Consider the following 245,672-nt stretch of genomic DNA (forward strand, 5'->3'; position numbering starts at 1 on the left):
GGTCTTGAGAGTGATCCTGCTGGTTTTATCTGGCCTCCTACATTGGTCAGGGTAAGCCTAGTTAGTCTTATTAATTTCGATGAATAGATGGTGCAACTGTTATCCATATTCCAACAGTTTTCCCATCGCTTGCCGCAGAGAGAAAATCTGATCTGTTGCTGATTTGCCTGGAGTCAAGCCTCTTTAGTATGGGCCAATGATGTTCTGGGCGTATGAGGCTATCCGGCCTAGCAAGATAGTGGAGAATATCTTATAGATAGGTACTCAGCAACGTGATACCTCTATAGTTGCTGCACTGTGTGATATCTCTCTTTTTATGTATGAGACAGATAATGCCTCGTTGCCAATCGTCAGGCATTGATTCGCTGTCCCATACCTTGAGCACAAGTTGATGAACCGCTTGGGGTAACTGGTCACCTCCATATTTAACCAATTCGGCTGTAATTCCATCGACTCTTGGCGACTAACGATCTTTTAGCCGATGAATTGCACGGATTGTTTCTCCAAAACTTGGTGGTGGCAGTATTTGTCCGTCGTCTTCAGTTGGCGGACCTCCAACTCGCCGATGTTCTGGTTGTTCAGTAGCTCATCAAAGTACTCAACCTATCGCTCCAATATCGGAAATCAGATCTTCCTCTTTGTCTCGGCAGGATGAGCATCGAGGTGTATAAGGCTTCATCTTGCTGACTTGTGTGGTAAAACTTCCGCGCCTCGTGCGGTTGCTCCCTGTACGTTTCTAGTTCACAGACTTGTTGGTTCTCACAGGCTTCCTTTTTCCGTCTGTGAAGTCGCTTCTCCGCTCGACGGAGTTGGTGATAAGTCTCTGCGCGTGCCCGCGTTCTTTGAGAATACAACATTACTCGGTATGCGGCATTCTTCCGTTCCGTTACTAGCTTACATTCATCGTCAAACCAGCCGTTCCGACTCCTTTTGCGGCTGGGGCCAAGTATGTTTGTGGCCGTATCCATGATAACGTTCTTTAGGTGATTGTGAAGATCATTTGAGAGTGATCCGAGTCTGTATTAGCCACCCTATATGTTCTGAAATTCATCAAGGCTGAAAGGTGGCGGCGTTCGATCAACACGTGGTCAATTTGGTTGAAAGTGGTCCCGTCTGGAGAGGCCCAAGTATGCTTGTGGACCGTTTTCCGCGCAAACCAGGTACTTCCAACAACCATTTCGTGTGACCCTGCTAATTGAATTATCCGCAGTCCGTTATAATTTGATTTTTCGTGTAAACTATGGGAGCCAACGTATCGCCTGAATACGGGCTCCTTCCCTACTTGGCTGTTAAAATCCCCAAGTATGATTTTAATATCATACCTGGGACAGGCTTCGAGGATTCGTTCTACTACCCCGTAGAAGGTATCCTTATCCGACTCTGCAGTCTCCTCTGTAGGGGCGTGAACGTTAATGAGGCTTATATTTCATTTTCATTTTTTGGCTGACTGAGAAACCTACTCCGAGCACATGGTTTACTGGATGACCACTATAATATATGGTGTAGCGGTAGTTCTCCAGGAAACCGGTCCCTGTCCATCGCGTCTCTTGTAACGCTGTTAGATCAGCCCTATATTGGGACTGGGTATCGGCTAACTGCTCATCAGCTTTATCTCTGTACAGGGAGCGCACGTTCCATGAGAAAATGCGCAAATCGTTAATCCGTTGTCGTTGCCGGGTTCGTCGTTGTAAGATCCATCCTGTCCGAGGCTCCTTTCGTGGCTCCGTAACATCGGTTTTTCGTGTAGGATTGTCAGCCCTATCCAACCCCCAACCTGGAGGACCAGTTGGTACAATTTGTCCCGTTTTTTGGGCGCGGGAGACTCACCTTCATCCTTCTCCGTCTGCAGCTTTTCGTTACGAAAGAGCTCGCAGCGGTCATCACGTGGATGTGGAGATAGGGTTTGGTAGTAGAGCTGTTGGCGTTGGTTCAGCAGGTATTTCCCAGGTTTTATGCTCCATCGTGGGTACCAATCCACGTTTCGCCCTGAGACCTATACTACCCTTTGACAGCCATTTGTCATTTTGATAATTATTATTACGACATCGATTGTGATATCCGCGCAAATTATTGTAATTATGATTTTTATACGGATTTTCACGATTATGTGCATGTTGCTCATTGCTGTTATCTAGATTCTGCTCCATTTCACGTAGTAAATTGTATGTTTGACTCAGCGTCTCACAATTCCTCATTTCAAAAGGTATGCCTTATATTCGGGCGAACGAGATTTTAATTTATTCAAGACTAAGTTCTGGTTTCTAATGGAATTGAACTATAAATGTAATTCACTTTGAGGATCTTTCACAAATTTTGTACCGAGTTTATTAAGTAATTTATTTAAATTATGATATTTTCTTATATTTCTAGGACTGCTGCAGAACTAACTATAATAGTCCTGATGCTTCCTCTAACCAGGTTGTTAGAGCATATTTTGTATTGTCTCCATTCTATATTGGTGGTTTCCTTACTTCTTTACGGATTTCCGCAAAATTGAGTGGTATTTGTTGTTCTGCCATTATGTTATTATTTTATTTTATTTTGTTGTATTATGTTTAAGATCACTTGGCGGTCTCACCAAGCAGTTTTAAGAGTGATTTAGGACCTCGATTTCTCACTCCCTTAAACGGTTGATTATTAAATTTTATTATTACAATGTTTTTCACTTTGTATTATGTGTAGTTTGTTACCGCTATGCTCCCTTCGTCTGAATTTTTCTTCAGGCTACTTATGGAGTTATTGGGAGTTAACAAAACTATACTTTTTATTATCCAGTCGAATTGATCTTGGAGTGGTTTTATTATTTATTGTAAGTTCTATTTTCTTGAACTTCTCAAATTTGTTATTAGTATTCGAATTCTTCTTCGAATATATAATTTAAGGTTCACTATTTTCGAAAAAAGAGGTTTCCTCCCACCTTTTGACGAACGACTGCCCCAGTTATATTACTTGGGTGTAATATATCGGAAAAAAAATTTGTTTAAAGTCTCTTCTTCCTTCGTGAGACTGGTCTTTTAAACACTTCACATCTCTCTGTAACACTTTATTTATTATTATAGTTACACTTGTATAACTCACTTAATTATTAATAACTTTAATAACTTGATTAATAGAATCACTTTGATTGATAGCATGGCTTTGATTGTTTCGTAGAAAGACGCGATAAGGAGACTCGGTAAAAAAGAAAGATTAGGTAGAAAAGACTACCGTATTAAAAGACTGCTTGGTAAAAAAGACAAGCTCTTGAACTATCACTCTATATTTATATATTCTAAGACAAAGGATACAATATGCTGATAATGTATTTTGCATATTCAGTAATTTGATATCTATGTTCAATTCTGGTTAGTATGCTGTATTGTATGCTCTAATATCGTTAATGGGTTTGAAATGTTCAAGGTCAGTATTGATATTGGGTGTAATTCGCACGTTCCATGAGAAAATGCGCAATTCGTTATTCCCTTGTCGTTGCCTGGTTCGTCGTCGTGCTGTTAATCCAGTCCGAGGTCCTTTTGTGGCTTGGTAACGGTTTGTTTTCCATATAGGTTTGTCAGCCCTACCCAACCCCCAATCTAGAGGACCTGTTGGTACAATTTGTCCCGTTTCCAGGCGCGGGGGACTCGTCTTCATCCTTCTTCGTCTATAGTTTTGCATTAAGAAAGAACTACCAGCGATCACCAAGTGCAGATGGAGATAGGATTTGGTAGTGGTGTTGGTTCAGCAGGCCTTTCCCAGGTTTTATGTTCCATCCTGGGTACCAATCCACGTTTCGCCCTTGGACCTATACTACCATTTGACCGCCGTTCGATTTTCCGCTGTAGGTTTTGTTGCTGCTGCGCCAAGCTCTGTTGTTGCTGTAGTAAATGACGCTGATTGGCTTGCTGTTGTGATGTCAGAGGATGCTCTGTCGTCTGCTCGGAATTCAGTAAGGTTGTCGTTATTGGGAGTTGCTTTGTGTTTGCAAAACTCTTGGTTCGTTGCGGACGTTTGGGCGGTCCCAGTGCACTTCCAGGATGATGCGAAATCAAAGACCCGTTGCGAGACCTGCTCTCTGCACTGCACTCGTTCCGTGCTCTCTGGCTGCCCATATACTGTGGTTATTTTGGGAACGGCGGCGGTTCTGATCTCAGTTGCGGTGCGTATAAAAGTTAGTGTAGCCGCAAGCATACCCAGCATGTTGGTATATAAGAGTCTGAAAAGCGAACTGGATATCTCTAGTTTGATGGATCAACTGATAAATTCACTAAAAATGTGGAGAACTCGAGGTCGCCGAGAATCAACAACACATTCCCCACTTGGGGGCAAACTTGCAATTTCGACGGCACTTTGCTTTTTGATTCAACATTCAAATTCCAAACACGGAACCAACTGCCGTGCGACTGCCGTCAGATTTTCTTCGCTGCCATTTGGTTGCGTTGTTTTCATAGGGGCCACCAATGTGGATATCTCTCCACCGATAATTACTAAAATTTATATTACGGTGGCATGTTCGCCATTTCAAGCCGTATAACAGGTGAGCACTGTTAAGTCCAAAACTGATCACAGCACGAGGTGCGACACACAAGATGGTAAGAGGTATTGTGTTCTGTGTAAAAAACTTTTCGAATTCATAGAGCTCAAACTTTTGGATTCATCCTAATTATTTATCCTAACTTCAAACGTAGGTTTTTCTACTCATAAAACATTGTAAGCCGTAGAATATACCAACCCCAGTACATCTAATAAGTATTATCCACACTCAACGGACTGGACTTGCGAATGTTTTAGGGAAGCTTATCCGTACACATCATAGGCACTAAACCACATGAAGATACTGCCAGATGTTGAGGGCCTATGACGTGTATGCGGTTTGGCAGTTTGGCGGTTTGGGAAACACGAAGACGTCAAGCAAAAATGAAATTGCTCGAGCATTATACATATTTTATTTGACATTACGGGCGTAAACTTTAGAAAAGTGCGTATGAGTTTTAATAGTTTTCACCTATGCGTCATTATTGAAAATTTGAAAAGTAAACCATGCGGAAATGATTTCATTTTCTTTCAATACAGTTTTAGAATAGGATAGATCTAAATATCAAAATATTTTCTTTCTGTTTTTAGTAGCGGCTTATTAGAACCTTATTTGTATTTCTCATTTGAATATTGAATAAAACTCTTCGTTTTGCGAATTTTAGTTGCAAATATGTAAGGAATTCTAACATTTTATTAGTTTGAATTTAAACCAACTACATTAACTTTTAAATTAAATAATAATCAGAAATATTTAAAGGCGATGAAATATTCCATTAAACCCAATTAACGAACTATCGTAATCCAGGGTAGTATCGATGTTCTTTATATTTTGATCAATATATCATTGTATAAATTGCTGAGAAAGAGTAAGCGTATTGCACAATCTGAAAGATCAAATCAGAATTATTTCTTATCAATCAAAGCAGTTACTTTCGATCAATTACACTGAGAAAAGTCGGATAAGTTGATCGGCACTATGCCACCAGCTAGAATCAATCTACAGTTTTGTGACCTATGTATGATGAAAAGTATCGCGAATCGAAATGACTGATCAGGCCAATTAGTTGCATAGGCTGCATCTGCAAGCTTTTCACTCAAAGTTTGGAACTGATCAGCAAGGACGCAAATTGGTAAAATTTCAAATATCGCTGCGAATGCGAAGCCAACAGTGAACATTAACTCCGGGAGTTCCATACTCCTAGAGATTATAGATGTCATTGAAACGCAGAGTTCAAGACTAGCAACCGAAAGTTGCACAAAGTACATTTTCGAAAGTGTTTCATCTAAAATTTTATAAATCCTGAAATGTAAAGATAAAAGAATAGATTGTTGTATTTCCGTTTTGGATCTGTTTTCATTTGCATCAAACTACATTCACCTCAAAATGACAATGTGGCGTTCAACAATGGTGGCGATATTTGATTGTGTATGGCATTCTCGGCCACCAACTCCTAACCGCAACATTTGCTGAGATAAAATTTTTAAATGTGCGTTCAACAATAGAAAACATATTGGCGGGTACATATCGCTGGCAATTGCTTGAAGTGCTAGTAAATGTATTACAACAAAATCATACAGGAATTTCATGATAATATGTTGGTCAAACGGAGACCATAATGGCAATATGAATATTTCGCCTGAAGTGAAAAGAAAACCTAATATTTTGCTATATACAGCAAATACGACCACAATCAGGAAATATTTGAACATTTCTTGCCCCTTTTCAATCGCTTTTCTTGCCAGTGGTTGGTCTTCTGGTCAAGTTACACTTTCATCTAAGATGTGAAATAACTTCTCCAGTTGAAGTAGCTTCTTGCAAACAAACACCATTATCACACATTGCCCGACTTTGCACAAACTAGCAAGATAAATCGTCATATTATTTAGAACACACTTAGAATCTTTGCAGAATACAAAATCGAAGAATATCATGGATATGAAGAATATATTTATTCCGAAAAAGAAACTCATCCAAGCATAATAATATCTATTATACTTGGTCCAAGGAGCTACACACAATATTTTCCAAACTAGATGAATTTGCTTCAAACCGACGTAAGTATTTAGACTGTCCATTCTGTAAGTATTGCAAACAAGTGGATACTGAAAAGCGGGAATAAAACTTATCAGCCACGAAGGAGCTGCTTCCTTTTGTTCTTCAACCCTTGGTCGCATTCGGTATCAAGTCAGCTCATATGTAGGGGAAATCAATGCCAATAAAGTAAATTAATAAGTTGCAATAGAAAATTATAGATTAAGCCATTTGGCGCTTTTGTGAATTTTCGATGCCTAACTTCTAAGGAAAACTTTGTCTCAATGTTCGTTTGAATGCAACTCTAACATTTTACATGCTGTATGCGAGTATAATTGGATACCTTCAACCAAATTGAAAGTTAAGTTTTGAGGCAAAAATTGTTTTTGTAAAAGTTCTAGATTCAACTTGCGTCATAGAGTATAGTCGATCACAATTAATAATAGGTTAACAGCGACCAGGATTTGTAGAAAGTCATACACTCTTGCCCCAGGTTACAATGTTCAGAATTTTCTAAGTTAAGGACATACTCCATACATCGTTGTTTCACATAAAACTTCACTATCTATCTAACCATCTATATGCCAGTCTAACCAATGCATTTTGCTCAAAAACGGTTACTCCAATCAAGACGAAATTTGGAGGAAATTGTGGAACTGTGAATCATTCTACTTTAAAGTTGAAGAGGAATGTTCCACTATACTCCAACATGTTTGTACAAAAGGAGGAGTGTAATTTTCTTTACCGAAAGTAGCCACGTGGGGCTTCACATACAAGGTCTCGATTAGTAAGTTTCTAAAGAGCCTTTAATTTCGATATTAATTGTCAAGAGAAATGCACATTTAAATGAAGAATTATATAGTAGATTCGAACAGCTGCCCGGCCAGTCCGCCTAGGATGAATTTATGGAGGGCCTTATAACTGGAAAGCAGGGGCGTGGCATTGGTTGAGAATGAGGGGAAGAAAAACTATAAAATACTAGATTGTTCAATAAGTTTTGTGGTTCGATAAGAAAGGGAGTTGCCACTAACCTAATTTTTTTTTTGTTATGTTGGTACACTCTTTATATGAACGCATGTAAAGTTTCGTTTCAATCTGTCAATTCATTCTTTGTTTACAAACCATTTAGTATCGACGTGTCACAATATTTTTTTTACAATGGAATAAATAAAGTAGCATGCAGTGATTGAATTTTTAATTCTGAAAGGCTTAAAAGCAAAGGAAATTTATGAACGAATGTTGAAAGTGTATAAGGACTCTTCGCATTCAATTCGTAGAGTATTAAGTTGGGTTGCTGAATTTAAACGTCGTCGTACAAACCTTGAAGACGATCCTCGTCAAGGATGTCCAAAAACAGCAACAATAACACAAATCGTGGAAAAAATACAGGATATCATATTGGAAAATCGTCTAGTGACTGGAAGAAATTACTATAATAGAAGCCCTAGGCATCTCATTGGGCAGTGGTAGCGATATTTCGACTGACGTATATGGTTTCAGAAAGCTATGTGCACAATGGGTGCCGCACTCGCTACAATAGAGCAAAAACACATTCGAATGTGATTTCCTCAGCAACATTTAGAGCGTTTTTAAAAGGATGAAGTGGATTTTGTGGGTCCATTCTTGACTGTGGATGTGACTTAGGTCTATCCTGAATCAAAACAAGAGGCAAAGAGTAGAGTGAACCTGGTTCGTGTCCAGAAATCGGCTAAGAAGGTGTTAGTATCAGTTTTTTGCGATGCCAACGGAATTAGGTTTCTGAACTACTTGCTGCTAAGTTGCTAAGTTGGTAAAAGCTGAAGGAAAAAAATCATGCAAAAAGGCTAGGTTTGCAGAAGCAAAAAAAATATTTTTCATCAGAACAATGCACCATGTCACAAGAGCATTTTGACAATGGCTAAGATCCATGAATTCAAGTTCGAATTATTGGAGATTTGGCCCTTAGCGACTTCGATCTATTTCCAGGCCTAAAAAACATGCGTGGAAAGCGTTTTTCATCAAATGATGAGGTCTGAACAGCTGTGGAAGCGTATTTTTCAGCCCTTCCAGGTTCTAGCCTATACTGAATAATAAAGTGTATTTCAAACCATAAAATTTTGTTTTCCTTATCGAACCACAAAACTTATTGAACAACCTGGTATGTGTATAAACAACTATTTACATATATATTTACTTGTAAAAAATAAACAAATTCGTCAATAAATAAATAAAAAATGAAAAAATAAACGATGAATGGAAGTCGAAGGCAATGCGCGGTAAACACGTGAATTGTCTTTGGCAGCCATTTGTTGATTTGCAGTTGTCGAACAGATGGCTGTGTGCTGGGGAGCTCTTTGCTGAGACAGAGAGGTTCATGTGTGCCATTCAGGGCAGCGTGGTCGCCACCCGAGCTTATAAAAAGCTCATCATGAAAGAACGGGTGGAGAACGGCCAGTGCAGAATGTGTGGTTCGGCGTTATAGCGTCCACACACGGTAAACCAAGTTGGTGACCAAGTTTGCGGGTCGTTTGCCACAGACGCAGCAACCGACCGGCAACTTCATTTCGTTGCGAGATCTCGACGAGTGCACATCGTCGCGCCGTAATGGTCATTACGATGCGAAATATCGAACAGTGCACGTCGTTGCGTCGTGAGCTTCGCTATGTTGCGCGCTCTCTTTTAGTGTGGCGAGATATATGTTTTCTTGAAAGTGAAAACGCACGATTTATTTATTAAGATGATTTTATTTCCAATCGTCAAACCCAACTCTAACAACTCAACTGCTCGTTACATGTCTTTTTCGTGTCGCTCTCTGGATTTTTACCAACATTTGATCCAGCGGGGCTCCAATTGATGTTGCTTCTCTGGCTAATTTTAAATGGGTGCTATATGCCTTTAAGTTTTGATTTGCTTATTGCGCGTAGAGACCCGAGATTGTAATATTCAGGGCCTGTAATTCCATGCGTTTCTTGACCTCCCCGGTTATACTACAATTAGATTTAATATGGATTTGATGGGATTTTGGTATTATATTATTATAAAATCGAATCGTAGTATAACCTGGATACATACCCCCTAAACAAGGATGGATTCAATAAAGAAAGAATGTTCATTCTTGATACAGCCATCAAGAATGGTTACACGGTCGAAATAATCAAAAAACTGATTAAGAGAAAGCAAGACCAGATATGGAAGAACCAACATTCAACATTCTTCGAGCAAGAAACCACTCTAGCTGATACAAAATGGGTGAGCATACCATTATCCAAAGACTTTTATAGAATAAAATCCTTCCTAGGAAAATACAATATAAAAGTGGTCGGATCAAGCAAAGACGCAACCCTCAAAAGACAATTAGGGAGCGAAAAGGACCAATTAACGGAAGAGGAAAAAAGTGGGATTTACAAGATCAGCTGCAATGATTGCGATATGGTCTACATTGGCCAAACAAAACGCCTCATCACGACTAGGTTCCAAGAACACCTAAAGGAAGTAGAGAAGGGAGAAAGACAAGGAGCCAACACGGTGTGTTCTTCGGTTGCGGTGCACGTCATCGAGGAGGGTCATTCTGTGACGAGGCAAAATTTGGAGCTGGTACGACAAGGGAATAAGCCACACACCTTGGACGCATGGGAGAGCTTGGAAATATTGCGGAAGGATGCGGCCAAATTGATGAACACCGATGCAGGGAATTGTGCATCGAGGCTAATTAAAAAACTCGCTGACAAACATAGGGACCGCACCACCCACATAATTGATGGCCATCAACCCAAAAGTTATAAGATTATCCCTACCTGCATGTGGACCTTTTTACGTTTTTCTCTTTACCTTTTAGAATGTGTACCCACATACGGATCTTTAACTTTTAAACAACTTTTTATCATCTGTCCCTACAGACCTTTAATTTCTTTTATTTAAAAATCAGGGAAAACTTCCTAATGATTTAGTAGCTTAAGTACTGAGGAAGAGAGTAAGTAGCTCTCGAAATACGTATTTACTAACTATTAAAATATATTGTAGTAGGAGAAAGATACCTAGTTTTATTTTTATTTAGAAGAACTACAAGCATCGGAAGGATAACTATTGGTAACGAGGTTTCGGTTTGTTCGCCACACAGGTGCTGCAACTTCATTTCCTTGCGATATCTCGAGGAGTGTACATTCGCGCATCGTGAAAGTAATTTTGGTTACATTATCGTGAACTGGAAGTGGGTGGTAGAATTGGATTGCGTGGGAAAAGTGTATATATAGAGATTTAAGAGTGAATTGAACGTATTTGCAGTGGATTTTATAAATTGTGCAGTTAATAAAATAAACATGAGTGTGAATTTGAAAAGGGCCTTGTTATGTGTCATAATAGACGAACTATGTAATGATGATATACAAGAACCAACCCAAATAAAGAGGAGAAAGGTTTGATCTAAAAGTTGGTATTTAAATAGGCCTGAATTATCACATTCGAACTTGTTGAAAGAGTTGGAAATTAGTGCACCCAGTGACTTCAAGAACTTTTTAAGAATGGACAGTGAAACGTATAATGAATTATTGCGAAAAGTAAGCCCATTCATTAAGAAACAGGACACAATAATGCGTGATGCGATATCTCCTAACGAACGTCTGTCCGCAACTCTTCGGTTTTTAGCTAGTGGACAGACTTTTGAAGATTTGAAATTCCTTACTGCAATTTCACCACAATCTTTAGGAGTGTTGATAATGGAGACGTGTTCGGCAATAATTAAAGTATTAAAGCCATATATTAAGGTAAGTCCTCTTCTAATTTACAAAATTGAACACCTTCATTGGCTGTGCTAAGTTGCAAAAGTAAATACACCATTTATTTATTTACAGCTGCCGGCAACCGAAGACGAATGGAAAGCCGTTGCCACCGAATTTGGGGATAGGTGGAACTTCCCAAATTGCATTGGCGCTTTGGACGGGAAACATGTGCAAATAAAAAAACCTAATTGCTCATGGTCGTATTATTTCAATTATAAAAAAACTTTTAGCATTGTATTACTAGCGTTAGTTAGCGCGAACTATGAGTTTTTAATGGTTGAAGCCGGCGCAAATGGGCGTGTTTCTGATGCTGGTGTGTTTCAGAATAGCAAATTTTTTGAGAAATTGAATGATGGATTACTTAACATTCCACACTCACAAGCTATACCTGCATTTTCTGAAGTAGATATGCCCTTTGTTTTTGTGGGGGATGACGCCTTTCCATTATTGAGGAATTTGATGAAACCGTACAGCCGCAATAATCTATCAATAGAAGAAAGGGTATACAATTACAGGGTGTCAAGGGCTAGAAGGATTGTGGAAAATGCTTTTGGAATTGTGGCAACGCGATTCCGCATACTTATAAACCGCATGAATTTGAACCCTAAAAAAGCTAGCATAATAGTTCTAGCATGTTGTTATCTCCACAATTTTTTAAGGACAACCAACCCCTCGGTCTACTTAAGAGGAAGTGTTGATATTGAACATATAAATAATGGTGATATTCAATTGGGTGCTTGGAGACAAGACAGCCAGCAGCTTTCTGAACTTCAACCAACTGCATCGAGAAATGCAGCTTCAATAGCAAAAGAAACAAGAATGAAATACACAAGGTAACTATATGATTAAATAATAACAGGAAGAAAGGAAGGAAGAAATTTGAAATAATAAAACTTGTTGTTTCTTTTTCGTGGGTGTGGATATTTATTCTTGCAAATACCGATATTTCGGGAATCACTTGTTCCCTTCATCAGTGTACAATTTCACTCAGAAGAACGGAAGGTTATTCACCGCTATGCTCACTTGAAGTTGCTAAGGCTTCAGTAATATTGACTGTAGTCAAACGTAGGGCTCCCAATTGCCCCAGCGTGAAAACATCTTCTATCGTATTCGGTATGGCGAAGTCACCATCTATTAAAGGGCCATTTTTTAATCATTACCGAGCGCGAAGTATATATTAAAAATATGTTCCACCTTTGAACATGTATTAAGAATTTTCCTTTCATTTTTAAACTAGACTTACTTTTTATTGCCTATCATAATCCTCATATTTGGGATTAGCCAGCTCACCCCGCCGGAAAATACTTACGCCATAAATATTCTATAATATAATAATATAATATACTGATCCTGCAGAAGGCAAATGCTTGCAAAACAATAAAAACAATGGAAACTTCGTACAGCTACCTATTCCTCAATTGAAGCTGTCCTTCCTGAAATGCAAGCCATAATTCTCAAAGGCGCCGTGCATATTTAAAAAAGGTTCCCAACAAAATATATGCGTCCCATCCCAACATTTATTAGACTTCAATTTTTATTGGCCATCATTATTTCCATTGTCGGCATTTTCCACCTCACTCAACCAACAATCTTTTATAAAACATGATAAAGAGGTAAACCTGACAATGGATATATGGTACTTGTGAACATTCACTAATTGCGTTCCTCTCCTTTTTTACACATATTTGAAATTTTGTCTCCAACCTAATTACCATGATTGCCATTGTCGGTCTTACTTTCCATTTTGCAGGCAAACTAATTAAGTTAGCCGACGATCCGTTGCAAGGGAAATGATTGCTAAACAGCAAAACTGGGAAAACTATGGTAAATAATGTGCTTATTTACAAAAGCAAAATGAGGAAATGTATGTGCCACCTTTGAACATTGCATTTAATGCTTTGTTTTTCTTGTGATATACATTTATATTTATTCTGAAAAATTAATAAATGCTTCCAAACAATTAAATTATATGTATAGAAGTAGCTATTCCGCTTATAGAAGGTCATTTTACCTATAGATTAAGTACAAATATAAACATACGAAAATGTATATCTGCGTCATCTTTCACCAATTAATTAGAATTTGATGGATCAACTTTTTATTTTTCAGTGCCCATAATTTAATTTAATTTCATGTTTATAAATGAAAAGCAATTAACGGTATATTAAGCGAATTGCTGATTATTGTATTTTAAATGATTTTCCTGTGATTGCCTGTTGCATCTTAATTAACGAGTTAATTTCAAGATAAAGCAAAGGACAAGCGTCACTATAATTTCTCGTTTTCAGAAAATGGTAAGCAAAGTTACAGAATACAGGTACATCGCAAACCCATTTTTTTTTACGAACGAAATTCCTATTTGAACAATACCCAAACGCGGTATTTAGCTTTCGTTAATACAGAACATGTGCCTCACGGGAATTCAACCTACACAGCCATTCGTCGCCTACTTGCAATTAAACAGCCTAATAAAAGGATTAAGGTAGACCAGAGGGATCATTCCTTCGTAATTTCTTTCTTTAAGAGTTGATGTAAACATATACAAATAATTAACGGTGAGAATCAGCCGTACGAAACAACAACTCCGTCTTTTTTATAAGAAAGTACATCCAGTATAAATCGGCTTCTGTTCCTCAACTCATAGAATCTAATTCACTACCCTAAACACCTGTTCAAACGAGAATTATGAACCATTCAATTGAACGATAAGGAATAAGTGCATCCGAAGCGTCATAAACCAATAATGAAATGTATGAAGTATCAAATGTTCATCTGTTTGAATATTCAAGGATAAGGAACATCATAAGATACCACAGAACATGTCTTTACATTCCAAATAAGCTAAATGCATTTTACGAAAAGCATATGAGCGAACAAAAAAGAAGAAAACTAAGACATTATCGTAATTAACTTATAGCGACCGGGTAATTAAAAGTCTTGCACTTTAATTTTACATAGTGGCAATCTAATCTCCATTTCCCATCCTATCCAGAAAACACGTCTCAAGCGTTCGCATCACATTAAAATCGCTCGAAAGCTTTTCAAATGATCAAGCACACACCGAACCGATTCTTAACCGATTCACATTTAGAAGCCACGCCCACAAAATATCAAAGCATTTTGATGTTCGCGCAACCGTTGCTGGAACCGTTGCTCCAACCTGAGTTTGTATGGAGAATTTCTCCACAGACGTCCAACCGCACTGCAACCGCCAACTTGGTCACCAACTTGGTTTGTCGTCTGTGGCCGCTATTAGAGACGTTGGACCATCTCATTTTTGGCTGTACTTTTATGACACCGGTGCAATACAGTACCAGGCGTAATGCTGTATGCGGAAATACGTGGAAAAAAAGGTGAACTAAGAGCCATTGGCTCGGGAAATCAAAGAAATTTGGCGTCTCGAGCGGGTGGAAGCAGTTCCCATAATATTGTCAGCTACAGGTATTGTACCTAAATCCATCACGGTTTCCCTTGATGTCCTGGGACTTTCGAACAGTCTGGTTCAAACCATGCAGAAGTACACCATTCTGCATACGTGCTCGATGTTGCGGGGAGTACCCGACGGATTCTCGCATTGACCTACCACCGGCCACTACCACCAGCGCACATAAGGACAAACGACCATATTACGACGACAAAATCGATTTTAAATATTTTTCCCAAATTTAAAAAAAATGCGCCAGAAATTTACACTATAAGTGTATATTGTGAACTAGAAAAAATTTCCTTTTTTCTGCGACACAGCGCTCATCCCATGCGCGCAAAGTTGAGTAATTGTTTCTATTCGTTGATACTGGTGAGTTACAACAAATTGTTGACAGTTACTATACGGTCGTTACACTTTTGTTAGTAAGAAAAATTAAAGTTTTGTATCATGAATTTAGAATCGTCAGGTAGGTACTTTAATTTGCAGTTATTAATATCATTACTGTGTACGCAGTAATTACTTAGTATGCGTATCACAAAATACTACTACTTGATGTTTAAAAGAAATTGAAATTTTGACTTTTGCTTGTGTTACAAAAAAAGTTCCAAAAAGTTCCATGACTTTTTTTTACTTGTTTTGTAGCACAACGTATAGCTGATAAAGGCATGTAATACTCATGTCCCCCCGTTTCCCCTTTTTCTTAAAATCGCTAAATTTCTTTCAGGTAGTCGACTTGACCCTGTTCCTAATGAAATTCGAATTAAGAAAGGGGAACTTTTTACAGTGCTAAGAAACAGCCAATTCAACAAAATTTCATCAGCCAAATGTAATCAACAATTGATTGGCTACATAACGGAAAAATTTGCCATAAACGAACTTTCAGAAAATTGCTCAAAGCAACTGAAAAATATAGTAAAAACGTTTGTTGCAAAATTATTTATAAAATGGCGCAATTCTCATTACACGTATGAGCGGTTTCGGAACAACAACATGAAATGGCTTCATGAAGATTTAAAACTTCCAGAGATATTTGAATTAGAGCCGCTTCGGCTATCCGGAAGGCCAAAAAAGGACTTTGAAGAAAGTTCTCTACGTACTAAGCAAAGGCAGATCAGTGAATTAACATCAAGCATAAGCACAGACAAATTGTACATGGCCACAGAATCAAGCTTAGTCAAATCTGGAAAGAGAAGTGTAGCTAAGGTTGTAAAATTAGCCATCCAATCTTCACCCAACAGAATAAAAAAAATGACGACTGCTCACGATACACAATCCTCTGGTTCTATAAGAGCATACAGCCCTGAAGAGGCTTTAGGTCTTGTAGTTGATCTTGGCCTAACCAAGGAGGATTATATAACCATGCGAGTTGGAGCGAAGGAAAGAGGGGCTGACATTTACCCTTCGTATCATTTAATAGTAGAGGCAAAAAAGATGTGTTATCCTCCAAACATTACCGTTTCTGAAAAAGAAGCTTTTGTGCCCTTGCAAGATCTTCTTACACATACAGCAGAACGTTTGACACAAGTACAGGCTGAAGTAATTCTTCAGAATATTTCGGAGAACTCTAATATCATCGAAATTTATTACAAATGGGGTTTAGATGGAAGTGGTGGGCATAGCATATACAAACAGAATTTTGCAGATAATTCATTATATGCCGATTCTAACATTATTTTGTGTACAATAGTGCCATTGCAAATGTGTCAATCTAATAATAATAAAAAACAAATATTTTGGAATAATTTAACCCCATCATCGACGAGATATTGTCGTCCAATTGCATTGAAAATAAAAAAAGAAAATATTCAAAATGTGAAAGACGAATATAAAGAGGTGGAAAAGCAAATTTTGCAATTGGAGCCTACTATTATTCGTATGGATGCTAAGGAAATAAAAATTAAACATGTACTCATATGTACCATGTTAGATGGAAAAACGATTAATATTTTAACTGAAAATACAAACTCGCAGGCGTGCAATATTTGTAAAGCTTCTGCAAAAGATTTAAATGATTTAGGAAAATTGCAAAATAGGGACTGTGATGAAAGCGCGTTTAAATTTGGTATCTCTGTACTACATGCTCATATTAGGCGCTATGAATATTTGTTGCACATAGCTTATAAATTGGAAATCAAGCAGTGGCAAGCAAGAGGTGAAAATGCAAAAGCAAATGTAAAGGAAAGAAAAACTAAAATAGCTACTGAGTTCTATAGTAAATTGGGCCTCGTTGTCGATCAGCCGAAGCAAGGTGGAGGCAATAGCAATGATGGAAACACGGCAAGGAAATTTTTCGAGAACCCTTCACTGTCATCTGAAATAACCGGAGTTGATAAGGAGTTAATAATACGATTTTCAAATATACTTTCTGTTATTTCATGCGGGCATTACATCAAGGAAGATATTTTTAAAATATATTGCGTTGAAACGGCACATCTGGCTATATCTCTTTACGGCTGGTATAAAATGAGTTCACAAACTCTTGTTACATGGTGCTGATATTATAAAATCTTTACCTTTGCCAATAGGCCAGTTATCTGAAGATGTCATTGAAGCAGGCCATAAGGAATACAAAATTTTAAGGCAATGCCATTCCAGGAAAACATCAAGAATAAATACAAATGTTGATATATTTAATTGGATGCTTGTATCTTCGGACCCCATTGTAACAAGTAAACGAAAAAATCCCAAAAAGAATAAAACCAAATTTAACCAGGTGGTAATAAGTATGCTAAGAACTCCTATTTGCTGTGCGAATGAAGACGAAGAAGCAGAACTCTAATTTTAAAAAAATGTACTTATATTTCTACTATACATAATATATTAATAGATAAGAATAAGTCCTTTTGAAATACAAATTTTTATTTAATTTTTTGTTTTATTAATATTTCCGCTGTCTGTTAATTCCCGTGTACATTTTTTAATAAATCTAACGTCAAATTGGGTATATTGAATCGTTAAAACCACTAATGTGAATGAAATCTCGTATCTTCAAATGGCATATTGGATCCGCCATTTTGAAATTTTACTCGAATTTGTAACTAGCAAACTCTGTTACCCTTGAATTCTATGTTTTACCAAAATCGCTCTCATAAACAATGAGCAAATAATTTTGTTATGCTAAAATAACGATTCGTCCCAGTGTGCAGCGCCCCTTTAGTTTTTAAGTATTTAGGATCGTACGAGCCTAAATGCTTGACACTTAGTGCTAGTGCATCTACGTCGCTCGCTATGTATATGTGTATTTAGCATGTCAAACTACTCGCTTTAATGTAATATTAATATTAGGTTGGAGAAAAAGAAATGTCGTATTTGTGGTCGAAATTTGACGCTTTATTTAACATACTTTTTAATTATCCGATTTAAGTCAAATATTCGTCGTTTTGTTCGCAAGCTTGTTGCCATTTAGAAGGCAACTTAATTATACCCCCCTCCTTATTTGCAAAAAAACTCACCCAATTTTCGCAAGCCTCTTTTCAGGCCAAGTTAGTAGCATCAAGAACGTTTTGCATGGACCGGAAGAGATGGTAATCACTTGGTGCCAGGGCGGGACTATACGGTGGGTGCGATAGGACATCCCATCTGAGCTCCCGTAGCTTCTGGCGCTGTCCTGGTGGAACACAACACCATTCCTATTGACCAATTCTGGCCGCTTCTGGTCAAACGTCTGCTTCAAGCGGTCGAGTTGCTCACAGTAGAAGACCGAATTGAGGATCTGGCCATAGTTGAGCAGCTCATAGTGAATGATTCCCTTCCAATCCCACCAAACATACAGCAAAACCTTCCTGGCCGTCAATCCGGGCTTGGCGATGGTTTGGGCCGGCTCGCCGCGCTTCGACCACGATCTTTTTCGCTTGAGGTTGTCGTACGTGATCCACTTTTCACCACCAGTCACCATCCGCTTCAGAAATGAGTCGAATTTGTTCCGTTTCAGCAGTGCATCGCAGGCGTTGATTCGGTCCAAGAGATTTTTTTGCATCAACCCGTGTGGCACCCAAACATCCAGCTTTTTTTGGAATCTAATCTTCTGCAACTGGTTCCAAACGGTTTTATGGTCTATACCCAGTTCCTGATCAATCAATACTTACATGCCGGTCTACTTGGATGATTTCGATGATTTAATGGATTTCTACGACGATTGGCCTACCAGTACGGGGTGTATCTTCGACATCTACTACACCAGAGCAAAATCAATCGAACCAACGCTGTGCTGTGCGAATCGTTACAGTATCGTTCCCATATACTTCACAATTTTTTTCGGCCGCCTTCGTTGAATTTTTTCCTCTCAGGTAGTAAAAACGTAGAATGCGACGAATTTCTTGCTTGTTGGACTCCATCTTTGACGCGCTATAACTTGAGACTGAAACGTACGATCACAACACTTGTAGAACAGATTGTCTTCTTCAAATCGCTGTATAGTATGACCTGATGCGATAAGTACAACACAAGATGTGTTTAAGTGTGGTCATCTATTAAAAAAATACCACATTTCTTTTTCCCCAACCCAATATTTGGTATTTTGGATTGCAGCAAATTTATGTGGAAAAAACTATTTTGAATTAGTGTAACTTTATTAGTAATAGTACGATTTTGGTGAAACTTTGGAACATCATTCCTTATACTATAATCTATATTACTTCTATGCGGGTGAGCTGTTTAGAGTTTATGTCCGAGTGAGAAAGTTTGGTTGATATGATTAGATGTTCGTTGTCGTTCAATCAAAACCCAACTGACCTCGTGGTCTTGTGGCACACCCTGTGCTTGATGGATCGAAATCCTTGAGATGTAGCCGATGCAGTACTAAGAGGTTTCATTTGCGGATAATTCTCACCCTATTTAAGGACTAAATTTTTGTTTGAGATTGTGGGAATTCTGGATCCGCCATGCATTTGATGCCAAACAATTGGTGATTTTGATTGATGCGCAATTTTATAAGGGAGCAAATACTAACTTGTAGCCACTTCGATTAGGCTGCTCAGATGGCAGAGGTGAGGCAGCGTCTCATGGGTTACTTTTGCACTGGACGAAACAGCATGCCATGTGTGTATGGTGGGGGAGAAGCTACAGCTTCTGAGCACTCAGGCTGTGGCCCATTGTACTCGCCAGCATGCCATACTATTTAAGGACATTTTGTATCATACAAAATTATAAGGATGCGCAAATCATAGACCTTCAAATAATTCGCCATAATGAAGTCCAGATAAAGGAAAGGTATGTATTTGAAATAATGTGCAAGTGTTTCTCTCAGTAAAATTGAAAGAAAGCAAGATTAAGGAAAGAGAGAGAAACCAATTATAGTTGCAGGTACCCCACTTACTAAACCTGATATCACCTATATCACAACAGAACGACCAAGAAAACGCATCATGTTTACTAACAAGCTTCGCAAAAATACTAGGGCGTTGTTGTGTTAGGGTCGCCCGGCGAGAAATGAGCAAGGTTACTTGATAAAAACACTTTGTCAGAACGTAAGCAAAACTTGTCCAAACCACACAAATCCGTGGTTGAACACTAAACGTTCGTATGGGAAGATTGATTGATGATCTGTGTTCTGCAAGAAGCTCGTTACCGGGGTGCAAAAAACTGTGATATAGAACCCATTCCAGAGGTTTCCATGATGCTATAATATAATTCGAACGATTTGATGACACTATTATTATCTCAGCTCAACGCTCTCTGGAAACGATTCGACACGAAGATCAGTAACGCGCCTGTTGACGACTAAACCTTCGTTGCGAATGATCTTTACGCCCCTCGATTGAGGATGTCAAGCGTATTGTCGATTTTAGGGACGCTCACGACCTCATACTTGTCAATATATAGTTTATCTAACGGTTGTCTCATCTTCTCATATTTTATAGTTGAAATAGTAAGAGGCAACTATATTCGCCTTCCGCGAATCAAACAACATTAAGGCAAGAAGAGGAGTACACTGACGAGAGAGCGGAAGAGAATGAAACTTAATTTACTTCACTGCTGATCATTATGAAAGGAGAAGAAACGTGGGATCAAAGTTAAAATTCGATCCATAAAGCGCCCTATACCATGCCCATTCAGCGGTTGACTAGTCAAGATACTTGGCATTGGAATGATAAAGTTTTAAGTGAAAAGAAAGAGACGGTAATAATCACTGAGGAAGGCAAAAAATAATTCTCGGAATACCGTATTTATTTGAATCATGATCAAAAACGGCATGATGTGATTGGCGGTGGTTAAAAGGCCTTTCTGAGTGGGCCGGAGACGACCAGGAGGAGAGAGCTATCCCAAAAAAATTAAAAAGATTGCGAAGTTGACAAGCTCCATCGAAGTACTCCGTCGGAACATGCTTGCGCGCCTGTATACTAACCGGGCACGAGAATGTGGAGGCCTTCGGACATTTCGATCCCTCACGTGTCATTTAACAAAAATGTATGTGTCCTTTTTGACACGTGGGTCCGCACCGGATCCTGAAAAATAAACAAACAGGAGGATTTGTGCAATCCTACCGAAATATCAGGCGAGATAAACTGGCAATTCAAAAATAAAAAAAAATAACGACTCGACCGCCCATGTGGAGGTGTAAATTTCAAGATCCGAGTGCCGTGATCGAAAGAGAGGATCTCGGTCAATCTTCCTCCTACCTCAGATATATGATGAAATGCAGCCTTAGAGATTCCCTTGCCTTGGCATCTAGTGGAGGATGTCCATTTTCTAGACAGTTTTGTGGAGCTAGAGAGAGCTAAAATGCATGTTAAGTAAATTTCAAACAAAGAAAAAGGAACAAAAAAAAATAATAAAGGAAAAATGAAAATTATATGAAATAAAATAACACACAACAAGCCTGTTGTGCTGTTAGTTGACAAGACGGGTCGCTCCGCGTATATTATTGATGTTCCTATTACCCATAATAGCAACATTGACCGGAAATACGTGGAGAGGATGGTGAACTACGAGTCACTGGCTCGGGAAATCAAAGAAATTTGGGGACTCGAGCGTGTGGTTGAAGTTCCCATAATATTGTCAGCTACAGGTATTGTATCTAAATACATCACAGCTTCCTTTGATGTCCTAGGACTCTCACACAGTCTAGTTCAAACCATGCAGAAATATACCATTTTGCATACATATTCGATGTTGTGAGGAGTTCTCGACGGATTCTCCCACTAACTTACCAACAGCGCCCCTTTATCTTTTAAGTATCTTTTAAGAACTCCCCATCTTTCCAACAAATGTTGCAACTAAGACCGGTATTGGTAACTGCTTTCATTTGAGATGACTTTATTCGGGGGAAAAAATGTACACCCCCGTTTGCATGTATGAGGACCCCAGCTGTCAGCTTGACAGAATTCCCATCGATCCCAGATTGTTCAGCTGATGAGATCGACCTACGAGCATTTTTCTTCTGATAATTTATTAGCAAGATGCTTGGGTGCACACACTACAAACAGCAACGAATTCCTCAAAAGCTGTATTTGGATTTCAGTTCCAAACCATATGCGCTTGGGTAAACGGGTGGTTGAAATTGCCACCCATTTGACAGTAATGAATGATATTCAACGAAGGATTTTTGCCCACTTTGCAAGTCATGGGGATTACTTTGGAGGACGAGAAACGCAGCGACTGTTCCGAGCGTAGAGTCAGTGACGCTGCAAAAACAGTCCGGATTCAACAGAGAGAAAAAAATGCGACCAACCGAGAACAGTTTTTTAGTCAGGAAGAATGACTTTATGGCCCTGGAGCGCAGATTGAATCCTAAGTTTCTGCAATCATGTTCTATAATATACTTTACCTTTAAGCGCTTTCTCCCGAAAGTCGACTTTTTTTAAACATTGTGGCATCACTTCTACCAGAAACATTTATCAAATTCAATCAATTTTTTTCCGGCACTCACTTGCACCCGAAATAATTTTTCTAGTCGATAGCTAGGCCAAAGTTAGTGCACAGCCAGCGCAAAGCCAACCCAAAGCTGCCAAGAGAATAAGCAACCATAATAAAAACAGATTCACAGGCGATGCTCGGCGTTGACATAAACTCGTCACTCGATAACTTCCGCTGCTACTTTTGTTACGAAGAGCGGTGATGCTATGCAATTTGACATTACATTGCTAAACATCACTTTCAGAGAAGTAATATCATCATCATTTTTGTAATGCGATGATGTTAGGTGATGCGATAATACAAAGTATTGTGCTGATGTTAGATAATGCGGTAATGCAAGGCAATGCCCTAATGCTAGATCATGCGGTAATGCAAGGTGCCTCACCCAATTTCTTTGCCTACTCTTTTGACGGATATTCTTCATCAAATTAGATCTGAATGAGTTGCACATAGAGTGACATTTTGTGACGTTTAGCGCTAAATCACCAGCAGAACACCAGTGAAAGCTTTTGCAAAGTTAGTGTAGATAGTATGCCGTGAATTTAAACATTTGGCCGCGAAGTTGCTGATATATCAAGAAAGGATGTACTCCGCTGTAGTTATTTCATACGTCCGAATACTTCAGGTTGGAAAGATGGTCAGGTCCAGAAGCGATTTACAATCCCAATCCTGGGATTATTAAAACTAGATACATTCTTAGATTACTGTATTACCGTATGTGCCAGATGCAAGTTGCATGTTAATTATCCATTGCAATATTTAGTTTATATGAAAAATGACCCCCAGGTAGCAGAATTAAATAAGTTGGTCGATGACCCGAGATATAACTCATGTAGTCAAGATGGTTCCGTGTTAAGGTTTTGTGTTAAAGAAATCCTTATTAAAATCGATCCAATGTCTGTGTCTGTGTCTGTGTCTGTCTCATGCTCGATTTACTCCGAAAGAGCTGAAACGATTGTCACGAAATTTAGTGAGAATATGTGGAATATGTTTCCCTCTACATGCGTTATTTTGTGTTGAGTTTGAAAGGGGAGTGTAATTTTCTTAAATTAATATAATGCAATCAGGTGGGGTATCAAATGAAAGGGCTCGATTAGTACTCTCCGAAACTGATCTTATTTCTGATATTGGGTGTAACATAGGTGAGAATGGAAAATGTGGGCCCCAAAAAAAGGGAAACTTTGTGTCGTTCTCAGAACGTATCCAACCGAAAAGTCTGGAAAAAATCCCTACGCCAAACTGAACTGTTTTCGAAATACTCGAGTTTTAATTTTTTTTATAAAAATGGCCGATTTTTCGGCTATTGAATTAGATATTTTGAAATATTTGACTCTTATTACTATTATTTAATTTCTACATGTAGAATAAAATGCTTTATGACCTCAATAATCATAATTGTACGTAAGCTAACTAATTGCTTTGCGGATGTACCTAAAAATATCTACCTTTTATCAGCTATCCAACGATCAATCAAAACGTGTCACGCAACTAGTCCCACGCAACATCTTCGTCTCCATCACCGCAAGGCGCCGTTCATTGTCTTTTATAGTTGGGCAACACTCAGAACCATAAAGGGCGACAGGACGGACGACATTGCGGTAAATTTTAGATTTAAGACGTTCGATGATACGTCGATCACAAAGAACACCAGTTGTGGAACGCCACTTCATCCAGGGTGCGTTAATGCGTGAAGCAATTTCATAACACAGTTCTCCATTGGCTGATAGCGTTGATCCGGGGTATTTAAATCGCTCAGTTCTGGGCAGATCACTGCCACTTACAGTGATTGTGAAACAGATTTCATGGGGATCGGTCGTCAAAAATTCAGTTTTGTTTAGATTCATCATTCCATTTTTGGACAAGTTGCTCGAAATCATTTTTACTATTAGATACTAGGAAAACATCATCTGCATAAAGCAGTGTGTGGGGTGCTGGACGTTGGATGTTCCGTGTGACGATGTCCAAAACAAGAACGAAGAGGAGTGGTGAGAGAAGAGATTTTGATACACCCGCCATACTTCGAACTTTACTTTTCGGATCGTGGTATAACAATTGAACAAGGCGCACAAGTTCTTCTGGCACTAAGTGTTGTCGTAAAGCATACCAGATGAGTTCGTGCGGCACACGGTAAAACGCTTTCTCTAAATCCAGAAATGCAATGTAAAGAGGCCGATGCTTCTCACGATGTTACTCCATGAGTAACCGCGTAGCGTGTATTGCGTCAGTAGTTCCGCAGTTCTTGACAAATCCTGCATGATTCAGGATTATTTCAACGATTTTGCCAATACGATTGTGAAGAATGCGTTCAAAAATCTTCATGGTATGGGAAAGTAATCGGATCGGACGGTAAATTGAACATTCTGCTGGACTACCTTTCTTTTTCCATATTGGAACAGTGGTACTTTCTTGCCAGTCAGATGGAGTTCTTCCTTCGTGAATAACCCGATTAAAGAATTCACTGAGCCACAGTGTGCGGTCCCAGCTCTTCACTTTCCAGAGCTCAGATGCGATGTCGTCAGGTCCTGTGGCTTTCCCCAATTTCATTCGTTTTATTGCCTTCGCGACTTCAGTTGCGCTGACAGGTGGAACTGCTCCAAATGTCGGCAATGATTGTGGAAGTGAAGGATGAGCAAATTCTTCAGTTGAAATCTGCTCGAAGTATTTTCGCTATCTATCCGTTGCGGCTCGACGGTTGGTAAGCAAAGTACCGTTCTTGACATTAACGCAACAGAAGTGTTCGATATCCTGTGTACGTTCGTTACGGCTTTTAGCAAGTCGAAACAGATATCTCTCGCCATCCCGAGTTTGCAGTTTATCGTAAAGAATTTTGTAATGATCCGCTCGGATGAAAGCGGCTGCTTTCTTTGCTTCCAGGTTGGTATTCTGATAAATTTGCTAATTGGCCAACGTTTTATCGTCGAGAATTTTGTGGTAGAGGAGTTTCTTTTCACGGACCTTCATTTCAACATCGTTATTCCAAAGCCAAGTATATCGGTTGGTGTACCGCTTACCCGGCTCGGTGAGCCCGAGGGTTGCAGAGGCCAATTTGTGGATCGTGTTTTTGATTTGGTTCCATGATCCGTAATGGTCGGTATTCGTGTGAGTGAGATAATTTCTACTCAAGAAATCGCCACCATTTAAAGCGTGGCGGGCCAGTGCCTTCCTCACGGTGTTTTATCGGTGACTTCGTTCCCAGGACGGCAATCAACGGCCGATGTTGAGGTGCTATCGTATCATAGGGAACGGCTTTGCAATCAGTGACAGTGGGGAAATGTTGGCGTCTTATGAGAATATAGTCGATTTGCGCTATGCTATAAAATACAGGAAGATGAGACAATCGTTTCATGGACCATGTATTCATAAGTCCAAGGTCATAGGTTTCCGCAAAATCGATTATGCTGTCGCTACCCTCATTGCGCGCTCCGAACCCTTTTCCTCTTTGGCACCTGTTACCATCTGCCATTTTACTACATCGAATATAAAAATATTTGCGCTCATTTAAATCTAATTTCTTCTTTGAACTTAGATAACTAAATAAAGTAATAGATGAGTTCAAAACAACATTTATGTTCCAATAAAATACCTCTAAATTTCATGTTCACCTCTGTTTTGCACACATTTTCGCATTCTTTTGCGAAGTCTACTTTTTACTACACGAGCTGTCAAAGTTCTTATTTCATTCACCTCATTAATTATTCTTTCTTTCAGAACTTCAACTGATGAAATTGGGTTGGGCTCACTGTACTCTTCCTGTGCCCCCCCCCCCCCACATAGGGGTTAAGTCTGGACTTCTGGCTGGCCAGGGTAAAGACCTACCTCGTCCAATCCATTTGTTGGGATAATTTATGTCCAGTCATTCTCTAACACTTGCCCCACATGTCTTGAATTAGATTGAGTGGGAGATCCTCTAGTAAGTCGCCTAGGTCACCTATCAGAAAATTTTCGTAGTCTTCGCCATTTAAATTACCAGGGAGAAAGTAAGGTCCAATCAAATGATTAGAAATGAAATGATACATGATCATGATCACATAAGCAGACTAACAAGCAACTAGCAAACAACCAAACACAAAACAGTGACGTGTTGTATTCCCAAACCCGTTTCTGCCCATTATTTTTCTCACTCACATCTGCATACATAGTACAAATTAGATTAAATAAGCGCCATTATTTTTAAATCCCATGCAGCATAAGAAGCTAAGTTTTTTCTATGAGTTCAAATAAAACCCTAGATTTTTATAGCTTGTTAAATAGTTGATAAAGCGTAGATATTTTCAGGCATATCTGCAAAACAGTTCCCATATTTTTTTTTGAGATATCCTGTAAAGAAAATTAAACTTTTTAAATTTGTACTAACTTCTTTAATTTTCAATCGTCTACAACGACCTATTTAGTTAACTTACGTACAATCACGGTTATTGAGGTCATAAAGCGTCTCATCCTACTTGTAAAAATTAAATTATAATAAAAGAGTCAAATATTTCAAAATATCTAATTCAATAGCCGAAAAATCGTTCATTTTTTTTTTAAATTAAATATTAAAATTTGGGTATCTCGAAAACGGTTCAATTTGAGGTAGAGTGTTTCATAGTGAAATCAGTCAAGATGGTTACTACACGCTTTTATCCGATGTAGGTCGATTTATCCTGTAGCCCTGTATATGTATGCATCGTTATGCGGTAATAGGCTGTTTTTAAGGTTTTGTGTAAATACAATCTATTATAGATTGCCCGCTCTAGCATTTTCCCCACCGTGTCCAGAAGACATATGGGTCGGTATGGAGGTTTACCTGGCTTAGCCAGGAGTACCAACTTCTGCCGCTTCCATGCCGCTGGAAATATCCCCTCGGACATGCATGCTTCGAACATGTCCGGTCTGGATTTCACTGCAAGCTTAAGGGCCTTATTCGGTACTCCGTCCAGGCCCGGCGCTTTATTGTCTCCTATTCTACCGCAGATATGCTACATCTCGTCTCTAGTGACTAGCGGAATTGCCGTCACATTCAGAGGTGGTTGGAATGTGTAGGTGCTCTCCTCTTGCTGGGGGAATAACCCCTGGATGATTTTTAGCAAGAGGGTGGGACACGTGATCTGCGGAGATGAACTGCCCCTGAATCGTCCCATCACGATTCTGTAGGCAACCCCCCCCCCCCCACGGGTTTATGTCCGCTTCTGAGCAGAGCTCCTTAAACTACTCCCTCTTGCTTCGCTGGATGGCGAGCTTGAGGTTTTTGCGGGCTGCCTTATAGGCGCGCTCTTTTTCCCCCTGATCGACTCTACCTACCGCCCTCTGAGCCGCTCTTCTGGCTCGGTGGCTGGCTGATCGAAGGCCGGTCAGTTCATCATTCCACCAGTAGTTTGGTCTTCTACTGGGGAATGAACACCTTCTAGACATGGACGCGTCACATGCTTTGGCGATGCATTGAACCAGATGGACGGCTCTTTCCGTAGAGGCGCCTGCTTTATCAGGTTGATCTAACCACACCACATGTCTCAAAGAAGATTGCCTGATGATCGCTGTGGGTGTAGCGTTCTGTCTGTTCTGTTCTGTCGTATAAGATGAATACAAAATCTTTATACCAGAAGCGCCGCTTCCGGTATCCCGACTTTTTTCAGAGGTTTCAGCAAATTCCGGTCTCTAGGCCCGTATTGCGCGTTTCAAAGAAAACAAGATTAACACACATATGAGAAACGGAAGTGACGAAGGGCACCGCTTACATTTCTAAACAAGCCAAATTCCACACGCGAGGTATACATGCATTGCTCTGCCCTCGAGGTTGATAAAAGTCAACTCTGAATGATCGTTTGGCCACCTCCAAGCACTCAGGTTTATTAGACTGTACATATAATAAGAAACCAGTGAATATGTTGCCTTTTCCGAATTTCCTTTTGTATCACAACTTGATCGTCCGGATCATGACATATGCATGCAGGATATGTAATATTTTCAGACGGGAAAACATGCTCACATATTGAATCCTTTGGAAAACAAAATCTAAGAATACTATTGATATGGAGAGTACATATGCGAAATACAAATATGCTAGCGAAATAACACTTCTTAAACTTGACCTATGAAAGTGCGCATTATACGTGTGTTTTCCAACTTAGATCGATCTATTCAAACTAAGCTACATAATTATCACGACTTTCTATCATGTAGTGGAATTTAGTAAATAATAGTTTGCAAATACAAACTAGAATATAGTTGATCAAAGTCATGAAGGACAAATCAGTGTCAACATGACAAATAAATAATTGACACTAGAAATATCTTTGTGAATTTTTGATGCTTTATATCTAAGGAAAGTTACTGAAGAAACTTTCTTGCAAGTTCCGTTTGAATACAATTCTAACTAACGATTTACATGCTGCGTCTGTTCACTTAATTCCAGCCAAATATATGTACAACTTTATTGAAATGATATGCTGAGACGGAAACTGTTGTCGCGAAAGTTACGGATAAAATTTGCGGAATAGGAAAGTATAACAGACAACAAATGAACGGTTAAAAATATTAATTAATAGCTCGGGAGCAGTTGTTTGAAGTTACTTTGTGCGAAAAGCTTCAGGTCTGCCTTTTGCGACGAGCAGTTAAGACGTGAATTCTGTGCAAAGTAAGCCTACATCGCAAGCAAAACGCCAACCAAGTGCGTTTTATTGTTTTCTGCAATTGCGTGTGGATGCATTTCACTTGGGTGTTTCCACACTTGTAAATATTGAAGGTTTCCATTCATTAAGTCTCTGAGATTTAGAACTTGCTTCGTTTGACAATATCCAAGTGGGGTAATGGTTAGCGCTCTAACTTTTAATACTAAGATCGTGGTTCGAATTTCATTGGTTGCAAAAGGATTTCTAACATAGGTCAAATGTCGGGCATCAATCGGTTTAGTTGTGAATGAGTGCCTGCGCCAAATTGAAGAACGCATGGTGACATGGGCCACATTGTCGACGAATGCGGCAGGACCTAAAATTAACATTGTGGGAAGGAATGGAGGGTTTACATAATATTCATATTGCTCACAGTACAGTATGCCTGGAATTGAGATACCAGATATTAACTGGAACAAAAAAATAAAGTTAATAACGTTAACGCCGTCATCGGGTCGTCCAGGATTTGCATTCCCGGACCGCTTCCGAAGTCAATTTTATAGAAGCCTTCTTAATAATACATGAATCACAGATTTGATTAAGATGCACATTCCCCCTGATCAGAAATAATAGGTGTTTGGGAGGTTTCTTGAGGGGTGTGGTAGGCCTACTCAAAAGCCATATGCTCCCGCGGATCACGTGAACTAATATTCTGCTGAAAATCATTCTAGGATTTTTCCTTCAGCAAAAAGGAAATCGTATTGGGAGATGGGTACTACCCACAGGAATCAGAGAAAAGCTACTGAAAATTTGTAGTACGAAACGCAGAACCGAAACTTTGGGTCTGGTAGGCAATCATAACAATATCTTCCAGCTTGTGGTAAAAGCAAGGCCGGATACGTTTGCTGAGTTGTTCGAAGCAGGCATTACAGAAAACATCTTCGTTGTAGTATGGAAGCTGCAATAATTTCTTTTGGTACACAAACTTCATAGACCTCTAGGCGACCATTGTCTTTTTGACTCGTATACACATAATGACAGTACTGAGTTGTTGATGGCCTAGAATCAGAATTGGGCAAAATCATAATCTTGATGTGGCGCGGCAGGATTCGCGGCATTCGAAAAAATCGCCGCAGGAGTGGAGAGCAGAGTGCCATGAAGGGACGGCAGAATGTCATTTAAAAAAATAATTGCTGGACTTCGACTGACAACGACGGAGAGAAAAAAAAAGGAATCGACATCTGCACTCCGCTTACATTTCGAGATATAAAAAGTTTTTATGCATTGTGTTAGTTTATGAAATTAATTTTGTTTTTTAAATAAAATTACTAAATTGATTATCATTACGATTATGATTGCCATTTTGCCATTTTGTATTGAGTGTTGTTTCACTGCTGATCTTATTTCTAATATTGGGTGAAGCATATGATAGTGGACGATCTATACACTGCACTGCTAATTGCTATTGATAGTAAAAATTTGTTTTACCCGACCTTACTCCCTAAGACACAAAATTAGATAACATCTTTAGATCAAGCAACATGTGTAGATACGTATGAAGAAAAGTCGGAACGACTGGTTTGACGACGAATGTAAGCTAACAATGGAACGGAAAAATACTGCAACACACCGAGTAATGTTGCATTCTCAAAGAACGCGGGCATGCCCAGAAACCTACCAAGAACTCCGTCGAGTGTAGAAGCGACTTCACAGACGGGAAAGAGGGAGGCAAAGAGGGAAATCTGATTTCCGACAAAATGAGCATATTGGAGCAATGGGTTGAGTATTTTGATGAATTGCTCAACAATCAAAATATCGGCGAGTTGGAGATCCCGCCAAGTGAAGATGACGGACAAATGCTGTCATCACTAAACATGGAAGAAATACTCCATGCAATCCACCGGCTTAAAAACCATAAATTTCCAGGAGCCGATGGAGTTACAGTCGAATTAGTTAATAATATACATATATATATATATATAATATACGCCCATAATATCATTGGCCCATTCTGAAGAGACTTCAGTCCAGGTAAATCAGCAACAGATCAGATTTTTCTGTGTGGGAAGCTATTAAAAAACTGTTGGAAAACGGACATCAGTTGCACCATCTCTTCATCGACTTTAAAGCCGTCTATTACAACATAGCAAGGTAAAGCCATAAAATAATTCGGTATTCCGACGAAATTAATAAAACTTACTAGACTGACCCTGACTAATGTTTGAGGCCAGATAAAAGCCGCAGGATCACTCTCGAGGTCATTCAACATCAACAATGGTCTAAGACAAGGGGATACCCTATCATGCGTCCTCTTCAACCTAGCCCTGGAGAAAGTGATCGCGATGCAGGCGTAAATATGAGAGGCACTATCCTCTTCAAGTCCACCCAACTATTCGCCTATGCTGACTATCTTCACATTATGGGAAGAATAACTCGAGATGTACAGTCTACCTTCATCCAGATCGAACAGGCGGCGCAAGATCCTGGGCTGCACATTAATGAAGGCAAGGTAAAGTACAAAATGGCAACATCAGAGCCAACCAAAGAACGAACAACATCGAATCGCATTGGTCAAACGAAAACAATAAAGATTGGAGACTACAGATTTGAGACCGTTGAAAATTTTTCCTATCTAGGGTCGAAAATCACAACCGATAACAGCTATGACGATCAAATCCGCGCAGGGTTGCTGGCTGCCAACAGAGCCTACTTCGGCTTACAAAAACTTTTCCTCTTGAAACATCTCATCATAGGGCCAAAGCTCAAGACTGTGTTCTTGCCAGTCCTTATGTATTCCTCGGAAACTTGGGTTCTTAGCCAGAAAATTGCGAACTCTTGGCCGCGTTCAAGAGAAGAAGGGAATGTTTGGCCCCCTATATGAGGATGAACGATTCCGTAACCTACATAACGACAAAATTTGTGTGCGATACCACGACCGTCAGGTTGTGGATAAAATCCGGCTCAATAGGTTGCGATGGGCAATCCGTATGGATGAGGATAATCCAGCCCGGGAAGTCTATAAGGGCAATATCTATAATAGAAAAAGAAGACGAGGCAAACCCTGTATGAGATGCAATGGTTATTGCACCGTTGATGATGATATAAATATATACTTATGTTCGCTTGGAGTAAATGATATTGATATATAAATGATTAAAAACTAAAAGGAAATGTTCCCCTGTAACCTCCGATTAATATAAGCTCACTTTGCTGTAGTATTGACGAATTGATATGTAACGATGTCCACATATACGTTTTAGAATGCTCGAAATCAAGATAAAATGTAAAAGTTTCACCTTCTGTAGCTTTGTCAATAATTGTTGCATTTCTTTCAAGCTTCCCAAAGTTATGCCTTATGTAATCTCTTATGTAGTTCTAGCATGAAATTAAAGGGCGTTTCCTGTTAAATTTCTAAAATATACTAATATACTACTATTAACTTTATTTGTGCAGATATCGGAACGAGATGTATTTTGAGGCCTAGATTTCGTTTAGATACACCATTAGGTTTTGAGAACGAGACCTGTTACGGTTGCTGGGGGTCATATTTTTAGCACTCATTCACCTAAGTATCAACTGTGATCAAATATTGGACCAGTTTTAAAAAGTACTAATTGGGCCATTTCACATGACCACATTCTGTGAAAAAATAATTTGCACCCTCCTTTCACATGTAGGCATGTAAACTTAACATAAAGTGGCGCCACTCTCAGCAAGTTTCGTTATAATCGGTCTAACTCTTTCCGAATAAATCGGGTCTGGCAGACAGACAGACATGATATTGATGATTAATTGCATGATTTGCAAAATGCATAAGACCATTGCGATCATGAAGGCACATACGTTGTTTGTTAACAAAAAAAAATTCACACTTCCTTAAAGAATAACTATAAATAGTGCGGGAGATCCACATAATTTCTTAAAATATAAAGTGGTTACGAATATCATTAGAGGTGAGACCGAGAAACTTTTCTAACAAATAATTCAGACATTTGTCTACTTTTATTTCAGATTGACGTAATTTCATTGTTCTTTATCATCATATCATATGATCATATTTAAATTACTAAAAATTTTCTTTTGGCTTCTGTGTTAAGGTGATATTATTGATAATGAAGTTTTTAGTTATTTCATTTAAAAAAATCCATAATAATAATGCATATTTCATTGTCTAAATCAAAGAAACACCTCAAATGTTTTCAAATTTACCATTTGCTTTTGAGTGAAGGTATTATTGTTGATAACGAGCTTTTTACCTCTTTCAAGTTAGGTCTACAAAACCACTAGGAAATCAAACAGCTAGCCCGAGACCAATTATTATAGAAGAATATAAATAAACTTCGAAATCAACCACCTAATCATCTAATAGTAGAGAAGGAGAAGAGTCCTCCTAAGGTAATTAAAAATAGAATTAGACAAAAGATGTAAAAAAGCACTTATTATATTCGATGAAAAAAATTTTTACATCCCCCTTTGCATGTATGGGGAGCACCCCTTTAAACTGCACGCAAATTTATGTCACTCACTGTGTGCGTGGGGTTTGATAGTTCCACCAAATTTCGTTCGGATCAGTTTAGCCGTTTTGGAGAAAAGTGCGTGTGACAGAGATAGTGTAATACGCTATGGAATCTAACAAAAAGTCGGTTGTTGTTAATGCCCAGTTTATAGGTGGTAACAATGAGCAAATTTTCGTAAAAGGGCTAGTTACATTGAACACCGACTCCATCAACCCAGTTTTGTATCATTTCAAACCTCCGTTCCCGAAGGAAGAACTTAACGCAATAGTGCATGGATTAACGTGGTCGGATGGCGTCATTGATTATAATCATTTACCAGAAATTTTATCAACCCTAGAAGGTTCAGTAATATATGTAAAAGGAGAAGAGAAAGCAAAGCTTTTGAAAAAATGCCTTAAAGACGTTGAAATTATATTATAGGAAGACGTCCCCAGACTTGGTCTTTTAAAAAAGTATAAAAAAAAATGTATAATGGGGAATCTCCAAATGTTAGATATGCTTTAGAAAATACTGTGAATATGTATTTCTATCTACTGAAAAATAAAATCTTTGAATAAAACAGAAAATATTGCCTTTTATTTAATTTGCTCTTTTATTTCTTTATAAACACAAAATATAAAACAGTACATTAGCGCTAAAAAATATTGGAAGTCTGGGATATTTAACATGAACGTAAGATGCTCTCGATGGTACAAAGAAGTCTTCGTCTGACAGTTTGATGGTGATTTTGTCTTAGCACTTTGTGACGTATCCATTATAGTATTCTTTCATGCTCTTTGATGCGCCGTTTTTGTGGGACATAACAATATTAAAGAACCGCATTATCTCATATAACTTCAAAAGTTCAAGTGTCTGCAACTGGATAGTGCCCTGATTCATAGGAATTTAATATTTTTTGAAAACCCCGACTGATTTTCCGGTAAAAAATCTCCAGTTTCCTCCTCTGGGCAGCCTGGTTTGATTATGCTTCAGGTCGAAGTTGCATAATTCGGCAATTTCTCATACGGCCTTCTCGCGGTGGCCGCTAGAAACCATCTTCGGACGGGCAAAGAGTGTGTAGGGCTGGGCTGGGAGTATGCTCATCCAACTGACAAGGATCTGCCTGTCTGCTGCTCATGTTGTAGGATCAAATGGATCTGGCGGGGGGATGAGCCAAAGCAACAGCTCGGGAATCGTCCTCCCTGCACTAGAGAAGATGCTAATAGGACCTCAAGCCAAGGTGGAATAGCACACGCCGAGGGCTGCGTGGCCAATGGGAAGCTTGGTCTTTAGTATGGAAACTCTGAACACCTGGGGCACTTTCAGTTTCAAATAAGACCCTTACCCTGGTGGCCAGGCTTCTTCCTGGACTACTCGTGGGATAAAGGAATGGACCCAATTTTTAAAAAGATAAATAAACCGACGATCGAAGAAGAGATGGTGATGCCAGGCACATCATCGCAAAACGAGCCGCTGGTATCCAGCCAGGAAACAATAGCCATCCAGAGCAAAGCATCCGGTGACAGCCGTAGCACCGCTGTGCTGAAACCAAACGCAGGGCAGACAGACTAGTAGTTTCCAGCCTGAGTGAGCAAGAGAAAAGTACGCAATAACAGTCAGTCGACAAGCGAAACTGCGAAACTTTTCGCCGACGTGGCCAGGAGCCATTTACGGGTAGCGCTGGCGGATGGTAGGTCATTAGACCGGTTGCCAAAAATCCGCATGGCTAAGACAAGCTCATCCAATCCCTGCGCCTTCAAAACCCCAGAATTCCCATGGATGGTTGGGTTGTTATCAAGAAGGAAGAACCCCACACATACAGCCAACCTATTCTATTCCGTATAAACGAAGAGTGCCGGGAGGCAGTGGAAAAGGACGACTATAGAGTGCAGTTCGCAGTCAGGAACGCAAAGGTGAAGGTGTTCCCCTTTGCAAAACCGGACGACGACCTGGACCTGCATCCAATCGACACCGCCAACGAGCTGTTGGAGGAGATGAGGATCGACGATCCGACGGGGATTGACGAACCCTCCCACGCAAGCAGATCATGCTGACAGTAATGCAAATAAATCTGCAGCACTCGAAATGCGCCTCGGTTAATCTGCTTTTCTTCCTCCTAGAGAACAACAAAGAAGGCCAACCTGTTGATAGGCTGCGACGCCAATGCAAGGCATTCGCATGGGGCCGCTTGAAAATCAAGGAAAGAGGCGAGTCATTCTTTCATTTTATTATTACTTCAAACCTATCTGTGTGTAACAGGGGCAGTACACCAACCTTCCAGTTTCTCAACTCGGAGAACTTTGACGGTTGGGAGCAGGTCCTTGATAACCGACAATGGGATTCTTAGGGTGGATATACAGGGTGCGGCAGCATAACTTCCTTTTTTCAAAACTCAATGAAAACTATTGTATGCATCGGAAAATATTTATTTATTTTTTATAATGTAGGTACATGTCTAAAGTTTTTATTTACATTGTTTTGAAGATCAAATCTGTTAGGTGTAGTCCCCCATTCTCCATACATTGCACAAACCGATTTCTGGCGTTTGTCATGACTCTTGTTAGCATTAGGGATTTCAAAAAACCCCATAGAAAAAAATCACAAGGCGACAGATCGGGAGAGCGTGCCGGCCATTCCAAATCGCCTCTAATTGAGATAAGGCGCTCTGGAAAGTGATCCCTCAAAACAGCCATCGATGCTCTTGAAGTGTTTGCTGTTGCACCGTCTTGTTGTAACCAAGTGTCCCCCAAATCCAAATTTTCTAGCCGTGGGAAAAAAAATTCTGTAGCATGTTTACATACCGGTCCGAATTCACTGTCACTGTAACCTCATTTTCCTCAAAAAAGAGACCAATAATTCCAGCTGAGGAAATTGCACACCACACTGTGACTTTGGGTGAATGCAAAGGCTTTTTATGCAATTCTCGAGGGTTGATGTCAGCCCAGTAGAGCATGTTGTGTTTGTTAACCGACCCACACAAATGAAAATGGGCTTCATCGCTAAAAAAAACAATAGCACCCTCGGGAACGACATCAAGAAGAAGCTCACACGCGTTCATCCGAGAATTGAAGTCACGTTCTGAAAGTTCCTGCACTATCGCCATCTAATAGGGATGAAAATGAAGATCATCACGAAGAATTCTTCTCACAGAACGATCGGATAGTCCAAGAACAGATGCGTGTTTGCGCGCAGAACGCCGTGGCGATCGCAACATTGACGCTCTCCCTGCTTCAATGTTCTCAGGTGATCTAACGGGCCGAGGGACTCCAGTTCTTCCTTTTGTCGCACTTGCAGTTTGTCTGAATGTAGTGACCCATGTAACAATTGATTTGCGGTCTGGGACGGGAGCCAACGGGGCTAAAAAAAAGTAAACCTCAACCGCAAAGGCACGCTCCTCACTATTCCAACGCATGATGGCGACTGAACCGTATCGGGACAAAACTTTACAGTATCCCTTCTTGAACGAGATCACTAGCGCTCCGCTATGACATCAACCAACTGAGTGGCGCGCATTTTAAAAAAGGAAGTTATGCTGCCGCACCATGTACTTTTCAGTCTAGATCTTGCCGCAGAGGTCTCCAATGCAATCCCCAGGGGAATCGACTGGAGAAAGTTTGGTCAAGTAATTAAGAGCAAACGCAAATTGGCGAGATTGGCACACCTGACTGGAGTCAAAGGTCGGGGATCTGGAAAAGGTATTCGATACCGCCTTTAAAGATTCCTGCCCTACTAATTACAGCAAGACGACACTGCCACCGTCCTGGAATGAAAACCTCTGCAGCCTCATGAAGCTGACCAGGAAAATCTTCAACATCTGCTACAGGTATAAATATTGACAGCCATACAAGGACTGCCTGAACAAGTACAAGTCGGTCTTGGTTGAACTATTGTCAGAACATCGAAAACACCAGCGAATCCGCGATGCTCAGTAAGATTCTGTCCTTGACCATTGGAGGGGTATCTTACGCATTGAATTATATAATTGCTAAGTTCCACGATAATAAAGTCGCATCTGGGAGGCAACCACTTGACGAGAGCTGTGCCCAGATGTACGCCCCAGCGTGGCGTCATCTCTACGTTGCTCTTATTAATAGTGATGGACGAAATTTTGCGAATATTGACCAGCAGCGGGGTGATGGTAGTTTCGTATGCCGACGACTTGGTGATATTCGTGTCAGGAATGTTTCCGTCCATTATGAACGACATCATAGAAAAAGCATTGCGGCATAAATGCAACCAAAACGGAACTGATGCTATTCACCATCAAGACAAGGGTACCTGAATTCCACTTACCACGACTAAATGAACAAAGATTGGTTCTTTCCTCCAATGTAAAGTATTTGGGTGTGATCTTAGATCCAAAACTAAATTGGAGATTAAACAAAGAAGTGAAGGTTAAGAAGCCCTGTATAGCCTTCTCAGGCTGAGGATGGTTCTTTGGATGTTTACCGCTGTTGTGCGTCCAATCCTAACCTACGGCTTTATTGTATGGTGGCAGGGTTTGAGCAACAAATACAATAGAACGAAGCTCATTGCGATTCAAAAAGCCGCATGTGCAGGTGCTACTGGGACTCTGCAGTTCTGCCTGGTAGATTCTCTGCATCTCCTCCCCCTAGACCTCCACCTTAAATACTTTGTAGCGTGCAGACCCGTCAAACTACGTGAGCCTGGATGCTGGAAAGCGAAGCCCTACGGCTACAGTAACATCCTAGATGAAATACCTCGGGAAATCTGCACATTCTCCACGGACTATGCCACACACAAGATGAATTTTACGAGAAACTTTACTGTGGACTTTCCAAACTGAGTAAAATGGAAGACCGGCGGGGTTTTGCAAGGTTATAATAAAGCATTCTTCACCAATGGATCAAAGATGGTCTGTGGAGTCGGTGTGGGGGTTTTCTCGAATACACATTGTATCCGAGCGGCCATTAACGCCTTGTACTCAGCGACGACACTCGTTAGGCGGGTGCGGCAGTGCAGAAACGTGCTGAACAGTCTCAAGGTCACCCTCCTCTGGGTTCCTGGGCATACGAACATAGAGAGGAATGAACGAGCTGACAGTTTGGCCAGACGAGGCTCTGCTCTTGGTTGCACTTTGGCGGATACAATCGGTGTTTCACTAGCGGCTGTCAAGGACGGAATCTACCAGCACTACTTAGCAGCCACGGGCCTTAGATGGCGAAGGCTTATCAGTTGTGCCAAGTCAAGAGGGATTTGTCCCGTTTATATTATAGACCGATCACGAGAGCCCCTGTGCCAGACGCGTGCAAATGCATTCAAGATTACGGCGGCCTGCACGGGGTACTAGCCTATAGGGGATCATACCGCCAGGCTCGGCATACCTTCTGATTCGCATTGCCGAAGCTTCGGAGAAGGGGGTCCCTCTGTGATTGCCGAGTTCTAGCTAGAGTCAGGACACGGACACTTGGTAAACCACTTCTACTGATACCTACCTCTTCCTCCTTACGCTTGTTTATATGGTTGAAAACTGCACAACATCTTGAATAAGTTGTCGACACTTCAAACCGCCCATGAAGATGAAAATAATTTTGGCTTCAAAGTTTGAAGGATCAAAACGGAGCACAACTTTTCTGCATCCGTCCAAGTAATAGATGTAATTTAACGGCACTTGCAGTCCTGGCACTGCAGATTTGATTGCTTCCGCCGTTTTGGTCATTGTTTTCTTCTCACTTTTTAAATTCTGGCTGTCAGGCTTCATTATGAACAAATGTTGTTGTAAAATTGGATGTAAAACATTTCGTTTCAGGTTTTTATATTCAGTTTTTATTTGGACGAATACATAGATTACCTCCTGCTATGTACGTGGTTCTTTAAATACACTTTTCTGTATAAAGTAACAATCCTAGTGTCATTTCAAGTGAAATCATATGATGCCAATTGGTTTAGAAAATGTCTTAAACTTCATCCCTTATAACACCAGTAAAGATACATACAACAATAATAGCATCAGGTAGATGAAAACGCACTCTGTAATTGTTTCTTATTATTCATAAATACGGACAAACATAGAAATTTTTCAAAAAATTTCTTGCAGGGTATCCTCCAAATGAATCAAAATACTCCACAGCTCCTTTTTTTCGGAAAAAAGAAAGCCACCCAATCAGTTCCACTTTTGTAAGAAAGATTTGTACACACATGGCGGTCTTTTAATTCGTTTCGGTAAATAATTGCATGGGAAAACGCCTTTGAAGAATCTTGACAATATATTGTTCGTTCTGAGTGTTCTGTCGAGTTCGATCGTGTTCATTCCTGTTCAGGAAAGTTGCAAACTTCAATATTAATAATTTTCGAGTGCGATGTTACACAGAGTTTTATAAATTCCTTTACAACGTCATCTTGAACAAATTCCGTAGTGAATTTCGCCAATGTTTTTATAACGTCTTCATCCAATCCTCTCAGCTCCAAGTTGGCGCATTTTCCCAATTGCTCCACACCTGCTAGATTGCTTGTTATAGTAGGATATCCAAAGGTGATCTCTCTGGTGAACAACTTATTATCCGCTGTAATACCAGCGAACGATACCTTTTTAAAGAAAGAAAGCAGAAAACAGTTCATTTTGACTTCTGATTAAATGTGGAAGAATGTCGGAGAGTGGGCACTATATATAGATTTTAATAGCTCGCGAAAACATTCCGAGCCTTGTATATCTCGATACTGCTATCATACTCTGCGTAAACAACGTATGTGACGCTTTTCTTTAGAGCGTCTTTGAATTGCCTCTCGATCCTAATCGTACCTTGGTCCAATGACTTCCCCATGTTGAATTGTAGGAATTGTTCGGAGTGAAATCAAACGCCAACAAGAACGCTCCATTATCGAAGATTTTATTTGATATTTGATGACCCTTGTCGGAATAATGTATTCCAGTTCCCTTGAATAAGCTTAGATATCTTCGTGTACTAATGGGAGTTTCTTTTGAAAAGTCAAATTCTAGAGGTTGGTTTGGTACTTGTACTCCATTAACTGATAATTGAAACTTGTGTTGTGTTTAAAGTTGTGTGAATTTTTCGACCGTTTTCCTGTACATGCCTCATTGTCTACCATACCAAACACCAGCAAGTTAGGTTATTGTCCAATGACCATATTATCGAGTGAAAGTGAAAATGTGTTTGCGGGTGGAGTATATGTCTTCACTTGTACACGTTTATATGGATATGTTGCGTTAGATCTTTGGAGAACACTTTCATGCGCAAGTAAGATATTCGGATTGACAGTTACATCGTTCTATTATACATTGTCGCCCCTATAATTTTGATTAGCGATGGCTGAAGGTCGTCTTTACAATACAAGTAAAATTCGGGTTTTTCTAGCGAAAAAATGACACGCAAATCTACCCCGTTGATTAGCAACTTACCTTGATTTAAGATATCTCCATGAGCTTTTCCCATAAACCCCACCACATTTCTGTGTGCGAGCAATTTGGATCTTTTACTATACTTAGTTCGAATCAGATGGTTTTCTCTTTAGATTATATCCATCTCGAGATACCATCCGGCAGACTCAAAATGGGTTTCGGCGGTATCCTTGCGATAATTTAGCAAATTTTCAACATACGCTCTGTATTGGTAATTATGGTCAGTGTGCGCTATTGCCTTGCCATTAAACTTTATTGTACATTGTCTGAACAGCGAATGCAGAAATTATTGACAAAACCAATCGTTGGAGCAATTTTATCGTACAATTCCTCTTCCATCTTTTGCTCTAATAAGTTGTACTTTTAGGTTTATGCTAGACAGATCGCGGTATGTATCCCCATGACCTAAAAATTCTAAAACGGCAGAGTTATCTAGTGAGGCTTTGGGCTTGTATGCTACTTCCTCTGTTTTTAAAATATTACTTTGAATTGGCGAACTGGACAAAAAAAGATCTAGTTCAGAATTCATGCACTCTTTGTAAATTTCTGCTTATCGAAAATGTCTACCACACGTTTACGTATTTGTTTTTTGCATTGTTTCCCTTGCTTTGAAGGCGGAGATTTTTTAGCAACTTTTTCTCCTTTAGAATACCTCCTACGTTTAAATTTTGGAATTGATCTTGACTTTTTCGCTTCAAAGGGATTGGGTCTTTTTCGAGATTAAGGATTATTGATAACAACATTGTGTAAACCTCTGAAGAGTTTATTTATACTTTTCTGGGTTAGCTCCCGGGCAGCAGTTTTGACCTGCCTCTTTAGAATCGTCTTAATCGGCTTACTTCCAACTTCTGAAACTGCTTTACCAATTTTTACTGCTTGTTATTTTAAGATTGTAACTCCTGCCGTGATCAGGAGGCTTACGTGTGGCACTAAACCTCTAAAGAAACTCCCAACACTCCCACCGTGCTGACTAATATCTGGCGGTCGATATAAATTCTGAATTGATGAATTCCCGCCGCTCTGGATTAGGTAATAACGTGTGAAATAGGAATCCATGTCAGTGACAATTCAAACTCCCTAAGTCTTCCAATCAGAATATAGCTGGTTGACACACAGGCAGTATATTTATACTTTATCGGTATTTGAAATGAAATTTCTTCTCTGATAAGTATCGATTCACATGAAATACTCGTTTTTTAGTGCGAGTATGACGTTGAACGTTAAAGCGATCTCCCTTCGTACGATCCATTTAAAAAAATCACTGAACACACAAACAGCACAATACTTACACCAAAATATAACTGAGTATAGCTTGAAATCCTTTCAGTGTTTACTCTAGACTGGATTATCCTTTTTATTCCAAACAGCTAATAGTTTAGGCAATTGATTGGTTTTTCATCTTTTTATATTTACACCTGTGTTCGAATTTATAAGGCTCAGGTAAAAAACTAACAGGTAAAAAAAGATTCGATGCTCTTTCTCATTGAGCACTCTAGCCGCAGCTGCAAGCCTTACCTGTTTAACACTGTAATTTCTGAACGACTCGGAATATCGGAAAATCTCTTTGCCCGCATATTCTCCACTATATATAGATACAATTCATGCAAAAAAATTCGATTTCTCCAACCCGACACACGGGATGACCCCCTTAAGCAACCATATGTACCGTTGCGAAAAAAAGCAGTGTAAGCTTGACGTTAATTTTAATTGTAATATCTTCATTACTAAGTATTTACTTTTGTTTCCAACTGTACGGGATGTATATTGAGTGCCTACTTTGTACACAACTGAAAAGTGTAAGCAATGAATCAAACGATTTATAGAAAATGGTCTGGGTTACGTTTGATTTTCCGAGCGAAAAAAATTAAAAGGTGCTAAGGGTTTCCTGCGGTTTAAATTTATATTTCGTCCACAAAATACATCTTTAATGAGAACGTAAGAATGTTTTGCTGTCCCCTTTGGTAGTGAGGAAGTTAGTCCGTTGCAGCAAGAGGAACCCTTTCATGATGGCAATCCAGCTAAAAGACGAACCTGATGCGGCAGCTATGGTTCAAATTGTTCGCCGGAGATTAAGAGAGAATAATTTGAAAGCTCGAAGGACGAGAAAAGTTCCTCCGCTCAGTAAAAGGCATTTAACGGCACGTTTACAGTTCACCAAAACCCACTTAAGTTGGGAGACCGAGAAATGGAGAAACATTTGATCGTCTGATGAGTTCAAGATTGTTTTGTATGATGAGAAAGGGCCCAGTAAGCTTGCTTTTCATTCTATGTTGTATGTCCAATATATTGGTTAAAATCAACGATGGACCAAAATATTTATTTTTACATACTGGAAAACATCATGCTGCCTTACGTCACTGACGAAATGCTGATAAAATAGGTCTTTGAGGAAGACAACGACCCAAAACACATGACCAGAAAAGCAAAGAAGTAGTTCTAGGACAATAGGGTGGAGGTGGTGAAGTGACCAACGCAATTGCCAGACATCAAACCTATTGGGAATTTATGTGCTGATGTCAAGAAGGCCGTTAGTGTTGCAAAAGCCTACAACAACAACGGGCTTTGGTGCGCGGTACAAGAATCGTAGTGTGCTATCCCTGTGGACCGTCGTCAACGACTTGTTGACTCAATGGCCGATCGGTGTTTTACTTAGATGTATTAATGTTTAAGTTTTTTTTTTTTTTTAAAAAATGTCGATTTCCATTTTTCTGAGCTGACGCTTTGTTCGAATTTGTTTAAACAAAAAAAGAAATTGTGTTTATTTTTCTTTGGAATACCATTACGGTATAGTTTACTCTTATTTGAAAATAAAAAAGTAATAAAAGTCAAATTCTAAGTCAGACTCACAATCATTTGAATTGTCGTCTAACACTGACTGCTATTACTTTTTTCGCAGTTGTATATTTCGTGGAAAAGATCTTAAAAAGGAGAGGGATCGAGTTCTTGTCAACTGGCTTGATTTTACATCCGGCCACTACTCCTGGATTAATATAAAAGACGTCATTTAAAGCGGAAACTCGCAGTCAAAATGTTAAACTTAAAACGTGCATACGATTGTCTGAAAACTTTCAGCAATTTGACGATAGAAAGGCGCAAAAATTTGCAAAAAGCGGATTTTTTTTCCACAAATTTAAAAGATTATGTTAAGGGGGTCATCCTGTGTGGAGGCTGTTTTCTTCACTTTTTTGGAAATTTTTTATGAAGAGCTGGATAAAAGTACAAATACGAATTTTTCACCGTATATTTACTAATATCTTGAACATGCATAGTTACTTTTCCAGCACGATAGCATGGTCCATTATTGAAATAAAGAGCAATTTATAAACCCATATCCAAAAAGAAGGCGCTTTTCTGCTGCCACGCTAGAAGGCGCTGCGATCATCTTAAAGCATTTTAACTACAGTCCGAAAACCAGGATCTTTAAAAAATTTTAAAAGCTAAATTTTTTGATTGCTTGTTAAACTTTTTTTTTTGTAAATTTTGGTGTTTGTTCAAGGCTTCTTTAATGAATGAAAAAACTATCCAACGAATATGTTCTGAATAAGTGGAGAAAGTTTCAACGAATTTCGTTGGATAGATTTTGGGCTAGGGTGGCAGCAGATTTTCAACATGCAGATTCGAGAAAGACGCATTGAAAAAGTATTCTACTTTTTTGACCATAAAATATTAACTGACCATTAATCTGCTATACCTAGTCCATAAATCTTGGGTTTCTTGAAGAAACACAAGTAAAATCTTGACTTCAATTCTTATAATTTTACCATTCGAATGTCATTTGGATGAATAAATACGCGCTTTATTGCGGCGGTCGACATAAACCTGGCATTTGAGATTTTACCTGTTTAACACTGTAATTTCCGAACGAATTTCATAAAATCACTGTGTATGTAAGTGTATAAATATTGTTAATTCTAAAGAATATTGAATGACGTATGTGTAAATAAGTATAATAAAATAAATATTTGAACTTTGGCAACGAACTTTTTCATTAAACCTAAGTCAGTAATGATAATGGCAAAATATTCCTTGGCAAACCCAACCGCCTCAAGCCCGCAGCGAAGCCTACCACCTAAAGCCTGCACCATAGCCTCTCGCCGTAATGCCTACAAACCACACTTCAACCAAGGCACTCACACCAAAGACCAATACCCAGAAAAATACATCAAAGCAGCTTAATAAACCCCAAAAAGCACACCAAAAACATCGATACCTCCTATAAAACCACCAAATAAAACCTGACACTCCCCAAAAACATTTTAAAAGGAGCGCTATCTCAAAACAAGTCGGGAAGCCGGAAGCTTGACGCTTCAGGTATAAAAGGTTTTGTGTTTCCCTATGTGAGGCGCATAACATAGTTCTCCATTGGCTTATAGCATTGACCCGAGGTATTGAAATCGTTCAGTTTTGGGCAGGTTACTGCCATTGCCAGAACTGAGCGATTTAAGTATCTCGAAGGGCAGGTTACTGCCAGAACTCAGCGATTTAAATATCTCGAGTCAACGCTATCAGCCAATGGAGAACTGCGTAATAAAATTGTTTCACGCATTAATGCAACCTGGATGAAGTGGCATTCCCCAACTGGTGTTTTTTGTGATCGACGTATCAGCGCACGTCCCAAATCTAAAATTTACTGCAATGTCGTCCGTCTGCCACTCTCTATAGTTCTGAGTGTTGGCCGACTATAAAGGACAATGAACGGCGTCTTGCGGTAATGGGGACGAAGATTTTGCATTGCACTGGTGGCGTGACACGTTTTGATTACGTCTGAAATGAGAATATCCGCGATCGATATGGGTTTGCATCGATCGTGGGAAAACTGCAAGAGAGGCGTTTTCGATGGTTTGGTCACGTAATTCACGCTAACGAGAATTCAACAACCAGTATTGATCAGAACATCGAAAGCAATGGTAAGCAACCAAAAAGCCGGCCAAAACAATGGTGGCTTGATACGCTGGATGGGGATTTAAAGGTCTCGCAATTACATCCTGATCAGGCATTTGATAATGAAGCGAATGAAAATAATTTAACCAACATCAAATATGAAAAAGGACTAGGGAGAATTAGATTCTTCTTGAATGGAATTTTAATATTTCACTGGAATTTCAATTATTCTCGTTAATTACGACGTCAGCATCTTATTTGTATGGCTTAGAATGATGTTAATTAGCACGAAATTGATAAGTTTGAACTGCTATAACTTTCCCACTAATAGTTGGATTTTCATGAAACCTGGCGTGTGTATGTACGAGGCTGTCCTCTATGTCGGTGCAAAATTTAGTACACTTAGGATGAACTTAAGGGGAGTTTTTTAGTCTATTTCTAAAAGTTGATAATATATTATTAGTAAATTTTTTGAGCAGATACCGGAATGGGACATCTCTCGAAGATTAGATTTCACATAAGTGTTTTACACAAAACCTTAAAAAGGGCTGCAGATAAATAGATTCTTCATAAATGCGACTTTAATATTTCACGCGAATGTCAATTATTCCGGGTAATTATGACGTCAGCATCTGATTTGCATGGCTTTGGAAGCAGTAAATTCGCGCGAAATTGCTAAGTTTGAACTGCTATAACTTTGGCGTTAATTGCCAGATTTCCACGAAATTTAGCACATATATAGAAAATATTATCGGAAGTCCTAGAATGAATTTAAGGGGGGTTTTACAGTAAATTTCTAAAAGTTAGTAATATATTATTAGTTAGTTTATTTGAGCAGATATCGGAATGGGACATGTTTTGAGGCCTAGATTTCATCTAGACCCACCACCCTGATTTTTCTCGGATTTTTAGGTTGGGTAGTTTCCGAAAATGAGTCCTGTCTCACTTCAAGTGCGTACATTTTGAATTCTTACTCGCGCACTTTGCAATTGATGCCAAAACGAATGTCAGTTTCGGAAAGTGCAAATCGAGACTTTTCATTTGATAGCCTACACAACTATATCCGGTGAAAAAAATTTTTGAATCCCCCCTTTGCATGTATGGGGAGCCCCCCTTTAAACTCCACCTAAATTTATGCCACTCGCTGTATGCGTGAGATCTCATAGCTCCCATCTGTCCACCAAATTTCGTTCGGATGGGTTTAGCCGTTTTGGAGAAAAGTGCGTGTGACAGACAGACAGACAGATAGACAGACAGACAGAGATTGAATCGATTTTAATAAGGTTTTGTTTTACACAAAACCTTAAAAACAGCAAACAGGTTGATATCTCCCAAGACGCACAATAAAGCTCCATATCCCAGAAACGCATCAAAACATAACTTGGTAATATCTAAGACACATGCAAAAGTCCTTATCCCAGAAAAGCACCAAAAGAACTTAATATTTCCAAGACACAAATCATCCACCCCAAGATACAACCCCGGCAAAAGCACATACCCCACACAACCGCCTCCCGTGCCCAAGTCGCAAACCCCGTCCAAAAGCGCCATCCAAAGGCACACACCCCTCACCAAAGGCACACATTCGAAAGCTCGCAGTGCGAAAGAGACAGAGCGAGTGAGGTAACATGAAAGCTTAAAAGCTTTATCGTGCGATCTCACTCCAACACACAGAACCTATTGGTATCGCACTTACTACTGTTCAACCATGCAGCTATGGCAAACAAATCGGGAAACCGGAAGCTGGACGCTTCAGTTACGAAAGGTTTTGTGTATTGCTTAGTACGTAGCACGTAACTTATCCATATATTATGTGAGAGTATCCACTTTAGGGTGATATTGACATTCATAGTCTTCAATTTTCAAAGAAGCAGCAACTTTGACGTATTATAACCACCAAACTTGGTATCCTATCCTGTTCTACATTATAGCCTACATCACTACATCGTGGTGCTAGGGTAAACTTAAGGGGGTTTCCAGCCAATTACAAAAAATTATAGTAACATACTATTATTAACAGATATCGGTATAGAAGGTATTTCGGAGCCCAGGCACCATATAGTGGCAGCCTCCGATTTTTCGGTTGGGTAGTTTTTGAGAATGACCCCCTTAAAGAAATGATCATTTTCAACCCCCCACACTCCCCACCTTCCAAACAAATATCAAAACTAATATCGGCTTCGAAAAGTACTAACCGAGACCTTTAATTTGATACCCCACGTGACTATATTTGTTGAGAAAAGTGTTACACCCCCCCTTGGCATGTATGGAGCTCCCCCTTAAATTCTATGTAAAAAGATGTAACTCACTGTATGCGTGAGCGGTCACAGTTCCGACCTTTGTACCAAATTTGGTGTTAATCGCTATAACCGTCTCTGAGAAAAATGCGTGTGACGGACGGACAGACAGACAGACAGTAAACCGGTTTGTGTAAACACAATAGCTCTGGTAAAATTCACTTCTCGATTACGGTAGTGTAGTGAGTTGAACCATTCATTCAAACGCGGAAAGGAGGCATACGGGCAGCAAAATGAAAAAGTAATGTCGTATTTATGATCGAATTTTAACGCTTTATTTAGCATACTTAGCATTATCCGATTTAAGTCAAATATGCGCCGTTTTGTTCGCAAACTTGTTGTCATCTTCAAATGGCCGTATAGTATGACCCGATGCGATAAGTACAACGCAAGATATGTTTAAGTGTCGCCATCTATTGACAAAATACGGGATTTTTCCCCAACCTAATATATATATATTGACACGCATTATATCATAATTCTCGCATGGGCGAACTTTTTAATTATCACATTACATGAAAATCGAATCCAGTCTACAGCACTATTTTTTTGCTATCATAGTAGCATATATTATTTGTTAATGAAGTGTTTTCTGCTTAATATCGTTCACATAATTTTCATATTTCACATTGTAACTTTGCTGATTTTTTCCTTGAATTTAAATCGCATCTTGTATCATGAATTGTTGATAACAGTTTTTAGATTTTGTATATAAGAAAGGTTATAAAATAAACTTGGACAGTTCCGTAGAAGCAATTACTTGAGTTCATTAAAGTTGGCAAGTTTGTATAACACCAAATGGCAATTCAACAGGCAACAAGAACAATTCAGAACAAAGAAACTGTCAACAGTTGATCTGCTGCAATAAGTACTCTAGTTATTGAAAACAAAAGAGTTTTTAATAACAGCTACGACGCGCACGGATATTGGCAGCGTTCAGAGCTTATTTCAGTTCACAAAAACTGAAACGCCTCATCATATCGCCAGTTTCCTTTATCTTGCCAGTTCTCATGTATTTTTGGGAAATTTTGGTTCTTAGCAAGAATAATTCTTAACCACATTCGAGACAAGAATCCTCTGAAGAATTTTAATCTCCTATAGGACAGTGGACGATTCTATAGCTTACACACCTATAATGACGAAATTTATGAGCAATTGTAATGATAAAATGCGGTAGACGAGTCACTTAATCTGTATTGATGAGGATGGTCCACGGAAAGTCTATAAGGGCAACATTTACGGTAGAAAAAGAAGACATGGCAGACCATGTCTGAAATGTAATGATAGCATAATCTGCAAATAATGGTGAAGTTCAGCGCAAAACTGGGATGTCTGGAGTCCCTTACTTACGAAGGGTGATATGGAATATTAAGAGGATCGCCTGAAATAATTTTTGAAGATTTTATTTGCAAATATATAAGCAACTCGAATAATTTACGAATGTTAATGCGGAATAATTCAACAATTTTTATAAGTGTTAATTACAGCAAATATCTATAAACTTTAAATTCAAGTGATGTGCAATCGTATACCAGGGTAATATCAATGATGTCTTCTTCAAATTTTAACTAATTCATCATACTATAAATTGCCGAGAAAGAGTAGGCGCACCGTACAATCTGAAATATCAAATAAGAATTATTCCTAATCAATAATTATGTCTTTCACATTCATTTACACTGAGAAAAGTCGGCAAATTTATCGGCACTATTCCGCACACTACAATCGGTTTGCAGTTTTGTGCCCTCTGTATAATTAAAAGTATTGCACGTCTGAAGGCACGATCCTGGTCAGGCCAATTACTGGCGTATGCCGCATCTGCAACTTCCTCACTCAACGATTGAAATTGATGAGCCAGAACGCAAATTGGTAATATTTGAAACATGAGTATGGAAGTTAATCCCACAGTAAATATTATGTCCGAGGGTTCCAGACTGTTTGTAATTATAGATGTAATTGAAATGCAGAGTAGAATACTAGCAATCAGAAGTACCACAAAGAACATTTTCGGGATAGTTTCATCTAAAATTTTATAAATCCTAGAAGCATAGAAGGATAAATAAGTGTCCTTCCTAGTTGGTTCCATGGGAACTTGATTTCATTTTATACTAAACCAAGAATACTCACTTCAAAATGGTGACGTGGCATTTAACAAGGGTGGATATATTTGATTGAGTAGGATATTCCTGTTCTCCACAACCTGCACGCAATAATTGCTGAGATAGAATTTTCAAATGTGCGTTCAACAATAGAAAACAAATTGGTGCGTACATGTCGTTGGCAATAGTTTGAAGTATTATCAAGTGTCCAATGGTAGAATCATACAGCAATTTTATAACGAAGTAGTCTTCAAATGGAGACCATAACGGTAATATAGGTACCTGGCCTGAAGTGAAAAGCAATCCCACTATTTTGCAATATACGGAAAGTAGGCAAGCACTCAAGAAATACTTGAGTATTCGCTGGCCTTTTTCAATTGCTTTATTTGCCACTACTTGATCTTCCGGTAAAACCACATGTTCATCTAGGATATGAAATAGTCTGTCCACTTGAAAGAGCTTCTTTTGAACCAAAAGCATCACCAAATATTGAATGACTTTGCATACGAGAGCGAGGTAATATGTCACATTGTTAAAAGCACACCTAAAGTTTCCACAGAATACAACATCCAGGATTATCGTTGACATTAAGAACATATTGAAGCCCAAAATTATACTCATACAAATATAATAACACTTATGGAATTTGGTCCAGGGAGCTAGACACAAAATTCTCCAAACCAAGTGAATTTGCTTCAAACCGCGATAAGTACCAAGATTTCCCATTCTGTAAGTACTGAAGTCAGGAAGATACTAAAAAGCGAAAATGAAATTTATGAGTCCTGAAGGTGAAATCAATGACAATGAGGTAAATAAATAATTGGCACGGAAAATTATAGATCTAACCATTTAAGGAAAATATACCAAAGGAACTTTCTTCCAACTTTCTTTGAATACAACTCTAACATTCGCCATCCTTGAAATCACATGTGAAAACGGATTGAAATTGAACATAAATGCGTAGGCAAAGTCGTTTTTGTGAAGGTTCGTGGTCAATTTGCGGGAAAGAAGAGTGGGGCATATAATAAGTGGACGTATCAGATTCGCTTCTGTAATTTACATAGTCATACGAAGTTCTGGGAAATTGCAAATTTTTCCGAGATGCAGCTGTGGCCGGTTTCGAAGTTAACAGCAGGCCCAGTGCACCCTCTCTTAATTCATTACGCCAGATCCTTGAAAGTAATAATAAATATCATGTCCGTGAACAGAATCGCCAGGCACAATTGAAGAGAATAAAGACAGTCGAATTTATATCAATTCTTTGTCAATTGCGGGAATCGCTCTGGTTGTCATAATATGTCTAATTAAAATATGATATAATAATTTATTTTACATTCTAAGTAGCTTGCATTACAACATGTTGGTTAAGCGGAAAAAAGAAACAAGTCGGGAAACCGGAAGCTGGAAGCTTTAGGACTGAGAGGTTTTGTGTATTTCTTATATAAAGACATTTGAGTGTGCATTCGCCCTATTAATACGTAGCACGTAATATATGTGCATATATATTTCGGATGATATTGACATTCATAGTCTTGAATTTACAAAGAAGCGACAACTTTGACATATTATCATTTTGTTAGTAATAGTGCGATTTCCACCAAACTTGGTAGGAGGATCATGTTCTATGTTATAGCTTACATTACTGCAATTTCGTGGTTTAAGGATGAACTTCAGGGGCCAATTATTACACATTTTAGTAATATACTATTGTCTACTTTATTTAAAAGGATATCGATATGAAGAGTATTTCTAGTCACTGAATATATGAAGCAGCCATATCCCAAATTATAGGTCCCCATGCACAGAACAAGATTTTACATGGCTGGCAGGCGAAATCCACCCGCAATCCCCCACCGAAATATCTTTTCACTATATATGCCCTTAGATATTGACGACCCGGTTGCTGGTTTGATTCAGTTGATGCTATTTACATTTTCAACTTCTATGTTTCATTTCAATTTCAAAACATGTTTAGATATTCATTTGATGATGTGATGCTGGGGTGGCATGTGCTTCCCTCATGTCTCCACTGATTTTTTGAACGAACAGCAACGAACATCAGGGGGCATGCCCTCATTAAGGAAAAATTATCTTGATATACGAAGTGTAGTTCCATACACTTGCTCCACAGATCTTGCTCTTCCCTCTACACCACAATAACCGGGTACCCATAGTATAATAGTTCCATTGTCTTGAATCTAGGAACAGAGTTCAAACGGTTTCTACATTCCTGAAAGATTTCATAAGCGATAAAAAGACTGCAATGCAGCTTCACTATCGCTACAAATAGCGATACGGCTGCCCGCCTGTCAATCGCCCAGGTTGCCGCCCTTGGGGGATCCGAGAATCAGAAGGCATTGCGAAAGATGGATCCAATTCTCCCCAGAACTCTTCCAATGATTTGTGTCCTCCAGGTCCATTGTTTTCCTATGGATCTAATCGAATTAGTCTGTGAGCCTTTCTCATTGTAGTGCTTTTCATATATCCAACGACTGCAAATTGAATAATGCATTTAGAGCTAAGCCGGATGTCGCGCTTATGACACCGATAATACCCAACTACACGGTTTTTTGCAGTATGGCTAGTGTACAGCGAAAACTCTTTTGTTTCACCTTAACCCACCAGACTATGGATGCACAGAGGAACATCGGTCTAATGATAGCAACATGTATCCACCTTACTACCTGAGGCCTAGGTCCCCATTTCATTTCATTTCATTTTTTCTTCTACATGTTTGTTCCAAAGAATCTTCTTACCTAGAATAACTCCGAGATATTTCACATTTCACAGTCAATTCAGTTTCTTCTTTGCAAATAATGCCATTGTGATTTTATTTGGAATTACTAAGTCCATGCCCGATGTACCAATTGTCAATCACATCGTTCCGAGATATCGAGCAACAGCTAGCAAAATTACGTCATCCGCTTAAGCTTAAGCGTGTAAAGTTTGCAGTAGGCATAGTAGTGAGTTCAATACCTTGCTCCAGAGAGCAGCGATAGCACATCGTTGTTAGGTAAGGATCTACCCTCACTTCAGCACACAACAATATATGCGTTATTATTGCATTGATTGAAGTAATAAAGTGTCATCAATACCAAACCCTCTGACGGCATCACACAGCTTTTGAAAGGGCGCACAGTTAAACATCAACATCGAACCCTCTGGTGGCATCACATAGCTTTTGGAAGGGCGCACAATTAAACGCCCCTTCAATGCCCACGAACACACTCATCGCGTACTCGCTTTTGTTGGTTTTCATTTAGTTGGTGCGACTTTAGCGCCTTCTTGAGGAAGACATCTTCGAAAAATGTTTCTGAAAAGCTGCTCGAAGTGTTCAATGCCCTCCTTGCCAGGTGGTTTGAAGTGTTCAAAGGATAGTATAGCAACTCTCACCTTTTTATTGATAACAACCGTTCTCGCAGTATTCCCATTCCCCTTGCAACCCTCTGGTGTTGGAGGGTTTGCAGAAATCATCAATTCTCTCCTTCCCGCTTCTGTCACCTATTCTCCCGGATTGTGGACTTCAAGGAGAGTCTTCGTAGATTCAGTTCTACAGTTCGTGAATCCAACTTAGCCGACTCATACTTTTAAGGACTCTGCACAGCCTCCCTTTCTCCATCTAGTTGCTCACAGAATGCTCTAACGTTTTACGAGCCTTTTATATTCACCAGTCTTCATTCTTATTACTTTCAGAAGTCGCTTGGTTGAACTTCTGAGTCTTTACATTTCGACCATGGAGCCGTTTTACCGCTTCGCCCTCCAGAAATGGGACAAGTATCTTCAAGGTTCTCTGAAAGTGTGCGATTCAGAGTTTCCAATTGATCTTCTATCGCCAAAGGAGTTTTTGGTAGCTTAGGGTGTTTCAGTTAGTTGCTAAGAAGTTCATTGAATTTTGTTTAACCCGTTTCCCTAGGATTTCGTCTTAGTATTGAAGACTGTTCGTCTGTAATAGTCAGACTAAATTCTAAGTAACCGTGATCAGAGAGTGAGGTTTCATCTAGCACTCGGCAGCCTCTAATCAACTCTAATGATTTTGTGGCGCAGATTTTTAGCTCAATTATTTATTCAATGAACGAGGCGAGGATCGAAAAACATCCTAGCCCCTCTACTAATCCCATACCAAACATTTTGTAAAAAAAACCCATGGCTCTTGTACAAGAAATATATAAGGATAGTCCAACAACTTTGCGCGCCTTGCTGCCAGTAGATAGGAAGAGGCTTTGGCATTCTCTAAATTAATTTGTCTAACCTTTATATTTGTAGACATAAGTGTAGTCTAATATAAAAACCGCTGCTTACTGAAGAGTTCGCTCCATCCAGTGTGGATTTAACCGGAATGACCTGCTTGTTCTTACTTTCCGCCGAAATTTACGCATTCTTGCATCCGATTTCTCTGGATATCGCTGCACTTGGTGGTGTAATAATGCCCAGCTCATCATTCCCCAGATACTTCGCCGTCTTTTACAGTGCTGTCCGCTGTCGTCGGGTGGAAGCCTTCGCAGGTTCACGGTGTCCGGGCATGAATCTGGTAAGGTCTCAAAATCGGAAACTGGGTCCCGATCTGATTTCTCATAGTTGCGGGTGGATTCGAAGTCTGTCACTCTTTACTACTTAGACAGTTACAATCCATTGATACAACAAGGCTGTGTCCGGGGGTGAGTAACATCATTATTAGGCCCAGATTATAGTCTCTTAGAAAAATGATCAATAAATTTTTCAACACACTGTAAAAGTGAATGAGGTCTCAAAATATAACCCCCCACAAAGTGCAACAGGTCTCGTTCTCAGAACTTATCCAACCGAAAAATCTAAAAAAAATCACAGTGATGTATCTAAATGAATCATACATACATACATCCCGTTCCGATATCTGCACAAATAAAGTTAATGATAGTATATTAGCATATTTTAGAAATTTACCCAGAAACTTCAGGCCAGAACTACAAACAGCGACAATGGTGTAAGGGATAACATAAGGCAAACTATAAGGTTGAAGGAAATCCAACTATTATTAATAATAATAATAATCGTTGGCGCAACAATCCAATTGGATCAGGCCCTTGAAGTGTGTTAGAGCACTTCATTCAAGACCGTAACGGTACACTACAGTACACTGTAGGAGGCAATGTGGTCAGCATTGCACTCAAGGTGCAACTTTACATTTTATGTGAATTTCGTGCATTCTAAACCGTGTATGTATGTCAATACTATAACAAAGCGGACTCGCTTGAATAGGAGGTCGGACGGAAACATTTCGTTTTAGTTTTTTAATCATTTATATATTAGTATCAATTACTCAAGACAAACCTATGTATGTATTTATACGTATATGTAAATGAAGCTTTTGGGTAGTGCCTAATTCATATGGATATATTTGTATATTGAACAAGCGATATTTAATATATGCACTTTATATGTACCTATGTATACTTTTATGCACGAAGTAAATCGAAAATTGGCGTACGATCAATTTATATACATGCATATAGAATATAGTATTCTGTAGTACACAAAGTGTGTTTATTTAACGTTTAATTAGGTTTAATTACAACATAAAATAAAAGTAATTAACCACCAACTTTTTTATGACCTCTGTAGAAATCTATCATCTAAATAATTTATTCTGTATTCAAATTCCTCAAATCTGTCAATAAGATAAGGTCAAGATTGCATAAAGTTTATTTACGTTTATCAAAATAATGTAACAGCAATGTACTGAGATACGGATGTAAAGCATCATTTTACCGTTTATGTTATTGCATTTATTCACAATTCATCCATTTGCAATGTATTCATTGCATTTCACATATTTGGATCGCAAAAAAGCGCAACGTTGTTAGTTTTTTATTCAAGTTGCTATATTCTATTTTTTATATTAAAAATGCTTACTTTGTATTATATTTTGTACAATTTTTTGTATATAAATAAGTAATTCGAAAATATAATTACGTTAGTTCAGTCACTACCGTCGTGTTTAATTACCCATTTCTAGCGTTTTTGAAGTTATTAATACTTGTTTTCGCGCGAGACGACTTGGGATATCACGTGACAGACTCTTTTCATCCATAAGTTGCTCATTCAGAGAAAGTCCATCGCTTAGATGAGATTCGCAATGTTCTCCTTTAACGATGTAAGTATCCTTTGTTGCTCTATGTATTGTTCATCCATTTATACATAAACACGATATTCGTTATATATATTATGTATTAAGAAATGTTTTCTTGTAACAAACGATGTTCACTTTTACATTCCCTTTTTTTATAATTAAAAATTATCTAATCCAATTAAAATTTAAATTGAAAAACGATAAAAGAGAAAACAAGAGACAAGCTTAAAACTTCAATTATTTTTTCTTTTATTCCATCGCCTACTAATGGCACTCTTCCACTGCCTGCTCTCTACTCCTGTGGCGAGCTCTAAACTGAGTGAAGAGCGCCGGTGACGTCATCTGTCCGCTGGTATTCGCAACATTCGAAACCCCGACGTGATTAAAAACTTTAAAGTTTTTAAATCACAATGGCAACTTGCCTAACTAGGGCCGACAATTTACAAGAAGTAATCGAAATACAAATACAATTGAAAGAAATTCTGCATCCAGCAGGATTCAAGCTACAAAATGGACCGCTGATCATCTCTCAATGCTACAAGGAATCACTTAAGAAGATAGAGAGGTTGACCTTGATTTCAGTGATGAAACCAGTAAGTCAATTAAGGCCTTAGGACTCATTTGGCAACTAAAAAACGATCAGTTCTATGAAAAGACTCACACAATTCTCAATGAAAGTGTGGCAAAACGTATTTGTGCAAGAACTGTGGCATCTGAATTTATCTTGGCATGAAGTCCAGCGGAGCTACATACGAGATGAACAACGTTTCGCAACGAATTCACAAAACTACATGACTTGCAGTTTCCACGATACATGTTTAGTCAGGAAATCCCGTTTCAAATTCATGCGTCCTCAGACGCTTCTGAAAAAGCAGCAATATATATTTCAGCAACATCGAAGGATGGAAGGCCAATAGTGCGATTATTTTGCGGTAAATCGCGAGTTGTGCCAATTAAAAAACAAACCTTACCACGTTTGGAGCTATGTGCTGCTATTTGAAGTGCACAGCTAAAAGCTAGAATAAAAGATCTGTCGTTTCCAGACAAATCAACGTACTCGCTTAGATCAACTCATCTTCGTCATCATTCCAAACAAGTGTAGCTAATAGAGTGGCTGCAATTCCAAAACAATGGTGACATGCAAGCACCAAAATGAATCCCACTGATTTCAAATCAAAACGTCGCTCAAATTTACCACTCTGCACCTGATCCTTATTTTTTACATGGGAAGCATCAAGTGTCCGGATGGCTCAAGTGGTTAGAGCGCTGGGCTGTCGTAGCGGAAGGTCGCGGTTCAAATCTCGCTGGGGGCAGAGGAATTTGTTATCGTGATTGGATGTCGGACACCAGTCGACTCAGCTGTGAATGAGTACCTGAGTCAAATCAGGGTAATAATCTCGGGCGAGCGCAATGCTGACCACATTGCCTCCCACAGTGTACTGTGGTGTACCGTTACGGTCTTGAATGAAGTGCTCTAACACACTTCAAGGCCCTGATCCAATATGGATTGTTGCGCCAACGATTATTATTATTAAGCATCAATGGCCTGAACAAATTGTCTCCAAACCAAACGAACTGGAAAGGAAACGAAAAGCAGTAGTAGCTGCAGTAACACAAAAAATACAGTAGCCAACAGTATCGTTTACAAAATCAATCACTCAGAAACTTGCAACGAATAATGGGGTAAGTTTTATGTTTCAACAACGCGTGAACAACTAAACGATTAAGACAACAAGAAAAAAATCTATCACCGAAGGAGTTAGACAATGTCACTACAGCAATTACACGAGAAATATCAAAAGCAGATTTCAAAGACCTTCCTCCTAAGTCCTGGATGAGAAAGGTATACTTCGAGTGGGCAGTCGTTTAGAGTCATCAACAGTTTCATACGATGCGAAACTTCAGATGCTTCTGCCTTATAACGGGCCATTGACGAGGTTGATGATGGAAACACTACATAGGCAAAATAAGCATTGTGCAGCACAAACACTGCTTGCAATTATCAGACAACGCTTTTGACCCATTAAGGGAAAAACTATGGCGGAAGCAATAGTTCACCACTGTATATGTTGCAATAAGGCTAAACCTCATATCACTAGTCAGATAACGGGAAATTTACCGTCACGTGTTGAAACCATTTACTGATTCAGAAGTAGACTACTCCGGATCTTTCTGGGTTGACTACAAGGCCCGTGGCAAGAAGCCGCATAAAGTTAACATTGTCGCGTTCTGTTGTTTTGTCATTAAAGCAATGCACAGATAGCTACAGATTTTGCCGCTGACGCCTTCTCAGGGGTCCTAAAATGCTTCATCATTCACTGTCAAAACTTATTTTTTCATAAGGAACCAATAGTGGGGAACTGGGAACTGGGAACGCCCATACATACAGTGAGTGACATTTTCTACGCTGACTATAAATACATGCAAAATGGGGTGTGACATTTTTTTTTCACCAAACATAACCATGTGGGGTATCAAATGAAAGATCTCGATTAGTACTTTTCAATGCTGGCCTTAGTTCAATGCAATACGGGGAAGATCGGGGGCTGGAAATTGGATATTTCTTTCATGGACTTATTCTCAGAACATCAGAGCCATCCCGCTGTACCGTGTTTTGGCTCCGAAATACCCTCCATATAGATTTTTGCTCGAAAGAATTTATTAATAATATATAACTATAGTGCAGAGGTTATAATATAAAGCATGATAATACCAAGTTTGTCGCAAATCGTACTATTGCTATGATAACAAGATTATAGTAGGTCAAAGTTGTCATTTCAGTGTAGATTCTAAGACGTTGAATGCCATCATCACCTTGAGGTGAATATTCTGCCATAATATTGTATATGCATATACATAACATGTTAGGATCAAATGGAGCAAACATCCACTCAAACATTTTTATATAAGAAATACCCAAAATCTCTCCTGCACTTGAAGTGTCCAGCTTTCCAGGTTTCCAGACTTGTTTAAAACATCTTTGTAGTCCACATGGCAGAAATCATACAAATGAACGTGATTACGAAGAAGTTGAATTTGTTTTTCGGTATTTATTTTTCCCGTCCGTCGCACATAAGGACAAACGACCATATTACGACGACAAAATCGATTTTAAATATTTTTCCCAAATTTAAAAAAAATGCGCCAGAAATTTACACTATAAGTCCCTTTATTGTGAACTAGAAAAAATTTCCTTTTTTCTGCGACACAGCGCTCATCCCATGCGCGCAAAGTTGAGTAATTGTTTCTATTCGTTGATACTGGTGAGTTACAACAAATTGTTGACAGTTACTATACGGTCGTTACACTTTTGTTAGTAAGAAAAATTAAAGTTTTGTATCATGAATTTAGAATCGTCAGGTAGGTACTTTAATTTGCAGTTATTAATATCATTACTGTGTACGAAGTAATTACTTAGTATGCGTATCACAAAATACTACTACTTGATGTTTAAAAGAAATTGAAATTTTGACTTTTGCTTGAGTTACAAAAAAAGTTCCAAAAAGTTCCATGACTTTTTTTTACTTGTTTTGTAGCACAACGTATAGCTGATAAAGGCATGTAATACTCATGTCCCCCCGTTTCCCCCTTTTCTTAAAATCGCTAAATTTCATTCAGGTAGTCGACTTGACCCTGTTCCTAATGAAATTCGAATTAAGAAAGGGGAACTTTTTACAGTGCTAAGAAGCAGCCAATTCAACAAAAGGTCATCAGCCAAATGTAATCAACAATTGATTGGCTACATAACGGAAAAATTTGCCATAAACGAACTTTCAGAAAATTGCTCAAAGCAACTGAAAAATATAGTAAAAACGTTTGTTGCAAAATTATTTATAAAATGGCGCAATTCTCATTACACGTATTAGCGGTTTCGGAACAACAACATGAAATGGCTTTGTTCAAGCGATTTCACCGGATTTTCTCCAGCAGCCGCATCTTTGGAGCTAGCCCAATGAAACCCAGTCTGCCTGCGCATTTAACCTCTTCCGTCGTTTCATCACATGCTATGCAAATGGCCTGTTTGGACATCACGAGATTCTTTTCCGCCTTTGCATCAGCATGTTACAGGCCAAATGGTATATTTGGCCTCGACATGACTTTCTTCCGTGTCAGCAGTTCGCAGCGCAACAGCAGGTGTCGATTTGTCGCCGACAACCAAATTTACAATAATAAACAAGTGTTCTTGTGTTGTGTACAAGAACACTTTCAAAGCAATGTGTAAACACGGAAGGGTCAAACATAGGTGATTTTAAGAATAACGTTACTTTTAATTTTGAGTTGTGAACAAGCCTCTGAACAGAGCTAAAGGGTTCTATCCGAGAACACTTTACGCGCGGGAATTACTTTAAAATCGCTTTTAATTAATTAAGTAAAAATTATTAATAAGAGTGAAATAGAATATTGTGATTAGAAAATAAAGGTATGTTGAAGTGGAGTCGCGAGTGTTCTCATTTACTTAAGCCATACAAATCAAGTAAGTATTCTTTCTAACCCCTTTAGTGTTTTCTTGTTTCAGTGGTGTTTGATAACCCCATCGTTCCGAAGTTAGGTTTCGGCAACCCGGAACGAGAGCAACCACGGTCCTCTAGTAAAACATCCAGGAGCTAGTGCGCGAGCTTGGCAAACGCCAAGCAGGGTAGTTCACTGGAAGAGGCCGTTTAGGAGAATGCTGAAACAGCTGGTCCGTCGAGCCGGATGACGATCCAAAGTAAGTTTTTAAATAAAATTACTATTATAAAAATAATTTCTCTTGTGAAAAAATATATATAAAGTGCGGGAAATTATAGTGATTGTGTTTCGTTTACACAACATAAAACACTACTTGAACGTCAACGTTGCTGTGCATTGTTTCTTGTGTTGTTGATCCGTGGGCGCGTTCAGACCCAAGGCAAAGTCCTTTTAGTGTTGCGCCTCCCACGTTTCTCTAACGACACTCTGTCAACGTTGGTGTGCATTGTTTCTTGTGTTGTTTATTCGTGGGCGCGTTCAAACCCAAGGCAAAGTCCTTTTAGTGTTGCGCCTCCCACGTTTCTCTAACGACACTCTAACAACGTTGGTGTGATTTTTGTAGTGTTGTTGATCCGTGGGCGCGTTCAAACCCAAGGCAAAGTTCCTTATAGCGTTGCGCCTCCCACGTTTCTCTAACGAAACTCTATCATCGTTGGTGTGAATTTTTGTGGTGTTGTTGATCCGTGGGCGCGTTCAAACCCAAGGCAAAGTCCTTATAGTGTTGCGCCTCCCACGTTTCTCTAACGACACTCTAACAACGTTGGTGTGATTTTTGTAGTGTTGTTGATTCGTGGGCGCGTTCAACCCAAGGCAAAGTCCTTATAGTGTTGCGCCTCCCACGTTTCTCGAACGACATTCTATCATCGTTGGTGTGAATTTTTGTGGTGTTGTTGATCCGTGGGCGCGTTCAAACCCAAGGCAAAGTTCCTTATAGCGTTGCGCCTCCCACGTTTCTCTAACGACACTCTATCATCGTTAGTGTGAACTTTTGTGGTGTTGTTGATCCGTGGGCGCGTTCAAACCCAAGGCAAAGTCCTTATAGTGTTGCGCCTCCCACGTTTCTCTAACGACACTCTAACAACGTTGGTGTGATTTTTGTAGTGTTGTTGATTCGTGGGCGCGTTCAACCCAAGGCAAAGTCCTTATAGTGTTGCGCCTCCCACGTTTCTCGAACGACATTCTATCATCGTTGGTGTGAATTTTTGTGGTGTTGTTGATCCGTGGGCGCGTTCAAACCCAAGGCAAAGTTCCTTATAGCGTTGCGCCTCCCACGTTTCTCTAACGACACTCTATCATCGTTGGTGTGAATTTTTGTGGTGTTGTTGATCCGTGGGCGCGTTCAGACCTAAGGCAAAGTCCTTATCGTGTTGCGCCTCCCACGTTTCTCAAACGACACTCTAACATCGTTGGTGTGTATTTTTATTATTGTTGTTATTACGTGGGCGCGTTCAGACCAAAGGAAAGATCCTTATAGTGTTGCGCCTCTCACGTATTTTGTGTGTCGTTCTTATACACTGTCCGTACCAAACGGAAATATTTAATTCAATTAAGTGACAACCAGTTGAAATAGAACCAAAAATGGAGATCCAGGAGATCATTGAAGCTCAGCAAAAGCGGGTTTTGAAAGTTGAAGAGGTTCGCGAGACGCTATGCAAACTGCGGCAGGAAAAGCGAACTAAGGAACGCTTTGAAACCGCGTGGAGTGAGGTCCGGCAGATCTATTTCGAGTTCATTGCAGAACATAAACGGCTTCTATTATTGAATCCCTCGGCAGATTTAATATATTTTCGAGAGAATAAGCTGGGACTCATGCAATCAGTTTATTTGAAAACAAAGGAGTTCGTTGAGAGAGTTCATCCCTCTCTTATCCCTGAGGAGAGACAAACAGAGGTCGACCCGTTATCTTTGGGGTCAGTTAGGGAACAAGTCCCTAAGCTCCCGCCAGTGACTCAATATTATGTAGATCCCGGTGAAGGAAGTTCGAGTAGGGGGGCCGTCCCAAGACAAGTTGAAACAGGGTTATTAGAACGAGACTTGGGCATAGACGTCAACGACAGACTCCAAGGTGAAGCGACAGCTAGGGATCTGCCCAGGAGTTCAAGCAGATGTGAAGTTGCATTTGGAGGGGCATGGGGGGCCTGTGATAAGGATAAACAAAATTATCCAACGTGGAGAGACGAACCGCGTACATCTAATCTTGGGCCCTTCCCCACCCATCTACGACCGGACTATTTATTAGATCCTAGTCAGCCCCGCCCAGAATATTTGCGGACTCCTGGACCAAACCGCTCAGAATTCTTCTTGGATCCCAGCCAGACCCGGCCAAACCATTTTGGTCCTTCGAGCCATTTTTCCCCTTGGAACTCAGGATATCGTTTTAGACCCGCCCCACCCATCCCAGATATTCCAATATTCAGTGGGGACATCAGTCAATACGAACCATTCAAAAGCCTCTTTAACTCTGTATACGATGGTTCTGAAATCGGTTTTGCGGAGCGCTTAATGATGCTTCAGAGCAAGTTAAGAGGCGATGCAAAACGTGTAATCGACCATTTAGGGATATACGGAGAGAATTACCAACAAGCATGGGTTCTTCTTGACCGAAGGTACAGTAATCGTCGGGCCTTAATAGAAAAGGAAATTCAGGCGTTAGTTGACTTACCTCAGATAAACCAAAGGGAGGCTAGAACGCTGGGAAGAGCATTGGATACCATGCGTTCCGCAGTTCAGAACCTACGGAAAGCAGGTTTCAATGCAGATGAAGGTATTCCATTCATTCCGTTCGTCCTGACGAGGAAAATGGATATGACAACTCGGAGGGAGTTCGACTTAACGTTACGAGATCCAAAAATGCCCGTTACGATAAACGGCATAGACCAATTTCTAGAAAATAGATATGTGGTCATGTCCCCCAGTTGGGATGGTCTAAGTGGGATATCCAAGGCGGAGGATCTTGGGAATAAGAGAAAAACCCAGAAGGAGATAGCCTTGGTCTCCAAGTCGGATGGTGAAAAGAGAAACTGGATTAAATGCTTCTTATGTATGGGGAAGCACTTCACAGCCCAGTGTCCTCAATTCATTGAAAGTACCGACAAGGAGAAACTGCTCCGCCGTTATCATGTTTGCATTTACTGTCTCTCCCACAAATATATCAGGGGGGAAGCGTGCAATAAACGCAAGAATCTCCAATGCGAAATATGCAAAGGGCAACATCTTACTGCCATGCATCCATGCAAAGGGGATAACCCGTCTTCTGCTGTTCATCATGCCAAAAATTCGACAGCATTGTCATGGTCCGGAACCGTTCTTCCAACAGCTGTCGTTAAGCTAGAGACAAGAGAAGGACATGCCGTTCCAGTTCGGTGTTTGATCGATCAAGGTAGTCAGAGCAGCTATATAACCGAAGATCTAGTACAGAAACTTCGGTTAAAAAAGAAAAAGACCAACATCGAAATTTCAGGAGTAGGTGGTGTGTCAGCAGGGAAAGTGTCAGCGGTTGTGTGTCTCACCCTTAAATTGGACGATGGTTCCGAGGTCAGCACTAAAGCGTTAGTAGTCAGACGGGTAACTAAAGGTTCCCTTCCACAAGTACCGCCGCAAGTAAAGGCATTGTTTCAAGGGAAGAAGTTGGCGGATCCCGTAACGGAACATGCATCTCACGTTCCAGTTTTATTAGGGTCTAGTATCCTTCCACAACTTTTCGTGAATGGAGTAGAAACCGTAGATAGTTTCCTGCTCCAGAACACGAAATTGGGATGGATTGTGTCTGGTCCGGCGGAATCCTCGGTATCGAAGTTCACCTCAACACATGTCACTATCAAGGAATGGGAACAGGACTTAAGGGCTTTTTGGGATATGCCCCTAAGTAGAGATGAATCTAGTCGCATAGATGACGAAATTTGTGAGGACCTATTCGTAAAGGGTCATTACCGAGAGAACGATGGCCGATACGTGGTATCGACCCCGTGGCGACAAGATAATATTAAACTAGGAAACTCGTACCACAAGGCTGTGCAGCACTATCTCGGTCAGGAGAAAAGGTGGTTGAAAAACAAAGACCACAAGCTCAAATCGGACGAGTTTATGGAAGAATATTTTAATTTGGACCACATGGCTGAAGTTCCAAAGGATCATCAATCTGACACTAGCGGCGAAGTATATTATATCCCGTATTTAAGCGTGGTTCGCCAAGAGGCCACGTCGACGAAATTGCGGAATGTCTTCAATGCTTCCAGTCCGACATCAAATGGTGTGAGCCTTAACGAGATGATCCATCCCGGTCCAAAGTTGCAAAACCATATTTCCGACATTGTCACTAGAATACGCAGGTTTGCGTATGAATACTCTAGTGACATTACTAAGATGTATCGGCAGATACTTTTGAGACCGGAGGATCAGATCAAGCTTAGGATTCTCTGGCGGGCGAAGCCTCAAGAACCGATAAGAGAGTTTTACTTGAAAACGGTGACCTACGGGTTAGACTGTGCACCCTGGCAAGCAATTCGAACGCTTCACCAGGTGGCGGACGACAATGCTCCTGATGAGGAGGTCAACTGGATCATCAAGAACGCGTTCTATATGGATGATCTGTTGTACGGGGCGTCCAGTATAAAAGAAGCTCAAGAGGTCATCCGGAAAATCACAAAAACTCTAGGGAAAAGCAAACTTCCGCTAACGGAGTGGGCAGTCGTCAGGTATCAACAAAAACTACTCTTCGGGAGGCAAATTTTCAGAATTCAGAAGGGATTGAATATCGAGAAAAATCATTGGCTGTCCACGCTAAACCCCTTTGTCGATCAGGTATCTGGGGTTCTCCGAGTGGGAGGAAGATTAGAGCAGGCGCTCATCCCGTTTGAGCAGAAACACCCTATAATTCTCGGGAAGTGTCACCTAGCTGACCTCATAATTCAACATGTTCATAAGTTTCACCAACATTGTGGAACAGGACTCACAATGGCTATCATCCGAGAAAGATATTACATTCCAGCGCTGCAGCAGAGAGTGAAGAAGTGGATTAGGGGATGCGTTAGGTGCGTTCGAATGCGAGGAGCCACTATAATCCCGAAAATGGCAGACCTTCCTCCCGAGCGAATAAGGTCATCCGCTGTTTTTGAAAATGTGGGAACCGATCTGTGCGGACCATTTCAAATAAAAGCACAAATTTACGGACCACAAAATCTATGAAGGTCTACATAGTGGTCTTCGTATGTATGTCTACTAAAGCGATACATTTAGAGCTCTGTACGGATCTTACCACAAATGCATTTTTGGCTGCGTTTCATAGGTTCGTAAGCCGGCGAGGCCAGCCGAAAATGGTTCGCTCCGACAACGGCACAAACTTAGTAGGGGCTTCCAAAGTGCTCAGGGAAGCCTGGGGAAAGTTGACCAGTGAATGCGAGGAGAGGTTGGCTCAGCGTCAGATCGTATGGCATCATAATCCCCCAAGAGGCAGCCACTACGGAGGGCTGTTTGAGGCAGCAGTGGGGAGTCTAAAAGGCTACATAAAGCGGATGCCTTCAATTTCCAACCTGACATATGAAAACTTTCAAACTGCCGTCTGCACATGGGAAGCAATATTAAACAGCCGACCATTGTATCCGCTGGCTGATAATAGTCATGACCTGCAGGTACTAACTCCTGCACATTTCATCATTCAAAGAAGCCTATTGTCACCTCCGGCTGGGGAAGGTCTAAATGAAAGTCTCCCAGCAACCAAAAAATGGCTTCAGATCCAGGAACTGCAGAAGCATTTCTGGGTCAAATTCAAGACTGACTATTTGGGGTATCTACAGAAGCGGTATAAATGGAAGCCCCCCGGTAGGCAACTGAGGCCAGGTGAACTTGTTCTAATCAAAGAAAGTGGTCACAGACCATTAGATTGGAAGACCGGGCGAGTGTTAGAAGTTTTTCCAGATCTACAGGGCACCATCCGTCAAGTAAAATTAAAAACTGCTGGTAGGGACAATATACATCGTGCTGTGCATCAGCTCGTTCCCCTTCTTCCAGAAGAGGAAGCTGAGCCCTCTCAAGCGCAGGAAGCAGATGATAATGCGTTAGAACCGGACAAGGCTCCACCTAACATTCCCTCCCGAACGCGAAGCGGAAAAGGATGGAAGCCGTGGTCTCTAGCACAAGTGGCTACTCTGCTGTGTATATGCCTAATCCCCGCCACAGTGGTGTCCTGGGCAGTGGACCCGGTCTTGGAAACCAGAATTTTGGAATTGGGATTAGTGCAGGTAAAGGCATTTGACCTAAAATATACTATTGTAACCTCAGTAAACCTCACGCGTGATCTCGACACAATGTCGCAACAGTTGGAAAAGTTCCATAGGATATGTGAGCGGCAGATGGTGGAGGAAGTCCAAGAACATTGCAACGAGCTGAAACTTACAAGCGAACTGCAAGTCGCTGATGTTAATCGACAGTTGACCGCTTCCTATAAGGTCAACCGAGTTAGGCGGGCCTTTGGTATAGTCCCCCTAATATCAAGTAGTTTATTGAAAACAGGGGCTAAGTATATCCCAGGTCTCTTAGCGGCGGGGACAGTAGCTTACCTTAGTTACCGAGACATAGCTATTCGCGAGGAAGTGAAAGCTCTTAGACATCAACAGACAAAAATCGCAGCGTTAACGTTAAACATCACGGACCTAGAGTACCATCAGGTGGAGAACCAGATAAATCAGCTAATGGAGCAGCAGGGGAAAGAAATGTTAAGGCAGGAGCTGTCGGAGTTCTCCCTAGGAATTAAAACATTAATTAGCGAAATCGTTGCCAAACATGAGCAATTACGAAACATTCGACCTACCAAGGAACTGGCGGCTTTTATAAGCCAGGTTAATAGGGAGGTCCCTGGGGTAGTCCTGCCGAAACAAGATGAGCCAGAAAGAGTGTTCGAGGTTAATCCAGTGTCTGCATGGCTTCAGAATGATCTCGTTACGATCGAATATACAATTCCTCTTGCGTATAAAGAGGAATTTAGACAGGTAGCAGTTATCACCCCTCCAGATTCTAAAAATAACACTTGGGACTTGGGGACAACGGTACCATTCCGCATCCTATTCGTTGGGCCCAATGCGGACAAGTTTTTCTTCGAGGAAGAGTCTACAGAGATTCTCCCTCGCCTATATGAGACAAAATTGTTACGCTCTGGACCATCATGTATTAAGGAAATTATACGGGGAGGCCAACAATTAAAGGATTGGTGTTCGACCACGCGATGGAGCAATGAGACCTACATCGGTCGCATTAGCCCCCATGTTGGAGTGATATTCCAAGGGCAAGTTGATAAAATACCAATCACGTGTAATGACACTCAGTTAGAAATTCGGTTTCCTGTTTCTCTAGTAGAGCTCGACTATTGTACCATGGGCGAGGTCTCCTTCCAGATAAAAGAGATTCCACGAGCCATTACAGTAAACTGGACAAAGGTGTATGAAACAGTCACTCCTCGGTTTAATCTTCCATCAACCGAGATCAGTCACGTCCGAGACAACAAGCACCTTATAGCCACATTAAAGAGAGAACTCGATGGAGTAATTAATGACGATAATGTGTTCAAACAATACATTCCCCACGGTTGTACTTTGGCAGGGTTATTAGTAGGGGCCGTTATCGTAGGTATTTGGGTACGGTTAGCCAGAAAGAAGCGAAAGGGGGATGATGATCACCCTACCTTTATAAGCCATCTAACAACAGCGGATCGGCAGCACGGGAGATGGGGTCAAGAATCGACAAACCCTATAGGTATCATGTCACCCGCAAATTCCTCAGTCTAGAATTCCTGTGTATACATTCCCATGTAAAAAAAAAAACAAACCCGTAGTTGGATCCGAAACTGTAATATAAATAAATGAAATTAAATAATAATCACTAATCCTATGTAAAATTCTTGTGTATGAATGGATTGTAAATAAGTGACTAATACAAATTAACAACAGACCGGCGGCAAAAAAGTCACGGTCAAGAACAGTAGCATGGTGTCAAGGTATCAGATTTGTTTTGATTGTTTTTTGTTTTTTGTTATGTTGGGTGACGGTCGCTGGATATGTGTTGTTTTGGTAGCATGAGTGCAAGCAAAAATGAATGCAGACGCGTGCAAAAGTGATTCAATGTCTGGGGCAGCCGGCGCTCTGATTTCAAATGTGCAAAGTCAACGCTTGATGGATCACATTTCTTTACCGTGGTACGTCATCGTGAAACTGAGCTGATGAGGTATTCCCTAGGCATTGAATCGCTTTCGAGTAATTTTGATTACTACGCGTGTAGTTTAATTACTACCAATAGTAGCACACTTAAGTGCACAATGAAAAAAAAACGAAATATAAGTAATCTGAGAACAATTAACTGAGAGTAAAAGTATTGCAGAATTAGTAAGCAAAAAACGAAATGTGGTGATCTTGTGAAGTATGAATATTTTCTAAATCAACACTAGAATTAACTATAAACACAAAATGCATATGAACATAATGATAACTACATCATATACAAGCAAAATAGCATCCAAATAAACGATTCAAGTTTTCTAGGCGTTTATAAAAAACGACCAAGTATTTATATTTGTGTAAGTATTACATTCTTCATTTTCATCCTCTTGTAACAAAGTCCTAGGGTTAAATAGCCTTTTTTATTATAATTTTTAAAGAGCAGATTCAATTATAAAAGAATAATGAACACAATGAAGAAAATAAGAACGATACATTTAAGAACAAACAAAATTGTGGACCCTTCCGCAAAAAGAAAATTAGGCATAAGCCTTGATATGTATAATACTAACAAGACAATCGACTTCATCGGAAAAAAAAAACAACACATCAACACCCGGAAGACAATTCTGCATCAATCGGAGATCTACCAGGGGACTGGCTATTGATGGAAGGGGTTATTAAGGCGCTACGCACTACTTAGGGGTTTCCGTTTTGGGCGCCATCATTTCGATCGTTAGAGGTAGAAGGATGGCCTTACACCCTTAGAATGCAAGCTGGCAACGAGTGACACCAATACGAGAGTTTCCATATTCAGAAACTTGGGACCGTTTGCCAATAGATAACAGTCCAGGTCCAGGCAATTGGACTTTCTTTGCGCGGGAGGATGTTCAAGCGATTTCACCGGATTTTCTCCAGCAGCCGCATCTTTGGAGCTAGCCCAATGAAACCCAGTCTGCCTGCGCATTTAACCTCTTCCGTCGTTTCATCACATGCTATGCAAATGGCCTGTTTGGACATCACGAGATTCTTTTCCGCCTTTGCATCAGCATGTTACAGGCCAAATGGTATATTTGGCCTCGACATGACTTTCTTCCGTGTCAGCAGTTCGCAGCGCAACAGCAGGTGTCGATTTGTCGCCGACAACCAAATTTACAATAATAAACAAGTGTTCTTGTGTTGTGTACAAGAACACTTTCAAAGCAATGTGTAAACACGGAAGGGTCAAACATAGGTGATTTTAAGAATAACGTTACTTTTAATTTTGAGTTGTGAACAAGCCTCTGAACAGAGCTAAAGGGTTCTATCCGAGAACACTTTACGCGCGGGAATTACTTTAAAATCGCTTTTAATTAATTAAGTAAAAATTATTAATAAGAGTGAAATAGAATATTGTGATTAGAAAATAAAGGTATGTTGAAGTGGAGTCGCGAGTGTTCTCATTTACTTAAGCCATACAAATCAAGTAAGTATTCTTTCTAACCCCTTTAGTGTTTTCTGTTTCAGTGGTGTTTGATAACCCCATCGTTCCGAAGTTAGGTTTCGGCAACCCGGAACGAGAGCAACCACGGTCCTCTAGTAAAACATCCAGGAGCTAGTGCGCGAGCTTGGCAAACGCCAAGCAGGGTAGTTCACTGGAAGAGGCCGTTTAGGAGAATGCTGAAACAGGCTTGATGAAGATTTAAAACTTCCAGAGATATTTGAATTAGAGCGGCTTCGGCTATCCGGAAGGCCAAAAAAGGACTTTGAAGAAAGTTCTCTACGTACTAAGCAAAGGCAGATCAGTGAGTTAACATCAAGCATAAGCACAGACAAATTGTACATGGCCACAGAATCAAGCTTAGTCAAATCTGGAAAGAGAAGTGTAGCTAAGGTTGTAAAATTAGCCATCCAATCTTCACCCAACAGAATAAAAAAAGAGCATACAGCCCTGAAGAGGCTTTAGATCTTGTAGTTGATCTTGACCTAACCAAGGAGGATTATATAACCATGCGAGTTGGAGCGAAGGAAAGAGGGGCTGACATTTACCCTTCGTATTATTTAATAGTAGAGGCAAAAGAGATGTGTTATCCTCCAAACATTACCGTTTCTGAAAAAGAAGCTTCTGTGCCCTTGCAAGATCTTCTTACACATACAGCAGAACGTTTGACACAAGTACAGGCTGAAGTAATTCTTCAGAATATTTCGGAGAACTCTAATATCATCGAAATTTATTACAAATGGGGTTTAGATGGAAGTGGTGGGCATAGCATATACAAACAGAATTTTGCAGATAATTCATTATATGCCGATTCTAACATTATTTTGTGTACAATAGTGCCATTGCAAATGTGTCAATCTAATAATAATAAAAAACAAATATTTTGGAATAATTTAACCCCATCATCGACGAGATATTGTCGTCCAATTGCATTGAAAATAAAAAAAGAAAATATTCAAAATGTGAAAGACGAATATAAAGAGGTGGAAAAACAAATGTTGCAATTGGAGCCTACTATTATTCGTATGGATGCTATTAAACATGTACTCATATGTACCATGTTAGATGGAAAAACGATTAATATTTTAACTGAAAATACAAACTCGCAGGCGTGTAATATTTGTAAAGCTTCTGCAAAAGATTTAAATGATGGAAATGATGGAAAATTGCAAAATAGGGACTGTGATGAAAGCGCGTTTAAATTTGGTATCTCTGTACTACATGCTCATATTAGGTGCTATGAATATTTGTTGCACATAGCTTATAAATTGGAAATAAAGCAGTGGCAAGCAAGAGGTGAAAATGCAAAAGCAAATGTAAAGGAAAGAAAAACTAAAATAGCTACTGAGTTCTATAATAAATTGGGCCTCGTTGTCGATCAGCCGAAGCAAGGTGGAGGCAATAGCAATGATGGAAACACGGCAAGGAAATTTTTCGAGAACCCTTTACTGTCATCTGAAATAACCGGAGTTGATAAGGAGTTAATAATACGATTTTCAAATATACTTTCTGTTATTTCATGCGGGCATTACATCAAGGAAGATATTTTTAAAATATATTGCGTTGAAACAGCACATCTGGCTATATCTCTTTACGGCTGGTATAAAATGAGTGCCACGGTTCACAAACTCTTGTTACATGGTACTGATATTATAAAATCTTTACCTTTGCCAATAGGCCAGTTATCTGAAGATGTCATTGAAGCAGGCCATAAGGAATACAAAATTTTAAGGCAATGCCATTCCAGGAAAACATCAAGAATAAATACAAATGTTGATATATTTAATTGGATGCTTGTATCTTCGGACCCCATTGTAACAAGTAAACGAAAAAATCCCAAAAAGAATAAAACCAAATTTAACCAGGTGGTAATAAGTATGCTAAGAACTCCTATTTGCTGTGCGAATGAAGACGAAGAAGCAGAACTCTAATTTTAAAAAAATGTACTTATATTTCTACTATACATAATATATTAATAGATAAGAATAAGTCCTTTTGAAATACAAATTTTTATTTAATTTTTTGTTTTATTAATATTTCCGCTGTCTGTTCATTCCCGTGTACATTTTTTAATAGATCTAACGTCAAATTGGGTATATTGAATCGTTAAAACCACTAATGTGAATGAAATCTCGTATCTTCAAATGTCATATTGGATCCGCCATTTTGAAATTTTACTCGAATTTGTAACTAGCAAACTCTGTTACCCTTGAATTCTATGTTTTACCAAAATCGCTCTCATAAACAATGAGCAAATAATTTTGTCATGCTAAAATAACGATTCGTCCCAGTGTGCGTCGCGAACTCTGTACTTTCTCACAAAGGGTCCGCGTCCATGTTTAATTGTTGGCCGTAATTTGTTTTGTTTGCTTTCTCTATCTCTAAACATAAGATTGACTATTGGAGTGAAAGACGTTGCACTCACTTTCGTTCGTAAAAAAAAGTGTCTTCCAAAACGAAAAATCCTCATTTTTGTGGAGTTTTGCAAATTTTTACACTTTTGAACCGGCTTTCTTGTTAATAAACGCCTTTTTCGCGCAATCGTGCCATTTAAATAAATGATTTAAAATAAGTTCTTCCCATGGGACGTTGTGGGGGCCGCCCTCCCATTCTTAAGGTTTTATGTAAAACTAAACCTTATTCAAATCGATTCAGTGTCTGTCTGTCCGTCTCCATGTGGGAAACTCCAAACTCCCATTCAACTAGAAACTACTCATATATAATAATATATATATGCCATATAATAATCGTTGGCGTGATAATCCAATTGGATCTGGACCTTGAAGTGTGCAAGAGCACTTCATTGAAGACCGTAACAGTGCAGGTAGGAGAAAATGTGGTCAGCATTACACTCACCCGTGATTATTATCCTGATTTGACTCAGGTACCTAATCACAACTCAGTCGACTTTTATCCGACATCCAGTCAATATACAAACCCCTTTTGGCACTAGTAACTTGACTTCTGACTTTTCCAAACCATTTTCGTTTTCACAATTTTCCACTTCATCCCGACAGTCCAACGCTTTAATCACTGAGCCTGCCTGACAAAAACTATATATGTTGCACACCGATTTGGCATTCCAATTGCGACGTCCTTGGAAAAGTGCAAATATTGCCGCCATTTTGTTTTTGTTAAGGAACACAAAAATTAAATATTTCATTTAGACAAATCTAATTAAGCCAATATTATTTAAAATATTTAAAACATAACAGTTCCTATAAGAAAAAAATCCTGAAACTTGGCTCGGTTTTGGCACTTTACTGGTATTTCTGCCATTAAATAATACAGAGAACGGTATTGCTTCTTTCCAAATTTCAATTTGAGATCAATTTTCGTCACTTTCAAATTTTAATTTTTTGAAAACTAATTTAAATAAATTTTCCTTGCTTTTCAAGCATTTCATAATAAAATGAATCAGGCTATATCAAAATAATTTGATCTACTTCCTATATTCTTTTCTTATACCCTTAATGGACTTTCAAAGAAAAAATTCTGAGAACCGGAATTTCGCTTGGTCCATCGTTTTATTTAAGTACCCACATTTTGTGGCATAATAGAAGCCTATATATGTGGACCTTGCCACATGGATTAGTGGAAACACTTCAGATATAAATATCTCTTTTGACAATTTCTTATGTGAATTTAAGCGCTGGTCCCGCGGATTAACTTTGTTCCAACATAGATACGACTTTTAAAAAGTCTCTCTTGGGTATGTAGAAAAGACTGGAACATTATTCAAGGACATTAATACACATTTCACATGCTACGTGTAATTACAAACTTGCAACCAAACAATGGATTACTTTAAAATTGATTATTGAATCTAAAGTTGGTCGTATTCAGTTTCTAGGTCAAATAGAAAAGAAGGGTAGTGATAAATAAGTGGATGTTTTACAATTTTCCAAAGTAATTTTCTTAATCATGAGAACTCATGGGAAGTATTATTTCGCAGCTGTCACAGGTCCCAGTAACTGAGCAATTGATTAACAATTCTCAGTGACCCTTCTCTTACATCTTCCGCTATCAACAAAAGTTAATATCATTACTTCGACTTCAAATCAATAGCGTACCTAATTTAGGATTTACAAAATTACATATGCAATATTACACAGTTATTTTTTTTTTCAATTTCCCAGGAACACCATTTTTTTGCTTTCGCTGATTATATGTATATTGTTATGTGGATGCCGAGTTTTCCACACTGGGGCCGCTTATCGGTCTACGTAAGACTGGACTGTACTTGGAATCTTTACGTGTATTCTAAAACTTTTGTACCAATTACATGCAATATTTCCGTGTTACTAAATTGTGGAGCATTCAAATAGATGCCCGTTCTATATTTTTTATACAACCGTTTACTCACATTTAATTACTCTTAATACATTTATTTATAGTATACTTGTATGTTTTTCTAGCCCCACCTTTCTAGAAATCACTTTTCTGCATTTTTCGAAGTTATTGACATGTGTAAGTTGTGTGTAAAAATTTCCTGAAGATATGAACTGTACTTTTACTATCAAAGTTACAAAGATGGCATAGCATTGCAAGGGTATTAGAATCCTTAATTACCTTTTTACTCAAAATCTCTTTTACTCAATTCGCTACGTATATGCATACCCAAAACAATCTAATTTACAAAATAGGACAGTAACACAACAGGAAGATCAAGTAAATGCTTCATTTATTACATAAATTAAGGGAAAAAAGTATTGGCTCTCGCCCAAACACAGAGAACAAATTGTCCTTTTCGATCTGTACTAATGTCTGATGGCCAGCAAACCAAAGATACATTTTTCGGGAAATCCAACATATCAAACTTTGAAAGATTGTGAGACCACATTTTACATCGGCTGCCGTCAATTAAAACTTTGGAGAAAAAAGGCTGCAAAGCGAAAGAAACCACTACGGAAAAGCGGCAAACAGTAATAAATATTCGTGAAAGTGGAAAACCATTCAATGAAATCCCAATAGTTAATAGAAGTAAAAGTACGTGAGAAGTGTGTATTCTAGGTTTTATGATGCCCAAAGCTTGGAAAGGGGTTCGCAGATTGGTCGTCCATACAGTTTAACTCCCCGCGAGTATGTTAAAATAGAGTCAACGCAACTTCAACAAAATTACAAGAGTGTGAAAAGTGTGTAAGCACAGTAAAGCACGGTGAGGTGGAGTCTTAATCTGGGGGTGTATGGCAACGTCTGAAGGATGAAGGCGAGTCTCACGCGAATAAAAACGGATCGAATTGTACCAACTGGTCCTCCATGTTGAGGTTGGGTAGGGTTGACAATCCTACACGGAAAAACGATGTTACAAGGTCGTAGAAGGAGTCTCGGACAGCATGGACTTTAAAACGATGAACCCAAGAACGACAACGAAATAACGATTTCCACATTTTCTCATGGAACGTCAGCTCCCTGTACAGATTGAATGATCAGCAACTAGCCGACACCCTGTCACAATATAAAGGGGATGTTACAGCTTTGCAAGAGATGCGCTGGACAGGTACCGATTTCCTGGAGAAGAGCCGATACACCATATGTTATAGCGGCCATCAAGTAAACCATGTGCTCGAAGTAGGTTTCTTAATCAGTCAAAAAAGCAGAGTCGGAGGAGATACCTTCTTCCTGGCAGTTGAGCGGCTCAGTATCAAAATCATACTTGGGGATGTCAAGTAGGGACGGAGCCCGTATTCAGGCCATACGTTCCCATACCTTACACAAGTCTACCAGTGATATCGGGCTGTTCAGTCTGCAGTATCGCACGAAATGAATTAAGACAGGACCACTTTCAACCAACTGACCTCTCAGCCTTGATGAATGCCAGAGCATATAAGGGGACTAATAAAATCTCGGATCACTACCTCGTGGGCATAGTGCTTCGGGCCCGAATTACAACACCGCATACAATCCCTTCCGACAATCAGGTTAGAGTGAATACTGAAGCCATTCACAACACAGCCCTCCGTAACACCTATAACAGGGAAATGGATGGCGGAATGATCGCAGCTAACAAATGTGCTGGAGATGAAGCATCAAAAAATGATCTTCACAACCACCTGAAGATCGTTATCATTGATACGGCCAGAAACATACTTGAAAAGTCGGAACGGCTGGTTCGAGGATGAGTGTAAGCTAGCAACGTTACGGAAAAATGCCGCATACCGAATAATGTTGCATTCTCAAGGAACGCGGGCATGTGCGGAGACTTATCACGAACTTCGTCAGGCGGAATTAACTAAAAACGATGGACAAAAACTACCACCAACAAGCATGAAAGGAACAGCCCGTGTAAACCACCCACTTAAAAAACATAAGTTGCCAGGAGCCCATGGAACTATAGCCGAATTGGTTAAATATGGAGGCGATCAATTACACCAAGCCGTTCATTAACTGATGCTCAAGGTGCGGGACAGCGGATCAATGCCTGACATTCTCTGTCCCATACATAAAAAGGCTGATATCACGCAGTGCAGCAAATGTAGAGGTATCACGTTGCTGAATACCATCTATAAGATATTCTCCGTTATTTTGCTAGGTCGGATAGCCAATTTTAGCTTACAAAAACTATTCCGCTCGAAATGTCCCACCATAGGGTCAAAGCTCTTACCGTAAAAGAGAATGATCTTGCCAGCCCTTATGTATTCCTCGGAGACTTAGGTTCTTAGCAAGAAAAATGCGAACTCTTAGCCGCGTTCGAGAGAAGAATCCTTCGAAGAATGGTTGGCCCCCTACATGAGGATGGATGATTCCGTAGCCTACGTAACGACAAAATTCATTCGGTGGGCGGCTGACCTAATCCACACGGATGAGTGTGATCCAGCCCGGAAAGTCTATAAGGGTAATATCTATGGTAGAAAGAAAAGTCGTAGCAGACCTTGCCTGATATGGAACGATGGTGTAGGTCAGGACGCCAAACGGCTTTTAGGGATATTGAATTGGTGAACCTCGGTGCAGAACCGGGATGTCTGGTTTTCCTTACTAAAGCAGGACTAGACCGGATATCGGTTGTTGCGCCGTTTTTCATGATGATGAAAATATGAACAAAACTGTTTACAGTAATATTCTCAAGGAAAATTTAAAAGTAAACTAGGTATTGAGAATGATCATTATTTCCAACATGACAACAATACGGCTTTGGACTGGGAATAAATTTCTCCTGAATATACTAGGAAAATAGTAAACTCAGTTTACTATACATATTCAAAGGTAAAGGACATACCACAAAGTATTAAATGTACTAATTAAATATATTAATTTTAATTGTATAAATATATTTACAGAGCAAATGCTTTTTTCCGTCAATTTATGCAATGAATGAAATTTTGTTTTTCTGTTGTGTTATTGTCCTATTTTGTAAATATCATTATTTTTGGCATACATGCAATTGCTTTTGAGTAAAAAGATAAATAAGAATTCTAATACCATTGCAATGCAATATCATCTTTGCAACTTTAGGACGAAAATCGAATACTTTTTTCCGGCAATCCCTGCGTATATTAGTCGAAAAACACGAAGCCGCGCTGCTCCTCTTGCCAGCTTTGTTTGTGAAAATATGTAGCTACTTTCGCTTATTAATAGAAGGCACAATGAATCACCAGTATTACGCTAGTCCATATTATTATCCTGATTTGACTCAGGTGCGCCCAACTGAGTCGGCTGATACCAGGTATCCAATCTGTGATACAAATTCCGCTACCACCAGTCAGCCTAAACTTAGTTTTGGGTTATGTCCACCGACAAATATAGGTTTTAGAACTCAAATTCAAGATTTTCCCAACTAAATCCTGAAACTACCAAACTAACTTCAGAACTTTCCAAATTAACTTGTAACTTTTCCAAACCAATTTCCAATTCAAATTTAGATATTATTTAAGATTTAATTATAAAATTGTAGACAAAGGCTTTTATCGCCAGGTGAAGACGAAGCTGGAGTGTCACAATATCGCTGTTCTGGTTTCGAATCCTAGCAGTGAATAGGGAACACTAATCAACGAGCGAAATCAAAACATCATGAAAATTTACAACATCACCTACCATCACTAAATTACCCAGCTTTACCGCATCATCTAACATCAGCGCATTATTTAACATCTGCACATTACCTTGCATTACCACATTATCTAACATCAGCTCATTACCTTGATTGCCATATCATCTAACATCAGCGCATTACCTTGCATCACCCTATCACCTAACATCATCCCATTACATAAGTGGTGATGATATTACTTCTCCGAAAAGTAATGTTTTGCAATGTAGCACAAGTGGGGGCGGCACTCGACAATGCCGAGATGATGCCGACGCCGAGCATCGCTTGAGAATCTATTTTTGTTATGGTGGCTTGGCAACTTTCGGTTGGTTTTGCGCTGGCCATGCACTGTCTTTGGGCTGGCTTTTGGTTAGAAAAATTATTTCGGGGACAGGAGAATATGTGGATGCAGATTCTTTGCTTTCAATAAAATTGATCCGTAATGCTTTTGTTGTAGTCCGAATAGCTGAGTGTTTAGAGCACAAGGCTGTCATACGGAAGGTCGCGGTTCAAATCTCGCTGGTGGCAGTGGGATTTGTATCGTGATTTGACGTCGGACACCAGTCGACTCAGCTGTGAATGAGTACCTGAGTCAAATCAGGGTAATAATCTCGGGCGAGCGCAATGCTGACCACATTGCCTCCTGCAGTCTACTATAGTGTACCGTTACGGTCTTGAATGAAGTGCTCTAACACACTTCAAGGCCCTGATCCAATATGGATTGTTGTGCCAACGATTATTATTATTATTAATGCTTTTGTTTGGTTGCTGATTGATGTGTGTTTCTTGTTGGTGCTAGACTTGATGTGGATTAAGTAAGGCAGCTGATATCAATACAGTGTTTGTCTTTAATGGTAGGTATATACTGCTCAAAAGTTATGAAGGTCTTATCTATTGCACTTTACTTTTCTTATCTAAGATGTATTCCTCGTTTATGGTGCTTATGTTTACTCTATCCGTAATTTGTATTAGTTCTTATCATGTACACTTCATAAGCCAGCGGGTATGTTGATCCAGAAGAATTCTTACTTACTTTACAATCTGCTTGACGATTATAGTGCGAGTATACTTTTACTTTTGGTTTTAGAATTTGTTCATTGGTAAAATATGAATTTCATGGGTGATTTCAACTCATATAGTGTAAATAGTCATTTGATTTTGAAATACGCCAGTCTTAACATTATGCAATTTTAAAATGTCAGATTGTGTCCTAAGCTTGGTGAAGTATGAAGGAAAATCAACTGATCAGCTTTACATAGGAAGTTAACAGTAAATTAAATTCTTACCCAAGTGGAAACTGTGTATCCCATGCAAGCATGCAGTGAGTAACATTGTTCTAGGTTGCACCCCAAAGGGGGGCTTGGGGAATTCTTTTCACCGAGTACGGTCATATGGGCTGTCAAAAGAAAAGTGTCGATTAATACTTTCTGAAATCGATATTAGCTTTAATATTGCTAATAAAAGGGAGAAGTACGGAGGTTCAAAAATATTTATTTGAAGGCCCCGTTCATAGCAGCTACCCAAGCTAAAAATTCGAAAGAAAAATCATGGTCACAACACAATTTGTCAAGCGGTCAATATACTCTCCGTTACAATATCTACTCAAATAAAGTTAATAATAGTATGTTATTATATTTCGAAAATCTACTGCGAACTTTATATTCCTAAAATTTTGCAATAAGACTGACTTTAATAGGAAGCATTACATTGATGGAAATCCTACTAGTATTAACAAAATTATTATATAATAGACAAAACTTGCTCCTTTTGCGACAAACTGCCACTCCCTAAAAAACAAAGGATTAATACCACATTGAATTGAATCTAGGGTATATTCAACGTGCATACACAACCGACTATATCTGATTTACATATATGATTTAGGTTGCGTGTTGATTTTTCGGTAGGTTTGCGCGAATTCCAATGTTGGTTGATTTCTCAGGTTCCAGTGCAGACCCTGTATCAGCTAAATGAGGCATGCGGTTTTGTATAATGACAGATGAGGCACCGAAGTGTTCAAAGGATCTCCGCCCTCCACATTTTTGAGCCTGGCTATCATAGAAGCAAGCAAGCGCGTGTCAACAGAAAACTTCAATGGAGCTTCAGTATTTGCGGCACTACAATTTTTAGGTTTTCACAATGGCTCTTTCCTCTTGATCGTCTCCGGGTACTAAGGTCGTTGACCAATCACAGTCATTACACAACTCATTCGTTGCGTCTAACAATTCCTGAAAAAACTAAGATTTGAAAATTGAATTCCAAACAAATGAATTGAAAAAGGTTTTAATCCACCGATATAATATTAGAAAGCACAGTTACATATTGCTCTTCAAAATAATACTGAATAATAGAAACTGTAGAATGTGTTATTGCATATAAGCTGGGGCAGTGACAGTAAACATGTTGACGAACCCAATCCCGCCTAGGCTATCTTGCTATTTGGATTCATTACCAGATTCATCAGTTGAAGTCAAAAGATTTGTAGCGCCACCAAACCAGGTGGTCTGCGTTGGGAAAAGCTAAAAACAGAGGTTTTTGGTTTCATTGAAAATGTGCTTGAAGAAAATTTAGGAAAGACACTGAAAAAAATTAAGGGGATCATCCCTTGTGAAGGCCGTTTTTTTTGGCTCTTTTAGAAATTTTTTGTAAAGAACTGGATAAAGATACAAACACGAATTTTTCACCATAGATTTGTTAACATCTTGAACGTGTATAGGAATTTTTTCAGCACGATCGCATAGTTCGTTATTGAAATACAAAGCAATTTCAAAGAATTTCCTTGGATAAATTTTGGGCTATGATGGCATCCGATTTTCAACATGCAGTTTCGAGAAAAACGCATTTAAAAAGTAGAATGCGATTTTGAGCCATAAAACCTTAACTGGCCATTAATCTGATATACCTAATCCATAAACGTTTCTTCAAGACACACATGTACAGCCTTGGCTTTGATTCGTCTTTTTAGCGAAGTCATTCCAACATCATCCGGACTGATAAATATGAGCTTTATTACGGCGATCGACATAAATCTGGCATGTGACTTATCACGTGTTTAACACTGTAATTTCCGAACGACTCCGAATATAAAAAAATCACTTTGCACATATATTCCATACTATATCTAGATACAATTGATGCCAAAAAAAAAAATTCGGTATTATCAATAGTGCAATTTTCACCAAACTTGATAGAACCATACTTTATATTATACTCTAAGTTGCTGCGGGTTTTGCAGTCAATTACTAAGATAGTATAGTGTCAGCTTCGGTTTCGGAATGTCAGAACTGAGACCAGTTTTAAAAAGTACTAATTGAGACCTTTGATTTGATACCCCATATGACTATATTCGGTGAAAAAAAGTACACCCCCCTTTCATATGTATGTAAAGGGATTCACAGACTAACATAATATCGTGAAAATAGGCTCAGGCGTTTCCGAATAAATCGGGTGTCACAAACAGACATGCAAACAGACAGGCAGACAGACAGATAGACATCGAATCGATTCGAATAAGGTTTTGATTTACACAAAACCTTAAAAACCGAGCTTGGACCCAAAATAGGCTATTTGTAAGTGTCCCACATTTTTTGACTTAATTTTTGAAGACATCATATAAGATAGTATTTATGAATATGGATATAAAGAGTGGTGGTTAGAATACCCCCCAATTTCCTATGTCATCCTGTGCTCTCGCCTGTGCTGTCACTTCATATTCGTCACAACACCTTTCGTTAAAAAACGTTGGAGTGGACCTATGTCCGTGTGAAAGATGACCATAATCATTTTAAAATGGTTATCCGATTTATAGCAACCTCATTTGAATTTTGTGTTGAGAATGTTGAAAGAATCGTCAACTCTTCGTCCTTGCACCTGTATTTGCAAATCTGTAAGCAATTCTAACAATTTATTTATTTATTTGTTTATTTATTTGTGCAGAATATTCCAACAATTTTTATATAAAACGATCATCACAAATATTTCTGAATTCTATTGAAATCAAATGATGTGCTGTTATATCTCAATGTTGACTTCTTCACGTTTTGGTTAATTCATCATACTATAAACTGCCGAGAAAGAGTAGGCGTATTGCACAATCTGAAAGATCAGATGAGAATTATTCCTAATCGATAACTGTCTTTCACTTTCATTTACACTGAGAAAAGTGGGCAAGTTTATCGGCACTATTCCACACACTACAATCGGGTTACAGTTTTGTGCCCTCTGCATAATTAGGAGTATCGCACGTCTGAAGGCACGATCCTGACCAGGCCAATTAGTTGCATACGCTGCATCTGTAAGCTCCTCACTAAATGATTGAAACTGATGAGCAAGAACGCAAATTGGTAAAATTTGAAACAAGAGCGAAAGGGTTAATACAACAGTAAACATAATGTCCGAGGGTTCCATACTTTCGGAGATTATAGATGTAATTGAAATGCAGAGAAGAATACTGGCAATCAAAAGTTCCACAAAGAACATTTTCGGGACAGTTTCATCTAAAATTTTATAAATCCTAAAATTGAGGATAAATTGCTTCACTTCCTAGTTTGTTCCATTTCAACAAGATTTCCTTCCATATTGAACTAAAAATACTCACTTGAGAATGGTAACGTGACATTCAACAAGGGTAGGAATATTTGAATGAATAGGATGTTCTCTGTCTTCATTACCGATACGCAATAATTGTTGAGATAGAATTTTTAAATATGCGTTCAACAATAGAAAACACGTAGGTGGGTACATGTCGTTGGCAACAGTTTGGAGAAGCATCAAATGTGGAATCATAGAATCGTATAGGAATTCCACCACAATGTATTCTTCAAATGGAGACCATACAGGCGATATCGTTACTTGACCTAATGTGAAAACGAAACCCACTATTTTGCAATATATGCAAAATATGCAAGCAATCGTGAAATATTTGCATATTCGATGGCTTGTTTCAATTGCTTTCTTGGCCACTGCTTGATCTTCCGGTAAAACCACATGTTCATCTAGGATTTGAAATAAGTTGTCCAATTGAAGCAGCTTCTTACGAGCCAAGAGCATCAACAAATATTGAACAACTTTGCTAAGGAAGGCGAGGTAATATGTCATATGTTTAAGAACACACTTAATGCCTCCACAGAATACGATATCCAATATTATCGTTAACGTTAAAAACGTGTTTATGCCCACAATGAAGCTCATCCAAGCATAGTAACACTTTTTAAACTTGGTCCAGGGAACCAAATACAAAATTTTCCAAATCAGGCGAATCTGCTTCAAACCACGATAAGTGCCACGACTTTCCATCCTGTAAGTACTGAAGTCAAGTCGATACTAAGAATTGAAAATAAAATTTAGGTAAATACAGGTAAATAATTGGCACAAGAAAATTATAGATCTAACCATGTAAGGAAAATTTACTTAAGAAACTTTCTTCCAACTTCCTTTTGGATAGAGTTCTAACATTTTGCATTCTGCCAAACACATGAAATTGAATTTTAATTAACTTTTGTTGGGATAATCGATTTAGAGAAAGTTAGGGTTGAAGTTTGGGGGGTGTGGTCTTTTTCAAATTTGCTGCTGTAATTTCCGTAGTCATACGTGGCCGCGGAAAATTGCAAATTTTACAGTAATGCTGCTGTGGTAAGTTACAGTATACTGGGTTGTGTAAGTTAACAACTCAATACACCCTCTGTTAGCCCATTAACGGGTCTGAAGTTAAATTAATAATATACGGATGTGGAAATTAACCTGAACAGGAATACCTGCTACAATTGAAAAGCACAGAGGTAAACCGGCTTTACATCAATTCTTTGTAAAGCCGTATGAAGACCATTATTTTCGCTTTTAGAAAATTTTTTGTGAAGAACTGGATAAAGATATAAACACGAATTTTTCACCATATATTTATTAATATCTTGAGCGTTCATAGTCATTTTTCTACTCCGATAACACAGTTCATTATTGAAATACAGAACAAGTTATACACCCATCTCCAAAAGCAGGTGTTTTTCTGTTTTCACGCCAGAGGGAGCTATGGTCATCTTAAGGAAAAAAAGACAACAGCATTTTAACGTGCGGACTTAACCACAGTCTGCAAACATGGATTATAAAAGAATATCGAAAGCTGAATTGTTGGCGCCTTGTTAAACTTTTTTTTTGTGAATTTTGGTGTTTTTTCAAGGCTTCTTTGATGAATAAAAGAAAACCTACCGAATGAATCGCAATTATCCTAGTTTGCGGACCGTAGAAATATGTTCTAAATAATTTCAAAGAATTCCGTTGAATAGATTTTAGGCTATGGTTGCAGTAGGTTTTCAACATGCAGTTTCGAGAAAAACGCATTTAAAACGTAGAATGCAATTTGTAGTGACCGCGGCTGCGCGACGGGAGCGGAATCTCATTCGGCTCTTTCTTAATTAATTTGCTTAAACAATGCATTTAATAGTGTGTAATTGCCTTAATGTTCGCCGCAGATTGCACATTATTGAATGCATTCGAGCGAATTGATCTTGACAAGAGGCGAATGATTTGCCGCATCCGCAGGCGAGTGCGCATGTTGCCGCAACATTGCCTAGCGAGTGAGAAAGGCTATGTAGCGGGAATAGAAGCGGTGCGGAGAAAAAGAACGGGAGAGTTGGAATTTGGGTTGAAGTGGAGGAGCTGGGCGAAACAAAGGAAAAGGAGAAGAAAGAGTTTTTGGGATTTGGGTTGGAGATTTGGCGTCGGAGTAGGTGGACAGGTGGAAGGAAGGAGGTGCTGGAGCGGAGAAGAAGGGAAGACGAAGAAGTTGGAAGGAAAATAGGGAATCGTGACATGGCTTTTGGTCAACCTTCATTAGAAGTGTATTGGAGGTGTTCCTTGAGGAATTTTCTCTCGATTTTGCTTGCGTCTGTCCAGAATTTTGCTTATGGATTTGGGTTGAAACCTGCTAAGATGAATTTGTGTGACGGGATTGAGTGTGATTTTCGGGCGTAGTGGTGAAATTCCGGAAAAATTTTGGTTAATAGAGAAAGATAAATTTTGAACAGCTAATAAACGTGCGGATTCTACCATAATATATTGATCGTTTCTGTAAGAAATAAAGCAATACGCCAGATTATAATAGTTCAATCTAATTGAAATTAATTTTTGTTTATCATCGTTTTCTTTAATCAATTTGGATTTAGAACTTTGTAAACCAGCCGCCAACCGAGCTCGGAGTGACGACCAGGGTGAGTTATTGTTTTTATTTTCTTTTTATTTTTATTTATTTTTTTTTCTTTTTGTTATTATTTTTTTTTCTTTGAATTTTACCAATTGTTTATTTTTATTTTCATTTTTATCTGTTATGATAAATGTCATGAACTTTGATAAACAGTGAAGTGTGTCCTCTAGGTCGTTATCGGCCACTAAGGATGATCGACCTGATCACCTATTTCCACTTTTATCATTACAAATTTTCAACCATAAAATCTTAACTGACCATTAATCCTTCTTGAAGAAACATATGTAAAGCGTTGGCTTTAATTCATATGATTTTAGCGAAGTCATTTGAATGTCATTCGGACCGATAGATACGCGCTTTATAACGGCGATCGACAAAACTTGACATGTGACATTTTACCTGTTTAACATTCTATGCGGGTGTGGTCCGGATAACTAAGTGTTTAGAGCAAAAGGCTGTCGTACGGAAAGTCGCGGTTCAAATTTCACCGATGGCAGTGAAGCTTGTATCGTGATTCGACGTCGGATACCAATCGACTCAGCTGTGAAGGAGTACTTGAGTCAAATCAGGGTAATAATTTCGGGCGAGTAGTCTGTAGTCTACCGTTACGGTCTAGAATGAAGTGCTCTAACACACTTCAAGACCCTGATTCAATATGGATAGTTGCCCTAACGATTATTATTATCATTATTAACACTCTAATTCCCAAACGGCACATTTTACATTTTATGTGAATTTCGTGCATTTTAAAACGTGTATGACGTCATCGTGACATATCAATTCGTCAATACTAGAACAAAGTGAGCTCAGGTGAATGTGTTAATATATTTTACTCCGGGTAGTATTATGTATGTATTTATATGTATATATAAATGAAGCTTTGGGGTAGTGCCTAATTCAGATGGATATATTTGTACATTGAACAGGCGGTATTCAATATACGCACTTTATATGGACATATGTATACTTTTATGCACGAAATAAATCGAAAATTGGTGTACGATCAATTTATATACATGCATAAAGAATATAGTATTCTGTAATAGGCAATGTTTGCTTGTTTAGGATGAGCATAATATCAACGTTTGTAATATGTACGTATATCTTGTAGTTTGAAAAAAATATGAAGGTCTCCAGCCACTCGGCGATAGTTTCACCCCGCGCCAAGTGCAGCCGACAAGCAGTTGGTCCTCCGGTGAGATGCGCACTATCATAAAGGGGTTATCCTTCTCTCGCAAAATATCAATTGGAATCATTGTTGCAAGCACACAGGTCTGGTTTGATCATGCTTCAGGTTAAAGTTGAATAATTTGGCAAGTTCTCAGACGATCTGCTCGCGGTATGGTTGGTACCAGAAGGCTGTACATATTCTTAACAAAATTGCTAAGAATAAGGTGGTCGGTACTGCCAACGAGCGGAATGAAAAGGAACTCGGTAAATACTTGGCGATTGTTCGGCAAAATAACAGCAAACGCCTGGCAGACGAGCTGAAGGCGAAGCTAACCGCTTTCAAACGCAATCGATCTCAATAAGGGGTTGAACGAAAACAAAAGCCGGAACAGGACAGGCAAAAGCTCGGACGCTAACCAACAACGGTAAGTAGCAACAGTCACCCGACGAGCCGGACTCCAAAGTTGAACACGGATTCCATCCCTTGCTTTGATTCCTCTCAGGTGGTCCGTGGGTTCCGGGTTCCGGGTTATAGCTTGCGAGGACTAAATCTCCTGAAACTTTCTCGGTCCGTGTGTCGCTTACATCAGCGACGCCTGGGAGGGTGTAAAACTCAGATTCCCAGGACACGCATCTGGTTGCCGAAGATCCGTGTGGATAAGAGCAAGCTCGTCCAATCTCTGCGCCTTCAAGACCCCAAGATTCGCTTGGACGACTGGGTAGTTATCAAGGAGGAAGAAATTCTGACAAACAGTCAACCTGTCCTGCTCCATATAAACGGCGATTGCCTGGTGGCACTGGAAAAGTTAGACTACAAGGTGCGGTTCAGAGTCATGAACCCAAAGGCGAAAGTGTTCCGCTCTCTAAAAACCGGACGAAGACCTAGATCCAATTAACACCACAACAAGCTGTTGTAGGAGATGATGATCGACGATCCGAGGGGGATTGATGAACACTCCACGCAAGCAGATCATGCTAAGGGTAACGCAGCTAAATCTGCAGCACTCGAAGTGGGCCTCGGCTAATCTGCTTGTCTTCCTTCTAAAGCAAGACATCGAGATCGCATTAATACAGAGGCCTGGGTTGGAGGCGACCGAACCATCAAAGGATTCTAAAGCAAATACCGTAGTTTATTCCACAGTACATGAGACACTAATCAGGACAGAATTAGAGCATGTATCCTCGCGAAAAAGAGCCTGCACGCTTTTCTCTGTCCGGACCTGAGTTCCAGGGACCTACTCGCGGTCAGGCTGGAGCAGGCGAGGGCAGAGAACGTGTATATCTCCTCGGCTTATATGGCTCACGATCGATCAGCTCCGCCAGGAGAACTGCAACATCCTGTTGACAATGCAAGGCAACCGCTTTGGGGCAGCTCGGATACCAGTGAAAGAAGTGAGTCATTTATTATTAATACATATGTATCGATGTGTAACAAGGGCAGTACACCAACCTTCCATTTTCCAAGCTCGGAGTACTGTAGCGGTTGGGAGGAAGTCTTTGATATTGTGCTAAAACACTAACTTTATTCTCCTTTCGGTCGGGGCTCTGAAAGAGGCATTCAATACTGCCTTCAAAATCTCGTTCTACCGTGGTGGAGTGAAAATCTGTCAATCTCAGGAGATCTTCAACATCTGCTACAGGCATAAATATTGGCAGCCATACAAGAACTGCCTGAAGAAGTATAAATCGGACCGGTCTTTTTTAGACTATTATCAGAACACGGAAAGTACCAGCACATCCGCAAGGCTCAGTAGCATTCTTTCTAAAGAACATAGGAGGCATCCTTTCTTCAAAAGTTGGAGGGCCTCTGGACGGAGTCTTCCGGCGAAACCTTGGAGCTACTGGCTCAGACGCACTTTCCCGCCAGTGAGAAGAACTGTGAGTCAGAGCCTTGTTTGGATGATTTGCAACCAACCCCGCCGTGCGAGTGAGTGGTTTTCATACCAAAAGTGTGTAGGCACGGCCATGATCCCCCGACGAACTTTCGATCAGTCAGCCTCACCTCTTTTATGTTGAAAAAACTAGAGCACGGCCTTAAGGGCGTGCTCGACTATCCAACGGCTTGACGAAATCCAAATTGTCGTTCCGATAGTCCTTCCTTATATTCAATGATAGAGAGCAGTCTGTTGTAGATGACCCTTTCGAGCATCTTTCCTGCGCTGTCGATGAGGCAAATCGGTCGGTATGATGATGGGTATCCTGGGTGCTTATTCGGCTTCGGGAGCAAAACTAGTTTTTTCCGCCGGTCGTCGGGTCTGGTCTTAATAGCGAGTTTAAGAGCTCTATTGGGAACAGCATCCAGACCGGGTGCTTTGTTATCACCAATTCTCCGGCAAATTTGCCTCCTCCTTAGTTGTGGTGTTCGCCCTCTCACCATCCTGTACGCTGTTCCCCAGGGGCGTTGGTCTGCCTCTGCGCAAAGTTACTTGAAGCATTCTCGCCTGCTGGTCCGTATAGCCTGCTTAAGCCTACCTCGAAGGTTCACATATACTTGACGGTTCTCGTCGAAGTCCGGTCTTCCTCTAGATCGTTGGCAGATCTTTCTAGCTTGAAAACATGCATCCCGTAACACCTTGATCTCTTCATGCGACCAATAGTTTGAGCGCCTTTTTTCGAGAACTCGCCGCCTCGGCATCGCAGCGTCGCATGCTCTCGTTATGCGTCCTATCAGTTGCTCTACCTTTTCTGTAGTAACACCACCGGGATTTTGGCCTCCCAACAGCATCCCTATGAATACATCCTTTTCAAACTTTTTCACGGACCAGCCCTGGTTTCCAGCTCCACAGGAACGCACATGGCCGCATGGTCCATATTCGATCTGGAGGAAAATCGCCTGGTCGCTGTGAGTATAATGCTCACTGATAAACCATGTCATTCTCCTCGCCAATATGGTACTCACATATTTCAGATCGACTATTGAGCCCGAACCTGTCCCACGAAAAGTGGAAACATTTCCCTTATTGACAAGCACCAAATCTAGTTCAATGAAAGCCTCGAGCAGAATGCGGTCCCTGAGGTTCGTAGTGCGACTGCCCCAATCCACGGCCCACACGTTGAAATCACCCGCTATGATCTTGGGGTTTCGACTTCTTGCATCCGAGATTAGCATACCTAGCATTCTTTCGAATTCTGCTATCGTCGCGCTTGGTGGAGCATAGCAACTATATATATATACCAGCTATTTTTGCCCGGACGAATCCCACTTCTGAAAACTGTATCACTTCTTGAATGGCTTGATTTTCACACACCCATATTGCCGCCTTGCCGGTTACATCTGCAATCCAGGCACCGCTCTTATTATTGCAATAAGGCTCGCTGATTATGGCAGCTTCGATTCCCTTCTCATAGATGGTCTGCGAGAGAAGGTCTTGCGCTGTCTGCAGTGGTTGAGGTTGATTTATATCAACCTCATTTCTTTAGTGCATTCAAGGCTCTCTTAAACACTGGGCATCTGCTGGTGCATGCACCGGGATGACAGTCGACGCCCTTTTTCTCCTTGCTCAGCCTTGCCCTCCTTGAACATATGACCTTCTACCCCACATTTTCTGCAACTTGGCCCGTCGCGGTCACCGGTGTATTTCACCATTATGTAGCCAAAGCATCGGAAGCAGCGCTGTCCGTCAGTCCGTCTTTTTAAGGTTTTGTGTAAACACAAAACCTTATTAAAATCGGTTTACTGTCTGTCTATCTATCTAAAACCACCTCCTTCTCATTCCACTCTCCCCACGGAACTCCTATCAAGTATTGCATCGCGGGGCTGGATCAGCTTTTAACTGCGGTTCATTATGGTTCTCTCCCTTCCTTGTTTTCGTCGTAGTTCTTCCTGCCTAAGCTGTTGGTGAATAGCTTGCAGTTCCCTTACAACCTGGTTCCAGGCATCCGTTGACTCCAGCATAAACTCCACAATGTTTTCGGGTGTTAAACGCCTGTCTGCGACCGCTTCCATTCTTGCTCGGTGCGCGGTGAACCTGGGGCAATCAAATATGACATGCTCCGCATTCTCAGCCACGTTACCACATCTTGGGCAGCATGGTGATTCGTCGTGACCAAATCGATGTAAATAGGCACGATAACCTCCATGTCCACTCAAGAATTGTGTTAACTCGTGGCTTAGCTCCCCATGGTTTCGTTCAAACCATCTCCGAATATCCGGAATGATGCGGTACGTCCAACGACCAGTTTGGGACTCGTCCCATCGCTGTTGCCACCGTTCGATAGATTCCCACCGTGCCAGCTGCCGTCGAAATGCGTCTGTCTATCTATCTGTCTGTCTGTTTGTCCGTCTGTCTGTCTGTCTGTCTGTCTGTCTGTCCGTCACACGCATTTTTTCTCAGAGACGGCTATTGCGATTGACACCAAATTTGGTAGAAAGGTGGGAACTATGAACGCTCACGCAGACAGTGAATTACATCCTTTTACGTCGAATTTAAGGGGGGTCCCCATGCATGCAAAAGAGGGGTGTAAAATTTTTTTTCCATCAAATATAGTCATGTGGGGTATCAAATTAAAGGTCTCGATTAGTACTTTTCAAAGCCGATCTTAGTTTTGACATTCGTTGGAAGAGTGGGGAGCGCGGGGGGTTGAAAGTGATCACTTCTTTAAGGGGGCTATTCTCAGAAACTGCCAAACCGAAAAATCTGAAAAAAATCAGAAGGCTGCCACTATATGATGCCTGGGCTCCGAAATACCTTCCATGCCGATATCTGTTTAAATAAAGTTAATAATAGTATATTACTACAATTTTTTGTAATTGGTTAGAAACCCCCCTTAAGTTCATCCTAGTACCATGAAATTTTGCAGTGATATAGGCTGTAATATAGAGCATGATCTTACCAAGTTTGGGGGAAATCGCACTATTACTAACAAAGTTATAATACCTCAAATTTGTTGCTTCTTTGAAAATTGAAGACTATGAATATCAATATCACCCGAAAGTGGATACTCTCACATAATATATGGATATATTACGTGCTACGTACTAAGAAATACACAAAACCTTTCGTACCTGTAGCGTCCAGCTTCCGGTTTCCCGACTTGTTTTTTTTTTCGAGGAGGTGGAAATCTTCAAAAGACACTGGGCTGGACACGCCAGCGTGTGGGATTCTTTCCCACTAAAACCACCCCGACTCCCCCCAAGCCCCGTGAAACCACTGTACGGTATTACATCACGGGGCGAAGTCAGCTCATTTTAGCTTGATCCCCTTTCGTCTCTACACGGCGTACTTAACCGTGCTTTTCTATTCTTCTCTACCTTTCGCAGTTTGCTCTGGATAGATACGACTGTGGCGCATAAGGGTTAACAACATTCGATATTTATTTCGAATGTTGTTAATGCGAGCGGATAGATGACACCGTCGGCGCTCTCCATGGTTTATTCGAGTTCGCCACCGAGAGGTTGGAGACAAAGGGACCACCACATGGAAAATCAACCGGTCTCTTCTGCTCCAACCGTCGTAGAGAACACACGTAGTTCGGTGGATACAATTTAGTAAAAATAAAGTAAAGTTTTTAAATCTTCTACTCGCAATCGTGGACTTCTTCTGTACATGTGCTAGATTGTGATTTTAGTCATAAGAATAGAAGTAATCAATATTTCTGCACATTTTCGTTATCAATTTGGTCCCATCGGCCAATGCCAATTCGACATAGAAGCAGCAGAAACTGTTACTTCAGCAAGGCTGCCGAGTATTTCATCGACGCGGGTGCCGGCGTTATTGATGAGGAATATCGAGGCAACGTAGGAGTGGTCCTGTTCAATCATTCCGATAAGTCATTCGAGGGGCAAAATGGTTAGGGGGCTTAGAATTTAATAACCGTTAATCCCACAAGCGGCAATTCGCCTCTGTGAGAGATTTGCAGCAGATCGTCAAAATTATTAGTGGAAACATAAAAGTAGTGGCATTTGAACGCGAATACTAAGATACTTCACCGGCCTATCTTATAACTGGAAGACTAGAAAGGTTGGGGAAAACGCCGAGCAAGAGTGAAACCACCTCGAGAATATTTTCTCAATTCGATGGAAAGATTTTTCGAGAAAACGGAAGACTACCCAAATCCATTAATTCAGCAACTCTACCAACAGGTTAGCACATCCCCATTGGCCATATTTCTCAGGCAGTGCCAAATTGTGAGTACCGCCACTAAATTTAATAACAAATGAGGATATGTTTAATAGACGACATTGATCGAATTTCGCTTGGTGGATTCGTCCCCACAGGAAAAAGAATTTACAGCAAAGAAAAAGTTTATCAAAAAAATTAATAATTGCTGTAAATTTCTTCGCATCTAACGGATTGAAACTGTATGCAACTATTCATATTGTCTCGTGCCCCAGAATTTAATCAACTTTTTAGTGTTTATAAGGCGACGGCCAATATTTTTTAGTTCGAGAATATTTGCTATTTTTGATTTAGAAGGGATTATCTCTTGCCTTGTAAGCCAAGTATTCTCGATTTTATCCTCGAATCTATGTTATAGTGATTTTGTGGAGGCAGGTAAGTAGTTTGTTTTAGTAGTAAATCCCCAGATGTCGCATTAGCGTTCTCTACTTAGCCTTAAAAACCTTCGGCATTAAAAAAAAAAAATTTACAGGCATTCCATAATGTGCCATCATCAATTTTTGGCATATGTTAGCCAATTTAATTACAGGAAACTTAATCGCTATCGTACACGACAATTTAGCGGCAAATTTGTTGCTTAGTTTTGCAGCACGCTCAGCTAATTATTTTGGCTGAATTTGTGAAACCCAAAAAAACAATATTCAAAATCAATTTTTTAAGTATATGAGTAAACTACGCACTTCTGAAAGTGAATGTCTTATTCATTGAATCAACGTACTGCCCTGAAGAAACTAAAGGAATCAAATCAAAATTGAAAATTACGATATAATTGACAATTGTACTGTGGAACTCATGCATAATTTATTGGAAAGTTTGGTTCCGTACGCAATTACAATTATTTCTAAGCACTTAGTCGCTACCAAAAAAAATTAAATTAGAAGATTTTAATAACCGTATTCATTCATAGAACTTCAGTTATATTTATTGAAAAAAAAATTCCAAATGCTATTAACAAAAGATTCGTTATAACACTCCGCTTCTCAATGCTGGGTGTTTATTTGTTCATCTTCCATTTATTATTGGCGACTTAGCCAATGATTCGGACATTGCAAAATTGCAAGTAATAACAACTATATTGCAAATACTAGTTATTATATTTACTAGACAAATTAAAGTTCGGGATATATCTCGTTTGAAAGATTTGATTGCTCACCATTTACGCATTATAGTTGATCAATTTGGTTCGATATTGACTAGAAAACATCATAGTTTAACCCCATTACCCCACAACAAGTTCGGCACCATTAATTCTCAGATTAATTTACTACAAATTATAAAAGTTGGAAAATCTCTGCCTACAAATATGCATTTTATATCGCAGTATTCAAAATTTATCGCAGATTATTGCCAGCTTGATGAAATAATGATCACATCGTGAATCTAAGAACTTAAGGAGGTCATCCCGTGTACCGTTTTTTGGCTTCTTTTAGAAATTTTTTGTGAAGTGCTGGATAAAGACGCAAATACGAATTTTTCACCATAGATTTACTAATATCTTGAGCGTGCATAGTATTTTTCCCAGCCAGATCGCGTAGGTCGTTATTGAAATACAGAGTAATTTATACACCCATTCTCCCTATGCTGACGATATCGACATCATGAGAAGAACCACCCGAGACGCACAAACTGCCTTCATCCAGATCGAGTAGGCGGCTTTTGGGGCGAGATCTTGGGCTGGACATCAATGAAGGCAAGACAAAATATATGGTGGCAATGTCAGCACCGAAGACGAATCAACCAACAACATCAAACCGCACTGGTCAAACAGGACGAATAAGGATAGGAGAATACAACTTTGAGACCGTTGATAATTTCTCCTATCTAGGGTCGAAAATCACAACCGATAACAGCTACGATGATGAAATCGGCGCACGGTTGTTGTCAGCCAACAGAGCCTATTTCAGCTTAAAAAGACTGTTCCGCTCAAAACGTCTCACCATAGGGTCAAAGCTCTTACTGTACAAGACTATGATCTTACCAGTCCTCATGTATTCCTCGGAAATTTGGGTTCTTAGCAAGAAGAATTGCGAACTCTTGGCCGCGTTCGAGAGAAGAATCCTCCAAAGAGTTTTTGGCCTCCTATATGAGGATGGACGATGCCGTAGCCTACATAACGACGAAATCTACGAGCGATACCATGACCGTCCGGTTGTGGATAAAATCCGACTCAATAGGTTACGGTGGGCGGATCACTTAATCCGTATGGATGAGGATGATCCCACCCGGAAAGTCTATAAGGGCAATATCTATGGTAGAAAAAGAAGACGAGGCAGACCCTGCCTAAGATGGAGCGCCAGACAGCTTTTGGAGATATGGAATTGGTGGACCTCAGCGCAAAACCGGGATGTCCGGAGTTCCTTATTAAGGCAGGCCTAGACCGGATACCGGTTGTTGCGCCGTTGATGATGATGATGATCTCCAAAAAAATGTGTTTTTCTGCAGCCACGCTAGAGGGCGCTGTGATCATCTTAACGAAAAAAGGTAAATGAAATTTTAACGTACAGATTTGACTACAGTCCGCACACTAGGATTATTAAAAAATATTAAAAGCTAAATTTTTGGTGCAATGTTAAACTTTTTTTTTGAATTTTGGTGTTTTTTACGGTTTCTTCAATGAATAAAAAAAACTACTGAATGAATCGCAATTATCCTAGGTTGCGGATGGTAGAAATATGTTCTGAATAAATCGTTAAAATTTCAAAGAATTTCGTTGGATAGATTTTGGGCTATGGTGGCAGCCGATTTTCAACATGCGGTTTCGACAAAAACGCATTTAAAAAGTAGAATGCAATTTTTAGCCATAAAACCTAAACTGACCATTAATCTGCTATACATAATCCATAAACCTTATGTACACATAGAGTACGTATATTAGATATGGCTGGTTTAATGTACAAATATATCTATCTGAATTAGTCACTACCCGCAAACTTCATTAGTACGCATATACTATATACACAGGTCTAGTTGATATTCATATACAAACGACCCCATACATAAGAACTCATTTGATACGTGAAGATGACGTCATCCAGGTTGTAGAGTGTACGAAATCCACAAAAATGGCAAAGTTTTACCCCCTATAACTTTGTTAATAATAGTTGGATTTTCTTCAAACTTGACCAATTTGTGCATTATATTCTTCATTATACATATGCCATATTTTATACTTCTGGGATGAACATAAGGGGGGTTGCCGGGTAAATTTCCAAAATGTGAAAATATACTATTATTAACTTTATTTGCGCAGATATCGGAACCGGATGTATTTTGAGGCCTAGATTTCCTAGAGATGCATATGTATGTGGAGCCCCTCTTAAACTTAACACAAAATCGCGCCACTTACTGCATGTAAAGGAAACACCAGATTACATAGTTTTTCCAATTTTCGTGACGATCAGTCCAGCCGTTTCCGAATAAATCGGCTGTGACAGACAGACAGATAGACGGACAGACAGACAGACAGACGGACAGTCATCGACTCGATTCTAATAAGGTTTTGTTTCACACAAAACCTTAAAAAGAGTAAATTTCGCAAATAAATATCTTGACCAGGATTTCAGCTTTTGAAGAAGGGTATTTTTCCAGACGAGAGAAAATTTAATGTGAAAATATCTGACAGGCGTGTGTGAATATGGCGTGAAAAGAATACAATGCTCTTCACTAGAAATTTTACATCGACTTTTAAACATGGTGGCGGTTCCGTAATGGTCTGGGGATGTTTTGCTGCTTCTGGTGTCGGAAATTTACACTTTGTCGATGGTATAATGGATGCCAAACAATACATTCAAATTTTAAAAGCTAATTTGCATGAGAATGCCCGAAATTTGAACATCCACAGAAAGTACATATTACAGTAAAACATACTGCACTTAATACGCGCCTTTGGTTGTTTTATAATTGTCGAAAACGGTTGAATGAGCCTCCATAAAGTCCCGACATTAATCCCATAGAAAATTTATGGTCTATTTTTAAGAAAAAATTAAAATATAATAACATAAGGAACACAAAAGACCTTAGAATTGCTTTGCGTACAGAATGGGAAAAAAATTCACCAAATTTGACAAAAAAAAAATAGTTTACTCTATGCCAAATAAGCTTAAGGCAATAAAAAAACAGAAAGGACACCCAATAAATTACTAAAAATAAAATTATGTTACGCTTTTTAATCTAATTAAGTGTACGAATACGGATTTTGTTTGGATCAGAATCTCAAATGTTGTTTTTTTATGTTTGTATATTACTGTTTTCGATAAACAATGTTATTCCTTGTAATACTATAATTGCTCACTTTTATTTGATTTCGTCTAGTATTTTACAGGCACTTTCCAAATTATTGCTTAAAATGATGATGTACGAATACTGATTTTGCATAGTGTATTTATTCTGCAGCCATTTCAAGAAGCAATGATTAAAAATATGTTTTCTGTAAAAGAACGCCTTAAAAATTATAATTACGTACAATTATAGTGTTTCTTTTATTTTTGTATTAAACCAATATATTCGTGATGTACTTATAATTTGTTTTAGTTACCCTCCATAAAAATCCTCGACCCTAGGTATAACTTTTGTAAGAATACCGTATAAAATATGTATGCCGGCATATACAGCTTCCTATACTTTTGTCGGGTATAAATTAATAAAATATTTTAATAATTTTGTACCATTGAAGTTTAAGCGCTTAATAAGTTCACTGTATAGTTGTAATAATAAATTCAGGTGAACACTGTTCATACTCTTGTCCGAAAATCTTTATTATCCTAGTTTACTGAAATAGTTTATACACATTTTATACAAACTTTATAAATGCCATGGGTAATACTAATCAATAAATCGGTATTGTACTGATTTAATACAGTAATTCCTAGGGATTGTACACTAAAATTTATAAAATTTAAACAATTTTTTCTAACCGTGTAGGGGTACATATAGGGTAAGCACAAGTTACCGTGATGTGCGATAGTTGTAACTATTCTAAGTTAAAATTAAGCATGTAAATATCATAGTAGTATTTTAAGTAAGTAAAATAAAAACCTTCTGGTGCTTTTAGAGCAAGGGCCATTTTTAAAATAAAGTTAATGTTTGATAATTAAGGAAACATCAAGATCTATGTATGCATTGTATATGAAATACACAGAAAAGTAAATTTACATAGAAGGTCGGGTAGGCCAAACAAATGTAATAGCCATCCATTGAAATAAAATTAGGAGCTACGTTCAAATTAAGCTAGAAATAAGTAACCAATGTTGAGATGTAAGTCACTATTTAAACTAAAAAACTAAAAAACAAACCCTCCATCGAAAAACGTAGAAGGGCAATTTAGCCGGTATGTAAAAAATGACCAAAGTATTAGGTTGTTGTACATGAAATGGCCGAATTGGTATTAAAATTTGAAACGACTGTAAGACTTACAAAAATTTATTTAATTAATCAAAATATTTTTTTTTATTTTGATGACCTCTATATTCCGCCAAAAATGATCCAAGTGCTTAAAAAAGTGGTAGTCGGTTGGCGAAAGGTCCGGTGAATATGGTGAATGAGGCGGACTCTCATACTGCAATTCGTTCAACTTTTGAACCGTTGTTCTGGATTCATGAGGTCGTGCATTGTCGTGAAGGTGTATCACATCATTTCCGTTGACTAATCTCGGCCGTTGAATATTCAACTTTTGGTACATTTGCTCGAGTTTGGCACAGTATTTCTGTGCATTTATCGTTTCTCCAGGTGCCAAGAAAGAATAGTGGATAACTCCAACTGTAGACCACGAAACAGTCACCATTACCTTCTTCGGATGGAGGCTGGGTTTCGGCATATGCTTCGGTGGCTCATCAGCATCTAGTCATTGTGCTGATCGGCGACGGTTGTCGTCTAATATCCACTTTTCATCACATATCACTATTCTGTGCAGAAATGGATCGCTTCTGTTGCGGGAGAGTAAAAAACTGTAAATTTCCATTGGAAGTGTCATTTTTTGCTCCGTAAGGGCTTGCGGAAACCATTTGTCGAGCTTTTTCACCTTTCCACGTTGTTGCAAGTACCAGGAAACTGTCGAATAGGGTACGCCCAGTTTCTCTGCAATGTCTCTCACAGACTAACGTGTTTCGGATTCAACTAGCAAAAGCAGCTCGTCGTTATCAATCGATGGTCCTGGATGTCCACGTGGCTCACTTTAAAGGTTTACGTCGCCTGACCGGAATTTTTCGAACTAGCGCAGTGTGGTTCGTTCGCTTACCGTATTACCTCCAAATACGCTGTTAATGGTCGCCTCCGCTGCTTTGTGACCGAGTTTGAACTTATACAGAAAAAGTATACATTCTTGGCTCCTTTCCATCCTTTTTTGCTTTTTATTCATTGTTATCACAACGATGGTCAAAACTGAAATGACTCCTTGATTAAATGTAGGAGTATTTATACTTCATTATCCGACACCAACAGCGCCAACTGGTGGTGGTTTGATATAGCAAAATCGCACCTAATTTCCCTTGATTGCCAAATCTGTCATTTCATATGCAACAACCTAATAATTGTAGAATACTGATCCGGTTTATGGCAACCTCATTTGCCTTTCATATTTGGAAGGTTGAATGAATAGTCTCGAACTCTTAGTTTTGGGAATTTTATTTGCAAATGTGAATGTAATTCTAACAATCTACTAATGTGAATACAGAACATAGTTAAGTAATCGTCACAAAATATCTGAAAATAACTTTCAATTCATGTGCTATCCTATCCCAAATTAATATCCATGATGGCTTCTTCACGTTTTCGTTAATTCATCATACTGTAAATTGCCGAGAAAGAGTAGGCGTATCGTACAATCTGAAATATCAAATAAGAATTATTTCTAATCAATAATTATGTCTTTCACATTCATTTACACTGAGAAAAGTCGGCAAGTTTATCGGCACTATTCCACATACTACGATCGGTTTACAGTTTTGTGCCCTCTGCATAATTTAGAGAATCGCACGTCTGAAGGCACGATCCTGATCAGGCCAATTACTGGCATATGCTGCATCTGCAAGTTCGTCACTCAACGATTGGAACTGATGAGCAAGAATGCAAATTGGTAAAATTTGAAACAGAAGTATGAAAGTTAATCCAACAGTGAAAATTAAGTCCGAGGGTTCCAGACTATTAGTGACGATAGATGTAATTGAAGTGCAGAGTAGAATACTAGCAATCAGAAGTTCCACAAAAAACATTTTCGGGATTGTTTCATCTAAAATTTTATAAATCCTAAAATGAAAGGATGAGTGCGCAAATTGGTTTCGTTCCTAGTTTTTTCCATGGGAACTAGATTTCATTTCATACTAAACCAAGAATACTCACTTTAAAATGGTGATGTGATGTTCAACAAGGGTAGGGATATTTGATTGAGTAGGATGTTCTCTTTCCTCATAACCGAAGCGCAATAATTGTTGAGACAGAATTTTTAAATGTGCGTTCAACAATAGAAAACATATGGGCGGGTACATGTCGTTGGAAACAGTTTCAAGTACTATCATATGTGCAATAATACAATCATACAGGAATTTCATAACAATGTACTGTTCAAATGGAGACCATAACGGTAATATCGGTACTCGGCCTGAAGTGAAAAGAAAACCCACTATTTTGCAATATATGGAAAATAAGCAGGCAGTGAAGAAATATTTGAATATTCGCTGGCCTTTTTCAATTGCTTGCTTTGCGACTATTTGATCTTCCGGTAAAACCACATTTTCGTCTAGAATATGAAATAAGTTGTCCACTTGAAACAACTTCTTGCGAACCAAAAGCGTCACCAAATATTGAATGACTTTGCATAAGACAGCGAGGTAATACGACATATTGTGGCGCGGCAGGATTCGCGGCATTCGAAATTTATTTCGAATGTTGCGAGTGCGAACGAATAGATGGCGCGGATCTATCCACTTTGCGGAGCATGACACGGGAGTGGAGGACCGGCGAGAAAAGTGTGCCATGAGTTAGGGGCAGAAAAGAAACAAATGAAGTGAGACATCTTTTCTGCCTCTAACGTTTGAGAAGCAACAATACAAGTCAGTTTTTCTTGTGAATATTTAAACTATACAGCCAACGGATAAAAGCGCCTTATAAATTAAGTTCAGTTTTTCTTGTGAATATTTAAACTATACAGCCAAATGAATTTATTATTGGTTAAATACTTAATTGGTGACCCCGATATTAAAAAAGTGACAAATTGTCCGCCATCGCCGCCAATGTGTGTGGTCGGATTAATGACGTAAAAATAATAAATCCGGAAAATCAGAATTGTGCAGAGTCCAGCCAGCGAGCATGTTCAGAGCAATTTGGCGCTGCAGCGTTCGGAAAGGATAAGTTGAACAACCGCCCGGTCTCCTCGCAGTCAGTGGCCGCGTCATTGCCGTCGTCATTTTGGGATATCTTCCAATAATTTCTAACCCCAGAATAAACCAACCATTTTTCCTCGGCTAAGACATCGCAAAATATCATCCCCGGAATAGCAATGACAATTTTAATGGAGAATTAAGCTGCCATAAACTCCTTGTTGAAATCCTCGCTTTATTTCACGCGAAAAGCCACAAAGTAAAATATCTTCCCATCAAAGACGAGCCAAGATTTTTTCTGCAGCAGAACAGACAACTCATACGTACAAGAATGGTGGAAAAGGGCAAAAAGACAGCGAAGAAAAATAAGAGATTCCAAGGAAGTCGACGTTGCTGAAGAATAAGAAAACTCCACAACGATCAACAACAGCAGCAAACGGACGTCCCCAGCACCGCCAACGCCGCAGCTACAGCCGACAAATTCGACCAGCGCCGCCGTCGAGGAGGACCCCAGCTCGGCTTGAAAGTTATACTTAAGTGAAATTATTGTTAGCATTAGTTGTGCGCTATTCGCACTAATTGTTCAATATATTAAAAGTTGTAATAAAAATTGAAACCGCTGCAAGAGACGGCGTGAAGGTGTTTAGCATCGCGAGTTCTCCATTTCATTGGTGGTGTTTTTGGTCTGCGCTGGAGAGCGTCCGCTTCGGTCGTCGTTTGTTCTCGTTTCGTGCGTGCATTTGTGGGTGCGGCCTGCCGTTTCAGTATAAACTCACCGCGTTTGCATTTCAATCTCGTACTTCTCGGTAAGAAAAATGTCGTTTGACAATAAAGACGCAGCAGGCCCATCGGACCCGCAAGTGACCGCCCTCGCCGTACGCGTTCCTCCGTTTTGGCGGCGGAACCCCGAGCTGTGGAAGCACAGTTCCAAATGTCCGGCATCACATCGGACGCGACCCGTTTCAACTACGCGGTGGTCGGCCTGGACGAAGAGTCCATACTTCTGGTGTCCGACGTAGTGAAGTCGACATCGTACGTGCAGCTCAAGAGCGAGTTGATCAGGCGCCTGTCGGCAAGCGAGTCGGCAAAATTAGACCACTTGCTGGCGGGTTTAACGTTGGGTGATCGAACTCCCAGCCAATTGCTTCGTGAAATGAGGCAATTGGGTGGGAGTAAGATCGGCGACGACCTGATCAAGTCGCTCTGGCTGCGTCGGCTCCCGGAGGGCACCCAGGCGATCCTCGCTTGCGTCTCCGGTTCCTTGGAGGAACTGGCAGCGACGGCCGACCAGGTGCAGAAGGTGTACGTACGCCCAACCTTGGCGGCCGTTCAACCACCGTCGGATGAGGTGGGTGACTTGAGGCGCGAGATAGCCGCTTTAACAGCCAGTGTGGCCGAGATGCGGGCGACGTTGGACGCTCAGCGTTCGGGCGCCAGATCGCGAGCACGCTCGCGGTCTGCCACCCGAAAAGGGCGATCAGGTAGCAGGTCGTCAAGACAGTCCACGGACCAAGGGATTTGCTGGTACCACCGCAGATTCGGGGATAAAGCGACAAGATGTACGCTACCTTGTAGATTCTCTCCTACCGCAAAAAACTAGGTCCGCGGGGGGTCTTGGCGGCGGCCACCCAGAACGCAGCGCCACGTCGCCTAACTATTTTCGACCCCCTCAGCGGGCGCAGCTACCTCATCGATACTGGTGCGGAGGTTTCGGTTCTTCCCGTACCTCGGCAACATCAACTTTTCCCTCAACCGCTCAAACTTGCGGCAGCAAATTCCTCCCGCATAAACACGTACGGGTATAGGCAAGTGGACGTGAGTCTTGGCTTGCGTAGGACGTTTTCGTGGCGTTTCATCCTGGCGGATGTCAGCTTCCCCATACTAGGCGCAGACTTCCTGTGTCACTATGGATTGCTGGTGGACTTGCAAAACAAGTCTCTTATAGATTCCACGACCAACCTTAATTCGTCGGGACATATGGTATCTCACCCAGGCAATAATCTTTCCGTTCTTTTAGAAGACATTACCGACTCTCGTGTTCGGGCACTTCTCCAAAAGTTCAGCCAGATTACTACCAAGTGTAGTCTCTCCAAACCAGTGAAGCACAATGTGCAGCACCACATTATCACTACTGGTTCCCCGATCTTCTCGAAGGTGCGTCCTCTACCATCTCAGAAACTGGCAATTGCACGGAAAGAGTTTGAACAACTCGTTCAACAGGGTATCTGCAGGCCCTCAAACAGCTGTTGGTCTTCCCCACTGCATATGGTCCCTAAGCCAAACGGCGAATGGCGCCCATGTGGGGATTACAGAAGGCTAAATGCACAGACTGTTCCTGACCGATATCCAATTCCACTCATCCACGACTTTGCGCATCACCTCGCGAATTGCCGCATCTTTTCGACCTTGGACTTAACCAAGGCTTATCACCAAATCCCAGTAGCTCCTGAAGACATTCCAAAGACGGCAAGATGCACACCCTTTGGACTCTTCGAGTTCACCCGGATGACTTTCGGATTGTGCAATGCGGCGCAAACCTTTCAAAGGTTCATTCACTCAGTCCTGCGAAACCTCGAGTTCTGTTTCGTATATTTGGATGATGTTTTGGTCGCTTCTTCCACTGAGTCTGAGCACTTAGCCCATCTCGAGTGCATTTTTCAACGTCTCCTTGAGGCCGGTTTAGTCCTAAACGTTGAGAAATGCAAATTCCTTCAACAACAGGTGAGATTCCTCGGCCATTTCATTTCCCCTGAAGGAATACAGCCCGACCCAGACAAGGTGCAAGCGATAACAAGCTTCCCGCGTCCAAAGACAGTGAGGGAGTTGAGGAGGTTCTTGGGCATGCTTCTACTTCTACCGTCGTTTCCTGCCCAAGGCCGCCCATCTCCAGTCCATTTTGAACGCGTACTTGTCTGGCCCCAAAACTAAGGACACACGAGAGATCGTGTGGTCTGAAGAGGCTATCTGCGCGTTTGACAAATCCCGTCAACAACTGGCTGACGCTACACTCTTGGCATTCCCTCTGCAAGATGCACCCCTAGCCGTTTTTGTTGATGCCTCTGACATCGCAGTAGGTGCTGCCCTTCACCAAAAGGTGGACCAAGTTTGGCAGCCGTTGAGCTTCTTCTCGAAGCAGTTGAATCCTGCTCAACGGAACTACAGCACCTACGATCGCGAACTGCTCGCCGCATACCTGTCCATCAAATACTTCCGTTTCTCCCTAGAAGGCAGGCCGTTCACAGTGTTTACGGACCATAAGCCTCTCACGTTCGCTTTGAAACAGAAGCCCGACAAAGCGTCCCCTCATCAGCTTCGACACCTGAGCTTCATAAGCCAGTTCACGTCAGACATCCAGCACGTGTCCGGGAAGGACAACATTGTTGCTGACGCTTTGTCTCGTGTCTCCGAAGTTAACATCTCCGCCTCACTCGATTTCTCGGCTATTGCCAAGGCGCAAGTGGATGACGCAGCACTTCAGAGCCTCAAGTCCAACCCCAAATACAAATTTCGGGAGTTGCCCATCTTCGGCTCAAACCTCTCGCTCTGCTGCGAAGACTCGGAAAAGGGACCTCGGCCATACATTCCGGCCACATTTCGCAAGGAAGTGTTCCACACAGTTCACGACTTGGCGCACCCCGGCATCAGGACAACAAACCGGTTAGTCACCGGAAAATACTTCTGGCCCTTCATGAACAAGGATATCAATTCCTGGGCCAGAGAGTGCATCGCATGCCAAAAGTGTAAGGTCTCCAGGCATGTAAGGAAAGAAGTGGGCTCATTCCCCCGCACTACCAAGCGTTTCCACACCATACACCTCGACATAATAGGGCCTTTGCGAGACTCGCACGGTTATAAGTATTGCCTCACAATCATCGACAGGTTCACGCGGTGGCCTGAGGCAATACCTCTGAAAGACATTACGGCGCAATCATGTGCTGAAGCCCTCTGTCGAGAGTGGATACCTCGCTTTGGCGTCCCTGCAGTGGTCATCACTGACCAGGGAATGCAATTTGAGTCCACCCTTTTCTCCGAGTTAGGCAAACTCCTTGGTTTTAAACGCCAGCGGACTACTGCATACCACCCGCAATCCAATGGGATGCTAGAACGTTGGCACCGGACGCTGAAAGCCGCCATTATGGCACGCGACGACCCGTCCTGGACTCAAGTCTTGCCTCTCGTCCTACTCGGCCTTCGAACAACCCGCCGAGAGGAATTTGCTGCCAGCCCCGCGGAGCTGGTTTACGGGGAGAACCCAAGACTCCCAAGCGATCCGGTCTTCGACAAGAGATCGGGTCTCACGGAGTCGGGGTTGGTGCGTCTGCTGAGGGACAATCTCCGACGCATCAAAGCGCCACCACCCTCTCGACACTCGTCCATACCTGCTTGTTCGCCCAAGGAACTGGACACATGCACGCACGTGCTGATCAGGACGGATGCCGTCCGGAAGCCGCTGCAGCCTCCATATGAGGGCCCGTACCGCGTTCTCGAGCGGGGAGAACATTTCTTCCAGCTCGAGATCGGTGGTCACAAAAAGGCGGTCTCTTTGTCCAGGCTGAAACCCGTGTGCGCCCCGAAGCAACGTCGTGTCCGCTTTGTGGATTAACGGCGAACGAAGTTCGGGGATCAGTCGCCGAAACCCCTAGGTTTCATCTGGGGGCGGAGTGATGTGGCGCGGCAGGATTCGCGGCATTCGAAATTTATTTCGAATGTTGCGAGTGCGAACGAATAGATGGCGCGGATCTATCCACTTTGCGGAGCATGACACGGGAGTGGAGGACCGGCGAGAAAAGTGTGCCATGAGTTAGGGGCAGAAAAGAAACAAATGAAGTGAGACATCTTTTCTGCCTCTAACGTTTGAGAAGCAACAATACAAGTCAGTTTTTCTTGTGAATATTTAAACTATACAGCCAAATGGATAAAAGCGCCTTATAAATGTTTATTATAATATATGTATTTATTATTGGTTAAATACTTAAATATTATTAAGAATGCACTTGACTTCTCCACAGAATACAACATCCAATGTTATCGCTAATATTAAGAATATATTCAGACCCAGGGTGAAACTCATATAAACATAATAACACTTAATGAACTTGGTCCAAGGACCTAAACACAATATTCTCCAAACCAAGTGAATTTGCTTCAAACCGCGATAAGTGCCAACATTTTCCATTCTGTAAGTACTGAAGTCAATTAGATACTAAAAAGAAAATAAAAGTTATGAGCCACGCAAGAGAAGTCAATGCCAATGAGGTAAATAAATAATTGGCACAGAAAATTATAGATCTAACCATCTAAGGAATTTACTGAAGAAACTTTCTCCTGAACATGTGTAGTTCTAGCATTTTGCATGCACATGAAAATTAAGTTCGCAGACAAAGTTGTTTTTGTGGAGGATCGAGGTCAAGTTTGCTGGAAAGAAGAGTGAGGTAGTAAACTTTTCAAATTTGCTACAGTAATGTCCATAGTCATACGAAGCCGTGGAAAATTGCAAATTTTACAACTGCAGACAGAGAAGGATAAACGTGAGTCTGCCGCGCTAAAAAACGAGACAAATTGTACCAACTGGTCCTCCAAGTTAGGAGTTGGGTAGGGCGGACAACGCTATATGGAAAACTACATGTTGCGGAGGCATGAAAGGAACTTCGGACTTGGTAGATTTTATACTGACGAACCTTGCATCGAAAGTAGACAAACGATTCAAGTTCCTATGGAACTTGGGATTCATGTACAGAATAGAAGCTGCTAAACAGCTAGTCGATATCCTATCTCAAATATATGAATTGAATAGGGACCGGTTTTCTAGAAAATAGTCACTAAACCAAGTATTATTGCAGCCAGCTAGTAAACCATGTGCTGGGAGTAGATTTCCTAGTCAGCAAAAAAAAACGCTGTTCTCAGTAATCAATTAGGGATGAAGCTCTTTTTTACGCAATACGTCGGCTCCCACAGCATTTACAAAATTATCAATAAGCACACATTGCAGATTATCCAACTAGCAAAGTCACATGAAATGCTCGATGGAAATACCTTATTTGCGCGGAAAGAGCTCCACAAATAAACGTACGCCTGGCCAACTAAATTCACTAAGTGCTAATCGAGCGACGGCATTTCCCAGCCTTGGTCAATACAGGCTGAGATGATTATCTTATTGTCATAGTGCTCCGGACTCAAATTGCAGCACCTCCTCGAATTCCCTCTAACAGTCAGGTGAGAATGATTCTGAAGTCATCCATAACATTATCCTTCGTAACATATATGTTATGAAGCTCCAGAAGTCCTGGAGATAAAGCTTAGATCTTCACAACCACCTGAGGAATCTTATCATTATTATATCAAAGAACGCGGATACGTTAATTTTGCAGTCGAATTCTGCGTTCTTTACAAAAATCATTTGAGTTTCAAATAGTGGTTTTATTTTATTCGGATTTTAACTCCGCCATGCTATTAACATAGTATGCTGGTCCCAAGCCCAGGTAAAGGAGAAGGGTTTGAGGCAACGGACTTTGTACTATCCTCAGTAAAACTAAAATAAAATGGTGAAACCAGGGAAAGAGATAAATAGAGGATAGTTGGAGTTATTCCACTATGCTAAATCCTACCTGTTCTCTATTGATGACAGGGACGGCGAGAGCCCGACCAAAAAAATTAAATGCCTACCAAAAAATGCAATATCGTTAGAAACAAGATGATCGGATTGAGCAACTAGCCTCGGAAAAATGTTACGGCGTCCACCAGTCAAAGCCCCGGCCCTGTCAAGAAATGAACAAACGCTCTTGACCCATGCACGGCGTCGGCACGTAAGCAAGTTAGTCCGAGCAAAACAAACACGTGTCTACACGCTAAATGTAGGCACCCTACCTGGAAAGACCGAGGAACTCGCAAGAGACCTTTGGAAAAGGCGCATTGATATCTGCGCTCTGCAACAAACCCGATGGTCTGCAATGATTGTGCAACTGAAGTCAAGGAAGTAATAAAACGAATGAAATCGGGGAAAGCACAGGACCTGACGACATCGCATCTGAAGGCTGGAAAGCGAAGAGCTGGGACCCAATACTCTGGCTCAGTGAACTCTTTAATCGGGTTATTCAGGAAGGTAGAACACCATCTCACTAGCAAGAAAGTACCACTGTTAGAATATGGAAAACCATACCATCAAGACTTTTGAACGCATTCTTGACAACCGTATTCGCGAAATCGTTGAAATAACCGTGAATCAAGCCGGATTTGTCAAAAATGGTGGAACTACTTACGCAATACACGCTGCGCGGTTAGTCATGGAGAAATACCGTGAAAAACATCGCTCTCTTTAAATTGCATTTCTGGATCTAGAGAAAGCGTTTGACCGTGTCCCACACGAACTCATCTGGTATGCTTTACACTTAGTACCTGCATAACTCGTGCGCTGGGTTCAATTGCTCTACCACGATCCGAAAAGCAAAGTTCGATGTATGAGGGGTGTATCAAAATCACTTCGTGTCTCTGCTGGTGTTCATCAAGCAAGCGCCCCCTCACCACTCCTCTCTGTTCTTGTTATGGACACCGTCACACGGGATATGCAACGTCCAGCGCCCTACACACTGCTTCATGCAGATGATGTTTTCTTAGCATCTGATAGCAAAATTGATCTCGAGCAACGTCTCCAAAAATTGAATGATCGCTTCATGCAACACGGTCTCAGATTGAACCTAAACAAAACTGAATTTTTGACGACCGATCCCCATGAAACAGGCACAATCACTGTCAGCGGCAGTGATCTGCCCAGAACTGAGCGATTTAAATACCTCGAGTCAACGCTGCGTTATGAAATTGCTTCACGCATTAACGCAAGCTGGATGAAGTGGCGTTCCACAACTCCCCCAGTCCTTTGTGATCTACGTATCAACGAATGTCTCAAATCTAAAATTTACCGCAGTGTTGTGCACGCTATCGCCCTTTGTGGTTCTGAGTTTTGGCCGACCATAAAAGACAATGAACGGCATCTTGTGGTAAAGGAGGCCAAAATTGTTCGTTGGTCTAGTGGCGTGACACGTTTTGACCATATCCGAAATAAGAATATCCGCGATCGATATGCATTTGCACCGATCGTGGAAAAATTGCGAGAGACGTGTGTTCGATGGTATGGTCACGTAATTTATTGAAAATGCTTGGAAATGTTTGAAAATTTGGATAATAACCAAAAAAATCTATTTATACCAAATTTACATATATAATAGTCATAATTGCATTTGTTTTTAATTATTAAGATTATTAGATATAGTAAGGGTTATGAACGACTATATTCTTTCCAAATTTAATATTTTTATAATAAAAATTTTGGGTACAAACAACAAAAATAAGTAAAGAAAAAACACGATAAAGATGTCATGCCAATTAAGAAAAGAAAGAAAGTAAGAAAGGAATATGAATATTAAGAATCATGCATTTAATCGAAATTGATTTTGGTCTGACCTCTCTAAGGTTTATTTTTTGTGATTTTTGTACCTTCCTTTATCAGGTCGTTTAACAGTTTAGTTCCTTTGGTGATGATATTTTCGGTGTTATTAATCCCCCTCGAGACTTCACAGAGCAGTTTACTCTGGGTGAACTTGGTTTTTGAATATTGGGCCTAGGCACGTGAGTAAAATCTCTTCGTCCAGATAGGGAGATCATATTTGAAAAACAAGAGCCGCGGCCATCATTTCGCCGAACTGCTAGCGTTCGGATTAGCTAATTTTTATGCATGATAATGCGCCAGCTCATATGTCGCGGACTATGAAAGACTAACTTGCCGCTAATTAAAGATCTATTCAAGATTGGTCTTCACCTTTTTCTGACGTATACCTAATAGAAAATCTATAAGACATCATGGTTCAGGACACTTACGACGATTGCCGCCATTTTAACAACAGTGAAGAGTTCAAAAGCGCAATGAAGGGAATCTTGTTTCTAGTGTGCCAACACGTAACAACTTAGTTACCAAGAGGGATAGGAAACGTATTTAATATTAAAATGAATTTTTAATGTGCTTTCTTCATTTAAAATTCAATAAATGTTAAAAAAGATAAGTGAGTTAAAAAAACGACCAATAAATGCATTTTGCAAGTGATACAATTAACAGATTTAAAAAAAAAATTATTGGTAAGCGCTTTCTATTAATTTAACTTTTGCCACTGTTCTTACAAATTCGTAATATTTACATGAAAATGTTGATGGTCTTTCTCAATCAAAGTTAACGGAAATCAATTATATGGATTATTTAAGAGTTATTATGAAGGCTTTCTACCCGTTTTATGTCTTTTCCATTTAACGTACTATAATAACAATAATCGTTGGTGCAAAAATCCATATTGGATCAGAGCCTTGAAATGTGGTAGAGTACTTCATTCAAGACTGGAACGGTACACTACAATAGACTGTAGTAGGCAATGTGATCAATATTGAGATCATTATCCTAATTTGATTCAGGTGTTCATTTACAAACATACATGGGCCTCTCTAGACGGGACCACTTTCAACCAAATTGACCACGTGTTGATCTAACGCCGCCACCTCTCAGCCTTAAAAAATGTCAGAACATATAGGGAGCCAATATAGACTCGGATCACTATCTCGTTGGCATGGTGCTCCGAGCTCGAATAACAACACCACCTAGAATCCCCTCTGACAATCAGGTGAGAGCTAACACTGAAGCCATCCACAACACAGCCCTCCGCAACACAAATAAGAGGGAAATGGATGCCACGATAACTGCAGTCAACAGAGGACCTGGAGATGAATCATCAACAAATGAACAAACGACGGCCCAATACTGCCACCAAGTTTAGGAGAAACAGTCCGTACAATTCATCGGCTAAAAAATCATAAGTCGCCAGGAGCCGATGGAATTACAGCGGAATTGGTTAAATATGGAGGCGACCAGTTACACCAAGTGGTTCATCAACTTGTGCTCAAGATATGGGATAGCGAATCAATGCCTGACGATTGGCAAAGAGGCATTATCTGTCATAAAAAGGGGGATATCACACAGTGCAGCAATTATAGAGGTATCACGTTGCTGAGTACCATCTATAAGATATTCTCCGCTATCTTGCTAGGCCGGATAGCCCCATATGCCCAGAACATCATAGGCCCATACCAAAGAGGCTTCACTCTAGGCAAATCAGCAACAGATCAGATTTTCTCTCTGCGGCAAGCGATGGAAAAACTGTTGGAATATGGACACCAATTGTACTATCTATTCATTGACTTTAAAGCAGCCTATGATAGCATAGCCAGATCGAGCAGACGGTGATTGGCGCGAGATCTTGGGCTGCATATCAATGATGATGAAATCCGCGCACGGTTGTTGTCAGCCAACAGTTTCAGTTTACAAAAACTGTTCTGTTCGAAACGTCTCACCATAGGGTCGAAGCTATTACTATACAAGACTATGATCTTGCCAGTCCTCATGTATTCCTCGGAAACTTGGGTTCTGCGCAAGAAAAATTGCGAACTCTTGGCCGAGTTCGAGAGAACAATCCTCCGAAGAATTTTTGGCCTCTACATAAGGATGAACAATTCCGTAGCCTACACAATGACGAAATCTATGAGCGATACCATGACCGGCAGGCTGTGGAGAAAATCTGGCTCAATAGGTTACGCTGGACGGGTCGCTTAATCCGTATGGATGAGGATGATCCAGCCCGGAAAGTCTATAGGGGCAATATCTATGGTAGAAAAAGAAGACAAGGCAGACCCTGCCTAAGATGGAACGATGGCTTGGGTCAGGACGCCAGACAGCTTTTAGGGATATCGAATTAGTGGACCTCGGCGCAAAACCGGGATGTCTGGAGTTCCTTATTAAAGCAGGCCTAGACCGGATACAGGTTATTGCGCCGTTGATGATGATGATGATTCATTTACAGCTGAGTCGACCGGTATCCGACATCCAGTCACGATAACGAATCTCTCTAACCTACTATAACTACCACAAATTGAGTAGCTAGAATAAAATGATGTTCACAAATTTTTATCACAGAAAAAATGAAATTGTGTTTTAATTCTGGGAAAATTGGATTAAAGAATAAAATGTCGGAGGAGAAGGTTTAGAATGTTAGAGTGGGTAATCTAAAATAGATTATTCCTGGTTGTTGAGAGCCAAGGCGGCTTTCCGATCGACAGTATGGGTTCCGTAAAGACAGATCAACCTTTGGTGTCATCAAATTGATTACTGTGGCTTGATCGAAGATGGAATTCACGGAAAGGGTAGTACCAGTAAATATGCAAATCCCTAGCGAAGGTTGATATTCCCGCCTCTCTCGATGCTATCGTCGATAGTTATTTAACTGAAAGGTAGCTCTGGTATGACACTGATGATGGACCCCAAGAGTACGTTGCTTCCGCGGGTGTCCCGCAGGGCTCCGTATTGGGCCCACTACTGTGGAACATCATGTACAACGATATGCATAATCTTCCCCTTCCGGAAGAAGCCACAGTGGTGGGTTACGCTGACGACATAGCGCTGGTTGTTGTCGCAAAGCATCTCGTAGATGCTGAGTTATACTTAAGCGAGGCAATCAGTGCTGGTAAAAGTTGGCTAGAGAGCTTTGGTCTGGCACTTGCGTAGGAAAAAACAGAAGCGGTCCTCATCATTAAATACCGGAAGGGAAATTACGCCTGTATTAGAATCGGGAATCATATCATCACTTCCAAGCCGACCATCAAATACTTGGGGGTGGTGATAGACAGGAAGCTCAGCTATAAGAAACACGTGCAGTATGTTTGCAACAAGTCATTCACTGCTAGTATGGCGATGGCAAGGATGATGCCAAACGTGGGAGAGCCACAATTATGTTCTATGCAAAAGGAGTGCCCTAAGGTATGCTCTGCCTTCAGGACTATCTCAGAAATGCAACATTCGCCATCTCTGATGAATGAAGGCGATTGACATCGTGGACTTAACCACAGTCCGCAAACTAAGATTATTAAAAAATATTGAAAAGTAAATTTTTGGCGCCTTAATAAATTTTTTTTGTGAATTTTCGTGTTTTTTCCAGGCTTCTTTTATGAATAAAAAAAAACTACCAGATGAATCGCAATTATCTTAGTTTGCGGACCGTAGAAATATGTTCTGAATAAGTCGTGAAAATTTAAAAAAATTTTGTAGGATAGATTTTAGTCTATCGTGGCAAAAAATTTTCAACATGCAGTTTCGAGAAAAACGCATTTAAAAAGTAGAATGCAATTTTCAACCATAAAATCTTAACTAAACATTAATCTGTTATACCTACTCCATAAACCTTTGGTTTCTTGAAGAAACGATAAATTTTTTACGGCGATCAACAAAAACCTGGCATGTTACATTTTACCTGTTTAACACTGTAATTTCCAAGCGACTCCGAATATCAAAAAATCACTTTGCCTATACATTCAACACTATATCTAGATACAAGTAATGCCAAAGCAAAATCGATTCCTCGGATCTGACACACGGGATGACCCTTAAGGCACTAATACTGCACCAAATTTGATGAGCCCAACGGCATTCGATCCAGAAAAGCATTAATTTATTAAAATAAGAAAGTACGTTAATATTTCACTACTTTGCACCCTCCCTAAAGAACTTTGACCTAATTTCATTTGGAATACTATTGCAATGTTTCACATGCTGCATATAATTGCAAACTTGCAACCAAATAAGAAATTACTTTGAAATTGATTATTGAATCGAAAGTTCATCGTGTGCAGGTTCTAGGTCAAATAACTAATAAGTGAATGTTTTACAATTTTCCAGTGCAATTATCTTAGTCGTGGAAATTTATGAGAAATTATAAACCGCAGCTGTCACAGGTCACAGTAATTGACAATACTGCACCCTTCCCCAAACCTTCCACCATCGGCAAGCGTTAATTTCATTGTTTTGAATCCATATCAACAAAGTCCCTAATTTACGATTACGATTGCAAATTACACAGCTTGTGCATGTCCACGTATTCCAATTAAAGGATACTGACTTAAAGTTGCCTTTTCAATTGCCAAGAAATATCATCTTCTTACGCGGATGCCGAGGTTTCCGTACTCGGCTGTTATGGTTATGCAAAAATTGCAAATGCAAATGTATTCTAACGCGCTCGTACGAATCTCAAAATATTTTCGTGGATCACAGAATTGTGGGCATTCAAACAGGAATCCGTTCTATAGTTTATCCGATATTAATTACTCTTCATGCATTTATTACAGTATATAAGTTTCTCTAGTCCAGTGAGTTACGGTTTAAGGAGTCTCACCGTCCTAACACTTTCTGATATTGGGCACTGCACTATACTCTTCAATACAAATGCATCTGCCGCCAGTCATCTTATAATATACCTAAACGTAATTTTAATAATGAATAATAACCGACAAATTTGGAAAAAAAAAACATGAATTCTGGAATTTTTGTTTGCGTAGAAATAATTTTTTATTACCTTTCTTCACTAATTATAGAAAAATATGATATCATACCAGACATTGATTCATATTCTTTGTAATTTTTTAAAGAATCATAGCTGTAAATTTCATAATGATCGCTTTATTAGTTTTTGAATTAGATTTTCTACAAATGTGAAAAAAGCCATTTAGAGAAAAATTATTTGAAAAGTTGCATTTTGGATATGAAATTGTTTCTCCTTTTGTTTACAAACATTTACATAGTGCTGCAAAATTAGGTAAGGACATACAGCGACTACTTTCTGGACGGTCGAACCTAAGCTTGTACCCGGTTCTACACTCATAAGATAGCTTAGTTAACGATATACGCAATAACAAGATTCAATTCTGAAAACCTCACATCTGGTTTCCTTCCTCAAACTCTTATTCACATCCGTCAACATAAATCACAACAAAAATCCGCTTTGAAGAGTGCATGCCCGTTATCATTTGAATCATGACACTAACACCGCATACACCCCCAACTCTTGCTTGATATACAAGATAATACACTCCACCCGATTCACTTACACCGGGCGTAAAATTTCGTTTCCCACTCCTCTCTATATGCGCAATAAACATAAACCTATCATATTCCTGCTACTTTTCCATACTCAGTTATTGGTCCAATTTGGATCACAACTGTCACTGACATTTTCATCTTCCACTAATATTGAATAATCCATTGAAATCTCCGTAAAATAGTAGGGAAGCCATAAAGGAAACCCGCACTCACTACTACTCTCCAAGCATTTCTTCCTTGCTACCTAAGTATCTGGAACCCAAACGATATAGCATCCATAAAGTACGGAAATCTAGGACAACTCAGGAAATACCCACTATTAAATTCTGTAAAGAATTACTTACTATACAAACGTTATACCAAAGGACATTTAGTCAGCAATGAGCAATTGTGTATCATTCCCATAAAACACAAGGATGCCAGTACTTTGTTTGTCGTCTTATGAATAATACTTCACCCTTCTTGAACCCCCTTTCCATTTATGAATCAATAATTTGGATTCAATACTTGCTTCTACTTCCATGATGCTTTTTAAGGTTTTGTGCGAAACACAACCTTATTAAAATCCATTCAATTTCTGTCTGTTCGTCTGTCTGCCTGTCTGCCCGTCACACCCGTTTTACTTGGAAGCGGCTGAATCTATTGTCACGAAGTTGGGGGAGAATATGTGGTCTGTGATCCCTTTACATATAACAAGTGGCGCCATTTTCTGTTAAGTTCAAGCTGGGCTCCTTTTACGTGCGAAAAGGGAGTGCCACATTTTTTTTCACTGACTGAGGCCGTGTGTGGTATCGAATGAAAGGACTCAATTAGCAGTTTTCGAAAATGATCTTATTTCTGATATTCAACGAAACTCAGGGGAGTGAGGACTCAACGTACCCCAAAAAGTGAAATAAGGCTCGTTCTTGGAACCTATGCAACCGAAAAACCATATGAAATCTAGGCCTCGAAATACATCCCATTCCGATAACTTCTCAAATGAAGTTAATATTAGCATATTACTATATTTTAGAAATTTACCCACTCTGAAAGTAGAAAATTCTGGCACTAGTATAAGTGATAAGATAGGACATCATCAACTAAAAAGTTTGAAGTAAGTTCAACTATCATTAACAAAGAAATGGATGGTTAAAGTTTGCCATTTCACGTGAATTTATTACATTCTAAGATGAATTTATTACATACGATGATGACGTCATCATCATCGTATAAAGTGAACTCATATGAGCGGCGGATTGTAAGTTTTAGTTGTTAATTTTAAACAAAATCTCTGCCTGTTCGGCCGCCTGTCTGTCTGGCACACCTATTATCTCAGTTAGGTTATTCCTATCTATACGAAATTTGGTACAAAGGTGGAACCTGTGGATCCACTTGCATGCAGTGAGTAACATAACTTCACATTGAGGTTATGGAGGGGTAACCATACAGACAAAAAAGAGGTGTAAATTTTTTTTCACCGAATACGTTCATGTGGGGTATCAAATTAAAGGCCTCGGTCGGTACTTTTCGAACCCGCTATTAGTTTTGAAGTTGGTTGGCAAATGGAGGAGTACAAAGGTTTGAAAATGTTAATTCCTTCAAGTACCCGTTCTCAAAAACTACACATTTAATACGAATAAGGCGGTATTCTTACGTCCGAAAGTGAGTGCAAATGTATTCGCATTTACGAGTATGAATCCGAATTCTATTTAATTAATATTTCCAAGTGCTAACACAATTTTTTTTATGTATTTAAATTTTAGTATTCGGCTGAATAACGAACATTAACGTCTTAATGATCTAATCATGTTGTACGTATGTATGGAGAGGTCGAACTTAACAATTAAAAGGCGTTGCAGGTGTCAACAAAAAAGTATGTATATATTATAAACTCGAAATATATTTCCAAGTCTGAAGAATTGTTTTGTGAAGAGAACGCACCTGAAAAAAAAGACATATTTTTCTTCTTCTGTCCTTGTGTCAGGTAAATGTCTGAGTCTGTCTGCGGAAATTCCTTGACAAGCATCTAGTGGTTCGAATGCCGATCGATCATATGGTTTCAGATTCGAAAAAGACATATTCTGTCGTAATCACCAAAAGAGAAGAATGTTCGATAAATGGCCGTGATTCTTTCGGAATTACATACTTAATAATCTTCACCGGCGGACGGAGGACGGATCGGGTGACCTTTCGTAAAAATTACGACTATATTCCAGACGGAGATATATACGATATCATTGGCAGAAGAAGAATGCTTGGAACAAAAATGGCGGGTCGCACCATTCGAATCTTTTCTGCCATCTTATCGGCAGCATTATCAGCACTAAACAGTAACAACATGACAATCCAGTTGATGTGGAGTTACCACGTGAAACTTGGCCCACAAAACAAAACATTTCTGAGGTGGGTGCCAGAGCACTCAAACATCGCTCGTAATGAGATAGCTGACAGATTGGCTCGCCAAGAGTCTTTTTCCATCAGATCATCCACTGTCAAGTCTACTCTAAAGGGTGAAATTTCAAAGATTTAACCGAGGGCAGAAATTTGAATTGTTACCGACAGGCGAAAACCCTTGTGAAAGAACCCGGGGCCTCTACAGCGGTATTTTTGTTGTCCCTTAAGAATTGGGACAGGAAAATCCTAGTAAAGCTTTTAACGGGACACTGCTTCTTAAATTACCATCTGCAAGAAATTATGGTGGTGGTTTCGGCTATATGCAGCCAATGTGAGCAGTAGGAAGAAATGGCCCTGCAATTCATATGCGACAACCTTGCAATTCATATGCGGCTGGCCGGCCTCATCACGTAAATGCTCGGAGCAGCTCCATTAAAGTAAACTAATTAACTAAGCAATCACTATCGTTTTGAACCATAAGTACCAACTCATTGCACATCATACAATCATACTTCCTCCTTTCAACCAAAATCTTTACACAATATGCCATCAAAATTTACATCTTTTCACTTTTTTAAACGGTCCCTCCAATTGTGCACACATGTTTCACTTCTCTATTTCCCAACAAATATCTTCACACCTTTTTCATTTCATTCATTCAGGGATAACCTCCTCTGCCGCAACTACTCTTTACCCAAAATTCCTTTCCTTCTATCATTCTGAATCGCTACTCCATCGCCTCAGTCGCACACTTAATCGCATCTTAATCACTATTAGGAGATTACACCGCAACACTTCCTGGTAAATTTAATAATCCACAAAATTATTACTTCTGATTGTGGCATGCTACCGCCCGCAATTCTTTTCCGTCTGTAAATCGACTCCCTCTCTCCAGCTTTTCGCTGGTCAAGGCCGGCTAATTTCATCATCATTGGCTCCAAACCTGAACTTTGTACTCCATGTCGAACCATAGTTCTGTAAACAAATTCATGAAAAGGAAAATTAAATTGATCAGTTTAAAAACTAATTTTTCAATATAAGTGAATTAGGGGGTGGGGGGAATTAGGAAATTGTAAGGAGTGTGTTGGATGAAATGTTGTATATTAGTAAATGCGCTCCCTGGTCGGATTGTTATTGGACAAGGCGAATGAAATTCTGCAGCTACCGCAAAGCCGCAGATGGATATGACCATGTTACATTGCAACATTTTTAACATTTACATTTAAACAAAATCTTAATAAGGTATATTGAGCATTCTATATATGAATCTACAACCTGGCATGGCAATGTCTTTATAAAGTTTGTAACTTTGCAGAAATACAGCTACGCACATAATTCTCCCCCTATCCCCGCAAACTTAATCTACATACGTATAAATTTCACAAATTTGATTTTCACTTAAAAAGTTTATTTCTATGCAAATCCATAAATGGTGGAAAGTATATAATTAAATTCAACATGTTTGCTAAGTAAGTTTCCTTAAAGCTTAAGCATTAAAAATTCAGACAATACGGTTAGCTCCGTGACTCTTTAGTGCAAATAATTTATTTATAAATCTTCGTTGGTATTGACTTCTCCTTCTTGGCTGTTGACTTGTCTTCTTGCCTTTCAGTATCTACTTGATCATAATACATGATGGAAGGTGTTGATACTTATCTCGGCTTGAAGCGAATTCATCTAATTTGGCAAATATTATGTGTAGCTCCCTGGAAAAAGTATAAAAAATGTTATTTTGTTTGGATCAGTTTTGTTTTCGGTCTAAATGTAGTGTTGATATCAACGGTAGTCCTGGATATTGTATTCTGTGAAAATCTCAAGTGTCTTCTGAATAACATCACATACTACCTTGCTGTCTTCTGCAAAGTTATGCAGTGTCTCCTGATGGTTTTGGTTCGTAAGAAGCTGCTTCAACTGGAAAATTATTTTCATATCTTAGATGGAAATGTAACTGCACCAGAGGATCAAGTTTTGGCAAAAAATGCAATAGAAAAAGGACAAAAAATATTAAAATTTTTCTTCACTATTACTTTATCTGCAGTGTATAGCAGAATATCAGGTTTTCTTTTCACTTCGGGCGAAATGTCGATATTGCCACTGTGGTCTCCGTTTGAAAAGTACATTTTTATCAAATTTCTCTATGATTGCATTGCTGGACATTTCATAGTACTCCAAACTGTTGCCAGCGACATGTATCCGCCTATATGTTTTCTGTTGTTAAATGCACATTTAAAAATTCTATCTCAACAGTTGTTGCGTATAGGTTCAGGAGAACTAGAATGCCATACTCAATCGAAGATCGCACCCTTTGTTGAATATCACGTCACCATTTTGAGGTGAGTATCGCTAGTTCAAGATAAAATCAGATTCACTTCAGATAAAATAAACTAGGAACGTTTCCTTACATTTCAGGATTTATGAAATTTTAGATGAAACCCTATCAAAAATGTTTTTTGTTGAACTTTTAATTGCTAGCATTCTTCTCTGTATTTTAACGACATCTGTCGTTTCTACTAGTATGGAACTCTCGGAATTAGTTTTCAATGTTGCGTTCGCATTCGCCCTTATGTTTCAAATTTTGCCAATTTGCGTTCTTGCTCATCAATTCCAATCGTTAAGTGAAGATCTTGCAGATGCAGCTTATAGTTCTAATTGGCCTGATCAGGATCGTGCATTTAGACGTTCGATACTTTTAATCATGCATAGATCACAAAACTGCAAATTGATTCTCGCTGGTGGTATAGTACCGATAAACCTACCGACTTTTCTCGCAGTAAGTGAATGTGAAAGGGTATAATTATTGAATAGAAATAATATCATTTAATCTTCAGATTTTACGTTGCGCTTACTCATTCTCAGCAATTTACAGCATGATGAATTAGCCAAAACGTAGCGCAGAATTGTGGCCTTAATGATTATTTACTTCATAGAAGAATTGTGGAACTATTCTGCGTACATACTAGTGTTTTCTATAATTGGAAAAAAGGCTCCAAAAACGAAAAGTTTCGGGCAATTCATTTAATATATCAGATGAGAAATATAAATATTAGACACTTACTATTATGCGTGCAACAGGTGAATGTGCTATAAACGATTCGAGCCATATATTCGTCAGCACCTTTTCCAACAAGTAGTGAAACCTTAGATCCTCAAAAACGGACAACGTCTGGCAGCACTTGCAAAAGTTCTTGGAACATCTAAGAGAAAAGCGTTGTATTAGCATTAATTAGACTTTGTATATGGCCTCATTCCTAATCACTATAGAATTATTCACGCGTTGTCATTACTATTATGTACACAATTCCTCCTCATAAGATGCATCATGTACATCTACAATAGTTATACTCGTGTCATACTTATCGGAATGTATCATTAAAGGAGTTAATTTGTGTCAACGAATTAAAGGTCTTTCTTTCTTTCTTTTTTCGATTCCCCATTCAAACAACAACGTGATTGATAAGAAAAGTGGGAAAGCGTAGGACGATATTCGATGAAGGTTTAACGTGAGCACCTCCCATGTAGGTATAATACAACAATCCTCTTCGAGCACGGATTGATTTGGAGCCCTGCCATGACTTTCATAGCGGTATAGGTCTATATTGAATGCAAGGCCAGTTGCGATTGAAAGTTTTTCTCGTGTTTGTTTAAAAAAAAAGACAGATAAATGCTTGGATATGCGACTGGTGCTCTGCTTTGCGTCCTTTTAACAAGGCAGGTGTCAAGGTACAATTATTAGTATAATAAAACTTACTTACAATTTATCCTAACATTATTGGTCTAGGAACCCGTCCGAGGCAAATGGGCTCGGACAAACAGGGCGAAGTTGCTGGATGACAACGATCCTACTTCAGGAGTAGCAATCAGGAACCGCCTCTCGCCGTTACTCACTGAAAGGTTCATGTTATCAATCGAAAAAGAAATTAAATCGAGGGGAATAATGCCTAAAGTATGGTTTAGTTATGTAGATGACGTATTTGCGATTGTTGGAAGAGACAATATAGACATGGTCATCTCCTATATAAACAAGATTCATCATAAAATCGAGTTTATGCTAGAGATAGAAAAGGATGAGGCTCTACCCTTCCTGGATCTAAATATCGTCAACTCTAGCGCAAGCCTAAGTTCGAGATATACCGTAAGCCCACAGCAACGCAGAGAACGATACCAGCAACTTCACAGCACACATTTTCCCAAAAAATGGCTGCCTATAGTTGCATGATTCACCGACTGATCACATACCCTCTTTCAGAATACGGTTTCAATAAGGAACGACGGCATATTATTGACACCGCTATTGAGAATAGGTATAATCCTCAGACTATTGAGAAATTGATTGGAAGGAAAATCAAGCAACACAATAAGCATGCCTATACAACACTATTTTCGCAGCAGAAGGAGATAACCACCAGAAGGATAAGTATCCCGTATTCCTACCTATTTAACAACATCAGGAATTGGGTAAAAAAATTCCAACTGCAAGTCGTAGGTTCGAGTCGATCGTCCACCTTGCGGAATTTACTGGGAAGCATCAAGGATCCTTTGGCAGCGGAAGAAAAAAGCGGGATCCACCGAATAACGTGCAGCGACTGTAATAAAATATACATAGGACAGACTAGACGCCTGATAACGACTAAATTTAGTGAACACATCAAGGAAGCGATAAGTCGTCCATAAGATCATCAGTTGCAGCGCACATAGTCGAGAAAGCCCATACCATTCAACGCGAAACTCTTGTGCCATACAAACCGAACGACAACCTTGGACCCTTGGAAAAGTCTAGAAATTTTGACAGAAGACGCGACGCGGTTATTAAACACGGATTCCGGTAATTGCCCCTCAAAATTGATAAGACTCGCCGCGGTAATATACAGGTAATTAGGTTAATAGTTTAAAGTTTTTTTTTAAAAAAAAAGTAATTTAGGTAATTAATGTTTAAGTATAAATAGAACCGTATAATCGCAATTGTTTTCAGTAGCTTTCTACTGATGAAGGGGGTAAGTTGCTCCCGAAATATATATACACTGTCAAATAAAAATTGTAGCTTGGAGTAAGCTACTGGTCTACCAATTTGAACGATCCTTCTTATAATATTTCCAAACCACAGACACGATGACGACCCCGTATAGCATTGATTCATGATTTCGCAAACGATTCGGAATAGGTTGCACATCAGCTGACAGCTGTGTCATTCTGTTACCTTAGTACAAAACAGTGTCATCTCCTGGAAACGGCTTTCAGGTTAATGTTACAACTGCTTCCATCCCGATAATAACCCTGGCATGGTTGCTAATACGTTTACAGTTATGCCACCACGGAACCCAACCTTAAATGGCGGCATCAACAACAAAAACAGCAATAATAAACACGAGGACCCAACCGGCAACAAGCGAAATTTTTAGAAGGAGCAACACACCATGCTCACGACTTCTGGCAGGTAAAAAGCGAAATTCCACTGCAGAGTCCTTACAAAGAGCGCGAAGTTACAACGGTCACCTATTGAAAATAAGAAGGCCTGCTGCCCCAAGCGGCGAAGGCGACCGGAACTGAAAAAGCGAGTGACACCACGGAGGCTAAGTGTCCTGGCGGCCAAAAAGGAGAGGCGTCATCGAATTGGAGTTCGGAGAAGGGGACGCGGGAAAAGAAATTCTGAGCGGCGTGAAACCTCTTTATCAAGAAGAAAGGGCGACGAACCCCCAACCAGGCGGAAATGCAAGTCATCTGATCGGAGAGGATAGACCTCATCCGAAAAACAAGGGTAGAGAAAGATAGGCTACTCAAAAAGTGCGGGTTGGTCCTCCGGAAAATGTAGCTGCGAAAGTTTTCCATGGATGCCGAAAATGGCATAATGAGAATGGAGGAACTGTTGAACCTTATTGCACACCAGCGAAACTCCTGGCAGATAGTCAAACCTACAAAGGAACTGCCTCAGACTTCAGCGGATTGCTCGGCGTGCAAGAGGCCAAGACGAGGTGACACTTAAATTCGCAGACCCGAATATACATAAGAGAGGGAAAAAGTGATTCCATAACGGAATCAACTGGCAGAAGGCGCGTTGCTAACAATGCATCATCAACGACGTTGGTAGTATAGCTAAGGGGGTTCTGGGACAATTTCCCATGTATTTTTAAAGCTCAATTCGTTTTTCATATTTTCTTATAAATTTACGACGGAGAGGGCAAGTATGGCATCTGTTTACAAATTTGAATTAATTTCATATAAATTGTACTACATACATGTACATGATTTTTACATAAATATTTGATTCCAGACAAAAAGAAATTAATATTTAACAAAAACTCACTTGTCGGATGGGAAAGTTTGATTGACAATCAGCTTCTTCGGTTCAGTCTTCTTATAAAGTTTTCTTGATGTTCATACAATAAAATTTTTCGCTATGAATTATACAACGTCAATGTTACAAAAGTCATTTCTTATCTTTCATATTCACTTCCTTTGTTTTTACACCAGCCAGCGCTAGATATAATGAGAGTTTTTTATCAATAGAAGGAGCACCGCTTTTTTTGAATGAATAAATAGGACAATTAGTAAGTACATAGTTCACTGTTTATCTTTCTGGCAACGGAACGTTGTATCAGTTTTATCAAATTTGGACTGAAAACAGAACATGCGGTAATACGGGGAGGGAAGTAAAACGTACTATATGAATTTGTGAATTTGTTTTTAAATTAATTAAGCAGAATATAGTCAAGAAATTTTTTTTTATACACATAATAAGATATATAATAACATAATAATACTTAATGTGGTACATGTTACTGTTTCCAATACTTCGTTATTAACTACCTTTTCATTTATATCTCCATAAGGCTATAATGACCCCATGAACAGTGTCCAAAGAATCTTTTATTATATATCTTTTATCATCATTAGCGCTAAGAGCAATTTTCACTTGTCTTACTGAATTCAGCTTATGTTTCTGAGATTGTTTCAGATTTTGATTTACTTTTTTTTAGGTGTCTCTTTTTAAACAGTCTACAAATTTTTGTCAGTCATTTTTTGATAAAGCTCGTAATTAAGTGTTGAGATCAGTGTAAAGTTTGAACCTCGGAGATTGATTAATACTGAGAACTCTATGAATTTTAGTAAGTTTTAAGTCATGTGTGATAGCTTGTTTCAAATTTCGGTAATGAATAACATATTTAACTTTGTCTTTCAAAGTAGTCAATAGTTTTCCTTCTTCTGATCCAGGTGGAACATCGCGTTCTGGGCAGAAACGAAGATACTTGTGTAGACTAGGGAATTCTTTTGTATATTCCAGATCAACTTTGAGGATGTAGCCAATAAGCGACTCATCAAACACATCTTCCACCTTCAAATCTGCTAGGTTCTCTAACCATTTAAAATTTTTGTGAAGAAAAAACTGACATCATAAATCTAAAAGAGTCACACAAACGAAACTTCACTAAGTATTCGCCCAAATGTTTCGTAAATGATCTGATGAGTTGCCTCTGCCCTGGATGAAACCGCAAGTCTTAAATTTTGCACCATAGATGCTTTCCCAAGGATGAGGGTTTCGTGAACCACAACCGCGGAAGCATATTGCTTTCCAACTGGTCCGATCCGCCATTAAGTGGATAGCGGACCTAGGAACCCAACCAATTCTTAAACAAAATTTCATTTTCTACAATCTTCCCCCCAAAAACCCTTGTAAAAGAAAGAATTTGAACCGTAACATACCCTACATTACAGGGGATATGTTCCTGATATTTTTTGTTATCTTTAGTTGATATTAATAGGTACTCTAAATCTGCGTGGTTTGCAAAAGGTACTTCAATCTTATTACTAAAATTTTTGATTTTAAAATCATAGAATCCTTACAAGGTAATCGAACTTTGCAATTATTAAGTTTACTATAATTCTTCAGATGCTTTTCTAAACGTTATGAGCGATAAAAATAATGAAAACACCGTGCACAAAATAAAATGTTGCTTTTATATTGAGACACTTCTGAAGACGAAAACCGCGATAAATTTTTAATCCAAACAAAGTGATACTGAAAATATTCAACTCTATTAATATCACCTTCCTTTACTTCTTCGTCATTATAGTATACATTTTATATCATTACAAGATTAACATGCTGGTTCCTTTTAGCCTTCGTTAAGTAAGTTGGTAAAACAGTGTTCCTGATGTTATCTCCAATACCTGTTTTCTGTAGAATGTAAACATTCATAGAGACGTTATTCTGCTTCTCGAATCATGTTTCTGATAGATTCAACAAAGGGGGTAATGTGGATATGATGATGATCGTCCTGGATATTTTAACTGATCTGATGGATATAAAACTGATACCATGGCCCAAGCAAAGTAAGCATTATCATTGTTTTTGATATTGATGCAAGCTTTTTTGTCATTAATTTCTGTAAGAAGATAGATATATGGTGCTGAACCTTGCATTGGTTCAAGTTGGTTTACATTGATGCTTAATTTTATTATAGTTGATAGTGATCATCTACTATCTTGACCTTCGGAATTCTTCTAATTTTCGTAAAATCTTATCTTGAATATTCCGATTAAATCAAATGTTAATATCAGTATCTTAATAGATTGGCATATTCTTGGTGTTCATACATTTAAGTTCAAACTATTCATCTTCACCTTTAACAACTTTAAATAAGTCACATAATTCTGCATTCAATTTACCGCTATTTCACTTTTAAGCATGTTAAGTATACGACGTCAAAATCAACTAGCACAAGGATGTAGAAAATCAGTTAGATGATCAATTTTATATGTAACAAGTAATGACGATCACATAAACAATAAGAACATTTCTGACAGACACAAATGAAAAAGAACTATGATATAAATATTTTGTAACTAATTAGAGTGAAGATAGAGAACGCAAGAATGACTTTATATTATAATGGTATCATTCGATGTTGATACGGTGAATTGCACACAATTGTTGCAACATGTGTACACACAATATTATAAAATAATAGAATGTAATTAATCAAAGGTAATTCCTTCCCCTACTTTAGTCACGTTTGGGATGGAATATGTAAACAGGATTTTTGAATTTGACTTTGGTTTCTTCAATTGACAATTTATGGAGTTTCAATATCGAATGTAGAAATGATTTACCTGCCCGAACTGTCTGCTCGTTGCTTTTGCTCTAACCTCCCCAGGAAAGCGTCAGTCCTCCCATTTTCTTTGGATTTCCCCCATTATATTTAAAGCGGCGCGGGATGAACAGCTAGCTTGGGGTGAGCCGCGCAGGACGACTATGTCATCTGGCACCCCATGAAGAGGAAAAGAAAACGGGAGCCACTCGTCACGTAGATGCCAGAATTGGCTCAGAGTTAATCCTTCCCCTTGATCCCGCGCGCGTTAGGTTTTTTTATAATTATATCCTCTCCCTTATCAGGCCGTTTGACAGTTTGGGATTGAAATTTTCGACGATATCAATCCGCCTCGAGACTTCATGGGTGGGTTTAGTTAATCTCCTTTTTTTGCTACGCCTTGCTTCGTGACATCTGCCGTGGGCAGACGCATTTCGTGTTTGTATCGACAGTGCGTTTTTAGTTTGAAGCTAATTTTCTTTTTGCCTATCCGCGTGGGTGTAATAAACCGTGTTTTCCTTCTGTTTTTGATAGTTTTGGCGGTGAATCGGTTCCTGCTTAAGGAAAAAGGTAAGTGCCTTAGTTTTATTTCTGCTTCTTCACGCAATCAATCTTGTAAGTAGAAATCTGCCCCTGTATCCTTTGGTGGTTTTTCCCCTGTAAACAGGCATTCTGGCATCTGTCAAGTTAGGCCATGGAGGTTAGGGAGTGTGAACCCCCGGACAAGGGGAAAATAAATTTTGACCGGTCTGTTTCCCAAATGCCAACATCTCCTCAGGCAGCTGTAGGGCCACAGTTCAAAAGCCCAACTGAAATCGGTGGCTATGTCCTAACCAGGAAAGAGCGAAGGGCTTCGAGGAGCCTGTCAAGATCCCCAATCCAGTCTCCCACAATTAAACAACAAAAGGTTTCTGGATTTCTACCAGCCACGACTAAACTCCAAGCTTTCCCTGAGGTCACCCAATCTCAGGACCAAAGCAAGACCCTTTCACCAATGGAAAAACAAAAAATAGTTCCGATGGAGCAAACGGCCCCAGTGTACAGGTACAGTGAGAACGCTCAATGCAAAACGTACACAGTATGTGTGGAGAGAAGCAACCCCATGACATACATAGATAAGGTTAACGGACAGGAAAGAATTGAGGGTTTCAAACCCCTCAATTTCCATAAACTTACGAGGCGTCTCAACCTCAAAGACCAGGTAGTTACGGTCAAGGAAGATGGGCCTACGAGGGTAAAAGTTTTTTGCAAATCAGCGTCCTGCGCGAACAATTTGGCATCCGACAATCGCTTCGTCACATTAGGGCTAAAAGCATTTATTTCCTTGAGAGATACCCATAGATTTGGGATTATTAAAGGCATCCCCACAGATTTCACAGAAGATGAAATACTTCAGGACATTAACTCCCCGATAAAAGTGGCGAAAGTTCAAAGGCTGAACTTTAGATCTAAGGAAAACAAAGATGTCTTCCTTCCATCTCGAACAGTCAAATTAACCTTCGTTGGCTCTGACATCCCCAAACATATTTCAATCGGTAGCGTGAGGGTTGAGGTTGATCATTATTTAAACAGACCGAGGCAATGTTTTGCTTGTGGCAGATTGGGCCACATTGCCACTAACTGCAAAGCGAAAGTGAGTAGATTCTTAAATTGCAGTGGTCCAAAAGATCAGTGCGATGGCAACACATGCGGGAAAAAATGTGCTTTATGTGGTAAGACTGACCATGACGCCAGAGACAGGAAGTGCACCATCTGGGTCGAACACCTGGCGATTATCAAGACGGCAGCAATAAAAAATATCTCCATGAGGGAAGCCACTAAAGAAGTGAAAAATTATTACGACTCACTGGACTGCGATGTTGACTGTGACGTTGCCTTCCCTCCGCTGGAAAAAAGAGAAAATCAGAACAACTGGACAAGGAATCCTCAAGATGAGTTCAACAGAACCATCAGAGGGAGCAAAAAATTCAGTTCTGCTGTCAAATCAAATCTACGTCAGAACACCAGAACACCCTTTCCCAAAGGTGACTATCAAGAACCACTTACGCCAAATCAAACTGTTTTCGAACACCCAACGTACACGGTTGTATCTGAGTACCAAAAAATACTAGCGCAAATCATCAAACTCATGAACAACATCTCTTCAAAGATACAAGATCCATCTTTGGCAGAAGACATGCAAAAAATAAAAAAACAGACTGATAAACTCAACATCACAAGCGACTTGACGTTCGTAGAAATTGCAAATGGTAAACATCCTACAATATAACATTCAAAGTCTAGCTAACAATAAGTCTGAAATTGAATACTTTGCTAATACTCATGGCTATGACATACTATCCCTACAAGAAATCTTCACTTTTAACTCGTCCCATCATTCTCGGTACCTAAAAGGTTTCAACCTTATGTACAAATTCAGAGAGGATGGCTATGGTGGAGTTGCCCTTGCATTTCGCAAAGGCATAAATGCCAGGCCAATAACCTATGATACCAACATGGACATCATTATTGCTAAGACCATGAACCTTACTCCAAACATCACCATTGCCTCCATATACATGCCCCCGCATACAACTACGGCCACTTTCAAAGTAGAACTGGACAAGCTACTTCAATTTCTGAGCAATACCCCAAACACCATAATAACGGGCGACCTAAATGCCAGGTCATTCATACTTGGGGACTCCATTGAGAATAGTAAAGGGAGGCATCTCTCAAACGCACTATGCAGATCTGACTTTAGACTACTCAACAACGGTTCACTAACCTTTGTGGACCAGGTAACAAACGGCAAAACAAGAGCATCTGCACCAGATGTCACCCTTACTAATTCCATTACTATATCCTGGTCCTGGAACGCGCTGGCACAACTGATCTCCAAAAGCAAGCACAAACCAATAGCCATCCACAGTAACACCATTGTAATTCAACAGAAATACAAAATAGGCCTCCTACATCTAAAAACTGCCTTGCAGTCCATCCCTCCCACGGAGAATTTGAACGGCCTGACAGCAGAAATCCAAAGCAAAATTAAAGAGTCGACATTCAAAATCCGCAAGGGCTCCTCCCATAAACCATGGTGGAACAGTGGTCTGAAGACACTATTTGTAGAGAAAAGGCAAGCTCTGAGAGCCTACCACAGGGATGCCAACCACACCAACTTCATATCTTTCTCGGTTGCAAACAAAAATTGGTTACAAGCGGTGAAAGCGGCTAAGAAAAAAACCTGGGACGAGATTTGGGAAGAACTGAGTGTCGAAAAAGACACTAAGGTATTCTGGAAAAGCATAAAAAATTTTAAAAATTTTCAAGAGGAAGAATCCAGCAACCGGATTTGGGATTCTGAAAATGACCAGAAATACCTAGACTTTCTAAGCTCAAGCTACAACAAGCCAACTCCAAATAATATTACATCCAACTTACCGCCACCATTGCTGCAATAAAATTTTACTCCTGAGGAATTCGCTCTGGTCCTCAACAAACGGAAAAAGAACTCTGCACCGGGTATTGACCAAATTACGTACACCTACATTCAGTGGCTTAGCCCTCCTGTCAAATCTGCTCTGCTTACCTCCATTAATGAAACCTGGCAAAATTTAAACCCTCCAAAGGAGTGGTCTGCTATTAAGATAGTTCCCATACCCAAAATAAATAAAGATCTGTCAGACATTAAAAATTTCAGACCCATATCTCTAATTAATGTTTTCGCCAAAATCCTCAACACACTTGTCAAAAACAGACTAAACCATTTCATTCTAGAGCACAAAATTCTCCCTCCCAACAGTCATGCCTATCAGAGCGGATTATCCACTGTGACATGTCTAAATGACATCCTTCTCGCAATCTCCATAGCCAAAGCAAACAAACTGCAGGCGGAAGCGGTAGTTCTTGATGTATCCAAAGCATATGAAAGTGTAGATCTAAAAACCCTTGAATCTAAAATGATCTTTCATAAAATACCAGCCGAAATCATTATCTGGATCTCACGGTTCCTGGCCAACAGGAATCTAATCCTAGGTGATGCGAAGGTGGGAATTTGCAATGGTATACCCCAAGGATGTGTCTTGAGCCCCACGCTATTCAATATTTACACGGCCTCACTTCATAAACCAGTCGACCCCAACATAGAAATCTATCAATATGCTGATGATTTTTTCATATTAGCCACTGGCAAAACAATTATGGAAACTGAAGTCTCCATTAAAGCCCAAACAGTAGCCCTCATTGACGAATGCAAAAGCCTAAATCTTCACATAAATCCGGACAAATCAAAATTCATTACCCTTAAAAGAAATAGTAGTACACTACACCCCTTGAATCTTGGCAATATCAGCATACAGCAATTCAAAAAGATAACCTTCCTTGGCAAGACAATTAACTCATCTTTAATATTAAAAGACCAAACAATTGACACCATCTCTAAGGCTAAAAAAGCTGCTAGAGTCATCAATTTCTCTACTGGGCATTCTTGGGGCCTTCCTCCCGAAAATAGCATCAAATTGTTCAGAGTGCTAATACGACCCATCCTAGATTACGCCGCTGCCACATCTGTATTAGCACCCAAATACCTGAATAACAAAATCACCTCAATAGCGGCCACAATCCTAAAAAGATGCCTAGGGCTTACCAAAACTGCTCCCCACCTGTCCACCTTTGCTCTGGCAAATGAACCGCCGCCCCATCTCAGAATAACAGTTTTAGCAACTAAGGAGCTAATAAGGCTCCATGCAAATCGACCTCATGTTTTTCGGAATGTCCAAGAGAGTGCAGATGCTAAAAATGGCCTCTCTGCAACTTACAAACGTTTCTCTCACCTCTTTGACCTCCTGAGAGCTGACATAAAATCAAGCCCTCCACATACCTTACAAGTGGTTATAAATCAGGCGTCAGGCAGAAACATTCCAAAAACAGCTTTAGCAAATGAGATCAACTCCTCCATATGCAACTACAAATCCAGGAATTTCGAAATATTTGCAACAGATGCCTCTGTCAGAGGAGGTGATGTAAGCATTGCAGTGGTCAATGATCATGCTGAAACGGTGGGTCAGTACAGGCTAAATCAACTCACAACATTATCAGCAGAACTCCAAGCGGTTTGGCTAGCCACTAAATACGCGTTGGATAAAGGTCATAAGAAAGTGGTCATAATTACTGACTCCCTACATGCGTGCCGGATCTTGGGCAAAGAGTCTACCACTCACTACATGGTAAACGAAATCCACAACAACATCAAATGCATGAACGGTGAAGAAGTAGTCATAATGTGGTGCCCGGCAAGGAGTGGCATCAAATTAAATGAAAGTGCACATCTGGCAGCTGCCGAAGGCCAGAACAGCGCCACGCTGATGAACTGTCACCTATCACCCATTGATTTAAACCTTCTGGTTGCCAACCAAATAGCAGAGGAGTGGGACTCAAGCTATCAAAATGACATTCGCTCCAAAGGGAAATTCTTTGCAAAAATATTCCCCCATGTACCCATAAAACCTCCGAAAGACCTTTCCAAACAAAAGGTGTCGCGGATAAAAACTGCCAACAGAATCATGTCAGGTCACTCCTATAATAAACCATGGCTCAAAAAGATGAAAATCATAAGAAATGACAGTTGCAATACATGCAATGCGCAGGAAACCTTAGACCACATCCTCTTCAAATGTACTAAGTATATCCAAATCAGAAATAATTTTAACTGGGATAGATCCATCAACTCTGTAGAGCTCCTGCTTGCAGAGGACCTAAATAAACACCTACTAGAAATTATCACCTTTCTGGAACAAGCAGAAGTAAAACTTTAGCACTTAAATAAAGCCTAGGTAAAAGCCTAAATTTTTACGGTTATAAGTTGAAAAATAAGCAAAATGAATCTTACTTCTTACTACTCAATCACGTTAACAAATTAAAAATTTACAAAGCAATATAAGGCCCAGTAGCCCATATTTTTCGTAGTCATGCTGGCAACATAGACAACAGTCTAGCCAACCGTGTCACGGAGTCATCGTAGGTGGTATCTGGTGGTATACATCGTTAGCCTGCCGGGACAACGTGGGACAAATCAAAAACACACACACACACACACAGTTTAGTTAATCTCCTTGTTTTCACAGGGAGATACTATGTAAGAACCAAGAACTCCGGGCCTCATCGCACCAACTGCGTTGCATTCATGAAAAGAAAATTTGTCATGAGCCAATTTATTGTCGAAACCACAGCTGTAGCTTTGTCCGCTGTTGGTTTGATTTAGTCAAAAGCTCTCAAAGTACTGAACTATTAGTTTTGACTGTTTAATGATCGCTTCGATTGATATAGAATGCATCGTAAGAAGTGTTCGCGAAATCTGACCCTAGAATGGATCTCTGTGCCACCTCCGACCTGGTTTTCACCCTCCCCTGTAGAATGGATTTTCTAGTGTGCAGCATATCTGCAATCTTACGGAATTAGAGAAATTTCTGACATGGAGAATTGCTGGCAATCGACATCAATGAATCTACGCCTTAGTTCGATGAATTGCATCCATAACCGTCCTGGCAACATTCAGTGAGGGACTTTCTGCTCTAAAACCGAACTAGCTTGGGGATAATTCTCCAGCAGCACATATGGCTTCGACGAGTCTATTCCTCATAAGTTTCCCGACTGCATCAAGCATACAGAATAATTGGTATTCAGGGTCCCTGTTGCCTTAACTGATCTGCGCTAGTCTTAACACTTTCCAGCGACAAAGAACTAGCTCTTCCAGATAAGCGTTGAATACGCGGACATGGAAGTCTCCTCGATGGGAAATACCAGCTTGTAAACCTTTGCTGCGATTAAGGCGGGCTCCCCATACATGTGGAAGCGAAGCGTAATTTTTTTTTCACAGAATGTAGTCACGTGAATGAAATGAAAGGGCTCGGGCTTTTTGAAACGAATAAAATTTTTGACACCACATGAAACATAGCGGAGTGAGGGCTCACAATGTGTGCCCCAAAAAGTGAAACAGATCCCATTCGCAGAATTTATCCACCCGAAAATCTGGAAAAAAAATTGCAAGACGCATCTATATGAAATCGAAACCTTAAAATACATCCCCTTCCAATATATGCACAAATAAAGTTAATAATAGTATATTATGTCCGGATAGCTGAGTGGTTAGAGCGCAAGGCTGTCGTACGGAAGGTCGCGGTTCAAATCTCACTGGTGGCAGTGGGATTTGTATCGTGATTTGACGTTGGATACCAGTCGACTCAGCTGTGAATGAGTACCTGAGTGAAATCAGGGTAATAATCTCGAGCGAGCGCAATTCTGACCACATTGCCTCCTACAGTGTACTGTAATCCTGTATTGTACTGTTCCGGTCTTGAATGATGTGCTCTAGCACAGTTCAAGGCCCTGATTCATTTGGATTGTTGTGCCAACGATTATTATTATTATTAATAGTATATTACCATATTTAGAAATTCACCCGAAAACCCCCCTTAAGTCCATTCTAGAAGTAGAAGATTTGGTATCAGTATCGGCGACAATATTGAATTTTGAATATTTTTCATTCTCAGCTATGGAGAAGTGGAAAAACCTGCGTATAGAGTAGCTCATATAAGATGAACACAAAACCTTTATACCCGACTTTATTTTTTTATAGAGAGGACTGCCTCTTCCAAGTCTTTCAAGCTGTTGTCATCACCTGAAGCAAGTCCATCATTTTGGCATTAGGTGAGCAGTGTCCGGGCAGAGCCTTAATCTTTCTGGTGATCAGTTTATAACCGAGTCTTCACGGTTCCCCATCTATCCCGTCGACTAACTCTTGCCCAGCAGCAAGTTTTGCTTTTGTTTATCACGCTGCGCAGTCTCCTTTAGCTGAACGGTACGTTATCATTGTGGTAGTTACTAGCCGCAGTACCACCCCGTAGGCAATCGTTACCATAACTGAATTTACGACAGTGTCGGCTATAACGCTACCACCTCCCGAAGTGTTCGCCAGCGCGGTTCTGCCTGTTCTGAGTGCTTCGATGAATTCTCCGATTTTCATCTTCCCACGCAGGAATAGTGCTGGGTGGTTAAGAGATAGCGTCAACCACTTCGAACCTGATGTATTGATGGTCGTTCGCCGGAATGTTTTCCAAAACTCACAAGCCATCCACTGACGACGCCACTGACTTCGACGCGAAAATGTGGAATGCTGTCTTCGCAGACTGGACGATGGAATGTTGGCCCTTAAAACTACTAGCCCCGTACTAGAACTCTGTTTATCTCTGGAGTCTGAACGAGCCATGCCTCATCTTATTCGTTATAACATAGTCGCTATAAAGCGTTATCAATAAATACCAGATCCAGACAAAGCCATTCCCTCAACCTTAGTCCCGAACCCGAAGTTGTCGGTTTGTAATAAATCAGCACCTCATGTTGCTATATCTGTCCCTACTGTACTATTCGCTGATTAGCAGTAGATCCGCCTTAGCCTCCGAAGCGAACTGAGTCAGCAGCGCTAACATTGAATAAAGTTACAATCGCTAAGCTAGTTTGTTTTTAAAGTCCCCCATTCCACTCGCAATTATAATGCTTAAACAAGAACTACTGAACTGTTCCAACTTCTGAATCGGATAGATCATGATTTTTCGAATGGCATAATACATATAAGAATTTCTGATTCTTGTAGGAAGTAACGGGAGCTCGGGTCTAAAGATAGTATGTTGACATTATTGATCGAAAGTTAAATTCATCGACTAGTCGCGATTCCGAGGACAAGAAATTGAACATTCGAGCCTCCCATGCAGAAGCAATTAATTTTGCTATTATTTGTGGCGTTCAAAAAACTCATAATCTACCTGATGAATATGTATAAGCCTTCGGATAGCAAATGAAATATTGTCTTCACGACAATGTTCTAGGCACAGTCATCTAAAAGTTTCTGTCATCTCGATTGCAGTACAGCTGCGAAACTGAATCCCAAGCCGACTTTAAAAACAATCCCAAAGTAATGCCTGACAATGGCGGCAGGAACCTCCCGGCGTTAAAGCTGCTAAAGAAGTGTTCTCGACGAGACTTTCGGTTCAGAATCGTTAATGTCGTCGGTGGCGGGTTGCGAATTCTGGAAGACTTCCCGTCGAACTTCGATCAATACACTGCGTTGGAAGTAATTGACACTATCTCGCGGCGTGCTACAGCAACACACTCCCGCTACGCCTGGAATATCGTGAAGGTGAACATCGGCAGGAACGAGTTCTTGGATTACGCTGAGCCTCGCTGAAGAACACTTCGGAGCGCGGTGGTATTGAAGCTGTCACTGTCCTAAATTCAGTTATGAATCTGGTACGAACAGCCTGCGGGGCTTCTATGTCTAGGAGGGCACATGACCCTGTCAGATCTACGGAGGCAGTATCAAAACCTCCGGCGTTTGGCTCAACGAATTGTGCGGATACTATTCCCTGCACATCCTGTTCGTGGAAGGCCCACTTTTCACTATGAAACAGCTGGAAGAGGTAGTCCTTCCTATGGAAAATAAGAAGGTATCCCGCGAAGGTATATAAACTGGTGTTTTACAATCGGCCTTATCTACTGCTCGGCGCATTCAATGTTTATCTAAAGAGAGGCATTATTACCTGTCGCTGAAAGATAGTAAAAATTGTCGAAAAACCCATTAGAAGTATACTCGCGGATCGATACGTTCTGTCGGGGAATTTGCCGAAAGAGTTCTGTTTTAGGGCAGGGAGGTCCACTGTGGTTGTTGGCGAGAAACTTCTACGTACATTTTTTATCCGTATATAGCTACAAATTCAACATAGTCCTTCATAAATAAAAATAAAACTAGGTAGCTTTCTCCTACTACAATACAATACCGTCCAACAATTGGGAAATACACTCGGACTAGGTAAGTTTTCGTAATTGATCCTTGCCACAAATAACTAAGGAGGTGTATAGTAATTTTTTTCTCACCAAATGTAGCCCACATGACTATATTTGGTGAAAAAAAAAGTATTAAATAAAAGGTCTTGATTAGTACTTTCCGAAGCGAGTCTTAATTTTGATATTTCTTGGAAAGGTGGGGAGTGAGAGGGGTTGAAAATAATAAGGACCCATTATCAGAAACTACCCAACAAAAAAATCAGAACAAAACCAAGAGGCTGTCAGGCTCCGAAATACCTTCCATACCGATATCTGTTCAAATAAAGTTTATAATAGTATTACTAATATTATATATTACTATAATCCTTTTTAGTAATTGGCTCCAAAACCCCCCTTATGTTCGTCCTAGCACCACGAAATTTTGCATTAATGTAGGCTATAATATAGAGAATGATTCTCAGTAATGGGTATAGCACTATTAATAACAAAGTTATAATAGGTCAAAGTTGTCGTTTCTTTGCAAATTCAAGACTATGAATGTCAATATCACTCGAAAGTGAACATTTTCACATAATGTATGCACATATTATGTGCTACGTACTAATGCGGCAAATGCAGACTCACATGTTTTTATTTAAGAAATACAAAAAACCTTCAGGTATGAAGCGTCCAACTTGCGGTTTCCCGACTTGTTTGTATCTGTTGTAGGCTAAGTTCTTCACATTTGCTAATAATATTAAACTACGATTGTGAAAGGTATGAGGTTGACTGTTATCAATACAGTGCTTTCCATCAAATAATTTATTTAAATCGTCTTCTAAAAAATAGAGGGCAATGGAATTTTTAACTATGTGACAAGGAATTTTCATGCACTCGTCGCTCCTCACATCTTCTTTTTCTTCAGCCTTTTTCCCGTTTACAAGCGGGGACGGCTCGTCGTGATTGGTTTCGCCATTTTATTTTATCAAATGCTTGATCTGGATGTAATCACGAGACTTTTAAATTCCCATCCAGGGTATCAAGCCATCTTTGTTCCGGTGGACCTTTTGGTCGCTTACCATCGGCTTCGATGTTCAGACAAATCTTGGCAAGTAAATTCTCGTTAGTGCCAATTACGTGACCATACCATCGAAGACCGCTCTCTCGCAGTTTTCCCACAATCGGTGCAACCCCATATTGATCGCGGATATCCTTATTTCGAATGTGATCAAAACGTGTCACGCCACTAGTCCAACGCAAAATTTTCGTCTCCATTACCGCAAGACGCCGTTCATTGTCTTTTATATTCAGCCAACACTCAGAACCATAGAGAGCGACAGGACGAACGACATTGCGGTAAATTTTAGAGACGTTCGCTGATACGTCGATCACGAAGAACACCAGTTGTGGAATGCCACTTCATCCAGGTTACGTTAATGCGTGAAGCAATTACATTACGCAGGCCTCGATTGACTGATTGCATTGACCCGAGATATTTAAATCGATCAGTTCAGAGCAGGTCACTACCGTTATCAGAACTGAGCGACTAAAACACTTTAGCACTTTAATTTGTATTAAATTTGAAATGCAACAAAGGTGAGTGCACGAGAAAATCTTCAGGCTGACTTGCTGGAATGTGTGGAGGTCAAGTGGCAATTGCCCATATGGGTAAGCATAGAGTCTAAAGGCGATAACTTGCATATAAATTGATTGTACACGTATTTTCGATTTATTTCGTCCATAAAAGTATACATATTCAACACCCTCGGGACTTCTTCGATCCGGTGCCACTCCTGGTATAAGGATGCCAATTCCGCTGATGTCCCAAGAATAATAACTCGCACGAAGAAAAAGAGAGCATCCCTTGGGCGTAAAAGAACACGCATAAGAAGTTAAGAAGTAGAACTCTCCTACAGTTAAATCAGAGGGAACTAATACCTTTTGCTTACTTATCTCATCAATTCTCGCTTTCTGATAAAGATGTGAGAATGCATTCTTTGTTCACTTTTGATACAAAAACATAACTGCATTTATGTACGGTATTTGAAGTTTGAAAATCACAATGAATTTACAATCGCCCGATACTTTATAAAAATCCGTGTTAACGTGTGACTCACTTCAAGACACACCACCAACTCCCCGATCCAGGTGTTCCGCTGTCAATCAACCAGCCAGTCCCAATCCCGCTAATTTTCGTTCCCGGTCCATGATCTTGAGCTTAGAAGTCCATGCCACTCTTGTGTTGAAGTGTGCGGCAGGTCAGTAAGAAGCCACGATCAATCGCCTGCACATGAGCAAGTTTATGAAAAAAATAGAATTTGAAATGGTTGAATTGAAATTGAACTATGAAATTTAACAGAAACAAACCAGTTGTTGGATTGTTTTTAAAAAATAAGAAAGTGTAATTAGTTGAAGTGTTGTATTTCAATGAAGGACTGGATCGGACTTGCAAAATAAAGAGGGATAATTGGGAAAACGAAAGAGATAGAAAAAATGTGAGGACAAAGAGACTGTTACACATTATTGAATATATTTGATCAAATTGGCACCGGAAAAGGCGAATGGAATACCGCTCCTATCGCTAAGCTGGTGACACTACAGAGCAGCTGGCTTTCCGAGACCCGCTCAAGGAAAGACAGCTGAAGACCAATGAGGCAATCAGTGTTAGAAATCGACTGTGTATTTGCGTCCTTCTTGAAGAAAGGTAGCCAAAGATTCAATTAATGTACTTGTCCACGTCGTCCAAATAGTATTGAACCGTTTCGATCCTACTAATGACCTTCGCTTTCAGGGTTCTGATCCAGTTGGGCATTTCACCGCTTTGCTGTATTGCTTAAATTGAAGAGCCGTTTATGTACGACATCTCTGGCCTGAAAGTTGCAACCCCTCTCCTGTGTCTCTCTTGAAGGAGGCGCCTCTGAACCTCTGCTCTCAGAATAACAAGTCTATCCTGGGAACAGGCTTCCAGATTCGCATCATGCAAGACGTTGAGTCATCGTAAAAGAGCGTAGGTACTCAAACGAGTGATCATGCCCGAAAACGACGTGACAGGTGGAGGTCCTTATCGAGACGTGTTTTACTGAAGGAAGTGCACAGTTGATGAATAACAGCTTGTTATCTCATCCCCCCCACAACTCCGAGCTTGGATAGCCTACAGGCGTGCAAGCACGTGTCGACGGAGGGCTTCGATGGAACTTCGATGTTTACGGGCGTACCTTCACGGTCAATTTCGCCATCTTTTAGTTTTTTGAGTTATCTGTCTCCTCGTGGTCGTTTCCGGCTACTAGGAATGGTCTTTTGACCATCGCAATCTCAATTTGTCATTGCACAGTGCTCCTTGCAACACTTCTTGTCTGAAACGCCATCGATGCAGATATTGTATACATACTAGAAATTAAAAAAACTCGCCCGATGGGCTACCTCTTGCAGATAGTGAGGGATTATCTGAGAGAATGCTATCTATTCTATAAAATGCTGGAGGACCAGAGGAAGATGAGGATTATGAAGTGCATCTTAATACCATAGTCTGCTAAGACTCAACGTGTCACGCCTGGTCGGCTATACAAATGATATTGAGGCCTTTGTTTCCGGGTGCATTGTTGAACAAGCCCATAACAGACTTAGCATACCTATTAATGCGTTTCATCGTTACATAGGAAAAAACCAAAGTAGTCATCTTGACTAAAAAGAAAATCCCTACCCGGCGTCCCAGGTCGATCAGCGACTTGATTATGGAGTTAAGAGTAATAATTAAGTATTTTGGATTGACGCTCGGATCGGAAATGAGCTTTTTCGAGCAAATCAAATCCCCGCTAAGTCACACAAAACCATGCAACCATCCACAAGCGCCAAGGAGGGGACGGCAATATACCCTAATTTAATGGTAAGTCTCTTGTAAAAACGAGTCAAGAAGGTGATGGACTGGACGGCTCACCGACAACTTACTTCACCCGCAATTCCAAAAGTACAGTGAGATTGTTTCCTTATTCAGCTGGTGATCGGGTATGGGGGTTTTCAGTGTTACCTGCATCAGATTGGGAAGGTTCGATACCCTGACTGTGTATTCTGCAATGAAGTGGCAAACGACGCCGATTACACTTTTCTCCGTACAATATCTTCAGCGAGATGCTGAGGGGCGCTGACAGATTGAGCCGTTTTGCGCATTACGTTCGTCTTATTATTCTGGCGAAGAAAATTCGGAGAGGAGCCGGATGGCAGGGGTTTCTTTGAACTAACAATTCTCTTCCTCCCCTCCCCTCGGTTTATGTTAGACTCTTAGTAGACTTGTGCTATCTGCTTTGCCAGAGATCACTCGACTTTGACGTTGCCCCATTCCCACGTTTCCGAGTGCCACTCAATACGTCTTGCATGGTAGAGCATATTTACTTTTTTCGCAAGAATGTCGAGAGTCGCCACCTGATTTCATCTGATATGGCTTAACCCGAATTCACCTGCTTCCGTCTCTGAGAGCTTGGAAGTAATTCTGCCCAGACAAGTGACACGTAAAGCAGGATAGTAATAATAATACTAATCGTTGACGCAACAATCCAATTGGATCAGGGCCTTGATGTGTGTTAGAGCACTTCATTCAAAACCGTAACGGTACACAAGAAATTTACAGTACTCCAGGTAATGTGGTCAGCACGACTGGTATCAAACATCCAGTCACGATAGTAAATCCGTCTGCCACCAGTAAGATTTAAACCGCGACCTTCCGCTACGACAACCCAGCGCTCTAACCGTTTCAGCCATTCGGACACCCCAGGATGGACCACTGAAACTTCGGCTAGAAGCAACCTCTAACAGTGTTTTGGTCCGCCAATATTCAACAACATTTCTGCAATTATCACCTCCATGTTTTTCATAGCCGGCTTTGACGCGACCGTATATCCACCGACTTCCGCCTTCACAGCGTTCTTTTTTCTATGGTTCGTTATTAAGACCGATTCCGTTTTCGTGTCCACCAAGCTGGGTGACGACAGCCCTGTCGGCTAAACCGAAACCAAGTGGTTGTGGAGAACCTCCTTGCGGTAGCACCGGGAGATACTGTACTCACTTTGGTTTGCTGGCCGTGATACAGTAAGCGAATGTTGCATGGCCTAATTAGGGCGATCAGACACAAGCCTGCATGGGAATTCATCTGACGCGGCTTCGATCACGAAACCTTACCAGGGGTATACTAGTACCATGGGAATTAGGATAGCAACTGAATTCTCATGTTTCAAGAAAAATCTTGGAGCATGTAAATTCATTTTAGATTTAGATAGGTCTTACATCACTAGTATGAGTAAACAGAGTCGCGCACTCAGTATAGACTGGTACCGGTGTGCTAGTCTCAGCGAGGCTCTGATTGTGGTCACAAAATCAATTCGTGTATACGTGCGGTTCGGTCCACTGGACAGGTGCTCACGTAAAACCAATACAGACGTAACTGTCCGCCAAGGTCAGCCCGGCTCTTTTTAGCCAGGACTTTCCTGTAATAATTACAGCTGGATCATCTGCAAAGCCAACACTCGTAGTCTCCTCTGGGACGGGAATGACTAGCACCCCATTATGCATGATATTTCACAACGGGGGTCCCAGTACCGGTCCCTGTGGTACCCTCGCCATGACAATGTACTCTTTGGGGCTCTCATCCATTCAGTACCAAAGAGTGTTCTCTGAAAGGTTGTTTGCCACCAGAAACTAGTGCGCCCTATGCTAGGTTCACCACCAAGCTCATTGTATCCGCCATAGAGTGGGCACGCCTGAAATCAAAGGGGCGCTCCGACAAGCCATTGCCGTCTTCAACGTTAAGTAGGAGTCGGTTGTTGATGACTCTCTGCATCATTTTCACATTGTATCCAGCCGGCAGATTGAGCGATATGATGCTGGATCCATGCACTTGCTCCAAAGATGTCGTAATCGGGATACCCGCCGGGATCCTCAGTTTTTATCCGAAACAATCAAAAATTTGGAAATTAATTAGTTTTTAGTTGAACCTATAAGATGTTTTAATAATGTACAAAAAATGTTAAGGGTTAAAAGACATGCGTCAAAATTCAAATTCTATGCCTTGAAAAAAAAAACACTTTCTCTTGATAATTTTTAGATTCAAAAATATAGCAAATATATATATTAGTATACGAAATCTGTGTGGGATATTTTAGTAAGGTAAAAAAAAGTATTTTAGAGTTATCTTGCGAGCGAACTTGAAAAACACTATTTTGAGAAAAACGTTTTTACAGTTTCAACAACGAAAAATCGGTAATTATAGGGACTTACAGCTAATAAGCGATTCCAATCCCATATTATAGTCCTTCAGCTTTCTCATAAAAGTCAGTATATACATCTGCATATACAGCAACTAATCATCCAAATCGAATCAAAGTGGAAGATATCATGAAAAGGTCGGCACTCTCTCTCCAGCAGAGGCATGGACACTAGACTAAACCACTTCGAATTTCGATTTTGAATTCTGAGGGTTTATATTTTTACAAAAATAAAGTTTGAATTTTTCGAAACGGTCGCAGGTATCTCCCCCCATAAACTTGATGAAAAATCGTGCCTCATTTCATTTCGAAATTTGGTGTGGCAGACAAATAGACAGCTGGGTGGACTTTGAATAAGATTTTACTTTACACAAACTCATAAAAATGTTCCTCGCAGGCAAATCTATTCAACAAGACTCTATTTAAAATTTCATTAAAAAATCAGTCCATTTTTCTGCAAAATCGGTTAATCACCTCCATTCCAATGTAGTAAAAACTCACATCTCGCTTTCTCAAAGCAATCTCCATAACGTTATAGAGCTTTAAAAAAACTTTGAAACTCCATGAAATTGTCTTTAAACATGCCACTAAAGTCAATATAATCCCACAGTTTCAATTTTCTCTAAAACACAGTTATGGTTATCAAATCACTATATCCCATCCTCAACATATATTCCATAGACCACTTGCAAATATATTTTGCCACGAACAGCTGATTCGCTCTCTAATCACCTAACGTTTTTCCACCTGGTGTGGCCTCCCATCTCACCAAATGAAAACACTTGCCAGACACGAATCGCAACTGCTGAGACTACGCAGAATCTGACAAATGATGTATGTAGGTACGTACACTTTCTACGCATGTCATCTATGAAGCAGCCACCACCAAGCACGTTGATGCTATCCTAACCAACCTATTCAATAAATTTCTTACTCAAAGCTCCACCCAAAACAACCCTCTCATACAAAATGGCCTCTAAATAGTGCTTACACCTACGTCATAACTGTAAGCACACACTCCCTCACCATCTAGTCTCCTTACACAATGCAAATCGTCTATTCCATGACAATACGTTATCCTTATTCAACCAGACATGTTGGTCTACGCTACTTTATGTGGCTCAATACTATCCCTCACCCAATTAAAAACGTAACTCCCCTTGTGGTTTTAATATAATTCATTCAGTGAAATCCCGAATGGATTCGATTCTAGATTTGGTGAAACACCAAGTCAAGTATCTAAGCTCAATCTCCAGCAATCTCACTGGAGAAAATAAATGCTTGAATTCTTTGAGTTGTGATGAAATACGAAAATTCTATTTTCATGGCTCGATCTTTTTAAGGTTTTGTGCAAAATTATTCCTTATTCGGGTGGATGGAGATGCGTTTACACACGAAGTGTTAGACTTCCGCACCAGTACACCGTCGGACTACCTTACCTTTTATTATTTATCACTAAAGTAATATGCACTTTCTATTGCTTTAAGCAGGAAACACAATTAAGATGCAATTTCAATATACAATCTAGATTTCAGTTCGGGAAATTTCCCTCCACGTCGCTCGGTTCTGATTACAGATTACGCCATTTGCAATTTGGCCGCACTTTCGTTTTCGGCTATAACTTTTGTATGTAATTAATTTGAATGAATTCGTTTTGAGAACTCCGGAAGGCACTATTTGCGTTGCAGGCAATAATAATAAATCGTTAGCACACCAATCCAATTGGATCGGGGACTTGGAAGTGTGTTAGAATACTTCATTCAAGACTGTAACGGTACACGGCAGGATTACAGTACCCTAATAGGAGGCAACGTGGTCAACATTGTGCTCGCCCGAGGTCATTATCCTGATTTGACTCAGGCACTCATTTGCAGTTGAGTCGACTGGTATCCGACGCCAAATCACGATACAAATTCCGCTGTCACCGCAGATTTGAACCGCGACCTTCCCTACGACAGCCTCTAACCACTCAGCCATCCGGATTCGTACGTTGCAAGTGCTAATTATTAATGTCACTTGCATTATTCCCGCCGCTTCCCTTTGCAAAAATTTAATTTAAGACGAAGGTATGTGCACTCTTCATGGCTTTTAATTGTATGCTTTTCATAACATAAAATACGCACGCAAGTTGATTGTCCACGCACAAAATCACGGTATTACACATAATCTTCAAGTTTATGCATTTGGTTTTTTCCCTGTATTTTATGTTATGAAATCCTACTGATCACAGGATGCTTACTCTTTATATGATTTTGTAAGCCCCTTATTGAGGTAGCTGAAATAGCAATTATTTGTGAACAATATGCGCAATTTGCGCGTTTGGCTTCTAGCTCAGAGAAGTAATTCCATAAATTACTGATTTTTCTTTTTGAGGACATTTTTAAATTAGCACAAAATATAGAAATATGTATATTTACTCAAAAGTTAATATCTCTATCGTATACATACGAAAACTATTGTCCCTCCAGAACTGGAAAGCTACCATATTTTGCATTTGCTATTAAGTTCTAAAAAGTACACAATTATATCGCAGCCACTGTTAACTTCTTAAGTACACGAGAAAATCACAAAAATATATAGTGACAAGAGTATTTTAAAGCACCAAAGTTAACAAAAGAATTTTTATATCCATGCGGTATGTTAAACAACCAAATATCAAAACGATTATAAATTCATAAAAGTATATTAAATCACGAAAGCATTATATATTGAACCACAAAAGCATCCGGTATGTCGAAAAATAGAATGAAACCACCCACAAAGCAACTATATTTTATTATTGAACAAATTTTGAAACCAATCGCTATAGTATAGTGAAACTAAATTAGGATGCAATAAAAACCCTGCTTCCTTCTTGTTATTGCGACCATTAAATGCCATATTACGCAAATGTCAATAGAAATGGATACAACTAATATAAATTACGGATAGAGTATAAGTTAATTAAAACAAATGATGTTTATGGAAAAAAAATAGTTTTAGGGCTGAGCCCAGATGTTTAATGTTCAATAATCGAAAAGATACTCATTTTTCTACATCTAGAATTTATCACAGTTCACTTGCATTGAAAATATGCTTAGACTAAACAATTATGCGTTTGTTTACTTGCAACCTGATCGCTTAAGAACTCTATGGGAATGGAATTGGGGCGTCAGGTGTCTTCGTGAGAATACGAATTTTTATGCAGGGTAAATCAAAAAATATTTGTTAACTTATGTGCTACGAAAAGCGGTGATGCTTTTTGATTTGACATTACATTGCAAAACATTATTTTTCAGAGAAGTAATATCTTCATAATTTTTGTAATGATATGATCATAGGTGACCGACCGACAACATCGCTCCATCTGCCTTGTCTTCTTTTTCTATCATAGATATTGCCCTTATAGGCTTTCCGGGCTGAATCATCCTCATCCATACGGACGAATAAGCTGACCCGTCCACCGCAACCTGTTGAGCCTCTCATAGATGCTCATAGATTTCGCCGTTATGTGGGCTACGGAATCCGACATCCTCATATAGGGGACCAAAAATTCTTCGGAGGATTCTTCCTTCGAACGCTACCAAGAATTCGCAATTTTTTTTGCTAAGAACGCAGGTCCCCGAGGAATGCATAAGGACTGGAAAGATCATAGTCTTGTACAGTAAGAGCTTTGACCCTATAGTGAGACGTTTCGAGCGAAACAGTTTTTGTAAGCTGAAATAAGCTCTGTTGGCAGCCAAAAAGAGTGCGCGGATTTCATCGTCATATAGCTGTTATCGGTAGTGATTTTCGACCCTAGATAAAAGAAATTTTCAACGGTCTCCTGGCTGCAGTTTCCTATTTTTATTGTTTTTGTTTGATCAGGGCGATTCTATGTTGTTGGTTTTTTAAGGTTTTGTGTGAAACAAAACCTTATTAGAATCGATTCGATGTCTGTCTGTCCGTCTGTGTGTCTGTCTGTCACACCCGATTTATTCGGAAACGGCTAGACCAATTGTCACGAAAATTAGTAAGAGTGTGTAATCTGCCGTTCCCTTTACATGCAGCAACTGGCGCCATTTTGTGTTAAGTTTAAGGGGGGGGGGCTCCTCATACAGGTGAAAGGAGGCTGCAACATTTTTTTTCACAGAATGTAGGATATCAAATGAAAGGTCTCAATTAGTACTTTTCGAAACTGGTCTAATATTTGATATAGGGTGAAACATAGGAGAGTGAGGACTCAAAATATGACCATCAAAAAGTGTAACAGATCTCGTTCTCAGAACCTATCCAACCGAAAAATCCGAAAAAAAATCACAGTAGTGCATCTCTATGAAATCTAGGCCTCAAAATATATCCGCTCCGATATCTGCAGAAATAAAGTTAATAATAGTATATTTCCACATTTTAGAAATTTACCCGGCACACCCCTTATGTTCATCGCAGAAGTACAAAATTTAGCATAGGTGTAGTGCATAATTTGGTCAAGTTTCAAGAAAATCCAACTATTATTAACAAAGTTATAGGGGGTGAAACTCTACAATTTTTTGTGAATTTCGTGCACTCTACAACCTGCATGACGTCATCATCACATATCAATTGGTCAATACCACAACGAAGTTAGTTCGTATGAATTGGGTGGAAAAGGATTATTTTGTTTTAGTTTTTTAGTCATTTGTATATGAATATCAATTATTCCAACGAGACATGTGTGTATGTAGGTATATAGTATATGCGTACTAATGGACTTTGCGGGTAGTGCCTAATTCAGATAGACGAAGTAAATCGGAAATATGGGTACGATCATTTTATATACGTGCCTACATCTGTACAGTATTCGGAAATAGGCAGTTTGTTTGTTTAGGGTGAGCGTAATATCTACGGCTGTAATATGTTCGTATGTCTCGTAGTTTGGAAAAATATGAAGGAGTATGTTGGATTTGTAGCTATATACGGATAGAAAAATGTGCGTTGAAATTTCTTAGATAAACCTTTATACCCGAAGCGCGAGCTTCCGGTATTCCGACTTGTTGTTGTGTTGCGCTGACCTTGCCACCATATAGTTCGTTTTGCCTTCATTAATATGTAGCCCGAGATCTCGCGTCGCCTGCCCGATTTGGATGAAGGTAGACTGTACATTTCGGGTTGTTCTTCCCATAATGTCAATATCATCAGCGTAGGCCAGAGGATCATCGTAATTCACTTTCTCTAGCACCAAGTTAAAGCGGACGCATGATAGGGATTCCCCTTGTCTAGACCGTTGTTAATGTGGAATGGTCCCGAGAGTGATTCTGCTCTAAAAGTCCTTCTATCGCTTGCCGCACAGAGAAAATCTGATCTGTTGTTGATTTGCCTAGAGTGAAGCCTATTTGATATAGGCCATTGATGTTCTGTGCGTATGGAGCTATCCCACCTAGCAAGCAAGCGGAGACTATCTTATCGATGGTACTCAGAAACGTGATACCTCTATAATTGATGCACTGCGTGATATCCTTCATTTTATTATGGGACAGATAATATCTCGTTGCCAGTCGTCAGTTTTTAAGCCGATGAGTTGCACGGACTGTTTCTTCTATGCTTGGTGGTGGCAGCATTTGCCCGTTGTCTTCAGTTGGCGGCATCTTCATCCCGCCGATATTCTGGTTGTTCAGCATTTCATCAAAATACTCAATCCATTGCTCCAATGTGCCCATTCTGTCGGAAATCAAATTTCCCTCTTTGTCTTGGCACGATGAGCATCGAGGCGTATAGGGCTTCATCCTGCTGACTTGTTGGTAAAACTTCCGTGCCTGGTGTGGTTGCTCTCTGTACTTTTCTAGTTCACAGACTTGTTGTTTCTCCCAAGCTTCCTTTTTCCGTCTGTGAAGTCGCTTCTCCGCTCGACTGAGTTCCTGATAAGTCTCTGCGTGTGCCGGCGTCCTTTGAGAATGCGACATTACTCGGTATGCAGCATTCTTCCGTTCCGTAGCTAGCTTACATTCATCGTCGAACCAGCCGTTCCGACTTTCCTTGCGGCTGCGGCCAAGTATATTTGTGGCAATATCAATGATAATGCTCTTCAGGTGATTGTGAAGGTAATTTGTTGATGCTTCATCTCCAGGACATCAGTTCGCTGCGCTTATTGGTTCGGCCCCTATAGGCACTACGAAGGCCTCTGTTGTGGATGGCTTCAGTATCCACTCTCATCTGATATTGAAGACGGTGTTGTAATTCGAGAACGAAGCACTATGCCAGTGATCCGCGTCTACATTGGCTATATGTTCAGCACGTCGTCAATTTGCTTGAAAATGCTCCGGTCTGGGGAAGCCCACGTATGTTTTTCTGGACCACTTTCCGCGCAAACCACGTACTTACAACAACCATTTCGTACGATACTGTTAACGGAATAATCCGTAGTCCGTTATCATTGGTATCCTTATGTAAGTTATGGGAGCCGACATATCCCCTGAATACGGACTTCGTCCCCACTTGACTGTTGAAATCCGCAAATATTATTTTGATATAATATTTGGAACAGGCTTTGGGGGTCCGCTCAACTGTCTCACAGAAGGTATCCTTCTCCGACTCTGCAGCCTCTCTCTGTGAACGTTAATTAGGCTTATATTTCTAAATTTGCCTTGCAAGCGCAGAGTGCCTCTCACTTATATTTTCAAAGCCGATAACAACAGGTTTCATTTTTTGGCTGACTAGGAAACGTACTCCGAGCACATAGTTTACTGAATTACCACTATTCTATATGGTATAGTGGCTCTTCTCCAGGGAACCGGTCCCTGCACAGCGCAACTCTTGCAACACTGTTTCTTTAGGCTTATATTATAACAGGGTGTCGACTAGCTGCTCAGCAGCAATCATTATATACAGGGAGCGCACGTGCCATGAGAAAATACACAAATTGTTGTTATGTTTTGGTTGCCGGGTTCGTCGTTGGACGGATGGATGGATTCCTGTCCGAGGCTCCTTCCCTAGCTTCGTAACTTGGGGTTATCCGTGTAGGGTTGTCAGCCCTACCCAACCCTTAAGTTGGAGGACCAATTAGTGCAATTTGTCCCGCATTTAGGCGCGAGAGATTCATCTTCATCCTTCTCCGCCTGCAGTTTTTCAGTAAGAAAGGGCCCCCAGCGATCACGATGTGCAAGTGGAGATAGGGTTTAGTAGTAGATTTGCTATTGTTGGTTCAGCAGGCTTTTCCCAGGTTTTATGTTTCATCGTGAGTATTAATCCATGTTGCACCCGGTGACCTATACTACCGTTTGACCGTCCCGTGAGAGACGTTAATGATTGGTTCCTTATCGACGATAACGAACAACTGAGCAGATAGAAGGTACACTTCACTTCAGTTTTTTACCGTATCTCATCCGACAAAGTCCTGACTCTTGCGAATAAAATGGCCAGTCGCCGCAACATGCAGATATGAACTTTTCCTCCAAGCAAAAGAGAAATCATCATATCAAGTAAAGCTGCTGGCCTCGATAGTCTTCCGCAGAGTTATTTATCTTTTCCTTTTCCCCTGCAGTTTCTGCAGATCTGCGACCTAAACTTGTTCGAACATCTTGGGAATCCCAAACGTTGCCCAGAGAGGGGAAGAAGGGGATGGCCGGTAAGATTCCAAAGAATGACAACCGTTTCTACTGTAAAGGGGGGTATTTGCATGCTCCAGCCATCGCAAAGATAATAGCAATAATAATCCTGAAACGCTCTAGATCCGCTCTAGATTGACAATAACAACAACACCCACTATTATTTCTTTTTCTTAGCGGTGACGTCCTTCATGCTGCCTTGTCCGGAGGACGTGGAGGAGTTCAATGGATTGTGACATCTCTTCCTCGAATACATCGACTACGCTGATGATATCTGTTTGCTCTCTTACCAGGTCCTAGCCTTTGGTCAAGTTTCTCTGGATTTGGAAAGGGACGCAAGTAGATTTGGATTGAAAATAGAGACCAACAAAACCATAATGCTCAGCTCACCCTTTAACTGTCTGTATTAACAGAGAGAACATCGAAGACGCTGATATTTGATATATCTAGGAAGCGTGGTTTCTGCCAACGCTGGCGCGAACTGAATGTCGTGCAACGCATTAAGAATGCGAGATCTCCTTCGTTGCCATCTCTAAAACCTAAAATGCAAGTATTCTCAACACAAAGATCAACTTGAGATTATTCTGGGCTAATATTCTTTCCGTGTTACTATATGGGCTCAAAACTTCAAGCCTTTGTGAACACTTGTCTGCGATGTATTATCGGAGCACGCTGACCTGATTCTATTTCGAAAAAACAACTTGCTCGATACACAGGTAAGTTACACGTAGGTGATGTGACCGGAAGACGGAAGCGGCAGTGGAGAGATGAGACATTAACGAGGGGCGACAATTCGGCGACAATAAACCCACTCTCCCTAGATGGCCGCTGAGTGGATGGCCCCAAAAGCACATAGCGCAGAACAGTAGAGGAAGATGGGCATCTGCGGAAGCTCTAGGAGAAGGCGAAGCGCATTTCACCGAACTGTGAACGATGGCTTGTGGGTATGGTTGACGCACTATCCATTCAATATTTCACCATACTATTGACCAAAGCTTGGCCAGAGCTGAAAATATATTTTTTTTTTTAAATTGCGGGGTCCTAACTTAATGCCGGACCGTTGATGCGGACCTAAAACCCCGCAATTCTCAAAAAAAAAAATATTTTCAGCTCTAACCAAGCTTAGGGTCAATAGTATTCGCGGATTTGCGCTCAATATAATTCGTAGTCATGTTGTGTTCTACGAATTATATAAAGGACAACATCTGCGAGCTACTTCGGTCGAACACAATGACGGAGAAGAAGAATGATACTCCGACAGTGGAGAAGAGCTCTAAATACTAACGAGCCAATGGCCAGTACTAAGATAGCCCAGGTAAATCTCCACCATTCAAGAGCAGCATCTGCAAAAGCAATCTCCAACATTGGAATAGTCCTTACTCAAAAACGCTGGACGGAAGCAGTTACGTGGTCTGCAAGAGGAAGTATGTAAATGATTTGGGAATCCGGATCCCACCGGATCTAGCCATTGGACTGGTAAAGATCTGTGAGAGGAAGGTGCTACCACTTCTCCTCGGCTGCGGTGCCAGTGCCCATCACAAACTCTGGGGAATTAGTGGCACTAATAGAAGAGGTAAGTGCCTTCTTGAATTTATTCTAAGCAACAACAACATTCGTATATATAGTGAGGACAATAATTACCTATGAGGTGGTAATCTTGGCAGAAAGGACTACACTCAACGCAACAACCAGAGAGTTACACAGTGTGAGAGTGAGTCAGTGAGACAATGTGGGCATGCCCAACGGCAACTCTGGGGTCTTTCTGGGATTAACTCTACTCCATCTTCAAATACATATGCAGGCAAAGAGGGCCGGGAGTATCAGTACCTAAATAGAAAGAAAGTTGATATCCTTTCTTGGCGGCATCCCGAATTACTGACAACGAGGTTTCTTTCCGATAAGGAGTTTGAAACACGTTGAAGTAACAGGGCAGACTGGATTGCAACATACGGCTAAAAAAGGAACTGATTGCCTAGTACACTGACGGATTCCTAGCAGCAGAGGGAGCGTGCGTCGAGGTCATTGGTCCATGGAAAACGTACTTTGAACCAATGAGTAAGGACACTAATATATTCCATGCGAAGATGTATAATACTTCCTTCAACCTCCAAAGGAATTATAGGAGACAAAACATTGCTATCCCGACCGACAGCCAGGTGTATGTTCAGTGTTGGCGGAAGTGGAAAAATTATGGTAAAAATAAATGTGGCAAAACGGTACTAAATAGTACTTTTATATGAGTGTACTTAGTGTTCAAGTATAAAATAAAAGTCCATCTATATCGTGTAATATGACTACAAACGTTGTCCACAAACTGCGAAAAATTGGTCTAGGATATTTATTTATGTATTTATTTTTTCCAGACCCCGAACTGAATACCAAAAGTCTAAGATTTTTGTAGCACGCTCTTTCATAAAGGCTGACTACTTTCCAGGTTATTTTCTGCAATGATCGGTTTTGTTCCGGCCAGGCGACTATAAAACTTTCCTACCCACAATACTCTACTCTAAAGTAAACTTGTCCCCCCGTGTATGTTGCGACATCTTTCTCCAATGTCGTAGCGGATTTTTTTGTGAATTGCATATCACGTTGCTTTGTTTTCCTGCTTCAGGGGTTCTCTCACTTGTTTTTTAAGGTTTTGTGTAAAGCAAAGGCTTATTAAGTCGGTTTACTGTTTGTCTATCTGTCCGTGTGTCTGTATGTTTGCCGTCTGTCTGACCGTCATACGCAGTTTTTCGGAGACGTTTGTAGCAATTGACACCAAATTTGGTGGAAACGTGGGAACTATGAACGCTCACACATACAGTGAGTTACATCCTTTTATGTGGAATTTATGGGGGTTTCCCCATACATGCAAGTTTGGTGGAAATCGCACTGTTACTAACAAAGTTACGATGGTTCAAAGTAGTCGCTTCTTTGCAATTCAACACTATGAATGTCAATATCATCCGAAAGTCGATGTTCTCCCATAATACATGCATATATTACGTGCTACGTACTAATGGGGCAAGTGCACACTCAAATAAGAAATATATATAAGAAATACACAAAACCTTTCATACCTGAAGCGTCCAGCTTCTGGTATCCCGACTTGCTTTTAAGCCTTTTATGACGTGGTGGACTGCACTCACCGAAACCACTGCTTTGTTTTTGTATGGAAATTTTGGCATATTTCACGAAGTGACGATAGCAAATATATCAGTTCCAATTGAACTTTTCAATCTGTTTGTCATCCACAAAATGTGATGCCACAACACAGTCAAATCAACACTACTTACAGTCTAGGCATTGAAGCTCAAAATCGGGTGTGGCTCCCCTTCTGAGTGGAACATTTTTTTTCGAAATAACCACAGAAATCGATTAAATGGTCAATTCTAAGCAAACAATTTTTAGTAAAAATTTTTCGTACAAGTAGAAAAATTTTTTGAGATAAATCACACCTTTTTCCGGAACTGCATATTCACACATATATATATATCACTGTTGACTGCCTATAGATTCTGTGCGGAGGGCAAAGTAGGTTGAGGCACCTGGGAGAAAACTTAATACCAAATGCCAAGTTGAAATACTTAGAAGTAGGGAATATATTAAAAGTCCTGTCGGTTAAAGACTTGCTGAACCTACAATAGTTAATAGGTACAGCGGATGAAATGGACTGAGGATGTAAACCTCATCATCATGAGATCATGATGAGATTGCTTCTCAACTTTGTGCTGATATGTCACTGCTGCAACTACAATCACTTGTGTTTTATGGTTCAGTTGCGGTTGTCAAGAACCTACGAGATCCACCACCACCGAATTAGTCTAGAACGCCAACGGGACTCACTAAGCCAGGACGTTGGCAATGCAGCATGAAAAATAAAGTACAGTGTGTTTACAGGAACTATGACATCCCCAGTGAGACACCCATAGCTGAAATTCCGGATACACTTAAGCAGAAACTTTCTGTCGTATGCAGACCGTTGCGACGATATGGCGAGAGTCACTCCAGATGTGTTCAGAATGCAACTCATGTGAGGAAACCGCGTTTTTTTCCATATCTTTCAACGAATCCCAACAAAGTGTCCACACAGTACAGTTTTCGGTTACGGAAGGGAAAGAATATTGGAGTGAACTTTAGCGGATCATCGCCGAAGGCACCCACCACGCCGCTATGCGAGACCGATTATTTACTTACCAACACTCTACAAATTCATAACGTCCATTATTCGAGTCGGGTCAAGGAGTTACAAAGAGCAACTCATCGTGGACTCGGGAGTTGTAGGACAGGCAACTAGAGGCCAAGAGTTCTCTTTAGTTACTATATCGATTATGCCAAGGGTTTGACAGCTAAGCTACGTCTGTATCGCATTGATCCCAAACTAATAAAATGTTTGACCACAGTCATGAAGAGTGACATACCACCTTATCAGTGCACTCGCCTAAAGGTGCCAATACCTTAGAGCCTATCCATATACGGAGAGGCACCTTCGGGGGGATTCATTGAGCGCCTTTGGTTTTGAAGGACACTGAACCCGTGGTTGACGTGACGGACCAAATCAACGCCAAGTCGTCTCGCTACGCGTCTATTTTTACAGCAAAGAACAGGCGAGTCCCTTGCATGCGGCTGTTTGTAAGGCGTGAGTTGGGTGAAGTCAGACCAGGAGCAGATTGATGAATGTAAGTCGAAGGCAATGCATGATAAACAGGTGAATTGTCTTTGGTAGCCATTCGTTGAACAGATGGTTGTGTGCTGGAGAGCTCCTTGCTAACCCGGCGGTTTATGTGTGCCATTCAGGACGGCGTGGTCGCCACCCGAACTTATAAAAATCTCATAATGAAAGAGCGGGTGGAGGGCGACCAGTGCAGAATGTGTGGTGCGCTTTAGAGAAGTTGGACTACCTCACTGGTGCAATACACGAACAGACACAATGCTGTTTATAATGTGATTCACCAAAATGTTGCATACAAGAATGGACTGACCACGGGAACATGTCCGGTTTACCGGTATGAGCTGCAGGCAGTACTTGATAGTTTTGCTTACAGCATGGTAAGTTCTAACTGATTCCCCATACACCACACAACAAGCCTGACGTATTGTTAATAGACAAGACCAGTTTCCACGCGTATATTGCTATTACCCATAATAACAGCATTAAACGGAAATACGTGGAAAATAAGGTGAACGGGAAAACAAAGTATTTTGGCGTCTCGAGCGGGTGATTGTACTTCCCAAAATATTGTCGGCTTCAGGTATTGTACCTAAATCCCTCACGGCTTCCCTCGATATCCTGAGACTCTCACACGGTCTAGTCGAAACTATGCAGAAGTACACGATTCTACATACGTATTCGAAGTTGCAGGGAGTTCTCGACGGACGCGACCACCACCCGTTTATGTTTTAAGAAGGTAGGATTATCTGAGCCTAAATGCTTTGCACTTAGTGCTAGTATTAAGTAAAATTCGGCATTTGCTGAAATTATGGCAACTTAGAAAATAATACAATACCAATATTTTGAATATGGGAACAGAATGTAGAAAATAGTATTGGAGAAGTACAGAAAGTTGAATAAAACCTTAACTCTGGGCGTCAATTGACAATGCTATCGAAGACGTCGATGTTGTCTTCAAATTATGCCCCATCAAATGCTTCAAATTGTACACTCAATACCAATAGTTTCAGGAACTTTAATTATAAATTTCGGCAGTTTCACGAATCCTTCATTATAAACAACAAAATAAAAAAAATTATTTAATACTTCCTTTTCCGAGAGCCTTCATCGTCTTTCAAAGTAATTACCAAATAGTCAAACGGTTAAATGTGGAAACATATTTCGTGGTTTGCTGCGACTTTATTTTAATTTCTCATTTAAAGTACATATTGAATAAATTGCTTAAAAGTCTTCGTTTTGCAAACTTTAATTGCAAATACGTAAGGGATTCTAACAATTGACTGGTGCAAATGTAAAGCAGCAACGCCAATTTCTTAGTGAAGTAATAATAAGAAATATCTGAAAACTTTTCAATATTCCGTTGGATCTAATTAACCCACTACTGTAGTCCAGGGTAATATCAATGTTGACTTCTTGATGTTTTGGCTAATAGACCATACTATAAATTGCTGAGAACGTATAAGCGCATCGCACAATCTGAAAGATCAAATGAGAATTATTTCCAATCTATAACTATTATATTTTCCCATTCATTTACCCCGAGGAAAGTCGGTAAGTTAATCGGCACTAAGCCACCGACGAAAATAAATCTACATTTTTGTGACCTATGTATGATGAAAAGTATTGCAAATCGAAATGACCGATCCTGATCAGGCCAATTAGTTGCATATGCTGCATCTGCAAGCTGTTCACTAAACGATTGGAATTGATCAGCAAAAAAGCAGATTGGTAAAAGTTGAAGTGTAAGTGTGCATGTGTATCCAGCAGCGAACATTAATTCCGAGAGTTCCATATCCCTAGAGATTATTGAGACCGTTAGAACACAGAGCTGGATACTAGCAACCAGAAGTTCCACAAAGAACGTTCTTGAAAGTGTTTCATCTAAAATTTTATAAATCCTGAAATGAAAGGATAAACGGACAAATTGTATTGTGTAAATTCCTGATTTCGTTGGTCGAAGCCACACCTCATTTCATATCAAACTAACAATACTCACTTCAAAATGATGTTGTGGCGTTCAACAATGGTTGCGAGATTTAATTCAGTATGGGGTTCCCGATCTCCAGCGCCTACTCGCAATAATTGTTGTGATAGAATTTTTAAATGCGCATTCAACAAAACAAAACATATTGGTGGAAACATGCCACTGGCAATCGCTTGCAGTGACAGTAAACTTAAAGCAATAAAGTGGTATGGAGCCTTTATAACAACATACTCCTCAAACGGAAACCATAAGGGTATTATCGGCACTTGGCCTAAAGTAAAAATAAAACCTACTACTCTGCTACCTGCGGTAACTGCGGTAAGAAACGAAAAAATTTTGAATATTTGTTGCCCTTTCTGGATTGCTTTCTTTGCCACAACTTGGTCTTCTGATAAAATCAAATTTTCATCTAGGACATGAAATAGGTTTTGCACTTGAAGTAGCCTCTTGTGAACGAAAACCAGTAACACATGTTGACTGACTTTGGACAAACTTGCGAGATAATTTACGATTTGATTGAAAACACAAACACTTGCAGAATCTTCACAGAATACAAAATCAAAAACGACCGTTAATACGAAGAAAATATTCAAGCCAATCATGATGCATACCCAAACATGATAATACTTGTTAAACTTGGTCCATGGAGCTAAACACAATATTTTCCAAAGTAGATGAATCTGCTTCAAGCCAAGGTAAGTATCAACCCTCTCCATCCTGTAAGTGTTGCAACTAAGTAGATACTGAGAACTCAAGACAAAATTGTCAACCACGAAGGAGCAAAAATCAATGCCAATTAGGTGAATAAATAATTGGATTGGAAAATTGCAGACTTAACCGTTTTGATGTACTTGTGAATTTCTCTAAGGAAAACTTACATAAGGGGGTTTTCCTAAGTGACGCTTTCCAGAAAGTTAGAGCACGCCTACAAAACGAAAAGTTTAAACGCGCTTTTTTCGAAACTGCTAAATTATGTTGAACCGATCGGGCAAATATACAGAATACGAATACGCTTGAATTCATGATGCCAGATTACTACAAATGAAGATGTGTTTCCCACCAGCCACCCACCTTAGGAGAGTCCACTTTGACCGCGAAAAGCAAATGCAAATAAACAAACACTCCCCTTTAAATTATTTGGATTCAACTTCTTTTTGGATGCAATTCTAACATTTCCCGTACTGCATATTTCTAATTACAAACTTGCAACCAAACTTTGCTTTGAAATTGATTATTGAATCTAAAGTTAGTCGTGTGCAGGTTCTAGGTCAATTAGAAAAGTGCATAGTAATTAATAACTGGATGGTTTACAATTTTCCAATGAAATTTTCCTATACATGAGAATTCGTGGGAAACTATAAATTGCAGCTATCAGCAGGTCACAGTAATTGAGCTATTGATTGAGAACATGAAATGATGTATAACTGAATTGGGGAGCACACATATGTTTATTCACAAATAATTACCCTTAATTCTTTAAGTTGCATTTGTTCATAGTACTTATATACAGGCTTTGACTTGTAAGGCTCCAGATATTGGATTTACAACTGTATTAAATATTAGTTCTTTACATTTTTATAAGCGTATATAAGGAATTTCAACTAGAGACACCACTTCCGTCGCTAGTGAAGTTTTTGTGATTGCATATATCATCATACTGGAAGATCCACCCTCTCAGGATTCTGGATAATACCTTTTATGGCATTTAATCGATCAGTAGGAGTTCGAGTGTTACAAGATCACCACTATCGATCAACAACGCAACCGAAAGTTCAAACAAGTCAGAATACCGGAAGCTGGGCCCTTCAAGTATAAAGGTTTTTTGATCATATTATGGGATGAACTTTCTATGCACGTTTTTCTTTTCGCAGATAGCTAAAAAAATCAAAATATTATTCATATATTCCCAAACTTTCAGACACACATATGCATGTACATTTTGAAGGCATAAATACTATGCTCATTCTACGCAAACGTTATTTGTTAACACATACTGCTGTGTAAATATATACAGACGCACATATCTATCTAAATTGATAGTATGCATCTGAATATTACCACTTCACTGCATGCACCAAAGCATACATACTGTGGCGGAAAAAATGTGCTCAAAGTTTTCAGTCCAAGAACAAATATATTTTTAATCTTCATATTATATATTTATTTATGATTTTGTAGCATATTTTATATAGAATAAGATGTGCAATTTCAATTTAAAAACAAGTCGGAATACCGGAAGCTCACGCTTCGGGTATAAAGGTTTTGTGTTCGTCTTATGTAAGAAACTTCAACGCACGTTTTTCAATCCTTATATAGCTACAAATCCAACATATTCCTTCGTCATTCATTCATTCATTCCTTCATCATATTACAGCCATAGATATTATCCTCACCCTAAACAAACAAACTGCCTATTTCCGAATACTGTACATATATATACACATATATAAATTGATCGTATCCATATTTCCGATTTACTTCGTGCACAAAAGCATACATATGTACACATATAATAATAATAAAACTCCACCGAAGCCGGTCCCAAGCCCGGTTGTGAAAGGAGGAGAGATGGATAGCTTCAGTCTGAATGGCTGTACGCCACCGCAGCGTCTCAGGGGGTAGGTGAGGAAAGTGCAGGAACTTTGCAGTCTTGCAGATTACTCACTAAGGAAGCTATCTCAACACCTGGCAGCTAGGGATAAAATGCACCACTAAAAAATGAGAAGAAAGAGAAATTTAAGGTCCGGTACGGATAACCGGCGGGAGTCGTCTGACTTGGTGACTGGGTCGGGCTCTCGTAATGGACAGCACGGCGTCGAAACCGCTAGTCGTGGGGCGGTTCGACGTCTAGGCGCCACGACGACCAGGAGCACAGCTCCGCCTGCTGCAGCTGTTTCGCCACAATCTGTGGCGACCACTTCAGCAGGTTCGCGTAGGAAGCGGATGAAATGGACTGAAGAAATGAACCTCTTCATCATCCGCTCCTACTACGAAATAACGGCGGGGGCGGGTACAACATCTTACCGCCCCTTGTTGCACCAGAGATTCGTCGAGCGTTTCCCGCAATTCGCGCACGTGACTGTGCAGCGAGTCGCAGACCAGTACCGCTTCATTACTCGCAGCGACACAATCCCGGCCACCATCAGGGAGCGTGTTCGACTTGAAGTCATCGGGGAAACTGGTGACCGAGAGTCGATGGGGGCAGAGGCGGCGGCATCAACAACACCACGCCGCACTGCAGGCAACAGGTTCAGTACTCGCCGAAGCACTCTTCTCCACCGTCCAGCTGAGGTTTCCGCTGAGGTTCGGAACGAATTCCAAAGAGCGTGTATAGAATTCTCGGATATGGATCCTTTGCATAGACCAGGTATTCCCAGGCTCTATGCATCTCCAGCAACTCCGGGAATTCTATCTCAAATCAATGATGAGATTGCATCTCGACTGTGTGCTGATATGTCGCTGCTGCAACTACAATCACTTGTGTATTGTGGTGCAGTTGCGGCTATCAGATTGCATGGTCAGAAGATTCGCTTTCGCATTATTGGTTTGAGTGACAAAAGAGATCCACCATGGAAAATTCGTCTGGAACGTCGGCGGGACTCACTAAGGCAGGACATTGCTAGACTGATTCAGATCAGCACTGGCAATGCCAGCCGACGGGTGAGAAATAAAGTGCAGAGGGTTTACCGGAACTATGCCATCCCCTGTGAGACACCCGTTGTTGAAATTCTGGACACACTAAAACAGAAACTTTCTGTCATATGCAGTCGGTTACGACAGTATGGCGAAAGTTATTCCAGACGTGTCCAGAATGCAACATACGCGAGGAACCAGCGGAGCTTTTTCAGATCTCTCAACGAATCCCAACAGAGCGCCCAGACAATACAGTTCTCGGTGACGGAAGCGAAAGAGTATTGGGGTGGACTTTGGGGGTTACCTTCCCAGCATGCTGAGCATGCTGAGTGGATCACCGCCGAAGGCACCCGCCATACCAATACACCTGGCATGAATTTCGCGGATGTTACCGAAGAGGAAGTTCGACGAGCCATAAACATCTCGAAGAACTGGAGGGGCCCAGGTCTGGATCGGGTGCAGAATTTCTGGTATAAGAAATTTACCAGCGTACACAGTCGGTTGGCACACAGTATAAATGAGGTCATGAGTCGGCCGGAGGAATTTCCACCTTTCCTCACTGCGGGGATTACCTACCTTATCCCTAAGAAGGACACGGTGCAGGACCCCGCAGACACAAGACCGATCACTTGCTTATCAACCCTCTACAAATTCATCACGTCCATTATTAGTGGAAGGATCAATGCGCACCTTGAGACCAACAACATTCTGTCCGAGGAGCAGAAGGGCTGCCGAGTTGGGTCAAGGGGTTGCAAAGAGCAACTCATTATCGACTCGATAGTTGTAGGACAAGCAACTAGAGGCCAAAGAAACCTCTTCAGTTGCTATATCGATTATGCCAAGGCTTTTGATAGCGTTCCGCACACCTGGCTAATCGACATCCTACATCTGTATCGCATTGATCCGAAACTAATAAAGTTTTTGGCGACAGTCATGGAAGGGTGGCATACCACCTTATCAGTGCGTACATCTGAGGGTGCTAATACCTCAGAGCCCATCCGTATACGGAGGGGCATCTTCCAGGGGGATTCATTGAGTCCTCTTTGGTTTTGTATGGCACTGAACCCCCTTTCATGGCTACTGAATGATGCTAGAGGGCATGGTTTTGCAATAAAATATGGCCTACGTGCTAAGTGCGAACTGACACACTTGATGTACCTAGATGACATCAAGCTGTATGCTGGTACTGACAACCATCTTAGAAGTCTGTTGCGAATAATAGACATGTTCAGCCGTGATATTCGGATGGAGTTTGGATTAGACAAATGTCGAATCCAAGCCATCCGCAAAGGTCATCACGAGCCGCATGCCGGACATAGCATTGGTGACCTCCACATCGAAGCTATGACCGAGACAGACTTCTACAAGTACCTAGGAATTCTGCAAGGAACCCATGCTCGAGTTGGTGATCTGAAGGAAGCTCTGCTGTCCGAATTCCTGCGACGTGTAAAGCTGGTGCTGAAATCGCATCTCTCGGGGAAGAATAAAATAAGCGCGTTGAATGTATTCGCTATCCCTTCACTGGCTTATGCATTCGGAATATTGCCGTGGACGAAGACCGACCTGGAAAACGTCCTGCGGCGGATACGGACAACTATGTCCAAATTCTGAATGCATCACCCAAAGTCGGCTGTGGAGCGGATGAACCTGCCTCGTGACATCGGAGGCAGCACAACATCATCGCCAAGTCGACTCGCTGCGCGCTTATTTTTACAGTAAAGAGCAGGCGAGCCCCTTGCATGCGGCTGTCTGTAAGGCAGACTGTGGACTGACTCCACTTAACTTGAAGGATCGATCTTTCCATCCTCTGAGTGGGGTGAAGTCGGACCAGGAGCGGATCGAGGAATGGAAGTCGAAGGCAATGCACGGTAAACACGTGAATTGTCTTTGGCAGTCATTTGTTGATTTGCATCTGTCGAACAGATGGCTGTGTGCTGGGGAGCTCTTTGCTGAGACGGAGGGGTTCATGTGTGCCATTCAGGATGGCGTGGTCGCCACCCGAGCTTATAAAAAGCTCATCATGAAAGAACGGGTGGAGAACGACCAGTGCAGAATGTGTGGTTCGGCGTTAGAGACGTTGGACCATCTCATTTCTGGCTATACGGTTATGGCACCGGTGCAATACATCACCAGGCATAATGCTGTATGTAAGGTTATCCATCAAAACCTTGCATATAGGCATGGGCTGATCACGGGAACATGTCCGGTTTACCGATATGAGCCGCAAGTAGTACTTGATAGTTCTGCTTACAGCATGTATTGGGACCGGCAAGTTCTGACTGATCGCCATACCGCACACAATAAGCCTGACGTACTGTTAGTTGACAAGACGGGTCGCTCCGCGTATATTATTGATGTTGCTATCCCCCATAATAGCAACATTGAACGGAAATACGTGGAGAAGAAGATGAACTATGAGTCATTGGCTCGGGAAATCAAAGAAATTTGGCATCTCGAGCGAGTGGTTGTAGTTCCCATAATATTGTCAGCTACAGGTATTGTACCTAAATCCCTCACGGCTTCCCTTGATGTCCTGGGACTTTCGCACAGTCTGGTTCAAACCATGCAGAAGTACACCATTCTGCATACGTGCTCGACGTTGCGGGGAGTACTCGACGGATTCTCCCACTGACCTACCACCGGCCACCACCACCAGTGCCCCTTTTAGTTTTTAAGTAGGTAGGATCGTCCGAGCCTAAATGCTTGGCACTTAGTGCTAGTATTAGGTAAAATCCGGCATCTGCCGAGATTGTGATAACTCGGAAATAATAATAATAATAATAACCGTTGGCGCAACAATCCATATTGGATCAGGGCCTTGAAGTGTGTTAGAGCACTTCATTCAAGACCGTAACGGTACACTACAGTATACTGTAGGAGACAATGTGGTCAGCATTGCGCTCGCCCGAGATTATTACCCTGATTTGACTCAGGTACTCATTCACAGCTGAGTCGACTGGTATCTGACGTCAAATCACGATACAAATTCCACTGCCACCAGTGAGATTTGAACCGCGACATTCTGTACGACTGCCTTGTGCTCTAACCACTCAGCTATCCGGACACAAAATCTGGTAATATACTATCATTAATTTGAGCAGGTATTAATATGGAGAGTATTTTGAGGCCTGGACATCATATAGAAGCAGCTCCATGATTTTTTCAGATTTTTTGGTTAAGTAATTTCTGAGAATGGGTCCGTTAAAGAAATCATCACTTTGCACCATTCCCACTCCCCAACTTTCTGTCAAATGTCAAAACTTCTAAAAGTACTAATGAAGGCCTTTCATTTGATACCCAACGTGACCATATTTGGTGAAAAAAAAATGTGCACCCCCGTTTTGCATGTATGGGGACCCCTTTAATCTCAGCGTATAAGAATATAACCCACTGCATGTCTGGGCATTCACAGCTCCCACCTTCTCACCAAATTTCGTGTCAATCAGTACAGCCGTTTCTGAGAAAAGTGCGTGTGACAGACAGACGGACAGACAGACAGACAGACAGAACCGATTTTAATAAGGTTTTGTTTTGCAAACAAAACCTTAAAAAATCATAAAATATCCATTTTCATCCTTGCCATTTTCGTCAACATTTCGGGTGGAAAAAAATCGTGCTCACTCATTTAAAATTCGAATTTTCTACCAAAAATTTATGCAAAAATTAAAAAAAAATTGACCAGTTTGCGAACTAAAAGTTCAATAATTTGTAGCATTTCGTTTCGCAATAATGGCAGCGCTAAAGAATCAAAAAATCAGGCCCATTGGAATTCAAGTCTACTCTTAATTATCGGCAGTGTATAGGTCAGTTCTTTTCGGGAAATTGCGTTCCTTAATCTTTTTTTTAGTGATTACTCAGTCATGTTGGCTAGAACCTAAGTAAGTTTGTACAGGCCATTGAAAGACGTTTACGTATTTATCGGCTAGCCAACTTTTCGTCCTTGTACTGTATAAAAATATAATCGTTGCCAAATTAACTGTTGGAATGAAGTAGCAGAGATCCCGATAATAAATTACAGTATTTGGCTGCAGCCATTAAACCTACGGTCTTAAACATTGGTATAACTACATCACGAGAAAAAATGAATCCTACCATCATAGACCCGCCTCCATATTTGACCACCGACACTTGATATTTGACGCCCTTATGTTTTTCAAAAGATAGTGCATAAATTTTGATTAATTGAATCATAAGATACAGCGGTCCAGCAACATAATGCAACATGTACCAGCAGCGAACAAGGCTGCAGCTGAAGTTTCGGCGTTAAGTAGGCTAATGGCAAACATTGGGGGTCCTACGTCTAACAGGCGACGTCTCCTGATGATTTCAACGCAATCTGTCCTGCTCTACGGCGCAGAATGAAACTAGAGGCAGATGGACTGCGCTGCTCATCGGCAACTTAGGTGCGTGGCTGAATCGCAAGCATGGTGAGACTGACTATTTCCTTGCCCAATTTTTAAGGGGGCATGGAAGTTTTCAGTCTTACCTGCACAAGATTGGGAAGACGCGATCTCCGGAGTTGTGGACGACGCCTACCATACTTTTTTTTTCTTGTGGAAGGTGGGATGGCGTTCGTCAGCAGCTCTATTTAAACGCGCGTAAATGCATTCACCTAACCTACCCCCCCCCCCCCCCCCCGCCAAAAAAAACATAATGCAACATAAATAAAACATAAATTAAACTAATTTCATTAGCCAACACAAAATACCTATCGTGACTCCCAACCTCCACGAGTTGTCGGCGTAATCTACGACGTGAGGACACCATTTTGAAAGGATCTTTTCCCACAATACGGACAAACAGACGGTCCTAAGCCTCAGTTGATTTCCTCGGACGTTCGCTACCCTTTCTTGCAACGGGATTTGTATTACAGATTCAGATGTCGAGATGTTGAATTACTTAGTAACTACTCTCTCACTTTTTGTACCATTTTAACAATAAAGGCTTCAGCTTCTCAGGCAATTGTTTCCTAACAATAAACTAAGAAAATTTGAGCACGTTTTTTGTCCGATAAATCAACCATTAATTGGAAAAATTACTTTGAGCACGTTTTTTTTCCCAAAAATTTGACAAAGGCGGTAAATATGAAAGTGATTACTTTATGACAACTTTTTGCAAAAATTTAAATTACACATTTTATTCTATATTTTTTAATTTTATTTTATTCTGTATAAAGATTTAAAATACATTCGTTATTGAACGAAAAACGTCTCTAAAAGCTTTGAGCGCGTTTTTTTTCGGCACTATATATAATTGCACAAGTTGAATACCGCTGGTACTAACGTAGTTATATATCCATCTGTATGGAACATTACCCACACAAAATGTTTATGGCTGATCGGTTTCGATCGCAGGGTGGACGTGATCTCATCAAACACTCTCTCGCACCTCCACCCTGGAGAGCAACGTGTCCGAAACCGACTACGGGTGCCATTTCGCTCTATTTTTATTTAATTCAAAACCCGACAATGGTATGAATTATTGCTTAAAATAGTCAGATTTCTATCTAAACTTGTTTCACCTAATACAACAAATACCTCCTAATCCCGTTATCTACTGAAGAGCGGCGCGAAGCGAGTTGCTACTCAAAGTAGCGCTACCCGCCATTAGTAGATGGCTCAGAATCATTGGAGTGCAATGAATTCATATAGAATTTAAAACTTTCTGACCTTCTATAACTTTGTTAGTAATAGTCGGATTGCCTTCAAACTTTCCGAAATTGTATCTTATATTATCACTAACACTGTTTAGTGATTTTGTATCGATGCATTACAATTATTTTTTTTTTCAAATTCTTTAGTTGTATAAGTTCTGAGAACGAGACTTATTTCACTTTTTGGAACACAAATTTTGAGTGCTCAGACCCCTGTTTTTCACCCAATTTAAGACAAGTCGGGAAACCGGACAGACGGACAGACGGACAGGAGGACAGACGGGCAAACGATAAAAAAAAGTCGGCCAGACGGACAGACGGACGGACGGGCAGACGGACAGACGGACTGACGAACAGACGGACAGAGAGAAAAACGGACTAATAAGGCTTTGTTTTACACAAAACCTTAAAAAAGGATGTTTTCAAAAAGTACTAATTGAGCCCTTTCGTTTCATACCGTAAGTGATTATATTCTGCGAAAGAAAATTGTTTCCCCGTTTCACATATATAGCGAGCCCCCCTTAACACCAACACAGAATGATATTTCACACAAAACCGTAAAACACAACACTAAGTGTGCAAGACGCGTTTTTGAAAAATTCTCTGAGCAAACAACAAAGACTCATGATGAAACCACAACGAAGCAAAATGTTTCAGATATACAGAGCAGGGGCTCGAAAACAATTGGGAATGTAAAAGAGGGGTCGCAGACTGCTCCGGACATGTACATTCTAGTTTCCAAACGTAAGCGAAGCTAGCAATCATCCACTAAGAAAAATACACCCATACTAGCGAAACATGATAAAAACGGCAGTCCAAGTCAGAATAGGTTTGCGCTGCTTATAATCTAAGAGCTGACTACATGAAAATTTACATGCCTCGCTGCACGAAAAATTTAAACTGGAAATGGTTAGAATGTTGTTGGTGGAGTAACACCCTGACAGTCAGAAGGGCTATTGGAAGTCTAAGGCGTGGGGGGCTGTCAAATCTGTCAAATTTTGGTCAGAAATAAACTGCCTCCTTCCCAGCCAAATTTTTGCATACATATAGAGTCCAGACCCACAAATATAGGCCAAATATTTTCACAAAGATAGGTAAATTTTTTAATCAAATATAGTCATGTGGGGTATCAAATGAGGGTCTCGATTAGTACCTTCCGAAGTTGGTCTTAGTTTTGACATTTGTTGGAGAGGTGGGGAATGCGGGGGGTTGAAACTGATCATTTCTTTAACGGAACCTTACTCAGAAACTACCCAACCCAAAAATCTGAAAAACAAAATCGAGAGGCTGTCACTATATGGTGTCTAGGCTCCGAAATACCCTCCATACTGATATCTGCTCAAATAAAGTTAGTAATAGTACATTACTATAATTTTTAGTAATTGGTAGGAAAGGCCTCCTCAAGTTCATCCTAGAATCACTAAATTTTTCACCAATATAAGTTACAGGAAAGGTCATAATCTTACCTACCTTGGTAGGAATCGGACTTTTACTAACACAGTTATAATAGGTCAAATATATCGTTTCTTTGCAAATTCAAGACTTTGAACGTCAATATCACTTGAATGTGAATCTTTGCATACTCAAATTTTTTTTTTAAAGAAATACACAAAACCTTTCATATCTGAAGCGCCTAGCTTCCGGTTTCCCGACTTGTTATTTGCTGGAGAAATTTAGCAGAGCAGGGTGACAAGCATTAAGCATCGAAATTTTTAAACATTTTTTTAGGAAGTCTTCCTCTGCATTCCTTACTATGTAACTTTAAATAAATAAAGTCTATAGTTAATCACAACCGGTGAACGCATGAAAACCTGGTAGGGCTTTGCAAAGTTGCAGTCCTAAATGTTCATGAAGCGCATTAATGTGCCAGCTATTTTATAGTTCACATTCTATAAAAATGTGTGCCGCTATTTTGTTCAAATTGCCTAATATTATTATAATTATATCTGTGTCAGAACACTTCACTACAACTTTACAAGCTGAACTCAATTTAGATATAACGTAAATAATTTTGGTGTCAGCCTCTTCTTGCAAATCAAAATCAGAATTCTCCGCTCGAACAACGTTACCAGCGTTATTGACGCTGAAGGAATGGCAACGAATAATAGTTTTATTTGCTATGAAAGGGAAATTTGAAATTTGCTAGTTCTTTGCCAAAATCATTGGTTGTAGCCTGTTCCAGACAAGAAATAACGTATTCATGGGTACTGTCAAGACCGGTAGTAGTAATGACCAAATACTACATGGACAGAAGAAGCATTAAAACTGGTAAGAATTTTTAAATTTTTGGAAATGTTCCCGAATAGCTTCGATACATTTTTCATTGAAACTTTTAAACTTTCTGCGGTTAATTTTATAATTTTGTCAGTATCAATTTTACACTTTAAAAGACAAGATAACTTAGAACTCATTTTAAATATTACAAAAAGTGGGCAACTCTACAAACGAACTAGCAAATGTTTTCACAGATTACTCCTACTAACGACACATTTCACTTTAAGGAAGTAATTCATGGGAAAAATTGAAAAAAAAATTATTTCTTCCTGGCTGCAATCAAGTGGAAATAAGTATGAATTTTAGCGGTTTGAAGGCTTCAAACGGTAGAAAACTAAAGAATGAGTTTCATTATTTTCAGTTGACAACGACATGTCCGCATACAACAACGAAGATATCACGTTTGGGGAAAATTTAGAAGATGCGGATGACGAAATGAATTGTTAATTTCAATTTTATTATTTTCTCATAAATAAAACAACTTTGTTGTAATAGATTTTAAAAGTGCATATCGTCTGAATTGCCTTCTAGCAATTCAAAAATAGTTTCTTTGGAATTTCTAGGATATTTAAATTGTCATACTATAGACAATGAGGGTGAGAAAAGTGATCCGGGTCGTTGGTTAAACCCAAAACAAAGATATCTTAAGTTCTTCCAAGAAATTTTCAAGAAAAAGGCAAATTATTTTTTTGGAATATAAGTGTATTTTCGCTATAATTTTCTTATAGCAATCTATAAACAATGAAATTGAACAACAAGAACTCAATCACTCAAGAAGCAGAGAAGAACTCTCCGATCCAACTGATCGATCTCTTATTTATGCATTCTTAGACAAAGGATTGATTTTGCTGATTTGGGAGAATTGCATCTGAAATGTGATATCTAAATGTGTTTTTGCTGGTTCAGCATTTTAGTAGTGGTTTGTATTTACTTTAATAATCTGCTAACAAAGGACTATTTTGATGATGACACCTTTAAGAATAGATTTAAGAATTTAGATATATGTATGTATGATTGATATGCATAGTAATTTATACAATAATAATCTATCAGTGAAGGATATAAATACGAATTGTCAAAGTTCTTTTTAATATGCAAATTTTACGTGTTTTTGCCACTTTAAGCTGTTTTTTGACAGCCTTTTATTTTCAACCTAGGCTTCTGACAATGTTTGTCCTATATTTGTGGGTCTTCACTCTATATGTATGCAAAAATTCGGCCATGCAGGAGTCGGTTTTTTCTGACCAAAATTTGACAGATTTGACAGCCCCCGCTTAGTCTTCCAATAGGCCTTCTGACTGTCCGGCTGGTAATTCCCTCACAACATTCCAACCATTTCCAGTTAAAATTTTTCGTGCAGCGAGTCATATGAATTTTCATGCAGCCAGCTCTCCGTCTATTAGTGCAATACAAGAAAAAATAGTGGGCGAAAACACTCCAAAATTGAAGCCGCCACCAAAAAAAATTCCAATGAACTTAGCTCACAAAATTAATTGGCAAAAGCACTTACCACGTAGTCTCACTCATCAAAGGCTCGATCCATGAAACAAAAGTTCAACTATACAACGAAAGCAAGTACAGAAAAATAATACCCAGTTTTGACAAACAAGGTACAAAATACTACATATGCCAATTGAAAAGCTTCAAGGGCATGCCAGTAGTGCTAAAATGGATCGTACCATGGGTGAACTTGTCAGAGATTAAAGAAGCTTTGAAGGATGATAAATTTCAAGGGAGGTGGGTATATAATATTATAAAAGGCGATAGAATTCCCCAGCCGCTGACAGAATAAAATTTAACAAGGGTGAAGCGCATCCAATATATAACCTAAAAGACTTGACCCGGTGCAGTGCAAGAATTATCAAGAATTTGATTATACGAAAAGATGCTGCAATCTACCCAGTGTTTTTATCATTTGTAGAGATCTACACACAACAACTAATTATAAGAAAAGTAAGGAAGATACTAATGCTAAAAAAGTGTAGCAAATCTGGCAGAACATACACAGCTAAATCAAGCAAAAATCGCAATCGAAATAAAGAATTCAACGCACCGAAACAAATACTACTCCCACCAGTACATCTGCAATTGAAGGCTTTAAAAACAAAACATAGTTTAACAAGACGTGAGCTATGCTAGCGATTTGAAATCCACACCTCAAAGTTAAGAAAATACAAGTGCTTCAACCCACAATCTGGAAGGGCTTCGACTTACGGTGAATCAAACGATGAACCAATTTATAATCGCGATGCAAAACATGCTACAAGAAATGATACAGATCTTATAGGCCCTTCTCAGAAGCAAATGAACCAGCTCAAAGTACGACACTTCCTGTTTGACAAAGCGAAAAGCGTCTCACTCACAAAAAAATTTCCACATTGATGGTTATTGCTTCTACGGCACTAAGCATCGGGAAAGAAAAGCCGACGACGGTACCGGATTATTTATCAGATCCCACATTACGCATTATGCTCTAGGAGATGACTGCAAAGACTACCTCCAAGCAACTTCAATCCGATTACTGGAGTAGGTCAGCGAGATAATCATCACCGCAACCTATTGTACTCCAAAGGTTAAATTGACTTCTCAGACATTCAAGAATGTTTTAATACAAGGGCGAGAAGATTTCTTGGCGCTGAGGGTTTTAATGCTGACTGATCTTCCCTAAGGGAAGACAATTGTGAGACGCACTAGCCCGAGACTCTAAACTTTACATCGTCTCGACTGGACAGCCCGCTTATTGGCCAGCAGCTCGATGAAAAATCCCGGACCCAATTCATATTGATGTTACTTTCAAGCGCAACTCCTATAAAAAGTAATACAAGAAACTAAACAAGTCGGGAAACCGGAAGCTGGACGCTTCAGGTATAAAAGGTTTTGTGTTTCCCTATGTGAGGAGCATAACGTAGTTCTCCATTGGCTTATGGCCCGAGATATTACAATCGCTCAGTTCTGGGCAGGTTACTGCCATTGCCAGAACTGGGCGATTTAAATATCTCGAAGGGCAGGTTACTGCCATTGCCAGAACTCAGCGATTTAAATATCTCGAGTCAATGCTATCAGCCAATGGAGAACTGCGTAATGAAATTGTTTAACGCATTAATGCAACCTGGATGAAGTAGCATTCTCCAACTGGTGTTCTTTGTGATCGACGTATCAGCGCACGTCCCAAATCTAAAATTTACTGCAATGTCGTCCGTCTGCCACTCTCTGTAGTTCTGAGTGTTGGCCGACTATAAAGGACAATGAACGGCGTCTTGCGGTAATGGGGATGAAGATGTTGCATTGCACTGGTGGCGTGACACGTTTCGATTACGTCTGAAATGAGAATATCCGCGATCGATATGGGTTTGCATCGATCGTGGAAAAACTGCAAAAGAGGCGTTTTCGATGGTGTGTTCACGTAATTCACGCTAACGAGAATTCAACAACCAGTACTGATCAGAACATGGAAAGCAATGGTAAGCAACCAAAAAGCCGGCCAAAACAATGGTGGCTTGATACGCTGGATGGGGATTTAAAGGTATCGCGATTACATCCTGATCAGGCAATTAATAAAATAAAATGACGAAACCGATCATCACGAGCCGACCCCGCTTGTGAACTGCAGGCTGAAGAAAAAGAAAAAGATGTGAGGAGCGACGAGTGCACGACAGCTCCGTGTAATATAGCTAAAAATTCCATTGCCCTCTATTTTGTTTTACACAAAACCTTAAAAACAAATCAACGAATTAGTTGAATTTCCGCAAGTATATAAGCACTCACCTGGAAATCAACATTCAGTTGAAAACCAAAGGTGAAATAGGCAAAACCCTGTTGAAATTCAACGAAATACTGACCGTGAGCTTTGCTAGCGACCATAATAAGTAAAGCAGAAGTTGAGAAGATAATGGCAGACCTACAGATCTCCAGACCTAAAAAAAAAATTGGCCAGAGCAACTAAATCGTTCTATTAAGCCATTAAAGGTCAACGGGCACAGGAGTTACAAAGTTACTTGCGCGGTTTATTGCCTGGTTATTCCCTGTGGAAAGCTACAAGAAAGCTGAAAAAACCTGCTCAATGCGAACCGCCATTGAGATCAACAAACGGCAGCTTGCCAAGAAGCGATGCAGAAAAGGGGGCGGCATTTGCAAACCACATCAAAAATTTTCTATTCCCTACCGATATTTCAGAAACCACATGTTCCCTTCATCAGTGTTAACAAGTCTTGTTGCAAGACCAATAAATAACACTAGCGAATAGAAAAAACAAGTTTTTATTATTTCAAATATTTCAGATAGACTTCTTCTTCTTCTTCTTCAGCCTTTGTCCCGTTAACAAGCGGGGTCGGCTCGTCGTCATCGGTTTCACCATTTAGCTCTATCGAATGCCTGATGTGAGTGCAATCTTGAGGCTTTTAAATCCCCATCCAGCGTATCAAGCCACCGTTGTCGTGACCTTACCGGGTCAAAGGATATCAAGTTCGGTACCGCCGTCAGCAGAAACAATGTTGACTAAATATATAAATTTATCAACGGGTTCAACGCTCTGCCCATCAATGCAGATAGGAAGAGTGTTGTATTTGCCTTTATTTCCAAATCCAGAGCCATTCAGGCAATATCCATAACTCGATCAGGAAACAAGCAGATATCATCAGTGTAGCCGAGGTGTTTGAGAAAAGATGCTATACTCTCCACACACTCAAGACTAGGCAGCACGGATTACGTCACCGACAGCACGAAGAAATAATATCTCGGACATTATGTAACTCTGGCAGATTCCACTTTGCAACTCAAATTCCTCTCAGTTTTCACCTAAGTGTGCAGTACATTACATTTCTCTGATAATAACTGTAAGTTTCTCCGCGTTGACCCTCTTGCGCAGAGCATTACAGGTAAACTCCTGTTGACACAGTCGAAGGTATAGCGAAGATCTGAATTTCGCGTACTGTTCCATAATTATCCAATGAGTGTTGATGCGGTTACTGTAGGTCGCCCCAGAGTAGAAATCAGCTTGCTCTCTAACAATGAAAACGTTTCTTAGGGACTTAAGGATTATTATGGCTATTATCTGTGAAGACAGGTACCACGCAAATGTCCCTTCAATTATTACAATCAAGCCGGGAACCCTTTTTCGGAATATTAATCTTACTCTTCTTCCTCTCTCTGGGAAAATTCTCGGATTTTCAGCATTTCCTTATAAATGGAAGCAACTGTTGGAGCAACGATGCGAGGAGACTGTCAAGCCCTTTTACCCAATTCGATTGCGTTAATGACCGAGATGATTTCTTTTCTATTAATAGAAACGGCCCACATCAATCATTGTGGTATCTTGTCATTTCATCCACAATAGGTGGGACTTCACCGGATCTGATCCAGTGAAAGAAAATTGGCTAGGAATGACATTGGATTGCTGTGTGGAATCTGGGGACCTGTCGCTCATTCTGCAATACACCTCAAAACTACTACTACTAACTTCTTAAAAATTATATCATTATTGCGAGTTTTACATTTCGAATCATTTTGAAACGTAGCGAACACAAGGCTGAAATAATTAACAATATGATATTGTTGGATCTGTAGTAATATCATATGTTGCCCTATCATTTAATTTGCGAGCAAAAGTACTGGCACTATCTGAATCTCCGGAAATTATGTACTGTATGCCTCTGAAACCGTAATTTTTTCTCGTTTAGGAACACCAGTCACAAACATTATTGCGAATACACACAGGAGTTGAGTCAGTGGGTTAAGCGCACAATCGGACAAAGACTACTCCATATTTTGAACATGTTGATTTGTATTGAATTACAAACTTTTTTCTCGAAATTTATGCGGAACTTTTAGATAATAAACTTACCGTTCAATAGATGTATAAGGCGTAATCAATTTTTATTCAATATTGGCGTTCAAAGGGTAGTATAGGTCCCAGGGCGGAACGTGGATTTGTAATCACGATGAAGCATAAAACCTGGAATACGCCTGATGAACCAACACCAACAGATCTACTAGCCAACCCTATCTCCATCTCCACGTGGTGATCGCTGGGAGTTCTTTCTTTATGGAAAACTGCAGACGGAGAATGATGAAGGCGAGTCTCCCGCGCCTAAAAACGAGACAAAATGTACCAACTGATCCTCTAGGTTGGGGGTTGACTAAGGCTGACAGCCCTACACGGAAAACCGATGTTACGAAGCCACGGAAGGAGCCTCGGACAGGATGGATTTCAAAACGACGAACCCGGCAACGACAACGGATAAACGAAAAACGGCTGAATAACGATTTGCACATTTTCTCATGGAACGTGAGCTCCCTGTACAGACCGAATGCTGCTGAGCAGCTAGCCGATACCCTGTCCTAATATAAGGCTGACGTAACAGCGTTGCCAGAGATGCGATGAACAGGAACTGGTTTCCTGGAGAAGAGCCGCTACAACATATATTATAGTGGCCGTCCAGTAAACCATGTGCTCAGAGTAGGTTTGTTGGTCAACCAAAAACTGAAACCTGCTGTTATCGGCTTTGCAAATATAAGCGAGCGGCTATGCACTCTGCGTTTGCGAGCCGAGTTTAGAAACATAGCCTCATAATGGATCACGCCCCTACAGAGGAGACTGCAGAGTCGGAGAAAGATACCTTCTACGAGACAGTTGAACGAACCCTCGAAGCCTGCCCCAAATATGATATCAAAATCATACTTGGAGATTTCAACAGTCAAGTAGGGACGGAGCCCGTATTCAGGCGATATGTCGGCTCCCATAGCTTACATACGGATACCAATGATAACGGACTGCGAATTATTCAGTTAGCAGTATCGTACGAAATGGAAAACGGTCCACAAACATATGTGGGCCTCTCTAGACGGGACCACTTTCAACCAAATTGACCACGTGCTGATTGAACGCCTCCATCTCTCAGCCTTGATGAATTTCAGAACATATAGGGGGGTCAATATAGACTCGGACAACTATCTCGTTGGCATAGTGCTCCGAGCTCGAATTACGACACCACCTACAATCCCCCCTGACAATCAGATGAGAGTGAATACTGAAGCCATTCACAACACAGCCCTCCGCAACACCTATAAGGGTGAAATGGATGCCGCAATAACCGCAGTCAACAGAGATCCTAGAGATGAAGCATTAACAAATGATATTCACAACCACCTGAAGAACGTTATCATTGACATCATATCATATCACAAAGATACTTGGTCCCAGCCGCAAAAAAAGTTGGAACGGCTGGTTTAAGGATGAGTGTAAGCTAACCAACTAAAGACGACGGACAAATACTACCACCACCAAGTATAGGGGAAACAGTCCGTGCAATTCATAGGCTTAAAAATCATAAGTCGCCAGGAGCCGATGGAATTATAACTGAATTAGTTAAATTTGGAAGCGACCAGTTACACCAAGTGGTTCATCAACTTGTACTCAAGGTATTGGACAGCGAATCAATGCCTAATGACTGGCAAAGAAGCATTATCTGTCTCATACATAAAATAGGATCTATAAGATACACCCAGAACATCATTGGCCCATACCAAAGAGGCTTCACTCCAGGCAAATGAGCAATAGATCAAATTTTCTCTCTGCAGCAAGCGATGAAAAACTGTTGGAATATGGACATCAGTTGTACCATCTCTTCATCCACTTTAAAGCCGCCTATGATAGCATAGCCAGGGTGAAACTGTACACGGCCATGAGAGTATTCGGTACCTCGACGAAATTGATAAGACTGACTAGACTGACCCTGACCAATGTGCGAGGCCAGATAATCAACAACGGGCTGTGGCAAGGGGATGCCCTATCATGCGTCCTCATTAACCTGGCCCTCGAGAAAGTGATCCGTGATGCTGATGCAAATGCAAGGGGTATGACCCTCTTTAAGTTCCCCCAACTACTGGCCTATGCTGACGATATGGAAATCATGGGAAGAACGGCCCGAGACGTACAAACTGCCTTCATCCAGATCGAGCAGACAGCGATTGGCGCGAGATCTTAGGATACACACCAATGAAGGCAAGACATATTATATAATGGCAACGTCAGCACCTAAGACCAATCAACCAACAACAACAAACCGCACTGGTCAAACGAAAAGAATAAAGATAAGAGAATACAACTTTGAGACCGTTGATAATTTCTCTTATCTAGGGTCAAAATCACAATCGATAACAGCTATGACGATGAAATCCGCGCACGGTTGTTGTCAGCCAACAGAGCCTATTTAAGCTAACAAAAACTGTTCCGCTCGAAACGTCTCATCATAGGATCAAAGCTCTTATTGTACAAGACAATGATCTTGCCAGTCCTCATGTATTCTTCGGAAACTTCGGTTCTTAGCAAGAAAAATTGCGAACTCTTGGCCGCGTTCGAGAGAAGAATCCGTAACCTACATAACGACGAAATCTGTGAGCGATACTGTCAGGTTGTGGATAAAATCCGCCTCAATAGGTTACGGTGGGCTCACTTAATCCGTATGGATGAGGATGATCCAGCCCGGAAAGTCTATAAGGGCAATATCTATGGTAGAAAAAGAAGACGAGGCAGACCCTGCCTAAGATGGAGCGATGGCGTAGGTCAGGACGCTTTTGGGGATATCGAATTGATGGACCTTGGCGCAAAACCGGGCTGTCTGGAGTTCTTTACTAAGGCAGACCGGATACCGGTTGTTGCGCCGTTGATGATGATTATTATTATGAAAAGTTAAAACAACCAGAAATAGACAAAAATTCACGCGAAACGAATAATCGGGCATAAAATCAGCAGAATTTTGCTATATAGCTTTACTTTCTTCCTGAAATTATTTGTTATTATTAATTTTATAAGTTCGCATTAATTGAAATTTACAAGCAGTATTCAAATTTTCTTCGAAAGGAAAAGGATATCGAAGCAACGACACCGCCATCAAAACAGCTCGTGAAATATCTCACCTAATAATAAAGCTAAATGTGGATAAAATTGTCTGAACCATCGCAAAAATTGTTTGTGGAAGTAACTATTATTTAGACGTTATAAAACGTTATAAGAGCAGAACCGCTCAAAGGAGAAAACTTGACGACCATGGTGTGCGGCGTATTCCAAAAGAAGTTAATAAAAGGATTGTTTAACCGCAAATGAATTGAGAAATATATAATATTGCAAAACGATTTAGAAAGGATATTTGCGCAAAAACGGTGAACATTTTTCTCGGGAAATATCATTTTCATGACAGAATAGCTGGAACATTTCAAGAAGAATATTAGCTTTTGGAAAACAGCAAATAGCTACAACTTTTATACCATTTTTAACCTTTTCTGGCTCTGATGGCAAAACATGCGGATACCTTATACAGAGTTTAATCCAAATAATACTCGGGCCACTATTAACTATGACGGAGGGTCAGTGATAGCATGAGGGCATTTTTCCAGCGCGGGGATATGCAATATTTATTTTATAGATGGTAGAATGGATAGATTCCAATATTTACATATCTTGAAGCAAAATGTAGAGCAAAGTGCTGAGGAGCTGAATATAGTGGATAAATTCGTCTTCTATCAGGAGCATGACTCGAAGGACATTTCGAATGTTGCTTATACAATATATATATAACTGTCCACCAGCAGTAGACTAACCCCATGCATTGAGGAACATTTTCAAATACTTAAAAAGTTGAGAAAGAAAACTTCTGAATGGCACCAATTGCTGTCGCATTCAAACTACATTGAAGTCTTCTTCCATATTCAAAAGAGCGAATGCAACTGAAACAGTACTTCCACCATTAACAGTTCTCAAATAACAGTTCAGTGCTTTTCAGAGAACAAAAAAAAATGCCATGAACGTCAAATGTGACATGTAAACAAGCATGGAATTGTTGTCATGTTTTGATAAGCTCGTAAGCAAGGTTTTCAACCCAATAGTTCTCGTCCTTGAAGTTTTATCAATAAAAAGTTAGTTAAAAGGAAACGTGCCGAAACAACCCGAGAAATCTCCAACTGATGGTTCGATGGTGTCATCTGAAATGAACTCAACTCATATCTACCATGAACGCCAATCCCGGGAATTGTGTGCTCTTCATGCGCTCAACAATTTATTTCAAGGTTTCCTTCTATAGCCTTCACTTAATATCAAGGTACACTGAACATTTCCGTTTGCAGCCAAGGGGACGTATACAAAACCGCAGTTGGACGAGATATGTACGCAATTGAGTCCAGATGATTGGATAAACCCGCACAGGTCGGTGCTGGGCCTTGGCAATTACGATGTGAACGTCATTATGACTGCTCTCCAGAAGAAGGATTGCGAGGCGGTTTGGTTCGATAAAAGAAAGTGAGTATGTTAAGTAACCTGAGCCACAGACACGATTATATCTGCACTTTAAACCCCCATGCCCCTTGCAATCTACATACTGAGACTGGATGTTCGCTGTGTACCCTTTCTAGGGCTTTGTGTGAAACAAAACCTTATTAAAATCAATTTACCCTCCGTTTGCCTATCACACGCACTTCTGTCGAAGATACCTACATCGAATTAAACGGAAATTTAGTCTATGAGATTCCCCGCGAAGGGACATTACATAAGTACATGCAAAAGGGATTGTACATTTTTGCCTCCTAATGTATCCGTGTAGAGTATTAAGGCAGCTTTCTCCTTCAAAACTTTCAAGAAATCGATTTTTTGCTTTTTTACATATTGCATTTCCTTTTGCGTTCAAGAATCATCTTAAATTTTATTACGAAATGCCCAACCAAAAAAGTTAGTTATTTTCGTAATGGTATCTACGCATGAATATAAATTGGGTTTTATCTAAAGCATTGTACGCACCTTGTATAATTATGAATATTCGAGAGCTCAGCAGCTATTGTGTAACATTCAGGAAGGAGCACGCACTCGATTTTATTTATTGTAAAACTTGTATTAGGAATGTTGGAAAATGTGCCTTAAATCGGTGGTTCGTGGTGGGGCAAAGATGTTCTCGACTCCAGCTTGCACTTTCAATGAAGGATCAGTTAAGTCCTTGAGGGTTTTACGTGAGCAGAGAAGACTTAACCCCACGGTCTTCTTAGGACACGGATTAATTTTGTGACCACAATCAAAGCCCCGCTTTGACAAGCAACAACGGTACCAGTCTATACCAAGTGCATGGCTTAGAATTCATACTGGTGGATGCAAGACCTACCTAAATCTCTACCCAACTAAGGAGTACGGCACTCGTGTTGGAACGCAACACTACGCCGAGGCCTGAAGGTCTCTTCTAGCTTGAGCATCACCACAACCCCCATGAAGCTCCCACTAGGAGGCCAACCGCAAACAACCGACCTATACCCAATTACAGCGGGAGTTCACCCGAAGTATGAGAGTCCAGGGGCTATCCCGGTTCCCATGGTACCTGTATACCCCTGGTAAGGTTTCGTGACCAATTGCCACTTCAGATGAGTCCCGGTGCAGACTCGGGTCTAATCGCCCTGATTAGACCTTTGGAGCATTCGCCTACTGCATCACGGCCGGCACGCAAAACTGATAGTGTCTTCGGGTGCCACCACTATGGAGGTTCTCCTCGGCCACCTGGTTTTGGTTCAGCCGACAGGGTTGCCGCCCCGTCTTCCTCACCGCCACCTCTGAGCATCAATGAAGGATCAAGAACATATCTGACAATAGTGGACCTAATGGAATCCAAAACAGGTCCAAGCCCAACTGCAACTGATCGGAGAAAATTTACCGGTGCCGTATTGCGCAAGCAAGGTAAACGAATGGTCAATGATAATAAAAAAAAAGTTCTATTCCGTAAAATTTTAACAAAGCAAAAATTTTAAACGTGTTTTCCTCAAAATTGTATTTTTCAAACTGATACGACATTTTTCTATTCGGCCGATTTTTATAAACCAAAAAAAAAAAAAAATTGACCCATCATAAATAAACGAAGATAATAAAACTACGGAAGTTTAAAGAATGGCCCCCTCCTTTTTTTGTTCAGATAATTGTCCCAAAAAAGTAATTTCCCTTTTTTCGGAAAAATATCTATGAAAAACAGGATTTTAGAGAATTTTGGTATACTTTCGAGTGATGAATAGAATCATTTTTGAATTTTTAATGTATCTATTTATTTGCTAAACGCACTCTACATCAGTCAAGAGGAACTAAACGTGACAAAGACTAGATAGTAACAAAGTTATAATACTAATACTAATTACTCATCTACTTCTCTCCATTCCTTTTTCAGATTTTATGTAGAAGGAAAATTCACTAAAGTCGGTTTACTATCTGTTTGTATACGTAACGAAATGGATACATATATTCAGATAAAATTCGTAGAAAGTGATGAAAGGCATAATTTTCTGTGGCTTGATTTACCGGAACTACATTTCGTCTGGATGTATACCGCAGTCCTGGAGAAGGAATCAGTCTTACACTTTTCAATTTTGAAGACCCTAGAACACGTTCTGGATATTTGCTCTAGGGAAATATGTTCTCTTCATGATTGCCCTTCTCCAAATCTTAACACGCCTACCTCAAAGACAAATTGATAGAAACCGCGGTAATTAACGCGCTGCGACGACCATCCTGAAGTTCGGCCCAGAAATACCGAAGCTCCATCGGAGCGGTCAGTCGCCACATGCTTGCACCCGTCCGTGCAAGCCAGGCGCGGAAATGTGAGGGGGGTCCTTTGAGCGCTACGATCCCTCATGTGACATTATACAAAATTCACGTGCATTTACCAGTGCTTGGCTCCGCACCAGATCTTGAAAATAATTAAACAAAGGGAATTTTGTATAACGACGCGTGAAAAATCGTAGGGACAAACGACCACCCCATTCCCCACATTCCCCAACCTGGCTAGCACGTGTCGACCGAGTGCTCCGATGGAGCTTCAGTATTTGCGAGTGGACCTTCATGGTCAATTTCGCTAACTTTTTAGCTTTTTGGGATAGCTCTTCCCTGTAGTTCATTACATTTATAATGATCTAAAGGGGATTGCGATGGTCAAACTACCATCCTAAATGGCCGAAGGGTGTCGAGGATGGGAGAGAACCTCCGAAGCCGCGCCTCAATAAACATCTGAGGTAGAAGAAACAGGGATCGAGACTATCATCGGTCGTCAATCACCCTCTCCTGAATCGCTGCAGTCGGGTTCAAAGGTTTACGGCTCCACGCGCGCGGACTAGCCGTCGTTTTTCTTTATTTTAATTTTTTTAGGTTTTAGTTCGCGTTTTGGTTTAACTCATTACGCTTACGCGAATCCCTGTTTCTGTGCAGTTATTTTCAAGATCCGCAGCGGAACCAAGCTGTATAGATACGTGAATTTTCTATAATGACACGTGAAGGATCGTAGCGCTCAAAGAAACCACCCGCATTCCCGAGCCTGGCCAGCACAGAAGCATGCAAGCACGTGTCGGTCGAGCGCTCCGATGGAGTTTCAGTATTTGCGGGCGAAACTTCGCGGTCAATTTCGCCAACTTTTTAGATTTTTGGGATAGTTCTTCCCTCTAGGTCATTCTCGGCCACTCAGGATGGCAGTTTGGCCATCGCAATCCCCTTTAGGTCATTACAAATGCCAAGATTGACTGTAATAACACCTTGTTTAAACCTGTGATGATGAAACATGGTCTTGGGATTCGTAACGATGATGATAAGAGGTTTGCGGTTTTCTGCAGACACGCAGCACACCCTGTTATGCGGTCAATTGGGTTTTAAATGACCGGCAACGAATCTCTAATCAGTCCGACCACATCGTGATCAAAAGTAGATATAAGAGTTGTCTCCTGGACGTGCGAAATAAGAAAAGCGCTGACCTCGGCTGTTCGCCTGCCTTAGCTGGTGCAAATGAGATTACTGGCCACACCCATAAAAGGCGCTTATCAGGGAAGCGAAAGCAAATGTCGCAAATAACTAAGATTTCGTTACCGTACACCACATCACGAAAGAATTTGGTGGTCGCAACGCGACGAGGAGGAACTTAAGAGGTGGAAGGTACATTTCATCACGGTTCTCAACTGGATATCATCTAGTGAAGTTCTACCTCTTGTGGATGAAATTTTGGAGTTCTGAGTTTTTTCACGGTGCCTTCTACCACCGTGAAAAAACTCAGAAGGATGATTGTCAAGATATCAAAGAAGGGCACCCGCCTTGAGTGCGAGGGTTATTTGCCACAGAAAACAACTAAAATTTTCCTGTAAAATATGTCCATATTTTGTCTACCTTGGTATTGTTGTTTCTTACGAGAGTGTCAACGACCTTGATGTCACCGGACTCATTAACAGGGCTAGATCCGTCTTCGCCGTTTTATCGAAAGTTTAGAAATTCAGATACCTCAACATCAAGTTGAGGTTATTCCACGCCAATGTCATCTCAATGCTGTTATATCGGAGCACCAAATGAAAAGTGACCACCACTGTAACTCAAAAGCTCCAAGCCTTCATTAACGCCTGTCTCTACGGTGTCGTCTATATACTCTTAATAATAATAATAATCGTTGGTGCAACAATTCATATTGGATCAGGGCCTTGAAGTGTGTTAGACCACTTCATTGAAGACCGTAACGGTACACTACGGTACACACACAGGTACTCATTCACAGCTGAGTCGACTGGTATCCGATGTCAAATCACGACACAAATCTCACTGCCACCAGTGAGATTTGAACCGTGACTTTCCGTACAACAGCCTTGTGCTCCAACCACTCAGCCATGGAGCGAGTTAACACGTGCTGATTGAAGGAAATGGCATTAGATAAATAATTCGGGGACAGGCATGTCGACAGAAAAAGGAAAGAGGGTAGTTTCTCCTATCTAGGAATTTTCTCACAGCGAACAGAATAGTGATTTTTATAAAATTTTTGAAAGGGATCACTCTGAAATAGCATAGAACTTCTAACATATGCACATAATTATACGAAATTTCAGCGGCCAAAAGTATACGATCGCAATTGTCTAATTCAGGGATGTTGGACTCTTGCCGAACTCCTAATTTTTAATAGGAAAATATTGTGATATGGCCAGATGTTTTTCTTTTGAATGGCGCACAAACGCTCGCCTATTGGACCCGAGCATTTGGCTCTTTGATTCCACTCAAGTCGCCATTGCTTATGTTTAACCATTAGCTTTGAGTTTTCGACAACTACTAAACGTTTTAAACTACCGAGAGAGAGTAAACGTGTTTTAAAAGTAGTTATTGAAGCTCGATTTCTGACGTTTATATGTATGCTGTTTCCCAACTTTCGAGCGGCAGGGTATATGTATGGCAAATACCATATACAGTAGCGGTAAAAAAGGCGACCGCATTTTTTCGCAAGGTGGCTCTGAGGTGTTTTTCGATAAGACATCTAAAAGGTCTTTTAAGATTTCGTTTGCCTGTTTTTGTGTAAACACAAAACTTTATTAAAATAGATAATAATAATAATAATCGTTGGCACAATAATCCATATTGGATCAGGGCCTTGAAGTGCGTTAGAGCACTTCATTCAAGATCGTAACGGTACACTACAGAACACTGTAGGAGGCAATGTGGTCAGCATTACGCTCGCCCGAGATTATTATCCTGATTTGACTCAGGTACTGATTCACAGCTGAGTCGACTGGTATTCGACGTCAAATCACAATACAAATCCCACTACCGCCAGCGAGATTTGAACCGCGACCTTCGGTACGACAGCCTTGTGCTCTAACCACTCAGGACACACAAAAATAGATACTTTTCGAAAATGATCTTGTTTCTGATATTGGGCGAAAGATAGAGGAGCGAGGGTTCAAAACGTGTGCCCTAAAAAATGAAGCAAGTCTCGTTCTCAGAACCTATCCACCCAAAAAATCTGAAAAAAAACACAGTGATGAAATCTAGGTCTCATATCACATCTCGTTCCGATTATCAAGTATCATCGCATTGCCTAGCATGCAATTCAGGTTAGCTTCGGCCTGGCTTGTTTTAGGTTGGCTTCGGGCTTTTGGACTAGTTTCGGGCTGACTTTGAGCTAGAAAATTATTTCGGGTGCATGTGAATATGGGGATGCAGATTCTAAGCTTTAAGATATAGATTGTAATGTTACGGATTAGGATAAATGCCAGCTTTAATGTGAAAAGGTGATTTTGTGTGTGATAGGCAAACTTCAATTATGCCAAGCAAAGATAACATCTAAGTAAAGTAATGCTCATTCGCAAAAGTCACGATTCCCTGTTCTTTGCATGTGCAAATATTGTACTAACTATTATCTTATATCCTTATGGGATTTTGTTAGCTTTTTCTCTTCTTACATGAAAGGTTCATTCCTTCTTCAATGATACTTACTTGGCGATGTCGCATATTTTACGTTTTGAATGAAATACATGCATTCTTAATTATTCTAGCAATAAGTAATATTTGGTACTACGGTCTGCCGAAACTTTAATATTTAATGTTAATTTAATATCACCTTTTTCAAAAAGTGAGATGATACCCCATTTAATAGGTAATGTTTTGTGCAACTCTACAGTATTTTCATATTAATTGATAGAAGAAATGAATTTATAAGGAAACCGATGGTTTTGAGAGATATGCAGAAAATTGATGTAAAGGGTATAAAGGTTTTATATTCATCTTATGTGAGAAAATCTTGATGTACGATTTTTCATTCGTACGTAGAGAATAATACAAAATATTTCGTCATATTTTGCCAAAATCGAAGATACACATATGTACATATCATAAATACTGTGATCATCCTAAATAAACACACATTGACTATTACCGCACGCGTACATAGATATGTGCGCACCTAAATTGATCTATTGCATCTTCGCGCATTTCCACTTTTCTCCATTCACAAGAACGTATATATATATGTTATGTACATACCTTAAAAAACCGCTGGTAACCAGGTACACAAGTGTCTATTACATTGGTTACATACATATAAATACACATGTCTACCTCGAGTAACTGACACTGATATACAAATAACTAAAATCAGCCAAAAAAGGAAAACTAAAACGTCCCCAAGGACCCCGCTGTTCATATAAGTTCACTTTATATGATGATAACGTAATACACATCTTAGGGTGCGTGAAATGTGAAACTTTGACCTTCTATAAATTTGGATTTGGATTGGATTGGATTGCCTTCAAATTTTTCGGAATTATGTCCTATGCTGATGCCAAATTTTGTACTTCTGGGATGAACTGGTAATATACTATTATTAACTGTATTTGGGCAAATATCGGAACGAGATGTGATATGAGACCTAGATTTCATATAGATGCATCACTGTGATTTTTTTTTTCAGATTTTTCGGTTGGATAGGTTTTGAGAACGAGACCTGTTTCACGTTTTGGGGGACACATTTTGAGCCCTATCTCCCTTACACACAACCTTTCACATGTATGGTGAGCCCCCTGGAAAGTCAACACAAAATGGCGCCACTCGCAACATATAAAGGGACACACAGACTACATGTTCTCACTAAATTTCATGAGAATCGGTTCAACCGTTTCTGAGTAAATTGGCTGTGATAGACAAACGGACAGACAGCACTGAATCGGTTTTAATTTTGTTTCACACAAAACATTAAAAAGACCCTTTAGATAACGTGCCTTACCGGAAAATACCTCAGAACCACCGATTTGTGGAAAAATATGCGTTCGGCTTTTTTTATCGCTACTGTACTTCTAGGTTTTTTCTTTTTAAGTGTTCAATATGAAATTATAGTTTTCAGAATAAAAACGAGTGAAATTTGTAACGAATTTAGAAAAATCATAATTTTATCCCTTTAAAAATTCTCTTTTTTCTGTGTTTATTTCACTCCTTTGATATATCAACTCAGTAATTTATTATTGAACCTGAAGTACGTAAAATTCAATACTTTCATAACTTTTCCAGAGATCCATCTTGCATCGACACTTCACAAATTGTAGGGTTTATCCTAAATGTTCCGACCGATTATCGGATAGGCTTCATAACGTTACCACTTAAAAGACGACATTGGATTAGTGTACGAGAAATCGGTGGACGCTATTACAATTTGGACTCAAAACTAGACACGCCTCAATGTATTGGAACCGAAAGGGATCTCTTCAACCATTTACGAGCAGAATTACAAAGTAATGATAAGGAGCTTTTTGTAGTTGTAACTAGTGAAGTTGAGAAGTCACAGAGCTGGCTTAAAACAAAATCGAATTTATCATCTACTGATTTAAATAGTTTATAAAATTTTACAAAAGGTTCTAGGCGAGCGAGTGTTGCCAACAATGATGTATTTTCTAATTCGTATCTAGTCTACTAAATTTTGCGCTGTCTCACTTTAACATTTTGCGGAGATAAACGTTTTCAAGGCCTAGTTATTAATAACCGTTTTGGTGAATGTGATAAATGTGAAAATATATATTCTATAAGATCTAATACTTAAAAATTTCGTCGTTCAACTGAAAATATTGAAGTAAAATGTTTATGGGAAATTCGGTGATGATTGTTGAATGTTGAATAAATTTAATCGTTAAATGTTACTAACTGCTATTATTCATTTATTACTTGAAGTAAAAGTGTGCAAAAAGTAAGCTCTCTTGTGGAAGGTTCGATTCTTCAGTTGCAACGATGGTAAATTCATTATTTTCCAACATAACATATGTTTATATATACCAGAAACAATCGACTGGGCACTAAGACGATCGTTTCCTACACTCGAACAACAATTGATGAGCAATAAAAGTATTAGAAACGTGTTTAATTTATATTAATATTATAACATGAATTTAGCGGCGAAGTACAATAAATATTTTAAAGCCACAACCACAGACCCTAACATGATAACAAATCCACAGTCTAGAGGATAACAAGATGACCTTTCTTGTTCAGTGCTCTTGTAATAACTAACTCTAAAAACCTCTCTGTACCCCTTACGTCTGAATATTTTGACGAAGCCCTCTCCACTCCTTTATTCTTTACTTTCTCCCAGAACACACCTTTATTTATCCTGTGACTGTTACTACGCTTAGTGACCAGATGTGACCTCGACCCAAGCCTATCATCAAACTTACGCTTAATATTTAATCCGATGTTTTTCCAAGGTTTAGTTACTAAATGCAACTATCGTGAAGTGGCTGAGATAAAGTGTTGGAATATTCCAATCCCAAGGAAAAACCCAACTATTCTCTTATCTCCGACATATACTTGATGATTTTTTTTCTAATTTAAAATTCATCATTGCTCAATTTAAAATACATGCCCCCTTGCCCCCTTGAAGGTAATCCCATCGCCTGGAGCACACTTACTCCAGCTTTCGAGCTAATTTTCCCAACATTTTTCATACTCGGTGTTCAATATATTCGTCAGAGACATTTCTGTTTTTTCTATAATGTCCTCTCGGCTACTGGAACGCGTTCCATCTATGGCTTTAGAACTCGATTAAGTAGAAATCACAGTAAACCAAATCCGGTGAATTTAGTGGCTGATGGTATTCGCTACGTGTTTAGTCAAAAATGATGGCATTGTGCGATAGTGCATTATTGACGTGCAAAATCTACGAGTTGTTTGCTCACTTCGTTTTTCACAAGTTGACAACATGTCATAACGCTCAATTAACACACCTGTTGAATGTCTTCAAAATTCATAGTGCATAGCGCGTTCTAACGATGAAAACCGTGGGCGTCATTGAGCCACCTCCGTGTCCTCTGTAATGGAAATCACTATCACATAGCATAAGTAAATGTTTAAACTAAACTGAAATTTAATTAAAACTTACTTTTAGTAATTCTGGTAGACAACGGTGCGGAAATAAGTGAAATGAGTTTAAAGAAATCTGTTTGCTACACGAAGTTGTATTATGCCTTGAAATCGGCGATAAACGCAGTAATTGTGACTAAGCATAACTTCCGCACAGCTTTCGGCAGTTGATCAATCAATTATATATCCCTAACGAATTTTTACTGAAGAAATAACTCAAAAATTCCTCTTTGATTTCACCAAGGGATATAATAATAATAATAATCGTTGGCGCAACAATCCATATTAGATCAGGGCCTTGAAGTGTGTTAGAGCACTTCATTCAAGACCGTAACGGTACACTAGGAGGCAATGTGGTCAGCATTGCGCTCGCCCAAGATTATTACCCTGATTTGACTCAGGTACGCATTCACAGCTGAGTCGACTGGTATCCGACGTCAAATCACGATGTAAATTCCACTGCCACCAGTGAGATTTGAACCGCGACCTTCCGTATGACAGCCTAGTGCTCTAACCACTGAGCTATCCGGACAAGGGATATGCTATGCTATAATATAAATTCCGGAGCGGGCACAGCACCTCGATTGTATACGCCATCGCTGCCGCTATTAGGGATATTTAGTTTGTGTACTGAGCTCAACTACCGCACGTACTTAAAATTATTTTTTTTGGGAGTATTTTTCCAATGAGCAAAAATCGGTAGCACCATGTTTGAAAGCTTGCCAAACTGCTAAAATTCAAAATGTATGACCAAATTTAGGTGCTAGAACTAAAAAAAACATATTTATTGAATTGATTACAATTCGCTTGGAAAGCCCGGTTACAACCCCATACATTTCTACCTCTTTCTGTTCTAAGACTGCATATCCCGATACAGCAGACGCCATTTAGCTTTTTTTTCTTTCTTTGTAGCCATGCAATTTTTATCATAAGCATTCAACATGTTTAAAATAACACCCGGTTTTACGCGTTTAACACTAAAATAACCCCCTAAGAAATTAAAAATCACAACCACATGTACGTACTTCATATATATGCATGTATAATCTCTACATTTTTAAGGTAATCTGTTATTTTTGTCTGAGCGGCTTCTTGCTACCTTTTGTCAAACCAATTTTCTTTTCGGCGTGAATAATATTGTATTGAAAAAAGCATTATTAGCTGATTTTCCAAAAGTTACATATTTTTTTCTGATAATGCATTTAGAAGATCTGATGATGTACAAGACTATGGTCTTGCCAGTCCTCATGTATTCCTCAGAAACTTGGGTTCTTAGCAAGAAAAATTGCGAACTCTTGGCCGCGTTCGAGAGAAGAATCCTCCGCAGAATTTGTGGTCCCCTACATGAGGATGGATGACTCCGTAGCCTACATAATGACGAAATCTATGAGCGATACCATGACCGTCCGGTTGTGGATAAAATCCGGCTCAATAGGTTAAGGTGGGCGGGTCACTTAATCCGTATGGATGAGGATGATCCCACCCGGAAAGTCTACAAGGGTAATATCTATGGTAGAAAAAGAAGACGAAGCAGACTCTGCCTAAGATGGAGCGATAGCGTAGGCCAGGACGCCAGACAGCTTTTAGGGATATCGAATTGGTAGACCTCGGCGCAAAACCGGGATGTCTGGAGTTCCTTATCAAGGCAGGCCGAGACCGGACACCGGTTATTGCGCCGTTGATGATGATGATGATGAATCCCAAAACTTTTTGATTGAATTTTTCCCATCATATTCTTGTCCTCATCTATCAACCAACTTGTAAAAATATTCTCTGTCATCCAAAACTGCTGGACAGGAAGCTAATTTATTCCTCGAAATAAAATGAGATTTGTTGCCTCCTCATATTATAAAAGGCTTCAACTTGTCTGCCCCAGCCACGTTGGCTTTAATCAACTTTCTTTGCTATGCTTTCTATCAAATCATTTATCTCCGTTTAGCACTAAAGTGACGTCTAGTAAGCACTTGCGAAAAGGACTGTTTTAGTTTATATCATTAGCAGTTGAGTTATGGGACTTTCAGCCAGTGATTTGCCTCTGCTTGATTGCTGCATTTTCTTCAGATATATTTTTTTCATAGATCCCAGATCTATTTTAATTGCTGCAGCTAACTGTTGCAGCCTCGGCAAGCAGAACAATTCAAGCTTTTGCAAATTCTAGGGCCTTTACTTTCAATAATGGTTCGCCTATGGGGTGATTGCTGCCTCTCTTTAAACTGGACCATTCAGTTTTATCAGCTATTTAGTATTTGCATGCTCTGTTCCTTTTAACACTTCCACTAGAGCTAGCATTTCCAAACATGTTGCCCTTATTTGCCTCAACGGGAAATAACACATTAAGGAGAATACAATTTAACAATAGATTTTTTTAGCACCCTAATTAATCAGGCGTATTTTTGGAGAGAGAGCCAACGTTTTTAAATGCCGAAAAATTTGAAGAAAGGTCATGTACATGTACAGAAATTGAGCCCGCTGTGAAACTTTTGCAGGGAACATTATTTTTTCATTGAAATTTCTATCTCGCTAGTTTACTAGTTTACACTAATAAAGAAAAAAATGTGATTTGCATCGCCCAATCGATCCTTAAATTTCGACTTACAGGAATTATAATGTATGACAAAAGCGACAATTAAAGATTGAAAGGTCGAGTTGGAGAGTAATTCAACTACGGAATACTATTATCGGAGCAACATATGATGGTGCAAAATGTCACATGCTGCTCTCTCAAAGAAATTGTCGTCAAAAGCGGGGTTGTATCCTGTCACCGATATCTTGTCCTTGTTATCGACGATATCCGTTATTCTGTCTTGTATTATATCTTTCCTCAAACACCTTGACTTGCATGAAATTTGGTTGCTCTTTCGGAGGAGGCAAGTAGAGTTGGACTCAGGATAAATACCAATAAAAGCCAAGATGCTCAGTCTGATAGGTCATCGTACTCTTCCTATCTGAATTAATGGGCAGAACATTGAGGGTGTTGATCAATATGCAGGAAGCGTCTATCAACGGTAATATCAATGAACTTGATTTCGCTCCGCCTTCACTGCTTTGTCCAAAATCTGGAAACTTATGACGCGACCGGCGACGTGATTAGCACCTGGAAAAAAAAACATTTTTAATGATAGCTCCGTCAATATTCTCAAGTGGATTATTCAAGGTATCTGCGAGCCAATAGGCAAACTAGTTGTCCCACTGTCAAGCGACAACTGGATCATATAAGCGGTCGATGATGAACTTGAGGGATCGCAGCTATTCAACCTTGCCAGAAGCACCGGACGCAACAAACGTCCATTAGATAATGAAACCTTTAGGGGCCGATGTTAGCGCCTCTCTTGTTACGCTCATCCAAAACACAACTCCCGAATCTACTGCTAGTCACAATGCAGTTAATCTAACTACTCGCCCGTTGTGTTGGTCAGTTGAAACCCAATCGACCTTAAGGGGGTCATCCCGTGTTAAGGCCGTTTTTTTGGGTTTTTTTAGAAATTTTTTGTGAAGAACTGGCTAAAGATACAAATACGAATTTTCCACCATAGATTTATTAATGTCTTGAGCGTCCATAGTAATTTTTCCACCCCGATCGCATAGTTGGTTATTGAAATACAGGGCAATTTATACACCCATCTCCAAAAAAGGTGTTTTTCTGCTGCCACGCTAGAGGGCGCTGTGATCATCTTAAAGAAAAAAAAGTAAACGGCATTTTAACGTACAGACTTAACTACAGTCCGCAAACTAGGATTATTAAAAAATATGAAAAGCTATAGTAAATTTTTGGTGCCATGTTAAATTTTTTTTTTGCAAATTTTGGTGTTTTTTCATGCCTTCTTCAATGAATAAAAAAAAACTACTGACCCATTTGCAATTATCCTAGTTTGCGGGCCATAGAAATATGTTTTGAATAAGTCGTGAAAATTTCAAAGAATTTCCGATTTTCAACATGCAGTTTCGAGAAAAACGCATTTAAAAAGTAGAATGCGATTTCTAGCCATACAACTTTAACTGACCATTAATCTGCTACACCTAATCCATAAATCTTAGGTTTTTTCAAGAAACACATATACAGCCTTAGCTTCAATTTTTGTCCTTTTAGCGAAGTCATTCGGATCGACAAATACTAGCTTTATTACGACGATTGATATAAATCTGGCATTTGACTTATCACGTGTTTAACATTCTAGCGGCAACTGCAAATAGCCGACCAAAGCTTTTTCTTCTGAATTCGGTTCTTTTTTGATCAATTTTCTCCTGCTGTTTGCCTGCGCGATACGGCATTCGTCAATTTTCTCCGATGAAGGCGTTTTAGTTGGGTCAATTTTGATTCCCACAAGGTGCATTACTGCCGCGTATATTCTTGATCATCCATTGAAAACGCCAGCTGCAGTCCAGGATGCTATTTCTACTAGATCTTTGGCATAAAATGTTACCAAATTAAAATATTGGAATTTTCATTACAATTATACGTATTTCGCCCTATAGATCTCTGTAGCAGCTCACTACTAAGTGATTCAAACACAGGCAAAATGTAGCTTCCTGTTTGAATGAATTGCTGGTTGATGATTTCTGGTTTCCGGCTTTTTAAGCTCCTGTTGACGATGTCGCATTCTCGATCTTAGCTTCTGGCTTTCTACTTCGTATTTTTCGCGTAACTTATTGTTTTTCTATTTACTCTTTTCTAGAAGTGTTTTTACTTCTACTTATTAGCAGTACAGGCGCCTGCCAACGTGAGAAATATTTTATTTATAATAGGGTTTGAATGGAAACCGGTTTCCATTGATGCGAAGGTACCGTTCCAAAAATAGCTACATATAAGTTTTTTCGTTAAAAACTCCTTAATAAAACTTTAAGAGATACATTTTGAAAACCTTAATAGCTCTTTATGTATCGATTGGCGCAATATAATTTACTTTACTTCCATTGTTGCCTATAGGATCATTACTAAGAACAGCAAGACACCAAGTTCAAAAGACAGAAAAATTGACTAGTGTTTTGCATGCTCCCACACCGAATAATCGTATATGACCAAATGAATTCCAGTTAAGAAATAAGCGAGGAGTACCGATTGAAAGGGAAGCACGAATAAAACTGAGATTCTCAGCAGTGGAACTCTCTGGCGGAAGCCCGGAATCGTCTTTTCTAAATTTCAGGAGAGAGATTGGAGTTCCACACGATTACTAGCTCACGACTCTTCCGTACAAATAATTTCACTGGCTTTTCATAAGTGACAAAGTGACTCAAAACCAAACAAACGAGATGATTAGAAGATACAAAGATAGTTGGTTTGCTGCCACGATACATTTCACCTAGGGAATTTGGGCAGCCATATATTGATTTTTGTGACTACAACGCTATCGCTTCCTAAATATATTGCTTGCGACATTTACGGCTAGGCGCTGAAATGTACTTTCCCACTCTTTCAGAAATAGAAACTTGGTACCGCTTGATGGGTTTGTCCTTGCCTTGAAAGTGACAAATCGCTTCGTATTGATAACCAGCAAATGTTTCTTCAAATCGTTTGATTCAGAATTGTCAGTAACCTCCAAAAATTGTGTAAAAAAAACTTTCTGAAAAAATCTACTTGTACAAAAGGAAACTAATTGATCTATCATCTTACGCCAACTTTCAGAAGACAAACATTCATGGAATATCTCTTCAAAGAAGGTTGAATTGAAACGCTGAGATTTCAAGGATAAAATTCATACATCTTTATATTCCTATATACATATATTGTATAAAATCACTTTAAAATGCTGAATACTTTTCAATTTATTGGAATGTAAGCTTTCGCTTATATTTAAGCACTACGTCTTCATAGAATTAATCTTGATGCCCAGCATCTATCACTCGTACGGGTTCAGCAGTTGCATTTATGCTTTCATATACTGGTGAGATGTTCCACGGTTGTGGCTCAGTTTTTCCGAACACTATAAACAGGAGATTCCCGAAGAAATAAATAGCAGACATTAAAAAGAAAACTGTTCTCCACAGCGCTGGATTTGTCTGTAAAAGAAAAAACATTTGAATATTTTAAAAGAATTATTTAATTTGTTGCGTCTTGTCAAAGATTTACTTTTTCAGAAATCTACTCACCTCGTCGTAAACAATAATTCCCACGGTCAATGGTGCAATTATACTCATCACATTCGCTGCACAATTTGTAATTCCCATTAAAGTTCCAGCGTGATTAGGCGCCAAATCGATATGATTGACGTGGAATCCTATATATGTCGCAGAAGTCATTCCAACCGCTAAAATCAGCAAGAAAACAGCAGTCTCGTGTTGATCTCTATTTATATAGCCCAGTGGGAGCAGAACAACCATAGGAATCCAATGTCCAATTGTATTAAATAGTTTTCGGCTAGTTGACAAAGTAATATAATGATTTCTCGCCAAGAAATCTGCCAATCCACTGAACAAAAATGTCGAAATGAACATTGCCAAATATGGCAGTGCTGATAGTAATGCATTTTTCTTTATGTCCATGTCTAGAACACTATTCATGTATGTTGGCATCTCAGTTAAAAGCGTCCAGAATCCCCAGTTATGGGCGCAGTGTACAATTAATAAGCAAAAGAATGGAAATGATGTCATGATGCTAAGCCATGGTGTCACACGTCGCTGCACGGTTTCGTTTACGTGACCTAAGGATGATTCTATGTACACTCTTTCAGCAGCTGTGATTGTGCGATGTCGCGATGGAGTACTGGCTGCTAATAATGCCCACGCGAGTGCCCAAATAGAGCCCGCTATGCCAGATATGTAAAATATGCTTGGCCAACCCAATGGGGATGATGCTATTAATCCACTCGAACCAAGCATCACGACAGTGCCAAATTGACTTCCAGAATATACATATGCGCTCAATCGACCTCTTTCTTCTGGAGTTGCCCATTTCGATATCATAGTATGAGCTGAGGGAAATGTTACGCCTTGGCATAATCCTTCCAATATTCGAACAGCCACCACTAATTTCCATCCACCAATTGATGCACACGCAGGTATCAGAAGTGTTAAAACTGAACAAATGGAAAGACCCGCAAGAAGGAGAAATTTAGCACCAAATCGTTGTGCCAGCTGGCCTCCAGGAATTTGTGTCACTATATAGCCCCAAAAGAAGCTGCTTAATATTAAGGACTTTGTCTTCTCATCCCAGTCGTACACCTGCAAAATTCAAATGGTGACAATTTTTACATACACTATCGCGTAAAGTAGATAATGTTGACGAATTTGAAAGAGCAAAGATTATGGATCCCAATCAATGGACTAAGCTAAAGCATAATTTTGTCTATACATGCCGGTGCTAAACAAATAAGGTCGAAAATAAAATCACTGTTACAAATGTAGAAATCAGTTTCGTAAAAGTTCGTAATAAGAAGACCCGCTGGAATAAATATCAAATTATTGACATTCTTCACACACATTTTCAGTAATTATGGTCTATCAACTTGACTTGACAATGACTGAGGTTTTTTTTAGAAAATTAGCAGCGAAATCAGGAGGAGATCAAAGATATTGAGATTTTCGATATTAAAAGTCTTATGCAAATCAATTATTCGTTTTTTCGTGGAATCCATTTAACGCATTTCAGGTACATAAAGAAAGGACCCAATCAGTGCATTTTAGATTGTAGTGCACCCTCTAATTTCAAATACTTTAAATTGTCATTTCTTTTATATTTTCAATTTCCAAACGTATTGAATAAAGCATTTTTTGGAGTGGCAGTTTTGTCTAAGATTATTAGAATAAACTTTAGCGGCTGTCAGGCAGTGGCACCGTTAAATTAACGTCAGTATTAATCCTATATTGAGTCCACTCTTAGTGCATTACTTGCCTACTGGTAAGGATCGCGAACCGTTCCCCAGAGGAACCAATCCTGATGAATATTCAATGGCTTGAACTTGTAATAAGAAGTCCATGCTACTATACGGCACCCACATAAAAGAGCAGTGTACAACGATGTGAACCACTAGGACGAAACTGTATAGGAGATGGTAGCAACGGTGGGATGATCCTTAAAGGACTGAATTGAGAGAGATTCCTAAAAGGATGTATTGAGAAATGTGCCGAACAAAGAAATGGTGCACCATCTACCAAGCCACGCACGATATCGTACAGTTCGCTAAGCAATCCCGGCAGTTGATGATAATCCTCAACACGATGGTCAATCCAAACATGGATATTAGGATCATTGAGTTTAATATCAACTCCATGTTCGGCCGGACTCGCAAGCATGAGCTCGAATTGTTCTTAAGCGAACAGAACGCACAATCCACAAATAGTTCTTTTGCGTGAAACCAGGTAGCACTAGCGATTCAAACCCACTTTTCCAAATTTCAACCTTTTCCGCACGAACAGACATCATCCTAACCAAATCCTCTCACATATTGTCGCCAATACCCTTAAATCCGAGTTACCATTACCTCAATCGAAACGTATACGCCGTTATCTACTATCAAATCCTCTTATGATTATCGTTAATGCGTCGATCAAAAAAGACGCCAATTGCGGAAACCATTTGATTGAGCTTGCTCTGATTAGTAAACTAATGACATGGCGCAATCTATCTTTGGTTGAAAACACCGATCCGAATATTCAAACTTCTTAAAGTTCTCAGTGTCATTGACTTTGCTCGTGCCTTAAGGTAATCATACCAAATTTGAATGACTTGCTTTGTTGTGAGGGGCTTAAAAAATAAAGCAATTATAGATTAAATTTAGTAGAGCAGTTTAACGCAATATCTACGTATTTCTTGACTTTTGCTGACAGAAGAATAACAGGCTATATCATATCACATGCAAAAAGGTGGTAATTAGCGACCAACAGTGTTTTTTTTTTAATGAAGGACCCATTCTCACAAACTATCAGACCGAAAACCCTAAAAAAATTGTGATGCCCCTTTAAGGAGCTTTTGTTTCAAAATAGGGGTCTTCTTTGAGAAGATTAGTCGAACACAGGAGCAGTGGTACAATTTTGGCGATAAAGAGCATGAAGGTCATGTTAAGTTTGTGTTTGTCAATCCATTTGGTCGAGGCGAAATAAAGTTTTGTTTCGAAGTCAATTCTGAGTACTTTTTTGTGAGATATCCTCGTACGAAGGAAATTAGGTTAGTATACCTTTACAGTACGAGAAAGGCCCACCCATACTGACGTCAGACGTCCATAACATGCCTGAACATGAAAATGTTGTGGCCGCAGACGACGGCCAGGCTGCGCCGCTCAGCCGCCGCCGCCGCTCTTAATGAAGGCAGCGTCCCACCATTCTGGGAAACTCATTCGGAGTTGTGGTTCTCAAGAATTGAGACCCAGTTCCGTTCGCACAGAATTACAAGCGATCAAGTCAAGTTTGAGCAGCTAATGAGCGAGTGCGACGTGTCGCTGCTAAGGCAAATCGCTGACATTTTAGGGTGCTCACCGGAACGTGGTAAGAACGGTGAAAATGAGAATCCTCACGGCTTTTAGTCGTACGGAAGAAGAGTCTACTAGAGACTTACTCCACCGCCTCGACCTCAACACAAACGTTGGATCAATTAGGCACTGCGGTCCACCGCGTCGCAAACCGAAAGCGTTGCAGTAATCTCTCACAAATTATCCATCCTCTGGGGAAAAGACTGATAAAAGCCGATGTATTGCTTCTAACACCCTTTAGGCACAAAAGCGGAACGATGCGTGCCGCCATGAATGTTATTTCAGCGAGCGGAAAACGAGCTTGACCGCTGGTAGCAAGTTCCGTTGTTCAAGAGTCGCCTACATATTTTTGATGATTCCACCAGGTTTAGTTTTCTGATCGATACTGGCGCGGAGGTGTCAATCCACCCACGTACACGGGAAGAGGCATCGCGAACCAAGCTTTTTGCGGTGATTACATCTTTTGGGAGGAACCGGCTTAAGATCAGCCTCTGACTGAAAAGAGCGTTTGGGTAGGGGTTTGTGATCACCAAGGTACTGCAACTGATAGTAGGCGTGAATTTTATTATACATCACGATCTTCTGGTGGACCTATGGAATGCCCGTCTGTTAGATCCAACAACCGCATCGGGCTCATTGAAGGAATTCCCAGGGATCACACACCCAGTCTTTAGCAAACAAAATATTAGCCACACAGTTAAGCAACAATTAAAAATCACAGATCCCCTTGTCTACGATGGGTTCCATCGTTTGCCTTTAGGTAAGCTGAACGTGGCTCGTAGAGAACTTGAGTTTCTTCTGGGAAAAAGTTACCACCCCTCCTCGTCCAGTGTCTGCGCGAGCGCACTTCATCTGGCGCCCCTCTTAGGATTACCGACGCCTCAACAACGTAAATCTTCCTGATCGTTACCCGCACATGTCATATTCAGGACATTGTCGCCGGATTAAAAAAAAGGAGATATTTTGTAAACTGGACGTTGTATTGACTTTTCACCAGATGCCCATAGTAGGCGAGGGTGTTCCGAAGAGGGCAATCATCACGGCGTTTGGCTTATATAAATTTACACTGATATCTTTCGAGTTGAAAAACGCGGCCCAAACTTGATGGTTTATGGATAAGGTCCTCCGAGGAATGGATCTCTACGTATTATGTGGATGACATTATCAATGCATCGCGGAATTCGCAGGAGCATGAACAACATTTCAGGATGGTATTGCCTCTCTAAATATTCAATCGTTCCCGAATTCGAATATTTATGCAACAAATTACTCAGAACAGTATCACGCGTCCCCAACCTAAGGTTGATGCGAAACCCAATGCACCCTATCCCGGCTACGGACTCGAGATTTAAACACATTTACTTGGATAGTGGATACCCTATTCCTATTCCCTATAGGAATACAAGCACTGTCTGACGATAATAAACAATTAACAAAACTTCCGTTCAGAAGGTTTGAGTAAAATTGTGTTGATATAAAGAAAATACTAAACCAGTTTCCTTCCTTCCTTAATAAATAATTTTTAGTAAAGTAAAAGGAAATTGGTTTTGGATTTTCTTTATATCGATAATAGACAAGTTCAGTTGCGCGAAGCTTTGCTGTGCGAGCGTTTTCTAACCACCGGATTTCACGTTTTGGCTTAATTCAAGTGATTATTATGGATCAGGGTACTCAATTCGAGTCCTTACTGGGCTGTGAAAGAACCAGGACTTCTCCCTATCACCGATTCTTCGTGGAACGGTGGCATCAGCGGTTAAAGATCACCGATATGTTCCAACAGTCTTTGGGATTGGGTAGCAGCTACAAGGAAGACATCGATGCATCAGTAGCCGAGATGAAGTACGGGTCAACATTGACACTACCGGGACAATCTTTCATGCTGAACAGCCCTCAAAGGGAACTTTCATCATCACCCATCTTAAGCAAACAGTGCGAAACTTACGACCAACCAACACCTCCAACCATACCAAGCGTACAATATACGTCAGGAAGAGCCTCCAGTAATGCGACGTGTACAGAATCGAAATCAACGGAAGGCACAGCAACGTAACCACCGAGCGCCTTAAACTGGCTTTCATTGAAGCTACCCACCAGGCAGCAACATATGTACGAGCGTCGCCTCATAAACCCAAAACCAAACCAAATCCAAAACCAGCCCGTCAGACATCAATGCAAGCCTGGATTGGTACCGGTTCCCCAGACAAGAGACCGACCAAGCAAAACAGTTCAGGACACATACAAAGAGTTTCATAACCGTCGCCACATGTCACTCGAACTTACCCACCACGCAGAAAACGTTTAGATTCATGGCATCCTCTTCCGGACGGGGTTGTCATCAATCGTTTACACCATTTTCTGTGGGGCTCTGTTAAGTCTCTGGTCTTCAGTGATAAGCTGGCTTCAATCGTCACTCTTAGGTCAGCATTAGTCGCATTATTCTTGAGATACCAAATGCTATGCTGCGAAATAGATTTTAAAAATCTAATTTCTAATCGTAATAAAATTTTCATCATAAAGTCCAATTTCATGTCTTTTATTTGAATTTAGAACGAAAAAGTCTAAATAAATCACCTATATATAGGTTATCCAAAAATTCAACGATAATACTTAAAGGGCTGATAGAGCAACTCACAAGAATCCACATTAAATGATCTTAGTAAAAAGTTACTGGTTTGCAAGATACTAGCAATTCAATGAAATTCGTTAAAATCGTTCTCTTGGATCAGGTTTTCGAATGTCACTCCTAAAAGAATTCATATTTTCCGATTCAGATTTTCTATACTAATTAGCCATTTCATTAATCAAATAGCAACATTTGTTTAACAAGTTAGTACACACCCAAGCAAGCGCGTGATTTAGCGGCAAATTATCTACTATTGGCCGAAAATTTTATTCTTGGTTTCCACAATTTTTCAAAGACGAAGAAGGTTGGAGGAAAGGCCTATTGTATTTTAGGAATTTCAGCCTCGATCAGGCTAATTGTCACTCTCCGACTAGATTTGAACTAGGCATTAAGCAACATGAAAATGAGCAATCAAAATGAATTCATAATATGGAAAAAGATAATACATTTTTTTGGAAATCCTACGATTATTAACAAAGTTATAATAGTAATTTTTGTGTGAATTCCCAAGATATTATGTATACAATATCAGTATGACATTAAAATAAATATTGTGAATGAATGAATAGAATGAATTGTAGGGCCATATATGTATAAGTCGAAAGTATCTTTGCTGTAAACTACTGGACAAGTAGAACAATAAAGTAGCTAACTCTTGAAGTTTAACCTTTATGTTTCTGTTTCATTACACTAAAACCAGTTTGTTCCCGCCAAAGCCCTTTATTTAATTAATTAAGTTCAAACCTGTCAAGTAAGACTGTATTGAAGATTTTACACTTCGAGGACATAAGGCTTATTACTTGCCAGTTGTTATAATCCGTTTTCAATTATTTATTCGGAAAATTAACAATGATTGACGATGCGGTGATCAAGATGGTTGATTGTCAGTATCTCGATCTTGTTGCCCGGATTCGAGTCTCAGTTCCTTATGGATGTTTGTGATCATCTTTGTGCTGTCCCAAAATATTGAATATGTTGATAACGAGACGGTTGTACAGTCTCATGGAAAATCGGAAATGAAAAAATAATAATAAGGAAAAACTGTGGATATGAATTATACTCCACAAAGGAATGAACGATCAATCTTCCAGTCATCGTGGAATCTTCTCTATTCCTAGTCTTTTTTAAAAAGAGTGCAGCAGATCTATTATACATCTCAATTTTATGTCAGAAAATAGAATGCCGATTTCCACAGTTTTATGGCTTTTAATTGCCTTTATTACATTTCCAATTTCTTCAAATGATGACAGGTCAGCTTTCATGGATCTTGAAGACCAACAGGTGCCGCCTTCAGTAGTGGTATAATGTTGCGATAGTATTTCGCTGAAATATTCATATCATCACGCATATCAGCCAACGCACTAACAGTTCTTCTGCCGGAACATAGAACCGCAGAAAGTAGACAGAATATACATCTGCGTTTCGGGGGTGGGGAAGGAGATGAATAGCTAGCAATGCAAGCAAATATATCTACTTCGTAAGTTGTTTGGATCTTCTAGTGAAGCAATAAGTTTCCGACATCGTCGTTAATCCACCGCCCGAGGGAAATTGCGATGCACTAAAAAGTGCTAATATTGTTGCTCTTGAGAAGTCAACAGTAACAGTGCTGCCAAAGACTCCTCGCTGAGATCAAATCAACTGATCGCCTATCAGGGCCATTGCCGGTTCGAAATGAAATGCATAAACAGGTCTGGTTAAGCAGGCTAAACATCAACCTTCGTACAATCCTGAAAGCCGAAAACGTCGCGCCGTCCGTAATTGTTGATCATGTCTACGAGGTCAATATGTTTTGTCGAAGATACACTGCCTCACTCATCAACGGTAGCCCTTCCGGAGCCACGACAGTGCACAAGCTTCGAAAACAATTCGCCGGGATAAGGAAATGTTTCTATAAGATCGATACATTTCTCGCTCTCACTACTCTGATTGACTTAAAACACAGCAAAATGTGGACAACAATTTGTACTGAAATCACAATCGTTTTGGTGGCACTATAGAGAAATATCATCCCCTTACAGCTATCAAAAAATTATTAGTCACGAAGCTAGACGACATGTCTAGCGCATACGTACTTTGTCGCCTAGAAATTCGTAACTATCACAGCACGAAGGTTTTCCTTATCGACACCTCGGCCAATGTCTCTATCATCCCACCGACAAGACGCGACCGCTTCTACTCCAAGATGACAAAACAGTATGGAAGTTCTCTCACTATTCGAGCTTAACTCCTAGCCTGCTACCGACTTTTGGTCGACATACGTGGACGGATGTTGATCGAACGCCGCCAACTCTCAGCCTTGATGAATGTCAGAACATATAGGGGGGCCAATATAGACTCGGATCACTATCTCATTGGCATGGTACTCCGAGCTCGAATAACAACACCACCCAGAATCCCCTCTGACAAGTAGGTGAGAGCTAACACTAAAGCCATCCACAACACAGCCCTCCGCGACACCTATAAGAGGGAAATTGATGCCGCAATAACCGCAGTCAACAGAGGACCTGGAGATGAAGCATCAACAAATGATCTTTACAATTACCTGAAGAACGTTATCATTGATACGATCTCAAACATACTTGCCCCAGCCGCAAAAGGAGTCGGAACGGCTGGTTTAACGATGAATGTTAGCTAGAAACGGAACGGAAGAATGCCGCATACCGAGTAATGTTGCATTCTCAAAGAACGCGGGCACGCGCAGAGACTTATCACGAACTCCGTCGAGCGGAGAAGCGACTTCACAGACGGAAAAACGAAGCCTGGGAGAACTAACAAGTCTGGGAACTAGAAAAGTACAGGGAACAAACAAACAAACAAATCAGCAGGATGAAGCCTTATACACCTCGATGCTCATCCTGCCGAGACAAAGAGGGAAATCGGATTTATGACAGAATGGGCATATTGGAGCCATGGGTTGAGTACTTTGATGAGCTACTGAACAACCAGAACATCGGCGAGTTGGAGGTTCCGCCAACTCAAGACGACGGCCAAATACTGCCACCACCAAATATAGGAGGAACAGTCCGTGCAATTCATCGGCTAAAAAATCATAAATCGCCAGGAGCCGATGGATTTACAGCCGAATTGATTAAATATGGAGGCGACCAGTTACACCAAGTGGTTCATCAACTTGTGCTCAAGGTATGGGACAGCGAATCAATGCCTGACGATTGTCAACGAGGCATTATCTGTCTCATACATAAAAAGGGAGATATCACACCGTGCAGCAATTATAGAGGTATCACGTTGCTGAGTACCATCTATAAGATATTCTCCGCTATCTTGCTAGGCCGGATAGCCCCATACGCCCAGAACATCATTGGCCCATACCAAAGAGGCTTCACTCCAGGCAAGTCAGATCAGATTTTCTCTGTGCGGCAAGCGATGGAAAAACTGTTGGAATATGGACATGTGCAGTTGCCCCATCTGTTCATCCACTTTAAAGCCGCCTATGATAGCATAGCCAGGGTAAAACTGTACACGGCCATGAGAGAATTCGGTATCCCGACGAAATTGATAAGACTGACTAGGCTGATCCTGACCTATGTGCGAGGCCAGATAAAAGCAGCAGGATCACTCTCAAGACCATTCGACATCAACAACGGTCTACGGCCCTTGAGAAAGTGATCCGTGATGCTGAGGTAAATGCAAGAGGTACGATCCTCTTTAAGTCCACCCAACTACTAGCCTATGCTGACGATATCGACATCATGGGAAGAACCACCCGAGACGTACAAACTGCCTTCATCCAGATCGAGCAGACGACGCGAAATCTTGGGCTGCACATCAATGAAGGCAAGAAAAAGTATATGGTGGCAATGTCAGCACCGAAAATTAACCGACCGACAACATCAAAATGCACTGGTCAAACGGGAAGAATAAAGATAGGAGAATACAACTTTGAGACCGTTGATAATTTCTCCTATCTAGGGTCGAAAATCACAACCGATAACAGCTACGATGATGAAATAAATCCGCATACGGTTGTTGTCAGCCAACAGAGCCTATTTCAGCTTATAAAAACTGTTTCGCTCGAAACGTCTCACCATAGGGTCAAAGCTCTTACTGTACAAGACAATGATCTTGCCAGTCCTCATGTATTCCTCGGAGACTTGGGTCCTTAACAGGAAGAATTGCGAACTCTTGGTCGCGTTCGAGAGAAGAATCCTCCGAAGAATTTTTGGCCCCCTTCATGAGAATGGACGATTGCGTAGCCTACATAACGACGAAATCTATGACCGATATCATGACCGTCAGCGCTACCATGACCGTCAGCGCTACCATGACCGTCAGGTTGTGGATAAAATCCGGCTCAATAGGTTACGGTGGGCGGGTCACTTAATCCGTATGGATGAGGATGATCCAGCCCGGAAAGTCTATAAGGGAAATATCTATGGTAGAAAAAGAAGACGAGGCAAATCCTGCCTAGGATGGGGCGATGGGGTAGGTCAGGACGCCAGACAGTTTTTAGGGATATCGAAATGGTAGACCTCGGCGCAAAACCGGGATGTCTGGAGTTCCTTATTAAGGCAGGCCTAGACCGGATACCGGTTATTGCGAAACGAACCTATCAACAATGGCACAAGTACGGTCAATGAATGAACCAACCAACCTACAGTTCACTCTTTCAGAAGTATCGAGACATAACCATTCCTCAGCTACGCCGTTACATCGAATGCTCGACAACTCATCATATCATGATGAAAAATCGCCTGTCTGCGCTAAAGCGGGGAGACTCTAATCTGACAAGCTGGTTGTACCTGAGACCTAATTCGAATACTTACTGAATTTGTCGACTATCTAAAACACATGATACAGCGGAAAGAAAATCGTGATTGGCGACTACTGTGCACTTAATGCTTGCACGACTCCGGATGGGTATCCCACGGATAGCAAAAACAAAAACCCTTTTTATCGGGCACCTAGTATCATTTAGCGGATTGAAAGCCAAGGGAATTTCTTGGACACCACGGTCGACGACTATTCAACAGCTTAAGTCGTTCTTGGGAATGATCAGTTTCTACAGATGCTTTCTACATTATGCCATCAGTCTCATCGTAAGTTATGGGCACTAAGAGGCGAAACAAAACAAAGTTCCTCTGGACCCCAGAAGCCAGCGCGCTTTTGAGAAATGCAAAGTTGACTTAGCGAATGCTGCATCCTTAGCAAATATAGCAAATTCACAAAAATTCCAAGAGTACTACTTAGATTTTTCTTATAAAAACTTTCAGAATCCCATTATAAGTACAGTACGTAGAGCAGGAAACTCCTCACGATTCATGAGACAATTAAATACTTTAGGCACATGCTCGAAAATGAAGCCATTACTATAATTTCAAACCACAGCCTCCATTATATTTGGCAAAACTGCTTTGGTTTTCGTTTAACAATTTCCTTTTGACACCATATATGATGATAAGTAACAGCTTTATCTTGCGAATAGGCCTTCACCCTATTGGCGTTTATCTCTGCACGGCCTTTATTAAATGGTTTTATGTATTTTTCGACAGCAGTATTTATATCCCGTTTCCGACGACGCCTATTTTGCCTTTATTTATTTCCTTTCTCCGGTAGACCGTAGATCTGAGCAGATATCACTCAACTAAAATACCAGGAGAGCTCTATCAACTTAGTGCTTCTTCGAAATAAACAAATGACAACTGATAGAGAAGTAAATATTCTTGCTAAGTCCTCTACAGGATAGGAGACTACATCCCAAGACTACACAAAGTAGGACCACCTCCAAACTTCGTGTTACAAGGAAACATATCTACAAAAATACCGCGCGCCCCATAAAGGAACCCACATGATATCCCAGATGTCGAACTCGTTTTCATCAAATACTCAATAAAACAAGTCGGGAAACCGGAAGCTGGGCGCTTCAGGTATGAAAGGTTTTGTTTGCTTCTTCTGTGATTATATTTGAGTGTAGAAATATCCCATTTGTACGTAGCCCGTTAAGAATATGCACACAGGATATCAGATTTAGTACTTCGGGTTGTAAATTTACACGGTAAAGACAACTTTGAGCTGCTGTAACTTTGTTAGTAATAGTATGATTTTGATCAAACTTGGAGATAATATGCTTCATATTATATTTTATATTACTACCATATAGAGGCAGCTTCATGATTTTTTTCAGATTTTTCGGTTGGGTATTTTCTGGGAATGGGTCCGTTAAAGAAATCATCACTTTCGACCCCTCTCACTCCCCACCTTTTTAACAAATCTCAAAAATAAGACCGGTCCCGATTAGTACAATCGCATCACATGACTACATTCGGTGAAACAAATTTTTGCACCCATCTTTTGCATGTATGGGGACCCCCCTACATCTCAACGTAGAAGGATATCACACACTGCATGTCTGGGGATCCACAGCTCCCACCGTCTCACCAAATTTCGTGTCAATCGGTATAGCCGTTTCTGAGAAAAGTGCTTGTGACAAACAGACATTGAACCGATTTTAATAAGGTTTTGTTTTGCAAACAAAACCTTAAAAAGTCATGAAAAGTGATGAATCAACGAAATTAGCACTTAAATAATATTTACAAAAATTTACTCTGGAAATGAATAACAAAGTACATATAACATATAAAATTATAAATAAAAAAAATAATATTGAATGATTAGCTTTGCTAGGAAGTCCTTTAGTAGGTATTGGGGGCGTGTTTGCACCATTAGAAATCTGAACCAAGCAACAAGTTTACTTTGCACGTCATATTGTCCTACAACAGGGAGCGAATAGTTTAGAATAAAAATTCAAATAGAAATCATTAGCAGATATGCATAAGTAGTGTCTATTGCTAGACGAAAACACAAAATCGGCCACGGTTCCAAGTACTGTAAGAATGATTAATTCTTTTTACACCATTCAAGTGATATATTTCGAATCTTGTATATATGTACTTATAGGCACATGGACTTGTATGGTTCCTCTGATAGCAGAGAGGAAGCAAAGAATTTCCGTATGGCTGGATAAGCGCTGCATGTACATACATACATAGAGATGCGAAGCGACATAGTTCTAAAGAACCCACCGAAAAGACTGCATACATATGTAGTCTTCTTCGAACACACTTTAAGACGGGAACAAAAGAGGTGAATTGGCCCGAAGCGTTCTCAAATTGTCTCAGTTTAGACTAAACAAATGATGACGACTTTATCAGTTTGGTTGGAAAGTACGGCCGCGAAATAAATGCGCCAATTGCTGATATCATCTGTATACGATTTTCCGCTTATCAAGTCTAGTTGATGCAGATACTTGACTCAGAGTGCCTTGGAATTAAACTAGACCTAAATTCAATACAAATGTTAATATTCTTGGGTCGGATTTTACCTCGAACCCCGGCCGAGTTGCATTCCGGTCAGTCATTGCCACGATTGCCACAGAAAGATTCACCCGCATCGCATAGGCCACGGTGAGGGCGCAGAACAACAGGAGGCATTGCAGATGCCGAACTCCGAACACTTGTCCTGAAAGCGATGCTACAGAGGATATTGCACTCAACTTATTATTTCACTGTGAGTTACCTTGCGCTTCGTTCCCAATGGGTTCATAGTCGTTCCGGCAGCATCGCGAGCATCTACAGCAAAATGGAAACATCTTGCCCTCCTGTGCGGGTCGTCAATTTGTTGTCAATAAAAGTTGTGTAAACAAAACATTCCACCATCAACCGCACATCAAAAACACGACACCAGCCAACGACGTACACCCACACGACAAACAAACAATCCTACTGTGGCACTATTGACGCTGAATCACTTTGACAGCTCACGGAATGTTTATCTCTCGCAGCCACAAGTTGGTGGTGGGAGAAGCAACAAAAGGGGTGTCCGCTGAATAACAAACCAACTTGCGATAATCCTGACTTTAAATTTTCTCTTGTGGTGTGTTTCTTGGGTAGAAGCTTTGAAATCGTGGTAAATGAAAAAAGCTTAGAAGCTTAAGGGGGAACCACGTTAGGAAGTTTTCAAAATTCAGTTAAGGTTTTGTGTAAAACAAAACCTTATTAAAATTGATTCACTGTCTGTGTTCATGTTGGTCACGCGCACTTTTCTCCAAAACGGCTAAACCGAACCGAACGTAATTTAGTGGACAGATGGGAACTATGAAATCCCACGCATACAGTGAGTGACATAAATGTAGGTGGAGTTTAAATGAGGACGCATGCAAGAGGGGGATTTAAAATTTTTTTTCACCGGATATAGTCGTGTGGGGGTCTGGGGGTCAAATGAAAGGTCTCGGTTAGTATTTTCCGAAATTGATATTAGTGTTGACGTGAATTGTAAAGTGCGCGAGTAAAGAGTCAAAATGTACACTTAAAGTGAGGAGGAACTCGTTTTCGGGGACTACTCAACCCAACAAACCGAAAAAAAATCATCTTGGTGCGCTTAGATGAAATCTAGGCCTCAAAATATGTACCAATTCCAAATAAATTTACTATATAAGATGCTGACGTCATAAATATTAAAATGCCATTCCTGAAGAATCTACATCCCCCAGCTCTTTTTGTATGTATTGTAGGCTAAGTTCTTCACATTTGCTAATAATATTAAACTCAGAGTAGAATTTTTAGCTATATGACACGGAGCTATCATGTACTCGTCGCTCCTCACATCTTCTTCTTTTTCTTCAGTTTCTTCAAGTTTCGCCCCCCTCCCCCCGCGGATATCCTCATTTCGGATGTGATCAAAACGTGTCACACTACTAGTTCAATGCAACATCTTAGTCCCCATTACCGCAAGACGCCGTTCATTGTATTTTATAGTCGACCAACACTCAGAACTATAGAGAGCGGAGGACGGACGACATTGCGATCACATAGAACACCAGTTGTAGAATGCCACTTCAACCAGGTTGTATTAATGCGTGAAGCAATTTCGTTACGCAGTTCTCCATTTGTTGATAGCATTGACCCGAGATACATATTTAAATCGCTCAGTTTTGGGCAGGTTACTGCCATTGACAGAACTGAGCGATTTAAATATCTCGAGTCAATGCTGTCAACCAATGGAGAACTGTGTTATGCTACTCACATAGGGAAACACAAAACCTTTTATACTTGATACGTCAAGCTTCCGGTTTCCCGACTTGTTTGTATCTAGGTTATCCTCATTTCAGATGTGATCAAAACATGTCACGACACTAGTCGAACGAAATTGTCGCGGAATTGTCATGCACTCACTTTTATACATGAAGCATCAATCTTCCGATTTGCCAACTTTTTTTAAGGTTTTGTGTGAAACAAAACCTTATTAGAATTGAGACGGTGTCTGTCCGTCCGTCTGTCTGTCTGTGACACCCGATTTATTCGGAAACGACTGGACCGATCGTCACAAAAATTGGTGAGAGTATGTAATCTGGTGTTCCCTTTACATGGGGTAAGTGGCGCCATCTTGTGTTAAGTTTAAGGAGGGGCTCCCCATGCATGTGAATGGAGGGTGCAAATTTTTTTTTTCACAGATTGTAGCCATGTTGGGTATCAAATGATAGGTCTCAATTAGTTCCTTTCGAAACTGGTTCATTATTTGATATTGGGTAAAACATAGGGGAGTGACCTAAATATGACCCGCAAAAAGTGTAACAGGTCTCGTTCTCAGAACCTATCCAGAAAAATCTGAAAAAAATTACAGTGGTGCATCTCTACGAAATCTAGGCCTCAACATATATGCGGTTCCGATATTTGTACAAATAAAGTTAATAATAGTATATTTCCACATTTTAGAAATTTACCCGGCACCGCCCCTTATGCTGATCCCACAAGTACAAAATTTGGCATGCGTGTAATGAAGAGCATAATGCACAGTTTGAAGAAAATTCAACTATTATTAACAAAGTTATAGGAGGTGAAACTTTACAATTTTTTCTGAATTTCGTGCTCTCTACCACCTGCATAACGTCATCATCACATATCAATTCGTCAATACCACAATGAAATGAGTTCTTATGAATTGGGTCCCAGAGAATTACTTTGTTTTAGTTTTTTAGTTATTTGTCGACCAAACATGCGTGTATGTAGGTATATAGCATATGCGTGCTAATGAACTTTGCGGGTAGTGCCTAATTCAGATAGATATAAGAAGTAAATCAGAAATATGGGTACGATCAATTTATATACGTGCATATATGTGTACAATATTCGGAAATAGGCAGTTTGTTTGTTTAGGGTGAGTGTAATATCTATGGCTGTAATATGTACGTATGTCTCGTAGTTTGGGAAAATATGAAGGACTATGTTGGATTTGCAGCTATATACAGATAGAAAAATGTGCGTTGAAATTTCTTACATAAAATGAACACAAAACCTTTATACCCGAAGCGCGAGCTTCCGGTATTCCGACTTGTTTTTAATTTGTTTTCACGTCTTACTATTTCGCTGGATATACATAGTAACTTTACAAAGGGCAATAAATTTCACATAGATAATGCATGATATCATTATAATATACATGATTTAACGTCAAAATACGTTATAAAATAATTTTGATCGCCTAAATCGAGCAAATAAATCTTACCTTTAACAACATTTATTTTTGTAAACGTTGCCTTATTGCTACCATTTTGCCTGAAATAAAGTTGAATGTTATTGAAGAAATTTACAGAAGAAAGTCGTGAAATTCCTTCGTTATTACCGAGTTTTATAGGTTAGTACGATAGTGGGAGGAGGAGGGGTTTTGTTTTTATTCCGGTAAAGGATTTTGTTGATAATTACAATGACTGCATAAACCAATGTTGGCCGACATCGGGAACATGCGCGGTTGTAGTAGGTTCGTTATGAGGCAGACGATTTTCATTGTGTTGGGGAGTGGGTGGCGAAAAAGTATGTGTTTATATGATAATTAACGTCAGGGTGTTGGCTTCTTATTAGGAAGGCATTTTGTATGAGGAAATTGTTTTGGGTAACGCATTGAGCGAGTTATTTAATGAGGAGGTTAGGGTAACAATGCATTAATTTTTGGTTGGATCGTAGATGGTTTGGTTTGTATAGAAAGTGTACGTACCTACAATACATCATTTGTTAGATTGATGTCTGTATAGGCCCAACAGTAACTTCACGCCTGCGAAGTACAGTATATATTGTTTATAACGACATACATATCAGTTTTTACGACGAATTTCAAAAGTCCGGGTCAGAAAGAGTAATTTTGTATGTGTGACTTATCGTTTATAACGACTTCGGATATTACGACCAACCTTTTATAACGACGAAAAATTCAGCGACTAATTCGCTGAATTTGAATCTTATAACGACGGACTTATGAGCGCAATAATTAAACGCCAAGGAATCATCAAATTAGGAAAACTACCGAGTTATGTAAAGCAAGCGCGACAGAACGTATGCACTCAATTCAGTGTTGTGTTCAGTGGTTAGTTTGACATCAATTTTCTTTGGCTCGGTGGGTACTTTGAAGAAGAAAATTTTTCTTTTGATTGGGGTTGACGTTTCAAGAAAAGAGGGTAAAAAGGTTATTTTGGCGAAATGGGTTTATTAGGAATAAATTGGGAAAAAACTTGAAGTAAAAAAATGTTTCGTTTGTTGTTTCAAAACTCATGAAAACTCAGAAAATGAAAAAGTGACAATATCGTATACGAAATAATGAGCGTTTAAATCGCTGCTAGAATCGTCAGATGAGGTTGACCATTCGGACGGAGCTTCTCGTCATTTTCTTACTCTGCACCGTGTTTGACTGAGGAATGGTGACGTGTGAAGCGATTCCTACCATAAATCAGGCGAGCTGATACTTTTTCCTCGAGTAAAATTCAGTTTCACTTAATTTAAAACAGCCAAAACAAGGTAGACATGACGAGAAGAAAAGTATTTACAATCGCCGAAAAACATCATTGGCCCATACCAAAGAGGCTTCACTCCAGGCAAATCAGCAACAGATCAGATTTTATCTCTGCGGCAAGCGATGAAAAAACTGTTGGAATATGGACAACAGTTGCACCATCTGTTCATCGACTTTAAAGCCGCCTATGATAGCATAGCCAGGATAAAACTGTACACGGCCATGAGAGAATTCGGCATCCCGGCGAAATTAATAAGACTGACTAGACTGACCCTGACCAATGTGCGAGGCCAGATAAAAGCAGCAGGATCACTCTCAAGACCATTCGACATCAACAACGGTCTACGACAAGGGGATGCCCTATCATGCGTCCTCTTTAACCTGGCCCTCGAGAAAGTGGTCCGTGATGCCGAGGTAAATGCAAGAGGTACGATCCTTTTCAAGTCCACCCAACTACTGGCCTATGCTAACGATATCGACATCATGGGAAGAACCACCCGAGACGTACAAACTGCCTTCATCCAGATCGAGCAGGCGGCGCGAGATCTTGGGCTGCACATCAATGAACGCAAGACAAAATATATGGTAGCAACGTCAGCACCGAAGACGAATCAACCAACAACATCAAACCGCACTGGTCAAACACAAACACGAAGAAGAATAAGGATAGGAGAATACAACTTTGAGACCGTTGACAATTTCTCCTATCTAGGGTCAAAAATCACAACCGATAACAACTACGATGATGAAATCCGCGCACGGTTGTTGTCAGCCAACAGAGCCTATTTCAGCTTACAAAGACTGTTCCGCTCGAAACGTCTCACCATAGGGTCAAAGCTCTTACTGTACAAGACTATGATCTTGCCACTCCTCATGTATTCCTTGGAAACTTGGGTTCTTAGCAAGAAAAATTGCGAACTCTTGGCCGCGTTCGAAAGAAGAATCCTCCGAAGAATTTTTGGCCCACTACATGAGGATGGACGATTCCGTAGCCTACACAATGGCAAAATCTATGAGCGCTATCATGACCGTCCAGTTGTGGATAAAATCCGGCTCAATAGGTTGCGGTGGGCGGGTCACTTAATCCGTATGGATGAGGATAATCCCACCCGGAAAGTCTATAAGGGCAATATCTATGGTAGAAAAAGAAGACGAGGCAGACCCTGCCTAAGATGGAGCGATGGCGTGGGTCAGGACGCCAGACAGCTTTTAGGGATATCGAATTGGTGGACCTCGGCGCAAAACCGGGATGTCTGGAGTTCCTTATTAAGGCAGGCCTAGACCGGATACCGGTTGTTGCGCCGTTGATGATGATGATGAAAAAGCAGCAATTATTTCGCATTTGGAAGCTGGTGAGTCGAATGTCAGCATACCCTAAGAATTTAACGTAAGTTCTAAATAAATATGCGGTACGTACAAATATGCATGCATAGTATCTCATTTTTTAGGTTGCACATTCAATCATTTCCATATTATTTCTATATTATGTACAATCCGGTCATTTTTTTGTTGAAAAAAACAAAAAACAAACTTACGAAGCCACAGAAGGATCCTCGGACAGAATGGATTTCAAAACGACGAACCCGGCAACAAAGTGATCCGTGATGCTGAGGTAAATGCGAGAGGCACGGTCTACGCTGCCGATATTGACATCATGGGAAGAACAACACGAGATGTACAGTCTACCTTCATTCAGATCGATTGGGCGACGCGAGATCTTGGGCTGCACATTAATGAAAACGAGAGGAAGTACAAGTGGCAACGTCAGTGTCGAAAACCAAAGAACGAGCAACATCTAATCGCACTTGTCAAACGAAAACAATGAAGATAGGAGACTACAAATTTGAGACCGTTGAAAATTTCTCCTATCTAGGGTCGAAAAGCACAACCGATAACAGCTATGACGGTTGTTGGCTGCCAACAGAGTCTATTTCAGCTTACAAAAACTGTTTCGCTCGAAGCGTCTCATCATAGGGTGAAAGCTCTTACTGTACAAAACAATGATCTTACCAGTCCTTAGGTGTTCTTCGGAGACGGTTCTTAGCAAACAAACTGCGAACTCTTGTCCGCTTTCGAGAGAAAAACCCTCCGAAGAATTTTTGGCACTCCACATGAGGATGGACGATTCCGGAGCCTTCATATGAGCAATACGATGACCTGCCTGAGATGGAGCGATGGTGTAGGCTATGAGGATGGACGATTCCGGAGCCTTCATAATGACGAAATCTATGAGCAATACGATGACCTGCCTGAGATGGAGCGATGGTGTAGGCCATGATGTCAGACAGTTTTTAGGGATACCGAATTGGTGGACCTTGGCATAAAACCGGGATGTCTGGAGTTCCTTAAAAAGACAAGCCTAGACGGATGTCGGTTGTTGCACCGCTGATGATGATGATGATAAGTTATTCGCTTCCCTTGAGACTGTCCACAGCACAGAAAGGATGAATCGTTGAAAGATTTTCAACGAATTACACAGTCAGTTCGGATTTGGGGTAGTAATGGACATGGCTTGGAAATTTATGTTGATGTGTAGCTGCACATAATGCTTAACCGGTAGTGGTGTTATTGAAGAAGTGTGCAAATACTTCGGTCGACAACGTCTTCAAAAATGATAGAAAGATTATTGGGCATGCAGATTGAGATTCTTTCTGCTGACCTAGAAAAGGTTATGTGATCAATAGTGATGAAACCACATTAGGAGGTTTTTAGAATCAATTTTTTCATTGTATAAATCATTAGCTTTGCTATCTCAGAAGACGCTGTAGAAATTTTGGAGCATTATGTAAGTAGTGTATTTATAAATGTAACTATATTTTAGTCGTAATTAAAAGTGATAAATGTTTTCATACCCGAAAAGAGATTTTTGAGACATTTTTTTTTTCAAATTTATTTTATTTAATACCTGGAAAATTTTTAATTTTAACTATTTTCCACTGCATTGAGATTCATATTTTTAAAAAATAAGTTAGTCCTGCAAAATTGAAACCTTTTTAATTTCGGATAAAAATTGGAGCCATAACCTTCAACGGAATAATGTCGCGTAATTTTTCATTTTTGGCTTAAATCTTATTCGGAATATGATATAATATAATATCCAATCCATAATGTCCAAATTTAATTGAATTCCAATTAATTTCTTCCACTAAAAAAGCCTCAAAAACTATGTGAAAGTAAGCCTCATAAAATGTCAAAATGCATACTTGCACGCAAATACTTTTGAATAAGAAATACATAAAACCGTTCATACCTGAAGCGCTAAAATTCCGGATTCGAACTTGTTTCTTTCCGTGTTGCGTCTAGGAGTGTAATTTATAATGGAATTCTCTCGAATATATCTTTATTATTTATAATCATTAATAAGTTTAGTTTAATTAAACGAACTAAATCTCTAACGACAATGAGGGTATATATTTAAACATTTTTTTTTTTAATTCGCGTATAGAATAATCCACACTTGAATAAAGGCAAGGTATAAAAAATATGACACGGTCGTAAAAATGGTATATTCATGCTCTATAACCGAAAAAGGCTTTTGAGATTAATTAATTTGAGATGACTGAATGCTAATGTCATAAAATCTGATGTACACACATACTCCTTACCCTTAAACACTATTTTACGAGTTCTTGTTGGCCGTAGCTTCTGATCTACATGCTAAAATAATCATATATCAAAGAACCTTGCCGAGCCAACCACATGTATAATATCAGCAAAAAGTGTTTTTAAGATTCACACATTATTGGTATTCCCCAAGAGTAATGATAATTATTTTAAAAAAATTTTATGGCAGTTTTATTTATTTTCATTCTTTGAGGAGATCTTTTTTTGAAAAATAAATCAAACCTTCCTACAACATTTTTAAATTTTTATGCATAATAGCTTCTTTGTTGTTGTGGTTGGTAAGTAATCATTTGAACAAGAAAAAAAACTTTTATAATATTCTATAATTTCTTAGGTTTCAAGGTCGATAAAGAATGAACGTTCGAATTTGGTCTAAAATATCTTTTGAATGAAACCAACTTTTGTTTATTGTTTATGTAAATAAGCAGGACATTGACATTCTTATTTCTGATTGCTCATTAAAAAAACCAAATGGGTGTCGAGCCCATATTACAAATATTTGGAGATTCAGTAGAATATGTATAAACGTGCAAAGAAAGAGTTGTCTTCGACTATTCTCTAACATGACAACTTTTAGCCACCACTATTTCTCATAGTTGTGATCATATATGGATGTTTATTTTTGAACTAATTTAGATTACAAGGTTATCAAACGATAATGATTTTTTTGAAAACTAATTCATTTTCTCAATACTTAGGCTATGTTCTTCTGGCCAAAACTTGATCTGTATTTTATTATATATGAATATGGAAAAACCGAATGTTGAATGTTGTAAGCTAAATACCACGCTTTGAGACGGTTTCGTTGACCCACGTTACATTGTGTTTTACCTCCAGACGACTTTGATTATAATTGCTAATACTAAAAGCAACATCAAATGGTTAACACAAATATAGAAACAAGCTCATTTACCCGTGTTAAATTCTTAGACTAAAGATCACACTAGTATTTCGAATGATAATTGGATCTTGATATTTTGTAATGTGGATGATGCTTATTGAACTTGAAAAGACGTAAACATTAAAAAAAGGAAAAACAAACTTTTTTTCTAGCATTTAGGTGATCTTGACTTTGTTGTGAAGTTGTGAATCACTAAGCAAGTGTTATCAATTATTTACATACTTTACTACTTTGAGCTAAATGCCATGTTAGCATAATCAGAAAAGTAAGTACATACATACATATGGATATTCGTACGTATTCAATTAATACAGTATAAGAAGGCACTTGGATCGGAAATGGCAAAAAGTTTTCAGCATCAAGGATGATGCTGTAATTTTACAAACCCGTATTTTTTCTAAGATCTTAAAGAAAATAGAGAGTAGATTTGTAAGTCTGTAGGACTAGTCCTACCTTCATTTGGAAATCATTGTTATATCTGAAATTTTCTAAATCTCGAGTCAGCAGCAGATGATTAAAGCGTGTTAATGGCTCACTTACATTAACGAAACGAAGAATGTCCGAAAGTTCTTTTTTCTGTGGCATATGGTGCTTGAATTTCTTTATCAGGTCTTTCGCAATGTCACGTCGTACGTTTTTAGCAACATCATAGTCGATAAGATTCAGAATTTTTCGTCAATCTCCTGGGCAGCCAACCATTTGTAAAGTTAGATTGTACTTTGGAGGATATAATACAGTCATTAATGCCGAAAATCGGGTGCGACCTCCGAATTCTTTCAGTTAAGTCTCAATTGAAAATTTGGGGTGAGGGTAGAGGGTGGCATAAGAAACAAAAGTTATATAACGCTCTCCAAAGGGGTGTGACACCCCCTTCCGGGGTCGAATTCTTTTATCGTAATAACCATAGAAATCGATTAAATAGATAATTCTAAGCAAAAAATGTTTACTGAAAAATTTTCGTACAAATAGTAGTTTTCGAGTCATTCAGATTCCAACAAGTCGTTTTTTTCATAAAAAAAAATGTATGTTTTTCAACGGTTTTTCCCAAATACTTCGAAAACCATGCATTTCATGTAAGAATGATATCAAGCAGAAACAAAGCATATTAAATAACAAAAAGAATGCTCGTCAATGACAAATTCGTAATGACTAAAAAAAATTAATACTTTCAAGGTCAAATAACGCAAAAACAGTAACTTTTGGTGGAAATTGATCTAAAAGTCCTTCAAAAGGCCTTTAAAATGAGGCACGGTGAAAGTCAGTAGGGTAAATCATAACAGAGCTATGATCAAAATAATGTAATTACATGAGTCTTTGATATAAAAATCAATAAAAACAAAACCTAGTTTTCTCATATAAATTGAAAGTAAGGGGGGTGCACATCGGCACTATATAACTTTTGTTTCTTATGCCACTTTCTACCCCCACCCAAATTTCATGTCAATCCGTCTTGACTGAAAGAATTCGGAAGTTGAAAGATTTTATGACTGCACTAATAGTAAATTACTGCTATTGTTGTCTTACCAGTCCGCTCCGACAAGCAGAATAATGTTATATGGCAATACTTTTTGTATATCTTTGTACAGGACGATATTTAGTGCGGTATCAAATTAAGATTTCAGTACCATTTTTGGGTTAGGACGAAAATAATCAGTTTTGCCTACAAACTTTTATTTGGGCTACCAAACAATCTGACTCTCAAAACTTTATCCCACCATTGGTTTTTCAAACGCGACAGTCGGCTGTCTACAACTGTTCAATGTAACAGCCCGAATACAAGAATGATGATTATCTATTTCAGAAATCTAATCGCTCTCATAACTTTTTATGTGTACTAACTTAAGATTCAGATATATGTTCAAAGTATTTTTTTCCAATTTATAGTCGATTTTACGGAGAAAAAACCTGCTCAAGTAATTTTCTTAGTTTATTGTTGTCAGAAAACAATTACACTAGGAGCTGAGGCCCTTTATCGCTATTTAAAATGGCATCTTGATGTCACATGTAAGTTGGGAGCCACAATAGGTGCGGCTAGAAATATCTTGCGGTGGACAATGAAATTTGTTGTTTTTATGTGTTATTTAGATTATGTTATGTTGTTGTATGCCTAAAAAACCGATTGCTTTCCGAGCGACTTAAAAGTCATTCACGCCGAAAAAACTGTTACACAACATTATGATTCGCGAAATACCACGTTGAAGGGAATGCCAAAGGCTAGATCGACGCATCTTATGAAAATTGATGCTCTTTTCAATAGCAAGGATTCGTCATGTTCGACTAAATTTTGGCAAACGCTAGCAAGTCGAACATCAAGTTCCGGCGGTGAAACATGGAGGCGGATCTACCGTGGAATTGTCCTATTTTTCTCGTGATACAGTTGACCAGTGTTTAAGGTGGTGGATGTAATAATTGCAGTCAAATACTCCTATTTATTATCGAAATTTATGTTACCTCATTCTCGCAATAGATTTGGCAGCGATTGAATTTTTATACATCACAATAATCAGAGGTTTTCCGCTCGAACCACAAAGAGTTGGGTGGTCGGTAACCATGTAAACGTTCTTCAATGGCCTGCACAAACCCCAGCTTGAATCACATCGAACATTTCTGAGAAATCATTGATAAAAGGATCAGGGAACAGAATTGCACAAAAAAACTGACCTATACACCGTCAATGAGTAAGAGAAGGCAGGACTTCCAACGGTTCTCCTTTTCGGTTTATTGACTCCATGCTTCAGCGCTGATATGCAGTTATTACTGGGTTTTTGATAAAAAAATCATATTTTAAATGAATGAACACGTTTTTTTTTTCAGCTCAAAAAGTTGAAGAAAATAGTAAGAATGAAAGTATGCTGCAAAATCATATACAAACGTATTATATAAAGATTAAAAATAAGTTTTTCTTGAAAGAAAAACATCTGGGGAAACTTTGGGCACCTTTTTTTCCCACTGTATATTAAATTTACTTGCGTGTCGCGTCGAGTGCCTTGTATGTGCTAAATTCAGTAAATAGCCAACTAGTTTGTGGCGCGGCAGGACAAGTAGATGGCGCGGAGCTCTCCACTCGTTTTAGAACTCGCCACGGGAGTGGAGGACTAACAGTGAGAAAGTGCCGTTGGTTGGGACAGGAAAAGACCGCATGGAAATAAGCCGGTCTCTCCTGTCTCGACCACTGGCGTGTGCGGACAGCACTTTTGCGTGTTAGATAAAAAAGTCAAATTAATATTGTTATTATTATTATTATAGCTAAATATTCATTGAATGTGTAGTGATTTAAGAAATATGGAGTGCAAAATAAAAATTTAATAACTAACAAAATTCGATTTTTGTGTCTTTCGAAGTGGACGTGCTTGGCCTTAAAACTAGTAGCAGCCGACATAGTTAAAAGTTCCTGATACGGAATGTTTCCGATATTTTCACCAACGCGAAACGATTGCATCTTTCTAGAGAATTTTCAGCTGGTATAAGTAGACTGATGATGATTTAATCCTGTTTTCTTGGGTTATTCCAATTTTTTCTTCTTTTTCTTTAGCTTTTTGCCCATTTCAGGGTTGATTCGTGTTGACCTATTGCGCCATGTTGTTCTATAAAAGGCCTGATCTGAATGCAGTCGCGAGGCTTTCAAATCGCCATCCAACGTTGCCAAGCCAACGTTGTTTCGCCGGTCTTTTGATCTTTTCCATTCCACTTCTATGTTCAGACCAATCTTGGCGAGTGAATTCTCATTAGCGCGAATTACGTGACCGTACCATCGAAGAGGCTTCTAACGCTATTTTTTCGCGATCGGTGCAACCCCATTACGTTCGCGGATATCCATTTTTCGGATGTGATCTAGGTTTGTTACGCCACTAGTCCAACGCAACATCTTCGTGTCAATTACTGCGAGACGCTGTTCATTGCTTTTTATAGTCGGCCAACATTCGGAAGAATAGGCGGCGACAGGGTGAATGACACTACAGTTAATTTTAGATTTGAGACGTTTTTTGATACGTCGATCACTAAAAACAACAGTTGTGAAACGCCACTTGACCTAGGTTGTACTAATGCGTAAAGCAATTCTATAACACAGTTTTCCATTGGTTGATAACATTGACCCGAAATATTCAAATCGATCAATTCTGGGCAGGTCACTGCCGCTGCCAGTGTGTCTGTTTAGTGGGAATCGGTCGTCAAAAATTCAGTTTCATTCAGATACAATCTGAGGCAACGTTGCTCGATGAGATCAGTGGAGTTTTGGATAGGTTGCTGGAAATCATTTCTGCTATTACAAACTAGAAAAACGTTATCTGCATAAAGCAGTGTATAGGGCGCTGAATGTTGACAGCGTCCATAACAAAAACAAAGAGAAATGGTGAGAGCGCGCTTACCGCAGAGCATACCCGATGAGTTCGTGTTGCATACGGTCAAATGCCTCTTCTAGATTCTCCATGAGTTACCGCACTGCGTGTATTGCGCGAGTAATTCCACAGTTCTTGACAAACCTGGCTTGATTCACGGTTATTTGAACAATTCCGCGAATAAGTTTGTCAAGAATACGTTGATGTTATGGAACAGTAACCGGATTGGACGGTGATTTGAACATTCTGCTGGACTAATTTTCGAATTTACTCATTTTATACCCTTTGCAATTTTTTCAAGTAACATAACTTCGTAACAAAGGGGCACATATCCGAAATAAAATTTTTATATTTCTCCTGTTGCTTCTTTTATGGGGTATTGGGGATTCACACGGTCTAAGGTTTCAATGAGACCATGTTTCAATCTCATTATCATCGTATTTAATGGTGTGATAAGCCTAAAACTAAATTTACTTGTTTAAAAAACGTAGTTCACAGCTAAACTACTAAAACCGATGCTAAATAGGCAAGCATAATACTCGTGCCTCGCAAGTGATCGCAGCACGACAATCCAAGGTTGTCAGTTATTAATTGCTCGAGCGGAACTGCCGGTATTTGTTGTGTTTTATTTTCGAATTCTAAGATTTAGTGAACCCAAGTAGTTAAAGATTCTATAGAAGTCCTGAACATAAACTCTGGGAAAAATCGTTCGAAGCTCAACAGAAAACATGAAGCAATTCAAATTATGATGAATATCCTAAAGAAGTATGGTAGGCCGTGCAATCATACTTGGAAGATATTAAGATGTGCGTCACTTTCCTAGAAGATACAAAGGGTAATCCCTCCCTCTCTAATCTATTATATGGCTGCAAATGGCTGTATTCGTCGTCTTGTTGATCAAATAAAGTAAAACAAAACTTAAAATATTTTATACGCCTCTATGAAAAATTGTTCCTGTTTGAAAAACGTTGTACTTAGTACTGTCTTGAATCTTATTATGAAATTTAAATTACAGGCGGATATCCTTCCAGTTGCAAACCATGGTGGGGATCACGAACGTTGATGGACATGGATCCGTTTAAAATATGAAAGTAAAGTTGCTGAAAATGCATATCCAATTGGACTGTCGCTCTGATATTAGCTATTGATTTTTCGGAAGGTTCTTATTGCGCAAAGCATTCCACATCCACTCTTTGTTCATGTTGTTGAAAGCTTCCTATAAATCGAATGCGGGTGAGGCGAAGATCTAAACTCTACACACTACTCGACTTCCGGGGATATGAATGTGGTGAGTACTGGAGGATCCACAGCAGACAGAAGGAATCACGTAAATGCCCCTCCAGTTGTCGCGGTCAAGATTTCAAGTTTACTAATATGGACGTGGCAACTTTGCAAAGATTGCACGTGCTGTTGGAAAAGTTCCGTAGGGAGACCACCAATGCTGCGTTTCAGCGCATTGATGGCAAAGATAAATTTACTTCTGTTTGGAAGAGCAGTCATATTACGATGACTTGATATACCAGTCATAAGAGATGGAACTTCACCGAATGTTATGCGAGTCGGAATTTTCGTTCCATCTATTCACCGCAATCGATCATATCTGCGACATTCTTTTTATCACGGCGTACGCTACGCTGCACTTCTCTTTTTTACAACAAGACTCCAACGCGTTGTGCTGATCTCCACCCACATCCATCACTTTCTTCATCTCCACATCTCAATCCACCTCCACGTTTTCGTAGTCAACTAGGTTTTGTAACGTCCTTTCAAAACGTTGCTGACAACTTTATCCGCCCCAGAGATAAAGACACCTTTCCTTCCTTTCCAAAAGATAAAATCCTGTTTTCTTTCGAAGTAAGTTATCCTCAAGGATTTAACTCAATCGCCAATTCCTCCTCCCAAAACGCGAGTAAATTTCAGGGCAGTCAACCTGGCTCGCCGGTCTATGTAAGTGAATCCATCTTCACTCTCCACTTATTTCAGCAAAATTGTAGGAGTTGAAGAGCCAGGGTGGATGCCTTGAATTTAACCGCGTTGGCTCAGCGACATCATGCTATATATATTTCTGAAATCTGGCTTAACGATAAAATATTAAACTGCTTGCTTCCCGAATTGTACTTCACTTTTCGCCGCGATAGGGATCGAGGTGCATCACTTAAGTCCACTGGCGGTAAGGTCCTAATTGCAATTAAACATCCACTCCGCGCCAAACCCATTTTCTCCTCCTCCTACTCCCCATATGATTGAGTTGTTGTCCATTCTGTTTTGTGTATACTTCCTCTGTATTTGCGCCTCTCACCTGAATGAAAAATTGTTTAGTAATTTGCTTAAACTCCTTACAGCCAATCTCCCTTCCCCCTTTCTTCATCGATGCGATGGTCCGAAAAAGGGCGATTACTTGAAGGACGCATTCTCAGAAACTACCGAACGAAAAAATCTGAAAAAAATCGTAGCGATCCGAGCTTATGGTATCAAGGCCCGCATCCTTATCGCAAAATTGACACACACCGTCCCGCACTTGTACTTCAATCCAGCGCAAAAATGAGCTACGTTCAATTTCCGCAAAGCCCAGTTTGCGCTTTCAACTAAGCCTTGGGGGCATAATCCCTTTGAAAGATGCACTGCAGAACAAATTTCTGGCTTCTAAAAATGTCATCGACCCTGCTCATTTCCAGGCGATGCACTCTACTATGATCATTGATTAAAAAGATATATAAGCAATCTTGGTGAACGTTGAAGCCGCCCTTGCGCGAATTGATTTGAAACCGTTTTCGTCCTTAACTCCACACAATTTCTTCCCACATCCATTAATTTTCCTGATTCCATTCCTACCTCCCACAACAATCCTGCCACCTACTCTGTTCTTACTTCTCTTCGGTGTTTACTTCCTCGGCCACTGCGTCTCTTCTAAGTGCGCACTGCTTCAAAGCGCATGCCATTCCTCTCCTTACCTATTGTTTGGTTGAGTTCCTCATTTGTGAACTTAATACCAATTTCGGACCTGGTTTCGATGGAATTTCTAATTTCTTCCCCGTTAACTGCAAACAATTCATATCCATCTCTCTGTATATAAAAGTTATGAGTATGCTAATCTCCTCATCTTTGGGGAGAGACCCATATTATACCTATCCTCAAAGGCGAGACCCCACTCTAGTTGTGAACCATCATCCTATCTCTCACCTCACCTTTTGCTCAAAAATCCTCAAGATAACGATCGGTTAACCGTGCACTTTGGTCGCCTCACAAAATCTTTTGGATTTTATCAAATTCGTTGCTAAATGGTGTTTCCCAGGGCTCTGTATTTAGCCTCATACTCTTCCTGTTTCTTTTATTAATAACCTTCCATCTACCCTCACCTGTTCGTGTTTCGTCTGTACAATTCAATCTACATACTGTGGTGTGTTGGTATTCAGTGAACAACCTGACACTAAATTATTTGAAATAATTACAATAATAAATTTCACCAGTCAATAGAAAAAAGCAAGTCTTAATTATTTCAAACAATTTAATTGCTAGAAACCCGGGGAAACTACACTTAGATGACACTAAATATCAGCAAATGCCACTAGATGTGCTACTCGCTTAAATATTCTCTATCATACGTTCCCTACTCCCCCTCCGACATATGTGCAATCTTCGATGACAAATTTCATTTCAATTCCCACTTTTAACATCATCAATCGTGCTTTCCGGATAGCTGAGTGGTTAGAGTGCAAGGCTGTTGTACGGAAGGTCGCGGTTCAAATCTCGCTGGTGGCAGTGGGATTTGTATCGTGATTTGACGTCGGACACCAGTCGACTCAGCTGTGAATGAGTACCTGAGTCAAATCAGGGTAAAAATCTCGGTCGAGCGCAATGCTGACCACATTGCCTCCTAGTGTACCGTTACGGTCTTGAATGAAGTGCTCTAACACACTTCAAGGCCCTGATCCAACATGGATTGTTGCGTCAATGATTATTATTATTATTAATCGTGCTTTCAAAATGTCAGCTACCTCAATCCAGCCATCCTTAACACCTTTCAACTTCCTTGTTAGAAACATCCTTGAATATTGCTCTGTAATTTAGTTTCGCAAATTCACCCAATCCGTATTTTTAAGAAGAATTTTCCTCTTGTGAACAATCCTTCTAGGCTTCGCCCCCTTTTAGTATTGTCGTTGGGGAGGAAGGGCGATAATACTCGAATCTGCATGGAACTCATGAGAAGTGGCTCTTACCAGGGAGCTTCACCGAAGATTATTAAATATCATGCCATACCAACCAGGATTTCCTTCTGAGAGAGAAATTTATAAAAAAACATAATACTCATGAAATAAGGCACAATGTATTTTATGGCTTGATGGAACTACTGAAAGCAGCACCACTTTGGTGCTCAACCCCCATCCTGTGACTCTAGTCGTTAATGTTTTCTACTGGAGAAAAATTTCAGTATGTCTATCGATTCCCGAGAAGTAACTTTTTATACATGGTTTGAACTTCAGACAGGCAGAGGATGTGTAGAGATAGAGGCTGCACTTCTTCACAGACGGAGGTCCCTGAATTTTGCTTCTTTAGTTGAAAAGCTTTTTAGTTCAGTGATGGTTGCATTAGTCAAAATAAAAGCCAATCAATTAAATTGATATTCCTTGTGAAGGGTCACAGTTTCCTCCCTGATGAAAGGGGGTCTAGAGGGGCTGAAAAGATCTTAAAAATATACCCACAATAGAGGCATGTGAAGTACATAGCCTGAAATGGGTAGCATGAAGAAACTGGGGAGAATTGAGAAGTGCTGAATTAAAGGATCCGGAAGAAATGAAAACTAAAATCAAAGATATAAGCCAGGCCGAGCGGATCGCTATGCAAAAATACAAAAAGTGAGATCTTCGAGGAATCTCTATCAAAGTGAGGTGCATGGCGGGTTTCATTTTGGGTTCAAACATTTCGAATCTAATGTGAATGAACCTTTCATGCAAGAAAAGAAAAGAACAGAAGATTTCATAAGGATTTTAGATAGTACACACAATATTTTCACATGCAAAGAACGGAGAATAAAGATTTTTCCTGAATGAGCATTACTTCACTTAAAAGTTACTTTAATTAATTTAATTAATTAATTAAAAGTTTGTGGATCACCCACAAAATTGAAATTATTTCTTCCTACCAAATTCAGCTGAGAAAACAGATTCATAATCGATAGATGGCATCGGCACTGGACAGTCCGAGGGAAGGAAAAAGGAAATATTACGTAAACTAACACCATACACACATCACTAGCCGACAATTCTTACCAAGCGATAATATTATGAATCAATTACTTAAAAAATTAGTCCACTGTTAAACCAGGAAATATAACCCTATTTTCAAATCTGTCCTAAAAAATTTACTATACTTTAAACTTAAAAGTTTCACTCGTATGAAAAAAACAAAAAACAAAATGGCGGGTGCCCCAGCCCAGACCTTTACAGTTATGTACATTTTGACTAAACCGCGTTTAAAGTTCTCACAATAGAATTTTTTTGTAAAATTGCTTTTTGAACTTACTCCTAATGTTGCCGCTGCAACCGTAGTTTTTTTTGTTTATGAGCACCAGTCACACCTTTACGAGAAGTGAACATTGCAGACAGCACATATATTCAGTAGTAAACATTATTCACATATATATTACAGATTCGAGAGCTCCAAAGTCGCACATGCTCCGAAAAGTATAATAATTGAGGTGGACTTAAACGGTGTAGAATCAAAACCAATTTAGATATTGGTACACAATTTTAAACAAATATTTTTGAGTTATTAATCTAACAAAATATGTAAGAAAAAAACGAGAACATTTTCTCTAACAGTAGACCAACCCCTTAATTGCAAGAATCTGCATCCCCATATTTATATGCACCCGAAATCAGTTTCCACCTCAAAGTCAGTCCGAAACGAAAAGCACAGGCAATCATAACTTCAATGATTCGCAGACGATACTCGGCGGCGGCATCGCCCCGGCACTCGACGACTACCGCCACCTACTTTTACTACAAAGAGCGATGAGATTTGGTAATATTTTGTAATGTCATGTGATATAACATTACAAAACATTAACTATCACAAAAGTAATATCACCATTATTTTATTATTTATTTATTTATTTTATTTATTATTGCGGTGATGTTGTGTCGTGGGTATCTCCCGAAATAAGTAAGTAAGCAAAATAAAAATTGTTTGTAAAGAAGGAGAAGAAGATTTACAAAAAACTTACAAGCATCAGAAATTATATCTAATCTAAGCTCGTTCAAATGTTCCAAAAATAACTTTGTTAAAACTAAAAGAGCTGGACATTCATTGCACCAATGGATTGCCATTCATTTCGGGCTTTACGTCTTTACATTTAAGGAAAAATATTCAAAGACCAGAACGATATGAAAAATACACTAGGTTTCTTTGCCGGCATAAACAAACTACCGTTAAAATGGCAAAAATATGGTCATGCATATAGGGAATATTTCGATTGATTTTATTTTTTACTCCTTAAAATATAATAATGCAAACCGCTGATTCAGAATCGTCCATTTCGTACTTAATGATCCAATAATCACTTGATCTACCACCCCAATATTATTATAAATTAGAAATAATAACAGTTATATTGCAATAAGCCCCTCTGGTTGGTTGGTTTGAAAGTAAACTCTCGATTGTAGTTATTTTCGGCTTTGACACGTGAATTATAAATTAATTTTAAAATACGTTTTGGAATTGTTAGCCGATTTTGTAGATGTTGATTTATTCAAAGTTAACTACCGTTCAAACATGCAACATGTTATCATTTCTCTTTTGTAAAGAACTAACCATGGGCAACGAGCGCATTTTACTGAAACTATGATGACCTTGAGCATATCACGAGCAACATCTAAAGTGAAAATTGCGAAATTGTGACAAGTGTCGCCACGTTTTTGTATAAAGCTAAAGCATGACATTTCACGATCGAATTATTGATTCTATATATTAAATGTTCCATGATTACTTATAAATTTTACAGGTTTCTTCAATTTTTCATTCAAATTAGCAACTTCTTTTTCCCAAATTAAAAATATTTCCTTAAATACTTTCTTTGATTAATTCAACTAAAGATTCTAGATTTTATTATGAAAATTGGTGAAACCTTTCGCAGTACTGCGAACTTCTTTTGGATTTTCCTCTACTTGCCATCAATTACTGTATTTACGAGGCAGGTCGCGAAATTCTATTTATTGACAAACTTATTTAAGAAGAATATGTTAATTGCATAACTACGAACCCCAATTTCGGTGTGTCTCATGGTTCATATGTTGCACCCATTCATACATATATATTGTAGGAAAAATTCCCGCTCAGACAAATCAGATACACTGCAATCGATTCATATTATTAGTTTCTTATAGCAAGCTACTAGAGCTTTGTAGAATCAACTTGAACTTGGGAAATATCACATATTTAGTATCCATATTTACAATGCGAGTCTATTTACAAATACTAAAGTTAATTGATTCAAGTGGGTTACTCGCTTGAATCTTTTGTTTTGCTGCAAACCTGCACGTTGATACGTTTGAGGTAGAGGATTATTTGTAAGTGGCATTTCTCAAATTCACTTTTGGACATTTAAATACGATTAGTAATACAAAGAAAAAACGATTTACATTCCGTGGTTTTCCCTGTAAAATAATCAATCAACATGTCATTGAAAAAACTACTAATAGATAAGTTTTCCAGCGAAAATACTACAAATCAATTTGCTAATTGAATCTCACAGAAATGAACGTAGATAGTCTTTAAATAAAAGGCATTCCCCCTTTTGATGTTTATCCAATTCTGGCCCCGGTTGAGGTCATAAAATATGTCAATGAATCACAATCGGAAGTAACACAAGTCAAAAACCACACACTTGTTTTGAAAATAAGCAATAATTAATGGAATATCCAAAGTAGCTAACATACATGAATGTCACATATTTTCCTATTTCGACTTTTCAAAATGTATTTACTTACAAGTTCATGACAAAAATTAATAAAGCTTATATTTGGAAATGCACTATTTCATTTCATACAATGTGTGTTTGCTGAACTTTTTTCTATACTCGTAATTAGGTACATAGTTGCTCGTACGTACATTCCACTAGGAGCAGAATTTACTAACGTAGATGAGCAAAAGACGTTCTTCATGTGTAAAAAAATATCTGGTAATATCTCAAAACCGACACTGTGCGACTGAATTTGGTGGCGAGTTAAGTCATTTGGGATTCTTACTGTTTTCTTACTGTCCCCCGCCCTTGGAAGCTGTGCAACCTCACCACGCCCCGCACTTACCATGATTTACTGCACGTATTATTCCTACTGACGGTCACCCATTCGTTGTGCGTTCTTCTGAAAAATATGCAAAATATTCATCATTTTGTTTACGAATGAGATGTATATAAAGCAGGGCAGTGATGATCCAAGAATCATTCCAAGCAGAATTGTCTCTGGATAAAGTTAAAGTAGGATCACCACAAACATTCAATATGCTGAAGGTTCGTATTTAACTTTATATTGTATCCTATTTTGGTAAATTTTGTGTATCCTGATTTACTAATTTTTGGGTTTTGTTACCAACAGGCAATTTTCTTATTAGCATGCATGTTAGTCGTCGCCTTTGCTCTAGACCAAGAGCAGCCTGTCCAAGAAGGAGCTGATCAGGACCTTCAAGGAGCTGAAAGTTATGGATATGGATACGGTCGAGGATATGGTGGCTGGGGACGAGGATATGGCGGTTGGGGACGTGGATGGGGAGGATATGGCGGCGGATGGGGTGGATATGGTCGCGGCTGGGGCGGATACGGTCGCGGTTGGGGTGGATACGGACGCTACTGGGGTTAAACTCTATAACATACCGGACTATGCTTACGGAAAATATGATTTTTGTATAAATAAAACAGTAAAATGAAATGAGTGCGTTTATAATTGAAAATACTCTTCCAATAGAGGCATTTTAGAGTGTTGGCATGTATGATAGGCAGTTTCAGAAAAAAATTCATTTCAAAGGTATTGTATACTAATTCCAAGCCAAAGTACAGAAATACAGTCTCTGCATTCTCATCCTTAAATAGTACAAATCTGAGATCTTTCCCAATGAGTGGAAAAAGGGGATGATCGTTAAGGTTCCGAAGAAAGGCGTCGATTTTGAATGCGACAACTTTTCAGGAAGTAATATTTGCACGTATTTTGTCGTCGTGAAGATATTAGCTAAAATCATCCTAATCGACAGGGAGCCTGCTGCATTCCTCTCTCAATCCTCCTGTACCGACCAGATTAGCACCTTTATGATTATTTGGCAGCAGTGTGCGGAATTTGGATTTCCGCTTCAACTACATTCGCTTTCAAGACGACTTTCGACAGCGTCAGCAGGCTGTCTATCAGGCCGGGGTGTATCTTGTTATTGATACTTTTTCTTGTTATCGATAACGTGTTTCATACTGCCTTGGCTGGAGAACGTGAAGAATGTCAATGAACTATCTCATCTGTTCGGTCATCGGCTAGCTATCGATCATAAGTACGCGTTTTGTCCAATCAACTTCCTCATTAAAAACGCACTAATGCATAAAAGTACAATTCTTCCATTTGTATAGGAGTAGTGCACTTTCAATTAAAAAACCACACGCATTAAACTTACAATGCAATTTGATTTTCGTTCCAATGAACTTAATATACGAAATTCAATTGTACTTTAGATATAAGAATTGAAATGTACTTTTAGATGTGCATGTAAACTTCGGTTATATTTTCAATAAAGTAAGCATTTATGGAGGGAATAGAGTCAGTACTTTTTCGGACATTCATGTTTATGTTGAGATTGGCACTGGACAAATGCACAATTATATAAAGGGGATTTACAACAAAGTGACTGATCAGATTTGTATTCGATCGATCGCCAAAACGCGAACCTTTTTGACTACCTATAGAAACATAATCTTTCCACAAACTCACCTCCATTACGCTGATTACATCTGCCTACTCTCTCATCGTGTCATGAAGCTTAGCTAAATTACTCTAGATATGGAAAGATAGGCAACCATAGTTAGACTGAAGATAAACACCCACAAAACCAATTTCTCGCTCTGACGGATCATCTTCTTCCTATTTGCATCAATTTATATATCTAGGAAGCGTTGTTTCTACCGGCGACCGCATCGAACTTGATGTCACTTGACGCCTTACCAGCACCAAATAATTTTGTATGAAATTTGGAAATGCAACTATTTTAATACTAACATCAAGTTGAGGCTGTTTCGCGATAATGTACTCTCTGTAACACAATATGAGAGCATTACATGGATGGTGACCACCACTGTTGCTCAAAGGCTCCAAGCTTTGATCAATTCATTCGATTTCATTTTAAGATAATAACTAATGAAGACCTTGATCGGCTTACGGGCCAGATACTCTTGGAAGCCTTAACCAGAAAATGGAAGTTGCAGTGAATAGGTCACACATAAAGGATGGGTTACAGCTCGATTGCTGATTATGTCATGCAGTGGGATCCACTATCTCAGTTCGGCCTATGAGTTGGTCGCCCTAGAATTGAGTAGCCTAGAACAGTGGAAGAGAAATGCAGCTTCTTGGAAAATCGTGCAGGCAGTTCAAACGCATTGTTGGAAACCGACAGCGATGCCAGGTTCATATGATGGAGGTGTTGTAGCATAAGGGTTTATGGTAACCATATATGAAAAAAATGACTAAGTACGACAGGCTGATTAAAAAAAACACGTTGACTGTTGAAAATGATTGATATTAATGATTAATTAATGATCAAGCTCGGGAATGCGGGGAATGGAATCATTTGAACACTTTGGTAACTCACGTATCATTGTACAAAACTTTACTTGTCTTTAACCATAAAAGTCTGGACTTGAGTGCTGCAATCAAAAGGGAAGATCCACGATGAATCGCATCCTCAATCGATGTTTCTGATGCCTCACATGTTCAATGAGGCGCGGCCTTTTGGGTTTCCACCCAGCCTCAAGATCTACTTTCTCTTTGTTTCACTATATTGGAAATAAAATCAAAACAAAAAATAATAAAATAACGAAAAAAGAACAATAATTCTGGAGAGATTGTTACGAGGACAAAAAATAATAAAATAAAAAAAGAAAATAAAAAAGGGAATCCAATCACATCCTAACTGAGAATAAATTGCTACAGTAGCACAACAGTTCCAATCCCAAGTGTTCTATTCCCGTGGATCATATACGGCGGTTATCAGTTTTAATTTTCGTACCGATTGGAAACTTTAAAGAAACGAACCCCTATAAGCAACCTTTATTCATTCGTAACGATATACCTTCACTAGTCGGTCGCGGAGGAGTTGAAGCGTTTCCTCCTTGTATCGATGTTTTGATATTATAAGACATAACATAACATCCCCAGGCGCATCCGGATCCCCATCTAAAGTTCGCGGGAGTAAATAGTAAAAATGCACTTATTAACCAGCTATAATTTGGAACTGACAGTTATTCTTCCGTTATTAAAAGCGAACCGAATCTTGAGTAAATTTCACTTGGGACAATCCATGCTCATGTAGTCCAGCCATTAAAACTCTCAATGATAGAAGTCATTTGGATAAATAATAACCAAGCTATGATCAAAATAATGTAATTACCGGAATTTTCGATATAACAATCAATAAAAACAAAACAAATAAATTAAAATAAGTCGAATCCCTTGACAATTTACTGTATTCAATGCCTCGCAATAAATTCTGAAAATTTACGTTAATCCTTCTACTGTAAATAAGAATACAAATCCTAGTGCCCAAATAATTGCAGGTGAATAGGATATTTGTGTTCCATGAAGGGTAGCTAATCAACTGAAAATTTTAATTCCTGTAGGAACGGCAATAATTATTGTAGCTGAAGTGAAATATGCTCGGGTGTCAACGTCTATTCCTACTGTAAATATATGGTGAGCTCATACAATGAATCCTAATAGACCAATGGCTAATATAGCATAAATTATTCCTAGGGATCCAAATGTTTCCTTTTTACCGCATTCTTGACTAGTGCTGATGTTGAAGTATCTGTTGACTGAGCTTGAGGGATTTTAGGTATATTATTAAAGAAATTATAATAATTTAAAATATTAAATAAAATAAAAGTTAAGGAAAAAATGATAAATAAGAGTAATCATCTAATTGGGGCTAGTTGAGGAATCAAAAAATATTAATTTTTAATAATTTTAGTTTGACATACTAATGTTATAAAATATTATGCGTAATTTCGAAAAAATGTGATTTAACTAATTTCTTTTTATTTTTCCAAAAAAGAAATCATTTTTCAGAAATATCTCAAAAAAAAAATGTTATAGAGAAAAACTGCTGACTAGATATCTAAGCGAGAGAGTGATGGTGGTGGTGGTGGTAATCATTTTTATTTTTAAGATATTTTTGAAAAAATGATTTTTTTTTTGGAAAAATAAAAAAAGTAGGGATAAATCGCATTTTCCTCTGAAACTACGCAATCTATATTCACCAAATTTTCAAAATTTATTACGAGGGGTTAAATAAAATCGATTCTCAAGGGATTCAACTAACGTTCAATTTATATGAGGAAACCAGTTTTTGTTTTCATTGATTTTTATATCAAAAATTCAGGTAATTACATTATTTCGATCATAGTTTTGTTATTAATCCTACTCACTTTTATCATACCTCAGTTTAAAGGCCTTCTCAATTACGTTAAGAGAGCTTCAGATCAAGTGCCACCGAAACTTGTTGATTTTGCGTTATTTGACCTTGAAAATATTAATTTTTTTTGAGATTACGAATTTACCCTTGAAGCGCCATAACTCTGTCCACATTGTCCCTCTAAAAAATGAAAACATCCATACTTTTTGTTATTTAATATATTTTTTTCTCCTTCATTCCATGAAATGCAAATGCTTTTCGAGTTATTTGCAAAAAAACCGTTGGAAAACATGTATTTTTTCGATGAAAAACGACATGTTTGAACATGAATAACTCGAAAACTACTACTTGTACGAAAAATTTTCACTAAACATTTTTTGGTTAGAATCGACCATTTAATCGATTTATGTGATTATTTGGAAAAAACAAATTTCCATCCTGTAGGAGGGGTGCCACACCCTCCGAAAGAGGGGAGGCACACATCGCTATATATAACTTTTGTTTCCTATGCCACCCTCTATCCGCACCCCAAATTTCATGCCAATTGGTCCTAACTGAAAGAAGTCGGCGGTCGCACTCGATTTTCGTCTGTAATGACTGGACTTATTGTGTTAGTGGAAAGTAACACCTTTTGTTTATCTTTCTTTAATTACTAGTAGGTTTAAAACAAACCACCTTTTCAAAAACTTGCTCTGAAATAGATAACCAAATTTTATTGGAAATATGTATGGGCCAATTGGGGTGGATTACCCTTAAATTGCGCGGCATTCTATCGTCATTCAGCTTCTTTCAGTCTAAAAGTATCCTACAATCCTCCTCTTCTGTCCGACAACATTTTATGGACCACCCACTCGCCGAACGTTATGTGATAATGGATTTCTCTGTATAATATAGCCCACAATGTATTTGTGCTCCTTTCTTTATATGTGACCTAGACACTGTGACTTCTGCCTTCTAATTAATACGTCCACAATGACCATCAGCAGTGTTTTCGGAAGCGGAAAAATTACGGTACTAAAATATGTGGCGATACTTTTAGATGATCGTACTTACGTTCAAGCAAAAAGAAAAGATTTACACCTCTCCTTGTTGTATTTGTTGTCACACCCATAAATATCGTGTAATGTAACCACCAATATTGTTGGTACATTATTTCAGGAGAAGGTTGATGAGCATACTTCTTAACACATATGAGACGATAGAATGAAAGGACCATTTATTCATTCATTCATTCCCCGATTCCCAGGCTTTGCCGAAATTATAATGCAAAACAGCTTGGTCCTTTTAACTTCCCTACTTTAAGTAGCTTTAAACGTAGGATAAGTTTTTTGCTTTCTCCCCCTCCTGAGGACAATAATTAATTGGAATTCTCTCTGTTTGTTGTCCGTTAATTAAATAAATAAATAAATAAATAAAGCACTTAATCGCACATAATACAGATAGCGCAAGGAAAATAAAAAAAAATTGACATAACCGAGTAGAAGAAAAATAATAGCACAACAAGAAAAATGAATAGATTCTAATTAAAAACCAATCAAATTTGAACTTCAATTTTAATGTTATTACGCAATTACAACTATAAGACAACAATGCATCGAACTGGGAAGGTATCACATCGGGGAAATTTCCCATGTAGCTTCCTAGAATACCTTCTTGAAATCATATTTGGAGGAGATATACCGTGTATTGATCTGGACTTCAAGTAAATCTACAAATGTAATTGTTTAATTACAATCTATTTTTAACTATTTGTGAAATGATTATTATATTCTCATTAATAAATTAGATTATAATTTATTGGGTGCATGAACAACCCGGTTCCTACGCCGGCCCCGTAGTTATCATACTGCTACTTACAGGTAGGCGAGCTACTAAGGCGGATGAGTTTCAAGTTGTGGTGAGTTTTGCTGCGCTACTTTGGTGTAGAGTTGGGGTCAAAGTCCGCTAAGCGGCTCCACACTGCAGTGCTTCCACATTACAATAACCATTATAGTGTCAAGAAGGAAGGGTATTTGGGGTTGCTGCCATATTGGAAGACAAACGAGCGTTCTTTGCATAAGGTAGCATTTTGCCTCAAATTATAGCACAGCACTTTAGAATATCCTTCTGTTTATGTTCTAATCAATAAATACCAAACTATTCACTCTGCTAATTTTGGTACCTCAACAGATCCCCGCCGCGATGGTTGAAGGTTGTATGTATATCGTAAGTTTTAAGCCCTGTATTGACTTACTTTCAAAACCCTGATTTTACAGTTGCCATACCACAGAACTGAATACCAAAAGTCAAAAATTTTGATGGCACATTCTTTCACAAAATCAAACTGTTTTCTCTGTCATTTTCGGAGATGAACGGTTTTCTTGTGGCCGGGCAACTACGAAACGTCGATACCAACAACACTTGGCGATATTCGGAAAGTGAACCTTTCTGCTCGTGCATATGGTGACTTCTCCCAATATCACGGTGCTTTTGAACGGACTTTTATGTGAATTGCGAATGACGTCACGTTATTTTCGAACTACCAGCTTCCGCTGTGTCATTCCATTTATGCCCAACTTAGTGAATTATCTTATACCTTTTATGATATTATGGACTGCATTCATCAAAACCGATATTTTGCTTTTGCGACGAAAATTTGAACTCATTTCACGAAGTGACTACAGGCGAAACATTACCAGTTAATTTTTACGGTCAATTGTCAAATTTGTCAAATTTGTTTAAATTTCTGATGAAAAAAAAATATTAAAAAAAGAGAAAAAGCACTAAGGTACTGATGAGCTTCAAAGGATACTAAATTTAGTACTTTTGATACTAAAAATGATGAGAATAAAATGATTTTGCACTATATTCGAAAAGTGGAAACCACTCCCCATATAAACGAACATAGTCATATGGTATAGATACTTTTTAGAGATGTAAACCTCCACTCAAATATCCTTTAGATCTACGATATTTCCAGAGATATACATACGTTTTTCTTTTCTTTCTAGACTCTATGCAGGGCAGTTCCTTGAATACGATGGACAAACTGGCTTTAAAAGAGTACATTTTGTGCATGGTATTGTACGTTGTACTACACAATAAAAAAGTACGCCCCACCTTTTCCTCAATATTAGCGACTTTAATTTCAGTTCGTTGCCATTTTCATCTCATAAAAAGATGGATTGCCAATATTGTTTTGGATTTAGTTTCTTAGAAGGGTATGGCAACTGATAGAGAAATTCCCGACATAAAAACTTCAATCAAGATCACTTTTTCAAATCGATATTTTCACTATTAGATTATCGTACCATCTTTTCAAGTCAATCAACTCATCCGGTCAATAGCATTTCTACCCAATGAGCTTGCAATAATAGTCTTGTTTTTCATTTCCGTTATGTTTTCATTCTTGCGTATATTATTACCATCATGAACATCTTCTAAAATCTCTCTAAGAATATAATTAATAATACGCCTTGTGAAGGGTCGCATAAAAACAGAGTTCTTTAAACTGGAAAATCCAACATGTTTTCATATGAGGTGTTCTGATCTGTGCTGGGATAAATAGTTTTTTATTTAATTCAATCTGAACCCAACTGAATCTATGGAATTATATGACCTTCCTCCATAACAGTGGGTCATTCTACGATAATATGTTTACAGCAATCATTCAAAGGTTCTTAACTTTATTCATATGCATCTGAAAGTGCTGAATTTATTAAGATAGATGTAATGGAGAAAAAAATCTTGGAGTTGTTTGTTAAGGTGCGCATCATCATGTGAAAACTAAATATCATTAGATCTTCAAGAGCTGCTCAACATTATAAAAACGTGCATATTTCTATTCTCAACGTCAAAAACCTTAAATATACAAAGCGTGTAAGAAGCGCTTTGTGTTTCTCTAATAATTCTGCTGAATATACATATGGATACGTAATTAATACCAGCTATTTCATACTCATGGATTGGATTTGTCATTTTAGGTTCGATCTGATTGCCACCGCCCTTAACATAACGTTTAGTCGAAATATTACGCATATGTTGAATTGGCACGCATTTTTGAATAACATTATAGTAAACGCTATCTTGATGGGTACATAGCAAAAAAAAATCAACTCTCACACATATCTAAGATATCTGTAAGATATCCCATTGCTCCCCGGCAACGTCAGCCTAGAAGATTCAAGCATTCGCGGGAGCAAATTTGAAGCAGTTAGACGCTGAGTTATTACTTGTAATAGCTAAGTGGACTTGTCAATTTCAACTTATACTGCGTTTCATAGTTGTGAATCGTAAAAGTAACAATTGTATGATCACTTTATCGTAATATTTGATGTTTTGAAGATTAGTATTTTGTCCTAAAACTATAGCACCCGTCTGTTTTTGTTACACTAGTAATTGAATGAAACGAGCAGATTGTTTTTTAATTACATACAACCCTAGTATCTTTGATAGCCCATATTTATTTATTTTATTTAACGAACAACAAATAGAGTAAACTCCAATTAATTATTGTCCTCAGGAGGAGAAGAAAGCAAAAATCTTATCCTACGTTTGAAACTACGTAAAGTAGAGAAGTTAAAAAAAACCAAGCTATTCTACGTTGTAGTTTCGGCAAAGCCTAGGAATCGGGGAATGAAAGTAGACTTCGAGCTCTGCGACGCAGGACAGCAGGTGATGTCGTCAGCGGCGGAGCAGTCCATCAGACCCGAGAAAAGTTTAAAAAATGTGCATAGATCCAGATAGGATCTACGCTGTTGTAGAAAGGGAAGGTTCAGAAAGCGGAAGGAGAGCGGTAGTCCACACGAGGGAAGCTTTTTTTAAAGAAAAGGGAACGGGTGAATTTACCTTGCACATTTTCAAGGGCAAGACAATCACAGTAACGGGAGGGTAACCAGATCACGGAGCAATACTCGAGGGTATTCCTCACGAGGGAATTAAAGAGAGGTAAGGAGACTTGGATGGAATCAAAATCAGAGAAGGAACGAAGAATAAAACCTGACAATTTTGCTGCTCGATTGATGACATCGAGGCAATGGGTGTCAAAGCGGAGCTTATTGTCGAAAGTTACTCCGAGGTCTTGAGTGGAACTCAAGCAGGATAGGGAATGCCCGTTAAGAGAGTAGGAGAAAGAAGTGGATGAGGATTTTAGGGAGTAGCAAATAGAGTGACACTTTCTGACGTTTTAGGCTAAACCATTAGTCGAACACCAATGAACCAGAGTGTCCAGGTTGGATTGAAGGGAAACACAGTCCATAAGCGACGATATAACGGAAAATAGCTTAAGGTCGTCTGCATAGAGCAAACAGGGACAAGTAAGGAGGGGAGGAAGTTCATTAATAAAAAATAAAAATAACAATGGACCCAGAATAGAGAGAAGGAGCGGGAAGTACAGTCAAAAGAGACGCGGCAGGATCGGTTGGAAAGGTAAGAGGCAAGCCATAAAATAAGTGGTATGGGAACGTTTAGAGATGAGAGTTTGGATAGAAGTATCTTGTGATTTACAGTGTCGAAGGCTTTAGCGAAGTCAGTGTAAATCGTATGCACTTCTTGACGTGAATTTAGACATTTGGCGACAAAGTTGGTAAAGTCATGCAGGTTGGAGGCAGTGGAACGAAGCCGTGTTGCTCTTTCACTATGTGTTGGCCAAAGTGGGCGAACAACCAGTCTCTGACCAGGATTTTCGAACAGGAGGAGGGGAGGCAAATGAGACGGTAATTCTCGGCAAGCGTACGATCGCCACTTTTGTATATGGTGATGATGAGAGCCTCTTTCCACAAGCCGGGAAAATGATTCTCTTCGAGGCTTTTGTTAAAAATAAGAGATAGGGGAAGAGAGATGGACTTACCACTTTTGAGCAAAAAGAGGTTTGGAAGACCAGGTCCGACATTCACATCAAGTTTGCCAATGAGGTACTCGATAAGGATAGGGGTAAGAAGGGGAATGGTAGGCGATGCGGGCAAACTACATCCACTATCAGGAGGGATGCGGAGGAAGGGGAGGGAACATAGACTGACGCAAAGTAGCGGCAGAGTAAATCACAAGATAGTTGGGGGGAGTTAGATGAGAAGCCAGAAAATGTAATAGACGGAGGGTATAGCTGGGCAGGGCAGCGGGAGTTGCGAATGTGGGACCAAAAAGGTTTCACGTTTCCGCGCTTTAGTGAGTCTTCCACATTGGTCAAATATTCGTTTCTGCACTTACGTGTTAAGGATTTGACCGAGGAACGTAGAGATTTGAAAAAAACTAAGTCAGCATCGCTTCTAGAAGACAGGAACTTCTTCTTCGCAGTCTGTTTTTGACGTAGTATTTTGTGAATTTCAGTGGTGAACCAGACAGGGTAAGAGCGTAAGCACTTAGGAGAAGGAACGTAACAAGGAAGAAGATCAAATAAAATGGTATAAAAAGTGTTGAGGGCTTGGTCACACTTAAATGGAAAGAGGAGGGGGACTCAGTTGATTGACGCCAGCGCCGAGTTCAGGCCTCAATATGTCGGGAACCAGTTGCTCTTTTGCGATCTATACTATGGTTGTCTCTAATTAAAAACAATCTGCTCGTTTCCAAAACCACTAGTAATTGGCTTGCCCAAAGAAAATAAAATCTCACTTTCTCCCAACAACAAACATTTCTTTATGTAGCATCCCTTAAGTCATTACAAATGGTGCCCAACGTGGGGCCTCTCATTGGTTAGGTTGTATTTAATAGTTTTCTGGCCTTGCTTTAAGTAATAATAAAAATATAACTGTTATTCTTTTAAATATAAGCATTTCAAATTCAATTTAGATTCAAACGTGCTGAAAAAGCGCCCACAGTATGTGACATCACAAGTCAAGCCCAGAAACATCAATAACCCAACGATTTACCATTAACATGCATCATTTTCGCTACATAGCATAGCTTTCTTTTTTGAATCTAAAAATTAATTTATTTATACATATGATGAAGATTTACATTAAGGGGTTATTCTAATGTCAAACGAGTAAAAAAGGATATCATTTTAAAACTGTTATAAAAAAAGAAACTATAATAAAATTATCGACTTCAAATTTTGCACACTTTTTAATGAGACCTTCAAATTAAAACTTGGTGGATACAAGTTACCTATAACAAATTCATCAAACAGATTTCTTTATTCAATTATTTGAAAATAGAAAATAAATAATAATATGCATTTTGGTAGCTACATGCTTTGAATATGAAGATGTTCTTACTTTTTCCTTGTTCATGTAGGGTTGTGTAATTGTTTCTTGACATGCTCCATTGGTTTTTCTCAATAGTTTGACTGATCATATGAAAGTGAAATTCATTTTTTGTTGCGGTATTCTTTCTTTCTTAGTTTAGGGATACTGTTAGGATTCGGCGTGTCATAGAATGACATGGAGTCCCCCCTGTGTTTCGAGCTCGCTTTTCTGAAAATGTCAAATTCGATTTTATTGTTTTTATGACTTATCTTGAGGTCGAGAAATGCAATTTCTCCTCATCTTTCTACAGTCATAGTAAATTTGAAGTTGGAGAGTAGCTTGTTTATATTTTGTAGAACTATCGTTTTCGTTATGTTTGACTATAGCCAGTATAATACATCTTCTATATACCATGTCCCTAGGGTTTGTATTGCTAGTTACCGTTTTCTTCTCTAGGTTACCCATGATTACTTCGCTTATCAAAGGAAATAGTGGGTTGCCCGTAGGTGTTCCTTTCGTTGCTTTAAAGAAGTGACCCTTAAAGGTAAAGAAGGTTTCTGGCATGTATACAGAGGCAAGTTTCTTCATTAGTTAACTTTTTTTTAACCATTAATGTGATATGTCCAGCGAGGCTAACCTCCCCTCCAAGTTCGAAACAGCTTCTTTTATAGGGGTACTAGGGAATAGTACCGTCACGTTGTAAGAAACGTCGTCCTGAAGTTTTGTCTTCTTAAGTTTCTTGACTATTTCGTTGGAATTATCGCCTTATCCTAACTTACTATGTTAAATGTAAATGAGTTGGAATCGGCAATAATCTCCCTCATTTCTTTTCCTGGTTTACAGATTTTCGGTTGGCATCCAATTCGCGGAAGTGTCGTGTTAAACATTGTACGTCTCGCAAGATTCGGAATAATAGGCTTACACTCATGCAACACCTTTTCTACGCATTTAATAGATTTCGGGAGTGGATCGTTTCTTAATTTGAAGAACTTTTCCGATCTTAACTCTTCAAATACTTGTTCATCAAAATTCCGTTTATCCATGATTATGTAAGCTTTTAGGTAGAAGGCGTTTCTACTCTTGGATTGTTCAATCGTGTTCAGCTTTCGAGAATGGGTATTACCAGTCGTTCGGTTAGCTTCTGTAATCTTGGCCCCGTATGTTGTATGTCGTCGTTGTTTCAAAATGTTTATTTTTTGCTTCCATGTTCATGTCCATGTATGTATGACAGCATCGTCAAAACTTTTATTCAGTAATTCAGCTCATTTATTGTGAATTTGATTATGGATTTATTATGTAATTTGGTATTATCGGGATATCAGGCTAGGGAGCCGTCGTTCTTCGATTGAGGAGTATCCTAACTGATCAAAGATTCAACGAAAAAAGAAGGTTCACCACCAATACCGCAACAAAAAATGTATTCCACCACCGGATAATTGATCAAATTATACATAAAATCCAGAAGAGGTTGTCAAAAAGCAATTGCATAATTTATAGGAACAAGAAAAAAATAAGAAGAAGAATTCTTCGACGAAATACGAACGAACTTGACCAAGAACGACACGGATGTAGTCAACAGGGAAGAACACAACAACACAAAGACAAGAGCAGGATATACCGCTTGAAGTGTAATAGCTACCCTGAAACTGGCTCATACTGGAACTAGGGAGCATTTAAAGGAGACAGAACTAGCCAAACATGAGAACAAATATGGCATAGAAAGAAAACACACAACGGACGAGATGGAAATATGGAAAGGATCAAGCATGCAAAGTTTGACACCTGCAATAGTTTTTTTATAGATAAACAAACTCTGGGAACCTGCTAGAATACTGATCCAGGTAATGCCCATTCCCCGCTCTTCAAAATTATTTTTAGGTACACTTTTCTAGAATATTATAATTATATAACTTCTAGAATTTAGAATTAGTGCATAAAGGTGATATCTTCATCTTCAAAGTCCACTTAAAAAGTATATAGCATATAGCTACCGAAATGGGGCATCTTGGTAATTAATTGTATTTTTTATTTTCAAATAATTGAATAAGTACAGCCAGTGCAAACAAGCCGAGCATACTCAGCGGTTGGTCTATTGAACCTGTAAAAGATAGCCTTTTCTGGCTTCCAACTTCGTTTTGGTGTGGCAGATAGGAAGGCAATAATATGTCAACTTTGCTCCCGGCTAGGCTCCACGTGCTATTGGCTTCATTTTTCAAAGTTTAAGTTACCTGCCCTTTTCCGGAAGTAAGTGCTCCTAAGCCTCGTACTCTCGTTCCACGAGTCGAGTAGAGTTTTCTATCCCTTCCTTATAATATACCACGGAAGTTAAGTCATACTTCTGTATTCGCTATCCCCAATGCTTTGCCCCTGTCAATTTTCCCCCTTCAAGCAGGAAAAACTAGATTCTTTGTAGGGAAGAAGGAAGGAATGAGCATGTTGCATTTGGTTGGATAACCGGGGTTGCAGCTTGATGCAGAATTCAGTCGTCCCCTCCCCCCTTATCTCGTTTTCAGATTCCAGACAAAGAGAGTGTTTTTCCTTTTCGAGTTTTATTTTTTTGCTTCCGTATTCTACGGCGGATATCGGTTCAATCGATTTTTTTCCAATAGCGTACACTTTGTATTTTGTGGGGTTGTGATGTGATTTCTTTTTTTCTGGTGAGCGTATGCTTATCTCTGCTGTGTTGGGGATGGGCTCATTCCTTCTTTTTATCGAGTGTAGTCCCATTTTAACTTTTCGGACTACTCCGATTTACACGCTCGCTGGATTGTGCCCCATAATTAACTTCTTGAACGTAAAATTCTCAGAGCAGGGGAAGGTCATTCCTGTGGAGCAGGTATTATTTAAAGTCGAGACATTAGCGCGACCTACACTGGGCAACAAAGAACACAGCAAAATGTTGAAATAATCCAAGATGCCCACATACTATTTACCAATATAACCACGGACTGCTAACATTACTGGTCCATGGGCCAGTTGAACTGGGCAATGCTGAAATCGGCGCCGCGCAACCGCTTCTAGGTCTAATGCTCCGATTAAGACCCGCTGGACTTGGTGCGAAGAAGAAAACAACAGCCAAGTGAAAACTTCGATGGGCTTTCTGGAGCAGTTCACAAAATTGCAAAGTAATTCGAATGTTCCATGCCGAAGTCGGAACTGGTTGAAATTCTCCGATGTGAGCTGCTCCCATCAATAGAGAGAACTGTTTTGCCTTTCCCCGTTCCCACCATGAACTAGAACACTAGAACCTAGAAGGCTCCCTGGCTAATCCACCTCCGGCAGTCACAGGCTCATCAACAAGGGAAAAAATGCTGTAAGAAGTAAACGGAAAATCACCTAGTATTGATTGCCCACTTTTGTGTTGTTCACTTCAAAAGTATATTTTAAATCCATATTTATTTAATTAGTGAATATTTCGTTCAAACTTTTAAATGGCTCCTATTTAGCCAGTACAATGTTTAGTCAAATGGTGAAGTGTTTCTAATTGATTTAGTGATTATACAATATGGCTGGATGCTTCCTGGTCATAATAACCCAATACTCGTACATTATACCTTAATGCCCGTAATTGAGGGAATGTGATTTGATCCAGAGCGGATCTTGAAGAACGAGAAAGAAACATCAGGTGGAATTATGAAGATTTCGATGGTTGCCGCCAAGTAAAAAGAAACACTTCACGTCAGTCTGTCAACCGAAATTATTACACTCCCGGTGATCGCAAGAGGATCGGCTCTGAGGTGGTTGCCTGCCTATGAACCGCAGCGTCAGCAAAAATACATCTATCATAGTTCAAGAATTCCATTTGACTGACAAACATGGTGAATTTTGTCTTCTAAACTTAAAATCCAGCGAGAAAACAATGGTCGAGGATACCAATAATTAAAAAGTATATTTTAGTGCCGTTAAGCTAAAAAAGCGAAAAGAGAATGTTTGTATATTTTCATGGCCTGAGGATGCCAAGGGAGAGTGGAACCTCCAAAGGGGTGGATCTTCCCTATTGATCGCGGCAAGTGGGTTCCAAGTTTTACGGTTCCACGCGATCGAACCGACATTTGTGTGTAAAACAAAACCTTCCAGAAATCGGTTTACTGTCTGTCTGTCATATTCCCTTTTCTCTAAAACGACTATACTGATTCAAACGCAATTTGGTGAACTTATGGAAATTATTCAATCCCATGAACACACATGCAGTGGCATAAATTTACGTGCACGGGATATCAAAAGAAAGATCTCAATTAGTACTTTCATAAGCAGATTTTAGTTTCGACTTAAAATCCCAAATAAGGAGTAAGTGGTAAAAATGGACAAATTTGAAGTGAGACAGAGCTCATTTTCAGAAACTGTGGGTGGTGCGTTTATATGAAGTCTAAGCCTCCAAATACATTTCATTCCGATATCTGTTAAAATAAACCTAATAATGACATATTACCAACTTTTTGAAATTGATTGGAAACCCCAATTAAGTTCATCCTATTAAATTTTGCGCTGGCCTAGAAGATAGTATCGCATATAACACTTGAAAGTTTCCTATCATTAGTGTCAAAGTTATAGCAGTTCAAAGTTATCAATTTCGTGCGATTTACGGCATCTTAAGCCATAGAAATAAGATGCTGACGTCATAATTAACAGGAATAATTGCCAGACTGTAGTCCCATATATGAAGAAGAAACTTTCCCCTAGTCCTTTTTAATGCTTTGTTGAAAACAAAACCTTATTAAAATTGGTTCACTATCTGTCTGTGTGTCTGTCACACGCACTTTTCTCAGAAACGGTTGCATCAGTTGTCACGAAATTTGGTAAAAAGGTTGTTCCACATTGAACTTAAAGGGGGGGGGGGCTCCCCATACACACAAAAGAGATGTGCAAAATTTGTTCTCGCCGAATATAACGTATACTAATATAAGGTATCCCATATC

The 245,672-nt window shown here is 39.8% G+C and overlaps 8 protein-coding genes across 13 annotated transcripts; 3 read left to right on the forward strand and 5 right to left on the reverse strand.

The window, feature by feature from the left end:
- Positions 1–4,737: 4,737 nt before the first annotated feature.
- On the reverse strand, positions 4,738–158,235 carry LOC119655692 (odorant receptor 22b-like). 5 transcript variants are annotated; one of them, XM_038061711.1, is made up of 4 exons: positions 157,943–158,235; positions 157,077–157,149; positions 5,457–5,812; positions 4,738–5,396 (listed from the first exon to the last, which is right to left on the reverse strand). In XM_038061711.1, the coding sequence occupies exons 1-4, from the start codon at positions 158,085–158,087 to the stop codon at positions 5,335–5,337; spliced, it is 636 nt and encodes a 211-aa protein (XP_037917639.1). In that variant the 5' UTR covers positions 158,088–158,235; the 3' UTR covers positions 4,738–5,334. The 5 variants fall into 5 exon arrangements, 4 of the variants coding, with proteins under 4 accessions (XP_037917639.1, XP_037917629.1, XP_037917654.1 ...); XR_005249944.1 differs by lacking the exons at positions 4,738–5,396; positions 5,457–5,812; positions 157,943–158,235 and adding exons at positions 156,239–156,556; positions 156,618–156,978; positions 157,676–157,853; XM_038061726.1 differs by lacking the exons at positions 4,738–5,396; positions 5,457–5,812 and adding exons at positions 156,239–156,559; positions 156,621–156,978 and having other exon boundaries at positions 157,943–158,233.
- On the reverse strand, positions 49,537–51,224 carry LOC119655660 (odorant receptor 33b-like). 2 transcript variants are annotated; one of them, XR_005249937.1, is made up of 5 exons: positions 51,164–51,224; positions 50,346–51,070; positions 49,897–50,257; positions 49,657–49,837; positions 49,547–49,599 (listed from the first exon to the last, which is right to left on the reverse strand). XR_005249937.1 is itself a non-coding variant. In XM_038061647.1 (4 exons), exons 1-4 carry the CDS (start codon positions 51,164–51,166, stop codon positions 49,787–49,789), a joined length of 1,140 nt encoding a protein of 379 aa, XP_037917575.1. In that variant the 5' UTR covers positions 51,167–51,224; the 3' UTR covers positions 49,537–49,786. The 2 variants fall into 2 exon arrangements, 1 of the variants encoding a protein (XP_037917575.1); XM_038061647.1 differs by having other exon boundaries at positions 49,537–49,837.
- On the reverse strand, positions 82,611–83,900 carry LOC119655678 (odorant receptor 59a-like). Its single transcript, XM_038061678.1, has 3 exons — positions 83,237–83,900; positions 82,792–83,152; positions 82,611–82,734 (listed from the first exon to the last, which is right to left on the reverse strand). The coding sequence occupies exons 1-3, from the start codon at positions 83,827–83,829 to the stop codon at positions 82,684–82,686; spliced, it is 1,005 nt and encodes a 334-aa protein (XP_037917606.1). The 5' UTR covers positions 83,830–83,900; the 3' UTR covers positions 82,611–82,683.
- LOC119655685 (odorant receptor 33a-like) lies at positions 99,744–106,615 on the reverse strand. Its single transcript, XM_038061690.1, has 4 exons — positions 106,409–106,615; positions 100,456–100,953; positions 100,002–100,362; positions 99,744–99,942 (listed from the first exon to the last, which is right to left on the reverse strand). Exons 1-3 carry the CDS (start codon positions 106,606–106,608, stop codon positions 100,080–100,082), a joined length of 981 nt encoding a protein of 326 aa, XP_037917618.1. The 5' UTR covers positions 106,609–106,615; the 3' UTR covers positions 99,744–99,942; positions 100,002–100,079.
- Positions 119,384–120,815, forward strand: LOC119655671 (odorant receptor 59a-like). The gene is made up of 3 exons (XM_038061664.1): positions 119,384–120,092; positions 120,169–120,529; positions 120,588–120,815. The coding sequence occupies exons 1-3, from the start codon at positions 119,392–119,394 to the stop codon at positions 120,636–120,638; spliced, it is 1,113 nt and encodes a 370-aa protein (XP_037917592.1). The 5' UTR covers positions 119,384–119,391; the 3' UTR covers positions 120,639–120,815.
- A 20,190-nt stretch (positions 158,236–178,425) lies between the features above and the next one.
- Positions 178,426–187,050, forward strand: LOC119655942 (josephin-like protein). Its single transcript, XM_038062135.1, has 3 exons — positions 178,426–178,683; positions 178,741–178,912; positions 186,428–187,050. Exons 1-3 carry the CDS (start codon positions 178,590–178,592, stop codon positions 186,753–186,755), a joined length of 594 nt encoding a protein of 197 aa, XP_037918063.1. The 5' UTR covers positions 178,426–178,589; the 3' UTR covers positions 186,756–187,050.
- A 6,891-nt stretch (positions 187,051–193,941) lies between these two features.
- LOC119661283 (putative inorganic phosphate cotransporter) lies at positions 193,942–208,054 on the reverse strand. The gene is made up of 4 exons (XM_038070560.1): positions 207,821–208,054; positions 207,627–207,763; positions 194,351–195,421; positions 193,942–194,260 (listed from the first exon to the last, which is right to left on the reverse strand). The coding sequence occupies exons 1-4, from the start codon at positions 207,891–207,893 to the stop codon at positions 194,078–194,080; spliced, it is 1,464 nt and encodes a 487-aa protein (XP_037926488.1). The 5' UTR covers positions 207,894–208,054; the 3' UTR covers positions 193,942–194,077.
- A 21,234-nt stretch (positions 208,055–229,288) lies between these two features.
- Positions 229,289–229,863, forward strand: LOC119661094 (neuropeptide-like protein 31). Its single transcript, XM_038070282.1, has 2 exons — positions 229,289–229,448; positions 229,534–229,863. Exons 1-2 carry the CDS (start codon positions 229,368–229,370, stop codon positions 229,792–229,794), a joined length of 342 nt encoding a protein of 113 aa, XP_037926210.1. The 5' UTR covers positions 229,289–229,367; the 3' UTR covers positions 229,795–229,863.
- The last annotated feature ends 15,809 nt before the right edge of the window (positions 229,864–245,672 follow it).

The sequence above is a fragment of the Hermetia illucens genome, chromosome 1 (assembly GCF_905115235.1).
Source record: "Hermetia illucens chromosome 1, iHerIll2.2.curated.20191125, whole genome shotgun sequence".
Lineage (NCBI taxonomy): Eukaryota > Metazoa > Arthropoda > Insecta > Diptera > Stratiomyidae > Hermetia > Hermetia illucens.

Coding starts and splice junctions, on each gene's coding strand:
- LOC119661283 (XM_038070560.1), bottom strand. CDS start 207,893: ATGTTTCCATTTTGCTGTAGATGCTCGCGATGCTGCCGGAACGACTAT. Junction 195,422..207,626: donor CAACTCGGCCGGGGTTCGAG/GTAAAATCCGAC, acceptor TGAATTTTGCAG/GTGTACGACTGGGATGAGAA. Junction 194,261..194,350: donor GAATTATTGTTTACGACGAG/GTGAGTAGATTT, acceptor TTTCTTTTACAG/ACAAATCCAGCGCTGTGGAG.
- LOC119655678 (XM_038061678.1), bottom strand. CDS start 83,829: ATGAGCTTCATTGTGGGCATAAACACGTTTTTAACGTTAACGATAATA. Junction 83,153..83,236: donor TGTCACGTTACCATTCTCAA/GTGAGTATTTTT, acceptor CCTCAATTTTAG/GATTTATAAAATTTTAGATG. Junction 82,735..82,791: donor ACTTGCCCACTTTTCTCAGT/GTAAATGAAAGT, acceptor CTGATCTTTCAG/ATTGTGCAATACGCCTACTC.
- LOC119655942 (XM_038062135.1), top strand. CDS start 178,590: ATGGTGTCATCTGAAATGAACTCAACTCATATCTACCATGAACGCCAA. Junction 178,684..178,740: donor GCTCAACAATTTATTTCAAG/GTTTCCTTCTAT, acceptor TTCCGTTTGCAG/CCAAGGGGACGTATACAAAA. Junction 178,913..186,427: donor GTTTGGTTCGATAAAAGAAA/GTGAGTATGTTA, acceptor TAACTTTTCCAG/AGATCCATCTTGCATCGACA.
- LOC119655685 (XM_038061690.1), bottom strand. CDS start 106,608: ATGGAAAATGTTGGCACTTATCGCGGTTTGAAGCAAATTCACTTGGTT. Junction 100,954..106,408: donor AAGTGCATTCTTAATAATAT/TTAAGTATTTAA, acceptor GCGCCACAATAT/GTCGTATTACCTCGCTGTCT. Junction 100,363..100,455: donor CATCACATCACCATTTTAAA/GTGAGTATTCTT, acceptor CTTTCATTTTAG/GATTTATAAAATTTTAGATG.
- LOC119655692 (XM_038061701.1), bottom strand. CDS start 6,222: ATGTTCAAATATTTCCTGATTGTGGTCGTATTTGCTGTATATAGCAAA. Junction 5,813..5,890: donor CGCCACATTGTCATTTTGAG/GTGAATGTAGTT, acceptor TTTACATTTCAG/GATTTATAAAATTTTAGATG. Junction 5,397..5,456: donor CTTATCCGACTTTTCTCAGT/GTAATTGATCGA, acceptor TTGATCTTTCAG/ATTGTGCAATACGCTTACTC.
- LOC119661094 (XM_038070282.1), top strand. CDS start 229,368: ATGATCCAAGAATCATTCCAAGCAGAATTGTCTCTGGATAAAGTTAAA. Junction 229,449..229,533: donor AAACATTCAATATGCTGAAG/GTTCGTATTTAA, acceptor TGTTACCAACAG/GCAATTTTCTTATTAGCATG.
- LOC119655671 (XM_038061664.1), top strand. CDS start 119,392: ATGATGGAAGGTGTTGATACTTATCTCGGCTTGAAGCGAATTCATCTA. Junction 120,093..120,168: donor TATCACGTCACCATTTTGAG/GTGAGTATCGCT, acceptor CTTACATTTCAG/GATTTATGAAATTTTAGATG. Junction 120,530..120,587: donor ACCTACCGACTTTTCTCGCA/GTAAGTGAATGT, acceptor TTTAATCTTCAG/ATTTTACGTTGCGCTTACTC.
- LOC119655660 (XM_038061647.1), bottom strand. Junction 50,258..50,345: donor TGCCACGTCACCATTTTGAA/GTGAGTATTCTT, acceptor CTATGCTTCTAG/GATTTATAAAATTTTAGATG. Junction 49,838..49,896: donor ATTTGCCGACTTTTCTCAGT/GTAAATGAATGT, acceptor TTGATATTTCAG/ATTGTACGGTGCGCCTACTC.